At 38.6% G+C, this 288,358-nt stretch overlaps 4 protein-coding genes across 11 annotated transcripts; 3 read left to right on the top strand and 1 right to left on the bottom strand.

Annotated features, from left to right (window-relative positions):
- Positions 1-55,290: 55,290 nt before the first annotated feature.
- LOC145997253 (nuclear pore complex protein Nup50-like) lies at positions 55,291-104,200 on the bottom strand. 5 transcript variants are annotated; one of them, XM_083134104.1, is made up of 5 exons: positions 104,182-104,200; positions 84,432-84,605; positions 63,758-64,728; positions 61,977-62,120; positions 55,291-55,863 (listed from the first exon to the last, which is right to left on the bottom strand). In XM_083134104.1, exons 2-5 carry the CDS (start codon positions 84,588-84,590, stop codon positions 55,560-55,562), a joined length of 1,578 nt encoding a protein of 525 aa, XP_082990230.1. In that variant the 5' UTR covers positions 84,591-84,605; positions 104,182-104,200; the 3' UTR covers positions 55,291-55,559. The 5 variants fall into 5 exon arrangements, with proteins under 5 accessions (XP_082990230.1, XP_082990226.1, XP_082990229.1 ...); XM_083134100.1 differs by lacking the exon at positions 104,182-104,200 and adding an exon at positions 103,865-103,973; XM_083134103.1 differs by lacking the exon at positions 104,182-104,200 and adding an exon at positions 103,745-103,767.
- LOC145997255 (PHD finger protein 21A-like) lies at positions 104,200-226,068 on the top strand. Of its 2 annotated transcripts, none has more exons than XM_083134106.1 (10): positions 104,200-104,371; positions 120,453-120,485; positions 136,493-136,558; positions 182,076-182,314; positions 186,726-186,844; positions 191,155-191,264; positions 202,349-202,568; positions 209,048-209,260; positions 217,663-217,766; positions 225,157-226,068. In XM_083134106.1, exons 1-10 carry the CDS (start codon positions 104,294-104,296, stop codon positions 225,271-225,273), a joined length of 1,299 nt encoding a protein of 432 aa, XP_082990232.1. In that variant the 5' UTR covers positions 104,200-104,293; the 3' UTR covers positions 225,274-226,068. The 2 variants fall into 2 exon arrangements, with proteins under 2 accessions (XP_082990232.1, XP_082990231.1); XM_083134105.1 differs by lacking the exon at positions 104,200-104,371 and adding an exon at positions 105,392-105,720.
- A 25,988-nt stretch (positions 226,069-252,056) lies between these two features.
- LOC145996941 (uncharacterized) lies at positions 252,057-266,322 on the top strand. Of its 2 annotated transcripts, XM_083133525.1 has the most exons (5): positions 252,057-252,363; positions 261,884-262,017; positions 264,778-264,999; positions 265,182-265,292; positions 266,168-266,322. In XM_083133525.1, exons 1-5 carry the CDS (start codon positions 252,264-252,266, stop codon positions 266,198-266,200), a joined length of 600 nt encoding a protein of 199 aa, XP_082989651.1. In that variant the 5' UTR covers positions 252,057-252,263; the 3' UTR covers positions 266,201-266,322. The 2 variants fall into 2 exon arrangements, with proteins under 2 accessions (XP_082989651.1, XP_082989652.1); XM_083133526.1 differs by lacking the exon at positions 265,182-265,292.
- Positions 266,323-268,950: 2,628 nt separating this feature from the next.
- Positions 268,951-282,078, top strand: LOC145996939 (uncharacterized). 2 transcript variants are annotated; one of them, XM_083133523.1, is made up of 6 exons: positions 268,951-269,056; positions 270,359-270,474; positions 274,879-275,109; positions 277,600-277,740; positions 280,399-280,509; positions 281,849-282,078. In XM_083133523.1, exons 2-6 carry the CDS (start codon positions 270,364-270,366, stop codon positions 281,876-281,878), a joined length of 624 nt encoding a protein of 207 aa, XP_082989649.1. In that variant the 5' UTR covers positions 268,951-269,056; positions 270,359-270,363; the 3' UTR covers positions 281,879-282,078. The 2 variants fall into 2 exon arrangements, with proteins under 2 accessions (XP_082989649.1, XP_082989650.1); XM_083133524.1 differs by lacking the exon at positions 268,951-269,056 and adding an exon at positions 269,679-269,766.
- The last annotated feature ends 6,280 nt before the right edge of the window (positions 282,079-288,358 follow it).

Below are 288,358 nucleotides of genomic sequence, written 5' to 3'. Positions count from 1 at the left end.
TCCCTCAGTTTTGACAGGTTGCATGTGTGTTTCAAGTTTTCCTTATTTTCAGAATCGCACCCCCTAACTTTCTTTCTGCAACCCTAGATGAATAATTCTGGCGCCGCCGTGGTGAAAAGGGATCGAAACTGCACAGAGATATTTGAAGATACAGTCGTTGCATATTAAAATCAAGCTGAATGGAGGCACGAATTATCAGTTTTTCATAATTACATATTTCAAACTTCTTACTTGGGAAAACCGTATTTTCTTCATAAAGTTTTGTGATCGTGTTTTAGTTTTTCCTTGGATAAATAGAAATTTTTCATAATGCAAAGGGAAATTATACTTTCCACTTTTTAAAACATTTGTTTGTTTTCTAAGTAACAATTTACGGATTTCCGTGATTAATAATGTAATGAAATCCGAGTGCTCGTGTTCCCATCATCGCGGTTATCAGCTTAAAATGAGTTTGAGTTTTTGTTTTCAGTCCACTTTATGCACAGAAAGTCTAATCAGGTCTAGTCTTACAGTTTAAAGTGGTATCCGAAACAGCATGTATCGAACTCAGAACCCCCTGATTACAAGGTGACGACGTTACCACTGCGCCATCGGGGAGATGTCTTGGCTTAAAAATCGAAAGATTCCTTGGTAAATGAAACATTCTCTCTTTCAAGTTTTCATGTCCATGCCTATATGTGCAATTTAAATGTAAGTACAGAGAAGTTCCCAATGTTTCCTTTTCCCTCTCCAAGCTACTCGTGAAGAAAAATATAAAAACTATTAACGTCAATAGTCATTTACAATTTTGAGCAAGCCTTTACATGACAAATTGCATGATATGCTTACAAAATTTCAAGGTTGTATAAATCAGTTTGATTTATTTAAATTGTGTGATTGACAATAATCAGTGTTTCATGTCACTCTTAATATAAAAGAAATATACAATAATGGACATAAGTAATTTGTGGCTATCAGAATCACTTTTGGTGAAAATACATTAATTTCTTAATTTCAATAGTTTTTACTTAAAGTGGGCTTAAAATCAAACTTAAACAAAGAAACAATTTCCAGGGAAAATTAAGTGGACAAATTATATGTACTCATGGAGTTAAACTCGTAAGAGTTATGAATGCAGCACTAGCCCCCCACCCCCCGCCTTCCCAACAGATGCATAAAATCAGCTTAAATGTGAACTCCTTGGCGTCGCAAGGTGGTTTTTCGTGAAACGTCCTCTCCTTAATTAATTAACTGCCATATTAATGCTAAACTTCGTCACACCTTTTGCACTACTCAAATAATCTGGGTTTTGAGTAGTGTTGCCTACGAGACGAGACTTTGGCCCAGTAGCGTACGCAGGATTTCATCAAGGGGGGATTATATCTAAAACTTTTTCCAAATTCACATTACCATTGTTTTATTATACTTTAATTAATTAATAATATTCATAATTAATTAATAATACTGATAATTAATTAGTTTAATTACTACTAATAATACTACTAATGCAGCTGCTGTTACTACTAATATCACTACTATTATTAAGTAGTAGAGATCTACATAAATATATTTATGAAAGCAATAGGACAAAATTATTTTCTAGTCATTCGATTGTTAACAAATTCTTGGAGGTTTTTTGTTTCTTTGTTACGAAATAATTGTCTAGTCAATGCTTATTTATTTATGATAGTCCATAAAAACAATCAAATATATTAAATTAATTGAAATAATCAAAATATGAAACTCAGCCAAGGAGCCGCAGCATGGAGCCGCGCTTGACTAGTCTGACAACCTCGCGGGAGATCCCCGGAATTAGTTGGAATTTATCCAGCCTTGTCCCCGCACCCAGCATCATATCAATGGGTACCTGAGAGCAACCCTGGGGGGATAAATGCTGCCGGAGCATGGTGCTGATCACATCACCTGCAAAATGGCCGAGATTGAGAATGTGTGGAGCGCCACCACACCACTACACGTGCTTTCATGACACGGTGCTATATGCATGAGGGAATTTACATTACCTTTACCTATGGGAACTCACCCAGGATGATGATGAGGAAGGAAAATACATTTTGCTAAATTCCACTCCACTGAGTGTATGTTCTTGTTCAAAAGTAAGTTTATAGACATTCCAACACATTTATCACTTCTAGGTGATTCACAAAGCACTTCTTCAACATTATTGAACTTTGCGGCCGCTTAGATTGTTTAGACATATCGACGGATCCCAAACTACACTGTAAAGATTTATGAGAAACACGCCAATACCGCTCTCAAAATCTACTATGCACGGGCACTATAATTCACACCTGGTTGTCGCGTTGTTCTTACCAACAAAACATTTCACAATAGTTAAGCTTGTTGTAGTTCGAATTCAGAAATTCAAGTGTACCGCGCAAACAATGGGAAGGTGGACTGGTGATCGTGTGTTCTTGTAGGCCTAGCATTTGTCTACATTAGCAGCTTACAACGAACCAAGAACTTTATTGAGTTAAAGCTCATTGTTCACAGAACAAAAATGCATGTTCTTTGAACATTGTTGCAGCTGATGTACAAAACAACTTTTTCCTTTTAAATCATAGTTGCCCTCATATTTAATTTTCAAGAATTTGTGTTTATTTTCAAGGCATTCACTATTAAAGATGCGTGTGTTTGAAATGTTGTGCTTTTCTCCATGCTGCATGGGAATAATAATTCAAATTATTATTATTATTAGTATTGTGAATATTATTAATAGTATAGTATTTTTATTTTTATTACTGTTGCAGATCTTTAACTGTCATAAATTGGCCATTTTAAATTTTTTTCTACAGCTTTTTCCATAATATTTCAAAAGCTCAAGGGGGGGGGGGTTAAACCCGGCAAACCCTTGCGTACGCCACTGCTTTGGCCTGTCTCGTCTCGTGGAAATGCTGTGAAATGCTGTCTCGTCCCGAAAATATTAGTTTGTCTCGGGACACATGATCAATCTCGTCTCGTCTGGAATTTTTAAAAGCCTGTCCCGTCTCGTCCCGTGGGCAACACTAGTTTTGAGATATTGCATGAAATACTAGAAAGACGCAAACATTTGCACCGCACTACAGTGACAATGGTTCATGGATACTGACAAAGTAAATCGGCAGGCTTCCTTTGTAACTAGATTTCTGGCAGACATTAGCTGCCACACAACAATCGTAACATAACCCCCCCCCCCACCTTTACTGTTATTGAAGAGTTTGGCTGGTTGTTTCCATCGCGGCTTCTCACCTTTGATCAAAGCCTTGCCATCTGAAAGTCCCCCTCCCTTGTTTTATCTGCTCAAGCTACAGCCAGGGCATTTGAAGCGGTGTTTGTTTTTCGTTACGTGTACTTCGTCTGTGGGCTGCATAGGAGTGCGCAGACACTCCGATTAAGGGGGAGGGGGGCAAAAGCCTTGATGAAAATCCAGTCGGGAAAATTAAAACCTCATTCCATATCAAAGGCCCATACCCAGATTTTTTAGGGTGGGGGGAGATCTCAAAATGTGGAACAAAGAGAAGAGCCGAAAATGCAGTTGTATTAGTTGAGTTAGATTATTTTACGTCACTTTTCTGCCACTTTTGGCTAATCATGTAATCGTGACGATGCGGATGATTGATGATATGATGAAATTGATGAAAAACACTTACAAAGAACACTCATGTCCAGACCGGGATTCGAACCTGGCGTCAGAGCGTGATACGCTAGCCACTCTGCCACGGTGGTAGGCGAAAAGCTGATGGAGTATTAGATGTGACCAGCAATGCTATGGTGGTGTTGCAAGGAGATATATAATTGTAGAGTTGCAATTATGATCCAAAGTAACGGGAAATAATTAATTCATCGATAGACGACTCCTCTCCCAACCTGACAATAAACAGCACAGTCGCTCACATACAAAGTCTGTCACACAGCGTACAACTGAGTGATTATTTTTGCACTCAATTCTCAGAAGTATTCTTATAGTACTTTCCTCCGCAAACTGTGTTTTCAATTTTCCATTAATTTTCTTACATCAGCACCATTGAACAACCATGATAATTCGAGGTTTAGATAATAATATATTTATAAATTTAATTATGCGCATTAGCAATGATTCTTCAATGCCCTTATAATAATTAACAAAAATTAGTGTGTCTGAATGAAATTATGTGTGAAATACATAAATACATATAATTTAAGGTGGACATTCATTTTACAGTGGGGTGTTGGCCTCCCTTGCTCCTCCTTCCGGACGTCAATGGTACCAGCGATTGGTACCATTGGCACCATTGGGGGTGCAAGGAAAGTTTACTTTCTCTTAGTAGACAAGGCTTAGCTCCAAGAGGCAATGTTCTGGGTGCAAAAAGTAGAGGGACAACTGCCCCCTTGTCCACTAATCGTTGCCACTAATCTGCAGAATTTTAGAAAAAAAATGTACATGTCGCATTTGACGTAGTATCAGAATCATTCAACCACCTAAGTATGAAGGAGTACTAAAAACAAGAAATTTTCCGGAATGTTAATGACAATAAATTTGTTAGAGGATAAAGTGGGAAAGTCCAATTACATAGTAAATAACGTAATTGCTTGGAACTCTCATTGACATGAAGATATTTCATTTTTCTTTAGTAGTATAATATTGTCGATAAGATTCCTCTACACTAAATTTCTAATCGGCAGTATTAAGGGGCAACCCCCCCCCCCCCCTTTGCCCACTCCTATGGTGGGCTGTACTCTTGAGATTTGTTTTACAAATTTATACAACACATAACTAGGGCCCGGGACTTTATTGTTATAACATATTTTTCATTTGGCATCGAAGCGAATACTTATCTACGCTTATCTGATGAAAATCAGCCGAAATAGACAAACTTGACAAGGCATATTTTAACATATTTTACCAATTTCGCGTCTTTACAACGTATTTCTTCAATTTTCTCATAAGACATATTTCTGTATAATTTCGTAATTGTCTTGCACATAATCGGTTATTTTATAATTTATTCTTCGTACCTTTAACGCAACAGATAGTTTATATTATCGATGGTAGTATAATTAAATTAAGGACAAAGAAATTAAAAGAAGATGCGGTTTTTTCTTACCAGCTAATACAGAACAATAATACCCCCACCCCCGATTTTTTTATCCCGCGGCAGTTGATAGCCGTGCGAACATTATTGAGGAAAGAATGTACTCTGTCATTGTTGTGCATGCACAAGACTCACAGTAAACAAGTGTCAATTGTTCTCGTTTGTTTACCTTTTTTTCCCTTCTCACAACAATCAGTCAAAAGCAAAAATAGCATTCTGTACATTACAGCCCCTTCTCTATCGGCAATCGAGTACAGGAGTTTCAAGATATTTTTCGTTGGGGTAGCAATCAGTGGCGTGCCCAGGGAGGTTGTTGTGGGTCATAATCCCCTCCCCCCTTTAGGGCCCAGTATTCCTAAAATAGAACGTCAAAGAAAGGAAAGGATTGCAAAATGAGGAAGGACTACTGAAAAGAAGCGCGTGTTAATCCCACCCACTTTCGAAAATCCAAAACATGTTGATTTGACTATTAAGCCAGAGATCCCGGGTTCGAACCCTTACTTTGCCATGGGTGTTATTTGTGTTTGTTCCTTCATCAATTTTATCGTACCATCTTGACGATTAGCCAAAACTGTAGGAAAAGCGAAGTAAAACAAACCAAATTAAACTATCAATCAATGATTTGATTTATGCTACTTAGCTTGGCTGTCACATTTGGTTAATCGCGAAGATGGTACAATACAATTAATGAAGAGACAAACACAAAAAACACACATGCCGAGGTAGGGGTTCGAACCCGCCACTCCTGGTGTCATAGCGTGCAGTGATAACCACTCCCCCGCGGTTGGTTGATTTGGTGTTTAAGTCCACTTTATGTACATAAAAGCTAATCGGGACTGGACCCACAGTTTAAAGTGGGATCCGAACCACTATGTTCCTCCACCTGGTACCGATCCGGGACATTTGCACTCCTCCATGGAGGTCCGCCGACAACAAGGATGAGTGGAAAGCTCTAACTATTCGGATACTTGGGTATTGGTAAAGCAAACTGCGTATTTACTCAGTGGTACGTAAATTTCAATTGGATTTTTGAAACACCGTATTTGTATATGATTAACGTTTTCCAAAAAATTGCATTGTTTGATTTCCCTAATTTCTCCATCTCACGATCTCGTCACTGAAGGATCCGGGCTCGAGCCCTGGCCTCTGCATGAGTGTTCTTTTGTAACCACTTTTCATCCGTTTAATTTAATCAACGTTCATCGTCATGGCAGAAGTTAGGTAAAGTGATGGAAAAGCAACGCTAAAGAAAGGAAAAGAAAATACAAATAATTTCCTCCCAGTGCATCTGCAGGGCACTGTGAAATCAGGAGTCCAGATTTCTCTGTTTATGATTGTCCCTCGTGCAATCACTTCCATAAGCTCGTTAGCTACTTATCGCCATTAAATCTATACAGCTATAGAAAAAATGATGGAAGGTGGCAAAAATTAAATATATTAGAGGGGATGAACAGTTAACAAAACATACTTTTTGTAGTTTCTTCAAAAATATTCATTTGTCTTTTTTAGTTCTGGGATACACTTTTAATTCCAAATTATTTCATTATTCACTGCAGAGTACAACACCTACGAACAAGAATGCGCGCTCGTCACGGGTTTGAATTCCGGCCTGAATTGTTCTTTGTGAAGTCCCTTCATCAATTTCATTATATCATCACTCATCCTCATTTTCGCGATAACGAAATTTGGCAGGAAGGTGAAGTAAAATAAACCAAACCAACAACAACAATTAGAACGCGAGTTTTCTTGCCCAAATTAATAGATTCGTATTTATGATTGTTTAGCTTACCCATTTTTTATTGTAGGCCAAATTATTTGTATATTTAAATAAAACTCTACTAAAACGAAAGCGAGAGAGAGCGTGAGCAAATATTTGTCATTTAATCATTATATATTCCATATTTGAAAGAAAGAAAAGAAACCATAACACTCTTGTCTGCACGTAATACAAGTACGTTCCCATTCATATACAAATAAAACTACGTACATCCCATATTATACATAATACAAATTGAACAACGTTTAAAAGGTTGTGTAAATACAGAGAACATAAGTACTGCAAAAAAATTTCCCCTGAGTTCTTTAGAGGATTTACAAAGGAATCGAAGGGAAACCAATCCCCTATCTGTCCTATAGGAGATAGACTAGAGGACCTGAAACCACGGACTTTCAACCATTGGAGAGGGGGGCGAGGGGGCAAGGGAGGTACAGGCAGAAATCTTCTCTTTCCCTTCGGCCGGTTGTCTATACCTGGATCTGGTAAGGCGGAAGAAGAGCCAGCTAGGGTAACCAGCCTTGCAAGCTGATCACATCGAGGGACTAGAAGCGCGTGTAAAGAAGTGTTGCATATGAACTGAGGTTTCAAGATAATAAATATTGTGATTTGAAAATAATTAGAGACGTGAGATTGATTGATCTATCTCTGCTAGACTAGCTACACCTCGGTGCACGTCACTGGTGTATACTCTGTCCTTGCTTAGAATAATTGCAGTGATCCTCACGATATTTCCTATATTTTCCCACCACATTCTTCGGTTAAAGGAATTCTGTCTTTATTTAATACCCCACCTTAATCCATCTTCCCCGAATAATGAGAAATTTGAAAGTACTGTTGTGCATATATTTAGTTTTACAGGGAATATTTCTGCATTTTCTGACATTTTACATTTTTTATGACATATTTCTAATTTTGTGTGACATATTTTTCAATTTTTATGACATTTTACAGTTTTATAGGACGTAAAGTCCTGGACCCTACACATAACACATGCCCTAAGCTCTTGTTCTCCCTCATTTGCATGATGACGATATGACCACGAGCAGTGTTAATAATATAGAACACTGACAAGTATCAAATTGAAAATCTAATAGATTATTATGAGCAGTAATTAAGTTGTGAGAATTCTTTAAGGGTATGCTGTAATTATGAAAATCTTTGTTTTGTTAAATGCTTGGACTTTATTTCTAAAATATAATATCAATACGAGACAAATTGCTGAGTGGTCTTGAGCTCCACAGTTGGCGCCACTGAGATAAATCGTACCTGGGCAATTCCGTTGAAGGTTTTTCACCTATTTGATGTTCTTACGTACGTGCAACACTCCAGTACAAAACGAATTTTCGTACATGTACGTTCAAAGGAAATAAAATCAGCTACTCAAAATTCATGGTAATGTAGTAAAACGTCCTGGAAAATATAAAAACTTTTTTTTCATCTATCCTTTCATATCATATTTATCGAGAAGTTACCTCAAAGACACTGGGGTCACCTATCCAGAGGTAGCTTCTCTCACAGACCCCTTAAAAAAGCACTGAACGGATCAATGCTCTTCTTCTTTTCATTTTCACATTATTTCCCAATTCCATATACAAGAAAGAATGCTTTTAATCTTCTATACGGCGCACGCTTTTAGAAGGAACATGAGTTCGGCCAATACCCAACCAGTGCTACTGCGCTGTTGCCAAACTAACTGCAAGCGCAAGGGAAGGACAGAAAATTCGCGATGTGTCCATTATTTTGATAATCCATGCACAGTATATATGAGTACAGTGAAATAATATAGTGAATATTTCTACACAGGCTTATAATATCATATCACTGTAGCATATACGAGAAACCCATACCTGAAAGAAGCTTGAAGGTATTTATTTATTCATCACCGCTCTCGTCGTCTTCCTCGGTCTCCGTGTCACTGATATCACTCATTTCCGAGTCACTCTCCTGGAGATTAATGATTAGATTTTGCACCCTTGGTGCCTCTACTACTGGTGCTAGGTTTTGAGAGTGACATTATTTAAAATAAAAAGAACACACACTATTGCACGAAAGGGCTGTATTTAATCTTTTCACAAACTGTTCTTTGTGGCGCACGAGTGAACGATAAGCGAATAATTTCACACCGGCCTTGATACGAAAACGCTAAACTCAAACTGACCCAGGCTTTTAATGTTCGAGAACGCACAGAACAATGAAGGGTCATTGTTTATATCGAGGCGAATTTAACACCCACAGTTTTCCCTAGACACAACAACTCAGCTGCGTCAACACGGTGGCAACGAAAAAAACAGGCTGCAGGAAATGAAAGGTGATGTTTCCCTTGTTTCTTCAAGGAACGATAACTCCGGCTGTAGGCGACGGAAATTCATGGGACTTGGACAGTCAGGTTCAAAATGTCTTTCCCCATCTTATGATGAACCTTAAAGTGGCGAGTTTTATGAAAACTTCTTGCGCGCAAGAAAAATACAGAACACGGCTTTTAACTTCCTTGCCGCAGTCTCCTAACTGTACAACGTTGCACTCCTGCCATTGGCTGATCGCCACGCAAACCCTCTGCGTGGCCCCGCCCGATATCGCTTCTAAAAGCGTGCGTCGTATAGTGTCATTAGTGTGCCAGAGCAGGTGTTTGTTGGGCCATCCATACCCCCTCATCCCTTTGCCACAGCATTCCTTTAAAATGAAGGCATCAGCCTCACTTATGAAAATCCTTGACATACCACTGCATGGGGTACAGAAAAAGTTTGGCAAGCAAACCCGTGAATTGCTTTAAAGAAAATGCAAGGGGGGTGGGGGTCGAGATACATGTTCATTTGATTCCAAAGTGAAGTTATTTATATTCAGACAGAAACACGTATATTGCTGGGTGGTTTATGCTTGATTGTTGTAATTTGTATTTTTCTGAGTTGCTGTTTTCCCTTTTTTAGCTTAATAGCGATGATTGGATGGAATTTATGATGAGGCATGCCGGATTTAGTACTAGACTCCTGTGTAATAGGTCGTGAGTTGACTATTGAAAATACTTCTCCACCAGAAGCGGTAAATCTTTAATTGGAAAGGTTGACGTATCTTCATAAAAATAAATTCACAGTACCATTTATACACGATTTGTATGTTATGAAACGAGTGAATTATGGACAAATAATGATTGCTTATTTAAATCATAGCTTAATCTTATGTACTCGTGGTGGACCAATCGGGAGGCTGTTACGCTGCCACGCGGGGCACACGGATTTGATTTCCAAGGTGGGCGATTTCCAAGTCAATGTTTGAGTCCGGTATATGCTCAAACAGGTTACAGTTTAAAGTGCTATCCCAACCACTGTGTGCCTCTATGGAGAATCGAGACGTATTTGTTCTGCTTGCAATTTTTAACCTGGCAGGACGCACGCTGTGTAATTTTAATTGTTTTAAAGCTTGTACTTAGTAATACCTTTATTGATTAATTTAATTTAATTAATTTTGAACATTTGAATGGAATCACACAATTGATAAAAACGAGAAAAAAATAACATGTTGAAACACCAAACTGAAATGTGTGAGCATGCGTTGGGTTAAATTTATCCAGGCAGTTTCTAAGATCCTGCTAACGAACGAACTAACTCAATGGGCCATATTATCGGTTACGTCACTGGCAGACTGCTGCATTTGGAACGCTTTTTCTCCTTATGCTATACCATTCGAGCTAGATCGCAAGGCAGGGCCGGCTTTAGGGCGGCGCTATAGCTGTGGTGGCACGTCAGTTAAGATTAATTTGAATGTTGTGTTGCCTCTGCACTAAAACCATCCTTTCTGATATATTTCGCGATATGACTGAATACTTCCTAATTTCGCATGTCATATTTGTAGGAGACAGAGACAGACGCAAGGGGCTGATGGTATTGCAGCATCCCTAAATCCATGAACGAAAAAATAAAAATGTGGGAAATGTTTGACAGATCTTTTTTTTTTTTTTGCTCACTACACTCGCAATACAAATGTTTCCAGAAGGATCATACCAAGTTTATACTTAGGCCTATTACTTTGAAAATATTGGCGCATTATCAAACTAATGTTGTTTTTGGTTTGCAAATAAACATATTTGCCAAAAGAAAAAATCGTGTTCGCACTCTAAAACATTTTAGGCATCATCAAATGTTTCTGCCTGGGGTCTCGGGTTTGATACGCGGTGGAGGCATAAAATGGCTCGAATCCCACTTCAAGCTGTAGGCCCAGTCCCGATTAGCCATACTGGTATAAAGTGGACTTAAAACACCAACTCAATAAATCAATCAAATGTTTCTTCTCTTAAAACTAATTCCGACAGAACTAGAAGATTTTTCTTCCTAAAATTGATGTGTGGCGCTGAATTCTTTTCTGATCGGGGCCCAGGAGTGCTCACAAGGGAGATTGATGGCGTGCCTGAGTCATGGGGATATTTAGGGAGACAAGATTCTATAGTTTAGCTACCAATTATACATATCTTCACACAAAAATGTGGGGATCGTTTCGTTTGATTCACTTGTTATTCATTTTTAGTTATGGTTGTTATTATGTACAGTTCTTCACTACCTGTGGGTGATCACGGCGATGGGATAGAAATGAAACACCCCCTCTTATGCCTTTAGAATCGGTTTGGAAGGGTGGAGGACATGCTGTTCTCATTAATACAAAGTTAGTGAAGCAATCAAACTAACAATGTTGTGAGACTCAGCAGTTTTGTACGTTTTATGTTAGCAAACATGAAAGTGAGCCGTGCCTTTTCTTTCTTGTGTCTTTTAATTTCAACTGGATCCTGATATCCGGTTCTGATTTTCGGTTCCGGATACCCGATTTTTATTTTCATACCAGATCCGAATTACAGTTCTAGATTCAGATGTAGATAATTATGCATCTCCCATTTTTTGTTGTATTTTCTTTACACTACTTATGATACTCGTACGTTATGCTTCTAAATTGAGCATAGAAATGAGAGAAGAGAAAAGAGAGTTGTCATGGTTTTCTCTTTCGTCCTATTGTTCGCAAAGTTAGCATATAATTACCGGGAAAAATCAACTTTAGAAGTAAATAATAAACCTGTTACATTTACGTACGTAAAAAATAACAGAGTTGCAGTTATTCCCTTTGGAAGGTAACTTCGTTACAGTTAGGTACTCGATGAATGTAAGTATTAGTTGCAAACGGCGGCATTAGAAGTAACGAATTACTTCGAAGCACTGACCCATCTCCACTATTTACTTACGTGCATAGTCTAATCTTCACCTTCCCGTTGCAAATTTCAAACACTTCTGCCTTATAGTGTAAACTAACTAACTAACTCTCTAGCCTTCTTAAACCCGAAGGTTCATGGCTGCAGCAACACAGGCCTTCCATCTGTCCTCATCTTGAGCAAGATCTATATACTCTTTTCCATCCCTACCGATTTCCTTTAGGTCTATCTCAACGTTGTCCCTCCATCTTCGTCTTGGCCTTCCTATAGGTCTCTTACCATCAGGTTTCCCAACAAGAATCCAATGAACTCCTCTTTCCTCTCTTATAGTGTAAAAAATATAATAAAATTAAAAGTTAAATTGTAAGCAAGAAATGCCATCTATCCCAACGTGAAATCACACATTCCAGTTTGGTACCTTTCTTGAGGTTACTTTTTGGAAATTGTAAATAAGCGAACATTACACAAGAATGAACCCACCACGACAACTAGCGTCCCCCTCCATCTTATGACCCTTTGCCTCACAGAGGGTGGTATTGATTATTTTGGGCATCACTCCTCGAGCAATATGGTTTACCATTGAATCTGATCCCAACAGATACATGATGCTACTATTGACGGGAGTTGAAAAACAAAATGGTTATGCAGTTGAACCTGAGTTATATATGTATGTCAAGGTGAAGAGAAAATAATACGTATAACCATAGGCGCCGACTCCATAGGGCTTGGGGGGGGGGTGGCTCGAGCCCCCCTCAATATTAACTATGTGGGGGCAGAGCAACCAAATAATTTTGCTTAAGAGGATCTAATGTATTATTTTGCTTCTCTTGTAAAGTTTACTCTGAATTGTGCCACATGAACTTAACTTTAAATAAACATTTAAAATTTTCTAGACCATCAACTTTGGGGGGGGGGGGGCTGAGACCGCTAAACCATCCACTCTGGGGAGGCTATGACCAGAGACAGTTTGAGTATTGTTAAAATGTTTACTAAAAAGAGTTTCAAAAGACGATGTGCATGAACTAGGGTAGTGGATGGGACGTACGGGATACAAATGGCTCACATGACATTCTGAACGAGGTCATTGATATATTAGGGAGATCTGTTTTGCGCTCCGTGGAAGCAGATTTTAAAAGTCCGGAATATTTTGCTATTATGGTTGACGAAACTTGTGACATGTCCATCTGTGGTATATTAATATTCTGCATTCGAACTGTGAATAAAAAAAATGATATTTTTGAGGAATTCATGGGCTTTTATTAGGGGTGTGCGAGACGGGATCGGGACGGGAAAGATTTTCTATTTCCCGACTAGGTCGGGAAATTTTCGGGACAGGAAATGTTCGAAATTTCCGGAAGCTCTGAAAATCTCGAATTCTACACGTCATTTTCACTTTAAGTGATTTGTGGATTAAATACTAACAATTTACGATAAGTTCCAGAAATTGACAATGCAGAAAACGTTGAGAAATAACGACATTTTAAAATGAGCATTCGGTATTTCGGTTGTAGCTTGGTTACTTACAAATCAACTGTATTTTATGTTATAGGTATAACACAGAATTACCTGTAAATGCATTACGTACAAGCAAAGGTTAATTAACACGTTTTAAAATTATATTTTCCCGAGACCTACAGTAATTGACGTATAAAACCGAATTACGCAGAACTGAGTTACGTATGAACGAATGTGGATCGTGACAGCTACGTTCAGATTGGTTTCGATTGTTGGGCAGAGTAAAACACCCAAACAAACAGGCTGATCTAGAATAGGATATCATATCGTATCAACTTGATAATTCACAGTTAATTCAAATCACCAAATTTCGTACTTGTAACTAATAGTTTAGAAAATATCGCAACACCAAATATACCATGTGATACCGGTTTGGTGTTTGATTTCTTTTTTACTTAAACCTATCCAATCATTAATTTTACCTTTACACCAAGCACCATTAAAGTGTTTATCGAACCTATTGGTAAACAGCTAATAAACACAAGAAACCAACCAACACAATAAACAGCGTCTAAAATAGAGGAGTAGCGTAACCAAAATCTCTCTCTTTTCTGTCCGGTTTAATTGATTGATTTGGTGTTTTAAGTCCACTTTATGCACAGTAAGGCTAATCGGGACTGGACCTAGAGTTTAAAGTGGGATCCGAACCACTGTGTGCCTCCACCGGGTATCGAACCCGGAACCCCTGGATTACAAGGCGACGACGTTTCTGTCCGGTTTAAGTACTAGGGTATAATAATCGGAGGTTGAAATATTCAGCTAATGAAGATTTTCTTCTAATCTGGTAATTCGCTTTCTACTTTTCTAGTGATTAACATTTTATGTTGCAGTTGCAGGTGCATAAAAATACATGTTTGGTTGAAAATATATTTTAACGCCAAAAGAAAACTTGTGAACTGTCGGTCATTCTTAATGCGTCCCCAGGGCCTCCCCGATGGTGCAGTGGTAGCGTCGTCGCCGGGTTCGATACCCGGTGGAGGCACCTAGTGGTTCGGATTCCACTTTAAACTAGGTCCAGTCCCGATTAGCCTTACTGTGCATAAAGTGGACTTAAAACACGAAATCAACCAACCAACGATTTGTGAAAGTTTTTGATGAATTTACTTACTTTTATAGCTCGTAATGCAAGATAGTACAGTTATTCAAAATTTTCTTCTGAAGTAATACATTTCAAGCCCGATGAGACGCGGCAAGAAATTTAATAAAATTCCAGATTTTTTCTTGCAGACAACAGGAGCCTACTAGGCGTATGTCCACAATTTAGATGCGAAGAAAATCGTAAACATCAAGAAGTTTTTACTTGCATTTTGCTATTTATGGTCAAAATTATATGTATACTGGTTAATTGCGGCGATGAGGATGAACTATTAAATATGTGATAAAAGAAACACAATCTAAAGACAGCCACACCCTGACCAGGATGAATATCATGACTCATTGAAATTGCTGACAGAATTAGTAGGTCACTCCACTAGACACTAAATAACAAAAGGGGAAGTGAGTTACATTTTCCTTCAAAATTCGATTACTTTAAACAAGAAGAGTAAAGTTATATACACCTGTTTCTTCAATCTATTAATATTTCCAATATCAATTTTCAGAAGTTTATGGAGTTGATTGTATCAATATATATTTCAATGCAAAATAATTAGGATTATTAAAGTATAATGAAAGCGTTCGTTATAATTGAATTGAATTGTTGTTTTAAGTCGACTTTATGCACAGAAAGAGTAATCGGGACTGGAACTACATTTTAAAGTGGAATCCGAACAACTATGTGTTTCCACAGGATATCGAACCCTGGACCCCCGATTATAAGGTGACGACGCTGCCACTGCACCATCAGGGAGGCCCACACAGACCTATTATAAGTCTTGAAGTAAAGATCATATGTTGCAACAAAAGAAAAGAAGTTAATGACGAACTATGCATGCAAAATCAATAGTAATTTCTCATACACACATTCTTCGTTTGGCAACTTCACTCATTGCCATACCATTTCTTCCCTCTAATCTCTTCAACGCTGTCACTTACATTGTACTTAATTCCTAGCCATACAAGCGATTTCAGGATTATTGTGTTTCTGCACAGCAACAACAAGAGAAGAGGGCCTTGGGGAATACTGCACACACTCAAAAAGCCAAAACATAGATATCAACTGAGCAGACGGTCCCACGAATCACAACTGTTGCCACTTTCAGGTGAATGTGGAGGAGGGGATATAAATTATATACGTATATAAACACAACTGTTTATTATTATTATTATTATTATTATTATTTTATTTTTTTGCTTACTTAAACGTCCTCGTTGTTCCCAACGGAGAGAAAACCACAACCGTAAATCTTGGTGCGTTGCCAGAATTAATTATATACAGAGCATGCCCTTACATTCGCTACGAGACTCAGCGGCAAGCGGCCCGGTAGCAGCGCTTGTCTCCCTGTGAACGGGGTCCGTGACAGTTGCTCGAGTCGGCTATTAAAATTACAGGTTTCATATTGTGTACTAACCTTGACTACAGAAGGTGTTGAAAATAATGTCCCTCTGCTACAACACATTCCTGGCATCTCCGAAAGAAATTGGCATTTACACGTGCAAGTTCGTTTACTACTGTAATTCTCCCCATTTCTCGTACAATACTCTCTTTTAACTCACGGATGGTGTGTGGATTGTCTTTGTATACTTTATATTTTAGATTTCCCCATTTTTCTTTCCACTTTTATTCAGAACTGACCCTATTACTCGTAAACTTTTTTACGAGGTTTAATATAGTGGTTTTATGTGGAACGGGAACACCAGGAAATTTCGTTGCAAAACGTCGTCGCACTTCTTCACAATTCCTCTTTCCGAAGTAACACTCGACAACGTAAATTCTTTGTGGCAATGTAAACTTTTGTTGTGCCATATTAAGCCACAATCTTCAACACACGAACACGACACAACACAACTTCCGAGGGAGGATTATACTGGCGTCAGCCTGCAACGTCAACAGAAAGGGAAAGAGAGCGAAGGCAGGGAGAGCTAAAAACAGACTGTAGCGTGCGACTGTCGCGGACCCGTTCACTGGGAAAGACAAGTGCTGACGCCGGGCCGCTAGCCGCCGAGTATCGTAGCGAATGTCGGGGAATGAATGCTCTGTAGAAGTGCTGAGAGGGTGTGGAATGAAATTTAAGGGGCGCGGTGTTGAAAATAAAGAAAACACGAAACATGCATGCATGTTTTAGCCACTAATTGAAATTCCAATAATATGCCAATGAAAGTGGATAAAACTAGCGAAAGGTGTCCCGGGTTCGATACCCGATGGAGGCACACAGTGGTTTGGATCCCACTTTAAACTATAGGTCCAGTCTTACTGTGCATAAAGCGGACTTTAAAACTCCAACTGCTTCACTCTTACTCGGTTTTAGTACAAGACATGTTTAGAAATTTGATTGATTGAGTTGGTGTTTAAGTACACTTTGTGCACAGTAAGGCTAATCGAGACTGGACCTACAGTTTAAAGTAGGATCCGAACCAGTATATGCCTCCACCGGGAATCGAACCCGGAACCCCTTGATTACAAGGCGACGATGCTACCACTGCGCCATCGGAGAGGCCAAAAATTTGAAAAGAACAGCTTGTTGAAGGGAGGCCAATGACACATGAAAAATTGGAAGATTTTTTCCAAGGAAAGGCAAGCAAGGTATTTTCCCACGGGATGGGAGGGAATATGTTTCAGAAAATTGATGACACTTTTGACTTTTTAGCCAATAAAAAAAAATTGAAAATTAAGAATTATATTTACAACCTTTCTACCTGCATATTTAAATTTGATCACGATCGGACGATTTTTTTAATTTTTTTTATTTCATGTTTGGAAAACGCAATAAACGGCAGTTTTTTTATTCTCAAGACGACTAAAAATCGAAAATAATTGGTTACTATAGCCTATCACAGAATTGAAACAGTCAAATTTTGATGTAACTCGTTTTTATGTAGGTCTACTGATTAATTTTTAATTGGAGTCCAAAACTCGAGTATACATAGCTTAGGATCCGATAGTAGGCAGGCAACAAAAACGGTGTATCAACAATGCAAAGGATAACACAAAGCACCTGACTCTGAGCTTTGGCATTTATCGACAAACACAGACTACGTGAAACATAAGAAGAAACCATTCTTAACAACAATGTTGACGAAAGAAAGACAATGGCGGCTGCCTTTATAAACTGCCGACAGTACAGGAAAGAAATCGGTGATCAATCAGTGTTTGCCTGATGTAAACAATAACAGCGGTCTCACTTTAGAACGTAACATTCGGCGCTGAATATGACATGAGATAAATTTAGCATGGCACTCTAAGAGTTGTTGTTGTCGAGTTGGTGTTTTAAGTCCACTTTATGCACAGTAACGCTAATCGGGACTGGACCTACAGTTTAAAGTGGGATCCGAACCACTATGTGCCTCCACCGGGTATGGCACTCTAAGAGTTGGTGTTATTGGTTGAAAAATGGGTGCGGAAGAAAATTAAAGGGTGCGCAAACACTTCTTCGCACCTACCCCTGGCACTGACAAAGAAAGGGTAGTTCAGAATTGCCAAGCGTCTGGTCTGAACGTCTGACCACTCTCCCCCCCCTTAAACAGGACAGGGAGGAGGGAGGCGGGCGGCATTTTCCTTTGGTTCGTTCTTTTTCAAGGGTAGCACAATACTCATTGCAGTTCATTCCATCAAGACTTGTGTCAGTAACATCTCTATAAGCAAAGGACAATTTGATCAAATCTCATACTCTATAAATTAAAGTAGTTAATATTATTATTATTAATATTAATATACATATTCAAACTTGCAAGCAAAAACGTAATTTCAATCAAGTTCAACGTAAGATTCTTTTTAAGTACACTTTATGCCTAGAAAGGGTAATCGGGATTGAACCTACAGTTTAAAGTGGGATCGGAACCACAATGTGCCTCAACCGCGTAACGAAGTCTGGACCTCTTGATTACACTACGTCCTGGAGAGAGAGATTCTAAAATGGCAAACTTAGGTTTCTCAATGGGTTAACACTTGTATTGTAACTGTGAATAGTACAGGGTATAGAGAATATGAGAATCGCCTTGTAAACTGGCGATATGCAGTGGAGGTGCACTATACACTGGTTCGAATATTATATTATATAATATGTAATATATTATATATTACATCTTATATATTATATTAATAACTTACTTTCTGTCCTCCAAAATCTGGGGGTGAGGTTAGTTCAGTGTAATACGACGCCAGGGTTTCCGGGTTTGAATCCCAGCCTGGGCATGAGTGTCCCTTCCTAAATTTCTTCTAATCACCACACATCCGCACCGTCGCGGTTAAATAAAATGGCAGAAAAGCGCCTCCTAATAAAATTATTGAACACTGTGAAAAAGTAATTCACGGACTGTAACTTCTTTCTTAAAATGTGTCAGCCATAATTCTGTTTAATTACGTTGATTTTAAGAATAATTTTAAAATTATTTTTTTAAATTTATAAAGTGCTTATTTTTATTACAAAGCGAAATGAAATAGAATGTTTATGGATGAAGGAGAAAATAATCTGATTTCAATATTTCAACTGATTTCACAGTCGAATAATTATTACTGACTGAGGGAGCGTAGGGCGGCAGTTGTCCCCCACTTTTAGCCACTTTTGCTCCGACACTATGCTAAAGCTTATCTATAAAGGAAAAGTAAAGTTCCTTTGCCCCATCCAGTTTTGGAACCCAATCGCCGCCACTGTCGACAGCACGCCTTGCAACACACACCACCATCCTGAGCCCAAAGGAAATTTCCCTACCTGGCCACCTTTAGTTGTCTTTGTTAGGCTGTGAAGTGGATATGGAGACTTGCTACTCCTTGCCGCAGGCCTGTCTTTCATCCCTCCCTCATGTATATGCCAGTGGGCGATGCACTGGCCATAACTAGGGGACGATTCGTTGCTACCACTCGAGAAGAGGGAAAACATGTGCCATATACTAAGTTAAATACAATTGAGTCGCCGTAGTTTTCTGGTTTTCGATATCACAGTATGCTCCAATCACTGTGCCACTGGCGTAAGCAGGATTTTTGTTCTGGAGGGGCTGAAATTGTAAAGGTGTATAGTATATAGCTTTGTTCTAGAATTGTGGGATACCGAATAAAATATATAGGCTATCGTACATTTTCAACTTTTCACTATTAAAACTGTACTCGAAGACAGAAATGGTTGTCGGGTGTCATTTTAACTTTAAGGGAGGTTTGCGTTTACATCTTTCCTTTCTTTGAGTTCTTACAAATTTTCATTTAAAATTTGGATTTTCTTAAAATTTCTGGAGGGCAGTAGCCCCATCAGCCCCCCCTGCGTACGCCAGTGCAAGGTGCTATGCCCCACAGGAAATCGAAACCTTTATTGCTCGCACAAAATCATGCGTGTCGTGTCGTTTCAGTGTGAAATCCCCATGTAACGTGCTTCTTGAGAACAAAACTTTTGAACTGAAGCGACACAAGCTGCATTTGTAGCTTGGACTGGACTATGTTCTCAATACGGTGCATCGTGTCACCTGTTACTGTTGTTCCCGCATACGCAATGAATCTTTTGCATTAGATTGAAGGGTCTCGTGTCGCTTGCCGCTTGGGTGTGAAATCACCATGTCGGGCCGTGCATCAAATTGACTTGGTCTGTTCACTCGTGCGCGGTGTATGTGTTGCTTTAGTGAACTTTTACATGTCGCTCGAACTGGGCTCTTCTCTCATTGTGAGATTTCACATTGAAGAGACACGTGGTGCTTGAGAATCTCACCAGTCGAACTCAGTCTTCTGGTGCTACCGGTAAGGTGTGAAACGTTGATATTGATTGACTAGTTCCGAAGCGACATGTGTTTTGTGTCGCTTTGGTCTAAAAGCTGCTTGGCATCTCCGTGTTGCCTGTCGCCTGTAACTTTCAGACCGAAACGTCAAGCAACACGTGGATTTCACTCCAAACAGCAAGTGCAAATGACATATGTCGATTGGAAACACGTCAATCCGCAGCAACGTTTCATAACGTAGCGGCAGGCATAATAGGGCTCAGAAACTTGCGTTGGATTGGTGAAATCCTCAAGCAACACGTGTCGTCTGTAAGTGTGAATTCTACCTTACTTTAGAGACATGTATTACGAAAAATATTGAAATGTTAGTGAAGAACCTATTCTTATTAATGTTTAACTACGTATTTTGCCATTTTTGAACATATGCATCTGCATTCTAGTGACGAAAGAAACATTTTAAGGGTGGAAGGTATTTCGGGAAGGAGATTGAAGTCGTACTCTTAAATACGCCACTGTCACCACAGAGGAGGAGCAAATTTTTAACGAGTGGAGTAGACGGAGAAAACGAATAGTTAGACCACAATTAAGAACGTAAATATGTATGTTGTTTTTGTACTATATTGTCCTGTATCTGGCTTTTGTGCTTTAGTTAGATTAAGCGCGATCATTTTCAGTATTCTAGCTTAGGAACTCTGGTTGAATATTTTGTTAATTAATACAAGAAGAAATCCTACTAGTTTGCTTTCTTGATGAGGAAATACACAAGCATTTCCTACAATATTCTTTGCTCGCTCACACGCGCCCTCCGGCAGATTGCTACAATTCCTCGTTGATATATATCTTTTCCGAGAAATACGAGACATAATTGCCCAAGCTCAAACCTATATATTAAATACGGCTACTATCACACAACGAACCCTCTCAGAACGCAATCGTGAAGCACCGTTAACATTTCCCATGTAGGCAATGATGTAGCAACGCTGCATTCTCCAGCGTTGCAACTTATGCAGCACTGCGAACAATGCAACGTTCAGAGCCGTCAGTGAAAAATGCTGAGTCATGTAAGTTGAGGGGGAGATCCGACAACGCTGTTCTCTGCAACCGCTGGCCCCACCCACTACGATCTTCCTCGCTCCGCCTTGACGTCACCGCTGATGTAGTTCCACAATTTTTCACACACTGCATATGTCTCTGGCGTCGCACAAACGACACACACGTTGTGTGTAGGTGATAAGCACAGAGCCCCGTTGAGAGGAACCGATAAACACCTGATACACACGTACAGGCACAATGCCCCGAAAAGAGGAACCAGAAAAATGCTCTGTTTTGTAGCATAACTCCGAGTACAATTGTCGGACATTGTTCTATCTTTTATCAAAATATAGATCTTGGTCCCCTTCGTCGATTAATTCCACGACATTAAATTTTCCTTTGCCCGTTCGGCCATAATATTAAATAATGTGCTCTCTCGTTCCGAGGAACCACCAAAATTACCTCGCAATGAAAAAGTCCCTCATAATGCTGGTAATTTTTCTGAACTTGTTCCTCCTAATGACGGGTGTACCAACACACACACACACACTCACCCCCCCCCCCCCCCACACACACACACACATCCAAAAAGTGCTTTGTATTCACACGCATAAGCATAGTAAGCAGCCCTTATTCTTGACTACCACGCAAGGCAACGTCCTCATGCAAACTGCCTCGTGGCAACTTTCGCCTACATGGCGCGCATGGGTGACTCACTGAAAAGACAATGGGCCTATGGGCAACGCAATTCTTATGGGAAATGTTTTTAATTTACGATTTATTACTGCATAACAGAGTTTGAGTGCTAACATAATTGAGACTACATACTATGACCGAATCTTTACAGGGATATCAAAACATTTATGTCAAATTTGTGATAACACGTGGACGTAATACTACATATCCCATAGATGTCCCATGGATATCCCATCCTAGATATCCAGAATGGGACATCCGTAGGACATCTTATGGACATCCACAAAAAATCCATGGATCTGAATTGGACATTGTGGGCGTCCCTTGGAGATGTGTGCTGTATGGGCAGTTATTGAAATTGTTCTCTTCTCTTCTACATTTGAAAGTTCTTTTGTTTTGTAGCCACTTTAGTTTAATTGTATAATATCCAGGCACGTCGCCTGTAATGTTCGCATGGGCATATGAACACTCGTCTATATGTCTTATATTACGTACATATTAAATGCACACACACATACGTATATTTATTCGAAAAAATACTATGTTTGATGTACAAGTATATACACACAATTTAATGTGACACGACTTCTTGCACGTTTGATAACTTCTCTAGATAGTTGTTAACACTGACTCCCACGGTGTTCCACATAGGGCGTTGAACACAATTGCTGTGTGTATTGCATAGAGCTGACAGCTAAGGGGCTGTTGGCCACTATACCCCAAAGATGTTCACTTCGCTGTGCGAACACTGATGTAAGCAGAAATACTTCTTACATTCGGCACCAGAGTGCAGCATATACAAGGCATGTCTAGGGGGACTCAAATGTCTGTGCTACATAGTTGCGAGCTTGCTAAACCTGGTGGATTTTAAGGGGAGAGGGACAATTTCCCCATGGTCCTTCTTGTATTACTTCAAATATCGCGTGAATTTGTGGGAAAATTGAAGCATTCCACCGAATAACGCTGTATGGCACATTTAAGTGAATGCCAGAACAACGGATAAAACCTGTTGTATGTTACTGGACTACAGTAGAAAAACATAAAACCTTATGCAAACACAGTATCAATCTTTGAGCAACATCCTACCTTATGACTGGCCAGCTTGTGCCCGTAGTCGCAGGGCTGCAGCATGAATCCACTGGTAACTCAGCACATTCCCAAAAGTGCCATACAGCGTTATTCGGTGGAATGCTTCAATTGTTGAAAATAAATCAAACTGTTATTCTCACTTTTTCAATTGAAGATGAACTTACAAGGAAGAGGAGTAAATCTACATTCAGTATAAAAACATTATCGTGAACACTCGTATGCAAACCGCACGTGACGCCACTGATAATATCAACTTTTTAATTTTGTTTCTTACCCTGGCCATGCAATTTGATGACAACATTTTCACACACATGATACACATATTTTAAGTATTTATAACAAGTTTTCAATACTATTCTGACACTTACATATTTACATGCTGCAGGTGTTTGTAAATACGGCACTTTCTGTCATCCTTTTAAATGGCGTGCAATATTAAACATGGTAATCATTACTCTAAAAAGCGCATATACTATGTTTTCATTTGATAAGCTGTTTGATACGAGCCAAGAATTATTGATGCTTCATGCATATCATATGTACATTCACTTGCACTCTTATCAGTTTGGAATGACCCTCACATAAGTATTCAAAGCAAATACATATATACCTGGATTATTTGTATTTTCATATATGTCTAACTTCGTAATAAATGCATTTACACAACATCGGAAGTAGTTTACACAACATCGGATTTAGATGACGAATAGTGTCGTGCACTTCTTTGCACATCGTCTGTCACAGGAGTCGGAAGTACCATCTCAGATAGACTGCTGTTCCTCTCTTGGTAGAGATCGAGATGTTCAAGCTGGCTGAAGCGTATAATTTTCCTCAAATTGAAAGAAGACAAGTATTAGAAATATGCCACAAAAAAAATATGAGATTGTGTGCGTTTACTATAAGGGTGGTACCTAAAGAAGACTGAAAAGGGTGAAACCAGAGAATTTCCCATCTCTTCCCAGCTTTTACGTCCTTAATTTAGTCCCCCCCAAAAAAGAATAATAATTTCCCCCGTCACAGTTCTTGTTATAATGAAGAATAGGAAGAAATTGCTTGTCTTTTAATTTCAAGGTGATTATACGCTAGTTTAACGTGTCAGCTTCTACACTAAATTTTACATTTGTAAAGTAATTTAATACCCACTTGCAAAACAAAACAAACATTTATACCAGTCACAGTAAGTTTATACTTAAAAATGTCGATGTCTAATTAATATTGTTGATTTGCCATCTTTGAAAAAATGTTAGTGTCAAATGTGCCTTCCTCTAAAGAACGATCTAAGTAAAAGTTTACTGAGCTGCTCGAGAAGGTACTGAATTGTCTTCTTTCCCAAGATGCAGAACTCTGTAGGAACGGTTCATTGTATGTAGGCCTATATGTTCTATGATTTCTCTGTGTACTGAAACAAAAAGAAACGTATTTAATATGTCTGTATATAATAATAATAATGTATGTTTCTTGGAAAACCTACGCTTCGATAAATTGGCGTAAATATTAAGGTAATGTATTCTTGACAACCCCGGCTTCAGAAGTTCATTGGGATGCATAAGCAGAGGCAGCAACTTAAAATAAATTTTGGGGGCCAAGATTGATATAAACAATATTTTATATATGTAATATCTGTCCCTCTACGTGAATTGTTGGAGGGGGGTGCAAAGGTTATCGCGAGGCATTTTGTATCAGTTCTTGAAGGAGCGTAAAACAAATACTAGAATATACCTGGTTATGGACGATTTGATTGGTAATATTTATGCGTCCCACTATTGGTCCCACTGCACTACATACCAGGTATAGCCGACGGCAAATTGTCCACCACCAGGTTCATTCATTCTGTTTTCTGCAATGTAGCGTTGAATAATTGGAAAAATTGTATGAGCAAGCACATAATAACTTTTGAAACAACTCCAATCCTTAAAAGCACAGATAATGAAGAAAAAAGATAAAATAGGGGTGGACTATTTGCCTACTGTTATCTTTACGACAGATTGTATGAATCTGAAAATGTAAAAATATTCTTGCTTTCAACTAATAAACTTTAAAGCTTCGTTTTTCTCTTAATCTTGCAAGTCTAAAACGTTCTTTTTTTAGCAATTAAATATGTACATACAATGTATTGCACAAAAACTTTTAAAGTATACATATATTTTTGTTCATAATAATAAGGCTTTCAAGTAATATAACACTTTGTCAACAGATGGCGCAGTTTTCATTTGAGATATTTATTTGAGAAAATAACTTCATTTTTAAAAAGTAATTAATGTAGAATCAATTTTTGCAGTTTTTATTGCAGTTAAATGCATTAAATAAAATTGTTAAAGTGTTTTGATTTTTCAGCTACGAGTTTGGAGTAATTTGAAATTATTTTGATCTTCTCACAAATTCTTTGTGAGAAATGTGCTTTAAATATAACCTCACGTAAGTCGGTCTCTCTTGTGTCACGCATCGTGGGCCAATTATTCCAGGTGGAAGCCGTAAGTCTGGAACGGACAAACGGTACCAATTGTGCCTATACGGTGGTTAGGTGATTGCGAGGAACCTTTTTGGTTGAACACGTTGAGTGGAGCAGACATACGACTTGCACTATTTTTTGAAACTGTTTTCCCTTACTACCTTCATCCTTCCTCTTCTTTTGTCTTGGGCTCTACAATTAGTTTGGAATTTGGATTCGCTTCTTTGGATTGAGTTGTCAGTTGGTTTGAGTTTGTGCCTCTTTTCCCATAGGATTTGCGTTTGTTCTATTGGATCATATAAACAACTCACGGTTGTGGTCTTCTGATATGCATCATGGTCTTCCTGCAACGCTGCTACGACAGCGAGAAGGGGTGAAAACCTTCACCGGAGGTACTAAACGGACGGACGGTCCAAACTCCGAGACGATGCTCGATTCACGAAGTACCAATGATCCAATGCAAACGTCCAGCTATTCCACAAAACACCGACGTCGCAATTCCTATGAAGGATTACCTCTACCTCAACGTCAACGATCTAGATCACCAATTAAACGAGATACAGGAAATACAGCTCATGCAACCCAACTAAAATCCAAACAACAGGATAACAGCTTATACAACTTCCTGCTCACCAATTACGACACCAAATTCAATACAGCAAAACATGTGTTCCAACAAACATCTAAGTATGTACCAAGGGCACAAATTGCACAAATACTGTTCACCCGTAATGGCATCATATTGAAATCACCAGATCCAGACTTTGCAAAACTAATTAGAAACAAAGCTTCTTTTGAAATTTATGGAGCCAAAGCAAACATCCAAACACTGAATGCTTCCACTCAAAAACAACCACCACCACCACATAAATCCCCACTACTATCAGTAGTCATCAGGGGTGTAGAACCTGTCTTAACAGACGAAGAGATCTTTGAGGAACTGGAATGCGAAGGTGTACAAATCCGCAAATGTATCCGTATTCGCAATAACAACGGACCCACATACATGGTGCGGGTCCTAACAGACTCACAAAATGCTGTAGACACACTACTACACAGTGGAGCATACATATACAGACGCAGATACAAAGTTGAACCATCCCGTTCTCAACAACCTCTTCCATTGCGGTGCGAAAAATGCCAACAGTATAACAAGCACACTACCGCAGCATGTCCAAACCGAGATAAATGCGGATACTGTTCAGGACCCCATTCAACCAAAGAATGTCAAAACCAAACTGCTCCACCAAAATGTGTCACATGTACGGAAAACCATCCTACATACAGCTACAAATGCAAAGCCAAGCCAGAAGCAATACCTGAATACCCCGACCTAACAGTCCCCCTGCGCACCAATGACACTGCTACGGAACCTGACAACTCACTACGACATCCTGTAACAGTGGAAGATCTAATACGTTTCTTCACACTGACTCTCCAAAATGTGCACCCATTTTTAAGAACGCACATATTAACCCAAGTAACGGCATCGGCAAAAACCATTTTCAACTTGCAACTCCATGCAACATACTCTGGTCCTCACGTGCATTTCCACATATCCCACTTGGAAACTGCGGTTTAAGGTTTTGAATATGGCAGTACGGAATATGTATAATTTTCTATTTTTAAATATCCGATCCGTTTCTAAACGAAAAGCTTTATTGCAACACCTGCTCTTGGAAGAATCTGTTCACTGCTTTGCGCTAAACGAAACCTATCTTGCTCCAAAAATGATCTGTCATATTCCACCATACAACATCTTACGCCACGATGGCCCGCCGGGCTTAAGAGTAAACGGCGGCACAGCAATTGGAGTAGATAGAAAATTACCATATCGAACAGTTACCTTCCCACCACACTTCCACTTGCCAGAACATACTGCTAGTACAATCTACTTTCCATCCCGGGTCGTTACATTTGCTACCATCTATGTAAGACCAGGGGAGACTATTCCATACCAATTCTTTCAACATATCCAAACCCTTAGCAAACATTATATCATAGCAGCGGACATCAATTATCATAGCCGAACCATGCAAGACAAAACAAACTTTTTACAATTTCTGGACCAAAACACTACAGCAGAATTCCATGTACTGCCCAGAGCCACACGTCCCATAAGTAACACTACCCCTGACGTTGTTATAACATCAACATCTCTAAGTGCCTGCTTGAACATATCTGTGCTGGATTCCATCGGCAGTGACCATGACCCAGTGAAAATTACCTTAAATCTTGGTAACCGCAATACGAGCAGTACAATACAACCTCGAAAAATCTGGTGTTACAACAAAGCGAACTGGGAGGCATATAGTGAAAAGCTACAGAATGCTTTTTCTCACCCGCATCCAGAACCAAACAATTCAGAGGAACTCGATACGGCGGTGGAACATCTTACTGCTCAGATTACCAGTGCGGCAACCACTAACATACCTACGACCACTCTCAATAGTTACAAACCAAAGCTACCTCCGCAATATCTTCACCTAATCACAGCATCACGACGAGCATACAGGGACTATCTCCAGACCAGAAATCCTGAATCCCTTAACTTACACCATCAATGGCTGCGTACAGTTCAGAACTATATAAAAGCTTATAAACAACGTCGATGGATTGAAACGTGCAACCAATTGAGTGACGAAAGCCATCCCACAAAATACTGGAAACGTTTCAAGGTGCTCACTGGACAATCCAGTAGTACTCCTTATCCGATAACAATCAAGGACGCAGCTCTAAACACAGACACTGAAAAAGCTTATGCCTTCGCAAATGCCTTGCAAGACACTTTCACTCCGACACCGCAACTAGCTCCAAATCTCCGCCTCCAGACCAAAATTGACAGAGTCACAAACCCCAATAACAGGCAACTGCAACCCAGTAATACGCACACTATTGATCCTACAAATGCTCTAACTGTTCCTATCACAACAGACGATATTATCAATACTGTGCGTAGGAAGAGAAACACTGCTCCCGGATTGGACAATATCACATACGTATTGATTAAACAGGCCCCGCTTGCATTGCTGTCCTTTCTGGCCATTATCTACAATTTTATCCTCCGCACAGGACACTACCCGACAGACTGGAAGATTTCAAAGGTTCTAATGTTCCCAAAACCAAACAAAGATAGTACCAACCCAACAAACTATCGACCTATTCAGCTCACATCAACCTTTAGCAAAATATTCGAACGCATCATTGTTCGACGCATACACATGCACTTACAAGCACACAGTTTACTTCCGTCGCACCAAGCAGGCTTTAGACCTCAACACAGTGTCCTTGATAATTTATTAAAACTAACGACTCGCATCACAAATCATTTCAACACATCCAAACCATCCTGCCTAGTACTATTCGACCTGGAGAAAGCATTTGACAAAGTATGGCATACTGGGCTCATCTACAAGCTCCATAAATTCCACCTACCGCTTTCCTATGTCAGATTAGTACACAGCTTCCTAACAAATAGGGTCGCCTATGTCACTGTAAATGGAGCAATGTCATACCCCATTTTCCCTTACTCTGGCGTTCCACAGGGTGCTGCTTTATCACCATTACTCTACATACTATACGTTGCCGATATGCCAAAACCCCCACAAGTTTCTATCTACCAATTCGCTGACGACACCGCATTTCTCGCCTGTTGTTCAACCATCCAAGCTATAAACAAAACTCTCCAACCAGCTATAAACTCCTTCCAAAGATGGTGTGACACATGGCGTCTCACAATTAATGCTCTCAAAACACAAGCATTGGTGTTTCTGCAGACAGGCTGTCGCTCGAAGATCCAAAGGAACCCAACATTATTAAACATCAAAATACGGGGAACTCCAATTCTGCCTGCCACCACTGCAAAATATCTGGGAGTCATATTTGACTCCAAGCTAACCTGGAAACCTCAATTGCTCAACATCGTCCAAAAAGCTACAAATCGTCTGAGCTTGCTCAAACGGCTAATTGGAACATCCTGGGGACTCAACTCCCAGGTTGTCCTACATACCTACAAGGCTTTCCTTCGACCAGCAATTACTTACGGCCACACTGCATGGATATCAGCCCCAGACTCATTCTATCACAAACTACAAGTTCTGGAAAGACATGCTCTTCGTTTGGCCTTCAGAGTAGTCCTACCAAGTCCTACACGACTACTGTACGAGCGAATAACCTTTCCCGAAATCACAACCCACATCGAAGCCATCCGTCACAAATATATAACTGGTCGAATGAACTCGCACCATCCACAACTTCTTAGCACAATGTACGAAGATGCTCTACACGACTGCCTTCCCACATACCACTGCACACCATTACATCATCTCTTAACCATGTACACCTTCCTGATAGATCCACAGCATCCTGACTACCAGCTGTATAATATCCATCATCCTCCGGAACTACGGCACGTGATATATCCAACACATGCCGCACCATAGCAAATTATTACTTTCCTAACTGAAGTAATTTTCCCACTACTGCATAAATAAGATCTAAGTGAACTACCCTCAGAATAAGTAAATATGTACCACTTCATTACTGAAAACACTTAGACCATCACCTTGCAAGGGAAAACATTTATGGAAACAATTCACTTACCAAAGAGAAGGTGTACCCTTCTAAATGGAAAACGAGGACAAAAAAAAAAAAAAAAAACAACTCCATTTGCCTTTTCTACACCTTGCTGCCTGTCCAGTGATAAAATCATTTTTTGTAAAGGTAGAAATAAGAGTCCAAACAGGCTTAATTTTCTGCCTAATCAGGAAAATAAAAACATGTTTGTTCTCAACTCCAGTCTCGTGCGAAACGTATTGTTTTGGTAACACTTCCCTATGGTCCCAACGCAGGCACGTATCCAAGAGGGGGGGGGGGGGCTCGAGGCCTCCCCCCGATAAAATGAGGTTTTTTGTTTCTTGTGGTGTGAAATAAAATAATGTGATAATTTAAGGAGAGAAATAATTATCTAGGCATGACGGAGAATGCTCTATAACCCTGTTATTGCTAATAGCACGTATCCAAGGTGGGGGTACAGGGAGCTCAATCCGTCCCACCAGGAAATTTTTCATTTACATTAGATAATATTAGGTTTTCGGCTTCTTGAATAATGTGACAATAATTTAAGGAGAGAAATAATTATAGAGGCAAGACGGAGAATGTTCTATAACCCTGTTATTGCTAATAGCACGTATCCAAGGTGGGAATCAAGGGGCTCGAACCTCCCCTTCAGGAAATTTTTCAGTTTATGTTACATAAAAATTAGGTTTTTGGCTTGAATAATGTGATGGTAATTTGAGATAAATAATTATCGATACAAGACGGAGAATGTTCTATAACCCAGTTGTTAATAGCGCGTATCCAAGGGGGCAATGAGGTGGCTCGAGCCCCCCCCCAGGAAGTTTTTTAGTTTACACTAGATAAAATTAGGTTTTCGGCTTCTTGAATAATGTGAAGATGATTTAAGGAGATAAATAATTATCGAGACAAGACGGAGAATGTTGTATAACGCTATTATTGTTAATAGCATGTATTCATGGTGGGATCAGGTCTCGAGCCCCCTTCAGGAAATGGTTCTGTTTACACTAGATAAAATTGGGTTTTTGGATTCTTGAAAAAAATGATGATAATTTGAGAGAAATAATTATCGAGACAAGACGGAGAATGTTCTATAACCCAGTTTATTGTTAATAGCACGTATCCAAGAGGACAATGAGGTGGCTCGAGGCCCCCCCCCCCCAAGGAAGTTTTTTTTTTAGTTTACACTAGATAAAATTAGGTTTTCGGCTTCTTAAATAATGTGAAGATGATTTAAGGAGATAAATAATTATCGAGACAAGACGGAGAATGTTGTATAACGCTATTATTGTTAATAGCATGTATCCATGGTGGGATCAGGTCTCGAGCCCCCTTCAGGAAATGGTTCTGTTTACACTAGATAAAATTGGGTTTTTGGATTCTTGAAAAAAATGATGATAATTTGAGAGAAATAATTATCGAGACAAGACCGAGAATGTTCTATAACCCAGTGTTATTATTAATAGCGCGTATCCAAGGTGGGAATCAGGGGGGGGGGGCTCGAGCCCCCTTCCCTTCAGTTAATTTTTCTGTTTACACTAGACAAAATTAGGTTTTTGTCTTCTTGAATAATGTGACTATAATTTATGGAGAGTAATACTTATCAAGGCAAGACGGAGAATGTTCTATAACCCTGTTGTTGATAATATTGCACGTAAACTTTTCTTGCGCTTTCGGTGTTGTCGCAGCGAACATGAGTACTATGTTGAGACTTGTCTGCATTTGGAAGCTGTGCACCAAAGGTAGAGCCATTCGTTGGTGATTCGTTGTAATTTTTAATCTCTGGAAGATGGGAGAGGGAACGTTATTGAATAAGAGAAGGATTAACGAATCGTTTCATCTGAGGAACGTTCTAGAATATAATGAGGATATAAATACACAACTTTAATTTCCCGGTTGATCTGTACAACAGAATCGGATAATGAGACTTCAAAGATAAGTATGACAATTCATACAGTCAATTAGTGATCAGTCAGTGTCCATTGGTTGCTTTATAAGATCTAGTGATTCGAATATGAAAAGGACTAAATACCGTAAAGTAACGAAGTCTACTACCAGTTCCAGTTCGGGCCCAAAGTTGAAGACATTGACGACAGCGGAACTTCCGGAGCCTCAGTGTAGGGCTAGTTCGGGTCGAGGGCTGAAGATATCGAACGTCTCTCTTTCTCTCTAAAGTGAATATTTCAGCAGTACCGGGTATTGGAGCGGTTTATTAAAATAGAAATAAGCTGCACAGATCAACTGAAAATCAAAGTTTTGAGTGATGATTTAGTTGTCCCAGGACCAAATTTCGTGTATGCAGTCCGAGAATTTCATGGCATAAAAAACACTTTTGTTTAAGTCTACTGGGTTCGACTCACACTCAAACACTTAGCTACCATACAGAGACAATCGAAAATTTTATAAATGTCGAGAAGAGAAAGCAAGAAGATGTTGCATATGTAGACATTTCAGCGGAAATTGCAAGCTTTACGAGGACCCGAATCAGGGCTCTACCAACTGAGCCACCCTTGACTTCGACTGATTTTTCGGTAAAATGTCTACATAGTGTGTGTCAAGTCGTAAGATGTTGCCTGTATAGTGAACAAGCACAGATATCACTGAAGATAAATGAGTAAGCATTTGATCATATTGGGAGACCAAACATTAAATGTGTTGGGAACGGAAGGATTTTCACTCTGCATTTATTGTTTCGCGATCAAGCTGTATTCGAGAAGACTTCCTTTTGTTTTGTGCCGATATATGACAAGACTGCAGAAGCTGTGACAGACAATTTTGAACACTTGCGAGTGCTTAGGCCTGAATATGAACAATTTGGTGAGTTTCGGCTTTTATAGGAGCTGCAAACATGGGAGAACAAGACACAGTAGTGGTGCTCAGGCTCGAATCAGAGAGAAATTTTTGAGAACTGTCTGCGTTCAGTTCGCGGCCCACAGTTTGAATCTCGCGTTGTCGAGTGGATTGTCATCCCGTTCGTGTATAACAGCTTCGTAAAAAAACTCAAAGACACCATAGATGTTTTGTTGCCTTATGAAAATACATGGACAAACACACATACTGAATTGGATCTGGCACACAATGTTAATGCATGGAAACAGACAAGTCGAGTGGTAAAAAACGTTCCGATTTCACGTTCTGATTAAAATGGCAGCCTTAAACAGTGGCAACGATTTAGGGGATAGTTGCTTCTCATTTTTTTACCTCCACTCTATGGCCTCTTAATTCTAAGCCTTGTCTACCAAGAGAAAGTGTAAACTTTCCTTGCACCGCTCCCCCCCCCTCCCCCCCTTTTGGAACCCAATTGCCAGTGAATGGTCTTTGAGGCTATGAGTGAAATGGTTTGTGGGGCATTTTTCGGTAACGAAGGTTGGAAACACTACATACGCACTGATGATCCACGACGCTAGTCAAGCTTCGCCCGCCATATTGCGTGTTATGTAAGCGAAAAAAGGAAGAACAATAAACTCGTAATGTGAAAAATTGAAATTATTTTCGTGAAAAAAGCCAAATTCCACCTTGAAGAATCTTTCGCAATTCAGAATAGGTAAGTACGAATGACGAAATAAACGACTGAGAGGTGTTGGGACCATACGGAAGTTGTTTCTTTTTTATAGGTATATGAAAGTTTTACTAGGGACGTGAGGGGTTAATATATTAAATATATAATATATTAAATAGCATGGACCTTTCACAAATACTAAGGGAGAATTCACACCGAAAAGACACGCGACACGCAAGCGAACACTCAATATTTAATTGAACCTTTCGAACCGAAACGACACGACAAGCTGCACGTGCCTTATGTCGCTGGGAATGTTCCGTTTTCTCAATACCGTGCATCGTATCGCCTCAGTTTGTTGGCGTATGCGTAGTGAATGCGTCACTCCAATGAGCTATTTTCAGAGAGCCCAGCCGGAGGCCTTACAACATGTTCGAAGCTCTACTTTGTGATATAATCAAATATCGATATGTACGAATAATAACGTTCTTTTCGCTTTATCGAGTTTTTTATGCAGTGCCTTCAACATCGTGCAGAGAGGCCATTTAGGAAGTGACTGCTTTTATTTGAAAAAAGCCAGCACATGGAGGCACGTTAGTCCAAAATAGATCAGTCAACGTGGTAAAGCAATCTAGTGCAATGTTTCTCAACAGCCGGGCCTCGACCGACCCGGTACTGCGCTGCGAAAGGTTCTGCTGAAAATGGTTGACAACTAACATAATCCCAATTTCATGTATGAGTTGTGAGTTTTCGTTTTTTGAAGTCCATTTTATGCACAAATAGACTAATCAGTACTGGACCTACAGTTTAAAGTGGGATCCGCGCCACTATGTTCCTCAATCAGGTATCGAGTCCGAGATTACTTAATTATAAGGAGACGACGTTACCGCTTCGTCGTCCATATTTTTATACGTATTTGTCAACAATCCTACACGTGATAAAACTACGTATTATTACTCTTTTTGGTTATGCCAGAATTATTTATCAATATTTAATTTCATGGGTACATGTATGTATTCATCTATAAAATCATAAATACTGGAAAGATATTTACGAGGAAAATTGTTGGGATTCTTAATATATATATATGTATAATCCCGTGGTTCTACAGCCCGTAAGGGCCTTGGCCTATCTCTCGACTGCCAGTCTCCCTCCCACAGTCCTACTTAGAGATGGAGTTCTTCAACTGGTAATGGGGTGACGTGGGTCAGCATGTCGAACCCTCAGCCGTTACAGGAGATTTTTATGACCGGGTTACACTACTCACTCGTAGCTCCCAAATTTCCTCACGATGGTGGGTTGCCAGGCCGAGAACCCAGAGACTGAACCCAGGCGGACTTTAACCTATGCCGTCCCGCAGTCGGAGCCCAAAGCACAACGCCTTAGACCGCACATCCACTGAGGAGGACTGTGTGTGTGTGTGTGTGTGTGTATTATCGAGGCTGTAAAGTCTAGCGTATACATTTTGAAATCAGTGCACACGATTTCTCAGTTTTCTCATGCACAACATGCCCTTCCCGAGTTTCACTAACTTGCACAAATTTTAGAACGTAATTTACACAGAACAATGTATCTTGTTACGTTTTTTTCGAGTGACTAATAAACTGATTCATGCAATTATATCGGTATCATCATGCGAACTGAGCGAAGAAACAAGTGTCGCGTGAATTCTCCCTGAAAGATACCATGATAAAACACATTTGAAAGTATAGAATGAGTCCCTTACTGTGTGTGATGTAATATTAGTGTCACTATACATACACACTACTTGAGACCGTTTCTTTCGAAGAACGCCGTGGGTGATATTCGAAAGGAATGAGGACAAAACAAACATGCCATTACCTCCTGACTAGGCAGTGATAAAGCCCCTATCACACGGAACTGGATTTCTAGTAGGTTGGCGCTGAACTAACTTTTTAGGTAGCAATCATGGCTGCCTGGCTGACTGCTTGACTGGTTTGGAGGAATAGGACATGTTCTAATTGCTACTAATTCTTCGACTAGATTCTGTGGAACAGCCAATCAGAGCAAAGTTTCGCCATGTGAAGATAATCTGTGAGTTTGCAAAGTAGCGTTTTTTGTCTGTGGTTTCCGAGTGCATACAGCACGAAAGGCATGTCGAGTATCATCTATGGTGACTGAGTGCACGGTGTTTACAATTGAAAAAGCTAAAATATTCTTCCATACGTGTATAATGAACGTTGTAAAGTATGTATTTTATCAGCACCATTCTTCTCTACCTAAAACTATTTAATACGACGCGATATTCCTCTCGGTTGAATAGTTATCGTATTTTAAAAGTGTGAAGTGATACGTTGTTTACATCTCGCGCGGCCGCCATTATGAGAACGAAAGACTATCGACAAGTACGGTGTAACAAGTACCGTGTGAGACGAAAACTAGCAAATGGGTAGTCAGTCCAGCGTCAACTAGAGCATTCCTACTAGAAATCTAGTTCCGTGTGATAGGGGCTTTAGAGTAAATTAAAAAAATCTTCTTTCTTCTTTGGTGATTTCTCTTCTTCAGGTTTTCTTCACTCCGTGTTCTTCACTTGCTTTGCTTCTTTTGTGCTGGTGACATATTTGTGTTGGCAGTTTCTCTGTGTCGCAGTCTCGTCTCGTCTCTTTCGTGAATGAATCTTGGCCTTGTCTCGAATCTCGGGCCTCCCCGATGGCGCAGTGGTCGCCTTGTAATTAAGGGGTCCCTGGTTCGATACCCGGTGGAGGCACAAGTGGTTCGAATCCCACTTTAAACTGTAGGTCCAGTCCCGATTAGCCTTACTGTGCATAAAGTGGACTTAAAATACCAAATCAATCAATGAATCAATTGTCTCGAATCTCCCGTCTACCTTCAAGTTAACTTTAAACGATAGAGCAGTTGAATGTACAACTAGTCTCGTGTCTGCTGAGTAGGTTCAACAGCAATGTAGTCCTCACTAGAGTTTCCTAAAAGCTCCAGCGAAAGAGACAGTTGGGGAATAAGTTTCCGTCTGTCCTGTCCCTTCTTTACAGTCACCTGTCTCGTACTCGTCTGGATTCTTAATCTTTGTTCTCAGTCTCAATCCCGTCTTTAATTCTAAGATGAGGTTGAGACTTAGTTTCTTCTCAGTACAGTGGGATCCATGAGTATTGCCAAGCAAACTGTCCATCACCATGTTTATTTGACCCAATAAGAGCTTCAAGAATTAAAAGAAAACTCAAAACAAGCTGTTGACAACTTCTGCACCAGCATACATAAAAATCCATCGCTTAAAAACACACAGGATGTAAGAGAAAAATTCATGAAAATAGTCATAGACAATTTGCACGGTAATACTCATGGATCCCACTGTACAATGCCTTCAAAATAATTTCAAGCTCCAAAAAAATGTGAATTACATATTTTCCTAACATCTCTGGCTCTTACGCATTTGCAGCTTGGGAACGATTCATAACTCCCAAATCCTCCAATCAGCAAGCGAGGCGCTGACGTCTTCCCAACGCAGCACCAATCGTTCACTTTTGGTAGGCTCGCTAGCTAGAGTTATTATGGAGGACCACAATGTGCACAGATTAAGCCAGTGTGAAAACTTTAATTTGGAAAGTCTGGAATACACTGCATGACAGAGGAAAAGCAACTATTACTTGGTGGAAAGCCTTATTATTTATTTACAGAGAAACCAGTGTTATTTAGAGCTTACTTTACGAGAACCCTGTTCGAACTTTCAGGACTTTTTTGGTTTCCCGTAAAACTCATGTCTTGAATTAGGTGAATGGAAAAATTAAAAGACACTCAACTTTTAAAGATAGCTAGCAAACCTCTCTTAGCAACAAGCACTGATAAGAAGAAGCCCATACTGTGATGGATGTTAACTTATATTAACCGGCCTTGTGCTTAGTGTTTTTCATTGATTAAAAATATATGTTTTTCATAATTTGCAACTATACGTACGTAGGGAATAATTAAATAAGGTTAAGAAAAATGGGGGGGAGATCAAGAAAAAGTCAAGCATTTTGGTAGACACCCTGTTCTTCGTTGAATAAAAAAATGTTTTGCAATGTGAATCGACAATGATAATGGATTTGAAAAACAGATGCAAAGAGCTTGAAAACAAGACCAAAATTGTATTTATAGGACAGGGCCCAATACTGAGAGAAGTTGTTTAGCAAAAATTGTCAAGATTTTTGTTGACAAATTTTAAAAAACTGAAAATTAAGAATTGTTTAAATCCTTTCTGTCTGTACCGTAACAAAATGTCATTACAGTCGGAACACCCGTTTCTTATTTATAGAATTTCAAAGAGAGCCATCGTTTGCAAAAATAAAAATAAACGGCACCTTTTTTTTTCTCGACGATTAAAAATAGAAGACATTCCCGGGAAAAAAAATCGTGAGCATAGATTAACGCACACTTGAAAAAGCTGAATTTTGATGTAACTTGTTTCTATGTAGGACTAACTACTACTGATTAATTTTTGAATCCAAACTCGAGTATCTATAAGTTTTAATCATCAACGTGTATGAACAGCGGCACATGAAGCTACAGCTCCTGCTGTAAATGTCCGTCTTGACTGCACACCGCAGCGTGATTTTCTTTTGTTTTACTACAACATACAGCCCCATCGCTGAAACAAATGTGTGTGTGGCTAGTGCAAAATACGGCACTAGCTAAGATTAACGCTAATTGGTGAACTCACCCTTTCTCCTCCTGTACTTACATATGAAGATGCTGATGGAAGTTCGTTTCCACAAGTTTCTATCCCCAGTGCTCTAAAGGGCGCTTTCACGAATTTAACGCTCCAAAATTATTTGAAAACAAAATTAAATATTTGTTAATGCATACAAAACAAAAGAACCGGTACCATAGTTATCATCCGCATAATTAAACATACTATTTTCTATTTTTTCCCTGCATAAATATGCCAGAGCCGTAGTTTCCAACGTGACCCCTCCCCTTTCACATGAGCTGTGCGTCAGCGCGACGTGATTGGTCACATTCGGTGTTGCATTTCCTGCGTGCCACAGCAGGCGCTCTAAACAGCCAATCAGACGGTTGTATCCTTGAATCTTCCCGCGCTCTTATGCTATTGGAGGGCGGGAATAATGCGGGCTCTGCTTTAACAAATGCAACAAAACTTTGCAGATAGTATTGCGATTTACAAGTAGAGTTAATTGCTATTTATAGCGTTGCATTTCTTGTGTTTTTTTTTAAGAAAAATGGCATTTCATCCATAGATTTTATAAAAATTCAAATGTACGAAGTTTCAACACATACTCGATTTTTGTATCTACAAACAACACACAGAAACACACTCTCTCTATCTCAAGCACAAACACCAATCCCTATGAAAAAGTATCGAACAATCCTTCTGAATAAAGTCTTGGCTTGTTGAGATCTTTATCTTGCATACATGGAGCCACGCAATATATACTAATGTCCAAAATTAAAGCAACAAACGGAAATTCTTTCCCGTGTGTCCATTTGACCACATAATACGATCAGGTGATAGTAATATTTATGATGTCATAGACAACTGGTTTAAGATAGAAAATAAACTAACCTTAATGTGCCAGGGGTGCCCATCCCCCCCCCCAAGGCCAATGGCGCATCTCCCCAAAATCATGTCATGCGTTTCCCCCAAATCATATCATTCGCGCCCTTAAACCATATCGTAATCCCCACAAAATATTTCATTACGACAGTGTGTCTACCGAAAGTAACGTTTTCCTTAGCTTTACCTCCATTTCTTTGCAGGCTTTGAAGAATGTTAATTTAATAGGGTGTCAATACTTTCTTAAGATCCAGAGATATTTAGTCTTTTCCTTTTCCAGCTTTTCCTTTGGCACATTCAGGGTCGAAAACGTGTGGATGCCTTATCGCTAAATACAGTCTCCAAAATGTAATGTTCGAACTCTCTCTCCACTACAGAAATCCCTTGACAATCTAAGATTTAACACTTTATCAAGAGCTTTCTATCTTAAATTTGTAGCTTAAATTTCATACTCAATCTTACCACCAAAATTTCCATGTCAATTTTAGACTTACTGTTAATATTGAAGAGTGGATATTGCTTCCTCCAAAAAAATTATTCTCAGTCTCCACACCAGAATTTCCGCAACAGTCTAAGACAATAGTAATACACAAGAATTGGATACCCCCTCAATTTAATGCTCAATCCCCCTCTAACTAAAGCACTCGCCATAATCTAAGACCTAGAGCTGGATACTTCCCCCCCCCAAAGTTTAATTCAGAATCCCCCTATGAACCCACGTGTCAATTAAGGCCTAATATATAAGAGTTCGATACTCCCCCCCCACTCCGATAATAATGCCCTAAACACTTGCATTTCTTCATCTAATGGATTAAATATGGTGCATTTAAGGTGTAAAATTTTTACATATATTTTGGAAAAGATATAAATGTTGAATTTTATATTATTTGAAGGGAAAAATCCCCCCCCCCCCCAAATCTCGATGGCGCAAGCTGCGTCGTACAACCCCCCTTTGGGCACTCCTGCCAGGATTTATCAACAAAAAAAATCACGATAGCAACAAGTTAAACTTGGCAAATTTATCAACAAAAATATCACACGAGGAAAGGATTTCTGTTTGTTGCTTTAATTTTGGACACTAATGTAGTATCGGTGTTGCCAGTGGCACATTTTTCTGTCGAGGAGAAAGTATGTGTGAGGTCCACTTTAACCTCAGATGGGCTTAAAGCAACTATAACTTCAGTTTAGTGAGATCAAAGCCTCCATCGGGAATTGAACCTGATTTTTCTTTACAAGACAAAGTGTTACCACTACGAAGAGTCCCTATACTTCAAACATATTGAATAGTGCCGGAATGCCATGGAAAACCGTCATGCTAACATACACGCAAACAAGGTGAAGTCGCTATGGCTGCATCTTCCCCTCAAAATCTTTATTTTACATGCGCCACTTACCGTATTTATGCTTTTGCATTGAAGACAGGCTTCGTGAATGGTGTCCAAAGATGTCCACACTCCAGCGTAGGCATTCACTCCTCTCGGCTGCCGAGACAGGGGCGTAGTTAGGAATTTGTTTTTCGGGTGGGGCCCAACCTTTGATGAAAGAGAAAACTTTGTTAGTGGAAAATAATAGTGAACTCGCCACTATGTATTTTAATTGTCAACTACTTTATTCGCCGGCTCGGTGGCCAGCGCAGTCTTTAGCGATCTCGCCCTTGGTGCAAGCGGTCCCGAGTTCGACTCCATGTCGGAGCCACAACACTCAAAAGTTGACCTCCGTGGTGGAGTGGTTAGCTACTACGACAGGGACAACGAATTTGAATCCTGGGTAAGACATGGATGTTTGTGTTCGATGAAAATTGAAGGGCAAGAATGGAAAACGGAAAGCAATAAAAATGAAAATACTTCTTTTTAATAAAGGATATAAAGTGGTCAACTTTCGACCTAAATGTCTATTGACACGTAAGAAAAAGGTAAAGTGCTCCCCTGTGCTTAGCACCACGGCATGAAGGCGTATAGGGGGTGTGGGGGTAACGCAAAAAAATCAAATTAGACATATAAATAAAAATTCTTGCGTTGTTCGTCAATATTTAAATTTCCAGAGACATAATTATTATGGACATACACTGAAATTATACATTAAGGTTCTAAAGAAGTAAGGTAAAGTATTTCAGAGCTATTTTGAAGGACGCAGAGGAAAATTGAAACAACGCCATGTAGCATAATTTTAGAAGACGTGTTTTTGCAACAAAAAGCCACAAGCATTCCAAGACTTAAGAGAATTGTAAAAGAAAGTACCTTACATAATAGATTCGTGTATAAATGTAATTAAAAACTGTGTGTAAAGTTGCTTTTTCGGCGCTTTGGAACTTACGATATCTGAAAATGGCACTAATTCTCGTCTACCTTACACAATTCATATCAAGAAAGTAGTACCTTTTTTCTCCCGACAACAGTATTTGTAAATGAAATCCTCTTTCGAAAAATTTAGATGGGTAACCATTTTCCTGACCGAATAATTGCACATAAAACTTTAAATGGCTAAAAAAAAAGTTGTCCTGCTTGGTTGATCTTAATATTACCATGATTACTAGTGTTAACAATTACTTTGGTTTCTCATTATTGCTGTCCTCCGGTTTAATTGTTGCCATTGTTAGGGACTTACTGAAAACAGAAAAAAATGTACGCCTTATCTTGAAAAGCAACCTTGGTCCATGTATTGTCCCTTGGTGTTTTACCATTATCTGGTTTGTCTGACAGGAATGTAAATTATAGGAATGTTAAAAAGGGGGGGGGGGTTGTAATGATTCCAATGCAATGACAATTCTGCTGCTGGAAGACCTTGTCAGCATAGGCGTCCGCAGACCCTTTGAGGGAGCAAAAACAAAGGCGCCGACTTCGGCGGGGGAGTCGGCGGGTGGGGGGGAAGGCAATTTCTGCTCCCCACCAAACTTCTTAAGAAATATATACGTTATACATAAAAAAATATTGTTGTCTTCTCCCTCCCCTCGCCATATTTATATAACGTTGCTGCATCAGGACAAATGATGAAAATTGAAAAAAAAAACTCATCCCATCTCACTGTTTTATTGTAATGATGGGCACGAAACAGGGGGGGGGGTATATAGCGTGTGCTCGCACATACCGAGAATTCCCTTACTGTAATTTTAGGCGTATTATAGTTTAACTACACAGGAAATAATAACGCCCCTCCTCCGTTGTTGCTTGGAATATTAAGCTTGAAAATACTTCATTTTCTGTATAATATAGTTTAATAAAGGGAAAAGATTCCTCTACACTAAATTTCTAGATGAAAGTATAGATTCCTCAAAATATCTTCATTAGAATTCAATATTTCCGTTTCCCAGGGACGTCCGTTTTCGAGTTGATGCTGGATTCTACCATTATGCCAAACACAGAGTGTTAGGTGACAGGCCCGTAACCAGGCAGGGACCAGGGGGGCTTAGCCCCCCTGGCATCGTCGTCAGCCCCCTTGCATTGTTGTTAGTACCCGGTCATTAGGCAAAACTATTGTACAGTCCCTACCAAAAGTTTAAGACCACCAACGTTTTTCATATAAATGAATCCTGACTGAAAGTTTTTGGTACAAATATGGAGTGAAATTGTATGGAAGTAATATAGTGTGTGAGGAATATATTGCCGAAAACTATTGGTATACGTCTTGTAGTTCTTGAGATACGAAAGTGGAAAATCAAATTTCTTAACTGAAAAATCAAGCATTTTGAAGTACAGATGAATGTGTATATACGTAACCGACATCGTTATGACAGTACTGAATTGTTTCCAGTATTGTGGAACATGCACGAAGGTTTTGGCGCAAAAATAAAATCCAAAAAAAAATTCTCGTGTTTTATATTTTTTTTTCTAAAATTCGCAAAATAAAAAAAATACAGCGAAAACTGAGAGGTCTTCAGATAACAATATCTTCCTCAGCGACTGCGCAGGAGTGAACAAATTTTATCAGTCATTAGTTGAAATGTGTGTCAATAGATGGCGCAGAAAGACACATCTCGAGTAGCAGCATTGTGCAAGTCCAAACCTGTTTTCGTTATGCTTGATAATAAACAGGCTGTTTGAATCGCAAACTACGTGATAATGGGGAAGAAGTCTGTGCCCGTGGCCGTGAAATGACAGATAATTGGTATGTACAGATGCAATAGGTCTCATAGAGAAATTGCAGTCACATTGAATGTGAGTAAAACCTGCGTGACGAACACAATAAACAAATTCAAGCAGCAAGGTACAGTGGTTGATAACCTATGCTGCGGCCGCCCCTTGGTAACGTCTGTACGCGAGGACAGGATTATCGCGAGACTTTGCCACACGCATGGACGTCCGCAGGATTTTTTCCAGGGAGGGGCAAGGAAGGTATTTTTTTCCAGGGGGGGGCCAAACAAGGCACATTTTCTCCAAAAAGTGTTGTTCTCTAAAAAAAACATTGCTTAAATTTGAATTTATGATGTTCATGCAATAATTAACACATATTATTGTGGCTAAAATGAAATTATATGTGTGAAATACATCATTTTTGGTTGACTTTCATTTTCCAGGGGGGGGGCCACGGCCCCCCCTTGCCCCCCCTTCCGGACGCCCATGGCCACACGTCAGCAGCAATAATGGCTTGGATTCAAGCGATGGAAACACCATTGTTGCCTTGGCCAGCACGAAGTCCGGACCTGAATCCTATAGAAAACCTATGAATAGCATTGGTCTTCGTGTAGCCAGACGCCAGCGAAGGAATGTTCAGGAAGTTCGTGAACAGATCTCCGAAGTATGGAATGAGATTACGCCCCAAGAATGCCAGAAATTGGTCCGCAGCATGAGAAAAAGTGTGCAAATGTGCTTGAAACTTGGAAGTGGATCTATTGACTATTAAAATTTCACACTTCATCCATCTAGTTTCAGGAGAAATGTTTGTTTCCAAGTATATTTTCAAAGTTCAGATTTAACGATTTTACAAATTGTACTTTTAGTTGCATCTATTAGTTATAAGTGCATTAATATACCCTTACACTTTCTTGATCTTGATTGACCTTTCAATAACATTACATAATAATTCCAATTTTGCATTAAAGTGTTTATTTCATGAAAAGCACTCGCATATGTACTTTTTCTGTTTGTCTGAAAAACACACGTCAAGGTGGTCTTAAACTTTTGGTAGGGACTGTATAATTTGTTTGTAGTGACAAGTGAAAATGTAGACAGCGGATATTATGTGCTCATAACTTGATGAAAGGACAAATTCACAGAACGAAGATCAGCTATCACATTCCTTCATCTTGTTTATGAACTGAAGTCTAAGTAGCGGAAAGTACAGGGTCTACAAATGATTGAAAGCGGTTTCATGATGTTACTGTACCTGTATTATTGAATGTATCACGAAGTAACTTTGTAGTTTTGTAGAGAAACTCAACAAGTTTTGTGACACGTTACAAGTTATGGGAGTTTTCTGTTCGCCGTGGCACGGTTGAGCGAGCATATTTGTGACTTTCCGGAACTCAATGCTTTTTTTGCACACTCATAATTTAGAGTTTACCGCCGCTTCATCTCCAGCGAACAACCATTACAGAATACGGGTATCTCGACATGTTAGAAAACTGGCTCATGCCATGGTTCGAGACGGACAGTGAGTACCTTATCCACCAGTTGGATGGTACTCCGCCCCAGTTCCATCACGATGTCCACAAAATCATAACCACCAGAGTATCAAACCGATGGTTCGGTCTTTGTGGAAATGATGATCAACAACTGCTGTCATTGCCTCACGGTGACTTTTTTGTGTGGGGGGGTTATGTGAAGGATCTAGTGTTTGTGCCTCCATTACCGAGTGATCCAGCAGAACTGCGGGCTCGTATCATCAGTGCTTTTGATCGAATTGATAGGACCAGGATTCATCGTGTTTGGGAACAACTTGATTATAAAGTTTATGTCTGCAGAATCACAAAGAGGGGGCATATCGAACACTTGTAATGTGTCACAAAAATTGTTGAGTTTCTCGACAAAACTGTGAAGTTACTTCACAATATGTTCAATAATACACGTACAGTAACATCGTGAAACTGCTTCAATCATTTGTAGACACCCTGTATTTATTGGTTGTATAGAGTTTAGAAAGTTCTTGCATAGCAGGGCCGTAGCCAGGTAAAACAATTTTGTATAATTTGTTTGCAGTGAAGAGTGAAAATGTAGACAGCAGATATTATTTTGCTCGCAGCTTGGTGAAGAATAAATTCACAGAACATAAACTTCATCTTGTTTATGAGCTGAAGTCGAAGTAGCGGCAAGTATTTAGAAGATTCTCTCTAGATTATAGAATATAGAATGTTCTTTCACAGAGGAGCTTCTTTATCTGTACAATTTGCTGCCCCTGTTGCGGTCTCCCGTTTAGACAGAAATCTGTGACTTTGACGTCATCATCCACATTCCTTCCATATCTGCATCAAAGGTCAACAGTTCCTAAGTTTTGGGAACGAAGGGAAGTTTTATTCCTTCAGCTGAGGGTGGAATGTACAGTAGCCACTATGATTAAATATTGTGCATTTTTTTTGTATGATATAAATATCTGTATCATCATAAGTAGTGTGTAGTATGTAATAAGGGATGATGCCAATAGCAATTAACGCTTCAAGAGATGTTTTAGAAGATACCTAAAGAGAAATGGACCATTTGTGTGATATTTCTAAATTTTATATTAACTTAATGACCCTCCCCCCCCGATGCACCCACTTAAAAAAATTACCTTCATTTAACACTGTTAATCTTTCGAAAAATGGACATGGTTTACAAAGCCCCCCCCCCCGATAACCCGTGATTCCCCCCTGGAGATCAATTCTAGCTACGGGCCTGGTTAGGTGCGACCCAAGTTCAAATTTTGTTAGGTTTTGAACTATTATGCTAGGTTCGGCACCACTGAATTAGGAAGCCACGAGAGGTTCCTCGCGGACCGTATAACTTGGCAACCCTCCCCTTGCACAGCCCCTCACCCATCTGCTTGTAGGATGACAAGAAAGCTTCCTCAGCCGCTCAGGTGTGGCAAAGACGGTCGTCTTTGGGCAGCAGATCGGAGCGAGGGAGTGATAGCATATTGACTCTTGAGTAGCGAACCTACATTACGCTCATAATTTTACAACGCTCATTGAACTTTTAAAAAATAGAGAACTGGAAATAAGTATAAATGAACTGTATGAAGTTCCTCACTTCCTACATGGAGGAATCGCCCCTAGCTGTGCTTACTGAGAAACTAGACGACGTTGGAGCACGATTGGAACATACTCCTCAAAAATTCCTCCGGCGTTTTGCACAAGAAACATTTCCACGATGTCTGCGTGGCGAGCTACCAAGCTTTTAAACCTGAAGCCACACATTAGATGAATTGAAAGAAAATATCAGGAGAGGAACTGAAGCAATTTCGGAAGAGGAACTGATATGTGTTAGTGAGAATTTGCTCTAAAGATGCCGTAAATGTGTGGATGAATTTCTAATACTGTTTGTAACAAGGTACGTGCTCATTTTAATTGTAACTGTCAATGTAATTGTACGACTAGCACGAGCATATTTCATTACATAACTAGCGGTTCCAGGTTCGCGGATGTTGCATCCAGTTTGCCGGCAGACGCGCTCTTACTTCCCGGCGCGATAATCACATCTCCACGAACATCTCGACCGTGAAAGTACTGTATTTGGCGAGTCTGCGAAAATGATGGTTCTTGTTTTTTGTACATTCAATGCCCCTGTATCACGTGATAAGCGCATTATGGCGCTGCATGCTGGGGGTAAAGAATGTTGGGTACCAAATTGTTTTTTTTTTTTATCAGCCAAAGACATCGGAGACGCAAAGGCTGACAGCCATCACCACTGGCGTATGCATAATTTTGTTTCAGAGGGAACCGGAATTCGAAAGATGGATATTACATATCTGCGTTGACTATATTTCGTCCCCCAGTCCTTTACTGCTTTCATTTAAACACTTTCATGAATTGGGGGAGAGCTGTTGTCCCATCAGCCCCTCCCCTGCGTTCGCCAAACATATTTACCAATGACTCTCCACCGCAAAACCCACCTAACTTATTTAGATTTTAAGAAATGGTCCATTTTATTTACGAGTATTTGTTCAGTGAAGGAGTTACGTCGATTTTCCAGTAGATTTGAAGGGAAATACCATGTAAAAACATTTGCATGAACATTTCAAGCAACAACTTTCCTTGCAGACTAGCCGAATAGAAGTTTGATTGATTGATTTGGTGTTTTAAGCCCACTTTATGTACAGTAAGGCTAATCGGGACTGGACCTACAGCTTGAAGTGGGATCCGAACCACTATGTGCCTCCACGGGGTATCGAACTTGGGACTCCTTGATTACAAGGCAACGATGCTACCACTGCACCATCTGGGAGGCCCCTCGAATAGAAGAAACTTTCCTCTTTCTTTGGCATGGACATACGTAATAACCAGAGTTAGGATTTTTAGGGGAAAATTTCATTGGGAAAAAGGAAGGGAAAAGGTGCTAAAATAAGACGCAAAAAAGGTGCTGATTGGGGCAAAACAATGGTGCTGATAATTATACTACTTTATTAAAACTTTCCCTCCTATTTTATTAGTGTAAGCTATTCACTCGAAGCTGTGTACACATCACACACACAGGTTGTGTTACAGTTATTCACCAGAGTCTGGGGAAAAAAAACAACACAAAGCTGTTGTACCTTACAACATTAAGCATTTCTAAATTTTTAAAAGTGAGTTTGTTTCTTTTCGGAGATAAAATATCTTTATATAAGCTGAAGCTTCTCTCTACATCCACAGAAACAAGTGGGGCAAACTTAGTATTCACTCGGAATGGTAACTCTGTGGAAGTGGCAAATTCCACAACATCCGGATTCTTGTCAAGACTAGCCTCAAGTTTGTTTTTGGCAAAACCATCTAACTGCCCCCTCACAGTAGTAAAGATATCCCATTGTTTTTCCTTTTCGACGCCTTGTTCTTCTAAGCTTTTGATGGCTGTCGACAGGTACTTGTAGGAATGTACACAAAATAGTTCTTTTTGCAAATCATCTATCTTGTCTGGGAGCAGAAGTTGCTGTGCCTTGGAAATTGCACCTGCGTCAGTTGAATCCAGGGGAAGCACAAACTCCTTAATTTTTTCAAAATTTTCACACAGAAATGCAGCACACTCAATCCATGATCCCCAGCGAGTAATGATGGGGAAATGTGGCAGGGGCAGGCAGGTAGTTTCTCTGTAGGCAAGAATGCGACTCGGGGCCTTAAGGAGTATTTTCTTCACATCAGATATGAACTCATTTACAACGTTGTATTCGTTCCTAATAGATTCAGAAACCCTGTGAAGGGCACGAGCCAAACAGGTTACATGCTTTAACTTAGGGAACAATGACTTCAATTGGTTAAATGCCGAAAGCATGTAGGGAGCCTGGTCAGTAAGTACAACAACAACTTTTTTCGAACTGAATTCCACCGGGCCACAGTTTTTGACAGAAATCCATAAATGTTTGCATCACTGTACTGGCATTGGTTTTCTGAAACTCATACATGTTTAGTAACATGGGCTTAACTTCCTCACCTGTCAGAGGAAAAACCAAAATGTTCAAAACATATCGTTGCATTGAGTCTGTCGTCTCATCCAGAATGACACACCTATATCGCAATCTGACCTTTCACCTTAATTTTACGAGCAGTTTCTTCATACACAGGTTCAATATAGTTTTTCCTTAACATACTCTCAGCGGGCACTGACAACCGTGTGTACTTTGCAAGGCCAGATGGTTCACCTTGTTGAGTGTAAAAGATGCACACAAGTCAACATTAAATTCCTTTAAATTTTGGTTCTTGGAAGAACACTGCTCAAATGCATTGCGTAAGAGAGGCTGCCGAGATTTACTCGATTCTTGTTCTTTTGATGCTTAGAGCTGGAAATATGTTGCTGGATGCGATCTTACTGGTGTTTTTCATCTAATGTGATTCCCGTATCACAAACCGTGCATCGAATAACAGTTCCATCACTTTCTATCAACTCGTGCTTAAATTCTTGAGCCAGACTGAGAAATCGGGACCTGGGCACTTTCGGGTGGTAAAGTACATGCACTAACAGGATCTAAGTGAAAAAGCAGGTAAGGAACTTACATCCACAAACAATATCTGTCCACTGCGCACACATGCAACGTGAAACCCACCACTTCAGAAGCACATTGTTGCTTAACTGCTTCCAAGACCAAACTGCGTTTCCTTCTTCCTTCTATCTTAAAAAAAATAACTGCGATCTGGTGCATATCAGTAGCGGTCTTTCCATTGCTGATTTCAAATAGGCAACAATCAAGCACAGTTTAAATACATTCAATTTCAGTGGACAATGTGAAAACATCTTAAAGAGAAAAGTGTCGCGAAAAAAGAAAATAAAAATTCAATGATTTGCTGAGGAAATATATTTAACAACACCAGTAAAAGGACACAAAAAGGGGAGGAAAAGCGATTAAGAGCACGAAAAAGGGGGGAAATGGATAAATGTCACAGAAAAGGGAAAGAAGGGGAAAGGATATCAAAAAAGGAGAAAAAAGGTGCTGGAAAATTAGCTCCATTCTCACGTTGAGGCAACATTTCACACACTGAGTCCTTCCAGAAAGGTCTCACTTTCACTACGAAAAAAAGGTGCGCACCTAAAAATCCTAACTCTGGTAATAACATGATACAGTTCCAACAAACTTACTATAGGATGTAAACGAAGGAGTGTAGAAAATGTGGAGAGGTGAACACAAATGAACATTGCCTTGCTGTATGCCAAACGTTCCAGTAATACAAGTTCTGATCAAAGGTTGATGGTGTTCCACCGTAGTTCAGCTGGTAAGAGCGCTGGTTGGAATCCGAAAGTGTTTAAGTCTTCTCCGAGAAAGTTGGATCTTTTTTTCAGACAACGAGCAGGCAAGCTAGGTTAAAATATAAGCTCCAAAGAAAGACAAGTGAATGCCGTTGTTAGCTCAATCGGTAAAGGTGTTGTTTCTAACTTCAAGGTCCTGGGTTCGAATCCCGGAGGTGAACGGGTTTTGAATTTCCTGTTCTCCTCTACCGTCCACTTTGCCTAAGTCTTCACTTCCTCTCCACTTTCCGTGGGCGATGCAAGCCCCATCTCTGGCTCTACGGAGCCTGTACCGCCCTACAGGGTAGCCTTCAGGGCTCGCAGAAGCCCACTAGCCACCTCCGATAACCTAATCAAAAATAATGATCCTCAAGAGATAAGTCTGGTAATTGGGAGCAACACTTACTGAGCGAGGTAACAGGGGTATTTTGTAATTAAATTTTGGTGTTAGTTCAGTATTTTGCTACTAGATGTTGCCACTCGCCATTGTACTAAAATCTCTGAAAAAGTTCTCAGCGATGGGAGGATTCGATCCTTCGACCTTATGATTGCCTTTGGAACCAGCTAAGCTATTCCTGCTATATTAGCTTCAGAAGAATCTGTAAATTGAAATAATTCGACTTGCGGATGAACACATTTCTCTGAAAAGCTCTCTGCGAGGGAAGGATTCGAGAGAAAGTGGCAAAGAGAGGATCTTGGCATGCACGACCACGTAACATGGTAAGGTAAACCCTTACACCCTCATTTTTTATATGAAAGGAGAATGATGGCTATTTACTCATATTATTATTATTAACAAAAACTTTCAAATATTCCAAAATAAACATTAGACCTAAATATACTTATCGAACATATAAGTGGCATCTTACAATACTAATTCACAGTAGTGTCATATAACAAAGTGGAATTAGTATGTTGCTGTAGCGAGATACTTTGATATTTAACTGCTCCGATCATAGACATCCGGAAGGGGAAAGAAGCAGACCGTATCACCCTAGACTGAACCAGATGACTATAAGGAGACTTGTGGAACTCTTCAATATCATTGCAGTTAATGCCAACACATTGGGTTCATTTCTGCAGTCGGGATCGTATTTTCAACTGCAAGTCCTTACAATCTGGGCCTCCCCAATGGCATAACATCACCACCTTGTAATCTAGGCTTCTGGGTTTGATACGTAGTGGAGGCACATGGCACCATGGTTTGGATCCAACTTTAAACTGTATGTCCAGTCCCGATTAACCTTTCTGTGCATAGTGGACTTAAAACAACAATTTAATCCATTAATCAAAACTTTCCGACCTCTGTGGCAGAGTGGTTAGTACAGCATGTTTGCATCTTTTGTGAGGGTCCTTCATCAATTGCATCATATCATCACTCATCCTCATCTTCACGATTTGTCAAAATGGTGGAGAAACTTAATCCAAATCAATCAATTAACTGTAAGTCCAGTCCAGATATGAACCTAGACTGTTTTGAAATTTGGACAAATTATCCACATCGACATCTCTGCGCCTTTCTCCTGTAAGAATATATTTCATCCTACACATCAGAATGAAAGTGATTTTTAAAAATAAAATGTCATAAGAGGAAGAGAATTAACATAAATATTGTTAAACAAGTTCTATACTACTCTTGGACAATAAGATTAATGGATGGATACCTGCAAATGCTTCCAGTATGGATTCCCAGATGATCAATCTTTAAAAGTCCCATGAGGAGTATCGATGCACAGTTTTATCAGAACAAGAGAAAATGAAGGATGACCAATTTGACTGAGTCTGCTACCTTGCTATCAAAGGAACCAAATTATTCATTGGAGAATTTCACACGTATCCTAGCAACAGGGTATTCATTGTTCTGACCAAATAATAGTTTCTAATTGTAAGCTCAGTGAAGAAATTCTCAACTAGAAATTATTTGACAAAGAATGGCAACAAGAATTAGAAATAAAATTATAAAATGTCACGAGGCTACATGCTCTACTTTACTCCTACCCTAGGGGGTGGAGGGGGCAAGGTTCGATCCAAGAAGCTCACAAGAAAGCAAGATGTAGTCTTCATAAAGCCGGTGCTTGACTGACCCACCTTATCCTGCCACGTTGCAGGCGGAAGAAATATTAAATCCCAGATCCAAGGCGAGACAGTATCAAGAATCCCATAAAGGAGCATTTCACACATTATCAGATTGGAGCTTGAGACGAGGGAGAAGCACTGATGGAGATGTAATGCACGGAGCCAGCCCACGGCAGGGCATCCTTGATCTGGATGATCGTAACAGGATGGAGGAATGAACTCTCTGATGTAAAACGGCCCATACCTGGAAAGGCTTGGACGATGAATTAACTAGGATAATTACCTAGTTCCAGAGGCCACCTGACGCCACAAGAAACATACAGAAGGAATTATTTTGAAAAGTGGCAAGCATATGAAATATTTTGGCAAGGGTCAACTTGTAAAAGTGGATTGTGCAAAGCTGCTTTCTAGAGGATGGGACACACAATAGAATATTTCGTATATATATTTGGAATTTTTCACTGTATTAAAATTGTTGTATGCAACTTCGAAGCACACATCATTGTTTCTTTTAAAAATTGTTGTATGCAACTTCGAAGCACACATCATTGTTTCTTTTAAAAATTGCTTTTTACAAATTCTACTTCCGCTAAACCCCTTTTTCTACAGCTCATCAACATACTTAACTACTCGTTAAAAGTAACAATTTCAGTACAGCATAGGAAGTATGCAAGTTTTACCTATATTGGATAATAACACTTTGCTTTTGTTAACAAATTCAGTCTTCAGGTGACTCCCCTTGTGTGTATTAGCATTGGAACCACATTAGCTGTTGATATAGAATCAGACTACCATGCAGATGGCCCAGGTTTGAATCCTGGGGCAGGTGATCTGGACCAGGAAATTGCCCAATCATTTCTCTGTTGCTGCACAGCTCTGAGGCCCGTATCAATGGGTACCTGGGGAGTAAAGGCAGCCGGGCATGATGCTGATCACATCATCCCAACTATGGCCAAGATCAAGAATACTGTATATGTGAAGCTCTACCTCCACATCACCTCATATGCTTTCATGGCATGTGTGCACATGCACAGGGGTACCTTTACCTTATATTAGCACATTCTTAACAAACTAATCATTAAAAGTTACATACTTCCAATGCTCATATTGGAATGGAGTAGTACAAAAACAATAATTAACCAATAGTATTTTTAATCTTTAACATGGCTTTACGGAACAAGTTGCAAACATCGTGCATTCCCAGATTCAGCCAAATGGTTGGTTAGGTTGATTGTTGGCGATTTCCATTGCCAAGTCTCTATAAATAAAGTGTGGCAAGTCCATTTACCCTATTTTCACTTATTGCATTTCTCAAATATGTATAAACTAATTTCAGTTTTGGAAAGCTTCTTGCAACAGACACTGTAGAAACAGGAAGCGCAGCAAGTATTTTCAGCAGTATGTCTATATCTGGGAAAAGGTTTTTGTCAGTTTTGTTGGAAATGATGAAGGTACAACATATTCCCACGATAATCCTACTTGCCATGACTTGAGATCACAAAGAATCTTCTTATTTCCAGAAGATTTTTATGCTGAGGAACTTCCTTCGTTACTAGTTGAAGATCTCCACACCTCTAGGTAGGATTGTGGGAGGGAGACTGGCAGTCAGGAGATAGGCCAAGGCCCTTACAGGCTGTACAGCCACAGGTTATTATTATTATGACTCATGTTATCACCAGGTGAAACTTTGCCATACCTGATTGCTCTTGTACTTCAAAAATGTTCAAAGATGACCCATTTGTTTGCATACTGAATTGTAATGCAGTGTACTGTATACAGGGTGTCCCATGTAACTTGACAAATCGAAATAACGCGAGAAATATGCATCGAACGAAAAAATGTTCCATATGAAAGTATTATAGTATTGTGGGGGGCAAGTCACCTACGCTACAATTAACCCACCCCACCACTCCTTTTTTTTATTGCTGATTGAAATTCAGAGAGTACAGGGTTGTCAACCGACACAGTTCATAACATCTTAACCGATCATTTGTTTAAGAAGACAGTTTCAGCACGATGGGTCCTGCGAAACCTGAATGCTGATCAGAAGAGAAGCAGAGTGACATGTTCAAGGCAACTTTTGGGCATGTATCGCGCAGATTCAGAGGACTTTATGGCAAGATTTGTGACGATGGACGAAACATGGGTCCACCACTTAGACCCCGAATCCAAACAAAGCTTCATGCAATGGAAGCACAGCAGCTCCCCAAAACCGAAGAAATTTCGTGTTCAACAGTCAGCCAGAAAGGTTATGGCAACTGTATTCTGGGATGCCAAGCGGATACTGCTGTTGGATTATCTGGAACATGGAACCACCATTACGGGCCAGTATCATGTTGACCTTACGCCAAAATTGCAAGCTGCAATAAAGAGCAAGAGACGAGGAATGTTGACATGTGGAGTGTTGCTGAAGCAGGACAGTGTTCCCGTTCACAAGCCTGGTGTTGCCATGGCTGCAATTCATACAGCTTGAGTTGAATTGGTGCCTCATCCACCCTATTCACCTTACCTAGTCCCAAGTGACTTCCACTTGTTTGCACATTTGAAGCAGCATCTCCGTGGGCAGGTTTTTCGGGATGACAATGCCGTCATGGATGCTGTGAATTCATGGTTGCAGGAGCAAGAGGACATCTTCTTCCAACAGGGTATAGAAGCATTGGAGCGGCGATGGACAAATTGCATTGAAAGAGCAGGGGCCTATGTTGAAAAATAACCATATTTTCATTTCTGTTATATTTTGTTTTCTTGGTGAGTATTAGAGCATACTGAACGCCCCATGTACAAGTCATAAAAAATAACTGCTGTCTGAAAGAGAGAAGGCAAAAAAATGCAACATGTACATGCAGGCGTGGTACAGAGAACGGAGAATCTTTTAGTTTTCACTTCAGATTAATATAGGGGTTTTCCAGATAGAAAATTCATTTAAAATTTCATTTTCCTTCCTATAATTGTTTTCTTGGGAAGGGGGATGACAAAACTTCCCTTCCCACAACAGTGTGATTCTATGATTATAAAAACAAACCAACCCCGTCTATGTTAATAGTTTTCCTTCTACAAATCTTCTGGTGTAGCACTGCACATTTGAAAAGTGTAGGCTTGAAACCACCTATCCAGAGAGGTTTACAGGCGGAAAGAGGACAGTCTGCTAAAGGTTAAAATAAAAATATTCTACTTTTCGACAACAAAAAAAAAATACAAACACGACAATTCTTTGTACTCTTGTTTATTTCATATCTATGTAGATACATATACCAAAATTTATATTATGTATCAGTCATTTCAAAATTATAATTAGTGTAAAATATATACAAAAATTAATCCATTCTATTAGCACTCGTGATCTCATACCTGCTTTATTGTACAGAAATGTACAAATTAAAACACATGATCAACGGACCTGAAGGCATTGAAAAAGAACAAGTAAATTTATAAGTGCCAGCATATCGTTAAGCTGGGATCGAAAATTGAGCTAGTATTTAATTCTTTAGTTCATTTAATTTGTCCCTCAATTCATCTGCATCTTCTGCAGTCTTTACGCGAATGAGTACAGAGACTGGTTTCGTGTCCTTGGTGGGATCCGGCACACACATGATCATCACATTGTTCTTTCCGGACCTCTGAACAGGAATAGCAGCTGACAGGAGAATATTGAGTAGGATATTCCCTAGGGTCGTGTCTGCTCTCACCAACAGCTGGTACTTCTCTCCGACTGGTTTCAGATACAGCATGCCAATCCCTCGGTCTTTATATTCATCATCAACCTTGTAGAACACCTTGCACCTGAAATAAAGAGATAAAGAAAAGTCAGTTGTGACAGCACCATGACAACTTCTGGTAATTACAGTCAATGAGAGAGGCATCTGACTGCAGTGTAGCAATTCCAAAATGGAGATACAAGTATAATTCTAGGTTTTCAAGGGAAATTAAAAAAGAAAGTGCAAAAAATGACTTCATTATAAAAAGTAATAGGTAATAATAGTTTATGCTACATACATACATACAAAGGTCATCCTGAAATTAATGCCTTCCCCTTAGTAACTCCTCATATTGTTATCAGATTGCAATGAAACTGCACACACCCATATAATGCTATAAGTTACTAATGCACACAATTTTTCATTTGCGGGTAACTAAATAAACATGAATAGCAGAGAAAAACAAAAAACTGTAATTCAGTTCTTGCAAATAGGTGGTCAGTAATGCCTTAACCCCCCCTACAGTCCTGATTTAGTCCCATCGGACTTTCATTTGCTTGCCTATCTCGTGGACAGCATTTCCAGGATGTGGAAGACATTAAAATTGCTGTGAATGCACGGTAAAAAAAACCTCAGACTTTTTCCCAGAGCGGATTTCAGCATTTGGTTGAATGGTGGCAGAAATACCCTACATTTGTATCTAATTTCACACAAACTTGCCTAGTATGATGTCAGCACATGTCACTAATGATATAACTGAAGGCACAAATGCAAGAACACTTTAGATGCCTTTGCTATTACAAGAGTAAATGGAGAGGGCTGTACGATTTCAAACAGGGCATGATCGTTGGGGACAAAAATTTGGGTATTCCATCCGAGATTTCTCAGCAATTAAATGTGCCTCAGTTCACTCAGCAATGTCACTGACAAGTGGAAACAACATGGAAGCACTGAACCCAGTCATCACTCTTAAAGGTCCAGGATACAAATTCATCATAACCGGCAAACTCTGAAGCATGTTGTGCAAACCAATCATCAGACAGCCTTACCAATGACTACAGAGAATTTCCGTAGTACAGAGGCCAGCAAGTCATAAAACTGGGTTTTTGTCGTCATTCTGCTGCTAGGAAGCCCTAGATCACATGAACCAATGCCAACGTCATTTGGAGTGATGTGCCACGGTACATGTCTTGATAGTCAGACATGTGTGGACCTGGTGCATTCCTAGTGAATGACATTTGCCAGAGCGTTGTCAATTGTATTGTGGAAGTGCTTAACTGGCCCGCCAAAATCCCCAACTTGGCTCAATCAAACATCTTAGGGATAAGCTGGAGCATCGGTTGTGGGTCAGATTCAACTACTCGGCATGCTCGAGGATTGTTTGATTGATTTGTTGTTTTAAGTCCACTTTATGCACAGAAAGGCTAATCGGGACTGGACCTACAGTTTAAAGTGGGATCCAAACCACTTGTGCTTCCACTGGGTATCAAACCTGGGACCGCTTGATTACAAGGCGATGACGTTACCACTATACCATCAGGGGGGAGGGGGGGGAAGAATGGAAACAAATTCCACCAGCAGTTTTCCAGAACTCCGTGGCAAGACTATCCTGAAGGGTCAAAGGTGTAATATCAGCAAAGGGAGGTTTGCATCCTATTGATAACGACCGGTCCCTTCAGAACCAACAGTAATGGATGTCCAGTGACTTCTGGATACATAGTGTAGTTTCTTGTACATTTTTAAATATACATGTATAATATATTGAGATGAAAATCTTCACAAATGAATGTCAAAGGAAGTTCAAATCATTACTTGTAATGATTTCTTTAGGGCTGCCCCGATACAATGTTCAAAATATTGATTACTGGTAATATGACTGTGTAAGTATTCAACTTCAGTTATGTGCATTAATTTCTCAAGGGTTTTGGTTAAAAATATTCAGGAATTACATCAGAATATTAAAATACACATTATGTAATTACAAATTCTAGCTTTTCACACAAGACTGGTGCAAAATACATGGAAAACTTCAAACTTGGTGAAATTTTCAGGAAAATTAGATCCCGTGAAAGTGTCCCATGGGCATCAGTATCAGCGCAGCTTCATTACAACTGCCAGTTTTAGCATAATAGCCTAATATCCAAGTATAACAGGGAATTTCGATACTTCTACCCACATAACAATGTTATAAAAAAACTATGTTTCTAGCTGGTCTGGGGAACAAGTTGGGAACTAATGCCTTAAGTGGCAAAGCTGACAAATTAGTTGTTAAAATGAGATTCAAGAATGAAAAGTCACAATGCAAAAATTAGTGAACATGGAAAACATAATCACTACATTCATGAGATTTCTAGGACCACACAGCAAGGAATAAAATTATACAATTTGAACATGAGCATGCATATTTTGTTTTTGACGAAAACACAAAATGTGAAATAACACATTGTAATGTTAATTTTTCATGTTTCTGAAAGGTATGAGGTGCATTTTCCTACCTTGTTTTGTCACGAAATGATGCGAAATGAACTGCAAAATGCGAAATACACTCTTAAACATGAAATTTAGAGTTTATTTATCGCCACGACACTTTCTGAAGTCAGAATTATCCTGCGAGTTATGCAATTTACGGAAAATTGATTAATTCTATTGTAAATATTTGAGAAGCGAAATGGACCTCTTCGTGCAGGAATAAACTTAATATTCTGGTATAAATGTGTTATTAAAAGGGATTTGTTTATTTTGTGGAGTAAGAGCAGTTTTTAAATCAAATTTAGGGTTATATTCACAATTTTAAAACCAAAATGTCATTTTATTTACCACTTTTTAACCCGAAATTGACTCTGTCTTTGTACCGAAATTTTGCTTTTCTATTTACCAAAAATATGTGCCTTTACTGATTGTCCATTTATCTGAAAATATCAAAAAGTCCACAGCCCTTCATTTAAAAGATTAAGATAACATGCAAATTTTCCATCATGTTTATATAGATCAGAATTGCATAAAATACAACACCAAAAATAAAATTGAACTCATCGAGCTTATTTCTAAAGTCTGGTTTCTAGCCATCTTGCCTCAGGTTGTAATTGATGTCATGGTCATATGATCATAAAAACAGCAAACCATTAGCTAGCAATTTTTAAGAAATTTTTCATCCAAATTTTAACTGTGAAAAGGTAAGGTATGGTTTATGTTCAAGACATTGACTTTTTAGGGCTGGTTTTTCAATGTGCAATCAAAGTTCGAGTTGGGTAAATAACTAGAGGTTACAGCAATTTTGGTTTTTTCCATCTGCGGTCAGCTTCTCAACTGGAGGTTAAGTGGCACTAACAACGTGCTTCATCTGGTGGTCGGCGAGATGACTGGCAGTTCGCGAATAAACATGCCTGCCTCATCGGAAGATCGATCTTGACCAGACAGTTTCTCAGGCACACTGAACGGTAAATAATTCAATAAAAAATTACATTGGTGTAAAAAGAAACTTCTTGTGATTGGCAGAATTCAAATGAAGTGCGCAGTAACAGGTAAAACAAAGGAAATGGTCACCAGAATTTCATTTGTGTGCACCTACTGGTGATATCTGTCTTATTGTGAAGGAAAACCCTAAGTGGCAAGTTAGTGTAGTGGGTAAGGGCAGCATCTTGGACTGGGGATTTAGTTTTATGTCATGAGTTCGAGTCCTGCTGCAGATGTTTTTTTTGTTTTGTTATAATTCATTTACCACGACTTTGAGATTGATTATGTATTTTTTTTGTGCGCGATCCTAGCACACTTATTAAAAATTGTTGCATTTTTATATCATCGGATAGAGTAAAAGTTGAATACAAAATGTGAATGTTCAATAAAAATATTTAATTTCTCCATGATGTTACGTTCTCCCGAAAAAAATAAAGTGTACAAAGCAGATATATACTTCCTAGTTGAAAGATACATGCAAGATAAAACACATTAATTCCTAATTAGCTAGATAGTTGTTTATATTTGATGTCGTCTCTTTTGTACTGTAGGAAAGGATAACTATTTGTACTACCTATTACCACTGTGTGGTTTGTGAAGTCGATCTGTTTTAGGAAAAAAAGCCAAATCTGTAGTAATTGTTTTCCCCTTGTATGTATTTCTTTGTAGCAACAAAATACGAGCATGTTAAGTTCTGCTGTATTTACAATGTAAACAATGAATTTCAACAACCGCATGTGCCTTATTGTAGTTCTACCTTTTCACATCAGGCGAAATTTAATTTGAATTTACACACCTAAATGTCAGTGTCATTGAATTTCTCGCTCAGCATTGCAAACTCACAATTGTTACGTGCCGAACTTTCGGTTAACGAACTTTTGGTTATTTTTACATTGAAAAATCTGGTGTTGGTTAAGACTGGAGGTGGACTCCAACTGGTGTTTGGCTGACCAAAAAGTTGACCAGACATTGAAAAACTGGCCCTAAGATATTTCATCATATTGTATGCTCTTTGAAAAATGGTGCTTATTTCTCATTTTTAAATAATGCAACAATACAGCTAGCATCTGTAAAGGAAACAACTATGTGCTGATATACTCATGTTAAGAAAAATGTTTACGTACTTGTTACTATTGAAGTTAATTATGACTGATATCATGCAAAATAATATACAGCCATTTTAAGTGGTTTTTATTTTATTTTTCATGCGTTGACATCGACGTTTCATCCTGGTTTCCTAGAACTTTCTCAAGCCAAGATAAACCACACAAACACACAACTTTACATGACTAGCTACCTAATAAATTATTTGTGTGTGGTTATCTTGGCTTCTGAAAATTCTGGGACACCAGAATGAAACATCGCATAAAGAATAAATAAAAAGCACTATAAAAAGTAGTTATGCAAACTTTTTAACAAGAACATACATTGATACCGTGTCTAACAAGAAAATAAATGTGTTGAAGGGAAATTCTATGGTATATATTGTTTTCCAGATTCTAAATATATAGAATAAAATTACTACCAGCAATTTTTCTACCCTCAATCTCTTGATTATTGTCTTTTTCCTTTTCCCCTCTAAAACTTTAAGGATACAGCTTATTTTCAGGTCAATACAGTATATATGAGGGTAAATCAAAAACTAAAGGCAATTTTGTGTTTTCGCACGAATAAACAAAGACTGGGTGTGTCTGACGTCACCACGTGTATACTTGGAGTGACGTGGAAGTAGGAATATCCATCACTGCCCCATTAAGTAGTGTGTCGTGGAGCAAAAAGATCACATGTATGGACGCACCACTCCACGAATACACCATCGAGGAACAGTGCGCTTTCTTTGGTCGAAGGGAGTCAAACCGGCAGACATCCACCGTCCGCTGTTAGCGCAGTATGGAGCAAGCACCATGACTCAACAAAAGGTGTATGAGTGGGTGGACTGCTGCCTGGTCGTCAGTTCAGGTCAGATGACGAGGTCCAGCAGGCAGTGCAGACATGGCTTCATGCACAACCAAAAACCTCTTTGCGGATGGGATACAGAAGCTGTTTGCACGATACCAAAAGTGCATTGCCGTGCAGGGGGTATATAAGTGGAAAAGTGATATGTGTAGTTCTTCTTGTGTGGAAATAAAGATGTTATGTGAAAATTCCCTTTATTTTTTGATTTACCCTCGTATTATACACAGAAATATGTAGGCCCTGGTCTCTACCATACTCTGTGCCATTGCTCTGTCCAAACAAGACTTGCTTGGTAGTTCAGTCGGTTGAGTAAGGTTCGAGTCCTAGTCTACCTGCATTTTTTGTATCTAGTATATCTCCTGTGTGTGTCAAATTATAAGGTAATATGTAGTTTGTGTTCATGTGTAATATTATGGATATTGTAAAAGGTAAAAAAAGGTAAAGTGTTCCCCTGTGCATAGCACCACGCCATGAAGGCGTATAGGGGGTGTGGGGGTAACGCCCCACACTTTCTTGATCCGGTCGTGAGTGGGGGTGATGTGATCAGCATCACGCCCCTGACCGCCTTTACCCCCCAGGGTTTCCCCCAGGTACCCATGTTATTCGACGCTGGGTGGGCGCCGGGGCCGCTTCCACCGTTAGAAAAGTTCCCGGATTTGAACCGGCCGGGGATCGAACCCGGGACCTTTAGCATGGTAGTCAGACGCGTTACCGACTGAGCCACCGCGGCCACATTATGGATATTGTTGGGCACAGAAAAATAAGGTAAACTATTAATAAGGTACAAACTTTTTAGAATACACAGCATCATCTTCCGTTACTCGAGTGAAGTCTACGACTGGTGGCTGGTCCTCGTCCTTATCCTCTTCTTTCTTATCCTCGTCAGTCTGTGGTTTGGTTACATTGCTGAAGGTGAAAGGTGTGCTGCCAGTGCTGAAATTAAAGATGAACAATTTATTTCATGACAAGTTCTCACTTTCAATAATATCAATATGTAGCACTAGACAAATAATTATTATTTACTGGGTCGATATGATGGCTAAATCATTGTACTATGTATTTACAAGGGATGAGACACCACAAGCAGGAAGCTGCATTTGGCTCTACACAAGCTCCTATGGAGAGAGATAGCTACCCACTCATGTGCATCGGCCCATAAGAGGCTGTTTAAAGCCTGATGTAAAGGCAGGTTTGCAGCAAACTTGCTGTGTCCAAATCGTGCAAGTGTCTATCGTGGCTTACTCCATATCCTATCAGTAATCACTGATAAATGGAAAGTGACATATCTAGGGTGTACCAAGTACTGTATCTGAGAGCTCAATGATCATTGCTCCGAAACGAAGCTTTCACCTTGCACACGTAAGAATTTGGTCACAGACTATAATGTACTGCATGATTCCTGAAGAAATTCGATGTTTATTTGGTTTTTAGTCTGAAAAAGACCCTGATATGGGGTGGAAACGTTATGTATAAAGTGTCTTTTACATAATACTGCCTTGGTCAGCAGTTTTAATGTTTTTTCAAACATGGAAACAAAGCTTAATTATGTTATCATTAGCATATATTCAAATTCCAAATTCAAAACCAGATCAAACCAGACCTTTCTGTTTATCTTCGCATGTGATGCTTTACTTGCAATTTAAATAAATCATTTTTGCCAGCAAAACCAGTGAGCCATCCCTATGTTAGAGCAATGTGAAGATTTTGCACCACGAATTCTGAGCGATCATCTGGTGTCTGGGAAATGCATGTAGTGTAGGCCTGCAACCAATTTATTTTTTTTCAGGGGAGGGGAGTGAGCCGTCATCTAAAGTTGAAAAAGTGTGGGGGTAGAAAGTCCTGAAAATAATTTATCAGTATATACGATGTTTAATCCTGCTAATGAAGTCAATGTTTAACAATACACACTATTTAAATGGGATATTTGTACGATTTCGGGGGGGGGGGGGCTTCGGGGGCTTCAGCCCACCAAGGTGTCGGTGCGTAGGCCTTGGCCAGTAAGGGCTGTTTCACCACGGGTTATTTGGTATTTAACATTTTTGGCTCAGTCGGTAACGCGTCTGACTACCATGCTCAAGGTCCCGGGTTCGATCCCCGGCCGGTTCAAATCCGGGAACTTTTCTAACGGTGGAAGCGGCCCCGGCGCCTACCCAGCGTCGAATAACATGGGTACCTGGGGGAAACCCTGGGGGGTAAAGGCGGTCAGGGGCGTGATGCTGATCACATCACCCCCACTCACGACCGGATCAAGAAAGTGTGGGGCGTTACCCCCACACCCCCTATACGCCTTCATGGCGTGGTGCTATGCACAGGGGAACACTTTACCTTTTACCTTTTTTTACCTTAATTAATGTTGACAAGCAGTATGGTAATAAATCCCCCAGAAATTAAATTATTTCCCTGTGATTTTATCTTCCTTGCGCTGAGCCATTTTTTTTTAATGCAAATTAGGTGACACTCAAAACATAGGATGTCAGGCGGAACTAAGAATGACTTGATTAAATTGATATAGTGACACAGTAACAAAAATAAATTAAAAAATAACTTGCAAATACGAATCTTCCACTTACCTTCCTCCAAAAGTAAAATTTCCAGGTTTTGGAAGTTGAGCCAGGCCAAAACTGAAACCTTGTTTTGAGTCCTTATCACTATTTACACTGTTTTGACTTCCAGCTTCAGTACTTGCTGCACTCTGCTTTGGTAGTCCACTAAATATTGTATCACTCAATGGTTTGCTTGATTTTGCATCACCACTTCCCGAAGTAGCAGAAGAGGTGGCATCTTTTCCGATCTTGTCTTTATTGCCAAAAAGTGACTTCGAACTTGAATTGCCGGAACAGAAATTAAAAGTTGGCATCGTACTCGTAGGTTCTTCGTTCGATTTGGCTGGAGAAGTAACTTTTGCCTTCTTAGATGGAGATCCAGCAGTGGCGTCACTATCACGTTTTACCGAACTGCTCTTCTTCGATTCAATCTCAGCCAGATGATTGTCGTAGTCTCTAAAGACAGGAGTGAGAAGGCAGTACGGGTCATTGTCCACGTGCATCTTAATCCAAGACGAAACACTTTCGTTCAAGCTCTTCAGCTGGGCGAGATATTCTGCATCTTCATCATTATCACCTGCCTTAGCACTGTGCACACCAGCACCATTCGTCTTGAAGATCGAGGATTGTGTTCCTGGCATCTGAGTTTCATTAGACTTCTTTGCAAAACTGAAGCCTTTAAATGCCGAGGAACTGTTAGTTTGGCTTGTTGGTAACGTGGCACTGCCCAGAAAAGGGAAAAGTGGTGATGTCGACTTTGCGGCACTGTCCTTGCTTGGGAAATTAAAATTTAGACCTTGCGAACTCTGAGCCTTGTCCTTCTCACCATTACTCTGGTTTAGAAAACTGAAGCTTGGAAGTGCTCCTTTCGTTTCATTGCTGTCACTGTCCCCACTTTGTGGTGGTCTGCTCAGAAAGCTGAAATCTGGGGTACCCATGGTTGGCTTGCTCTTTTGCACCAGGCCTGTGAATCCACTGAAAGGCTTTGGACCACCTTCCTGCAAGAAAAAAAAATGACCAAGATAATTAAGGAGAAATAATTCCTTTATTTTAGTGGGTGCCTTTCAGCATGGCCGTCAGTAGGTGGGGGACACGTGCCCCTCGATAATTGATGGGAGGGGGGATCATCCCCCCAATATTTTTACTATTTTCCAAAATCGTATTAGTTTTTGAAAGAATGATTTTTTTTTTTTAAATAATGCTATACGAGTGGAACTATACTCATAAGCACGTATAAGCAGTGGAATAGTGTCTATAGTCATCAAAACTTTTTTTTTTTGTAAATCCTGAGACTCTCTACCTCTTTATTTCATTCATTAATAATAATAATAATAATAATAATAATAATAATATAGTCTTTATTGAGAGGGCGTTTTTCGGCCTCGCGGGCCGTTCTTACAACAAACCCTTTAAAAAAACATACTACAATTGACACTTTCGACTTCTTGAAAATCATTGTTGCAGTAGAAAGAATAAAAAAACAAAAAAAAAAAAAAAAACATTCCTACTTATAATGTAAACAATTAATGTACTGAAGGTACAGAGTTAAATCTAAAACCACAATTAGAATACAATTATTACAGCTAAAACTAAAACCAATTAGAAGTTGTATTTTCTTTGAAACCATCTCTGAAAACTTAAGGAAACTTAGTATCACAAAGATACGAAAACGCCGAAATGAATGAAAGATATTGAGCCCCGTGGTATTCTTTACCGCTAACCATACTTATGCATTCGTCCGCTTTCTGTTGACAAGGTGTAAAGAAAATACAGGTACTTACTATTAACTATAATGCTGTATTATAATATATATGTACACACAATACGTAATTACACTGTCCTGAACTCCTGCCTAAGGAAACTGTTTACATGAAGTTGGAAGCTGGTGTTACAATAACACACTACTAGTTCTTGAAAGAAAGATATTGAGCACTGTAATGTTCTTGTGATAATCAATTACATATCACTACACTTCACTGAAATGTAGCCACTGAAATGTAGCCACGTTGGGCCAACGTTATCCATAATTGTCTGCTACGCTACGGTTTTCGGCTGTTGCCAGAGTGGCTTCTCCACTGAAAACTGCAGTGTGTAAAAGATATGGTGGTAACAAGACACCACGCTCAGAATGAATTAACCAATGCGAGTGCAGGTTCCTTAAAGCATTAAATATACACAAAATAAACAATTAAAGTTATACAGGGTGACCACTCTAGGGCCATGATAAAATTCAAGTATAATTCCTGGTTTTCAAGGTGAACTTTCCAAAAAATCAAGGTTTTCTCTATTTCAATCTTACGTTTTCCTGCCTCTCACCACCCACACACATAAATGTATTAACAATATAAAGGGCATGTGTGATTCCAATACACCCAAAAATTCTAACTCAATTCAATTAAACCCTATACATTTTAAATATTTAAGGTACGGAATTGATATTTGCCATATCACATACACTCGAAATACACCTACAAACGCACACAAGTCACAAATGTTACGGGATATTCTAATCTACGAAAAGTTGTTAACTGTATAAGAATTTCAAACTCGAAATTTACCAAATGAATGTCAAGATATCTGATCTTGCAATAATCTTACATCTGTTCTACAAAGGACACTAACAAAGTAAATGGATTGAGAAAATTCTGTTTTATTTCCACGCAGCTTTATTTTCCTTCCTCGATAAAAATAAAATCTAAACTGTGAAAAACTTGTCTTAGGGCATTTATAATACAAGTTGCAATTTTTCACGTCTACTGAGAAAAATTTACGCAGAATTCATGCATAATTTCCAGAATTCAAGGAATTCCCTGTGAGTATCCACCCTGTTATACAGAAACAAATGAATAAGCAAAATGAGCAACACAAAGGTCTGTTAAATGCGAATATAAATATATATATAAAAGAAAGATAAATTGTAGTTAGTTTTGTAGAGATAAATCTCCAACAACACACATAAAATCAACACCCACACCCAGCTGGGATTTGAACCCATCAACTTTATGACGAGATCAAAAGACTACAACTTACCATGTTCTGCCACCTAGCTCGCAGATACATACGAGGGTTGCTAAGTTTCTGCAAACTACCACCAACAGTGGCGCTAGTGTTCCGCTATTATAAAAATCTGAAGACTAGACCTTTTTTATGTTTAAATTATTTTTGATTGTTTGTTTAAGTCTATTCGTTTATTTTTCACAGCAGTTTAAAGAAGTGGTTTCGTGTAATGGAAACTTCTCATGAACACTTTCGGGCAATGATTTTTTATGATTTCAAATGTACACTGGTGTGCAAAATTAAAGCAACACATACACAGGTGCTGGAAACACACATGAACATTGATTTATTGCACATAATTAACATATACCTTACAAACCACAACAAAAGAAACACCACATCTATCCATAGGACTTCGGGGGTAGGGGAATAAATACTTTTGTGTGCATTCACACGTTCAGTTAATGGTACAAACAAAAAACAAAACTGGTTATGTCTGTTCAACATGGTGTGTGATCACCTCTGGCAGCAATACAAACCTGATAACGACGTGCGATGCTGCGAATCAGGACACCAATGTTATCTTGTGGCAATGACTCTCATTCCTCCTGGAGAGTGGTTGGTGCATGCTGCGTCCTGCAATGAGTTGTCCTAGAGAATCCCAAACATGTCTTATTGGATTTAAGTCGGGTGAGCGAGGAGGCCACTACATGCACACATAATCTTCAACTGCCAGGAAGTCATCGACCAACCCTGCTCTATGGGGACGAGCATTACCATCCATGAAGAGAAACTCTTGGCTGACAAAACCTCGAAACAACCAAACCTATGGAGCCATCTCGGTACCTGACAGCAGATAAACCTTGCCGTACCACTTCGTGCAGAGCTGTTTTTCTAGTTGCCATGATACCTGCCCACACCATGTTGGAGGCACCTCCATATCGGTCTCTTTCCACAATATTCTCAGGTCGAAATTGTGGTCCTGGTTCTCTCCAGATGCAAATATTCCATGAATTGGAGTGGAGACCAAATCTTGACTCATTACTGAAGAGAACGTTGGCCCACTCTTCATCCATACAGTTGACGGTACCACTCCAGGCATCTTCTTTCCTAGAGTAGAGTCAAAGGGACACAGACAGCTGGTCGCCTGGAATACAGTCCTCTTAGTCAAAGCCTCCTGTACACAGTGAATCTCGATACAAGAGTTCCAGTGGATGCTGCAGGGTCAGATGCTACCCGCGGTACAATACGACGGGTGTATTGTCTTGATCTGATAGACATAAAACAGTCTTCTCTCACTCTTGTCACTCTTGGTCGTCCTTGCCCAGATCGTCGGGATACATTTTCAGTCTCGACAAATTGCTGCCACATTTGAGATACAACAAACCCATGCACATTGAGCAATCTGCAGACATCAGCTTGCGACTGCCCTGCCTCCATTCGACCTATCGCTCTCTACCGTAGTGAGTCTTCCAGACATCTCCTCTGTGCCATAGTGTATTGTAGACACGTTACAAGTCGATGCTGCAGTGATACAAGCAGCCACCAAAAGGTACACCTGCCACTAGCGATACTGCAGTCATCATCATACTGTAGTCATACAGTACTGCTGGACACAACTTCCTTCTTCCGTTTAGAACACACGACCATAATACTCTGCATGCATTTAACAGCAATCTTGGACCATTTATGAGATGTTTCTACCTGCAGGGCGAGATTTATGTTTGTTGCTTTAATTTTGCACACTAGTGTAGTTTAACACCGAAACAATGCATCGAGCGACTTCATTTGGCTTTTGGGGATGAAGCACCATCCAATAGGACTGTGTACAATTGGTTTTCCGAATTCCAGTATGGTCGCACATTTCTCAGTGATGAATTTCGTGAAGGTCGTGCATCCACGTCTGTTGCCAGTAATGGTGATGCTGTGCGTGAAATGATTGAGAGAGATCGGCATGTGACATACCATGCGATTCAGGCATCCTTGAACATTGACATGAAAGCAATACATACAATTTTGCATGGTAATCTGAATGTACGGAAACTTTCAAGCCGTTGGATCCCACACAACTTGACCAAAGCTCAAAAACAGGCTCATGTAAATTGGTGTAGAGACATCAGGGTTTTTTCAGGTTATGTTTATAAATAAATATATTTTAAAAATGAAATACATTTTTCCCTGATAGGAACATTCAATTTGTATTGTTTTAGTTCACTGAATAATAAACTATTTAATATTTTCTGTTAATATTGTTAAGAATTGACAATCAAGGTCTCACACCTTCAAATGATTAACTAAAAACATACATAACCCGTGCCGCAACACACTATTTAGGGCCCAGGTCTACCTACAGACTGCCGGCCGCACTCCCACCTGATCCTACTCTTATGGGGTGACGTGTGGTCAGCACGACGAACCCCCAGTCGTCAATGTAGGTTTTCATAACTGGGTTACGCTACTCATTCGTAGCTCTCCAATTTAATCATGATGGTGAGTGTTCACCAGTCTCATACGAAGGCCGAAATCTCATGAGAAAAGGTGTTACATTTCCCCAAGGAGAGACAAACCTGCACACGTCCCATAGCCGGAGCCCAAAGCATGACATCACAGCCACAGTGCAGGACAAATGATTAAATTATCTAAAATACTATGTTCTGAAGAATTTGACCAACAGTTTGATTCTACTATTGCTGGATGGTGTAATAGCTAATATATCTACGATCAGTTTCCAGGATTGCGCATTGCAATACTATACTAATACTTGATAGTTGTGGTGGAGTGGTTAGCATAGCATCTGAGCATCTGCAATGCCAGGGGTCCCGGGTTTGAATCCTGGTTCGGACGTGGATGTTTGTGTTTGTCCCAATGATAATACAGAGAGCAGGTCCCCGTGGCAGAATGGTAAGCACTTCGCACTATGACGGCAGAGGTCCCAGGTTCGAATCCTGGCCTGGGCATGGATGTTTGTGAGTGTTCATTCATCGATTTCATCATATTATCACTCATTCGCAAATTAGCCAAAAGTGGCACAAGAAGCGAAGTAAAATAAAGCAAATCAATAGATAATAGAGAAAATTGAGAAAATGGAGAGAAGAAGGGGTATACTACCACTTAGGGGTATTACTTTTATTACAAATGTAAAAAAAGTAGACAGACTGGCTGACTGTCATGCAGAACAGCTGGGTTTGAATCTTGGGGTGGGTGATCTGAGGTCAGATCCGGTCTTCTCCCTGCATAAAGCAGCTCTGGAACTCACCCATCCTCAAATCAATGGGTCCTGAGGGGTAAAGGCAGCCAGAGTTTGGTTGTGATCACATCACCTCCAAAATCGCAGAGATCAAGAATGTTGGGACTTACCCCCAAATCCCCTGAATGTGCCTTCATGGAACGGTAGCTGCACACACACTCTTAATTCTGCTTCAATACAGTTTGTTCACAGTTGTGTTCTCATTATTTTTGTGGATGTTTCAAGTTTAAATATCTCCTCAGTGTATTAACTATGCCAAAATTATAAGGCTGACATATTTGATTGTCTTGATTGATTTCATCCAAATGGAATACCATATCCATCCTCCAAAATATCTGGTTGCTATGAAACTAACAGTTCCCATGGACAAAACATTAGTGGCTCCCATTTGGATCACAACATACATATGCACTATATTGTTAAAAAAATTATTTGTCAAGCCATAGCTTAAGGAATGCCCTAAAATAATTTAGTGTCAATTCTTTATGGCCAACAATGTAGTTTAGGCAGATATTTGAAAGTGGTATCAGAATTTGGAGTTATCTCAGAATATGAAAAAATCAATTTTTCATCCACCATCTTAAAATGCTTTCAACAAATGCAAATGCAAAATAAAATCATTGCCTGAGTGTATCTACTTGTGACACGAATTTCAGCTTAAAAACTCTAAATTTGCTACAGATATCGTGGTCTCCTGATTAGTGATTTTCTCCCACCCTTCCTAAACCACACACTATATTACAGAGTAATGCTCAAGTAATGTCCTAAAGTAGCTGAGACTTGGTTTTCTTAATCTACGAAAATCAAACCTCAAATATTTGCTTAACTTAAAGCTCTCGCAAGGCATATTAAATCAGTCTGTGTCATCTACCATCTATACATGGTGACAATGTTTTTCTCAAATACAATATGACACCAATCCTTTAAGTTATCGTGTCCCTCTAAAAATTGCAACTCAAAAGTTTTACATTTATGGCAAAATGTATGTATGCGATTTTACCACCACTCCTCTCCTAACTAGCTCTATCTCTATAGCCTTCTTGACCCTGAAGGTTCATGGCTGCAGCAACATAGGCTTTCCATCTGTCCCTATCCTGAGCAAGATCTATATACTCTTTTCCATCCCTACCAATTTCCTTTAGGTCCATCTCAACGATATCCCTCCATCTTCGTCTTACCATCAGGGTTCCCAACAAGAATCCTGTAAACTCCTCTTTCCTCTCCCATTCGTGCCTCATGGTCTGCCTACCTAAGTCTTCTTGATTTAATCATTCTAATAATATCTGGACATGAATACAAATTATGTACTTCTAAATTATGTAACCCTCTCCACTCACCTGTCTCCTCATCCCTTTTAGGTGCAAATATTTTCGTAAGGATCTTATTTTCCAATACTCTCAATTTATGTTCCTCTTTCAATGTAAGGGACTAAGTTTCATATCCATATACAGAACTACAGGCAAAATTACTGTTTTGCATATTTTAGTTTCTTAGATATGAAATGAGAAGACAAAAGTTTATGAAGAGAAAAGTAACATGCATTTCCTAAATCAAGCCTGCTTTTTATTTCCTCTTCAATATCATTTTCATTTGTTAGTATTACTCCTAAGTAAACTGGTTCAAACGAGTTATCAATAATTACATTTTGATTATTACCTAACACTTGGTTTCGGCCTGTAAGCATATATTTAGTTTTCTCTTTGCTAGCTTCCAAACCTATCTCTTTAGCTGCTTTGAAAAATATTTTAACATTATTCTTAATTGTATTTACATCATCTGCATATGCTAACAGCTGAGTCACACAGTTTAATTTTAGTCCTTCTAAACTATGAAATATAATTTTAAAAGTTTTACTGCAAAATTGCAGACCGACAAATTATCTACAATTACTGAGTTTAGTTCCTTATACTCCGAAAATGCTTTGCAGATAGTTTTGGGGAAAAAGAGCATGCTATAGAGCTTGCGTACAACATGAGGAAAATCAGTTTTTCCTTCACCATCTTGAAACACATTGTTCAATTTCACTCACATGTAATACCATTGCAGTCTGTCAAGGTTTCTAATTGCAGAAACATGTTATCATGGTCACTAAATAGATGACTTGTCTATCTTTGCCCATCCACCCCATCCATGCTCCTCCTAAATCGTGCATTATGTTTCAATAATTTTATTGTGAACTTACAGTCCAAGTGATGTCACAATGCTCCTGAAAGTTTTATGCACAAACCTCAAAATTGTAGTCTCTAAAAAGGTTTGAAAATGTCAAAAATGGTCAAAATATGAAAGTATACGTATGCATTGTATTTACTTGAGTACCCCACACCCCTATTTTTAAGGAAAAAAGAAATTGTGGTAGATTATGAGAGTGCTCGACTTCCTGGGTATAGAGCTCCTAACCACAAACAACATTTATCCTACATGGGCAAACAACCCATTGCGTTCAATCAATGCATTGAACAGCTGGGAGGGAGGGAGGGGACACTGTCTCAGTGCAAGGTATTGGAAAGAAAACAGAACATTTGCACACATACTAAATTTTGAGAAATGAAATGAATAATTTGAGAAGTGTTTGGTTTAATTATAGCACAGTAAACTTTATTCTACTTTCACATTTCAATAAAATATACTCAATTCTCCTTTGTAATGTTTTATACATGGAAAAATTTATTGTGAAAGTTGTTCGTCACAGGTGAAACTATGTGGCTTGCCCACATACGGAAGTGACTGGTATCTAAAGTGCACCACATTTCAAAATTATAAACTTTGTTCGTTCAATGTTTTATCTAAGCATCTCAGATCCTTGATTTTTTGTTTCTTTTATATATGTTTGCAATATTTCTGTTAAAAGTCAATTTCTAACATGATTTGAGAAAAATATCCTGAAAAAACTCACTGTGACTGGTATCACATTAATTATTTTCACTATTATAAGCTTGGCTAAGCCTTTATTTTACAAGTTTTCTCAAACTGTTGACAATGCTAGAACCTCTCAATTATTTAAAACAAAAATTTACAACATTTTCTGGAAAAAAAAACACATTATGAGTGGGTTTTTGGTTTTTTTTATTTTATTTTTTTAAAAAAAAACCCACATGGGGATTCAAGGATTTTCAACTTGTAGCGCTGCTGTCGATTTTCAACACGCAACCCTCCTCCTGCGGTTCTCGCGTCTGCGGGATGTGCCCCTCGCAGTGCAGTGGATGTGGGGGGGGGGGGGGGAGGATTCACCTGCCAGTTTGTAAGCTTATCTTTTTCTTGCCATCTGGGTTTGCGTTGTTCAGGCAGAGACCTTTATGAAATCAGGTAACTTCAGTGGCTCCTTTCAAAAAACAAGGCTGACAGTTTTGGAAGTCGAAGCAGTGAATCATCAAGATTAATAGTCACACAAATTACGCCAGTTTATGAGTCTGATCCGAAGGGAAGGCAAAATACGTCGTTCAATTATTGTTATTAAAACACTTCGCTTTTGTTCCTATTTATTTACTTTAAGCACAATAATGGGAATAAATATACGCAGTAATTGAATCGAATAAAATGTAAAAAAGAAGGGACAGATATTCCTATTTCGACATTTTATTTTCTTTACTTCATATAGTTATAAATATTTTGAAAGTCCAGAGCTCACAGAATCTTTTCAGGCAGGAAGGTTTCAAACATTCGTACCTACACATTTATATTAATTTATTGAAACTCATTAAATAATAAAATATTATTTAACGTTCTCGAAGACAATCAACACGTGTGTACCCCCCCCCCACCCCCACACACACACACCTCCTAGTCCTGCGTTCATCCCAGCAAAAGAATTTCCCACCGTATTAAGACAGCAATGCATTCAAGTATGAAAGTGGTGTGGAGCAGATAAATTATTCTAAATTTCTTTGCACCCCATGAATTCAAAACATTTAGTATAAAAATCAGCAATTTAAACTGACGTATTAACGTGACGTGTAACATGCAACTGTCCCTTTACTCAATCTCTGGCACCGCGTCATTGGTTCTCATTTTCAGTGTCTCTCGCTGGCTAATAATAAGTGGGGCGAGCACAGTGCTTTTACACAGAACATAAAATCTGCTTTGAATGGGCAATTGTTCTTGTGGATTATTTTTTAGATTATTATAGAAGATTTCACTCCTTGTTTTAATGTTAACAACTGCACAAGCACTTCCAACAAGCAGAGGCGGCGCAGGGACATTTTTCTTGGGGGGCACAAGATTAACAATGTGGGGCATGGAAAATTCCATTTTTGAACAGCACACATGAATTTCCTGTTTCTTACTGGAATATTTATAATTATTATTTCTTAATTTTTGAGGATTTTTGATAATTTTAAAAACAGATAATTCCGAAATATATGAAGATCTTGGCCCTAGTTCTGCACTCGTTAGGGATTTAATGGAAATTGTGAACAAATATAGGTCTAAATCAAGGACGTATTTAGGTTGGTCCAGGGGGTCCGGACCCCCGAAAGACTTATCAAGTACTAAAATTAAGTAATGAAAAATACAGCATGATCCTTTTGGGTATGGATAAAATGAAATGGATGTGAATTTTTTTTTGGTCAAATGTAATTACCTGAAATATTGTATACAAAAGACTTAAAGGTGGGAGTTTTTATTTTTATACACTATTAACAGTTTGGTACAGTTTTCAGTTTTCTACATGGCCTCCATTGCGAACTCTGCACAACTCATAATGGTGATTCAATCTATTCCACCTCTGGTGTAACATCTCTGGGGTGATTCTGTCGAATGCCTGTAAGGGGGTGCACAATGTTCAAGTTGTCTTGTTGGAGTTGGGGCAGTAGAAACAACTGCAACATGTCTAAGTAAGAAAAATGACATATTGTGTTCTCAGAAAAGAAAAATGGTCCGTACACTTTATTGCGACTCTCTGCACACCACGCTAACAATATCCATTGGAAGACAAGGATTATATTGGGATCATATGGCTTTGAAGAACAGAAAGGACGTATCTAGGGGGTCCGGACCCCACCGAAAGACTTATTAAGTATGAAAATTAAATTAAAATATATGTACTTGTTTAGCATTGGATGCTTAATTTCCTCTGAACTTATTGGAAGACAAGGATTATATTTGGATCAGACATCTTTGAAGAACAGGAAGGACGTATTTTATGGGTCCAGACCTCCCCTCCCCACCCAAAAGACTTATTAAATATGAAAATTAAATAATGTCATTTGCAATGACCTAAGTTTAGTCGTAGCAAAAGACTTATTAGTTCTGTTTATGTTCATTTAACCAAATGTTATTCATTCATTGTATAACACGGTCTGTATGGTCAAATTAGATTTCTAGTGTTATCACTCATATAGGAGGGCCTGTATGGTCATATGATAATTTTCTGTGCAAGGTTGGCAACTCTGCAAAATTAAGCGAGTTGGTAACGATGGGAAAAGTTAGAGATTTTGTTTCTTGCGGTGGCATTATGTGAAAAAAAATGAAAGATGACTTTAGTGTAAGTCTAAGTTTGTGTGATTGCAAGTTCTTTTGTGATAATATTGTGACTATTTTACTCCTTATAATCTGCTGGAAATAGCAGAGCTGAAATTTAATTAAGAGATTGGCCTCTGTAAGGTTTGTGTAAACTAAGTATCTTCGTGGAAAATTTTGGCTTCGCAACATGAGGGCCCGATAACAATAAAGTTTTAAACGGAAAAGGAACCAAATAGGTTTAAAAGCACAACTTATCTAATTGTGATAGTGATAGTGTGAAGGATACAGTGTTGATGTTCCGAGCAACGATAATTCATCCTTACGAGAATCACGAAGGTATATAGGTGAAGTGTAAACATGAATAGTGGCATGAGTCTGAGGAGCAAGTCTAAGAAGACCATGGGTCCCGAATTGGAATTTGGTTGCTGTGAAGATCTGGCTGACGACATGGAGTACTTTCAGTGTCCCACTAGAAAACATTCTGGCCATAAAGATCCAGTTATTATTGAGGGAAGAAAGAGAAGCCATGAGGGAGGAAGCTCTGATGAATCGCCACCTAGAAGAAGCAAGGGATTTAAAATGCCTCGTCTAGCCGACATAGCTCACATTCCAAAATTCAACGGGGATATTGAAGCACAGTCAGCGGAAAAATATCTTCGGGAGTTGAATGTTAGTTTCGAATTGCTTAGAGTTATTGCCACATGCCACACGTTTTCATAGGCAAAGTTGAACATTGGCTGTCAGGAAACATTGACAACTTTATAGATTACGCTGAGTTTTGTGACATATTCCGTGAGGAATTTGCGTCAAGAAAGGCAAAGCAAAGACAGTTAGCTGCAGTCAGAAATAGATGATACTATCGGCAATTACATGAAAACATGGAAAGTTACGCCTGGAGCGTATATGCTGCATATAGAAACCTGTCTGACAACTTCAGTGAAGATGAAATCATAAACCTGATAATAGGGCAGTTACCCTACAGAATTAGAAGTCTGTATTTAGCTCATGCTCCTAAATCAATTGACGAGTTGGCTCACTTTCTGAAGGATTTTGATATGTATGATGATCCAGATGCTTGGAAGGGAAGAGAAGAATTTAAAAGGAAAGATGTCAATGATAAGAAGGACTTCAAGGTGAGAAATGTTCAGAACAAACCATAGATCTGGTGGTCAATTTCTTAGATGAAATAGATTTAATAACACTAGACAAGATCAAAAGTTTGAACAAACTAGGGATGAAGAAGATAGGATGAACTTCAATAGGAACAGATATCGGAACAGAGAAACCCGAAATAGAAGTTATGGAGATTCCAGAGGGAGCAGCCCGAGTTCATATAGAAGATACTTGCCTCGAAATAGATCAAGATTAGAAGAGTCTGCTGAAACTGGAGTAAACGATTTAACTTCTGAACAAGAACAAGCTGTGGCTACGGCTCAAGAATTCCATTAGAGCCAAAGGTCACAGTCATCTCAGAGAAACTAAAGCCTTGTCTGGATGCTTCCTTCCCATTTGGGGAAGGGACTTAGAGGAGCCACCCTACCATACAATTACAGATATCCAGGAAATACAGGTAAATTTTCAAATAACAGAGACTGAAGAGGAAAGAATGGTGCAAGAAATGAGAATGGCTCACGAAAGAAGGGAAATATATAAGTCACCGGTAGTATGGGCTAAGATGATGGATATTCCCGTGACTTGCATTATTGATACAGGGAGCGAGTGTTCAGTACTAAGCTATGCCATCTGGACCAAATTAGTAAACAGTCTACCTGGAATGCAGCTACACAATGTTCCAGAAGTAAGACTGGTTGACTTCTCGGGCAGTCTAAAGAAGAGGGTGTGTGGTAGCCGATCTGTTGAGATAGAAATAGGAGGAATGAACTTCCAACACTGAAGTTTTTATACTAAAGGTTGTGGTACCGATCTTTTATTAGGAATGCCATTTTTACAGCGGCACGAAGCCGAGATTAGTTTCCGGAAGAATGTAGTAAAGTTACACTTTGGTACAACTCCTAATGCGAATGAAGGAAATCCTTTATGTGTTGACATTGTGCGGTACATCCAGAGAATCCAAGAAATGGAAGATGATGAAGAATGGATGTGTACCTCATTGGACCTTAGAGAAGGTCGCTGCAGTTGACATATCTGATTCTCAACGAGTGGAGTTGTTATCCGTGTTAATGGACTATCAGCAGGCATTTTCTGAGGAACCAGGTACCATGAAGGATGTTGAATTTGAGATCGTCTTGACAACTACCGAACCTATATACCGAGCACCATACCCTGTTCCTATATCGAAAAGAAAGGCCTTAGAGAAGGAATTAGAATTGTGGAAGAGCTGGAAGATTATACAACCTTCGGTGTCCCCGTACCAGAGTCCTCTTCTAGTTGTAGACAAACGTGATGGCAGTGTCCAGCCCTGTATAGATTTTCGTCTGCTAGATATTATGCTAGTACTACAGAGTTCTGTTAAATCTCTAACGAGTCTCACCTGCGATTCGAAGGATTTAGATACTTACCCAGCCTAGATCTAATATCCAGATATCTCCAGATAACCTACTGGATCATTTTGATTGGTCAAGTAATGAAACCTGTTTTTGCCCAGACCAAATGGGAATTAAAGTTATTCCAGCCTAGAACAAGAAAGCGTGAGAGAAACAGCACAGTTGCTACATCCCAAAACAAAGCAACCAATGGATCTTGTGAACTTTGACAACCTCAAGATCTACAGTTGCTCCTCAGAAAGAAGAAAGGAACTTGGATGTGATGCAACGAACTAAGGTGTTGTGACGATTGTTTAAGTAAATTATAAAAAAACTTTCTTCAAAAATTTTTACCCGGAGGAGGGGCAATTTGAAACGACCCAAGTTTTGTCATAGCAAATGACTTATTAGGTCTGTTTATGTTCATTTAACCAAATGTTATTCGTTCATTGTATAACATGGCGTGTATGGTCAAAGTAGATTTCTAGTCTTATCACTTGTATAGGAGTGTATGGTCATAAGATAATTTTCTGTGCGAGGTTGGCAACTCCGCAGAATTAAGCGAGTTGGTAACAATGAGAAAAATTAGGAGATTTTGTTTCTTGCGGTGGTGTTATGTGAAAAAAAATATGAAAGATGACTTTAAGTAAGTCTAAGTTTGTGTGATTGCAAGTTCTTTTGTGATAATATTGTGACTATTTTACAGCTTATAATCTGCTGGAAATAGCAGAGCTGGAATTTAATTAAAAGATTGGCCTCTGTAAGGTTTGTGTAAACTAAGTATCTTCGTGGAAGTGTCTTTTAAATGTGTGTTATTAACTAATTGCTAGTTAAATCAATTACTGTTAATAAAACAATAATTATGCGATATTAAGACTGTTACTTAAACCCAGCAAGACCCTGGGTGTAAAAAGAGTTCTCGTACTCCTAGCCGGGGACGACGTAGCAAAATATACTCATTTAGCATTTGATGCATAATTTCCTCTGATTTTATTGGAAGACATGGATGATATTGGGATCATACGGCTTTGAAGGACACGAAGGACATATTTAGGAGGGGTCCGGAACCCTAAAAGACTGACCAAGTACTAAAATTAAGTAATGAAAATATTAACATTTGTTGCATAATCTATGATTATTAATTTCCTCTGAACTTTTTAGAAGGCAAGGATTATATTGGGTTCATACAGCTTTGAATGGCATTACAAAGAAGATATATGTACACTACCACTGAAAATAATATCCATAAAATATTATTCAGAAACTTACATTTCTCCAACTACATGTAATATCATTTTTGTTATTCTATAAATATTCAATTATTCGTCTATTTGACATTAATTCCATAGCCAGGGCACTTGTTTTTATGTAAATTATTCCGATCTTAACTACAGGTAATCTACGTAATAATAATATAATATTAATTTATGTATTATAATTTAAATTTAATATTAATTTGATTTAATTTAAACATTATTATTATTTCTATTTCTGATGCACTTAACCCCCCCCGAAACATATTTCTAGATACGTGCCTGGTCTACATGTATTCATTTTAATGCCCGGTGGAATTTTAAAGGAGAGATCAGGATGAGGATGATTCCACACCTCTTTTAAACCATCTCAACAAGGGATAATTATTTCCCACCCACCCAGTGGATATGTAAATTACATTATTAAATATGTCATTCTTATCGAGTTCCAGTTCAGATCAGTTAATTTTAGAGCCTTTGTTGTACATACGCAACAATAGTGAATTAAGGGAGAATAAAAAATGATACCAGAAAATTTTTTTTTTATGTAATTATGCACATTGCGAATTTGTGCAGTACAGCGCCTTCAGGCGTAAAAGGAAAAAAAATGATGAAATTTTACTTTATTTCTCCTGATAGTTTTAAGAATTTGAAAATATATTAAAATTTTATTGTTCCAGGTTAAATTGGCTGTAGTTTCAACTTTAGTGAAATAACTTGACACTTTTTCGATGTTAACAATGTTGGTAATAATACTCTCTTGAATTCCTTCTACATGTATCAACAACTTTTACTTTTAAAAAAATGTGTATCCCAATTTAGCCTTTACTGTAATACAAGACCATTGCAAACAAGTTTTTCTGGGGGGGGGGCTGTTGAGGAATATTGCCACTGACCTCTTGGCAGTCCCATTCCCGCCCTGTTAACTGATATTTGAACTCCACTTAACAATCGGAAAAGCTGGTGAAATCCTGTTGGTATTTTTCGTAATGAAGTAAGCAACCATTGGTAACACTGAAAATTATTCCCATGCCCAAGAAAAAATTGCTGGCGAACTTCAGAGTACTTCCCTTCCAGTCAGCACATTTGTAGATTGCAAGACCCAAACTTTTTTGAGGAGGAGAGAAGGAAGGAGACCTCCTAACAACTGAATGCGTTTACTGTTCTGTTATGGCGATGCATGACATCACATGAGTGTAAAGGCAAAAAGGTAAAGTTTCCTGTGCAAATAACACCGTGCTACATTTAGGGGTGGTGAGGGTATGCCCCACACATTCTCGATCTCAGTCATTTTGGATGTGATTTGATCAGCACCACCATCCAATTAACATTTGATTTGGGGCTGGGTGAACCCCAGCGCCGTTTTATGCAGGGACAAGTACGGAAAAATTCCGACCTTAGATCACCCACCCCGTTAATTGAACCTGGGTCTCTCGCGTGACAGGCGCCCCACCGACTAGACCACAACGGCTTCCTACATTACAAGGGTACCGTCAAATTTACGAAACTCCCCCTCTAATAAAGCACAAAAAATTAGGCTTTCCATAACCATTTCTTACATACCGCAACATAAACATATATATATACGCTGTTTAATAATCATGTTCCAATCAATAATGGTCCAATCCGGATAACATTTGGTTTCCGAATATCCTAATTATCCAACTATCCGAAATGAGTCCATTATCTGAATAGTTCTGTTATATCAGTTTAAGAGACTTTCCGCATGTTCATTTATTCGTTCTATCCGTATTTATTCGTTTAACACAACCTCCGCTTACTTTAAAATACTTTACGTATTCTTGCAGTCTACATTTTATTTGCAATTTTTCACTTTTTTCTGTTTTTGGTGTAACTTCTATGTATCTTTCCATCTTATTTTCTTCATTGTTCTCTTCTGTGTTTGCTGTACAGACCGTGCCAAAATAATGGGAGGGTATTTGATTTTACTTATCTCTCCATTATCATTCTTTAAATATCGCAATATGTTAAAATTCTGTTTCCCGCAGACTTTTGGGAACAAGCCGCATTGACACAGGAATACCATCGGCATCTTCTCGTAAAACTTTGGTCACTATAATACATGACCATACAAACCTATGCCCTTTAAATACACAATAATAAACATGTTTTGTTGCAATAAACAAAGTTTTAATGCACTTTCTACTATCCACTTAGGTTATTTCAATTAATCTGGACTTTCATTAAACCGGTCAACTTATCCACCCATTAGTCTGGATTAACGAGGTTTTACTGTACATGAAATTTATTTTATATTCACAGGACAAATAACGCAATGAAAAATATAATCAATTTACACAAACATTATTGGTAGTGTGTTATGCATCTCACTACCTACTGCTTATTCAAGCACATATCTAATAGGAATAACAAGTAACAAGAGTAGGCTATACTCTATTATCTATAAGTAATAAATAATGTTTGGAAGTAATGGGTTACTTGTAAGGCAGTTACAAGCAACAGTTACTTTTTAAATGATGATTACTGTAAGTCCATTACTTCTGCCAAGTGAGGAGTGGATTCTCAGATGTTAAAAAATGGAAAAATATTTACAGGGTGGCTAAAAAGTCTTTCCCTCACTACAATAAAATATTTAAAAAAAAATTATTACAGCTACATACATAATTACGTAATTACTAATTTCGTTTCCTTTTGTTTTAGGTGCAAGTTCAGTTAATATAGGAAGTGCTGTAATCGCTGAAACTGAAAATGGTGATTTCAGTGCATCTTAAGGTATCATGAGACCATATTGCAAATTACTGTGCAGCGTAACTTTACAAGGGAATATGGACAACCACCACTTGATCACAAAAGTATCACTGAATGGTATGTCAAAATTAAGGAAATCAGAAGTGTGGAATCCCTTCCACGAATGGGGCGGGGCGATCATCCGTCAATCAAGAGTGCGTTGAGGCTGTTCAACAAGCATATCAACGAAGCCCTTCCAAGCATACTCCTCGAGTGTCTCTGGAACATGGAATTCCTCGGTCTACAGTGCAATTTTTTTTTTTTTTTTATACACAAAACGGCTTCAGTTACATGTATATAAAGTCCAGTTAGTGTTAAGCTTTGAAGCCGCATGATCATCCCCGTCAAGCTGATTTTGCGACCAAGATTTTGCAAAGGATCGATGACGATAATAATTACCTGCAGCGTGTGTGTTTCCACATGTCTGGGAAAGTAAACAGGCACAATGTGAGAATATGGGATTCAGAAAATCATCATTTTGTCATGGAACAAGAAAGAGATAGCCCTAAAGTGGATGTCTGGTGTGGCTTGATGCATGACCGAGTCATTGGTCCTTTCTTTATTTCGGAGAAGACAATAATAGCCAACATTTACCTGGACATGATGGTACTTTTTGTGGCACCTCAACTGAATGACTTGCAAACACAGTGGTTTTTCAACAAGATGGTGCACCACCACACTGGGGATTAATGGTTCAAAAATTCTTGGATGAGACATTTCCTGACAGGTCCAACCTAATGGCCCCCCGATTGCTGGACATTACGCCACTGGAATTTTTGTTCTGTGGGGTTATGTGAAGGTCAGAGAGTATGCAAAACCTGTACCTAATCTGAACACACCCAGGAGAAGGATAACTGATTCTGTTGCTGGTGTCACCCACGAAATGTTGGACAATACATGGCGAGAAATTGAATATCAATTAGATGTTCTGCAAGCAACAAACGGTGCACATGTGGAGTATTTTGACATTGTCAAAAAAACTTAAAGAGTTTCTCTTTCGTTTGTAGCAAACCATAGGACTGTACCTGGAAACAGTGGAAATATATGGCTAAGAGTAAATAATATTTTCATTCAATATTCTGTCAAACAAATAAATAGATACTCACTAGTTACAGCAGGACATGAGTTGCTTGTTTCATTCTATTGATTACAATGAACAACAAAGCACATTTCAAAGTTGTCCATTGAAAAAGTATGTCAATTAATTCTGAACAATGATTTGTATTGTGAAAACAACCTTGCACATCACACCTAGTCAGGTATGCATTTTAGACTGTTTTTGGTACTCTGCATTTTTTTTCGAACAAATTTCAGAATTTGTCTTGAAGCACTTGCATGCAGTCCATAATAGAGAGTTCAATTGCCATTCAACTGAACTAACATCCTTCACTGTTTAAAAAGCAGCTGTGTGGAAGTTTCCAGTTTTTCTATCATGCCACACAAAAAGCTTAGATTTACAGACAGGAACCCCAACTCATTTTGTAAACATCCACCTTTCAATAAATCTTGAAGTATCGCAGTTTTTTTTGGCATTTCTAAAATAAGTACAGTTATGATCTTCCCTAGAAATGTGTGTTTTATGAGCTAAAGGTTAACATCTTGCATTATTATGTAAAATAAGACTTTGTTGATTACATCGCAACTACATGGTCGGCACTCCTACCAAGTATGGCAGATTTCTGAAGAAAGAGAACAATTATTTTACCTAAAAATTGGCTCCGTAGCAATGGGTAATGAAAATAACAGTTCCTGTTCTGTACTTTTTTTATGGAAGAAAATTTTGAATTACTTTGAACTTTCTTAGCTCTACTTACAATTACTTTTGAATTAACAGTAAAGAACACAAACTTTAATAAAATGACTTTCACACCAAAAAGAATTGTAAATTGCTGTAATATACAAATATCAGCAGGACTTTTAGTTGCAGTTTTGCAGGCAACTCGACAGAAAAAGGTACTGTATTTGTTACTTGTGTGCAGTTGTCAAAAATGTGACTAATTTTATTTCAATGTGTATAAAGTTGAAGTTTGCTCAAATATTTATTATTTCAGGTGTTTACATACCAGTAAATAATATAGCCAAAATATATTTGGCACCAAACACATGACCATGAAATTAGGTGAGTGGCAGAAGTTCCCGCTGTTGTCATGTCGGAGCACAAACCGTGTGTTCGGAGGTTTAAGAGAATGACAGATGTCTTTGCAGAGTTGGTCTTTGTAATCTGGGGTCTGTAATGAACTTTCAATTCACACGATTACCAGCTCTGTATAGAATGGGACTCCAAAGTGCCCAGCATAGAGGTCTGTCTGATGCTGAAACTAGGCAACGCAGCCTGGTTGACGTTACTGCAGTGTGTGTGTTGTCCCGCTCTCGTCTTGCTTTTCCCATATGTGGTCCTAGTGCAATTCTGCCCAGCCAACTATTTTCATGGCCGAGTGTTTAGATACAAAATAAAAGTGACAGCAGCTCCATCTGTTGAGGTTTGCAGTACTTACAGAGTCACTTGATGCAGGACCTCGTCTCTTTGCTGATTTGAAGACCCTTTGTTTCAAAATTGCAGGGTCTGCTTGCTTGAAATTGCCTGCTTCCTCTGGAGCCTCTTCTTCCTCCCAGTTGTCGTGATTCAATTCTGATCCTGCACTTCGCTTTGCCATTCTCCTTCCACAAGACTGAAATTAGATAAATGATGGCATATGCACCATTACTCTTGTAACCACGACAAACAATGTTTCACTCATGTCACAAAATTTACCATTCAAATAAATTCTGCAGTCACATAATTTACCATTCAAATAAATTATGCAGTCACAATTTACCATTCAAATAAATTCTGCAGTCACATAATTTACCATTCAAATACATTCTGCAGTCAAGTCATTGACCACATCCTATATTTGATAGCAGCTATGACCGATTACTTTGGGTCATCTAGAAATTAGGCATAGGGTGTTTGGTTTCTAGGAGTGATTGAGCAATGATCGTGGTAATGGTGAAACCGAAACAACCACAACAATGGGTTCGGCATTCTTTGGTGTCGAACCAGGAGCTGCTACTAGGCTGGTGAGGGCCTGAATGCCATTGGTGGACATAGAATGGTGTGATTGCTTAATCCAATCGGTCTTGAGGTTGCAATGGCTTTAGTGTGGAAAAGAACGTGTCCAGTCCAGTTCGAGGCACAGAAAGGGTAACACTTGTGACGACTGACTTCCTCTGTTGGCTCTAGTTCAATCCGCAGTCGCGAAATGGCAGTCAAAAGACGTGACACCTGGCATAAATCACGAGTGGAAGTACAAGTACCAGTAAGTTATGTAAAGTTGTTGGAAGAGATTCTTGTCACCTACCATACCCCGACCCCTTAATTTTCCGAGATACAGAGACTGACCAGACTGAAGAAGAACAGCGTAAGAAGAAAAGTTGATATTTGGAAGTGTAAAGATCACCCTCGATGATCAAAATCTTTTGTGAAAGTGAATAAGATGATCTCTTTTTAAATATAAGAGTAAAAGAAACAGGTACCAGTTCTCTTTATTTGTCGTTTCTACATTGTGCATTGTGTCTGAAGTCTATTGTTTAATTGTAATGTGATTAAGGCTTGTTTCCATATTAAAAACACTAAGTTGCTGACCAAGGCAGTTTATTAACATAAAAAACACTTAACAGGTAACGTTTCAACCCTGTATCAGGGTCTTCCTCAGACAAAGAACTAAACTAAATCTTTCTGTGTGTAGTATATTTCATCATTTTAGTTTAGTTCTTCGTCTGAGGAAGACCCTGATACAGGGTTGAAACGTTACCTGTTAAGTGTTTTTTTATCTTAATAAACTGCCTTGGTCAGCAACTTAGTGTTTCTTTGTTTATTTGGTAACTTAAGATTTGCAAGTAACTGGTGCCTAGTGCTGTTTTTTGTTTCTTGGCAGGCACAGATCCATGGGGAGGGCGATAGGCCTTCCCAACTGCCATGCTTTGGATATATTATATTATGCCTAATAATATTCAAGACTCATTCGTTCTGTATTTTTATCGCCACGTTTAACAGGCTCGAGAAGTCCACTTTATGCTCATGATGGGCTAATCGAAACTGGACCTACAGTTTAAATTTGGATCGGAACAAGTCTACAAGATGCGTTAAAAGGGAATCGGAGCCGAGACCATTGCAGAGAATGAGTTTTTCTTTCTTTGTTTATTCTTTTTACTCCTCATATCTAACCTTCAGTTTACCGTGAAAATGGAACGAATTATGATAACAAAAGAGGAGTAGCAAAGGGTGGGCGAAGGGGCCTTGCCTCCCATGGGCTTTTTTTTAATGTAATAAATAGAAGCGAGAAAGATAGTTGGGAAGGCAGATAAAATTACATTATGTTTTTAACTGGTTATCAATTCTAGTGAAACCTTACACTTTGAATACATCAACTATTTAGTATTTTGGAATATTCAGGAAGCCAAACAACAATAATTAAATGTTCTCTTACAAAGCTTGATAAACATAAACACAATTTTTGACTTCTCATAACTTAGCGGTTCGAGAACATCGAGAAACACTATACACGCAGAAACAACAGAAAATTACTGAAACTTCACTCATTTAGTGAAATTTCTTTCGAAATTTGACCAATTACCACAAGAACATTCAGACTTATACAATAAAATGAAATTCACAATAATTATCCACGTCTGAAATTCAAATGAACTGATACAGGTAATGCGCACGAGTTCAAAATGTAAAAGTTAAAAAAAAGTAAAATTACTTAAGTCCAGAGATTTACTAACTTCACGTTCAGTTTCAATATTTACTTTCTTTATGTTTGAAACTTCTTCTGTTACATTCTAGATTATTTTGTAAGTGAACGTGATCTAACACACAACAGGACCAACAGGGCTGCGGTAGTAGTAGGGGGTGGTAGGTTAATTACCCCAGGGGTGAAGCACGGAATCGGTGGGAAATTTGGAGCCACCAATTTTTATGAAATTTATTGGGGTATAGCCCTGAAAAATCGACTTTTACATATATCCATCGATACGGGTGCAATGAAACTAACATGGCCGCAAGTAGAGTACAGGTGCTACGAAACTAACATGGTCGCAAGTAGACTTTAACCTCACAACTTCAAACGGCTACATCTGAACTTTAAACGGCTACACAGTCGTAAATACTTGTTTCCGCACTCCAAAATTTTGTTCTTCACAATTTGCAACCCACAATCTTCATAAAAAAAAAAAAAAAAAAAACAACTTGCAAAATCGAGGGTGTAGGATGTGACCACGGACCCGTGCTAGTATGTGACATAAGTATGAAGGGGTATTACATTCCTAAATGCTTTTGTTGCTAGGTTAGGCAGTTCAGATTTAGGACAATTAACATTAAAATTGGTAATGGTTCAGATTGTTTTATATTTATTCAAATTTTCCTAGCAGGAAGACTAAGAATCGTAGAATTTTGGCAATCATTGCCACACAACATAAGAACCTTCCTTAAAGTAATGAGCACTGTTTGGATTTTGAAGAAGGATGTGGCGAAGCTGAAAATTTACCGATGCCGATGTACTCATCAATAATTTTTGGAACCGATGCTGATATTTAACCGATTCCGATACATAAGATTATTAAACAGAAATGGGATGTTATTTTCAGCATGACAAAAATAAATTTGCTATGTACATTTCTATTGCATATCATATGTATATACATATACAGGGTGTTGCAAAATACCTGTTACAACGCTTGGGAGGTGATTCGACAAGTAAAAACAAGGGAAAAATGCCATGTGAAAAAATGTCGAAATCGTACCTGGCGAATACAATGGTGCATCAATTGAGGCCCAGTGTAAATTGTGCAAGGTGACTCTCAAAGAAAGTGGGGAATCCTCTGATGGAAAATACAAGAAATTTACTACTATCTTCTACATAATGTTGAGATCGGAATGTAGCCAGTAAAAAATGGCGACGTATGTCCACATGTCCCACTACTGCTGGGACACCGTCCCACTACTGCTGGGACACCGTCCCACACCCGAGAAATAGGAAAATAACTGCAATCTCCTGTTGTACATGGTTCACATTGCGGTACGAAGAAGAAAAGAAACCAATTTGTCGCATGTCTCACTACTGCTGGGACACCATCCCAAATGGAAAAAAATACTAGAAAATCATAAAAAAACGTTTTCAATCCCTTAATGTTGACACCCTACTTTGCAGTACGAAAAACAAAAGTTAAACAATGGCCACATGTCATCAGGCTGTACATATACTACAAGAGAGCTCCCCAAAGAAAGTGGGTAATCCTCGAAGGAATGAAGATGGAGAATGGCGAGAAAATGCACACAATGGCATGTAACATTTCCAGGCACAGCACATCTGGAAGGGATTCCACTGAGAAGTGCACAACCTCTGCACATGCAGATCGACGGTATGAAGTACAGCGATATCCAGCATCTTCACTCGCACCTTTCACTAAAGGACACTATGCGGTGCTGATAGGGGCTCACAAACACCGGTATACTCAGAGAAGTTGTTGAAAATGTCCGCCATTGACTTCAAGACAAAGATGGCATCGGCGAAGCACTGATTGTCTTGTATGCGCAAATACCTCTGGCACGTCACCAATTGTCCCAGCAGCGGCACTAACACGAGCAACGAGATCCTCAGCACTTTCCACAGGGGTTTCATACACGAGCCTTTTCATTTCTCCCCACACAAAGAAATTCAGTGGTGTGAGGTTGGGGGAACGAGGTGGCCACGGTAAAGGTCCACCCCTGCCAATCCAACGATCGCCGAAAATATCGTTGAGTAAGGCCCTGGCTCCCCGGTTGAAATTTGCAGGATCGCCGTCGTGTTGAAACCAGATACGTTGTCTACCTGCCAGTGGCACGTTTTCCAAAAGTTCAGGTAATATGTCATGTAGAAACACCCGATAATTCCCATCACACAAAGTAGAGGGCAAAATGTACGGGCCTATCAAGTGGTCACCTACTATGCCACACCACACATTCACTGCGAACCTATGTTGATGATGGCGCACAATGATTGCATGCGGATTGTCCATATCCCAGACGTGGCTGTTGTGGCTATTGAACATGCCGTCCCTGGTGAATATTGCCTCATCGGTCCACAAAACACTTGTTGGGAAATCTGGAATGGCAGAGTTTGTTGCATGTACCATTCGCAGAAATCCATGTGTAGGGGAAAGTCCGTGAGCAGTATGTGGTGCACCTTATGCAATTTGTATGGGTGCAATCCCTCCTCCTGAAGAACGCGGAACACATTGCTATGGTGGGCTTGTTGAGTACGAGCAATGACACGTGTGCTGGTGTCAGGACGGTCTCGTATCACGTCCAACATGTCCTCTTCAAATTGCACAGTGCGGGGTCAACCACAATCCCACCTACGGGGTAGTAGAGATCCAGTTTCACGCAGTCGAGCATCAAGTCTTTGAAAGAGTGCTGGTAACCGCCAATTGGGAAAACGTTCGTGATACGAACGCCGTGCTTCACGGCTGTTTCGGTTTGCCTCTCCATAAACGAGATGCATATCAGCAAGCTCGTGGGTAGAGTACTCCACCATTGTCCTGTTCGAGAACTGCCCAGCAACAGGGGCACTTTCCCTCCGAGTGACGGATCACAACTACCGTGATTAGCACCCACGTAATGTCACACAGGTGTCCACGCAGTTGTTGCAAACCGAGAAACAACACGGGAATATGTACTCTACGTACAATATTCCTTGGCGCAATTCAACCATACACACACGCCAGACTAAACTCCACGCTGCGAGACGCAGAACAAGACAGGAAAAACAACGGTCGACTACACTCTCTACGTAGTATCCACCAACACTAATACGTAACAGGTGACCTACACTCACAGCGCCTCTAGTGGGGCTTTCTGTATCAATTAGCTGAAATCAATCTGAGCGTAATTTGACGGCATAGAGTCATTTTCGAGGGAATTTCCTATTTCACGAGTGTGGGACATGTGGACATTTGTCATCATTTTTTACTGCCTACATTCCGATCTCAACATTATGTAGAAAACAGTAGTAAATTTCCTACATTTTCCATCAGGGGATTGCCCACTTTCTTTGAGAGTCCCCTTGTGCAATTTACACTGGGCCTCAATTGATGCACCATTGTATTCGTCAGGCACGACTTTCTTTGTATTATTTTATTCCAACATTGATATCTTTCTTCCTTCTTGAGTTATTGTACTTTACACATGGTGTGAGGCGATTTTCGCACGCCTGTCACTCGCAAACGGTGCCGATTTCGACATTTTTTCACATGGCATTTTTTCCCTGTTTTTACTTGTCGAATCACCTCCCAAGCATTGTAACAGGTATTTTGCAACACCCTGTATATTCTCAAATGTTATGTGAACCCTTAAGAAGAACATGGATTCTCAAGATTAAACATTAGTACACAAGCACTTTTTTGAAATGCAAAATGAATTCCTGTTCTGCCAGATTCAACTTCAGAAACATGAGTTTTGGAAGCACTTCAGGAAGTAACCTACTTCTTCTCTTATGTCAAATCTGTTCAGCATCACTGAACACTCAATCACTGAATACTGATGCAGCAGGTATGCCCAAGTATTTTCTCAGGACTTGCTTCACGTTTGAATATTCATTTTTGAATTTCCAATACAACAGCAGATCCTGGTTCAGCAATGTACTGTTTTATTTCCGATTTATAGTTAGGTTCATCCTCTGGATGAGTTTGCAATAATTTTATTACAAAAACTCTACAATAATGACGAATCATAACCAAATTTTCGATACATCTTACAAAACTAGAATATAAAACTTGTTAGAAGGTAAAAACTCTAGTATAATCTCAGGGTGGCTACAAACAAGATGAAATGAAATTCCCTGACTTTTCCAGGTTTTCCAGGACAAAATTTACATTTTCCCCTGACAATTACAAACTAAACTAAATCGATGTTTTTGCAAATAGAAATAATAAACTCACACAGATCCACGTAAGGTTTTGTTAACTACCAATATTATCTTCTATGAAATTGACTTAATTTCTCTATTCTCTATGATTTGAATTCAAACTGCAAAATAGCGAATTTGGAAAATTATTACAATTCACAAGCTAAGGAAGGATTATGGAATTTTGTCATACGCAGTAAGTTTAAAATAAAATACTTGATTATTTTTAAAGTTACGACTAAATGAGATAAGAGTGAATCATTAAGAAAAACAATTTGTAATTATCAGTCTCCTTATACGTTCTCGGTATTATATGTTGATATTTCCACTGAGGTTTGGAACACTCTGCTTGCAAGAACCATGAGTGCGGACTCATCTTTCAATGCATAAAGCTACTTCTCTCTTCTCTGTGAAGCAAACAACTTAACTTTTGCATATAAGTGAAACAACTGAATCGAACAAAATACAGTCATATTTCCTTACATTATCAATGGGATTTCTGCTTCAGTACAGTATATCCAAGTGAAGTACCGTGAAACTGACAACGTGCAGTTATACCATTAATGCTGACGAAAAGGGTATGTAGGTATTAGAAATTTAATGCAAGGAATTTATAGAATTGCATTGTATAGGTACCTGATTTATCTAACCACACATTAAAACAGGAACACTCTAATAATAAAAACTTCTGAAAGTTCATATACGAGGGGCATCCTTAAAAAAGCTCCAATGGTGCCTATACACAGCACTAGTGGTCGAAGAGCGACACACACACATGCAGGCAGGATGAAGTGAGTGGCATATAGCTGTAATCTGGTACAGTTGCAATGCAGACGCTTTAGGACAGTTCTAGGTTAAAGATTGCAGCTCTCATACAGTCTCCCACCGACTGCGATGTAGCCTACATTGCACGCTCAAAATTTGGCAGACGTCGTGAGTGATAGTATGGTCAGACGATGGTGCAGACAATTCACGGAAGGCCAATTAAATGTGCACAACCCCATACAGCTGAGTACACACGGGCCCTTTGCATCACTTCAGGTGAGAGATCTTGAACCAATCCCTGTACAGCCCTGGCCTTGTATCTACCGACTTTCATCTCTTTGTTTAACTGAAGAGGTTCTGGCAGGGCAAGGATTTGACAGCTACACTGCGGTAGAGATAGTTCCAGTCTTTGCTGTCAAGACACATATACCATGGGCATACAAAATTTAGTGCCATGCTACGACAAATGCCAGAACAATGGTGGTGATTATGCCGAAAATTAGGATAGCACTCACTGTTACTAATGCAATAAATTACAACTGATATTCTTGTTTTATTATGCCTAATCGGTAGGGACCTTGATATTTTGTTATTTTTTAAAAAAATTGGTGTATTTTCTTATTTTTTACTATACGGTGTTATTTTTCCCAAAATTCACATTTTCATTTTAGCGCATTTTCTGGCAAATATCTGAAATTATACCTTCATGCCGTTTTTAAACTAGTGTTTCAAATTGTAAGTCACATGGCTTACGCCTCTTCGTGAGAGTTTGATATCTTGAAAGTTATTTTCCATACCCCCTTTTTAATTTTAAGGTAAGCATTTTAGATAATGGAATTTTCCCTGTATATACTGAAGGGTGCATAATGACCATAAGTGGCGATGCACCCAAAAAATTAAAAACAATCATTCTCACGTGACAGGTACCGATATATTATGGCACCAAAAATTGGCATTATCTTTTTTGACTTGTTAGTGTTATGTTTCCCAAAATTCGCGATTTTGTTTTAGAAAATTTATCTGAAAAATATACCAAAACGTAATACTACATTGTGCTTTTAAACTATTATTTTAAATTGTAGGTCAAATGGTCTACGGATTTTGGTGACAGTTTGATATGTTGGAACAGATTTTTGAGGAAGTAAAGTGTTCCCCTGCACTTTTCCATGAAGGTGTATAGTAGGGGTGTGGAGTTAGGGCCCCACACGTTCTTGATCACAGCTGATGTGATCAGCACCATGCTCCTGGCTACCTTTATACCTCAAAGTTTCCTCCAGGTACCCACTTGATATGATGCTGGGTGGGCGCCGGAGGAGTTTGAATAGGTGAAAAAGATCCCGGTTCTCCCCCGCAGGGGATCGACCTCGGGTCTCTAACATGGTAGTCAGATGCCCTAACAACTGAGCATTATTTCTCGCTCGACACATGCCAATGGTGCACACTTAGCTTGGTAATTCAAAACACATCTCACGCGACAAGTACTTAAGATGTGGCTCCCGTGTGACTGTAATTACACACTCGATCTCCTGTTAGAACCTGCCACTTTGCTCTGTGATGCAAATGGTTTGAAGTTCAAAAAATCGTGGGAAATACATGATTTAATGTGGCTGTCGGATCTATTCCAGGTACGTATAACTCTATAATTTACTCTTTAGTAACTTGCATGTTCTATGTACACAAACATGGCCTAGAAAAAAGACAAGAATGTTGGATTTCATGGAATATTTCGTTGTTTTAGGACATTTTTTAAAAAATCGCTAAAAATGCAAACAATTGGCATTTTATGCCAAATTCGCATTATTTCGATATTTCAAACGGGCGAAAAATGTGTCCAGACATCACTGCACATTCCTAAACATAACTTCGCAGCAATTACCATTTTTCACGGTTTTGGCATTTGCCAAAAATCAATGTCCCTACTAATTGGAAATTACTTTCTGGCCACCCGTCGTATAAATCAGTAGATGGAAAGTTAAAATTTAGCAGAGCTGGCAGAGAAAAGTCAATTCTTGAAGAAAGTGATTTGCTTTTATGATTGAATGATTCGAGTAAATATGATATTAAAATATTGACGTATTTATTATTAGTATTTTATATTATAATATTGGACATTAACAATACTCAGTGAGAGATTAATGGCCATCTCTCATGAGTTTAAACAGACAGGACAGAGAGTAGTGTTAATCTCATTGCAATACTAGTGTTGCAGTAAATTTGAGGTTGGGAGCAAGCACTTGCAAATTTTTATAACGTTCACCAATGCAGCTTTATGTTTCACTTTTTCGTGATAGTATTCAATATATATCCCATTTGGTTGGATTCTTTTTGATATCTAAGAATAGTGCAATGTCATTGTAACGTAAGTTAACTTGTGGGAAACCAGTAATACGTCAGGATGATGAAAGAAAACATTCGTAAACACTGCTACATTAAATAAGGTGAAGTGAGCCAGTAGAGTAATAAAATTTCAGCAGCATATTTGCAGTCTAAAGCTCCTCTTGTTTATGCATTCGATTTTTATTGGATGTCGCAGTCCATGCAATTTCTGTCGCATGTAGTAGTGAGATACTTTGTCAGGTGGTGATATTCAACAAATTCAACTTGTATGGCACCTAAGAACATGAAAAATGTTACGTTCTCTTAAGAAATGTCCATTCTTTGAAACAAAAATACTAAAATTCGCACCTTCTTCCCAAATAGCAGGAGAAGAGGGGGCAAACTCCAAATTCTTATGGTTTTTTCATTGAAATTCGGGGGTCGCGCCCCCAAAACCCCCTTTCTCGGTTCGGCATTCTGAATTGTACACGGTTGCATGCTATGATGTTTTAGCTGCAAAACAAACCTTATCTGAAGTAGATTGCTCCCATAGTGCCAGAGTAATAACAATTTACCTCCAAAAATGTAAATTACCTATTTTTCGTAAAAAAAAATCACATTTTGGCTTATTATTCAACTTGTATGGCATCCAAGAACATGAAAAATGTTACGTTCTCTTGAGAAATATCCATTCTTTGAAAAGAATACTAAAGTTCGCCGCTTCTCCCCAAAATAGTGGGAGAAGAAGGGGCAAACTCCAGATTTTTGTTTCTTCCATTGAAATTCGGGGGTTGCGCCCCCCAAACCCCATTTCTCGGTTCGGCGTTCTGAATTATACACGGTTGCATGCTCTGATGTTTTAGCTGCAAAACAAAAGTTATCCGAAGTAGATTGCTCCCATAGGGCCCGAGTAATAATTTACCTCCAAAAATGCAAATTACCTATTTTTCGTAAAAAAATATCACATTTTGGCTTATTATTCAACTTGTATGGCAGCCAAGAACATGAAAAATGTTACGTTCTCTTGAGAAATATCCATTCTTTGAAAAGAATACTAAAGTTCGCCGCTTCTCACCAATATAGTGGGAGAAGAAGGGGCAAACTCCAGATTTTTGTTTCTTCCATTGAAATTCGGGGGTCGCGCCCCCCAAACCCCCTTTCCTCGGTTCGGCGTTCTAAATTGTACACGGTTGCATGCACTGATGTTTTAGCTGCAAAACAAAAGTTATCCGAAGTAGATTGCTCCCATAGTGCCCGAGTTAAAACAATTTTCCTCAAAAAATGCAAATTACCTATTTTTCATAAAAAAAATTTAAAAAATCACATTTTGGCTTATTATTCAACTTGTATGGCACCCAAGAACATGAAACATGTTTCATTCTCTTGAGAAATGTACATTCTTTGAAAAGAATACTAAAGTTTACGCCTTCTCCCCAAAATAGCGGGAGAAGAGGGGCAAACTCCAGATTTTTACGTTTTTTCCATTGAAATTCGGGGGTCGTTCCCAAGCCCCTTCCTTGGTCCGGCGTTCTGAATTGTACATGGTTACATGCGCTGATGTTCTAGCTGCAAAACAAAAGTTATCCGAAGTAGATTGCTCCCATAGTGCCCGAGTTATAACAATTTTCCTCTAAAGTGTGTTCGAATTTGAGGTGTCAAAATAAATAAAAATAAAAAAGTCAATGAAGAGGAAATTCCCTGACTTTTTTTGACACCTCAAATTCCCTGACTTTTCCCGGTTTTCCAGGTCTGTCGCCACCCTGAATCTGTACCGGTTTAAATATCGGATTTTTGCCGATTCCGATACCGATGCTGATGTGTCAATTTTGGCCGATTTTCATACATCTGTAATCGGCTTTGGCACATCCCTAAAAAAAAACTTACGCAAGCATGCACGCTTCCCATGGACAATGTATTTTCTGTTGACAAGTGACTGTAAGTATCGTAGACTATTGGGAATTAATGTAGAAGTACATCAGAACCTTAGTAGAATGCATTTAGGGACCTTATTTTATTGCTAGGAGAACCAAACCTGTCCTACCTAACCTAACTACAAAAGCATATATTGAACAAAATCTTAAGTAATCACTAAAACTCCACAGTATGTGTTAACAGAAGTAAATCGAAATCAAACCATGTTAAAATTGAAGTCGTAGCATGATGAAATCGCAATAAAACAAAAGGAACTTGGGAAATAAGTTGCAAGTAGTTACATTGTGTTTTGCTTTATACAAAGATTATAATGAGTATTGGGTGATGACAAGTTGCAGATCTATCCTGCTTTAGTATGACTTTTTCTAGTTATGGTGTTATTCCTGCAGGTGAATTTTTTGTGTTCTTAAACTGGAAAATTGGGATGTGCATTGAGATATAACTGGGTCATTCCATGGGAAGTCACCAGAATTGTCCGAAAATGGGTTGCCTCATAGTAACAGATTGTAAACAAGCTCTTGTGCATGTATAGAGTTAGTAAGGAAATATCATTGTGTGAAATATCTCATTTCAAAACATAATACATATTGTACAGGGTGCTTCTAAAGAATGTGATCCTTCAAAAACAGTACAAGACACCGACATTTTCACATAATTGTTAAAAAACTACGAACTGAGATAGAAAGTATGTTTTTGCTTTATTGCACAAAGTAAAGTATACTTAGTTGTAACAAAATGTAGATGTTGCCTTACCTTTATATGTGTATGCCCAGGAATTGGTTGAAATTCACTGTCGTTAAGATGTGCGGCAGAAAATCAGGTAAGTTTATTAATTTCCCCCCTACTGAGGAAATCAGCCAAAGTCTTTATATTCGTCACAGTATGACTTCTATGTATGGTTCATCAGCACACAACCTCATATTGCTGTTTCATATTTCTGGTTATAAATTACAGACACTTTTTACAGTATATGTGGGAAAGAAAGTGCAAAATGGGGCTATTTCAGGAGTTAAAATCCTGTAATGGGAAAGGTGGGCAACACTATGTAGGTGGTATAATCGGAAACACGTGAACTTTGGTATTATTTACAGGAAATATGAAAATTACACTCTGCCTCATTTGGTATCTGTTGCGGACATACAAAATGCATGCAGCTCATTTGGTATCTGTTGCGGACATACGAAATGCATGCAGTGTAGAATGTCCGTAATACGGAAGTTTCCAATAATCATATCCCAAGTCAACTGGAATATGTAAATGGAAAGTAATTTCAAGGGATCAATCAGAGAGTTGCAATGTGGAATATAATTTTACATTGACAGTGATTGTTGTCAATTTAGTTCACTGAAAACAGCTCATTTGTATGTCGTAAATGCAATGTGAGTGTGAATACATTGCACAGTTGCTGAATCCAGAGTATAGGTTCTCCCAGTAACTGTGCCAGGTGGTGAAATCCTGAGCAAAATGTCAGTGTGTGGAAGCCAACATGAATCTTCCTTGCTCAGCCATGTAAAACTCTGTGCAGGTCCATGAGGGTGCATAAATTTTAACCCGATATTCACTGTTATCATGAGATACTTCTGTAATGATCCCAAACCACCACTGCAAATTGTACACACAAGCAACATATGATGAACTGTGTAGCATTATTTTTACCTTGTGTTACCGGCACGTTGGGAACTTCTTTAGATATCACACTAACTTCAGTTTTTATAGTCATGCTGGATATGTGAGATGTAAGCATGCGTGTTTTGATTAGTGGTATGAAACAGTGAAGACTTCTTGTTCCTTCAATGCGAGTTGCTTGAACATGAATCAGGTGATCACTTACAGCACACAGAGAAACTGTACTAACAGATGATTCATTCCGCACATAGGCAACAAAAGGATGAAGTGTGGCTTGAGAATTTTCCCAGTGAAATCCTTCCACAGCGTCCTGGGCTACAAAGCATAATTCTCTGAGAAATCTACTAGAAGGATGGACTCATCATCTGCAAGCAATGATTTCCTTGTTGACAGAAAGTGGCTTTGTGCAGAGGTAATAAAATGGTGGCTGGTTAAGGCTGGATTTATTTCAAGGAAAGTAGCAATGAATTCTTCTGTTGTTTGTACGACTGATGTGAGTGTGCTTTTGTCTGTCGTGACCCACTGTTTGTATGTTATTTCCTCATGTTCTGCACACACATTTTCATTTATATCCTGGTGTAAGATGCATACACACACACACATTATGAGTTCCACCTGCTCCTGGAAGAACACACCATTTTGGACGTAATTCAGCAAATTTTGAGAACCCCACTTGCAAGTTTGGATGTTCATTTTTAAACAATGCATTCAACTCTTTTAAATTGCACATTACCAGATGCTTTTGTTTATGCACCCTTCCTCCGCCAACCTTCATAGAAGTTATATCTTTCTTTCCTGCACATATTCGGCTGTTTTCATCATTCTCATAAAACTTGCGGCAAGTATCAATGGTATCCCTATTCAGAGCAATGCCAGTCTTTGGTGAAGGCAGTGTCAGTATTCCTTTCTCAGCTTTCAGTTTCTGGGCTGTTCGTACCATGTACTCAGTAGGGTTGAAATATTCTTTAACCTTTGTTGTTGGCCACCTATGAGGGGCAAGTGTGAGTATTTGAAGCTGTTCAGCTCTTGAAGACTTGATGAATTTCTGCTGAATTATATGAGAAGGTTTAGGTCGCTTTCAGCATGAGTTTTTGTAGCCTCAGCAGATTCTTCTGCCTCTTCAGGGATATGTAAAACTGCTGCAACATGCTTTGTAATAGAAGATTATATTTGTTTCATTTTTGCTTTTCATACCTTTTATTCCCTTTTCTCTTCTTTGTTCACATGAGTGTCTTCATGCGAGATACTTGTATTTCATGCAGACTTGAATTCAGTCTCTTCAATGGACTAGCACTGCTGCCTGTGACATAATCACTGTCATTTACCTCATCAACATTACCCAAATCTTCAGGCTAGTACAGTGTTTCTTTCACGTGTCTCTCACATTTTCCACACAATTTTTGCCCAGGAATCAGTTTACCACCATATGTCCTTGCTGTTTCTAGTAATTGTCCTTAGTGACTTCTTGCAAGGACCCTTGTGATAGGAAAATGGGTCGCAGCAACGAGAACCAAATATGTGAGAATATTTTTTGCAAGTAAACCTTTGCATGATGGAAACAAATGTTATCCACACTACCTACTCTATAAATTTCAACAGTTCTTGATCTAAACCTGGCAGGGTGCTTACCAATACAGTTCCATTTTTTGGTGTGTAGTGATGTAGGTGACAAGCATTGTCTGTCTTCAAGCCTACATGCACTGCACTGAGGGTTCATGTGGCACACAGCCCCGAGGCAATGCCATGTCCGTCATTATTTCCTGTCTCTAAGTACAGTTTGTTAACAAATCTTACTGTTATTCACATTAAATAATCTAAAGACACCACTATTCTCACCAAAACATTACGGTACACCACCAGAAGCCAGCCTCATATCACACAATACATTTAGCGGGAAAACAAGTCTTCTGAAATTCACATGAAATAAATAAGTATCAAAATGCACAAATGTTTCACAATTTGCATTAACTTTTTTGTTTTGGAAGATACTCTTTTACAGGTGTGAGTGCATGGGTCGAGGTACAGCAACCTAAAATATTTGAAAGGAAAACTCAATTATGCATTATATGTGAAAGCAGATATTAGCAGAACAGCAGTACACATAATTCAGTATTCTATGAAAATGGTTCAGAGTGCAATCATGAAATTTCTCCTGAGGAACATGTTGAAATAGTACAATATTTTACTGCCACTCATTTCTTATTGATATCTTTCCCTCATATGGAACTTTACACACCAAAAGAGTTTTATTTTTAGCTTTTTCATATTTTTAACATACATGACACATTTTAAGCAAGAAGGAAATATATTGCAGTCTTCCTTTTTAGTGTGGAAACACCACACTTTGGGAACTGCTCTTGTGAGAACTATGAAGATTGCACTTTAGTTCCTTCCACTTTAAAATATGACATAGATTTCCACATAGCCTATATGTGTGGGAAGTCGCTTTTTCAGTTATGAAAAAGACAACCACATATTAATATAGTTGTCACCAAACTCAACTTTTTTTATTGTATACATTTCTTTTACATAATACAACTAGAAATCATGTCATTTCTTTTCGATACGCTACAAGCATTTATCTCGTACCTTCGCACTGTACGTTACCACGTCGCTGCACACTGAGACTGTAACTTTAATCAGTCCTGTAGCCCAAACTAATGACCATAGATAACAGTTCGTTATATTGGAGACACATTTAAATCGGATATTTTGTGTTTCGCATTATTCGTACTTACCAATTGTGTATTACGAACATAGTTCAAGGTGGCATTATGCTTTTTACACAAAAACAAACACAATTTTTCACATATAGAGTGATTTTTTTTATGCCTTTCTTCGCTTCTGGAACACACAATATGGCGGGCACATCTTGACTCACGTTGTGGGTATGCAGTGTTTCAACCTTCTTCACCAAAAAATACCTACTATCGTGTTTGTCACCGGTGGAAAATATACATTATGCACGGGTAGCTGACGCATAGCCCCACAAACCATTCACAGATAGCCACACGAACCATTATGCACGGTAGCTGATGGATAGCCCCACGAACCATTCCATAAGGTTAGGTTAGGTTTGGTTGAGTTAGGCAAGCATAGTAAAAAAAAAAAAAGGAATTTGAAATACTGACAGTGGGTTACGTCATTGAACGTGGGGAGCATGCAGTTCACGTACGGGAACCATGTCAATTGTGCGTCGGTGGGATATTTCTCTTGAAAAATATATGATTCATTGATTTGGTGTTTTAACTCCACTTTATGCACAGTAAGGCTAATCGGGACTGGACCTACAGTTTAAAGTGGGATCCAAACCACTATGTGCCTCCACCCGGTATCGAACCCGGGACCCCTTGATTACAAGGCGACGACGCTACCACTGCACCATCTGGGAGGCCCATTGAAAAATATATGATTTGCCGGTCAAATAGATTCCACGATGAAAGAAAATACCTCCACGAACGTTGGAAAGCTTGGAGAAACTCATATCCGGGTAAAAATTTACTATTCGTCGGACACCTATAACTCCTTCGTTTCGTCAATTTTTGACATTCGTACTTACCTATCTGTTTCGCGGAACATTCCTTAAGGTGTATTCACGTTTTATTGATCAAAGTAATTGCAATTTTTCACATTATGAGTACTTCTGTCTTTTCGCTTGCCTCAGACACAATATGGCACGTACACCTTCCTACATAATTGCATGTCGTGCTTGTGTTTTGTTGATTTTCATTCGTTATGCAGTTTTACAACCTTCGGAACCCAAGAAATGCCCGTGAACAAAGCTCATGTGATCTAATTTTATTTTTTAAACTTTTTCGCATTGTTTTACGAAGAAAATTGTAATAGTTCGTGGGGCTATCCATCCCGGAATCGGTGGGAAATTTAAAGTAAAAAATTATTTTAGTTTGAAATTTTTGAGTCCAAATTTCCCACCGATTCTGGGCTCCGCCCCTGGGGTAATTGACCTACGCCCCCTACTGCGGCACCGCCTCCGCTCCGGCTATCTCTATAGTTTCCCTGTTACAGGCATGTTAGAAATTGGCCAGAGTCACCTGCCCCCAAATTTGTAAATTTGAAGATATCCGTTTCCAGGATACGGAAAATTTACCTGAATTATACCACGCATCCACGACACGTCATGTTTCTAATTTTCGTTGCAAACACAGACGGTTTGAAACACTGGATACCCAATGAACATGAACAAAACACAGTAACGGTTCCGATTGTTTTATGATTTCTCCTAGCACAAAGATTAATTATCGTAGAATTTTGAAATGATTGCCACACAAAATTTGAACCTTTCCTAAAGTAATGAGCACGGTTTGGACTCGAAAAAGTTATTTATGTTGAAAAAAAAAAACAACTTGAAAATTACCTTACGCACTTCTCATGGTCATGATATTCTCCGTTGACAAGCGACAGCAAATATCGTAGAAGCATGGGAATGAATGTAGAAGTAAATCGGAACCTTAGTAGAATGCATTTAGGGACTTTATGTTAATGCTAAGGGAACCAAACCTAAACTGCCTAGCCACGAAAGCATATATTGAACAAAACCTTAAGTAATCGCTAAAACTCTGCAGTATGTGTTAACAGACGTACATCGAAATCGAACCACGTAAAAATTGCATTCATAGCATGATGAAATCGAAATAAAACAAAAGAAACAGTAACAGTTTCATAGATCGGAGACACATTAAAATCAGGTATTTTGTGTATCGCATGGTTTGTACTTACCAATTGTGTATTGCGGAACATAGTTCAAGGTGCCATTATGCTTTTTACACGAAAACAAACACTTTTTCTACTAAAATAATGCATTTTTCTAAGTGCAACCGAACACACGTAACGGTGCGATATTGTTCACTTTGCGAATGATCACTTCTTTTGTTTTCGAATATCATTATTTCCAAGCTTCTTCACCGAAAAATACCTACTATCGTGTTCGTCACGTGTGCAAATTGTACATTTGCATGGGTAGCTGACGAATAGCCCCACGAACCATTTCCGATAAGGTTAGGTTAGACAAGCATAGTTTAAAAAAAAGGAATTGGAAACACTGACATGATTTCCCAGTCAAATAAATACCACGATGAAAGAAAATACCTCGACTAACGTTGGAAACATTAGAGAAACTCATTTCCTTAAGAAGTTCCTTCTGTAAAAATGAAGAAATGTGTCTCCGATTTATGAAACTGTTACCAAAGGAACTTGGGCCCAAAACACAATCAGGACGTGTGATGATGTACGAAGGTGTACGCACCAAAGGCTATTCTCCGTCTGAGAATTAATTTTCAACAAAGAACATGAATTTCCCCTATCATACATTCCCACAAAACACCTTCCCGATGTTAGACAATGCTACAGGAACTTATTACAGTAAGTAGTTTCTTCTGTAAAAATGAAGAAATCTCTCCAAAGCATAGTAAATTAGTACAGTTTTCCATAATACCCTCAGACATACACATTTGTGCAAAATTTTATTAAAATTGGAAATGTTGTGGCGACTACCATTTCGGTGATTTGCCATGGAATGACCCAACTGCGATCGTTTTTTCAATTATGTTAGGAATGTTAGCTTTGGTGTTCTTTTTATTGGTGCATTGGGGTGGGAAAGGCTTATATGTGTGCATACTATAGTATTTAATGAAAAGAAACTATGAAAGTATTTTGGAATGTGAGGAAATTTCAAGTATGTGGGTCACATTTCAGAACCAGGTAAACTTGGTTATTTGTGGTTTCCACATATTGAAACAAATTTTATGTTCCATCCAACATGGAAATTTATTAATTGTAAAAGTGCAAGCTGATATTTTAGTACACTCGGTCACTGACCTCTTCATTCAAGCCTGGTTAAAACTGTGCTTCAAAAACACTAAGGTAAGGAACCTGTGGCTAGTAGGGTTTTCCTTTCACAATAACGTACAAGGAACATGAACATATTTTAACATTCTTCAACCAGGTTAATACTTTTTACGTGAATCTCTGCCACAAGAACCCTACATCTTACCCCCATGTATCTAATGTACGAAAGAGAAAAAGCAGTAACTAAGCAACGAAAATATTGGACGAGAAACTACTTGTCGGACAAGGTTTTTAAAACACGTTTACTTGCCTTCAAATAATTTTTCTAAATGTTGTAATGAATTATTTTCCATAGGTTAAAATATATGCACGTGATCACATCTTATACAGTATTTGTACTTTCCGGCACAAAGAATAATCACATGCCTTACATAACATACCGCGTTCAGATAGTCGTTCTTGTTGCGACACTCTAGGCAACTGATGCTTTTAAAATTATAACGATGGACGTATTTGGAGTATTCGTGTTTAATATGCACGGGAATTAATTCTTAACTTACATTATTCCAGTTGTAGACACACTGACAATGAAATTTCAGGCCCAATGTAAACTTCCAAAGTACAAAATACGTTTCGTTTCCGCCGTCTGCAGTGGCGTGACGTACTGCCGGCAAATTACAATGTAAATTCATAGCTTAGCGCCTAAGAATATAAACCGCAATATAACACTTTATAAGCCTGTTCTAAAGTTATACATTTATAAATTATGTAAACTTTTGATCATAAAAATAAAATATATTGCTATATAGCTCCAATTAATAACAAACTGCAATGACAAGTAAAAGAAAAAATCACAGCGCAAGAATGTAGAGCGTACCTGTTTTTTTGTGCTTGCTACCTTGGTTCGGAGCGGCCCAGCGGTCTGCTATATTACACTGGAAGTGAGTGTTGTGAAATAATAAAAGCGCAAAAGTGTTACTAATATCAGCATGGAAATATCTCAGCCATTGCAGGCGGATATTCGTAACATTCAGAACCAGCTAAAACTTGCAATCCAGAGTCATCAGGTAAGATTTCTTTTTAAAATAATCCTTGTTCTTTACTTTGTACAGTTTCGTCTAAGCAGGCGCACTTGCTAGATCCGCAGCAAGTTGCACTTTTATTGATAGTTTGCGATCATAATGCACGAAACTTTTCGGAACGTCCAAGAGTTGGAGAAAATTAAGGGAAAAGTTTGTTTTGATCACTAAATTGTCTGAATTGTAGCACTGAGACGTTTAAATCAATTTGCTAGCTGTTTTATGCAAGTGTGTGTGTGTAAACGAAACGTTAATATCGGCACAGACGATATCGGTGTTGTGTATCAACAGTCGACACGAATCCACGAAGAAAGCCTGTAATGTTTATGCTGTAACTTCCACCAGCCATCATATTGCAATATTGTATTACATACATCTGAAGCACGCGAATATTATGTTGTTTTGACTTGTTGATACGTACGAGAGTGTATATTGCTTTCTTTGGTTTTTAGTGTAATAGTTTTGCACGAAGTGAGGGAAGTAGAAATGTACCCTTTAGCGTGTGTCACTTTTTATTTTAACATGTTAAGTTTTATCAAGAATTCATAGCGCAAATAAGGCAAATGAAGTGTCATTTCTGGAACGAATGTGAAGACGTTTGGCCAATACATTGTAGAATATGTTTCTTACTTGGCTGCTGGCATAAACGTAATCAGTGTGTTTGTTTTTCTTTCCGTGTGGAGGCGAAAGTTGTTTATTGAGCTTACACAAGGCTATTGTAGATGAGTGTCAACCGGTTATTTGCGGGTTTAATCGATGATTTGCCTTGCCGTGTTTACTACGCTTTTATTAAGACTTGTAATGAGTCATTGTTTTCAGACTTGTAACTTATATCATTCACAAATATTTTTTTAGTGTACAATGTTTGGCATGTGGATTAGTTCACTTCTTATTATTTCCAGATTAAAAGTACCTTTATTACCAAGTCACAGCTTCACACCAAATACAGTTTCTTGACAAATATGCTTCAAAACGCATTATCACAAAATTATATTTGAACTGCATTACGAATTTATACGTAATGCACATTGACACAGCACATCCAATTTTTAAATGTCCCTTTAGTAAGAAGATGAAGAAATGTTAGTAATCTGTGGACACGCATGGACCGAGTTATACAAATATAGATTAAAAAATGTTAACAAATGTTGGCGGCAAGAAATATGTCGAAATTTGCACCACATCAAGAATTAAACACCATACAGTGATCAATCGGTCTTGACAGTTTCAAATGACTTCGTGACGTTTCCCGAATGAAGATTTCCACAAATGATTATTATTACTATGCTTATCAGGCATGGTGTCCTTCACTGTACTTCAAACAACTTAATTTCCAGGTTTGATTGTGAAAGAAATTGTGATGAAAATTAATGAATTTGGACCATGAATTTTAATTCGTGTGTTAGTTTTTTAATCTGAATGTTTTCACTATTACATCGAGAGAGTTCAAATTATGTTGTTATATAAATATCCAGTGGTTTTAATTGCACTTTAGATATCTCAAAAGAGAAATAAATAAGTTCAAAAACTTACTTTGATACATTTCCCGAGTTTCTGTGCTCTACGTTTTTCTTTGTTTTCGATCCCTGTTCGTGGTAGATTTTTTTATGTATTGTTGGTTAATGGAACATGTTCATATGCAACAAAGCAGCACATACGGACCATGACGGAAAAGCGAAGCCCAGATCCCGCAGTTGATTTACTAGATAGTTTGATTGGCTTTTACACAGACGTTTACTTCCCCAAACAGTGCCGTGGTCAGGATTTATGAGATGGAAGGGTTACATGTACTTTTTTTACTAGCCAGCCCTCACTTTGCCATCGTTTCCTGCCTTAAGTTTTTTTTTCTGTGTACATATACTGCGTCAAAGGAGGGATTTAAGATCCCCCCGACTTGGGCACACCAATATTTCCAAAACAGTTTCCTAACCCCACTTGTTTAGAAAATAACGTGTTTTTTTTATCCTTTGGTTAGCGTCTACTGAACTGTCGACCTTCTTTTTCTCGGTTTTGCAAAACTGGATCTCGTGTGTTTGATTCCTAATTCATGTAATTTTTTACGTTATTACTGCACACGTTTTTAGCATTGCGGTTAATTCAAGAAGATATATGTGCTACCTTCCGGGTTCGAATCCCGGCCTAGCCATGGGTGGTCTTGGTGAGTATTCCTTCATCAATTTCATATCATCACTCACTCTTATCGTCGCGATTGGCCAATAGTTCCATAAAAGCGACGCTAAGAAGCAAAAGTCAAATCAACAAATTTGACACCTTAAAATTTACAAACTAGTTGATTTAGAACAGTAAGTACGTCATATTTCATTTCTCAGATCACATAATTAAAACCCGTGATGAACTGATCTTTCTCCAGTCGCTCCGTTGAGTTGAGGTTTTAAGTCCACTTTATGCACAGATAGGCTAATCGGGACTGGACGGCCCTGCTTTGTGTCCGAGCCAGGGCCGCCGTTAGGAGTGTGCGACGCGTGCCACCGCACAGGGCCTCGTATTCCAAATCAGTTATTTGCTCATTTTTTGTGCACTGGAATAGAAGGAAGAAAAATATATTGTTGTGAAAAGCAAAATTGCGTCATAATAAAGTTCTATTTCTGGTAACGGACAACTTTGTCCTTTCTTGTCAAGCCACCAGTGAAAATTCGCCGACAAGGAACCAAGATCAATTGTGACTCCAACTTTCCCTGATTTCCTGCCTAATGTTCGACCGAGGACAGACATCATAAAATGGTTATTTGTCTGGAAAGTGAGGGACAACAAATTTGAGGGTGTTCCACTCCGCGAAAAGACGAAAAGAAGAGTCGGAATCAAAACCTTGAAGGTCTACTGGGCTATTTACTACAACCCTTCGTGTCTGATACTCCATTACTGCAAAGCACGTAACGCTCTTGTTTTCGAGAATAATGAGTTGGGGTGCGGATGTAGTCAGCCAAAACCTCTGAATCAAATAGGCACTCAAAGGATGTAAAATGCATTTCTCTGTTTTTAGCCTGATCGTGCCGACGATGATGAATTGTGGTTAGATTATATTAGGAGAAAGTTATTAAAGAAATAAATTTAAGCGTACCTATTACTGTGAAGTGGGCTCCCGCCACTACTGGTTAGCACTCTAGAGTTTGGTGCGAGTGGTCCTGCCCAGGTTCGTTTCCCAGTATGAACTCTCAAAACTTCGGTGTTAACCCAGCATCGTGAGAACAATTAAGGAGCTACTTGAAAAGAAGCAGTAGCGGGCTCCAGTCTCGAATCCAGAAAATAGCGGCGATGGGATTCGATGCGCTCACCACGGGTCACCCAAAGAAAAGCTGATTGGCAGGCTGTGCCCCTAAGACTGCTCTTGCGCCACGGACTTGTTTGTAGCAGCATTATTGTGAAGAATTTCAAAATTATAGATAAGTTCAGTTCTTTTGCTTCACTCGTGTCATCTCATTTCTTAATTCGTACTATTCAAATATCTAATTCTAAAAAAATACACTCGCTCGAATCCTGGCGTGGGCTTGGATGTTCCTGTGCGAGTGTCTCTTCTTCAATATTATATAAGCATCATTCATGATCATCGTTACGATTCAACTAAAGAGGCAGAAAAGTGTGCTGGCACAATCAGTAATTTACCTGACACTTTTATGCACTGAAATGCAAAATAATTTATGTTCTTTGTGTTTTCATTTGAGCTTTTCTGCATGTATAGTAATTTCCAGATTTTTTAGGCTAGCAATTCGGAACACAGGATTGGCGTCAATCTTTAGTCCTTATTTGGTGATATTCCAAGCACTTCAGATTGTAAATAGCGTTTCTATAGCACTCTCGTAGAAAAATGAACGGCAAATTTAGAATTTTCTACGCCAAATTCGTCTTCTCAATATTTTTTCACAACTTCTCGTCAGAAGGAAACATGCAAGACAATATCCGTTCCTTAATATTGCGTTTCACTGTACTTGTTGACAGTATTTATGTCTCAAACTTAGATATGAAATGAGAATCCTACAAAAATAAATCATAAGGAACACACGAATACAACAAAAATTACACAAGGTTATTTCACTTTTCAATCAGGGGTGTACTGTCTTTTCTTCCGCGGCCTTCCCCCCCCCCCTCTTACGTCAAATTTTACAACTTCATCCATTTCCAAAAAAGGGCTTCAGAAACAGGCCTCTCAAGGCAGGCAAAGGACCTTGGGTCGGCATATTGCCCCCACAGATGAAATAGAAGTAAGGATCTGGAGATACGAGTACTTTATTTTTATTGCCTCTCAAACCCTGCCAGAGAAGGAACGTTTCCAGATTTTGACAGATTTTACAACCATGCCGAAGTGTCAACAAATTTCAAGTCATTCTTGTTTGACACGGTAGTGCGTGTGGGTGTGTAGAATAGCGATTTTACATAGGAATGTCGAGGGAACGGGACAAATTTCGTAAATTTGAATCTGGATTCCAAAGGCAAAAAAAATGAAAAAGCAGGGACGCGTTTTTAAAAAGTCTGAAGGGTGCATTCCAGAAAATATTTCTGCCTGTAAATACAGTTTCCATTTCAAATTTTGCCACGATAGACTGAAATAATGTAGATACACTTGACGTCAACCAAGTCGTGTTTGCAAGTGGTGGCGGTGACCTTAAATGTAGCTCGTCTGTAAACCAGGTGCCAATTGCGAGGAGGAGTATGTTTCATGTTCATCTTCTGAGCCAGCTGACAGATCGACTCTGCTTGTAGATCCAGGTGAGTGGCCATCCGTTTTAAACAGTTCCGAATTTGATTAAATCATTCCGAAGGACCCTATTCGCATCATAAATCATGATTACCCAATTAATTGTGATAATCCATACATTTCACCTGGACATTATAAGCGTGTTATGCAAAATGGGGAAACTGTCGACAGAAGGTGGTTGGTGTACTCGAGGAGGAAAGATAAGATTTTCTGTTTTTGTTGTAAGCTGTTTGGGAAGAAAGGTGGGCATGCTGGCAAATGAAGGCTGCGATGATTGGAGGCATTTAAGCTATCGACTACAAAACCATGAAATATCAGAATGTTAAATTCAATGCCTTAAAAAAATGGACCGAATTTGAATTTAAACTACGGAAAAACGTAACTATTGGTGAGCAACAGGGAATGTTGATTTCACAGGAAAAGCAGCACTAGCGTGAGGTCTTGAAACAAATACTGTATGTCATGAAGCATTTGGCAGAGCATAATCTTGCATTACGAGGCCTGGGGCATAAACTATTCGCGGAACGTATAATAATTATTTTTTTCTCCATTTTTGTTCCTTAGTCTGAAGTACAGGTGTCCTACAATCATAATGTAAACACTATTACATTTTTATTTCGTTTTCATTCTGATGTACGCCGTTGCCTTATAATCAAAGGGTCCCGGGTTCGATACCCGGTGGAGGCACATAGTGGTTCGGATCCCACTTTAAACTGTAGGTCCAGTACCGATTAGCCTCTCTGGGCATGAAGTGGACTTAAAACAACAAATCAATCACTCAATCAATCTCATGTACCTGTAGTATGACGTTCATTATATTTATTTCCAAAATCGGGAATGTTCAATATCATATTGTTACTTTAACTAAAAAGTAAAGTTCTCCCCTGTGCTTTGCACCACGCCATGGAGGCGTATAGGGAGTGTGGAATTAGGGCCCCACACTTTCTTGATCACGGCCGAAGGTGGGGGTGATGTGATCAGCACCACACCTTTACCCCCCAGAGTTTCCTCCAGTTACCCACTTTATACGACGCTGGGTGGGCGTCCGAGCCGCTTGATCAGGTGAAAAATATCCCGGTTCACCCCCGCCGGGATCGAACCCGAGTCTCTTGCATGGTAGTCAGAGGCAATATTTAATCATATCCAATAGCATAATTGTTTTCTTTACTTTTCATTGAATTTTGACACTAGTGAATTTGCATTTTTTCCTTAAAAAAGTATTTATCATATGTCATTCTATAAGTAAACAAACAATATATGTTAAGCGTTTTTGATGCAAATATTTGGAACACTATCTTAATGTAGTAGCTACCTTGTTTGTGATTTCAGTAATATTGGACATGTTTAAGTATGTCAAAATAAGATACGAATGCAGGTTATGTCAGATTAGTTACTTAATTGGAAGCACCAGCATCCTATAAACTTGTAAAAAAACGCGTACAAACTATTATTTTTATGTAGCGAGGTGTCCCCTGGAGCGCGGGGCCTCGGGTGAGTGCCCGAGTTTCAACCCCCCAAGGCCGACTCTGGCTGTCATGATCCCCTTTCCGTATTTAGCGAATTTTTTGGCAGAAAAAATGCATATCAACAAGAAGGGTAAATTTACAGTACATGGCTGTGAACACAGAGGATATTTTTTTTTCCTAGGGCTTGTATTACTAAAACAAGGTCTCAATCAGCGAAAGTCATTAAGAAAAGCTGATTGCCAAATTTTAAATTTTATTCGTGCTAAAGGGCTATACTGCGAACGCGCGCTCCTGCTTACACACTTCTAATAACTAGGTTGGCGTTAGAGAAGAATTTTGCGAGAAACGGATGTTACCGATACTTTAACATTACATATCACCTTTTGTTGCCTTCAAACATCAACAGTGTTGCCACTGTACCTCATATTTTTTTTAAACACCCATTTGGACCGGTACGCCTTTACGAGGCATTTCAGGATTGGCTATACGCGAAAACGATCGGTTTTCTTCTCTGAACTATAGATGGTGAAATAGTCCACCTACCCAAGGTGGAAATTGAGGTCCAAATTTCCGTACGAATGTTTGACATGCAATTTTCCATGCTTTGTGGAAAAATAAATTTACACTTTCACTTACATTTGGCAACACTGCATGAACAACACTGCACCCCGTTTGTTGTTTCTATGTTTAAAAATATCTACTTGGACAGGGCTAACATTTGGTGTATGACTTATGTATGTACAGGTTTCGGTTACAAAGTAACGCCCCTCTTAATTCCCAGTTGCGCCGTTCGTGGGACACCCTGTTGTTCGCACAGGGCCTCGCGTTCCCTAACGGCGGCCCTGGGCCGAGCCTGCTGGTAAACTCTAATTTACGTGTTATTACTTTACCATGCAGTTTATTCAAACATGCCAAGAATATAGTTATCCCACCTATTTTCTTATTCGCTATTGCAGTCGCAGTTGGAAAGTAAATACAATTAGTGACGTGTAGTGTGGTTTCATACAGTCGGGGCCGGGTCTCCTGTCGGAGTAGTTAGCACATCGCGTCCCGGTTTCCAATTCCGGCCTGGACATGCGTATTTGTGAGTGTCCATTCATCAATTTCATCACATCATCATTCATCCCCATGTTCGCAATTAGTCAAAAGTGGAAGAAAAGCGAAATAAAATAAATTAAATCAAAGCATTCTCCCAGGATAAATGCTGTTTTCCGAGGTTTCAAAATGAAAAAAAAAAAAGAAAAGAGAAACGCGTCGTTACAAAAGTTGTTTTCCAAAATTAGTTTGAAAGTTTATGCGGTGGCACTCTGTACATATGGCCTATACCGTGTATATATATATATATGTGTGTGTGTGTGTGTGTGTGTGTGTGTGTGTGTGTGTGTATATATATATATATATATATATATATATATATATATATATATGATTGGCTTATTGCAGAAAGGGACCTGAGTCACGTTTTTGAGGTATCGGAGTTAATGGTATTTTTTATTTTCCTAGTTACAGACACATCTTTTAGTGCAGAAAGGACGTCATTCTCCCGAGGCTATAGCCAAGAAAATGCACAGTGAAAAGTGTACTTTAATGCAGAAAGGTACCTGAGTGACTTACTCGGGTCCTTTTCTGCAATAAACTTAGCCGTATTTATACGTTGTACGAACTGTGTACTCTAATCTGTAATGCAGCTCGGGCGGTAAAAATACTGTCAAACTTATTGACACCAGTAACATTATTGGTTTCCCAACGTGGTGGCCTCATGTCTACAAAAAAAATGTGGCATCTGTGAAAACAACCATGTGTTCCTACAAGAATAGGCAGTATTTTCAGATTTCCAAGTATCATTACTTTGAATACTGTATTTAACATAAGGATACTGTCAAAGTTTTCGAATTCATCAAAGGTTTGAGGTCTTACACCTTCTATCTGATTGATTGATTGAGTTGGAGTTTTAAGTCCGCTTTATGCACAGTAAGGCTAATCGGGACTGGACCTACAGTTAAAAGTGGGATCCGAACCACGAACTCCACCGGGTATCGAACCCGGGACCCCTTGATTACAAGGCGACGACGCTACCACTGTGCCATCGGGGAGGCCTACACCTTCTATCTGTCCAAAGGTGCAAGAATTGTAATTCCTACGCCACGTACGTTCCCAGTTCCACGTATGCCGATCAAGCTTACTAAATTGAAGGACATTATGAACTGCCTTGTCCTATGTACCAGACGACGTCAAAGGATTTTATGAAGATATTCTTCAGTGGCACTACACGCGCCAATGAAACAGACTCAGATGTAGAATAACACATGCATGTATGAGCTTGTACTTCAAACACCGACAACAAAGTCCAGAAAGTGCAGTACACTGTCATTTTTTGATGACTCTGTAATTTTCTGTGGCATATATAACCTAACCTAACCTAGCTTATGTGGCAACGACAAACGGGCGTTTGTTTGTAGGATATTTCTCGTCTTATTTCTCACAGTTTCCACTTTTATTGCACAACCTTTTCATCTCCACTGTCTCTAGCAGCATACTGAGGGGGCACATTGAGGGTTGCAAAATTAATTATTCTTTATGCTGAATATTTGAGCCAACAGCGGTACATTTCTTTCTTACACTATCAATGTTATACGATTTTTCTTGTTTTTCTCAGAATTGTGCAAAAGTTACTCAGATCCCTTTCTGCAATAAGCCATTCATATATATATGTGTGTCTATATATACAGGGTGTTTCTAAAGGTCGTTTACAACGCTTGGGAGGTGATTCCTCACACGAAAACAAGCAAAAAGTCTAAGTTCCATTTTTACGACTGAGGCTTCGTTTCCGAGATAGAAGCCTCGCAAAAGGTGACAAAGTGAACGTCACACCTGACTGGGGCGAATACTATAACAGATAGAGAGGCGGTTCCAAGGGAATCATAAAGGAATCGTATGTGCTCAGTCCGGAAGTCACTATGAAAAGTTCACTGCACGCATGCGCAATGGAGTCCTCAAAGGAATGGGGGATTTCCAGCAAGAACAATACATGGAAAGGGTATGTAACGCAGCAAGAAGGACCGTGACAATGAGAAATGCGTTCAAGACAACACATCCCGACCTCAAACATCAAAACATGAGCACCGAACACAAAATCCGAAAAGTTGAGCACGGTTGTATACCCCAGTTACACGCGAGGAATGAACGAATCATGTCATGTGGCATACGAGAGACACATTACTCCACCAGGAGGAGGGAAAGAAAAACACAATATCAGATGATTGCGACAACGTGTATTTTTACACGCGACAACTACGTAATATCCCCCCCCCACACACACATAAACAACAAATGCTACAATATCTTACGCACAGACAGTCCCTGTCACTGTACACCAACTGAAGATGTCACTTTCACCACACAATGGGGGTGGGGAGCAATACCAAGAGTGTTCTCACTGAGATTTGCCGAGGGCAATAATCACAGACGGTTTTCAAAATGTCTGCCGTTTACTTCTACGCAGAGATGACAGCGACGAATCAAGGATTGTCGAGTACGAGCAAACAAGCCAGGTGTATCTGCTATAGTGGAACCACAAGCAAAACAACCTGCGCAGACCCGCGACTTCTGTGCACCGTACTCCCGCGAGTAGAGGAGGGGGAGAGTGGACCATGCTTCCTTATGGCCCGAGGTGGAGGGAAGAAGGGAAAGCTCCGCGGGGACTTTTCGTCCCAAGGTTTTTTTCCTTGTGGTCGATCTGTACAGTCGCGGCGGCGACGTTGATGCGAGCAACGAGGTCCTCAGCTGATGTGACAGGTGTGTCGTATACGAGGGTTTTCATTTCTCCCCAGAAAAAAAAATCGAGAGGGTTGAGATCTGGCAACCTCGGTGGCCAAGGCACAGGCTCATCCCTACCAATGAACCTATTGCGAAACACGTCATGCAGGAAATGTCGTACATTACGATCGAAATGAGCTGGTGCCCCATCTTGTTGGTACCACCTTTCTTGCCGCAGTGCCAAAGGTACGGTATCCAACAGTTCAGGCAGAACCTAACTAAGAAATGCATGATACGTGCGACCATTCAGGCGAACAGGGAGAATGTATGGTCCAATTAAATGATCATGTACTATCCCGCACCACACATTCACTGAAAACCTGTGCTGGTGATGGGCCACAAAAAGTGCATGTGGGTTGTCAAAGTCCCATACATGACTGTTTCTACTATTGAAGACATCCATCCTGGTGAAAATGGCTTCATCTGTCCACAATACGTTTACCCCGAAGTGAGGGTTTGTGTCCAGCTGATGCAACAACCATTGGCAAAACTCCATACGAGGGCGAAAGTCACGAGGTAACAGTTCTTGTACTTTCTGCAGTTTAAAAGGGTGCATTCCTTCCTCTGACAACACTCGCCAAACATTCACATGAGACGTGTTTCGTGCCCGAGCAAGCACTCGCGTACTGGTGCCAGGATGTTCTGCGACCGCTGTTAACACATCTTCTGTAAACTGATGTGTGCGTACACTTCGGGGTCTTCCAACTTCTTGCCGCGGTGGTAACACTGACCCCGTTTTACGCAGTCGACTGTCCACTACCTGAAAGAAGGTGTGAGACGGTAAACGTCTATGTGGAAAGCGTTCTCCATAAAGACGCCTTGCCTTACGGTTATTACCACGTGCCTCCCCATACATGAGATGCATGTCTGCTAGCTGCTGGGTCGTATACGCAGCCATCTGTGTAATAGGGAGCTGGAACTGCAAAGTATCGTTTTTGTTTAACACTGGCACACTGCACAAATTGGTCGTATCACCGTACGAACAGCACAGACCAATTGTAGCGATACTTGACTTGCCCACTCCACCACGTCAACTTCTTTCAATACAACATACTAGTACTCTTCAATGCGTATGACAACCTAGAGCGAACTGCTGATCATATCCCAGCACATGTAACACGACTGGAACGACTGCCGGAGAGAACCAACCCTTCGAGCTCCACTCGCGGGAACAGCAGTCATGAAAGTCAAACGTAGACTACGAGAGCCAGACTTGCCTGTGCAGCGCTTCCAAAACTGGTCTCTTTTACGTCACAATGATCGCGTGCGAACACTTTTGGTATTGCTCCCCACCCCCTTTGTGTGGTGAAAGTGACATCTTCAGTTGGTGTACAGTGACACGCACTGTCTGTGCATAAGACATTGTAGCATTTGCTGTTTGTTGTGTGTGTGTGTGGGGGGGGGGATATTACGTAGTTGTCGCGTGTAAAAATACACGTTGTCGCAATCATCTGATATTGTGTTTTTCTTTCCCTCCTCCTGGTGGAGTAATGTGTCTCTCGTATGCCACATGACATGATTCGTTCATTCCTCGCGTGTAACTGGGGTATGCAACCGTGCTCAACTTTTCGGATTTTGTGTTCGGTGCTCATGTTTTGATGTTTGAGGTCGGGATGTGTTGTCTTGAACGCATTTCTCATTGTCACGGTCCTTCTTGCTGCGTTACAAACCCTTTCCATGTATTGTTCTTGCTGGAAATCCCCAATTCCTTTGAGGACTCCATTGCGCATGCGTGCAGTGAACTTTTCATAGTGACTTCCGGACTGAGCACATACGATTCCTTTATGATTCCCTTGGAACCGCCTCTATCTGTTATAGTATTCGTCCCAGTCAGGTGTGACGTTCACTTTGTCACCTTTTGCGAGGCTCCTATCTCGGAAACGAAGCCTCAGTCGTAAAAATGGAACTTAGACTTTTTGCTTGTTTTCGTGTGAGGAATCACCTCCCAAGCGTTGTAAACGACCTTTAGAAACACCCTGTATATATATATATATATATATATATATATATAGTATTTTTAGAGGAGAAATATTGTGAGTAATTTGGTTCATTTTTCATCATTTTTCTGCAACTTTTGACTAATCGCGAAGATAGGGATGAGTCATGACATGCTGCCCTGACTGCGATTCGAACCCCTGACATCGGGTGTCCTAGCGTGCTGTGCTCTACACGAGATAGAATGTGTGTTTGTAACTCGAGACAGGTATCGGTGAACCGCTCCATGGAAATTTATTGAGAGATTTTTCCTTAAAATAAGGAAAAGCGTTCGTCAATAGCGTTCGCGCATCTTCCCTGCCGTTATCTGTGCTCGGGGCAGTGTTGCCAGGTCAGACTTGAAAAAATCGGGAAATTGTTCCTTGGGATACCAGAAGATCTGCTACAAAATCCGATGATCTAATAGTAGCGGATGAACTACGTTATCGGAGGTGGCATAGGCGTGCGCACCGGGGGGCAAGGGCACGTCCGCAGAATTTTTCCAGCGAGGGGGGAAGCAATGTATTTTTATCAGGCGGGTAAACGAGGCATATTGCCCCGTAATAATGTTGCCCTCTCAGAAAACGCCACTTGAGTTTGAAATTATCACGTTCCTACATCCCTATTATAATAATGGATGTAAATTACTGTGACTGAAATCAACTCATACATCTGAAATAATAGGTACTTTTTTGTCAACATTCGTTTTCCAGAAGGGGAAGGGGCTGGCGACCATCCTTGCACTTCCTTCTGGACGGCCATGCCGCTATATAATTTTGTAGAAAATTAAGTATTTAACAATAGTATATTAAGGATAGAAAATTAAGTATTTTCAAACCGATGAAAGTTTCTCTAGCAAATTTCTTGTTATTAACACACATGCTTTTTTTTGTCAGTTATGCTGCCTCTATGTTGCTGCATTCAATACACACACACACACACACACACACACACACACACACGCGCGCGCGCGTATAAAATAATTTGCCCACGCTACGAAGTCGGTGTTTCTACCTTGTAAGGCAAGGACGTTTCACTGTGTTTGTGTCACTTCATCCATTTCATCAGTTTTTCATTCATCCATATTGTCGTACTTACCCGTAGAGAGACAAAAGCGACGTAAAATACCATAGCAATAGTTTATTAAGGAATTCTCCCTAGAAATCGATAGGTCTGGCAACACTGACGTGGCCGCGCTGAGAAGCTCCTTCCCCTTGTCCTTTCCCCCCCCCCCCGCCAGCGCGATGAGGTTCTGCGCAGGTTTCTTTCCTTGTGGTTCCTCTATAGCTTGCTACACAGAACCACAGCACGGTAAGTGTTGTCATCTCAGTATAAGAAGAACGTTTGCGGATAGCTACACATCAGAGGTCATCGGGAGATCGGCGATGACAAAACAAAATAAAAAAAAAATTGCTTTTAAATATTTTAGAGATGAAGTTAGAAAACAAGTTAGAATATTTGCATATTTGAGCGAATTAGTCAAGTTACACCATGAAACAGGTAGAAATACCGAAGAGATTTGCTAAGTTTAGTGCATTGAAAGGAGAGCCCAGTTCTACTGCTTTTGATGTCAATGGGGGTGATCTGTCAATTTTAGACATCAAAAGGAGCGTGGTTATTGATAATTGCTCTGTGTTAATTACCTATTTATTGTTTCTTTTGGATATTTCTTGAAGGACGGGTTATCGCCCCCTCACTCTCTCAACAAACTTGTCAATGAACTTGGGTATGTATATTTTCGTAGGATACATTCATAAAAAAACATTTTGTTCAAATCAATATGTGAAACATTTTATACAATAGTAAGCTAATAATAGAGATTTTTATTAACTGTTAATCTGTCGTGTACAAATCTAATCGCTTCAGATAATTTCCTAAAATGAACACGAACGCACATCATCTCTGTTACTATATCTTTAATCGAGGAGCGAACATAAACAACCAGCACTCGCAAAACCACATCCAAAAAACTTTCCCTTGCCAACTATCACATGACCAAACTTTCGTTCTGATTGGCTGTTCTATAGAATCTAGAAAATAATTCCAGTTGCAATTAGAACACGTTCCAGTCAAAACCAGCAGCGAGCCTAGTAGCCATAATTTCTAGCCAGGTAGCCAGTCCAGCGCCAACTAGGTCATTCCTACTGGAAATCCAGTTCCTTGTGATTCTGTCTTTGTGCCACTTAAGAATCAGGGAGCTAATTTATACCGGGTGGTCCAAAAGTCCCGGAACGGTCACATATCGTGAGAGATATGGCGATTTTAAATTTTCGCAAAAAAACTGCATGTGATTGTAGACATCCCATATAATCTATTGAAAGGTCTTGACGTGCAGATTCCGAATCTGCAATCGCTGTCACTCTAGCTCAATTAGGGGCAGATATACGTCCTTTTTTTTTTCTTTCTTTTTTTTTTTCAAATTTAATGTCGCCGTATCTCCGTTCCTAATTGAGCTAGGAGGATGGTTGATAGCTCGTTGGACTCGGAATGAAGAACTCTTTCCGATTCTATACAAAATGGGGGTTTCCATTTAAAATTTCACAGTTGCCCCCCGCCCCACCCCTAGGGGGCGGGGGTGGGGAATCAAGTGTGATATCATTAAATAGCTTTCTTTTACTTATTCAACACGTTCTTTTTCGTTTTCCGATTCGATGTGTATTTCTCAAGATATGTGACCGTTTCGGGACTTTTGGACCACCCGGTATTAAAGATCGTGTACATTTAAAATCTTTATTTTCTCTTATCAGCATGGAAAGGATTTCTCTCAACCCGCTGATATACTTTTCTATTAGCTATTCGCGGCTGACTGTTTCCAGCGGTAACTGCGTTTTGTCACGATTAGAAAATTCACAACAGGTGGCTACCATGCTTGCTTAAGCTGTTCCCAACTCGAGGAATGACATGTGGATACAGTCGCAGCATGCATGGAACATTGCTTCCATCGTTTGAAGTCATTTCCATTCTACAACTAGATAAATATCTGGTTCAGTGGCGTGCCCAGGATTTTCGTAAGGTTGGGGGGGTTGCGTATACTTCTTTTTAGTAGTCAATCCTCATTTTGCCATCCTTTTCTGCCTTTTACGTTCTGTTTTGGGAATACTGGACCTATGCGTTATGCATATCGTTATGAAATCCTCTCCTCTTTTACCCTAATTTTACTAGAAAAGAAAAGAAATGGATGGTATGACAGACCACTAAGGAAAAGCTTCCCCCCCCCTCTAGTCATGGGCTTGGATACTCCACTGCTGATCTCGAGTGGCATGTAAACTGTAAAATATTACTAACAACTCCATGATTTATCCAAGAGTATTTTCTCGCATTAGCTACACTACTCCCCCTCACCCCTTTGCGGCACGTAATCATATGTCATAAAGGCACCAATTTTTCATGTTAACAAAATAATGTACATAATATGTACACGAATGTGCGATCATGTATGAATATGCAATACGTATTATGCATAGTTATTTTATTTTTTTAAAAAAATAGGGACTCCCGATGAAGTACTGGAAAGATTGGTGGCCTTGTAATCAAGGAGTTCCGGGTTCGACCCGGTGGAGGCACCTAGTGTGCATAATGTGGATTTTAAAGAAAGCCCGAACTCTTATAATAGTCTTCGAATCAATATCATTTACGTCACCAGAATAAACTGGTGTATAGGGGAGTATCCAGAATTTGCCATCGTAGGGTTATAAGTTCGTATTTAGGGATGTGTAAGGGTATATTTAAAGCCTAAAATTGAGCCTGTGTGAAATATTTTAGGGGTTTGTTGAGGAAATTTTGGGAGAATGTTAGGAGGTGCTGTTGGAGGGCTGTAGATAAATCACTGCGGACGTATTAAAAATACCAGAACCTTTTTCTCCCAGAGAAAACACCGTGTGTGTTTTTGTGTGTATTTGAAAACTATTCCAGTTTGAGAGTGGATTTCATTATTTTTTGTGAAACCTCTAGCGGAGGATTTTTTTAATGAAAGGCAAATATATTTTTTTCAATATTTCGTCACCATAAAATTGCTGGAATGATTTAAAAAGCAGTAACTTATAAGTTGTTTGTGTTGTATTATGTGGTAGCACTAATTGTGATATTTTCTATATCTTTTCAGTTTTTTGTGTTGAAGTCCAAAACAGATCCAGAGGTAAGTTCAAATTATTAATAGTTTGCAAATCGTTTCAGTAATGTTTGGAGATGATAAATTATTAATAACTAAAAACATTTCAACTGCGTAAAGTTGTATTTATCGAAGTTTCGTTAGTGAAACCTGTGCCATTTTTTGAAATACATTATTTCCTTCTTCCCCGGAAAATGAACGTCACCCTAAAATTGAGTTAATTTGAAACACGGTAATTTGCAGTAGCTATTATAAGGGGTTGATAATTACAAGTAAGACCGGAAGAGGTCGTCGCAATTACTTCAAATTGAAGCAGTGAGGATAAGCACTGATTTGCGGTAAAGGTTTACTTCCTTGATATTGTGCCTTATTTTTCCCTCAATGAAAAAATCCTGGTTACGTCCATTGTAGCAACTATGAAAATTTCTGCTCTAAGCTTTTAAGTATGATGACAGCGTGGTCAATATATTACCGACTTCCCCCGCCCTTTAAATCATCATACCGTCTCAACCACAAATTGTATTTCAAAGTTCATTGATGTTAAATTGTTACCCAAACATGTTGTTTAGAGAGAGAGAGAGAGACATGGTAATAATATTTGGAACAAAGGGGAAAAAAGTGATTTCTTTTCGTTTAACAAAACATGTTTCTTAAGTTTTTGGGTAATCCTGAGCAAAATATTTGGTATAGTTGCTAAATTTGGTAATTTTAACCAAATTATTTGGTCACTAGACAAACATGCACGATCACTGAATGAACTGGTACATGTAGGCGAAAAACTGATTGCGTATTTAATATCAGCTTTCCGAAATTAGTGAAGAACACATTGACACAAAATGACTGTTGCACAATGTAATCTGTGTATTCGAAACACTATTTAATTTTCAAGTTCATTAAGTTATTCTGGTAAGAATTGCGTCTGAAATTAAGGAAATAATTACCAAATAAAGGATAGGGACACCAAACTGTGCATGCTTTATTCTAAACTGTATTTTTTGTACGTTTTTTTTGTTACAGCGGAAAACTTTGTTCATTTATACTGAACCTATAGTCATGCAGATATCTGTTTTAGGCAACAAAAAAAAGGGGTAAACGTTTAAAAAATATATGCAAAGAATCCGCACACGAACATGAATAAACTCCGTACCAGCTAACTGTAGACCAAGCGAACGAGAACAAGTGTCTGCGCAAGTAGTGACGCGAGACGGCTCCACCAATGAACAGTGAGAGAAACGGGATTGTGTAATGAGCGGCGGGAGTTACCCGATTTCCTCATTCTCTCTGTAAGCGTTGCAAACTTTTGAAAAGGATAATACCGAACGCACATTGCAAACAGACCGTATTATTGTCTCCAGGTCCGTACAATTGGTTTACGAATTTCTTAGGGAAATATTAGGGATATAACTGCAAGAGCAAATTTTGACAAGTCGTGCATTTAGCGTACCGTACGTCCGTACATGCCATGAAATTTCCGTACATGTGCGGTTTGCAACGCTGCGCTTTCACCACTCGATTTTCCTCCTCCTCCTCTGCCGATATGCGTGGCCCTGCTCCACAGTTAGCTGGGACAGGGTATAGTAATTGAAAATGCGAAGAGACAGTAAAACGTATAAACTATAAAACTGTCAGGATAATGCACACATTTCGGGTGTTTCTGATATCCGAATATCCTGACAATTCGGATATCCGGATATCAATTTATTCGATATCCGGGAAAAAAATTTATCCGGATTTCACCATTCCTTAGTTTTTACTAATGGAGAAGTAGTCTTCCTGTATCCAGACGGCAAAACATTGTTTTCGATTGCATTCAATGTTCCCAACATCAAGAACACAACTGAGACGACTGTGCAAATTTGCATTAAAACAAATGTTCTTATTTTTCCTATAGGATACTCGTTGTGTTTACAAGTTGTCAGATGAACAGGCGTGCTGTGACGTCGTGTGAATCTATAGTAAATCACTGCCTCGGATTAATTTTTGCTACACGTTATTTTTAAGCGTGTTTGGTAATTGTTTTTCTTTGTGTAGCCCTACATGAAACGCGCGTGTTTTGAGGAATGCCAACGGAGCGTATAATGATTGTTACATTAATAAAAAAAAAAGAAGTTTTTTCCTAAAATATCCGCCGCTACCCTTCTCTCCCTATCAGGGTGCGATATCCTGGGGGGGGGATTTCCTCCACCAACAATCTTGGCCTCAAAAATCCCCCCACCAAAAATTTCCGGGGAGGGAGGAGTTTTTGTTATAACAAACAAAAGATAAGCAATTACTTTTAATTTTGAAATATATTTTACTAAGAATAATATGTTGTTGTTGGTTTGGTGTTTTAAGTCCACTTTATGCACAGTAAGGCTAATCTGTACTGGACCTACAGTTTAAAGTGGGATCCGAACCACTATGAGCCTCCACCGGGTATCGGACACTAAGAATAATATCGAAAACACACACAAATTAATGTAGTTGTGAGTATTGAATGCCTTCTCTCTCAAGAGTTCATTAACAAATTACATCAATACGCACAATAAAAGTAAAACAAGAATGCAAGAAAATTATTACTATGAAATGTAATTGATTTACATTAACATAAAGCACAAACTAAACAAAAACTTATTACACATAATAAAACCACTTCAACTATTTCATAATTTATTAACATCTTGAACCAGTTACTAAAGGAATTAGTTAGCTGCTCTGCAATATCTGATATGTATAAAAGTAAGAAATTAATTACCTTTATGTAATTAATAATAATAGTAGTAGTAATAATTTTTAATTGAGTAATTTATTTTTACTTTTAATAATACACATATGTGTTAGAGGGGGGTTTGTAGATTATGAACTCTCTCCCCCACCAGTTTTCAATGATTTCGTATCCTGCTCCAAGTCGTTATCCTTGGAACTATGGGAGGGAGGACTTGGTTCATATGAAATTGGAATGTTCTGTTTATTTTTTGAGCTCCCACTCCCGTGAAACTGAAGTGCTTTTTTATGAGCACCTTACTGGTTTTTATTTTCATCTCTTCTTGTATTCTTCACTCTGTTGCCTTCTTTTAATTTTTATCTGCCTCTTTGTTCTATCTGCTTTTCTTTTATGTATGTCTCTTCTGAAGTTTATGAAAAGGTCAAAAACACTGGGGAAAAAATGTGGAATTATGTTTTTCTTTTTCTTGCTTGCCACGATAAAATGTTATTTTTATTTTTCAGAAGTTTTCAACAACCTGTAACAAAATTTATTAGTTTCATTAAAATGTGAAGTTGATGCAACTCTTATTTGTTTGCTTGAATTGTTGTAACCCACTTTCTGCACAGAGAGGCTAACCGGGTAGAACACAGTTTATAACCACTGTGCAATGTGCCTTCTGACCGGGCATCGAACCCGGGACTCTTTATTACAAGCCGACAATATTGCTTATTTATTGGCATTTTAACTCATTACATAGTGTTCAGTGGTAGCGTCGTCGCCTTGTAAGCAAGGGGTCCCGGGTTCGATACCCGGTGGAGGCACATAGTGGTTCGGATCCCACTTTAAACTGTAGGTCCAGTCCCGGTTAGCCTTACTGTGCATAAAGTGGACTTAAAACACCAACTTAATCAATCATTACAGTGTGCTGTGGAAAATTATTTTGAAATAGCTCAAACAGTCTGGTAAATTTGGTTTTGCTTGAAAACGCTGTTCTTCCTCATAGTTTATTGTCCACAATTTCTTACCTCCCCCCTTCCTAGCTCCTATTTGCCTTTCGCTTCGTGTATATCCTGTCCTCCTTTATTTTTCTCTCAACACATTTGCTTTGTGTGAAAAAAATATCAACAATGTCAAACGAATTGATAATGTTGACAATTTTTGACCACCTTCGAACGAGCCGTTATTTAAAGGGGAAAATTATTTTGCAGCTTCTTCAATCCGACTAAATCATGCCTGTTAGTTCCGAATTATCAAATATTTTAGTCAGAATTTTCATGTGTGGTAAAGATTTATCTGCATTTTTTAGTTTAGAGTACCCAAAAAAATTCAACGAATGTTATTTTTCCTTAATTAAAAGAATCAGTTTTTGTGTACTTCCTCATCAGTATATGAAAAATCGGTCAAAGGTGCCAGGAGTATTTTAATCTCAATTCTGTCTGATGCAATATTTATTGTTGTGTATTCTAATCATGACCAGTGGATCATTTCCTTTTTTCCTTTTCGCTGATTCTTCTTTTGTATATTTTATCGCTTTTCTGTTTATTTTTCTTTGGTTCTCTATTTCCTTCTCTGACAGTCTTTCTCTCCTTTTTCTACTTTATTTGTCTTTCTTTGGATTCTATTTTCTCTGTTTCTCTCTTCCTCTCTGTTTTCTATGTATCCTTTCCTTTCCCCCTTTGTCTATTTTATTTATTTTTATGTATTTTCTTTATTTGTTTCCTCTGTTGTTCTTTCTTTCTCTCTTCCTCTCTGTTTTCTATTTCTCTTTTTATTTCTTCCCCTTTCTCTCTCTCTTTATTTCTTTCTATTTATCCTTTTTATTTCCTTCGGTTTTTATTTCTCTCTTCCTCTTTGTTTTCTATTTCTCTTTTTCTTTCTTCCCCCTTCTCTCTTTCTATTTATTCTTTTCTTTATTTCCTTCTGTTTTTCTCTCTTCCTCTTCGTTTTCTATTTATCTTTTTTCTTTCTTCCCCTTTCTCTGTTTATTTCTTTCTATTTGTCCTTTTCTTTATTTCCTTCTGTTTTTTTATTTTTTCCTCATTTTTTTCTCTTTCGTTCTCTCCCATACTTTGTTTCTCTTTTCGTTCTCCCTTTATTTCCATGTTTCATTCCATTCCGATCATTTTACATCGCTTTCCTCCCTCTGGTTAGTCGTAACGATGAGGATGCATGATGCGAACTGATTAAGCGGATGATGGGACATACACAACGCAACATCCATATTTATCTAGGATGGCCTCGCAGCACTTTACGCACACAGGTTCTCCACTTTGGCCATTTTCATAACCTTATAATTACCTTATAGAATATGCACTTCGTAGAAAGTTCAGCAAGAAATGCAGGCTCGACCAGGACTCGAATCAGTGTTGCCACATGAAGGGAAATTTCCCTTTTTGAAGGGAAATTTGGAGCTAATGTTAAGGTAAAAGGGAAAAGGGAAATTCGATGAAAAATAGCGAATTTTCAGGGAAATTTTAAGACAAACTCAACATTAATTATATTAAACATTATAAGAGATTCCAGTTTTGAAAGTGAGAACTTATTTTTATTTTTTATTTTGTCGTATACTTTGTTCTGAGAGGAAGGATGGAATTTGGGTTGATCCACATCTGGCTACCATTTGGGGCCGGAGGTCATTGACCATTCACCCATTGGGAGTGGGAGTCCGAGGGTATTGTTTATGGAAAGCTTTCCGCGGTTCTCTGAACTTTGCCTCAAACACTACACGTGCAAACAATAAAGTTATATTTGTCGCAAACTATCTTTACTTTAGTATTCAATGGATACTGATACTGGGTTATTCGTCGTGTGCGAGTGTGGAAGGTTGTACCCGTCTTGGACGATGGAAGACAAGGGAAGCAAAGGAAACGATCTGCAATTCCAGAATATATTAGAAAACGTTGTGGAGATTTAAGATGAAAAAACATCGCGGAAACAAGTTTAAAAATTCCGTGCGGAGTGGCAAGAAGTGACCAATAATACCTCTCAGACTCAATGGATTAAATTTTAATAAAAAACTTGCTGTGTTTTAGAAGTTTCCACCTAATATGGGAAATTTACCAGAAAGGAACATTTGCTCAGGTATGTACTATATATATATATATATATATATATATATATATATATATATATATATATATATATATATATTAATAAAACGTGTATACCCATGCGCCGAACTTAAAAATTTTGATGGGGAGCCAAAAATGTGATTTTCCACACAAACTCTTCATATTTGCACCTTACTAGAACCACAGACAAATTTGTTTGTGCTATTAGAACAGCATTTTGTGTAGAATATTTTTTCATATTCTTCTGATGGTGTGATGAAGACAAGGGGCATTGGCCTCCCTAAATTTAATCTATGTTTGTGTGTTTTGCTTTTTACTGATCAAAATCTTCAGTTGCCAACTTTAACATAGTTTCAGCTTTCATCTCAGAACAAAACAATTGGCTTGGTTTAGCAATAAAATCTAAATCTTCCGAAAAAAAAAAACATTTAAAAGTTATTGATTTTATTGTTTATTGATTTGGTTTATTTTACTTCGCTTTTGTGCCACTTTTGGTTAATTGCGAAGATGGGGATGAGTGATGATATGATGAAATTTATGACTGGACACTCACAAACAGCCATGCCCAGGCAGGGATTTGAACCCGGGACCCCTGGCATCGAAGCATTTAAAAGTTAAATATTTTATACATACGAACATGGGTCAACGATAATAATAATAATAATTCCTTTAGATGAAGGGAAAAAATGGCCGAAAAAGGGAAATTTTACCCCTTGCAAAGGGAAATTGTGCTTACAGATTGTGGCAACACTGACTCGAATGCGAGTCCCTGGCATTCTCTGCCGTTACTATAGCATCTAAGTTAAATAGCCTGGTTTCGCCTGATGCTTCACTGTTGCTGTTTCACCCGTGTGCAATTTTCTCTGTCAGTGATATTGCGACTGTTTCTGTTGTCTTTCAATGAAACACTGATGGTGTCGACGGTGCACAGGTTTTCCCATCGTGGAGCTGTATATTTTACGGATTCGAATTCTGGGCGAGTTCGCTTAAATCACCACGTACTACGTAGCCTACATTTTCATAAATTATGAAAATGTAGGGCCTCCCTGATGACGCAGTGGTAGCGTCGTCGCCTTGTAATCAAGGGGTCCTGGGTTCGATACCCGGTGGTGGCACATGGCACAGTGGTTCGATTCCCACTTTAAACCCTAGGTTTAGTCCCGATTCGCCTTACTGTGCATAAAGTGGACTTAAAACACCAACTCAAACCAAACCAAATAACTTATGAAATAGTATGTGTATTCGTTAACTGTGCCAGCATTTAATTTATTATCGTATCCTTATTTTTGTAAAGTTTGAACGTAAATAGGGCCTGTCATTATGATTCTTACATTATCTCAACAGACTGAAAAAATAAGGTTTATAAATGACTGACTTATGCTAGAAAATTTGCTTGATTATTTTTTGGGAAAACACAAGAGGAACAGACGCAACGCGTCTTGTTTGTGGTGGCAAGTTTCTCATAGCTCATTGGTTATATCCAATCATTGATATATTACACACACACACACACGTTATATGTGTAGCTATTATAAATTGAGCGGCTAGGGAGTAAAACTTGATAACCCACAAAAGTATGAAACCGAGAAATAACGCAGGGGAAAGTTCGTCCATCACATTGTGGCTTATGGGTTACACAGTTGTTCCCGTGTATTTCTGACTATTACCGGCTACTGAAGGAACTTTCTTGACTATGTGGAAGCGAATGCTAATGAAAAAAATAGTTAAAAGGTTCACCACCAGGTGAAAATGTGATTAGACGTAATTTTAATGGAGTGATACTGACAGAGGAATATCTGTTATTGTGGAATCGGACTTCGACTACGAGATGGCTATGCTCTACAAGCAAACAACATTAATTACATCAAGTCAAACATACCAATTACCTCTAACCGAAATTAATACATCACTATTTTCTTTTTAAATATGACTGTTAATAAACAGTAGTGCTTCTCTTTAAAAATATCGACACAGAATTTCTGGAAAATGTTTTGCTTTCTTACATGAACATTAGCCCCGTTTCGTTCGCTGCACTTTTTGACTCTATTTGCACTCAGACTGAACACACACTAAGGCCCGCTTCAGACGAAAGCATTTTCCTTATCATTTATCTTAACATTTGTGCCATGACCAAAATGCTACCGTGTAAAGTGAAACATATTATGGCATTTCAGATACCATGGAATATTTAATGGCATTTCTCAAGGATAGAAGCGGGCCTATTTCCGTAGCGTAACCAATCAGAAGCGAGCTGTAATGGCGGCCGAGTGAGATGTAAACAACGTCTCACTTCACATTTTTAAAAGCCGATAACTATTCAACCGACAGGAATAACGTTTCCCTATAAAAAAGTGTTGGGTACAAATCAATGGCACTGCTTAAATACATACTTTATAACGTCTACAGTACACATGTGGAATAATATGTTAGTTGTTTCAGTCGTAAACGCCGTGCACTTAACCATAGATGGTGTAACTCTGTGTGCCTTTCGTGCTGTATAGCCTATATCATACATCACAATCGCAAAAGGTAACCGGAATGTAACATGAAATGCTTCCATGTAAAGTACTGTCTACAGCAAGTTTTTTGGGAGCATTTACATAGTCATTTATGCTAGCAAAAATATTAAAGAACATGCTCCCATCTAAATCGAGTCTAACGCCGCACCCAGAAGCATATAGGCATAGCTGTAATCCCACGGGTTACTCACCTGACACACCAACAGCAGCGAGCACACCAGACGAAAGGGATATGTAAACTTCAAGCGACAGTAACAGAACTGAAAAGATACTCCGATCAGCAACTCGCCATGCCAAGGAAAAGAGGAAATGAAATAGGAGTCAATGAAGCAATAGACGTCCGTAGGATTTTTTTCCAGGGAGAGGCAAGCAAGGTGATTTTTTTTTCCAGGGGGGCTCAAAAGAGACATATTTTCTCCCTTAATAGCGATACCTCCTCAAAAAAAAATACTGCTTCAATCTGAAATTATAAGGTCCCTTCAAAGCCCTTATAGTAATTAACATAAATTACGTTGACTGAAATGAAATTATGTGTGATATAGGCTATATACTTTTTAGGTGAACATTCATTTTCCAGGTGGAGGCCGTGGCCCTCTTTTGACCCCTTCCGGACGTCCATGCAATGAAATGCCACTCAAAGACTCAAAGTCAATCAGTAATTAGATATAACGTCATCTCTAGATTTGCACACATGAACATTCGAAATTTATCTATCAAAAATGAAATACGTGTTGCTAAAAACATAAAATATATTTGTTAAAAAAAACTAGATAAAAAAATTAAAAATGTAATTTCTAAAGAGAAAAATTATCGTTCTCCTGCGGTGGACTCGAACTCGCAGACCCGACTTACCTTAAGTCCACCTGCTCTAACCAACTGAGCTACCCAGGAGAACTAACAAAGAAAGCATAAATGTTATTGTTAAAGTGACACATGGTATTTGCACATGGAAAACATTGTGGGATCATTTTGGCATTTCAATTCCCGTGTTATACAGCATTTCCCCTTTGGAAGTAACATGCGAAAACTTTTCTTTTCACTATATCAAAGCATAAACGCAAAGATTCCGTTTCCAGTCCTAAAAAATCTTTCTCAAAATTGGTGCAATACCGAGACAACAGCAAGCAAGCATCTTAAACAATGCACCTTAACATTAACAATCATTCAAGCTTTCTCGGATAGATGGCACTTCATTAGCTCCTGCAAATAGGACATTAAAATATATTGACAACCGAGCAATGGAATTATGTTAAGAAAACTTTAGAGCGACAAAATTGAAGTTTTATAATGTACATTAAAGATAAATTTATTACTACTGTACAAAATCAAGTGTTTTTACAAACTTTTAGAGAGCTTCAGGAAGTTATGGGGTATTTTTGAGAAGATACTTTGTAGAACTATGACAATACTAAAATTGCAACACTTTAAAGTTAAACGAAGGAAGAAAAGAGTGATCACTCTACAAGGAAACATATGCCAAGCCAAAAATCAAGTCAGTCAGTAGTTTGCAGTGTGCAGTAATTCTGATTGCAAATTACTCTCACACTTTAAAAGTGTATAATGTTATATAGAGCTACACAACAAACACAGCGGAACTTTTGTAGTCATATAATTCATAGTATTCGTCAAATGTGCATTTAGTATAACCTGTTTCAGTTCTCTCTGGAGCAAACGAACGAAAACAATTCTCTGCGCATGTATTGAGGCGAGACGATTCCACCAATGAACGCATGAGAGGAAACGGGATTGCGTGGAGGGGGGAAAGCGACTGCCGTTACCTTCGTAGCAGCGTGTACTGCTTCGTTTTTCCCACACTATTTCCTCCCCTTCTCTGACGCTATGCGCGGTTTAGCTCCAGAGATTGTTGGGACAGGGTATAGGCGATGGTAGTCTGAGTCTATGAGTGTGAACCTCAGTCTTGCATCCAGACGAAGCGTTGTAACCACTCACACCTGCGTTCATTCGTTTTTCTGCGCATTTCAGCTAATCAAGAAGATGAGGATGAATGATAAGACGAATTGATAAAAGGAGAACCACACCACACATGGACAGCACACAACACAAACCCCACAGTGGCTTATACTGGATGTCAGTTCAGACGCCAGAGCCTCGTTGGCTGGAACATTGCAGTTACCGGTGTGTGCTGCGTGAAAGTGAGATTGACATCTCCACTCAATAGGTCACCCCTTACACCCCACACACACCAGTTTATACGTACAAACTGTGCTTATTACATGCTTATTTTCTGGCTTATCAGCGACTTTGTCACTTTCGAGAATAGGGGAGAGGAGTCTCGCTTGATCACTTACTCTTGGAACAAGAACTTTATGTATTATTTCGTCTGCTATGATGAAAGTATAGTCTGATTAATGATCTATGGTTTAATTACTTCGAAATATTGAGTGACTGATTGGTTAGATTGTTTTAGTTCTTTTTTCTGCCACTCTTGGCTAATGACGAAGATGAGGATGAGTGATGGTATGATGAAATTGATGAAGGGAAGCTTACAAGGAACAGCCATGCTCAGGTGGAGGTTCAAACCAGGAACTCCTTCGGAATACACTGCAATACCTTATTCGTAATATACTTCGACGTTTCTCTGAAAACTAAGGTTTCGTCATAGGTGAATGAAGGGTGCTGTGTGGCTTTTACGTACACAGCTGCAAGAAGGGAAATAATTGTGTAAAAGTGTATTTCAGTGTACATGCTCTGCCTAGGTTGCCTTTTGCTCGGTAGTCCGAAAAGCCAACGGTTGGATTTAATCAACGGCTTCCCCCCTTTGAAAGGTAACAATACCCTGGTAAAGTCGTCTGCTAGTCCCGCGCATAGGTGCGGCCATGTTGGCTGTATACAACCGGTTGCTATGGTGTTTGTTAAGCCTCCAGCATAGGGAAACACTATTCCGCGTTGGTGCAGTTTGGAAAGATGAGCTGAAAACAATGAAAAGGAGGATTAGCACGTAAGGAAAACCACTTGCAGAGCTTTAGATACGTAAGATAAGAAGGTGTCTTCGAAGGAAGGGTGCAACGAAGCATGAAAGAAAAAGAATATGATATTAAGCAAAGTGCTTCTCAGATGATGTCGCACATGTTGCGACCAGCACATTTTCGAAATGTCTACAGCAGGTTTCTTAATAATAACTCTATGTGTGAGCGAAGGTATGTTTGCGGGAGCCAGATTAAATACCGTGCGTCCATTTCGATCTTCAGCCGAGAGATCGGGAGAAGCGTGGCGGGCGGCGCTGACGGAGATGCCGACATTTGCGGCCTGTAATGCCGGCTTATTTTTATGGACATATGCAGACATTTATATAAATATTGCAAAACGAGCACTAACCTGTGTTATAAGAGTACGGTTTTAATTTTAGTAGCTTAGTGGCTGTATGTGCTGATGATTTTGACACGTCCACCTCTTGTCAAACACGGCGTAGAGGTTTGTTTGGAGAACGTTCTAACGCTGCACCAATATCATCGAGTTTTGCTTCGGTTATAATCCGTCGTTTTTGCTTAGGTATTTTAAAATTTAACGATCCAGTTCCTCGTAATTTAAGGACAAGATGTCTAACCGTATCTCTATGTGGAGTTGAAACGCCTGGGAATTTCTGTACAAATTGCCTGCACACGTCTCGACACGAGTCTGTTTTCACGTACGTGTCATACATAAAAAATCTTTGTTCTAACGTGAACCTTGCGGCTGGCATTCCAATCGTCTCACTGACACAACACACATACGCACTGCAATAACACAATCAAGTAACTGCAAGTAACCAAGAATAACACTCTTGCGCACAGTACGAAATTAACACGCTCTTGGTTTACATTGCTCGCCACTATATTCACAGCTCTGTCTTCATCTAGTCGCGAAGGAACAAACAAAAACTCGAGCTCGGAGATTTCGGATTGCGAGGAAGCTCACGAACTCCATTCACTTTTAACGGTTTCGTCTGCAGCGTAATCTTGATACAGTGTTGCACATTCGAAACCTCCAAACGATTCCCATCGCCATAAAACTCTTTCAAGCATATAAACTTAAGCAGGACGTTACTGGTCAAAACTATGATTAAAATGCTTTATTATCTGTGGCTCTTAACATCGTTTCTATAGCGTATTTATTTGTGTATATAAGAGCAGAACTTGGATGAATAACAGAAGAACTTTTGCGTGTTATAACACAGGTTAGTGCTCGTTTTGCAATATTTATATAAATGTCTGCATATGTCCATAAAAATAAGCGGGCATTACAGGCCGCAAATGTCGGCATCTCCTTCAGCGCCGCCCGCCACGCTTCTCCCGATCTCTCGGCTGAAGATCGAAATGGACGCACGGTATATTTAACCAATGTGGTCCGTATTCCTTTGTTACGATGTAATCACGAGGACAAAAGGGTTGAACACAATATGTGCCGTTTCCTCTATTCGTAACTATTCTGTCGTTCTTATTCCAATTTATCACGCTCTTTTATGAAAAAAACATTCGAATGTAAACAATTTGTTGTAATTAATAATGGTCTGCCAAGCTAGAAACATCTTCAGGTCGATCCGAATTAACTAACATGTGAGAAAATATTGGAATCCTCTAAATAGCAGTACTGACAAGTTTAATTTAGTATTCACAATCCCCTTGCCCCCCCCCCCCTTCCGGACGCCCATGACCGGTTCCGACTTGTTACGTTCTCTCATAAGTGATCGGTTAGTTCGTATGAACTTTCCAGCCTGATCCAGTGTGTAGTTAGAGATCTGTTAGTTCATCGAACTCTCCAGCCTAATTATTGCCTATTTTTGTGGGAGCAGGAAAAGGTTTATTGTCCATTTTGCCTTGACTCATCTCACTCAACAGGTTGCTAGGTGCCGTGGCTTCCTGGAGATGAGGCATTGCTCGAAAAGGTTTATTATCCATACGTTCTCTCATATCTCAGAATCCCAGGCTCGCAGAGACTTCGATACAAGGCCCGATGGAGTGAGGCCGTTTTTATGGATGCATAGAAATACACACAGAGAGAGCGCCGTAGTGTAGGGACCTGTGCGTGATAAACTGCGGGGGCGGGTTAGTGCTATGATAAATAGTGCGCTCATAGAGTGAAGTCTTGATAAGTGCAATTCTCTGTGTTATGGGGCAAAATGCAACAGGAAGCTGTTGATAATGGATTTGTTATGGAAAGATGTATATACGGCGAAGGGTAGAAGTGTAAATAAATGTTGTACATAAAGAGAAACTACGTGAGACGTTAATTCTTATAATAAGGGGGTAGCGCGGAGGGGGACATCCTTCGAGGTATATTAGCTTTTTCATTCAAAATATTGAAAATAATTCAAATAACAGTATCTTCTTCGTATAAGGAGATACGAATATATCTTACATACAAACTCTGAATATGGTTTACTGAATAAATATTATTTCTAAACCATTTAATGAAAAATTACGAGAAATTATATTATTTTAGGTTTTATAACGCGAGTAACATTTGTGAAAGAAAGCTCAGTACAAGATGAAATTCGGGCTTGTAGTACAGCATCTGGAGACTGTGCACCAACTGAATCCAATGTTAACTCGATTTTGAACGGAGTGTGGGTTCTCAAATGTTAATCCTTAGCCGCTCAATTATACAGGGTGACTGGTAATTAGGTGTATTCCCTGAAAGGGGTTAAAGTAGAGACAATTTGCAATAAATTTGACCATATGATACCCCGTCCGAAAATTAGTAGTTTTCGAGATAATCGAGTTTCTATTGTTTTTTTCTAAAAATGACAATTTTCCACATAAAAAGATGAATTGAGAAAAAACTGATAATTGTAGGGAACTTATTTAAGCGTTTTCTGATAGCTAACAAACAAGTGGTTCGTTTAAAAAAAAGTTTTTTCCAAATAACAATCACATGTAAGTACCGGGTGGGTCTAAACTTACAAGTGATGATAAAAAAATGCACTCTTAGTTTACTTGGCAACGTATTAATAACAAAAATGGTATGACACGAACCGTACAAATTACTTAAATTACTTCCTTGAGTCATCAGCTATCCAACAAGGTACAAATGTTGCTAACATTTACATTTGTGTACAAGAAATAATACTTCATTCATCTTCATGTGTATGGAATCAATGAACAATACAATTAAAGAACATTACACGTCTTGCTCAAAGTGGGCACCTCTGTTACGAATGCAGGCACGTAAGTTTTTACGGACATTTGTTCTCTTAACTCGTGATGTGATGGTGGCCTTGACGTGTTGACCAGCTGTTAAGATCCTTTCCCTGAACTCTTCTTGCGAGTTTACCGGTGCCTTGTCATGTGGCTCCAAATGTGAAAGTCGCAAGGCGTCAAGTCGGGGGATCGAGCCGGCCAGGGAATCGGTCCGCCTCGGCCAATCCATTTCTTTGTGTACTTTTCATCCAGCCACTGTCGCACGCCCAGGCAGAAGTATGGATGGGCGTAATCAACAATCATTTCATCGAGCCATTTTTCCTGCCCCAAATCTTAAATGGCATCACTTATGAACATTTTTTGCAGAACGGGATGGCAATGTTGTTGGAGGATGTGCCTCTAGCTACAAGACGTGACATGATTTATCAGCATGATGACTGCCCAGCTCGATCCCCCGATCGATTTGACGCCTTGCGACTTTTACATTTGGAGCCACATGACAAGGCACCGGTAAACTCGCAAGAAGAGCTCAGGGAGAGGATCTTAACAGCTGGTCAACACGTCAAGGCCACCATCACATCACGAGTTAAGAGAACAAATGTCCGTAAAAACTTACGTGCCTGCATTCGTAACGGAGGTGCCCACTTTGAGCAAGACGTGTAATGTTCTTTAATTGTATTGTTCATTGATTCCATACACTTGAAGATGAATGAAGTATTATTTCTTGTACACAAATGTAAATGTTAGCAACATTTGTACCTTGTTGGATAGCTGATGACTCAAGGAAGTAATTTAAGTAATTTGTACGGTTCGTGTCATACCATTTTTGTTATTAATACGTTGCCAAGAAACTAAGAGTGCATTTTTTTATCATCACTTGTAAGTTTAGACCCACCCGGTACTTACATGTGATTGTTATTTGGAAAAAACTTTTTTTTAAACGAACCACTTGTTTGTTAGCTATCAGAAAACGCTTAAATAAGTTCCCTACAATTATCAGTTTTTTCTCAATTCATCTTTTTATGTGGAAAATTGTCATTTTTAGAAAAAACAATAGAAACTCGATTATCTCGAAAACTACTAATTTTCGGACGGGGTATCATATGGTCAAATTTATTGCAAATTGACTCTACTTTAACCCCTTTCAGGGAATACATCTAATTACCAGTCACCCTGTATATTGATTTGCATTTATTAATAATATCCATTACATAATACACATATAGCCTGAGCCATATATAGTTGTTACACACACACACAAAACCATATGAAATTTCTGAAAGGGATCTAAAATGCCTTTCTTCCTATCATAAATCAACAGAGAACAAGAAGGGGATATTTTAATATCAACAAGATATGGAATGAAAAGCGAAGTGTGGAGTCACGTGTCAATCTTTTTGAATATTGGACGTTGACATTTTTTGGAATATTTGCATAAATTTTCTCTAATAACATTAAAGTAAGGTTTCCTCTAAACCACTGCATTTTTTGGAGGGGGAGGGGTGTCCTGCGGGAATGCTCATAAAATATCGATTTTTTTTTTTAGTGTAAAGTTTTTTATAATTTCGCAACTTTGAAACTCCATATTCTCTGCTAATTGTGTCTTTGTTACTTTTTCCAGAATGACGAGTTCAGGAAGCGCATTGAAGATGTTCAAAAGCATATTATCGCTTTGGGCGAAGTCCAGGTAAGTTATTTTTTACTTGTGATATTGTATTGCAAATCTATGTCTTGCTGAGAGTTGAATTTTAATGTTGAAATCTAAAAATGCCAACCAAATCACCTTGTTTAAAGTGCACTCTGTGTCCAGATATTCAAATCGGGATTGGACCTACAGTTTAGTTAGTTTTTGAACACCTTTGCCTATAATGGGTGTTAAACCTGGAACCTCTTGTTGGTAAGGCGATAGCAAAGATTTCCCGAAATGTCTTCGAAATAATAATAATAGTAGTAGTAATGAGACCAAGAAAATTCTGTCTTTGGCCAATTACATATGCATGCTTACGTATTTGGATTGTACATTCAAATGTGTGTGTATGAGAAAGGGAAAATCTACATACGGTATATATACGTCGATGTCACACTGCATGTAACATACCCCGAACTTCTTTTTCCATGCATAGTACTCAGTGTACAGTTATTGATCAAGCCGACCTCCGTGGCAGGGTGGTTATCACAGCTCGCTGCGACGCCAGGACTCCCAGGTTCGAGTCCCGACCCGACCTGGACATGGGTGTTGTTTGTAAGTGCCACTTCATAATATCGTCACACATTCTCATCGTCGAGAATAGCCAAAATCTGAAGAAAGGCGACGCTTTTATATATTCACTGTTGATCGATTAATCCTTTATTTGTGTATGTACGCACATTAAGTCAAGGATTCCCATTTCACGTGTTTCTGATCCCGCTTTCAGTTGTGGCAAGGTCTCGATTAACCTATTTGTTCATAAAGTGGACTGAGTGGACCCCAGAGAGGGCCCAAGAGGCACAAAACGCGAAGTAAAATAAACTAAATCAAATCAAATCAAGATATATATATATATATATATATATATATATATATATATATATATATATATAGAGCCTATATGTGTGTGTGTGTTAGGGTAGGATAGTAACAGATTGAATATCCGAGTTTGATGCCACAGTGTTTACTTAGCAAGAAAATTGTTCATTTCTCTGTCCAGAGCTAAAAATCCGGCGGGAGTGTTGAATCTGAGTAGGATTGTTATTGCTACCCTTTTTTTCCCCGCCATTCACTTCATAAAAATAGCTCCAACAGCTTTTCCTGCAATATTACAAGGACAGAAAAAAGCGGATGTGACGTCTGTTCGGAATTCTTGACGCTCGTGACGAGGTTTCTCACTGTTGCGAAGAGATTGCTTGCTTTTGTCGAAGCTAAATTCTCACGTATTTGCGGTTCCTTTTTTAATCAGGACTGTACTGTGGCTATTATGGGTGACACCTCTGGATAATGTAATAAGTTTGTAAGAATTACACAATTGCCACATGTTATTCCACTGTGACGCTCTTTCGGTACATGTATTGCAACTATTCCAGTGTTATACAATCACCTTATTACTTCTGAACATTATTATTATACTAGAAAAGTGACGTAACCAAGACTTTGAACGTACGTAACTTTTGTACAAAAAGCGATAGACGAAACTTACACTAGGTATTAACTTTGTCTATGTGGATATTTTTTAAACATTAAACAAGAAAATCATGCTTTAAGGAACGTTCAGTGTGTGGAGAAAGTTGCTAAGGTGTAAAAAAGTTTTTGTACAAAGTAATGAAAACATGGATAAAAGACAGATAAGGAATCGCTTGCAAAAATTATCTAAGGTCTGTGTGGATACTTATCGAACTGATAAAAAAACGATAAATATTTACAAATTTTATGGGGTTATTTTTGTCATATTCATAAAGAAAAGAATGTTCCTTCGAAATTATGAGGTGTACTGGCAACATTGGTCGTGTCAGCGGTCAGTACAAGTCGTTCCCGACATCTGTATATGTTAATCAATCAATTCCGAGATGAAAGAAAAGATTTGAAATTTATCGTACAAAAACCTTATCTACCCATCTTTCTGTACGTTAAATTACAACTCTTTTTATTTCATCTCGAAATGAAATTGGTTCTTAAAATATGTAGGACTGCAACTATTTTTTCTGAGTGCCAGTGGTTAATTGATTTGGTTTGCTTTTCTGCCACTTTTGGCTAATCTCGTAGATGAGTGATGATATGATGAAATTGATGGACACTCACAAAGGACACCTATGCTCAGGGCGAAATTCGGACCCAGACCCAATACCGTCGTAGCGCTCTATGCTAACCACTCCGCCACGTAGGCCGGCAGAGTGCCAGTGGTGTTCTTCTCCTTATCAATTCCAAGCTTATTTTCACCCCTCCCAAAAAAAAGTTATTAGCAACGAAAGTTCTCAAGTGGTACATTCAGTTTATGCAGTATGGTTGCGGTTTCTGATTGGCTGCGTCGAGCCAAGAAGCCAATAGCTAAAGAGAACACGTTCTAGTTGCCAAACCCAGCATTTCTACAAGTCGGAAGGCAAGAATTTCCAGTCCAGCTGCCAGAAAGGAATCTAGTAGCAAATCTAGCTCCGTGGGCGTTCCAGTTGAAAGCCAGATAAATAAAACTTTGACGTCAATTTCCTTGCGGCAAGTTAGTGAAGTAAAAGCGAACATCTGAAAGCTTTATGTACTCAGAAGATAATTACTGGTCCTCATTATCTCCGTTCTTTTGCAAACATCCCGCCCCCTCCCCGATCTACCTTTGTGATACGCATACAGAAGGAAACAAAACGATGGGAGTTTTAACGCCATTAAACGAAACAGTTGTGTTTCATTTTTTTTTCTCCGCCCCCCATTTCTCTCATTCGCTGAACAGAGTTCATTGCTTGTCGAGAGAGAGGCGACGCAAGACTATTGATCTACTGACTTGTTTTTCTTTGGAGTGAAGACCCTGGGTAGTTTTTCAAAAAGGACAAGGCCGGATTTCTTTTTATCTGTGCCGAAAGGAAACTACGATTGCTAAACGAAAGTCGAATCGCATTGTGGACATATCTCTCCACTGGGGAAACACTCGGTGCAGAACTTGCTTGTGTTTTTTTGCTGTGGGCCAAACTTCAACTTGCTCCGAAGCTGTTCAAAGTTATGCGCGGACTGGATGCGCAGTGGTTCCGGGATGAACTGGTAGGGGGCGGAGGTGTCGAAAAGTAAAGCAAGCTCGCGGATGGACTTTGAGCAGATGTTGCAGCTGCTGTTTATATACATGATTGTGAGGTATCGCCCACCCGTGTACGCTACGTGTGCTGGACAAGCTACGAGAACAAGCTGCTCTATTGTGATATTTTACGGCGATTTTTCTACCTTTCTAGATTGGTTACATGGGCGTAGCCAGAATTTTTTTTTTAGGGGTAAAGGGTGTCAGGTCATTTTTTAACTTATGGTAGAAATAATAATAATAGTTATTATTATCACATTATTATAATACAATAACTAATATAAATTAAGAACGATAAATATATTTTATTTCAAATCTATATTATTATTGTTTTCTTTGGGAGGTTTTTCTACTAGATTCTCCAGATGAGAATTCTCCATCACAACTTTTTTATTTATTTATTTATTTATATATCACACAGTTAGTGTACTAACTTTTACATACTTCGTTCAAGAACAACATTTAGAAGTTAGGTGGGGGGATTTGTCACAAAGTTAATGGTGTTGCCCTCTCACATGAAACTTTAATTTTTGAAATCTTGAAAACTTTAACTATCGGTTTAAATGGTACATGAAAACATGATCTGGTTTCTGTATTTCCCCCTCAATTTTTATCATCTAAAGCATATTTTAGTTATTCCTGTTCGACTACTAAGTTAACGTTTTTATGTTACTGTTATTAACAGTAACAAACTTTCTCCCTTTTGTGTAACTTGAAGCATGTCAGTTTCCATGGGTTGGGTCAACGAACCTGTTCACCCCCTTCACGATGCCAATGATTGGCAGCGATTGTGATAATCACAGAACAAATTTTTATCTACCAATGTTAGATGTGTAAAATATTTATTCAGTTATTTAAATCATAATATGAAATTAAGTATGAACTTTCAATTGTGAAAATGGCAATGTTCATTAAGCAAACGGCAGCCTAGCTAAATAAAATGCATTTGGCTTATATGACATTAATTGTATGCAGAATTCAGATACAAAATGTGCTGTATTTTCTGTTACCAAACCAATGGATTGACGGACTCTTAATTGCAAAAACATGAATCTCGTACTGTTGTCCCTAAGATAGATTTTGAATGAACGATTTTGTTTATTTTACTTCGCTTTTCCGCCACTTTCGACTAATCGCGAAGATGAGAAAATTTGAAATTTTGAAATTTGATATGATGGAATTGATGAATGGACACACACACACACACACACACTCTCTCTCTCTCTCTCTCTCTCTCTCCCTCCCCCTCCCACACACACACAAAAACAAACAAACAAACACACGCACGCACAAAACATGCTCAGGCCGGTATTCGAACTTGGTACATCTGGCGTCCAAGCGTTCAATGCTAACTGCGTTCGGTGTCGCTTGAATTAATGGGAGCATATTTGAAATATGTAATGCTTGAGTTTGAATTCGTTGTTGTTGACAAGAATGCTAGAATACACAAGAAGGGAAACTGTAGTAACAGCAAGACTATGGAATATGTGTCTGAAAATGTTTGAAAATATTCAAATTACATGCTAAAAGCTACATGCAAAGATATGGAAAATAGAAATTGTATTTTTCGAGCTCCGTAACACAATTCGCAAAGATAACACAAAATAACATTAATTTTTAGAATCATTAAGAAGTTATGTATTTACAGGTACGTAATTCGTTTCCTGATTATCACTATTATATCCCTGGAGAGAGAGAGATTCATTTACTACAGTCCGCGACCCAGGGTTCGAATCCCTGCCTGGTCATGGGTGTTCTTTCTGAGTGTCCTTTCATCAATTTCATCATATCATCCTCATCGTCACTATTAGCCAAAAGTGACAGAAAAGCGACGTTAAATAATCAAATTTAATCAATGAACTATACTCCACTTTTTCTCAACTTCCGGGTCGCGTCAGCGTGTTCTGGCATCAATTATACCAAGCCGCGAAAAGTTTTCCTAAAAATTATCATTTTAGTTTGCACAGCAACTTGATTAACAAATATTTTATAGTGTAAGCATTCTGATTGGTTTGAATTTTTCCGTGTTCAAAATACCAGTGAAAACCAGCACTTCCAAGATAATTTAATGATTTTGGTTTAAGGAAACTCTGTATTTGACAACAAATTTGAACGTATTGGATCAACAAGCGTAGACCTAATCGAAGTATTACTCTTTGATTATGCCATAATCTATTCGTCAGTTTTCCACATCTTGGGTTAATCGCAACGATGGCGATGAATAATGATCAATAATGTGACTCGTGTCTTTTCCGGACTTCGAACCTTTGTCCTGTGGCTTAGTAGCACCTTACTCAGACCTCTTCGTAACGGAGGCCGGTTTCATTTACTTTGTAATTGCGTTCGCTCCATGGATACTAATCAGTACATTGGCACATCCCTCGTTTATTGGTTATTGATGTTTGAGTTGCTAATGAAGATAATTTATATCATAATTAGCATTTGAATCTGATTTCATTACACAACTTTTTATCTTCGTAGCATTTGTATCTTCCTTTGTTCTATTAAAATTATCTGTTATATCGAACTATATTCCTACTCTTAACTTGTTATGAATAGGTTGCTGACGTCAATTTTTGATTCTCATTGACTGACTGGACTGACAGATGGAACAAGATATTTAGTGTTCCATTATGTCAGCATATGGTATTTCTTTCAGTCCGCGAAATTATATCAACAGCTATAGAATGAACCGACAAATTTGGAAAATTTGCAGAATTCATATTTTATGTATTTCAGTACAACAAATTACATAGTTGCAGGTTTATTTATTGTCCAGGGTCTGCTACGTGGAAGAGAGGTTGACAATTGGATCTCTCTAGAAAGCAGGCATGTAGCCAGGTTGAAGCCCCCCCCCCGAAATCCTACAAATATCTAATTTAATAATACTAATACTAATAGTAGTAATTATTTTTACTTCCTTAGCGGGATTAAACATTAGATCGAAAAATGTTTAGTGTATAATAGAGGAACCAGATTATATTTTTCTATTCTACCATTTAATCCGAAGAATACGAGGGTCGCTATTTATATTTTGAGCCTAACAATGAAGAAACAGGAATTTGGCATTGAAAACTGCTTTATTGTTTTTCGAAGTATTCTCCTTTATGGTCAATACACTTTTGCATTCGTTCGAACCATTTGTCAAAGCAGTTTTTCCAATCTTCTTGAGACACCTCCATAATATGGTTTTTGAACGCATCAACGGCGTCTTCCGCCGACGAAAATCGTTGTCCACGCAATTTATTCTTGACATTCGGGAACAAGAAGAAGTCATTGGGTGCCAAATCAGGACTGTACGGCGGATGACCCATCAATTCGATTTTTTGACTGTTCATAAAGTCGGTTGTTAGACGAGATGTGTGACAGCTGGCATTGTCTTGATGAAGAATGATCCGACGGCGTTTGTTTGTTTTCCGTATTTGACCGAAGACCTCTGGCAAACAAATTGTTGTGTACCATTCAGAGTTGACCGTTCTACGTTCCTCTAAAGGCACAGTTGCCACATGACCAGTTTTCCCGAAAAAACAGGCGACCATTTGTTTCGATGTGCTTCGAGCGCGAACAACTTTTGTTGGATTGGGTTCATCTTGAAACACCCATACAGTCGCCTGCTGTTTACGTTCCGGCTCATATGCATATATCCATGATTCGTCACCTGTTACAATCTTATATACGTCTTTTGAAGCACCACGATTGTATTTATTGAGCATTTGTTTGCACCAATTGACGCGAGCGTCTTTTTGAGTTTTTGTCAAATTGTGTGGGATCCAACGAGAACATACCTTTCTCACAGCTAAATGATCATGTAATATTTTATATATGCTGGTGGAACTAATGCCTATGGTTGCCTCAATCTCACAGTATGTCACATGACGATCTTGCAGTATTAGGTTTTGCACAGCATCAATGTTTTCTTGAACAACAACTGATTTTGGACGACCTTCGCGAATCTCGTCGGTGAGCGAATGGCGGCCACGATTAAATTCGTTATATCAGCGTTTCACAGTGGCAAAGGATTGGGCTTCATCGCCAAATGTGGAAGTAAGTTGATCGATGCACTCTTGTCTTGATAATCCACGTCGAAAATCGTAAAAAATCATCGCACGAAAATGTTCACGAGTTAATTCCATTTTATTGTTGTCGCGCAATCTCCAAGGCAACATAAACAACACAAATCAAGCTATTGACAAAACATTTGAAGTACGTTATGGTGAATAATGCCAGACGATTCCGTGCAAACGTCAAATCGCGCCTAACTTCAATCAGTGTTGCCAAGGCTCAAAATATAAATAGTGACCCTCGTAAATGGATCCACAGCCCTCAAAATGTATATTTTCTTTGTGAGAGGTTACACAATATAAACTTTATGAGTAAAATTTACCCGTAAGTTTTAAAGCCTTTTTTAACGGAATGTGTAAAAGTTAATAACAAAATACAATAACTATGAATTTCAGTACATTAACTGTACAAAATGTAAGAAAAATAATGAGCAACAGTTGTGTTGGATATTCATGAGTACCAAAGTCTCTCTATTCGTAAAATAATAATAATAATAATAAATCGGGATTAAAATGGTTTATTATTAATGACTTATAATAGTTATTATTGTAAAATGACAATTATAACCGTAGTAATAATTATTATTGTCATTATTATTTCTACTAATCAAGTTCTATCAGTGCCTGCCACCCTCTACAAGTATTTCTGGCAACGCCTGTGCTGATAAGTGATGAGCCTCACCCCCCCCCCCCAAAATAAAATCCTGGCTACGCGCCTGCTAGAAAGGGTCACCACTTATTGTTGATTTTCGATAGTTTGATTTCCGTATTAATCGGACGAATATCCTTCATGTCTCTTCAGGTGGTTGTTATTAGTCGTTTCTGCCCAACAAATAGTTTCTGAGAAATCAATGCGACTCTATTGTTGACTAGAATAGGTTAATAGATGGGCCAACTAGCCAAATTTCGTTATTTAATAGCTCGAATGGTTTCGGAAGTATCGAAGCACTAAAAATTTGTCCATTGTCCATTTTCATTTGCGATTACAAAGTCAATTCATTAGTAATAACTGCTGCGTCATTGCATATACTAGTCTGGATAAAATTACTTTTTTTTGATTTGCAGCGTCGAAACGAGGCGTCAGAGAAAATCTTATGTTATGCGATAGCACGCTGTACATCTTGACCAAGATATGAGTTATCGTGTGATGCTGTAGTAGAATTTTCAACCGCAAGGGAGCATGGGCGATGCAATCAGCTGCTTGCATTGTTCCCGCGTTTGCAAATCGTGCAGCAGTGTGAAAGGGCACGAGAGGAGAAGGCAAATAACTGCACACTTTAGTTCTCGAGTTTGCCGGGGGCATTCTTGTTTTGGTTGAGCTGTATACGTTTCGTATACTATATATTTCCAGATCGAATGTTTGAATTATTGTTTTAAGCCCACTTTATGCACTGATAGTCTAATCGGGACTGGACCTTCCATTTAAAGTCATACTGAATGTGCAGTGTGCTTCCATCGGGTGTTGAGCTCGGGACTCCTTCATTACAAAGCGATGACGTTACCACTACGCCATCGGGATTTGATACGAGACCGAGAACGAGACATTTACATCTCTAGACGAGAGCGAGGCATGCCAAATTTCGTGTCGTCTGGATACCACCCTCAGAGAAAAATCCAAACAATTTGCAACACCGGTAGCAGAGAAATACTTCTGGGACTAGATTCCAAACCTTTTCCTTTCGCTGTAGATATAATCGTTTGATGCTGTTAGCCCAGTAACGCGAGGAGTGCTGAGTTTTCTCAACTGCCGCAATCCATATCTGTTTCGCCTCCGCCCCCCTTCCTGTCCGCCTCCCTCTTCTTTCTCCAGGGTTAAGAGTCGATAAAATTGTGGAAAGTTACTCAAGAACTTTTTGCCGGGTGTGGAAGGGGGGACGGGAAAGTTAAAACAGATTTGTTAGCCTTTGAGTCCAAGAAGTTTGAGGGGAAAAGTTAGGTAAATAAACTGATGATTGGAGTTGGTAAAGACTGCGTGCCTCGGTGGCCAAATAAAGTGTGTTTAGTGTAACGGTGTGTTTAAAATTAGCAGGGCCGTATATCGCCTTCAGTGATCTGGACGACACCAACGATATGGTTGTATCAACTGTGGGTGGCTATAGAGCGACCACAAACAAAAAACACCTTCGCCCTGAAGCCTTCGCGCATTTTCCCCTCCATCCGTTCAGCACGGACTACGGGGAAGCCTGCCCCTCCGCTACACGCGCTAGTACGGCTCACGCGGTTCTGCGCAGGTTCTTTTACAGGTGGTCCCACTCTCAATAGTGTATTCTTTACATGTTACCGTGTTTACTGTCAGTAAACCAACCTTTTTTCATCTACTTTTATGCATTTAGCTTCAATACGTAGGTAATTGCTCATTAAATGCTATGCAAACTATTAAAACAAGCTTCTGAATCAGAATTTAAGTAAATTATATGAAGACTGGTCTACGTACGCCACTGATCCATCTCCATCGCACCCTTCTGACGTCCGTGTTTCCTCCCCAGTTATACGCGGGGAGGATGAGGGATCCGAAGCGAGTGGCTTAAAAACCAGGTCGGTATTGCTACTATAGCCTGACAAGTTAAGTCCCGATATGCGCAGATCGCTGCGGAGCACTTCCTATTACGTCATCCTCCCCACCACTCTTCTACTCACTAGTCTGGCGTTGAGAGTACCAGTGTGCCAACTCAGCAAAATTAAGCTAAAACAAATATGACAAACGATTTTCACTGTTTAGCGTGACGGTGCATTATTATATTATTATTATTATATCAGTGGTTCATTTTATTTAATCCGGCGTGCGGTGCGCCATCGTAAACTGTAGTATTAAGCACGTGCGTTAAGGTTTATAACGAAGAGAAACTACAGGGCGATTGACTTCATTTTCTGAATGCGACATCGAGCAGTGGGCGTTTTTTTTTTTTTGTTGTTGTTTTTTTTACCGAGTGGGGTGGTTGTTCGTTTGTTTTCAACAATCACTACGAGAAGGCAATCTGATAACACGCTTGCCTGCGTTCTTTTTTAAAGCATTGAAATGTTCTTGCTCTTCTCTTGGCTGCATATTTTTTAAATACAAGCTCCTCTTTTATATCTTATCGATATCAGTATGCGAACAATATTTCACCGTTGTTTAACCCAATGTTTCTTTATCTGACGTCACAACTGCAGGCACTATTTTCACCCCCGTCTGACCCCATCATTCGTGTGGAAGATTGTTTTTGTTTTCGGAGGCGTTTCTCTGCTGTTGAACTGGTGTGTTTCTTTCTTGTGTGTGTTTGCGTGTGAGAACAATGGTGAGTGCGTGAGGCGAATTATGTGACTGTTGTCTCTGAAAATCAAATCATGCCGGGTCCAACGAAATCCACAATCTGCTCTGGAAAGCCCCTTAGAGGACAGGCCAGAGAAATTGTTTACAATGTTGCAACATATTTGCGAAATCAGAAGAACTTAAATAAACTTAAGTATAATGTTGTCGAGTCCACAAGCGCCGCCACGGGAGTATCTAAATGGATGGTTTCTCAAGTTTTAAAAGAAGGAAAATAGTCGTTGGCGAAAGGTGAGCTGAATTTCTGTACTCCGACAGGTAGAAAACAGCCAAGGAAAAAGCGAATACAAGCAGATGATTTTGCTAAAGGTGCAATTAGGCGAAAAATCCACGAATTTTACACACTAAAGAAAGTAGTTCCAACATTACGAAAACTCACTACAGCTATAAGACAAGACGACATATTAGATTGCAGCAGTGAATATTTACGCTGTCTTTTAAGGTATATAGGGTTTAGATGGAGAATATGTCAGTCAAGGAGAAAGATTCTGATTGAAAATCCCAACATTGCTGAGTGGCGTGCACAATATTTAAGGGACATTCGTGACTACAGAAAACAAGGTAGGTCAATTGTGTCAGGGGGTGCTCGTTCGGCGGCGCAGATCGTATGCGCAGTTGTCCGTGGATGCATGACGTCACCATCGAAACACTCGGCACGGAAAAGGCTGGTTCCTTATGCAAATATTGAGAAATTTGACAACGAATATCTTCTAAAATATAGTAGCAAGGGAAAAGTTACAACTTTTACTGTTAAGATTCATCCTTTCTAATCAATTTATCACAAAGTTGATTCAAATGTGTAAAATGGTTTTCAAGAAATCGTGTTACGAAGGAACCCCTGTTTTGTTCTCTCCAGGCTTCCAATGTAAGGGAGTTTTAACTTAAGCGCGTTGGATTTATTTTAGCTCTATGTTTTGAAATAATATTATTTTGTTCTTGTCAACTGAAATCATGCCTAAATGCTATGGAAAGCTGGGAAAACTATTATCAGAAAACTAACGGAAAGAAACTAAAATATCACAGCTTGATTGATATAAAAAAATGCGAGATTGCCCATTTTTGTGAAAAAGGCATTGTGCGAGATCTAAAAGCAGAACTTTTTAATATTGTATGTAAATGTAAGGATGTAATAAACGTGACTGCTTCACAGGCACGTATCCAAGGGGGGGCTTAGGGGGCTCAAGCCCCCCCGAAAGTTTTCGGTTTACACTAGATAAAATGAGATTTTTTGTTTCTTGTGGTGTCAAATAAAATAATGTGACGTTAATTTAAGGAGAGAAATAATTATCGAGGCAAGACGGAGAATATTGTATAACCCTGTTATTGGTAACAGCTCGTATCCAAGGTGGGAATCAGGGGGCTCAAGCCTCCCTTCAGAAAATTTTCAGTTTACGCTAGATAAAATTAGGTTTTTGGCTTCTTGAATAATATGGTGATAATTTGAGAGAGATAATTATCTAGGCAAGACGGAGAATGTTCTATAAGCCTGTTATTGTTAATAGCGCGTATCCAAGGTAGGGATCAGGTGGTTCGAGGCCCCCCCCCCGCTCCCCAAGGAATTTTTTCAGTTTACACTGATAAAATTAGGTTTTTGACTTCTTGAATAATGTGACGATAATTTAAGGAGAGGAATAATTATCGAAACAAGACGGAGAATGTTCTATAACCCTGTTATTGTTAATAGTGCGTATCCAAGGTGGGCATCAGGTATCTCGAGCCCCCTCCCCCAGGAAATTTTTCAGTTTACACTAGATAAAATTAGGTTTTTGTCTTCTTCAATAATGTGACGATAATTTAAGGAGATAAATAATTATCGAGGCAAGACGGAGAATGTTCTACGGACCCTGTTATTGTTTATAGCGCGTATCCAAGGTGGGGATCGTAACTCGTGGACTCCTCCCACCAGGAAAGTTTTCATTTTACACTAGATAAAAATAGGTTTTTGTCTTCTTGAATATTGTGACGATAATTTTAGGAGAGAAATACTTATCAAGGCAAGACGGAGAATGTTCTATAACCCTGTTGTTGATAATATTGCACGTAAACTTTTCTTACGCTTTCGGTGTTGTCGTAGCGAATTTCAACACTATGTAGAAGAGACTTGTCAGCATTTGGAAGCTGCACAACAAAGGTAGCGCCGCAGGTAGGGCGATTCGGATTCATTGTAATTTTTTAATCTCTGGAAAGCGAGAGAGGGAACGTTCTTGAAAAAGAGAAGGAGTCGAACTACTGGCAATATTTACGAATCGTGATATCTGCGAAACGTTCTAGAATATAATGAGGATATTAATACGCGGCTTCAATTTCCCGGTTGATCTGTACAACAGAATAGGTGGAGACTTCAGAGGTAAGTGTGACAATTCATACAGTCGATTAGTGATCAGTCAGTGTCCATTGGTTGCTTTATAAGTTCTAGTGATTCGAAAATGAAATGGACTAAATACCGTAAAGTAATGAAGTCTACTACTAGTTCCAGTTCACTCCCAAAGCAAAAGACATTGACAACAGCGGAACGTCGAGTAATGCTACGAGTAGTTCGGGTCGAAAGACGAAGAGATCGAAGGTCTCTCTCTCTCTAAAGTGAATATTTCGGCAGTATCGGGCTGGGCATTGGAGCGATTTATTAAAAAAGAAATAAGCTGCACAGATCAACTGAAAATCAAAGTTTTGGGTGATGATTTGGTTGTGCCAGGACCAAATTTTGTGTATGCAGTCCGAGAATTTCGTGGCATAAAAAAATACTTTTGTATAAGGATACTGGGTTCGACACACACTCAACAGACAATTTTGGTCACTTGCGAGTGCTTAGGCATGAATATGAACAATTTGGTGGGTTTCGGCTTTTATAAGAGCTGCAAACATGGGAGGACAAGACACATTAGTGGTGTTCTGGCTCGAATGAGAGAGAAACATTCGTTAACTGTCTGATTCCAGTTCCCTGCACACAGTTTGAATCTTGCGTTGTCGAGTGGATTGTGCATTCCGTGCATGTGTAACACCTTCGTGTTTCTGGTACATAGATGTTTTGATGCCTGATGAGAAGAAATGGACAAACATACATACTGAGATGGTTCCGGCACACAATATTAATGCATGGAAACAGAGGAGTTGAGTGGTAGAAAATGTCCCGATTTCACGTTCTGATTAAAATGACAGCCTTAAACAGTGGCGACGATTTAGGAGATAGTTGCTCCCCATTCTTTTGCCTCCACACTATCACACTATGGCCTCTTAATGCTTGTCTCCTTGTCCACCCCACCCCCCACATTTTGGAACCCAATTGCCACCACTGGCCTTAAACATACAATTGTGATACCCCTTTAAAAAATGATGTTCAGCCGCCGCCCCGAAAGGAATTCCTGGATACGTGCCTGCTGCTTCCCGTAAAATATCACTGCACTCTCCACGTTTCTCTTCTGTCTTTTCTTTGGCGCCGTCAATAGCTTCAACACGTTGTTTTTTTTATATATATATATTTGTCATATATTTGTTTTAATTAGTATTCTGCTCGTTCCGCCACTTGAACGCAGCAGATAGGGCAGTGTAGTTACACCGGAAGAAGGCTCGGAAATGGCAGGCTTCAGAAGTTAACTCATCCAAATTAAATTAAACAGGTATGTGCTCTCTCTAAATTTAAATCATAGTTTACAAATAATTTGATTTGAAAAGTTTTAAAAGTATCTGTTTCATTTAATAGCGTAGTAATTGGTGCATTCTTCTTCATCATAGCTATAGGCAATGACCACACTACAGGGGGTGGGGGGCAGGAACGCCCCCCTATTCTCGTTCGACAATTTCTCTCTCTCTCGCTCTCTTTCTTATCTGCCCCCAGTAAAACGACAAAATAAAGAAATGAATGAATGCTCTTTTAGCCAAAATATGCATTTTTGTGTCGTATGTAACGGAATAATAAAAATGATTGCCCCGGGAAAATATGATTTACCCCTCCATATTTACTATTGCGCTGTCACTAGCTACAACATATTTTGATTTCCCCACATATTTATTTTAATTTTAGTATTGTGAATCATATTCCACTGTGTTACCTCACGTAGCCACCCCCCCCCCCCACACACACACACACGTACGACTTCAGTTGTAAGTTTTAGACTAAGCTTGTCAAATATCCACTTATATCTTTGTATTCTTGAGCCATTTAAAAAAAAAATCATTTCGCCCCTTCTTCTGGACTATTTCATAGGAATATTTTCCCACTGGAAGCCCCTTTGCAGATCGAGATCCGAGGCTATAGCCTTCCCAAGCCAGCGTCCCCTCCAAATACTCTCTTGGCCTCATGAAAGACAAATATATGTATTTCTGCGAAATATTAATTTGACTTGGCAGTTTCTCTTTTCGAACAGGAATAAGTTTTAAATTTTAATAGCTTATAAATTTACACTATCAATTTTGAGTAAAGGTTTTGCGTAACCCTAAAAGTACATTTAGAGACTGCAAGGTCAACTCTCGATATTTCAGATATATTAATAATTTTCATCACAACGTCTTGTAATAATTATTTGTTACTTCAATAAATGTTTCTCGCATATTAAAACATAGATGCCATATGATTGTCATTTTCTGTTTATTTCCTTGTAATGCTGACCTCCGTGGGGAAGTGGTTAGCACAACACTTTAAGATGCCAAGGGCCCCCAGGTTCGAATCCCCGCCCGGGCTTGGGTCTACTTTCCTTTCTTCAATTTCATCATATCATCACGCATCCTCATCTTTGCGATTAGCCATATGTGACAGATAAGCGAAGTAAAATAAACTAAGTCTATTAATCAATTATTTTTTTAAACTCTTTAATTCTTCTTTAGCATGCTACGTTTTTGTTAAAATTATATTACGATAAAATGACGAAATTCTAAAGGAGAACACGCAACTTTCTTTGTTTTCAGGAATATGGATTTTCAAAATACATTTTTTCACATGTACTTTGCCCCCTTTTAAAAGTAGCACGTTTTCAATTATGTTACTAATCATTAAAAGGATGCCTCGATACCATCTTGGAGGATGACAATTATTATTTCCCCCCCTCCTAAAAGTAATAATATACTTTCGCTCTCTGAATCTCCCATATAAATGCTAGGGGCCGTCTGCTTCAGCCGAGCTCACTGCTTCTCCGGTGACGTCACGCGTTCGTGCAAGATCGGCAATCTTCGGATGGCTTTACCTAATCTCTATATTCCTTGCAATTGTGTATGTTGATGAGACCTACATTCACGCATCACATTCAGTATCAGCATGTTGCAAAGTGAGTGTGAAATAGAGGTAACTGAAGCTATTGGAAAGGGGCCACGTCTTATTGTCGTCCACGCAGAAGGAGAACTTGGGTTTGTTGATAATGCTCTATTAGTGTTCAAATCGAAGCAAAAGAGTGGAGATTATCATGATGACATGAATAACAGAAATTTTTTAAAATGGGTCGATGAAAAACTGTTACCTAATCTTCCCGAAAACAGCGTTGTTGTCGTTGATAATGCTAGTTATCACAACGTTCAAATCAATAAAAAACCATCTATGTCTTCACTTAAAAGCGACATGGTACAGTGGCTCTCAGCGACAGACAAACCTGCAAATGAAACTGAAATTGATGCGGAGAATAGAGTGAAAGCATTGTGGACAATGAACAAAAGGCAATTGTACTTAATTCAAAGTGTACCTTACGCGAAACAGTATGCGATTGACATGAAATTTAAAAACGCGGGGCACACCATAATACGACTTCCGCCTTACCACGCAGACTTAAATCCTATTGAACTTGTCTGGGGGGAAATCAAGGGTAAGGCAAGGGAATTCATTTCGGATTCACTGGACGCAAAGAAAGAATTGCTGGGAAAATTATTTAGTGGATATTCTGTACAGAAATGGATTAAATGTTGTGAACACGTGAAAAAAATTGAAGATTCTTACTTTGAAAGAGATGGACTTATGGACGAGCGTGTAGATGAACTGATAATTAGACTTGGTGAAGCCGATTCAGACACGGACACAGATTCATCGGTAGACACAGACTCGGATGAGTGGGAGAGTGAAACTGAAGAAGGAGAACTGGAAAGCCTTTAGAAGGTGAGCTCAGTTCTATCGTTATATATTTTTCATTTTTCTATCATTTTATTTCTTACATTTCTTAAGCTGGTAAGAAGTATTCCTAATATAACTTAATTCATTTATGGTTTAAAGGGAAAAGATCAAAATGTATTTAGAATTTAGAGTAAACAATAGGTAGCGTAGGTGAGGGGATACTAATTCATGCCTTTCACATTCAAATTTCGTTGAAAATTCTCAGACGATTCCTCTCCCTCCAGGTTTGCAACACTGCGAACTAAGTCGCTGCAGACAATGGGGTGGGGAAATGTGATGCGAGGTGCGCAAACAATGGATTGCAGCGTCTTGTTTTTAAACTTGTCAAGTTATACAACTATTCTTCATTGTCGTCTTCTTCTAAGAGAACCAAACCCAACAAACCTAACCTAACTACCATGTGTGTTTAAGTTATGTGCTATAAGTGAGACCCTCACAAAGCTACCAGCCAATGGCAATTCTTAAACCAGTTGTAGCAGCAATCACTACCTTCAAAAACGTGGCCTGTGGGGTCAGTTCCACCGCTACGAACTGCAGGAGAACATTGCTTGTTCCTTCCTGCTTTCTGTGCCGCGTTTGGCAGACAGTGTTGCTACATGAAGGGGAATTTTCTTCGGTACAGGGAAATCTAAATCAATTTCAGGTAAATTTGAAGTTGTCGGACTTCTGTTTTTGCAATAGATATATACATAAAATAAGAATTGTTACTGTAAACCAGGTCCAATTTTCAGAATATGCCACTGAGCAACAGTGAGCAACGCAACGAGCCATCAGCCAATGCCTTTCCACATGCGCTTAGAATTTCTTCTAGACCATTCGTGTGCCTTTTCGTGTTGTTTGCGTTCGTTCTTGTATATATATCTGCGAACGAAAATAGGCTTACGTAGTCACGAAACTGTTGCGAATATTTTGGCAACAGCGTATACCCAGTAGAACGATAGATGGCTCTGACTCTGTGAATATAATTTATATAATTTTGTTCAAATTGTTCTAAATAATCAGAGCGTTAATGTTTTTCAATATATGCATATTTTTTACAGAGCTTTAACTATTTCATTAAAACGTGGAAAATAAAACACACGAGTAGTTGATGTACCCAGTATCGTGGATGTCACAGTGAAACGTGTACTTTGACACATTACACCACTTACTGAATACACTTCTGTCAGTCTGTGCGACAGGGACCTGTCACATTTTCATCGTCAAAGTTAGAAATTAATCAGTTCAAATCAGTGGCACATTTTTTTAAAAACATCCGTAACTGCCTCTGGATATTTCTCTCCGTCTCACACGCGCACATTGGTGTACAACATTCTTCACATTGTGTAACAAATTTATAAGTATCAAAGGGATTGTCCTAGGGTTTTTCATGTTTTAGTTTTTAAGAACTAGGAAAATCTTGAATTATATTAAAATTTCATCTAGGAGATAGAAAAGCATCTTTTACATTACATATTACCGTTTTTTTTTTACATACCCAATATTGACAACACCGACTAGTTGTCATGTTGAGGTACACGACTTTACATTTATGACGTTGCATTCAGAGTATCTGCGCAGGCCTTGCATTATAAGAAGGCATTGCGTTACGCCGTGGTTATTATACGAAGATATATTTCGTATGCAAAGAGTTGTGTCCGAAGAGTATTTCAAGAGAAGTTTTTAGCTCCATCAAACCAATTTCTTTTAGTTCTCATCGATCTAGTTTAATTCATTGCGTCCTACAAACTTTTATAAACTTTTCCTGTAGACCTGGCATTGGTCTAATTACGGGTTTCCTCGGTGGAGTCTGTTCTGAAGGAACCCCTCAACCCACCACCCCACCCGAAAAGGGGAAAAGAGGAGGTTTGGGTTGATTCCTTTTAGAGGGAACTGAACGCCTCTTAGGAAGGTTTTTCCGTGAAGCAAGCTGCAGAAACAAAACCGCAAGTTTGTTGGTTTAACCAAGAAAGTCAGGCAAAAGTAAGGACCATGGTATTTCGTAGGGATGATACCGAGACGGCTTATAGCCTACTCGTAAAAATCGAGGCGAGAACGCGACAAAGACTTTCGAGACTTGGCGAGACTTATTATCGGAGAGTCTCCATCCGTCTTGTTAAAGACTTTTGTAAATAAGAATTCATATGAAATTTTCCCCTGAATTAAAATCGCAGGATATTTTCTGCTGAATCAAAATTGTAGGAAAATTTTGATACTTGACCTTTGATTGATTGATTGATTGATTGATTTAGTTTATTTTACTACGCGTTTTGTGCCTCTTGGCTAATTTGCGAAGATGGTGATGAGTGATGAAATGATGAAATTGATGAATGGACATTCACAAACAACCAATCCCGAGCGGGATTCGAACCCGAGACCCTTGGCGTCGTGGAGCGATGTGCTACAGGGTCCGGCACTTGACCTTAGAAAACGAGGCGGATGTTTTTAATATCGAATACGAATTGAGTCGACTCACGTGTTCGTCCCTTGCGCTCCTTCTAAGTTCACAAAAATATATAAATGATGGAGTGATTGATTGTACCGTGGTTACTGGATGCCGTACTAGTACAGACCTCCGTGTCGTAGTGGTTAGCACAGCACGCTACGACGCCAGGCGCTCCGGGTTCGAGTCCCGTCCTGTGCGTTCTTTGCGAGTCTCTTCCATACAGCATCACATCACTCATCGTCGGGCCTCACCGATAGCGTAGTGATAACGTTGTCACCTTGTAATCAAGGCACATGGCACAGTTCTTCGGATCCCACTTTAAACTGTAGGTCCATTCCCGATTAGCTTTTCTGTGCATAAAGTGGACTTACATCAACAATTCAAAATTCATCCTCATAGTCGCGATTAACCAAAAGTTGCAGAGAAACGACGCTAAATAACTCAAATTACATGTGAGGAAAGAGTGTCTGTGGTGATGACGTAAGTGTTACCAATCAACTGATTATAATTACCGGACCCTATTAATAACGTAATGTGAAAATTATAGGTGTTAGAGAACATCTTAATTACAACTTTTCACAGCTTTGCTCTGATTTTAATTCTGGATTAACGAAAATAATATTTGTTCAGTAGTTGTAGATTTTCCTCAAATTGAAATCGAGAGGAGATATGTGATTTAGCGATAAAAAATCCATGATCCCAAAAATGAACTCCCTACATGCTGTAGCAGGGTTGCTACTCACCGGGAATTCCTTTTATTCCTGGAGTTAATGCGTGACTTATTGGCTCCGGGAATTCTGTGTGAATTCTGCGTGAATTTTTCTCTGTAGACGTGAAAAATTGCAACTTCTATTAATCCAAGTTCCACTGAATTTTTGTATATTTATAAATGCCCTCGGGCAAGTTTTTTTACAGTCTAGCTGCTATTTTTATCGAGGAAGGAAAATAAAACTGAATTATCTCAACCCGTTTCTTTTTCTGTTAGTGTTCGTTTCATAACAATCTATCTTACAGACGGAAAATTGTTGCAAGATAAGATATCTTGAAGTTGATTAGGTAAATATGATATTGAAATTCTTATACAATTAACAATTTTTAGTAGATTAGTATATCCCGTATCATTTGTGCTTGTAGATGTATTTCGAGATTGAGTATGTGAAGTGGCAAACGAAAAATCTGCACCTTGAATTAAATATTTTAAATATATCTACCGTTTAATTGAATTGAATTGAATTAGACATTTTGGATACGTTAGAAATTACACAGACCCTTAATATAGTTAATATATTTGTGTATGAGTAATACGTAAGGTGGAAATAGAAAATATCTGCTTGTACCCTTGAATTTTTGGAAAGTTCGCCTTGAAAACTGGGAACTATACTTGAATCTTATCATGGTCCTGGAATATCGAAAGCAGGGATATGGCGCAACGGTTGTTATGACTTCTTCCTTTAACAACCAGGCCTAATTGTACCATCCCAATATTGATCAAGTAGAGGATTTAGATTAAAAAGACAACAGTTGTTGCGTTACAATCATTATATCGCTTTGGTGGAAATCCTTCATTTTTTTTCAAAAGCACATCTCCAAGTGTGACCCTCCTACACACACACCTACATGCCCGTATATATAAAGGAAGGGTTTAACTGACCCGAACCCTTTTCATTGGTTTAAGGAACATTATGCTCTAAACGTATAATCAAATCAACAATATTTCATAATTAGCCAAGACACTATATTGATTGAAAAGATTTAGAAAGTTATGTTAATATCGACTAGTTTTTTTAACGCTATTGTAACATAAACATACTAAAAAATAATGTTATTAAGGTTATTACAATTAATGTACATTAGGCCAATATTTACATTCGAATTGTTTGGAGAAAATATTATCGTTTATAATTTAAATGTGATTATTAATAAAGATAAATATAGTAATAATAATTAAATTATAACTATTAAATTTGAACTATCCTTGGTCTGCTCTAAGTTGAACCCCCCCAATTATTTCTGTACATATACGACCACACACATTTTTATTGAATTACTATACTATTTATACAAATTTAGAAATCTGATTTGTGATGTTTGTTCGTGAGTTCCCTTGCTTTTATAGTTGTAATACACCCTGTATTAAATAATAAAAGTATATTTATTTTGCATTTGTTGTATAATCGAGGGCTATTTATTTCTGCCGAACTTACTTGAAGGCAAGTATTAGATTGGGATCATACGGTTTTGAATGACGTTACTGCTTTTAATAATATGCATCAAATATTAATCAGAAACTTTAGTTTTCATCAACTGAATGTAACGTCCTTTTTTGCTATTCAATATATATTCAACTCTTTACCTTTTTACATTAATTTCCTTACCTGGACAGTTGTTTTTATACAAATTTTGTAGATCTTAACTACACGGAAGCTAGGTAAGGAATGCATGCTATATCTTTTTACCTATTCATGTAATAATAACACTACTATATTAATTTATATATTATTATGAATAGACCTATAACTGAACGTATTAATTTAAACATTATTCTTTCTCAGACACTTGGTTGGACCTTCCCCCCGAAAATATATGTCTACATACGTGCCTGTTCAATTCCCCCCCCCCTTAATTTTATCACAAAGACTCAATTTGTGGTCACTTTTCCCTCCCCCCTCTCCTAAATATAAACTTACGTCTGTTGATGATATTTATGAAACCTCCAACCCGGAAAAGGCTCGGTGAGAAATTTGATACAAATTCTGAGTATTATTTTACTGTTATCAGTATGAACCAATACGCCAATTTTGCCCTGTATATGTTTTTGAATTTCCAAAAAAACATTCTTTTACGATAAAGCCTGACGGTTACAGTAAACCCAGAAATACGCGGCGATTAGGGAGTCAGAAAGTTTACAGGTTGTCGATGAAATGTCGGGTGGGGGTGGATTAGAGTTTCCGGCTTGTAGTTTTATCTTTGATGGCGAAATTATTTCGTGAGGAAATAAAACCCCGAAATGGCAGAAACTGATGAAAAACAAGGCTCAGTACGTACAAGAAGAAGAGATCTAACAACTCTAAAAAGGGGGATAGCGAAGTGAAGGGAAGTTTGGTAGAAGTTGAAACTCGAAGCGACTCCTCGGACCGATCAAGCCGGGGTCGCCCGCTTCTTCTATTGATCTCAAAGTCCCGGTCGGCGCGGGCGCAGTCGGGCTTACGGCACTTGGTGCAGCGGGCGACAGCCCCGCGAGGGGGAGGGGGGAAAACCTCCCCAAGTTCTAGCTTCGAGACGGAACGTTTCAAACTTGTTGATAACGGCCGACTCTCGCTTGAAACTCTTTGCACTGCGTCCCGTAGCGTACTTGCCCGTTACCCCGAACTTATGGAGCGGATGGTTTACTTGTTTTCAACAATGTTTTTGCGAAGTAGTTTAAAATTTGCAAAATGGGTGGGTGAATAGATTGGGGGGAGAGAAGGATTTACGAGTCTGGAAGGAGCTGCTAGACAATATCAGTTATTTTATGCGGAGAGAAGATCTCTAACGGCGGCCATGACAGAATAAGCTTTCCAACTTCTTCCTATATAGGGATGGTATCGAGTCGAAATGCGTGGAGGCTGTTACCCTTTTCTCTCTATTACGATTACTTGACGGCAGCTTTTTCTATCCTTCGGGTCAATCGCGGAGATAACATGAAATGGGTGATGGGACAAACATAATGATGCCTTACTCACGGATCGAACCTGTAATCTTCGGCTTCGTAGCGCTGACCACTCCGCCACTGAGCCCGACACAAACTTTTCCCACTGCCTTTTCTATATGACGCCTCGTTTCGACGCCCCGAACCCTCGAAAAACGGAATTTAATCCTGAGTGTAGAACACTTTCACAATTCCTACTATTCGAGTTATATTATAACAACTACAAACAATAAGATATCTATAAATGACAAGTAGATATACGCTTGCATGTCTGAAGAACTCGGATAGTAAAGTAAATTTTGTTAAGGTAAATTTTGATATAGCGTACCAAAGTCTGGAAGAGTCCGATCTTATTCTCGTTTTAATTTTTATCGATATTTATCTTGAATTTTTCCAGCACTATAAAGAGCAATATAATTATTGGTTGTGTAGGTTAAATATCTTTCTTCATACACTATATTTTTATTCTCGAAACACGGATATATTCAAAATATGCTTTGTACATTTAATATTGTTCCTATTGTACCTACCCTTAAAAAGCACATATCCACATCTATATTTCGGGAGGGGTACGAACCAAGTATCTCACATATAATAGAAATAATAAAGTTTATAATTAATAAGTTCATAATATTAATATGTCTATTGATCTCCAACTATAATATTATTAAAATAGGTCAATTAATATTTAGTATTGTTATTGCATGAACAGGTAAAAGGATGCTATAAGAATAGAGATATAACAGTACGTATTTATCATCTAGTTTGTCTATTTTCGTATTATTAGTAGTAGTAGGGTTACGAACAATTTTTCGCAAGCACTGTCAACGCAAAGCTGTGTAATGACAAGTTAATTCGTACCTTTATGTAAGTTGTTCAAATGATTCAACAGTAAACAATATTTTGCTTATTTAATTGTGGACTTCGGAGATCCCGCACCCCTTGGATCCCTCTTTAAATAAGTCCTTGACAATCAGCTGCATCTGTTGATCGAGTGTTTATTTACAAGATGTTTTGACGTTGACGTAACTTCCGTGTTTACGGGAAAAGTCCCGTTTTCAGATGCGAACTCGCGTTGTAAGGTCTGTTCTCTCCGTTTTACGAAAAAAAAAATGTACAGCACGACCAAGATTAGAGAAACCACGGCAAACTCGCGAACTAAAGTGGACATTCATTTGTTTTGTCGTCTTGCTTCGTCTTCAAAGAATCAACATTGTTTAATATTACGTCTCTGCTTTCACTGTGTACGGGTTTCCCATAATGATGACACAAACATTTAGCACCGAATAAAGGTGACGACAATGTTTTGGCATAGGATTATATCATTACATCACCCACTCTCCCTTTGCTAGCTATGGTTGAAAATTAGTGATTGCCAAATCCGGATAAAATTTGGCCTATCCGGATATTTGGATTATGAAACGTGTACAAGCAAGTCCAAGCGTCAAATCTAGCAGGCATTTTAGCCTCGTGTAATTCTGCCTTAACTTACACAATTTTGGTAGACCATAGTGCATCTGCAGTTGTCATAACTTTCTGTCACCACAATTAAACAAGATTTGGTGGAATTTCTTAATAGCACTCAGCTCCCCCATGGCGCAGTGGTAGCGTCATTGCCTTGTAATCAAGGGGTCCCGGGTTCGATACCCGGTGGAGGCACAAGTGGTTCGGATCCCACTTTAAACTGTAGGTCCAGTCCCGATTAGCCATACTGTGCATAAAGTGGACTTAAAACGCCAACTCAACTCAACTCTTAATAGCACTTTATGCACACGGACTTGGAAGCACGAAATTTGTACTCCATCGAAATAGAACACAGAATCCACCGTCAAAGAAAATAACAAAAAGAGTAGAATCTTAGTTTCGACCAGATTATTTTAATATAAGAAAATGGGTGAAAAAATATGATCACCCTGTTCATGTTGGGTATATGTCAGTCACGCTTTCTTTTCCTTGTTTTCTGTAGATATGTGTATCGATCTCTTTAGCCACATATATTTGGAAGGGAAGGAATTGAAAAGACGGGGAAAACCATTATTAAAGCAGGGAGGAAGACTGAGCGAAACGCGGAAGAAAATAGAAAATTCTAACTCGTCTTGATCATCTCGAGCGTCCTCTTCCACTGTTCTTTTTCATCCCGACGCAAGTACAGTGTTGCGAACCGCAAATGTATTCCCCTACACGTAGGAATTTTTTACTCGTATACCATATGGACGGATTATTTTGCCAATACCAGGTTATGTCGACATTTTTTCCACTTCTCTTTTCTAGAAGACGACAGAATTGATTTTCTGATGCGAAACCTGTATTTTGACAGTTGGATTCGTTCACAGTGCCAGTGTTGCAGGCCAATGAGGCTCTGGCTTCCGGACATCCTCTGTGGGATTTCTGTTGTGTGGTTGTGATTGTCCTTTCATCAGTTCATCTTATCACCATTCACCCTCCCCTTCGCGATGAAGTAAAAGTACAAGAAAAGGGAAGTAAAATAAAACAAAACAGTCATTTCGCAGTGCGCTTTAGTGCGATTCAGTGTTTTCGGCATTTTTAGTGCACTTCCACTGCCACTATGGGCCTCTTGTATAGCAGGTTGTTTAGGAGTGAAGAACGTTATGAAAATCAAGAAAAAGTAAAGAAGTCTACACCGATGAGCCATTATATTATGACCACCCCGACCCAGGAACATTTAGCTCGCTTGAGCGGAGAGTAACACGTGACATTGGCAGCATGATATACAGCGTGTTTCAAAAAGAATATACGTATTACAAAGTATTGTTTTGTCCAAACTATCGATCGCTGCGCCCCGGCTCGGCTATTAGAGAAACGAATACATAGTCTAGTTTATATAATAGCTGCTAGATGTCAGTTGTGTTCTGTTTTGCTTGGTAACCGTCAGTTGTTTGAAATGGCTACTCCGCAGCAGAAATCATTTTGTGTTCTCGAGTTTGCGAAGTGCAATTCCGTGATTACATTGCAAAGACGTTTCAGGTTGAGGTACCAAATTGATCCTCCGAAAGGGTGGAACATTCGCAGATGGCATCGACAGTTTGTAGATACAGGATGTGTATGTAAAGGAAAGAGTTCTGGCCGCCCTCGTGTTCCTGAAGAAAATGTTGCACGAATTCAAACTGCTTTCCAACGTAGTCCTTCAAAATCAACTCGTCGTGCCAGTCGGGAGTTACAACTTCCTACAACAACAATTTGGCGTGTTTTGAGACGTCGGCTGGTTATGAAGCCGTACAAGGTACAGCTGTTACGAGCTCTTCGTCCTGATGACAAACGCAAACGTGTGGCATTTTGTAACGAGATTCTTGATGCTATTGACAATGACAACACTTTCGCACAACGCATCGTGTTTAGTGATGAAGCTGCGTTTCATGTCAGTGGTCAGGTAAACAAACATAATGTTCGCATTTGGGGCCTACAGAACCCACATGCATTCATTGAACATGTACGAGATTCGCCCAAAGTGAATGTGTTTTGCGCGATATCCCGATCATCTGTTTACGGCCCATTCTTCTTTGATGGAAACATGGTTAACGGTCAGCAGTATCTCTCTATGTTACAAAACTGGTTGTTACCGAGGCTGCACGAAGACAACTTCATTTTTCAACAAGACGGGGCACCCCCTCACTGGAGTCGCCAAGTGCGTGATTATCTGAATGAAACTCTACCGAACCGTTGGATTGGTCGTCAAGGAGCTGGCGACTTAGCATGTATCAGCTGGGCTCCACGGTCACCGGATTTGACACCCTGTGACTTCTTCCTGTGGGGTTTCATTAAAGACAATGTTTATGTACCACCACTCCCACAGAACCTGGAAGAGTTGAAGAACCGGATCCGTACTGCCGTAACATCAGTGACGAAGGACATGCTTGCCCGAGTATGGGAGGAATTTGAGTATCGATGTGATATTGTTCGTGTCACTGCTGGAGGACATATTGAACATCTGTAATCTTAACTTGAGAGGTTCGTAAGTATGTGTGTCAAGTTTCATCTTCGTATGTCTTAAAGTTTAATAAATATATGCATGCGAAATACGTATATTCTTTTTGAAACACACTGTATATTAGGCAGGTCTACAGGCTCGCTGTTAGTAGTGTCTCCGGCGTCAGAATGGGAAAAACGGCCCGATCTCTCCCAGTTTGATAGAGGTCAGATTGTGATGGCATGGCATCTTGGTACCAGCATCTCTGAAATGGCACGGCTTGTTGGTTGCTTTCGTGCTGCTGTTGTGAGCACGTATCGAAAGTGGTGCAAACAACGATACGTCGTCCACCCGTGTGTCGACAGCGGCTCATTGATGCAAGAGGCCAGCGGAAACTGTCGCGCATTGTTCGAAGTGACCGCAGGTCCCCCGTTCAAGAAATCGTCCATAGGTGCAACAGTGGTGACCAGGAAAATGTTTCACAGCACACGGTCCATCGAACACTGCTGCTGCATGGGACTGCGGACATAATGTGATAGCTCAATAGGTAGGTGGTCATAATGTAATGGCTCGTCAATGTATAAAAAGTCAAGAAATTATACTTGTGGTCAAGAAGTTTTGCTCTCACAATGACTGACTGATTGCTTATGATTATTTTACTTCACTTTTCTGCCTCTCACTATTTATCCTCATCTTCGCGATTACCATGAATGGTAGTAAAGAATAGATGGATGAAGGGACAGTTTCAAATGTACAACACGAGCCCCACGTAAGATTATACTGGCAGTGACCCAGTGAATCCAGACGCCAGAGCCTCGAACCTGCCCCCGTACGGGAGTGGTTATCACATCGCGGTACAACGCAGGGGTTCCGGGTTCGAATCCCTGCCTGGGTTTGGATGTGTTTGAGTGTCCATTTATCATATCATCACTCATCCCCATCTTCGCAAATTAGCCAAATATGGCACAAAAAGGCGATGTAAAATGAATCACATCAAAGTAGTAAAGAAAAGACAGAGCCTCGATAAATGTGCCAAATGCGGTACAGGATGCATTAATTGATAAAGTAAGTATAATTCTCTTGTCAAATGCGGCTTCCAGGATGGTGCAGTGGTAGCGTCGTTGCCTTGTAATCAAGGGGTCCCGGGTTCGATACCCGGTGGAGGCACATAGTGGATCGGATACCACTTTAAACTGTAGGTCCAGTCCCGATTAGCTTTACTGTGCATAAATTGGACTTAAAACACCAAATCAGTCTTGTTAAATGCAGTTTTCATCTTAACTGGGCTTTTGGTAGGGGTTTTCCATCAAATAAATATTTATTTTCTTAATTGCTAATTTTCAACTTTACCCAAGTAGAGGTCGAATAAATAAAGCAAGAAAAAGTCAAGTACTTTTGATTTGTTATTTTGGTAAAGTTAAATCGCCTTGACTGATTTCGTTCAAATGCAATACCAGAGACTTAACTGCTCTGAAAATTAGAGTTTTGTCATGTGGAAAAAAATTTCTCTTGCTCACTGTAAATTAAATCCAGGACACATACCTTTCTTTCAGTATGCCCCAATGCTTTTAGTCGAAGAGAATCCTCGCCAAGTGTTTATTGTTCATTTTAATTCAGGTTTATTGCCACTGCAATTTGTGTTTTCAATACTAAGTACAAGATGAAATTATATTTTGTAAATTGTTTTTTTCAATTTTATATATTTGCCAGTTCTGCAGAAATCTAAGTGTTTCTTACAGTGGTTGTTGAGGGGTCATTGCCCTTCTTCTCGACCCGGTTACAGTAAATTTAAATATTTTGCACTGTCATCCATTAAATTACTCTCTAAAGTTATAATAGGGAAATGTTTTTTTTTTAAAAAAAATATTGATCGTTTCTTTTTAAATTGGATCATTGTTTATATTTTTATGTCATACATGCATTTTTATTTGCCATTTTTTAAGCAATTGTTAGGTTATTAAATACATTGCGCTTGTAATTACAAAGTCATGCCATGAGCCTGTAAAACGTTGTTGCTTCAGGATATATGTATTTCTTTTCGCTGGCTCGTAGCGTCGAAACGAGGCGTCAGACAGAAAAGTTTGTTTCCCTTAATATATCTTAAGGTGGCCGCTGTATATGTAATCCGAGACGCCGAAAAGCCTTCTCTCGTCTCGAAACCAACCCTAGATGTGTGGCATGCCACGTGCCATAAACCAGAAACATTAAAAACATTAATTTCGTTCTTGGTAGTAGACGTTGTCAGCTGTTGGGACTTTTTATTCGCCAGTGGGGATTTTCTTCCCAAGCGGTTGGCAACACTGCGACTGGAAAGGCTGAGGATAGATTTGCGGAGCAGCAGCTTCCAATCGAGCGACAAGCTGTTGCAAGAATTTGCGCGAAGAGACCAAACGACTCGGGAACTAATCTGTTTGCAGCGAGGAACTCTTTTTCGTTAAACGATAAGACTTAAAGCGAAAACGCGTCGTTCGCTGCTCGTTGGGCGGGTTCACACCTTTCAGTATTCAGATGTCGGGGGAGGGGGGAGTCACTCAAATATCAACATCTCTTCCACGTAGAACATCCTGAAATTGCACCGTTTCCGACAGACGAAACTCTGGCACCGGGACCCACACCACAGCCACTAGAATATTCTGTGCGGTTGTGTATTGTCTTGTATCTGCCTGTTCACTGAGAACCAGGCACGTATCCAGGAATTCCTTTCGGGGGGGGCTCAACACCATTTTTAAGGGGTATAGTAAGAACCTCACAATTGTATGTTCAAGACCAGTGGTAGCAATTGGGTTTCAAAACGGGGGGGGGGGGGGTGCGGAGGGTGTTGCAAGGAAAGTTTACTTTCTCTTGGTAGACAAGGCTTAACATTAAGAGGCCATAATATTGATGCAAGAAAATAAGAAATGGGGAGCAACTATCCCTTAAATCGTCGCCACTGTAAGGCTGTCATTTTAATCAGAACGTGAAAACGGAACATCTTTTACCACTCGACTCCTCTGTTTCCATGCATTAACATTGTGTGTTTGTCCATTTCTTCTCATCAGACAGACATAAAAACATCTATGGTATCTTTGAGTGTTTTTACGAAGCTGTTACACTACACGGGATGGATAATCCACTCGACAATGTGAGATTCAAACTGTGGGCTGCGAACTGGACGCAGACAGCTCTCTGATTCGAGCCTGAACACCACTAATGTGTCTTGTCCTCCCATGTTTGCAGCTCTTATAAAAGCCGAAACCCACCAAATTGTTCAGATTCAGACCTTAGCACTTACAAGTGTTCAAAAATGCCTGTCACAGCTTCCGCTGTCTTGTCATATATCGGCACGAAACAAAGGAAGTCTATTCGAATACAAGTGGATCACGAAACAATTAATGCACAGTGAAAACACTTCCATTCCCAACACATCTAATGCTTCGTCTCCCAGTATGATCAAATGCTTACTCATTTATCTCCAGTGACGTGCCCAAGGGAGGGTTGGTGAGGTCATAACCCCATTTGACCCGGTATTCCTTTTTTTTAAAAAAAAAAAAGAAAAGAGGAACGTCGAAGACAGGAAAAAATGACAAAATCAGGACTGACCACCAAAAATAGTATACGTAACCCCTCTCCCTTCCGAGAATCCTGGGCATGCCTCTCTTTATCTCGGACACATTTTTTAAAATCAACTCACCAGAAGTTTTTATCATTCCGTATTGGAGATTGAAGTGAGATGCGTTCTTCCTGCAGGTTTGTATATCATCCTTTAGGGTGCTGTCGTCGGCCTGCCTTCACACCTAACCTTAACAAGGCCCTAATTTTCCATCCTTGTGACTTGGATTTTCAAGACTTAGGAAGGTTTCAGACCGAAGGGACAACGTTTCACACCGTAGCGACACAAAAATCTGCACAAACCTAATTTCGACTTGTGAAATCTCCCTTATTAGGCCACTGTCATTGTAACCTCGCTATACAGGCAACACCTTACGATTTGATATACACAGGACATGTACTATGTAGACATTTCAACGAAAAATCGGTTGAAGTCAAGGATGGCTAGGTGGCTCAGTTGGTAGAGCACTGATTCGGGTCCTGGTAGAGCCTGCAATTTCCGCCTAAAATGTCTACATATGCAACATCTTCTTGCTTTCTCTTCTCGACATTCATAAAATTTTCGGCTGTCTCTTTATGGTAGTTAAGTGTTTAAATGTGTTTCGAACCCAGTAGGCTTAAAAAAAAGTATTTTTTTATACCATGAAATTCTCGGACTGCATATACGGAATTTAATTCTGAGAGAGAGAGAGAAAGGCCTTGATCTCTTCGGCCCTCGAACCGAACTAGCACCACACTGAGGCCCCGGAAGTTCTGCTGTTGTCAATGTCTTCATTTTCGAATCACTATATCTTATAAAGCAACCAGAGGACGCTGACTGACCTGATCACCAAATCAACTGTATGAATTGTCACACTTTGCTCTGAAATATCATTAACCGATTCTGTGTACAGATCAACCGAAAAATTAAATCCGCGTATTTATATCCTCATTATATTCTAGAACGTTCCGCAGATAAAATGATTCGTTAATATTGCCAGTAGTTGACTCCTTCTCTCATTCAAGAACGTACCCTCTCCCGACTTCCAGAGATTAGAAATTACAACGAATCGCCCTACGTGTGGCGCTACCTTTGTTTTGCAGCTTCCAAATGCTGACTCTACATAGAGCTCAAGTGCGCTGCGACAACACCGAAAGCGCAAGAAAAGTTTACGTGAAATATTAACAACAGGGTTATAGAACATTCTCCGTCTTGCCTCGATAATTGTCTATCTCCTTAAATCATCGTCACATTATTCAAAAAGCCAAAAACCTAATTTTATCTAGTGTAAAATAAAAAAATTCCTGCGGGGGAGGGGGCTCGAGCCACCTCAACCCCACCTTGGATACGTGCTATTAACAATAACAGGGTTATAGAACATTCTCCGTCTTGTCTCGATAATTATTTCTCCCAAATTATCATCACATTATTCAAGATGCCAAAATCCTAATTTTATCTAGTGTAAACAGAAAAAAATCCTGAAAGGGGGCTCGAGTCTCCTGATTCCCACCTTGGATACGTGCTATTGACAATAATAGGGTTATAGAACACTCTCAGTCTTGTCTCGATAATTATTTCTCTCAGATTTATAAATTTATTATCTTCACATTATTCAAACCCCAAAAATCTAATTTTATCTAGTGTGAATTGAAAAATTTCCAGGGGGGGGGGGGCCGAACCACCTCATCCTAACCTTGGATACGTGCTATAAACAATAATAAGGGTTTTAAAAAAATTCTCCGTCTTGCCTCGAGAATTATTTCTCTCCTTACATTATTTTCACATTCAAGAAACCAAAAACCTAATTTTATCTAACGTAAACTGAAAAAATTCCTGGGGAAAGGGTCAAGCCCCCTGTGCCCCATCTTGGATACATGCTATTATCAATAACAGGGTTACGGAACATTCTCCGTCTTGCCTCGATAATTATTTCTCTCCTTAAATTATTGTCACATTATTTTATTTCACACCACAAGAAACCAAAAACCTTATTTTATCTAGTGTAAACCTAAAACTTTCGGGGGGGCTCGAGCCCCCTAAGCCCCCACTCTGGATACGTGCCTGCTGAGAACCACTTTCAAGGTTCGGCTTTTATGAATAGCGTAGTGGTAGATGTGGTATAGTGGGATCACAAAGAAAGAAACCTGCGCAGACCCCATCGCGCTGGCGGGTGGGGGGAAAAGACAGGAGTACAGCGCCTTGAATAACGTAGTGTGGAAAACGACCCAAGAAACTGGTTCCCCGAGACGATGACAAGCAGATGGCAGTGCGATCGACCCAGGTGCTAATTTTGTTATGAAAGTAATGCGGCTTAGTTAGTTTTTGGAATATATTTTGTAGATTTGTTTCTCTAGAAAGGCGGTAAGTGAATTGATGGAAACAATTATATTTGTGGAGTGATTTGCAGTCACGAAATGGCATTAATTTGGAAAGGAAAGTAAAATAAAATTAATAAATAAATAGCATGCGTAACACAAGAAGAAACATCGCAATGTGATTCCGGACGTCAGGTCTTGGACTTTGTATTAGAGTTTATTTTTCTATGTTATTAGAATATAAATAGTATCCTGAGAGATATTTCATACCGAGGCGACAAACCACAAATGTCGCTTGAAAGCGAGCAGTCGGAAATCAATGCAGCCTTTCGAACCGTAGGGACAAAAGATCTGACTACACCGTTTCCTCAAGGAGATTTTACACCAAAGCGACAAACGATACGAGGATTTCACACCAAAGCGACACGGGTCATTCGGTCCAAGGCAACTTTCATACCGAAGTGACACATGTTGCTTGGAAAGGAGCCAATCAAGAGCAACATTTCACATCGTAGCGGCATGACGGGAAGCACAGGCCAGCGTTCGGTTGGTGAAATCCTCAAGCGATAAGTGTCGCGTGCGGCTTGTCGCTTTGGTGCGCAATCTCACTAAAGCAAGACACTCATCGCATCGCGTATGCGCGAACAATAAACCACGGCAACATGTTGCAAGCTATTGAGGAAATGGCTCAGTTTGAGCGACGCAGAAGCGACAAAGCGACGCGTGTGGCTTATCGTGTCGCCTAGATCTGTTGTTGTAATGTGCGGTTTATCGTGTCGCCTATCTGTTGTTCGCAAGCAACGCTTGCTAATAGACTGAAGGCACCATGTCGCTTGTCACTTAGTTGAGGACTCCCCCTAGAGCGCGTCGCTTCGGTCTCAGCACCCTTCCTTTAAGGAGCTTTCCGAGCGAAGTAACAAGTAGCACGCGAATACGCCATATGAACGTGTCGTTTGCTGTTTGGACCCTCATGTGCAATGAATGCTATTTTACAGTCTTGAAGTGTGTGTCACTAGTGTGACAGTGTGAACATCCCGTGTCGCTTGTCCCATTGGTTTGAAAGTTTCCTTACACTCATGTCGATGGCACTAAGAAAGTTTTGTGGGGTTCCCCTTGTCGTTTCATGCAATCATCATTATCATCATCGCCGCGATTAGTTTAAAGCGGAAGAAAAGAGACAGTAAATATAAAAAATACAAATGCTTCAGTGTGTATATCTTTAAAAGAAATGATGATGATGATAATAATAATGAACCTAATTCATACACAACAATTTAGTTGCCAAGAGCATTACACGCGTATTTTTCTCCCGTATTATTAACGAAAGTATGACGATAACAGGACGTGGTCGACTGTCTAGAATGTTCGTTAATATCTTCGCGACCACTGTACCAAATATCATAGCAATTATCACATTCATAGAAATGCTTCATGTAAAAGAATCAGACGTTGCAGCGAAAACTCCATTTACTTCCATTATAAGCAGTCGAACACCAAGCACCGGGGTCAACACCAGCGCCTCTAGCGGATCATTTTCGAGTGAAACCAGCCACAGAGCGCAGAACCATGCCGTTTTCCACACTACAAGGTGGGAAATAACCTTTTGCTAGGGGTCCACAGTAAAAAGTAACAACAATTAAGAAATTATGGTAATACCAAATGCTCACTATGACAATCGTGGTTAGAAAAACAAAATTAAAAGTTAGTATGTCTGCCGTTTGCTTCTCTCGCAGCACGAAGATGATCAGGGTAGGAGCTCAGGAGATTCACAAACAAGTCCGTATTCCATGTCACGGAGGACTTGTTCCAGATGTGCAAGGAGTGTTGCCCAGGAATAGCGGTCCAGTCTGTGTTCCACTATCATCAAGGACTCAACTGCGTCCTTCAGAATAGCCCCCAAGTGCTCCGCTGCATTCAGGTCCGGTGATGCACCCGGCCATTCTGAACTGCTGAAGAAGTCAATGCCACTTCGCCAAAGAAGGTCTTGGGTAGCATTTGCCTGTGAGAGAAGCAAACGGCGGACATACTAACTTTAAATTTTGTTTTTGTAACCACGATTGTCGTAGTAAGCATTTGGTATTACCATAATTTCTTAATTGTTGTTACTTTTTACTGTAGACCCCTAGCAAAAGGTTATTTCCCACCCTGTACGTTATTCTAGGCGCTGTAACAGGAGGAAGGAGCCTTCAGAGCGGCCAACGTCAGTGTTGCCAGACCTATTGATTTCTCGGTAGGATTCCATAATAAACTATTGCTATGGCTCCTCCGATGGCCTGCTCAAAAACAAGTTTCCTGGTCACCTTACTTGAACATGGAGGGGAGAGTGGAACTCCACTCAGCCATGAAAAGTGCTGTTTGAACTGTGAAATTATGCCAAACGATGTGCTAGGACATTATTATTCTTTTATTACTATTACTACATTACCATGGGCGTCCGGAAGGGGGGGGGGCGTGGCCCCCACTGGAAAATGAAAGTCAACAAAAAATTATATAAATTTTTACATATACAGTAGAGCGTCGATTATCCGAAGTAATTGGGGGACATGGGTGTTCGGAAAACTGGTTTGTTCGGATAATCGAACTGTACATGTTTATTTGCCAAAAAGAAGTACTGTACAGTAAATTTATTCATAAAAACAGGCATCTCTTTAAGTATGTATTACAAAGTAACGTACAAAGGCAACTTTAGTAGGAATATATAGTATGTGATACAGTTTATTAAACAAAAATATGTACATATTACATACGCATTTTGCATGAACAATACACACAGTACACAAAATTAACGTTTAAAAAAATCCTTTATTTTGGTCTGTCTAAGCAAGCCTACACGCTTACGAGCAGCTAAGTCACGTACTTTTTTCATTACAGATATCTGAAAGTGAGCGAGTACACAGTTCGGTTAAGCGGTCGTTCGGTTGACCGACGTTCATTTCAGCTGCAATAATGTGTGTTAATTATTGCATGAATATGATACATTGAAATTTAAGCAATGTTTTTTGAGGGAACAACACTATTATTGGAGAAAATGTGCCTTCTTTGCCCCCCCTGGAAAAAAATACCTTCCTTGCCCCTGCCTGGAAAAAATCCTGCGGACGTCCATGTACATTACTATTTTTAGATGGTTGTATTTTATCCCACCCGAAAATTGAGTTGATTTCAGTTACAGTAATTTACATCCATTATTATAATAGGGATGTAGGAACGTGATAATTTCAAACTCAAGTGGCGTTTTCTGAGAGGGCAACATTATACGGGGTAATATGCCTCGTTTACCCGCCTGATAAAAATACATTGTTTCCCCCTCGCTGGAAAAAATCTGCAGACATCCTCTTGCCCCCCAGTGCGCACGCCTATGCCGCCCCCGAGAAGGTCGTTCATCCGCTACTATTAGATCATCGGATTTTGTAGCAGATCTTCTGGTTTCCCAAGGAACAATCTCCCGATTTTTTCAAGTCTGACCTGGCAACACTGCCCCGAGCACAGATAACGGCAGGGAAGATGCGCGAACGCTTTTGAGGGAAGGTTTTTTTCCTTGTGGTCGAGCTATATAATGTGTTCTTGATAACATAATATTGATTTTAAATCACTGACTCAGATTACATATATTTCTTTCTTATGTCCTCACCATTGACGCACCCTTTATCATTTTAAATAACCAATCAATCAATCTATATTCGAACTTCGAATCAAGGGATTCTACATTGGGACTGCGAATCCAAGATTCCTAGATTCGGACTGCGAATCCGGGAGTTCTAGATTCGGACTGCGAACCGGGGGTTCTAGATTCGGACTGCGAATCCTAAAGGGGTTCTAGATTCGGACTTCGAATCAATTCACAGGCAAGAACTTACTAAATTAATGTTGCGGGGTGATTGCTGAAAACTCGCAGAAATGGGCTTTTTACATTTATTCACAATTCAACAAAACAAGGCTCGGATTCTTCCAATAATTCTCTAATTTACATTATTTACATTTCTCTAATTTGAGCTCCACGGCGGAACCTCGGCGTTTTCTGATGGGAGGCCGCTGAAGACCGAAAGATCACTCTCCCTATTACTATCAGTTTCACACACATTGTCCTGTCCTCTGTCAGAGAGGCCATATTTATACTTCCTCCCTCGTCACATGGGGGAGGACTGAAAGTTCAAATTTTATTGGCTCTTTTAAACTACACTGGACCATGGAAGAAACCCAAGTATACAGAATTGTACACAAACCAAGAGAACAAATACTGTTTGTAACAATCGGACGACTGGGAATAATACAGAGCATTCCCTGACATTCGCTACGAGACTCGGCGACAAGCGTGCCGGCGTCAGAGATTGTCTTTCCCGGTGAACGGGGTCCGCGACAGTCGCACGCTACAGTCTGATTTTTTCGCTCTCCCTGCCTTCGCTCTCTTTCCCTTTCTGTTGACTTTGCAGACTGACGCCAGTATAATCCTCCCTCGGAAGTTGTGTTGTGTCTTGTCCGTGTGTTGAAGATTGTGGATTAATATGGCACCACATACGTTTACATTACAACAAAGGATTTATCTTGTCTAGTGTTACTTCGGAAAGAGGAATTGTGGAGAAGTGCGACGACGTTTTGCAACGAAATTTCCTGGTGTTCCCGTTCCACATAGGACCACTATATTAAACCTAGTAAAAAAGTTTAACAGGGTTAGTTCTGAATGAAAGTGGAAAGAAAAACACACGTGTACTTACTGAGGAAAAACTCGTTGAGCTTAGGACAAAGGTTAGAACAGTCTCCTCGGTAATCTATCCTCCACCTCTCACAAGAAACGGGTGTTTCAAAAACCACAGCATTTAGAGCCGCTAAAATTCTTAAATTTAAGCCCTACAGAGTATAAAAGTATACAAAGACAATCCGCACACCATCCGTGAGTTAAAAGAGAGTAGTGTACGAGAAATCGGGAGAATTACAGTAGACGAACTTGCACGTGTAAATGCCAATTTCCTTCGGAGATGCCAGGAATGTGTTGCAGCAGAGGGACATCATTTTCAACACCTTCTGTAGTCAAGTTTAGTACACAATATGAAAACTGTAATTTTAATAGCCGACTCTAGCGACTGTCGCGGACCCCGTTCACCGGGAAAGACAAGCCCTGACGCCGGACCGCTTGCCGCCAAGTCTCGTAGCGAATGTCAGGGAATGCTCTAGTATCGTATTTTTTTTTTCCAATTTTACGGTAAACTAGTGATTTAGTTCCTACCCCCAATTCTTCCACAATGAGTTTTCACCAATGTTTTCACTGTTCCCTTGATTCGTACATTTTATTTTAGTTTTCCGAAATTGCCGCTATTATGTAGGCATTAGAGTACTGCATTGGGCCACTTTCGCTCGCTCAAACTCGATCGAATATCCCACGCTCGAGCCTGAATCGCTCGAATATATAGAATATCAAATATCATTTCAATGTGACAATAATCGTACAAATATATGTGTAAAATTCGTGCTGGTAGTTTCAGCCCATGATCATTTATTCATTTTCATATATTGCTATGTATTGGTAAGATAGACTAAATTACATTTTTAACATGGAGATGAGGACTATGTTCACTTTAGTTTCAATTTCAACCGCCCCCCGTGGCGGAGTGGTTAGCACATCGCGCTACGACGCCAGGTGTCCCGGTTTCGAATCCTGGCCTGGAAATGGATGTTTGTGAGTGTCCATTCATCAAGTTTCATCATATCATCACTCATCCCCATCTTCGCAAATTAGCCAAGAGTGGCACAAGAAGCGAAGTAAAATAAAGCAAATCAATCAATCAAGTTTCAATTTCACTACGTCTTTCACTTCACGAAGCATATTTGAAGGCCCACCACCACAGACAAATTACGGTTATACATGAACTACTGGGCTTCGAGCGTATACTGATCGTTTGAATGTTCGAGCGTTTTTCGCTCGAGCGAAGAAACTGTCGATTCCGTAAAGACATCTGGCGTCGTCCGTGCGAACTATTAGACGATCGAGCAAATAAGCTTCGATGCATCACTCTAGTAGGCATATGTCAGTCATATTAGGCCAATGCCTTCATATAACAAGACCTATGCATAGATTCCTTGTTTGCATGAATTGTTATCATCGGATCGCAACACGATATCGCCGTATTACAAATGTTGTTATACTTCATCCACGCAAATTAGGAATAGCCTACTACGTTCAAGCTTGTGTATTAGTTTTCGGTCTATCCAACACACACATTTATGATTGTGATGCTATTTCATATCGCTATTCATGACCTACCAGTGACGACGTTGCATACAAACAGTCTTTCCACAGGCCTTGTTATAAGAAGGCATTGGCTAGGCACCGACACCTGTGGGTTGAAACAAAATTTTTGTACCAGTACAATACTAAGTTATAGCGGCACGTAAAACCAGCCCGCTGTAATCCCGGTGTAATTGCTTCGCTAATGAACATGTAAAACATCAACATGAACATGTAAAACATCAAAATGAACATGTCAACAGAAGATGGCGTTGCATGAGTTACTAATTCTGTTACTCACCAACAGGTGGCTTGTGAACCCGTGGTCGAGTGAAAGCAGTTGAGAATCAGGCCTTGTTGGGTGAAGTCGTGATAATGCCGTGTTTGATTCCTGAGCGTGTTGCAATTGTTGAAGCTTTTGTGCGCACCGGATCGTTTGTGCAAACAAGGAAGTTGTTTCAGGAGAAATTTCCAGGAAGTCCTGTCCCAGCAAAACGCACAATACAGGATTTGATTGGGAAATGGAGGCGTACAGGATCTGTTGCAAATGCTCCCAGGGACAGACGGCCATCTGTCTGCACACCTGAATTACGGAGGCAGGTGCAGAACATAATGGCGAGAAGTCCTCGTAAATCAACGATGAAATTAAGTCAACAGGTTCCAGCTAGTGAGCGAAGTTGTAGACGTGTGTTAAGGGCGCTGAAGTTAAAACCTTACCGGATAAGTGTAGTGCAACAACTGAGGGAGCTTGACCCGGGGAAGAGGGTGTATTTTTGTTCATGGCTATTGACGAATGTTGCCAGTGGTGTTTTGGATCCATTGATGCTCATCATGAGTGGCGAGGCGTTCACCTGTCGGGATACGTAAATTCCCAAAACAATCGCCATTGGTCGTCACAGAATCCACACGTAATCCACGAGCAGCCATTGCATGACGAAAAGATTGGTGTTTGGTGTGCCATTTCCGCACAACGCGTTATGGGGCCCATATTTTTTGAAACCACAGTAGACAGTAACGTGTATTTGGGAATTCTGGAAGAGTTTTATGAACAATTGACAGAAGAGGAGCGTCAGTTCTGTTACTTTCAGCAGGACGGATCAACAAGCCACACATCAAATACTTCACTATCCTGTGTGCATGAAATGTTTACTCCAGAGAGGACAATTAGCAAAGGCCTGTGGCCTCCTCGGTCACCCGACTTGTGAACTTGTGACTTTTACTTGTGGGGAATGTTAAAGGGGAAAGTATTCGAAACAAATCCACACACAATTGAAGAACTCAAGACCTCCATCCAGAATATCATGAACAGCATCACCACTCAAGAATTAACAAAGGTGTACATGAATCTCCTGAAACGTGCTCAGACGTGTGTTGAAGTGGGTGGAGGACACTTTCAGCATCTATTGTGAATATGAGAAATCTTAACACACAACATTAAATTTCGTTTGGTGTATTGCTTTTGTTTGATTTTGTTTTAATTTCACTTAATCATTCAAATTGTTCATCTAATGATATCTTATGAAGGGACGGGCTGGTTTTATGTGCCGCACCCTGTACAATACAGACCGAAGTGGACAAGTTCGAAATGCACGGAGTGGAAACTATTGTCACCATGAAGCTTTGACGAGTATCTTACGACGTTCTCAAAAATTGTGTACGTGCATCTTTGGTACAGTCATGAGCAAAAATTGATTGTAGTTCTCAAGTAAAGCGATGCGGAAAATCCCAGTGAACTCTGGAAACTCACAGCACATAACAGATGACGCATTGCATAGCACCCAAGAATATAATGTTGATGGCAACGAGAAATATGGTTTTCTAGTTCTTGTTTCGCTGTAATATTTATTGTGCATTACGGATAATAACAATGGAGGAAGGGGGTGACGAAAAACGTAAGTGGAAGGACGCAGAGGTGGTGCTTTAGCAGTGTAACTACCTCAGTTCTGTTGTTATTTTAGATGTTGATTTTAAAATAAGGGGCATGTCAGCACACAGGCTATGCCCGTCATGCTATACGGGGATAAGCCCCTTAACTAAAACAAAATGGAAGACAGGACTTTAACAAGAAAAAAATATGCCGTAAAGACTAAATCAATTGCTAAAACTAAGACTGTCTGTCATAGACTACTATCAACAACTAAGGCTGTACTATCTCTGAAGGTAAAATATCCGTACCCTAGTTGCTAGAAGCAATTACCGGGCCCTTATACGAGGGAATGAGGTTCACTTTGCCTTACACTCCCTCCCACCATCTCAGTTCTCGAAGAGTGATTTGTGCCTGTTATCGCCCATCCTGACTCCATGGTTTACCTCCTCACTCCAAACGAATGCTAGGACGATACTTGCAACGAAGACCACCGACGCTTCCACACGTTTCCCTTTCATTTCATTCTGTAGTTTAACATGGTGACCTGAGACATGTGGATAATGCTACGAGCAATAAGGCACCCAAATTTCAATCTCCCTTCCACGTAGGATACCCTGACCTGCATTTTTCACACTAACGAGGACCTGGACTCGCAGCCGGTATAGTCCTCTTTGAGGTTTGTATTTTGTGCTGTCATGTATGTTTGTGATTGTCCATTTAATCACCATGCATCCTCATCTTCGCGAGTAGCCAAAAGTGGCAAAGCGAATTAAAATAATCCAAATCTTCTCCTCCCATGGGGCATCGGGGTGAGGACAACAGGTGCGTCCGCCCCCCTGGAAATTTGCATCATTCGTTTCAAGTTAAAAGAAAACAGATGGCTCGTAACCGAACGGAAGTACGAACAGAATAACGAAGTAAAAGGTGCGTAAAATCGAAACATTGAGTATTAAATACAGGAACGAGTTTGTTTTCATCTTCTGCCATTTAAATCACAGAAAAATATTGTTTCAGTCTTCAAAATTCCAAAAACTAGAGTTACATGTGAGATGTCACACAATAGGGTGAAGTGCCAGAATTTCGGATACCTCAATATTTCACCCAAGAACAGCAGCACCGAAGTGCAAACTGACACTATATTTCTCCGACAGTTTCAACCTTGTGCCTGACCTTGAACGTTGCGTTTTTACGTTGTAGGTTTTGACTTTTCACGAGTTTTGTTACAGTATTTCACACTTCACACTTAAGGCTTACAACAAGAAGGTTAGTATTTATACACTTGTTTACGAACTTGATATGATCTTAAGAGTTAAGGAACTATAACTACCTAGTTTTAATCACGTTATTTCAGGAAGCGAACTTACAGAACCCCATATTGAATACATGACTGGGTTGCCTAATTTCGGAAACTAAATGTGTGCCTACTTTTATATTTATAACCTAGATTATGATATATTATTTATTACCTAGATACCTGACCGAAAAATGAGAAAAAGGTCGTCAGACGCAATAAGAATAACTATTCAAGCAGTGAAGAAGAAAGAAATGGGATTTGTAAAGATATATAAAGTATTTTACGAGATGTGTGCAGGAACAGAGGAAAATGGGTGGAAGACTTTCAAATGCGAATACTCTCGTTGAAGGAAAGAAGTAAAATTGATCTAATCTTTTCCAAAATGCATATGCACATAATACATTTATATTCATTTGAGATAAGTTTATTTTTGTTTGTATTGAAAACCGAAATTTATAATTAAAAACCCTATCCGAAATTAGGCAACATTTTTTTTTGCATACCCAAAATTTGCATACAAATAATTATTTTAAAAAATATCACAAATATATTATTTGAATGTAAAAGAAACTCTGGGAAACAGTAATAAATACATTATTTTCTTTGCGTTTAGGTAATACAATTATAATTTAAAATTAAGTTTCCGAAATTAGGTTACCTTACCCTATAAATACTTTAACAAAAAATTCCACCTAAGTTCTAGACCTTGTTTTCGAATGAGGTGTGTAACACTTAATAACAAAAGAGAATGACTATGCATTTCGGTACACTAAATGTGTGAAATGTAGTAATAATAATAACGAAGAACAGTTTTCTGGATATTCACTCATTTAGTGTGCGAATGGGCGTCGGGAGGGGGGGTCGAATGGGTCGGTGGACCCCCCCCTAGAAATTGACATTGTTCATTTAAAGATACAAGAAAGCCGAAAGTTTGTTACTCTTATTGTTAAAGACAGAAATAAAGTTCATTTAGTTAGCATTCGAACAGATTAATCAAAGTAGAAATACATTGGATCGAAAACATTGAGTGAAAAATACACGAACAAGGTTATACCTATTTTACCATTTCATCCAAAGTTCATTCACAGCTTTCAAAATTCTAATAATTACAGTTGTAGGTGAGAGGTCACACAACACTTTATGAAAATAATCCTCCTAACATTTAAAGCCTTTTCTTGAACGAGACGTGCAAAGGTTAATAGCAAAATGCATTCAGATACTAACTGCATAAAATGCAAAAGAAACAGTGGCGGCGATTGGGTTCCAAAACCGGGGGGGGGGGGGGCAAAGATAGTAAATTTCCCTTTGTAGATAAGGTTTAGTTAGTTATTATTATTTCGAATAAAATTTATTTTTGTTAGTTTATAATATTTATTATTGTATAATAACATTTATAACAGTGGTAACAATACTTATTATTTATCTACTATTTACTTTATTATTTGCCCGACCCCCCTGTAAAAATTTCTGGCGACGCCCATGCGAGTCCCCTTACCCCTCAATGCAGCAGCTTAGCTAAGTCCCTGTTTATTATGATACTGTAGTATTCCTGTCTAGCTGTTCGGCACTGTATTGTCAGCATAGGAATGCGCCCTGCATGTGTGAGATTTATTTTTTCTCTGCTCCTTTTGTTGTCAGGGAAGCGTGACAGTTGCATGTATGCGAAGTGTTCTTTCAGTCTCGTTATGAAGGAAGGCTGCAAGCGCGCACCTGCGGCCAGGTGTCTAGACCACGTGACAGATGTGCTACGTGCGTGCAGTGTTGCCAACTCAGGCTTATCGTAACCAAACCTGGTAGAATCACGAGAGGTCCGAGATGCTGTGGGGGTCTGAAAGAGCATAGGGCAAAGGGGGGCCTTACCTGGATTTGTTGTATTTTGCCTACGCTTTCCTTCACTTTTGGCTAATAGCGAAGATGAGGATAATTGGTGATATGATGAAAGAATTATCAGAAACACGTGGGTAGAACACAAGAAGCCCCACGATGAATTATAAGCTGTGGGTCCAGGCTCCAGAGCCTCGCCATTCGGCAAGGGTGTACTATCTGGAAGATAGATTGACAATTGGGTACCTTCAGCGAAAGTCACCCCTTAGATGATTTCAGACCGAAGCGACAATCAACAGGCGACACGGGTCGCTTGAGAATTTCACCAATCGAACGCAGGCTTGTGCGGCCTGTCATGTGTACTACGGTGTGTAACGTTGCTGTTGATTGGCTGTGTCGCCTGTCGCTTCGGAGGGAATACTCCCATTTAGGGAGATTTCTCACTGAGGCAACGCGCGACACTAGAGTTTCACATCGAAGCGACAAGCTGCAAGCAACACGTAGCAAGCGACACTTGTTACTTTTAAAAAGTGACTTTCTGAAGAACACTAATCAGTGGCGAAGCGTGACATTTTTAAGTAGTCATGGCAAGACTTGCCAAACGTCAGGGTCAATCTTTCAACCCGGGAAGGGGGATGGAGCATTCCTACATTGATAATGATGATAACAGTGTTCGTACATGACGTGTGAAGTAGAGATGACTAAAAAAAAAAATTAAAAAAAGGAAAATTCAAAAATTGTTGAACTTCTCTCTCCGAAATTCGGATTGCTTCCGAAATTTTTAGATTTTCCGGAATCCTGATATTTTTGGTCGCCCCTGGTGTGAAAGTAAGATACGTTAGGGAAAAGGTTCTGTTTGAGTAAATATGTCTATCACCTCGAGACCAAAAATCTTGATCAATCTTGTCATTTGTAAGCATAGTATACACAAAACAGAAGGAAGTACTTCGTGTTTTGTAAACCAAGAACATTTTTCCCCCAAAAAAATCGATATTTGAACCGCAGGATCCAAAAAAATTATAAGAAGAAATACTATGAAGAAAATTGAATGGATCCAGAACTGCTTTTTTTTTTTCAGTTCTTTCTAGAACTAACCGTGGGGAAATTTATGCTTTTGCTTACTTATATTTTTTTCTATACACCATTACTTTCATCATGTAGGCTATTCGGTGTAAGTTGCGTTGCGATGCTCTTCAATATGTTTTTTTTTCCCTCTTAAAAAACAAGAGCGTTGCATGCTTTACAGTGCTGGACATTCTGAGAAGTTTCATCTTGATGTCACAGAAACCCTGCCGTGTTTGTAAACAGGGAGGCTGAAGAAAAAGGTCTCTCATGACCAGACCTTCAAAAGCGGGAGAAAAGCAGTCGAAGGACCTTCCTTGGATTCGCAGACCTGCTGCGATGAGCTGGCCCTCCTGATACCATTGCACTCAATAGAAACGCAGCGGGACGGTTGGGCACGGGGGAAGGGGGTGTAGAATTGCGCTCTCCTTTCGATGCGCTAAACTTAGCGAATCTCTTGCGTATTTCTAGGTGTTTAATGGTGTTACTTGACTAACTTCGCTCAAATATGCGAATATTCTGATTTATTTTTTGTTCTTCCCTAAAATATTTAAAAAAGCAATATTTTTATTATTTTGCTTTGTCATCGCCGCATCTCCCGATGACCGGACGCCTGCCTCGCCTCTGACACTAATAAATTTACTAAGAGTAATGTACAGTTACTGTCTGTAGTAATGGTAACTTTTTAGAAACTTGGCTAGTATCAGTTTTTAGAAATTTGTTAACGTACAGGTAGAATTTTCATATGTTACTCATATTCATTTGTATTAAGTACTGTGTAGGGACTCCATAAGATTACAATGTGATTAATTTTCTTTCAGAAAAGAATACTGGAAAGGATAAGGAAAGAAAGGGATACTGTGGTTCTGAAAATTCCTTCTCTAAATAACAATAACAAGTCTCCCCTTGCCGAATCAAAGCTAGAGTCGACAGCCAATCACTTCTCTGGGAATGGTGCCTACATTAAACACGAGCCAGTCATATCATTTCACCGTTCTTCCAGATCATCTGACAATACTATGGTAAACTCTATTGCTAGATCACCTCTCGGTAAATACAGGTAAGTATGTTTTAAAGGGTAATGGTAATTCCTAGTACTTAATGTAAGATATACATACACAGGCTGTCACCATGTACTGTACTATGAACATACTTTAACTCACTGTGCGAATTAAGCTTTTGCTTTTTTGGGGGTGGGGAATGCAAATTTGTATATGTTACCAGTCAGTAAATTGAACTATTGCCTGGTGGTTCTAAGTACTTTATAATATTGGTAATAACCTTAAAACACATGATAACATTTAAAAGTAATTTAGAAACAGTGCAGTACATACATTTACATTCTAAAAAGCCTAAACATCCCCGGCAGGGATAAAAATAAATTTATTTTGCCGGGGGTAATTTTTTGTGGGGAATCCCCCGTTAATTCACACGCCGTGTTTAACTGTATGTATGCTTCAGACGTTTACATTTCTGGAATTCGTTTAGATAGTATGAGCCCTTGAAAAAAAATCCATTTTTTTATCCTGCAAATATGAAACCATGTAACACAGATTCACTGATACCAGTAAAATTTACTTTTTCAGTCCAGGCAGAGTGACGTATTTCACTGCATGATCGTCGCAGATTTTTTGCCAATCTTTTTTTGTAAAAGTGTGGGGTGCGACCATTCTATGAACCTTTTTTTTTAGATAATAAATTGTGTCAGTATTACCACAGATAAGGGTATATAATTATATTATTACTTAAAAATTATTTAATACTAAACTGTCTGTGGTGCAAGATTAGGAATAATGGAATACTTGTAAATATACATTAAAATTGATGCATATCATATCTTTGTGACAGTTTAGTGAACATTTTTTCCTCTGATAAAGTTATTGATATTAATTTGTGCATTACAGTCGAAATGTTATGCTTGAGAAAATTACTACAATGTTGCGAAGTACGGACTTAAAAAATTAAATCTTCTGGGTCCGAAGATTCAATTCAGATCTATTCAGCTTAGATTCTATGCTGTTATAATTGGTTTTTTTATCTGATGCACCGATATAATTCGTTGACAATTTTCTGTTCAAGGTGTGTGTCTAGAAAGGAACAGAATATACAATTACATACAAATCCAGGCTCTAGTCATGAGTTACTTATCAGTTGGCACGTTACATAGTAAATGTTACGAATTAAGGTAGCACTTATTACATAACATTTAAGTAAAACTGTATTACTGCATTAACACATTTGATAAATGAATGTTACTTTATGAAATAGAGGAATTATGCTTGCATTTCATGAGTGTCTCCCCATGTTTTGTTAACTCTGATTAATAATAATAATAATAATAATAATAATAATGGAAAACTAACAACAACTATAACAATGCACAATATATACGACATGCATATGCTCATGCTAGGTTGATTGGAATAGGAAGTACAGTTTCAATTTGGAACCAATCTGTGTAATATGCCTGAAAAGGGGATATTTTGCTTATTGTGAATGGAAGGAAGCACGGTAGTCCCGACTGGCGATAATTCCAGCGATAAGAGCTAGTGCACCTTAAATGGCAACATCGCATGGTTTCTCCACAAGACCCATTGTGCCTTCGCGACATGAAAACTATTTTAGGTGTAAGAAATCATGTTTAGACAGTAGATGAATAAATTAAACATCTTTCTGTAACATATTTTCAACTGTGTAGCTTTTTTTATTGTTATCTGTCAAGTATTGTGGTGTTTGAAAATCTCCAGTGATGGAGAAATACCAAAGGTTTCTTTCACCCCCTCCCCCCTTTCTGGACCTCAGTGCATCAGGCCCGTAGCTAGAATTGATCTCCAGGGGATGCTCACGGGTTATCAGGAGGGGCTTTGTAAACCAATTCCGTTTTTTAAAAATTTAACAGTATTAAATTAAGGTAAATTATGTGTGTGGGGGGTGGGGAAGGAAGGTTACATAAAATTTATAAATATCACACAAATACTACATATTTCTACATCTTTTAAAATATATCTTGAAGTGTTAATTGACTGGTACTGAAATCATCCCTTACAGACTCTCATACTGCTTTAGATGATACAGATATTTATATCACACAAAAAAATGCACAATATTCAATCACAGTGCCTACAGTACATTCCATCCCCGGCCGAAGCAATAAAACTCCCCTTCGTTCCCAAAACTTGGGAGCTGTTGACCTTTGATGCAGATGCGAAAGAAATTGATGACAGTCACAGTCATCTGATCTCTGTATAAATGGAGGCCACAACAGGGGCAGTGAAGGTACAGATAAAGAAGCTCTCCTATGGAAGAACTTACAAAGTCTAGATAATCTTCTAAATACTTGAAGCTACTTAGACTTCAGCTCATAAACAAGGTGAGCGAATGTAATAGCTGCTGTTCATGTTCTGTGGATTTATCTTTAAAGTTGTGAGCTGTCTACATTTTCACTCTTCACTGCAAACAAATTATACAAAATAGTTTTGCCTAATTTCAAGTGGGCTGATGGCAGTGGGCCTGCAGTGCATGTGAATATTTTGAGCCAACCGTGTTTCTGTTCTAAACACAAGAGAATACAAAATGAACATATTTCCATCACTGTGAAATTTTATAAAACCGACAACATATAGCAACTATTGACTAAGGTAGGTGAGCCAAAGGTGGCCATAGTTCAGCTTCTAGGGCAATTTACAAATCTCCAATGAGAGATAAATTTATGAAATTTTAAGAAACAACTCTTATAATTAGTTAACAACATGTACCATATAAATATTTTGTGAATTTGCTTGTAACTTATTTTTTAAAAAAGAATTAGGAAACCGTTACATCTGTTCCCAAGGTGGCCCACTGCTTATAGTTTCGTAGAGAATGTTGCTTGTGCTCAAGAAAACATATTTATTCATGTATATTCATTTTTTTATAATTTGTTAGAGAAATTGTTAGTCTCAAACTTTTGATTGGTGATATGCATTATGTACATTAACGACGCATAACGAAATAAATAAAAGAAACACTTCTGCAAAAAAAAATTGTCACTGAAGTATTTAACATGTAAACCCAAGATATTAATAACATTTAGTAATTTATGAAAGTCTGTGCAAATTTAACATTATTAGGTAATCTTTAATAATAAAACTTATTTTAATGTGAAAAAAGTGTAAATTCCAGAGGCGAGTGTAACCTGTTACCAAGGTGCCCCGCCATGGGATTCATTCCATGTCCTACGTGGTCTTCCTTTCGGTCTCTTCTCATTCAATCCTCCCATTCTTGCCTCCCATACCTGTTTAGGTATTCGATGTTCTGGCATTCTGCTGAGGTGTCCAAACCATCCGAGTTGTGCTTTCTCAATATCCTGAGGTTTAAATTTAGAACCAAACTGTGTAATATGCCTGAAAAGGGGATGGAACCAGGACCCTTTTAGAGAATTTGTTTTGGTCTCTTTATTTATTCAGTTGACTCCTCGTCTTATTGTTCTGGGAGGAATTATGAGAACGGCAACCATCTATTCCAGCCCTGGATGCCTATTTTTGCAAAACAATACACTAGTTTCTAGAACATGGAAGTCAATTAGTCACTGCTGTACGCAGGATTATTTTTCGGGAAGGACTGGAATTGTAAATGTGGATAGAGCATAGTTTCTTTCTAGGGTGGCGGCATATGCAATAGCTGAGATATTTCATGTATAAAAAAAAAATTACCCACTTTCAAAAATGGCAATCGAGGGTCATTTTAAGGCGAGTTTCCATTTAACACTGAACTTTTCTGAGTTCTTCACTGCTTTTTTTCGAAAATGTTCATTTTCTCTACATTTTGGAAAGGGGCCCCCATCTGCATATGCCAGTGGAATTAGTTCCTGTTTGCTTCTGTTCTGGGGGTTAGAATTGATTATCGGTGAGATGAGGTACCCGATTGAATTTACCCCTCCCCACTATAACTTCTGGATCCGCCACTTGGCACAGAAAATATATCTTTATGCCCTGCCCCAGATCGAAAATTCTGGATGAATACCTGCTTTCCTGCTTTTATCAGGGGTAACAAAACAAAACTTAAAAAAAAGTTTTTATGGGGTTACATTTGGTCACCCATCTCGAATACTTCCCAGATGGCATAGTAGTAACATTGTCACCTTGTAATCAAGGGGTCCCAGGCTCGATACCCGGTGAACTGTAGATGCAGTCCCAATTGTGCATAAAAGTGGACTTTTAAAACTCAAACAACCAAACAATTCTTAACAATATTTAGTTAGTAGTTCAATCAGAGTTTATCTTCTTTAAGTTGTTTTTTTTTTTTTTGTTGCAAGTCTCAATACTAAAAGTATGCATTTTGCAGGAAAATTATCAAACCCGCAAGGAACATGTTTTTTTTTTTTTTTTGGGGGGGGAGTATTCAACACAAAATTATCACTGAAGATGTGAATTTTACATTCTGCACAGTTTTTAATTGTAGTTTTAATGCATTCTTTTCAATTCATCTTGTAGCCCTTCTTCGACCTCCTCATCAGAAGAAGACTCCCAGGATTCCCAGGACACAAAAGTGCTTCCTCGCACCATCAGGGATGCCAACCTTGCTCAAAAGCTGGAGTTTATGTCAGCTGTAGGTTAGTACCTAACTATAGACCTGAGAAATTATCATAAGTGACTTCTAACTATAAGGTAGCAATTGTACGTTTGTTTTTTCAGTAGATACTTTTTCTATATTGTTCAGTACTCTTGCAGAAAACAGAAAATTGGCAAACCTCAGACCAGTGTGCAAATACATAACAAAATAGGCAGTGCCGGATATATACATTTTGGGCCCTCCCGAAAAAATATTACTAAAGGCCCCATATATATATAAAATACACATACTTGTGAAAGTAAATGTCAAAGCTTTTGCTGTTAATCTCAAACTGCAAATTCACATACAGACGAAAGGTTTGATAAATCACTCTTGAGAGCTGTTTGAAGAGACAACAATTCAGCTAGGATGATGGACCAATGCCTGTTTTTAATAATATTTCTGTAATTACTCTGCATTTGCTATCAGTTCTTTATGCTTTGGGTTGGTTATGTAAGCAAATCAGGTTTGACTGCCCCCAAAGTAAGTAGTAATTTTGTTCAATTTGTTCCTTGCTCCATCATGTTAGACTTCTAGTAAGACCCATTTCACCCCTTAACTCATATGTACGTACAGTACAATCACAACTAGTAGTCCCATACCTCATAGCTAGGGAAGAAAACTTGCAATTAGAAAGAAAGTAATGTTTAGTTTGTGGTATAGACTAGTATGCAGAAGTTATTAACCAAGAACTACTGCATGTTACTCAACTTAAAATGAATAACAAATCCTTTCACAGTATTTAGATTGTCTTTTCTTCTCTGAACTGCAGTGATGGACACACAGTAGCGGATTAAAGATGTCATCTCGGAGGGGGCGGACACCCATTTCGGTGTCTTCCCCTGCCCGAACTTTCGGTGCCCAGCACATTTCCCTCACAAACTACAGTCTTACCATATATGTCATAAAATCACTGTCGTAACTGAAACGTAAAACGTTGGAGACCTAATCCCCCCCTCTTTTCTCCCTACCCAGCCATGGTATTTATTGCACTATGTCACGTGATGTTTACAATTATGAATTGCATACATAAGTCAGAAAATCCTACTTCGTGTGGCTGGTGTTTATTGAAAGAAGTTTACATTTTACAACAAAACCAGTAGTGAATGTGTATTTAACACATATAGAACAATCAAGATACAAGAAATAACGATATTAAATTCAGCGTAAAAAAATTATTTGAAAAACTAAAACATTATCTTGCGTGCTTTGGCACGAGCAAAGTGTTTCACAGCGTGTTCAACATCTAGCCATTTCGTGAGCCTGTGCTCATTGTTCAAAATGAACATGTTTGTTTTTCTTTGCCGAGGAAGTGTTATTCTGCAGAGAATATTTTATTGGCTAAAGTTTGGAAAGTGCACATTCTATAGAGACCACAGTTACAGGTAAAGTGAGGAATATCAAACAAGCAGTAAATAAATCTGGAAAAGAAGTTTAATAGTTGTGTTCCAGGATGATAGTAATGACATTGTGAATGGTCTCCAGATTTGTGATCAGAGGCGTGCCAAAAGGGGGTTGATGGGAGTCATAAAACCCTTTTGTCCCAGTATTTCTAAAAAATAATGTAGACCCCTTTTCGGGAAATCCTGGGCACGCCACTGTTTGTGATATCTTCCATTGTATAGTGTCCGAATATATTAGATGTACGAGATTAGAACTAACGTCGCTGGTACACTTTTGAAGTTTGTTTTCTGATAAATCAAGGAGTACCCAAGGACAAAGAAAGGATTTTGTTAAAGGCCCACAAAGTCTCTATTCTATCTTGCGGCCCCCAGTTCAATATCCAGTGGAGACACATAGTGGTTCGGATCCCACTTTAAACTGTAGATCCAGTCCCGATTAGCCTTACGGTGCATAAAGTGGACTTAAAAAAACCAAATCAATCAATCTATGTTGTGGCGTCTTGCTGCACGTACGTTTAGTACAAGTCGGCGTTACTTATTATGTGATATATTATTGTTTTCTCTAATTTCATCTTTATTTAACTGCATAACAAAAAAGAAAGTAATATTAATTTTAAATTTTAAAATAAGATAGATGGGAGCCCGTGGCCCCAAAGCTTGAAGCATCACTTTATAGAACTGTATAAAATACTACAACGGTTGCTGAGCACACCAATCATTCTAAGTTGTTTAACTTCAATAAAATAAAGACTGTACAGAGCGACCACAAACAAGAGAACCAACGGTGAAAAGTCTCTGTGCACCTCCCCCTTTTTCCGTTCAACTCTGTCCATAAGGAAGCATGCTCCACTCTGCCCCTCCCCTCCACGTGGGAGTACAGTGCACAGGAGTCGCGAGTCTGTGCAGGCTTATTTGCTTGTGTTTCCACTATAATAGATTTCTCAAAAGATCGCAATAAATTGAATTTTCATTACAATAGATGTGACTGTCGGGAACAGTGGAGCAGCTTAACTTACTTATGTCTTGTCCCAACAGTCAAGAATCTTCAATCTTATGTTTTTCGTCCCCTGTCTCTCGTTGCCCCTTATCATTCGCTGTGTCCTGTCTCTCGTCCCCTCCTATCTTTCGTCGCCGCCTTTGATCGCCCTTCGGATAGTGGGGCGCCCTCTATGCAGGGTTGTTAAAGGTCCAGGAGCCCATAAATTCTAATGGGTTCTATTGGGTTCCGCTGAAGGACCGGAACATTTTTTCTCGCACAATTTAAATTCGGTCCAAGTTGCGTATTGTTACATTGAAGAAAGGTTCCTGGACCGAATTGAAATGATTTAAATATGAAAAGAACTCATTTACGTTTGCTGATTTTCTCTCCCGGTCCGGGATTGAATTTATTTACAATTACAGACCAGTTAAAAGTTGCCTTCTAAAAATGTCCGCGAGTATGTTTTACATTGGAATGTCACACTGCGGTTGTAGAAAAAGTATCGGAGGAAATAAATCACAACGCTGTTGTTCTCTCGTGGGCCAGATTCAAAAACTCCTCCCTTGTCGAAGAGTTACTGTACATTACGCAATGGACTATATGGCGTCACATTGAGTTCAAACGAACCCGTCACGTGTTGTTCCGTCATCAGATCCAGGAACCGCAGCCAATAGGAGCTGTTGATGAGGTAACGTGAGGCACTTCTGCATGAGTTTTCAATAAGAATCGTACATAGAAATTCTTTATTCTAACGTGTACAAATTGTGCAACGTTCGGACAACACTAATAACACTTATCAATACTTAACACCCAACACTTATCTGTTTACCACTTATCACCTTGGCAAACTACACAGAAACAATTATAAATCATTCTTCAACATGAAACATCCACCCTTATTAAAGCAAATAGTGACATTAATGGCAGGTAGGCAGAAAGGTATGGAATCTGTTCTCGATAATATATTGGACAGCGTTGACAATTCAAAAGGGAAATTCTTTGAGGTGAGCACTGAATAGAAAGAGATGCTCACAGCATCCACTTTCTAATTGCTGAATAGGGCAGAGCATTAACGACAAATGCTTCTCCTAGCCCCTTATGACACTGGACAGCCAGCATTTCTTCCTGAAGCAACTGGAATTTGTTTAAAAGAATACTGCTTTGTATGCGCAAACTGCATTTTAGTGCTGAATCCTGAATGGATCTGAGCAACCTTGACAATCACCACTGCTTCCTAGCATCTGGAATAAACAAACTCTGTGGGCTAAGGTGTGGTATATGTGTGCTGCTGCAACATTAATGCTGTGTCAACAATTTACATGGCTTTAATTAACTTGTGAACTTCTGCTTAGCTTAGTGCTCCTACCTTAGGTGTGATTGGTCCCAGGTGTGATCTCCAGCAGAAATTCCAAAATTTCAGTGTTGACCAGCATCATGAGGACATTTGGAGAGCTACTTGAAAGCAGTAGTACAACACTCCTCTCTCAGAGTCCAGAGAAACGGTAGGGATGAAACTAATAACACTCACCACGAGTCATCCAGTGAAAAGTTATTTGGCAGACCCTGGTCCTCAAGGGGTTGATGCGCCACTGAGTTTAATTTGTTAAAGTAATTTTTGGAATCCGCAATAATGATACAGTCCTCATATATATTTGCAAACTGCTGTATTTTGATGTATTTTGTACTCCTATAAAATAACACTTTTAGCTGTAGGTCCAGTCCCGATTAGCCTTACTGTGCATAAAGTGGACTTAAAACACCAAATCAATCAATCAATCAATCAAGTTAATTGTTTGTAATTGTAATTTTATATGCAAACACACTTTCAGTTTTGGACTTCAAAGTTCATACTAGATTATTCTTAGTATTTTTCGTGCATTTGCAACTTATTTTCTGAATACTGTTATAATATTTAAATCTTCCTTGCAGGTCTTGTAACACATGATATGTATTCAGAGCTTCAAAATAGACGAGTGGAAAGAAAGAGACGAAGCACTGCCAATCCACAGTTTGTATACGGTCCATGGGAGCTCTCTCTGGTGAGTTTTTTTTTCAAATGTGACTACACATGTGTTTTGAAAATAACTTCACAACTTTAAATGGTTGTGAACTTTTATTACAAGCTGTTCCTCACAGTAGCATTGTGTTGTTAGAAAGCATGTATGTCAGAATTTTGGATTCTGGGCTGTTGAAAACAAAATGGCAAATTTGGTATTTATTTGTGTGTGTATGTGTGCATATTTGATGGGCAAGAGATGTCAGAGAGAAGTCTATAATTAGTATAAAACCATGAAAATATTGCTAATTCTCTATGTAGTATTGCTCATCATGATAAAGTTATGACAGACAGCACTCAGATTGAAGGGGAAAGCCAGGGTATTTTTCTTTCCCCACATTTTACAGCAAATAGATGTTCCAAATTGTCAGTTTTATATGAAATTTTACATTAAATTGATTGTTTGCGATGACATTTAAAATTTTCTTACTTGCTCCCTTGCAAATTTTTTCTTTAAGGCCCATATTAAATTTATACTTGAAAATATGGATGCCCTATTACATCAATATTGATGTTGCTTATAGATATATAACATGATTTAGAAAGTTAGTGTCAAATTTATCTGCCTCTAACAGGGGCAGTGCCAGAAAATTTTGTCCGGTGGGCATATGTAAAATTTCTGATTTTCACAAACACATCCTCTCGCCCTCTCCTGTATTCCTTTGTATTTCTTTCACCTTTTCTCTTTGCTGTTGTATGTCTTATTTATCTTTTTTCCATCTTGTTTTTATTACCCCTCTCCCCCTTCTTGCTTTCAGACACTACATGCGTGTGCATGGGTAATGCGTTCGCCAAATCTTCTGATTAAATTTCCATCTATCCGCTCCAATCTAGGAAAGAGTAGGAAGTGACTCCATGTCATTACCTGTTGTAAAGTCGCTTGGCTATTATTCTTATCTTCCCTGTGTCAATCTTGATGTAATCTTCCTTATTTCTCTCATTGAAGTGTCCCTTCCCTACATTGTGTCTCCCTGCCCAGCCCATGCCTTTCAACTGTTCACTGTGTACTTCGCTTTGTAGTGAATATTTTGTTTTATCTCTTTCAATTAAGAAGGAATTTAACATAGACTATACTTAATTAGCTGAAGGAATCAGATTAGATTACCGTATTTGCTGACGTATGAGACACACTTTCCCCCTTTAAACACAGGTCTGAAAAACAGGCTGCGTCTCGTACGCCGATACTCAGTTTTTGATTACCTTCATTTCTGGAAATTTTCTCTGTACTGAGTTAGACAATTTCATTCTTTTCATATATTTTCTTTTTTTCTTTTTTAATGCATCTCAGGTCAAGGTGCAGCTTATTAATAGGGGGAGATGGGTTACATTGTGTTGATTTGGATAATAAATTGCAAATATATTTGAAATTGGATTTACAACCTTAGTGACAATGAAGTTCGACCAGTCACAAATATAGGAGTGCGTTGTGAAAGAAGGAGAACACATGCATATGCTGAACATATTTTATTCAGCAGGCTACATGGAACAAAGGAAAACATAAATTTACGCTGCAACGCAGCAATGTATGGTGTCCACACAAAATAAAACATTTTCGTCCATCTACACGTGACATTGAAGTTCGACCACTGTTAGAGGGGATCCTGTTTACCATGGTGTGACGCCGCCCCGTCGGCGAATAACTGTGGCAATGCATCGGGGCATGCTGCGGACGAGTCGTTCAAGGTATTCCACATCGATGCGGTGCCATTCCTCCTGCAGGCAGGCGATAAGAGCAGCCACTGTCGTGGGTCCCCTCTGTTGCACACGTCGCTTATGAACACGCCACACATTCTCAATAGGCGAGAGATCGGGACTTGATGGTGGCCATGGCAGAGTTCGCACGTGATGGCGAGTCAACCATTCTCTTGTCAGCCACGCTGTATGAGGCCTGGCATTGTAGTGTTGAAAAATGAGACGCCGTCTGTGGAACAGGTGCCTTCGCACTGTGGGAAGATGCCGCTCCAGTATGCATGTATAGGCATGTGCATTCACAATGCCCTCACAGACGTGTAGTGGGCCAACCCCAGATGCCGTCATGCATCCCCATACCATCACTGACGCAGGTTTCTGTACCCGACGTGCATAACATTTTGTTCATTCTGTTCCTCCTTCCGACAAATGACTGTTTTCCGTATTTTCCCGTACACAACATTGAAAATGGATTAGTCCGTCCACAAAACCCTGTTCTACTGCCGAAATGTCCATCCCCGGTACATTCGTGCCCACCGTAGTCGATTGCCTTTGTTCAACATGGAAAGGAAGGGTTTATGTTTCGCCTTGTACACTCGGTAACCGCATCGCTGTAGGTAACGGCGAATGGTTCTGGTTGACACTTCAATGTGAAAGCGTTCTCGAGTCCACAGTCGTAATTCGGCAACAGAAACATGATTGTTGGTCTGGATATAGCGCCTAAATATCCGTAGGTCACGCATGCTCAGCAGGCGTTTTCGACCGGGGGCCTTACCTGGCTCTGTAGTACCCGTATTTTGGTGGTGTTTGATGATGCAGTGGACGGTTGACTTGGGTAAGTTCAGTTGGCGCCCTATTTCCCGTTCACTCAGTCCATCCTGTTGCAACTCCACCAATCTTCTCCTCACGGTGTTGTCAATAGGTTTGCCCCTGGCCATGGTGACGGTGCACTGCGGTTCCTCGGTGCACAGCACGCGCTTATATACGGAGGACTCCCTTATCGTGTCCGTGACGTCATGCTTCCGTCGAATGCGCCACTATCTGGAATTTTCCGTATGGGTCTGGTGTCTGGTTGAAGTTCAATGTCACCCGTATAGTTCCCCGTTTTCGTTCTTTACGTGACCTTGGGTGCAACATGCTGGGATCACGATTCTTGCCTGCTCACACGTCTCCTCTTACACACATGCGTCACTTCTGCGGGTCACCCATTCCACCGCCTATGCCTCTGTGCATTTAATCACGTATTCCTTTCTGGTCGAACTTCATTGTCACCAAGGTTGTAATTGTAATTTTGTTTTAGAAAAATAATAATAATAATAATCCGTTGCGCAACAGCCCATGAAGGGCCTAGGCATACCTACCGACTGCCGATCTCCCTCCCACGCTTTCCTTCGTCACCTCTAAGCGTGGAGATCTTCAACCAGTATTGGAATAGTCGGGGGGTCAGCCCGACGTATCCCCAGCCGTTATAGTAGGTCTTCTCGACCGGATTACGCTCACTCACTCGGAGCTCCCCAATTTCCTCATGATGGTGGGTTGCCACCGGCCCTATACGCAGACTGAATAAATTCCGACCAGAGCCGGATTCGAACCTACGCCGTCCCGCAGCGAGCGATCTCAAGACGAGTGAACGCCTTAACCCGCTCGACTACGGAGGAGGACTTTAGAGAAAAATACTTTGATTTATTAGCTCTAGGGCATGCACACATCGCCCGTCGCTCTCATTAATGTGTAACAAAGAAGATGAAAATGTATTCTTTTCTAGTTAGATTATTAAGTTATTTGTTGAAAGTAGACCTATGTATTACTTTATATTTGAAATGCAGTAAATTAATTATAAATTCAGTGACAAAGATTTTTCCTAAATAATGTGTTCCAAATAAGGGTGCGTCTTATACACCGGTGCGTCCGATATGCCAGCAAATACGGTAATTGGTTTCATTGATTTGTTTTATTTGACTGATTTTCTTCCACTTTTGGCTAATCGCAAAGATGGGGATGAATTATGATAAGATGAAAAATCAGTCACAAACACACATAGGCAGATCACAAAACAAGATCCACAGATGATTATACAGGATGTGAGTAAACGCCAGTCTCTCATTAGTCTATAAAATACAGTCCAGAGTGTAACGTAGAAGAAAGGTTGACATTTAGGTGGCAGATTAGAGTATATTGATTAATTCATGTGACAATTATGAAAAATATGGAACAAATTCTTTACAAATGCAAGAGGCACCAAAGGCTACAAGAAATATTTGTATGCATGAAACTAGCACCGCCCCTAGGAGAGTGGCAAGGTCTCACTCTTCATGGAGGGAAGCAACCTAGCAGCAAAACTATTTGAAGTGTAATTTTTGCATTTTAGCTTTGGATTATGCCAAGATTCGACATTACAGTTGCACAAGTTTCAACTGTCCGACTTTATTTGCTACTACTGACTTAGTTTCCAAAACAAAATAACTTGTTTTTTCTTCCGATATAATGTTGTATGCCCTATACATTAAACATTCAAGGATGATGACAGAAAGTATGATAAACCTCGACAATAGTGAAGAAATACTTTTTGTTTTTGTTCATAATTCAGATGAATGATTTTGAATGTAAAAGTTTAATAATATTATGAGTTTTTAATTGAAAAGAGCACTACTTCTTCGTCGAGGCTTAATGAATAATCCTTTTACTTGGCCCATAGGGTTGTTCCAAATTTATAAGTGTAGCCACCTTTATGAATCTTTGTATTTAATTAATGCCTGTTTGAAAAGTTTGAAGTACTTTTGTTCATTTTGCATTGTGAATTTTCACACAAAATAAAACTAAAAATTGTGAAAGTAAAGAAATATGTGCAAAATGAACATTGAAAAATCTGTCGTCACTTGCTGAAGTAAATTGTGAGCTGACTGATGCAGGAAAAATAGATGCTCGAAGTGGTTCAATAGAAATATGCCTAGAGATTGATTGAGAAAACAAACATGTTTAAGTGAGTTTGGTAAAAAAATAAAATTTGATCATGGCAGTGCTTCTCCTGTTCACAACTTACATTCACACAAATGGAGTTTCTCTTGTTCATAGCACTTTGAAACTCTTTGAAACAATTTCAGTTACTGATAATTGCCAAACGAGCGAAAAAAGTCATCTTTTACCCAAAATGCTAGTTGAAAGAAGCCTAGTCATTATTCGAAGATATTTTGCATACTATATGGAAGTAATGTGACGATGTTTTCATTTACTTGCATGATTTTGTACTCCACCTCAGGAAAAGTGTACTTTGGCTGTAGATAGATATTGTAACACATACTTTTAGTCACAGAAGTGTTAACTCGATCACAAGTCTTATGCTTCAAGTTTTGAATATGGAATATAATTAATTATAAATAATATGTATTATCCCTCACCATATTTTGCTACAACTTTTGCTTATTCGGTAAACTAATGTAAATCCAAAGACAGCGAAACTGGATGATAATTTGTGAGCCTTTCTCGTACCGACAGTATACATAAGAAAAATATTTACATAGTCAAAACAAGAATATATTTTTATCAAAGCATTCGTATATTTCTAAATACCTATGAATACTTCTTAAATTTGTTTGGCTGGGCAGAGGAATTTTTAGGTGAGTGCCATCCCTGGATTCTAAGAAACAGTTCCAATAGAAGTAAAAGTTCAGAGATGTTGTGCAGGTGGCACTGAATTGTATCTCCCCCAGGTGCAGAAACTTCTAGCAATGGCTCTGTGTATGTAACAGTATGATTCATTGTGTGATTTCAGTGGCACTGTTGAAACTAAAAGTAACGTGTTTTATATATTTGAATATAATAATAATAATCTGCGTTAATTGAAAAAAATCCTTTTTTTGCATTATTTACTTTGATCCCTGAGAAAAAGAAATACAATTTAAGCATATGTTTGAGATGAGGGATTCTTGTCCCCCCTCCTCACCCTCAACATTTTCTTTAATTTGATCAGTGCTCAAAGTGGAGCAGGGTGATGCTATGCCCGAACTGACCAAGCATCCCCCACTTTGAGCACTGGATAGACAATCACAAGACTCACGGAACTTTTGTCTCAGTTGAACTAGACTAGCTACGTGCAATAGCTTACACAAGGTGGCTACTCACCAGCCATTCCTCGAATTCCTGGAATTATGCCTGAATTCTGCTTGAATTTTTCTCCGAAGATGTAAAGAATTGCAACTTTTATTAATCCAAATCCCATTGAATTTATACATATTTATTATTCCCAAGGCAAGTTTTTCACAGTTTAACCTTTTTTTTATCAAGGAATGAAAAGAAAAGTATGCTGCATGGAGAATAGAACAGAATTCTCTCAATCCATTTGCTTTGTTAGTGTCCTTTGCAGAATATCTGACACACAGAAGATTATTGCAAGATATCTTGAAGTTGATTAAGTAAATTTGAAATACTTATACAATTAACAATTTTTCATAGATTATTATATTCCGTAACACTTGTGACTTGCGTCTGTAGATATATTTGTAGTCTGAGTATCCAAAGTGCCAAATGTAAACTCCGTACCTTAAGTTAAATATATATACACTGTTCAATTGAATTGAATTAGAATTTGAGGATACATTGGAATTTGCACTGACCCTTTATACTGTTAATATATTTGAGTGTGTGTGTGTGGATGGGTGGTGAGAGATGGTAATACTACGTAAGGTTGAAATAGAGAAAGCATCTGCTTGTACCGTTGAATTTTTGTGGAAAGTTCACCGTGAAAACCGGGAATTATACTTGAATTTTATCATGGTCCTAGAGTGGTCATCCTGTTATAGCACAGACACAATACATTATACCAGGCTTCGCTGATACCAGTACCAATGTAACTGTATCTGCCAATACTAGTGGTATCAGAATGACTGATTCATTTGCTTTATTTTACTTCACTTTTGTGCCACTTTTGGCTAATTTGCGAAGATGGGGATGAATTATGATATGATGAAATTGATGAATGGACACTCACAAACATCCATAGCCAGGCCAGGATTCGAACCTGGGACCCCTGGCATCGTAGCGTGATGTGCTAACCACTCTTCCATGAGGGCCGGCCACTAGTGGTATCAGAATTGGAAAGTGTCAGTTGGAGTTTATTTACAGATAGCAGCTGATACCTTTCCAACATTTTGATCTTTCACAGGGTCTCCAAAAGTATCATGTGATATTTTCTCAGTCTAATTATCCTGGAAATTATGCATCCTCCCTCTCTCCATTTTGCTCCAAATTGTGTGAAAATTGTAATTCTTGAATAAATACTTTAGTAAATTGATGCATATAATTGGACTGGAATACTTAATACACTAATGTTAATCAATATTTTAACAACTTTTAATTTTTACGATTATCAAGCATCAGAATCAGTGGGAATTGATATGGGTCTTAGCTGAGCTCAATGCAACATTGTGTGGAAAGTGTGGCTCAGCCAGAATCAAACCTGGGACTTTGGCAATGCTACACCTATTAATTCTATACCTCTGAGCTACCAAGTCAACTTGTTAGCTAAGTGGTATATTGGCATGGAAAGCCAAAGATTCCTGCTGAGCCACCATTTTCACGTAACTCTGCAGTAAATTTTGTGTTTTGTTTTTGTGTTTATTTGTGTGGGTGAATGGGTGTGTGTGTGTGGAAAGGGACTGGATACTGATTAATCCTTCAAGGACAGGGCCACCAACTGTGGCAAACAATTTTAAAGAAATTTACAAACTACAAAAACATATTGTAGATTCGTGTTACTCACTATTAAAGGAAATAAAATATGTTAAATAGTATTGATTAATTTAACTACTTTCGTCAGTGAGTATGGAGTCTTATTAGGACAACTTTTCGGAGGTCAGAGTGTCAGAGGTCGGACACTTCTTTTACGTGGCACTATGCTCTGTGCCTAGAAACATCCACGAACCTGATGAAGGAGGCAGTCTGACCTTCGAAACATTGTCCTAATAAGACTCCATACTCACTCACGTAAGTAGTTAAAATAATCAATACTATTTAACGTATTTATAAACTAACAAAAGAATATCAATATATAATGCAAGTGACTTCTGGTAAATCAGCCTGGAATGAAGAAACATGACTGTGGGCAAAAGTGGTCATATACTTTGCTTACTTGGACTGTTATAAAATGTACTGAATGTCAGTCAGCAGCCTTCTTTAATTATTTGTGTAAGAAGTAACCTGCACAGTTGTTACACCCCTCTCTATAACCCGTGACTCTACAGCCCTAGAAGAGCCTTAGCCTATCTTCTGAATTGCCAGTCTCCCTCTCACAATCCTACCTAGAGGTGTGGAGATCTGCAAACGGTAATGGGGTGACGTGAGGTCAGCACGTCGAACCCTCATCCATTACAGATTTCCCAGACCGGGTTATGCCACTCACTCGTAGTTCCTCAATTTACTCACGATGGTGGGTTGCCACCATTCCTATACACAGGCTGAAAACCCAGAGACTGAACCCAGGGGGACTCAAACCCATGCTGTCCCACAGTCTGAATCCGAAGCATTGCATCTTAGACCGCGCATCCACGGAGGAGGACACAGTTGTTATACTACAAATTTAATTAATGGTATTTATAACAAGGCAGAAACGGCAGAAACGCAGTAAAAATACTTATAAGTAGAAACAAATATTATTTTCCTGTAGTTTACGGTTATTACAAGCATAATCCTGAAACGTCACAAAGAAAAACTGTTTTCTTATGCTTGTAATAACCGTAAACTACAGGAAAATAATTCTATAATGCAAGCAATGCGTACATACAAGAAATACTATTAGGAAACAAATATGTTGATTTGTAGCAGAGATGAGGGGGTGTAAAGGGTGACCTTCTGGTAAGCCACGCAAAAGTCAACCTTATTTCCACGTAATACACCCCAGTAACCAAGGATGTATTTAGCGGGGGTCCAGGGGGTCTGGACCCCCCAAAGATTTACCAAGTACTAAAATGAAATAATCAAAATATAATTGTTTAGCATTTGTTACATAATCGATGGTTATTTTTTTCCACTGAACTTATTGAAAGGCAAGGAATTGGGATCATGCGACTTTGGAGGATAATTCCACAGATTTATGCAACTTACTACGTATAATAATATGCATAAAATATTAACAACTTTACTTTTCGTCAATTGTAATAGGCAATTAAAAGTGATCATCGTGTAATTATTATTGCCTATTACGATTTGATCTAACTCATTTATCTTATCCAATACATATTCAAATCTTCATCTATTTGACATTAATTTCCTTTCCAGGGCAATTGTTTTACACAAATTTTGACGATCTGATACACGTAAGCTAGATGGATTTGATTGATTTTGTTTATTTTACTTCGATTTTATGCCACTTTTGTCTAATTTGCGAAGATTGGGATGAGTGATGATATGATGAAATTGATGAATGGACACTCACAAACACCCATGCCCAGGCCAGGATTTAAACCCAGAACCCCTGGCATCGTAGTGCGATGTGCTAACCACTCTGCCACGGGGGCCGGCTACATGTAAGCTAGATAATCAATACATGCTGTTATGTATTTATTCTTTTACCATCTTTTTACCAATTCATGTAATAATAACAATACAATATTAATTAATTTACATATTTAATTAATATGATTTTAATTTAATATAATTGTTCTAATTATATTATTATTATTACACTTGGTCGGACCCCCCCCCCCCCCCAATGTATTTTTAGATACGTGTCGGTAACTGCTTCTTGCAGCCCAGTGAGGCTCTGGCGTCTGGCCCTACAGCTCGTATAATCTTCTGTAGGGCTCTGTTTTGTGCTTTTGTGTGCTGAGTACCTCTTTGCAGCCTCAGCTTTTAACATGGTAAGGAAATTTTAGTTCTCGGAGACAATGGGCTGGATCCCATGTAATGTGATGGGTGCAAATAACCTAAGCGTTGATGCATCCCCCCAAAAATAATTCATATTCAAATTATAGCAGGAATAGACAGTTTAATTGCCACTCCATTGGTACCGACCAATATAGGCATAGAAAAATTACTGATAACTTTACCAATAGTTCTATGTAATAACATATAATTTTGTTATTGTTTATATGATTAGTAACGTATAATTTATATACCCCACAATAACTTCTCATATTGAATAACATTTTTTTGAACTTTCAGCGTATTGTCATTTCAATTTTGGTGTTTATATGAATATTTCAACATGTCATTCAAACAGTTTACATTTTATTGTGATTTTCTAAAGTTTCTTGTCAGTGGTCGCACATTTTAGTTTTGATATTGTTCTTATGATTATAAGGCCCTGCTTTTTGTAAAATAAATTTCTGAATGTGCAGTTTCTTCCAATTTCAACAGATGGTGGATATATGACTCAATGCAAACAAGGTAGTGACACACTACTATTTCTATCCTAGGTGAGAAAATGTATGTTAATGAAGGCAGAGATCCTTTGAAATTAATCGGATGACAACAAAACGAGCCAATTATCACAAAATACTTTAACGCATTTACCACACCGCAGCATGAAACCAAATCACGAAGTTCTTCTGTATGCCTTCTTTCACAAATGTATCATACATTTTTATTGGTATATAATATAAAATCCCCTCATTTTATGAACAATCTGCAAATATTTAAAAAGTTTCTCATGGTAGTTCGAAGAGTGACAGTTTCGCAACATGTGTGCTTTATTTCAATATTGTCGGAATGGGCACTGCTACTAAAAAAAAAAAAGACTACAAGAAAGTATGAGTTTCTCCGCATGTTGCAAGTGGAAGCACTTTTTGAAGTTGACTATTACGCTAGACACGATGTTTAAAAAATATGATGAATAAGTATTTTCAGAATCCCATGCATTTCTTACGGAGGAAAAAACGCCACAACTTCAGCTTCAAGTTACAGCTAATCAAATGGGAGTTTTCGACATTTCCGACAATAAATAAAATCTTCAATGCACCCTTTTCCATTCATGTGTTTTTCTACACCATCAGAAGTTTGATATTCCCCAGAGGAAACAAAAAAAATACTCCCATAAGTGTAATGCTAAGTTTTCTTTCCATTCTAGAACCATACAGCGCAGAGACCTCTTTCTCCAGTTTGCTGTGGGGGAGGAGCCGTTTAGGGTCTTTCCATAACCTCGTTTCCGGCTGAACACTGAAACTGTTCCTCATGGCCTTAGTCTATTCTTCACATGTGTCATACCTGCAACTTTGTATTTCATTCCATTGTAATGGAAAGGCAATTCCACAACATGACATAAATGAAACTGATGCCAACTATAAATATAAAGTTGTAAAACACTGATTCTTAAATTAGTATGGAACTGCATGTATCTTTTTACTGTTCAGAATATGTATTTATGCAATGAATTTTTATTTGTTTCAGAAGAGAAAGAAAAGCAGCTACTTGATGTCGTCATCTCCACCCCAGCTACGCAGGCGAGGAAGGCCTCGTCTTGATGATTCGCCAAACAGCTCATGTGCTCCATCTCCCCCACACACCCCCATCAATTATGCTCATCATCACTTTGGTTCCGACATCAATGGTGTGATTTCAGACTCTTCTTACATGAAGTTTGATATGTGCATAATATGCAGAGGCTCTGGTAAGTACTTCAGTAAATGGAAGACTTTAGGATGATTTCTCAGAGGTCTTAGCAGCAATTTGCAAATATGTACAGATCGTCCCAAAATAGTGCTTACACTCTTTGAACATCAGTAACAGGAACACTAATAACAGCAAGCATCAACTTTTCTTGGTGTCACATACAGGCCTGTAGCCAGGCAGGGGCCAGTGGGGCTGAGCCCCCTGGAACTGCTGTCAGCCCCCCTGGCACTGCCATCAGCCCCCTTGACACTAAGTAAAACTATTTTGTGTAATTTGTTTGCAGTTAAGAGTGAAAAAATGTAGACAGCAGATATTATTTTGCTCACAACTTTGGAGAAGGATAAATTCACAGATTATGACCAACAGCTAATACATTCGTTCATCTTATTTATAAGGAGAAGTCTAAGTAGCGGCAAGTATTTAGAAGATTCTCTTCTTTAGGCTCTAGAAAGTTCTTTCACATGGGAACTTCTTTATCTGTACCTTCACGCTCCTGTTGCGACCTGTTTGGACAGAAATCTGTGACTTAGACGTCATTATTCACATTCCCTCCGGATCTGCATCAAAGGTTAACAGCTTCCAAATTTGGGAACGAAGGGGAGTTTCATTGCTTCAGCTGGAGGTGGAACGTAGTATAGGCACTGTGATTGAATATTGTGCATTTTTTTTCTTGTGATATAAATATCTGTATCATCAGAAGTAGTACGGAGTATGTAGCAAGGGATGATTTCAGTAGCAGTCAATTAACACATCAAGTGATGTTTCAAAAGATATATAGAAAAACATAGTATTTGTATAAGATTTCTAAATTTATACAATTTAATGACCCCCCCCCCCCACATAATTTACCTTAATTTAATACTGTTAAACTTTTGAAAATGGATTTGGTTTGCAAAGGCCCCCCTGATCACCCGTGAGTCCCCCTGGAGATCAATCCTAGCTACGGGCCTGGTCACATACCTTAAAGTTATAGCCTCCCTGATGGTGCAGTGGTTGCATTGTCACCTTGTAATCAAGAGGCCCTGAGTTTGATCCCCGGTGGAAGCACATAGTGGTCCTGATCCCATTTTAAACTGCAGGTCAGTCCTGATAAAGTGGACTTATAACACCAATTCACCATCAATTCAAACCTTAAAGTTATAGATGTTCAAAATGATCACCATTGGCAGTAAGACATTATGTGCAATCTGAACAGAGCAATAAACAGCACATATTGTTTCTGCAAGACAGGAAGCATGGTTGTCTCAATTGCATGTCCCACGTCACTCAGTGTGTCTGACTATGTGGCGTACACGGCATTCATCACAGTTCCCCACAGGTAGTAATTTAACTGTGTTGAATCAGGAGATCTGGATGGATATTTGACTCTTCTTATGTTTCTCGAAAGAAAAATTTCTCACCTCTGCCATTTTGGGTACACTAAGGACTACCACTTGGCAGGCTGTGACGGGACTAAAAACAAGAGAAGGCCTATATACTCTCACGTATGCTCCACACAGACATTGAGATTCAAATGCAAAAAGTCCAGTCAAGTGATCTTTAATTGTTTCTCTGTTATTAAAGTTCAAAGAGTGTAAACATTATTTTGAGTCGCTGTGTAGTTGTAGTGAATGCATTTCAATATTTTGGTACAAAACTGACCAAATTTTAAGTTCAAATGTGACAAGTAAAATGACAATTCAGTGTTATTATAGAAAATAAAATCTCACATTAGATTTGGAAAAACCTTTGCACTTACTACACAGAAGAAAAATCTCCATCCCAATAAGGCACAGTCAGAGCCTTTGCCTTCTGTCACTTAACCCATTGAACAGTATGGACGTTTATTTACATTGTCTGATGACCTGACCTGATGGAGTAATGACGTTTTAAACTTTACACCAAAGCAGTACTAACGTAACATGACCATGGATGTCCGCAGGATTTTTTCCAGGGAGGGCAAGGAAAGTATTATTTTTCCAGGGAAGCAAACAAGGCACATTTTCCCCAAAAATAGTGTTGTTCCCAAAAAAAACATTGCTTAAATTTGAATTTATGGTGTTCATGCAATAATGGCTAAAATGAAATTATATGTGTGAAATACATAATTTTAGTTGACTTTCATTTTCCAGGGGGGGGCATGCCCCCCCTCCCCCCTTCCGGATGCCCATGAACATGACGTTCACCCTTAGCTTTACTTCTAAGTCCTTTCATACTATGGGAATGAGAGACGCGGTAATAGATAATTCAGGTACTCACGTTTTCCACAAAGCTGTTTTAAGTAATTTTCTTTCTATTAATTTCGGTAGCCACTGTCTCCATCCTCATGGAATTCGTTGTGCAACCATCACGGAACTGGCACTAAAACATGGATATACTGAATGTCAACTCTCCACATGGTGCAGCAAAGCTGAAATCCAAGTCAGACAACCTGCACCATCAACACAACCTGCTGTATCAACGCAACCAGATAATGAAATTAAGAGCTTTGCCTTCCCCTACCATCCTACCACATCCAACTGCCTTACCATCCGCCCCTACAACATCCAAATAACACACAAATCAACCTCCAAAATAGCTGACCAACTAAACAAACATAAACGATACTTCCTCTCCCCCTAAACAACCCAGGTGTCTATGATGCTGAATGCGAGTGCAAGGCTCATTACATCGGCAGATCCGTCAGGGCCATCAGTGAGAATTCAGAAGCACCTATCAAATGCAAAAACGGCCCAACCCACCACCGGACTTGAAAAGCATATCAAATACCATAATCATAAAATCGAAAAAGTACATGTCAAATACAAAGCACACACTCATAGACACAAAAATCAAAGAAACTCATGCCATCATGCACTAGAACCATGAACTCAACATAGATAGTGGTCAGGCACACCACGCCTGGCTTCCCTTACTGCAGCAATTAACACCAGTGAACAGCAGACAACACATACACAGGCATACAGGCGGAACAGCACACCTAGCGGCAATTTAGGAAGAAACAGCAAAAACACGCCAAACAACGACACAACAAATTCTAACAAGGATGGTGGCAGTGGCTACCGAAATTAATAGAAAGAAAATTACTTAAAACAGCTTCACGGAAAACGTGGGTACCTGAATTATCTAAGTCCTGGTTAAAGTCTACACAGAACACACAAATAGCAAGATACCACACACTTCAAAAGTTTGTCAAAGCTTTTGGCTCCTCACGGAGTCATCATCTGGGCTGGTCAAGAGATGGTTGTAATGACAGTTGAGGTTCTAATGACATTACTTGGTTTGTCTGCCAAAATATATTGCTGCACTCTTGCAGGTTTGTTAAGTTTGTTGCGATTGATAGCTATGGAGGATGGGTTATTCAGTTTGACTTTGTTGTACCATGATAAATAAAGACCACATAGGATACATACATAGGAAAGAATGTTCTTGCAGGTTGGCCAAACAAGTCGGAAACCAACCACCAATTACCACAGGATTGTGTTTTTTCTTCTTGGCACATGCTAAAGGAAAAGTAAAATGCGACGTTAGGGAAGGAGTACACAGGATTCAAAATATAAATAATCTCAACGACAATTTATGGAGGAATCTTTAATTTCTTCAATCTATCTGACAGATAAGATATCTTGAAGTTGATTAGTTAAATTTGAGTTAGAATTTCTTATTCAATTAACAATTTTTCGTATTAGTATATTTCGTAATATTTAATATTTGTGACTTGTTTTTGTAGATGTATTTTGAGTCAGTACATGAAATGACAAATGTAAACTTTGCAACCTAAAATTATTTTTTTAAAAATATGTACCGTATTCTCGCGTCTATTAGCCGCACCCCCTTTTTTGGACTTAGATTTCAGGAAAATAAAATTTCTCGTGTATAAGCTGCACGATTGACTTTTTTTTTTTTTGCATAGGTAGCCAATTTCAAGTAAGTATTTTAAAAGTATTTTAACCTTTATTTTAGCGCAATGATCTACATATTAATACCGGTGCTTGTAGCACTCTCCAATTTTATCCTAGAAATAAAAAGTCAAAAGTCAACCTTGAATGACCCTTGTATGTAGGTGCATATTTGTAAATGTGTGTCTGATAGAGGCCTGGCAGGATTTCAAGATATGGCTGGCTACATGACATCAAAGGTAGGTCTTTCATGGTGATTCCTTCCGAATCTCAAACAATTAGTATCCATGTGCTAATGCAAGAACCAAATTTCCCAATAAAAATTGATTCAATGCTTTTTCATGGGTGCATGATTAATTTTGATATACCCCTCCCCAAAGTTTTGAACCATTTTCCGCATGACTTTACATGGTTGTAGGAACATAGCAGTGGAAAATAAAAGATTCTAAAAATTCACTTTGGTTTATTTTGGTGACCATAGCAGCCTTCAAAATTAGTTTTTTTGTGCTAAAATTTAATTTTTTATTCTTCTTTTAACTTTGAAAACATCCCATCCCAAGTGTCTAACCAACATCAGAACACTTATGGCTAAATAATAATAATAATAATCCAAGCACGGAGTCCAAATTGTTCTTCTTACATGATTAACTTCAAGTGCCTTCAGTCTTGATTTAATGAGCACGGAATGCTATTCTGTTCCCAGCTTTGAATTTGCTACAATACTGTTGGAGAGATTTCTGTCAGTCCATGTTTATGGGCCAAATATCTTCTCCTTGGTGCTGGTGTCCAAGGTTAGGTTACAGTTAAGAAATCGACTATCTGTTGTCAATAATAAGCATGATGTATTTTACCTTACAATTGACACACACAGGTCATGTACTACATAGAAATTTAAGTGAAAAATATGCCCCACCAACTAAGTTCCCAAGCCAGCCTTGGTTTTGTCTCATTTTTTACTTCACCTATTTTACTACCCTGTTGAAAATTCTGTCTACTGTTTTCAGTAGATCAATGTGCTTTGAAACATATACTGTGTTTATATTTTCAAATATATTTTAAAAAAATAGTAATAATGAGGAATATGCATGTACTGTAGCTGTACATTAGACCTATTATGGGTGTTCCGTGGAAAACCATTAAGTTTCAGTAGATTTCGTGGTGCCTCCCCAATCTTGTATCAAGGGATCCCATGGATTCCACTTTGACCTGTAGATCCAGTCCCGATTAAACTATCTGTGCATAAAGTTGACGTAAAACAAAAACTCAGTCTCAGTATATTTCTGAGAACACAGTAGGGTACAACTGGTAATAGTAGATTTTTGTCTCCTGTAAACAGTAGGAATTTCCAACAGAACTGTGTAGAATTGTCTCTGTGCTACTGCAACGAGATCTTGATTGATTTGGTGTTTTAAGTCCATTTTATGCACAGTATGGCTGATCGGGACTGGACCTACAGTTTAAAGTGGGATCTGAACCACTATGTGCCTCCACTGGGAATCGAACCCGGGATCCCTTGATTACAAGGCGACGATGCTACTGCAATGAGATCTGTTGCCTTTGAAGCACTCATAATGTTGACGGTGTCTACTCTCTTCCAACTTAAGTAATGCTAAATGCTCTCTACAAGTGCTTTTTTACTAGCTGCAACTCACTAACAACAACATAACCTCAAATAGTTACTGCTCTAGTGAAGTGGCTATGCCAATAGACAAGGAAGAGAATGTCAACTGATTTACGAGCCACATTGTAGACCTAACCTGATATAGATGTATATATATGTCAATACCAGTGGTACAAGAAAATATTTGTCTCTGGGTAAAAATTTACCTTTTTGATGTACTGAATGAACATCCCTAAAGGAGAAATACACTGTGATTCACAAGTCTGTGAAACATTTTAGAAATTCACCACAGATAAATTATGGAACAAATAGTGTTACTTCTGATGCTGGTAGAACAACAAACTCTCCAAGTTTTTGTAGGAGATTCCACAAGCACATAGTTACCATGGTTAATGGCTAGGAGGCAGTAGTAGCAAATATGGCTCTAAGTAAACATGTGTTGGAATACATGAGAAACTTGTCCACTGTGACTGTGCATTGACAATTTTCAGAAGAATTTCAGAATCTCTCTAATCTCCAGGAACTTTGCAACCGTATCACCATGGCTGTGGCACTGATCTATCGTGATTTGCTGCATCATAATTTGTGAGGTGTGTACAAAAAAAAACTTGGAGATTTGTCATTCTATTGGCATCAGATATCTATTGTCAGTTGTATCATTTATCTGCAGTAAATTTCTAAAGTATTTCACAGACTTATGAATCACCCTGTATGGTGATTTTATTAAGTTGAAATGAAAGCAAGGCAGCTATTGGTCATAATTAAGAATCCATGTTTGTGTGAACTTTATTTTACAGTGTCGTGAAAATATGTGATAAAATAACACTGACAAGAAATTTTGACAATTTCGTGCCTCTAAGATATAAGTAGCTGTTTGTTGAAATTTTCCAGTGCCAAACATAAGATTGACTATTTTTCTTTACAAATGTGTTTTACCCATTGTAATTGCAGAAGTTTGATTGTTATGTGTGGTTTCAGGTTCCTTGATGGTTTGCGACACATGCAGAGCTACGTATCACCTCAAATGTGCCGGTGTCGAGGAGAACTCTGTGCCAAAGAATGTTCACTGTCCAAGATGTTCCTCTCGACGCATCAAGTCAGAAAAGTCAACTTCGTTTACTCCGCCACCTTCCACAGCTGGGGTCAGCATGATGTCCAACTACATATCAAATCACGTCATAGAAAAGACAGGTGAGAATGTAAGCTGGATAATTGAAAAATTGTTGTCACTAACCTGGAAATCTTTAAAAACCTTGAAAAGTCATGGAAATTGAACTATGACTAAAAAGTAGTGTTAAACTGATGTATCGGTATTGGCTGATACCAGTAATTTCAGTATCGGAGAATATCAGATGGACAATTTTCACCATTACGAGTATGTATATACTCTTCTGAAGTTCGAGTAGTTTGCTGGGTCGACAAAAATGCTGCACAATCCCAAGTAACCACCACCTTTGGGCCAACATCAGTTTTTATGTGGGAAAGGTTGGCAAATTGATGTTGGTCTTACGTTGGGCCAACGGTTCCTCATGGAAACGTGAGTCAACTCGACCATGGAAGTGGGAGTCAAAATCAGTTTTAAAAACAACTTTTTAATGCTAAGACAACTTTCAGGAGAATGCTGAAAATTCTAGCGTGTAAAATAAGTGACATGTAACAGTGTTTCTTTTCGAATATGTCAGTCACAGCACATACTGGAAATATAATATAGTTTTAATGAAAGTATAAGCTATTTTTAACTTAGTGACTCACCAGTCCTTTGTCAGCCACCATGGATGAAAGATGTGTTGGGAATTGCTTATTGCTTGTCTCTCTAGCTGTAGTAGAACAATAACATTCTTACAGGTATTATTGTGAAGGTGGTTAAGCAATGTTATGTGCAGACTAAATTCCATAAAAGATGGAAAAAGTAGTAAACTCTAGAAGGTTTTGTGCTTCCACTTGAAGGTATGGTGCCTTGAAAACAATGATGCCATGTGACTGAGAAAGTGCTGTGTATTTTTTATTTTCATAAATAACTTGAACTATTGTTTACCTTTGGCCTCGCAATAAATTATGTATATATCAGAAAAAGAAACCTATACATTTTATAGTTTTCAGTATGTTGTGCCAATGTAAAACCATATGTTGGCCCAACGTAAAAAACACACATTGGCCCAACATAAAAACTGCACGTTGGGCCAACCACTTTTTGTTACTTGGGATATCTTCACAGAGTCAAATTATCCTGAAAATTATGTAATAAATCGATGCACAAGTATTGTGTGGAAAAAAAGGATTTTGTGTTTAAATTATAGCTATTTTAATTTCTCAGTGAATTTTTTAAATATTTTAAAGCAAAGCTCTGATAAATAGAAACATGTAATTGCAGTGAAATATTTACATATTAATGTTAATCAAAATTTTGAACGGATTTTAATTGTGGGAGCTCCAAAATTTCAGTGCTGCCCCAACAACTAACATTAGCTGACCCTGGTCTTGAAAGCCAAAAAACAGCGGTGATGTGTCACAATGCATCAATCAATGAAAAGCCATCTGGCAGGCCTTGGTTCATAAGGAGCTGTTTGAACCATCTTTTTTTGAGGAACAAGTGAAACATGCCAGAGTGATAGTGATTGGAAATGTTTCACCCATCAAGTAATATGAGAACATGTCCCTTGTAATAATGTGAATAATGAATTGTAGAACAAGGCTTACAATTTATAACAATGCATCTTGATCAGTGATGTGCCCAAGCGGGGTTTGTGGGGGTGATAACCAGGGTGGCTATCCACTGGGAATTCCTTGAAATCCAGAAATTATGCATGAATTATTGGCTCTGACAATTCTGCATGATTTTTTCTCTGTAGATGTGAAAAATTGCAACTTTTATTAATCCCTTTGAATTTCTACATATTTATAAGGGGCCTCCCCGATAGCATGGAGGTAACATCGTCACCTTGTAATCAAGGGGTCCCGGGTATGATACCCAATGGAGGCACATGGCACAGTGGTTCGGATCCCACTTTAAACTGTAGGTTTAGTCCTGATTAGCTTTCTGTGCATAACGTGGACTTAAAACAACAATGCAGTCAATCAATTATACATATTTATAAATACCCGTAAGCAACTTTTGCTTTTATTTTTACCGAGGAAGAAAAAGAAAAAGCTGTGTGAAAATAGAACTAAATTATCTCAATCCGTTTACTTCGTTAGTGTCCTCTGCAGAACAATCGATCTGACAGCCAAAAGATTATTACAAGATAATAAGTTGATTAGGTAAATCTTATACAATTAACAGTTTATTGTAGTTTTTATATCCCGTAACTAGGGCCCAGGACTTTATGTCCTATAAAACTGTAAAATATGTCATGAAAAATTAAAAATATGTCAGAAAAATGCAGAAATATTCCCATTAAAACCACAAATATGCACAACAGTACTTTTGAATTTCTCATTGTACAGGATGTCAGTACATTCCAGGGATGATCGACTAGGGCTGGGGTGAGCTATTAAATGAAGTCAGAAACCCTCAAAGAATGTAGTGCGAAAATACTGAAAATTTTGTTAGGTTCACTGCAATTATCCTAAGTATCATTTACTATTATGTCAGATTTACACCCTTGTGGAAACTAAAACATAATTGGCAGCTCTCTACAGCTATGGTAAATCTAGGCAATCAGTACACAAACACAACTTTTTTGAGGCAGATTTTGATGTTTCGCCATGTCAATTCTGCAATACTGAAGAACTCTTGGAATATCCTACCCCTATTTCACACAACTTGCAAAACAGAATCTTGTTGTCTGTGGAGAACATATCACTGTCAAATTCTGTAACATAGCCCCTCAGTCTCATGGCAGAAGATTCCTTTACAGGAGGCATTCTATTCACTCGCACTGCTACACACTGAAGTGTGCCTGGATCAAATGACAAGTGATCTTCAGTCTTCCGTACTTGATTGCCGATAGAGTAGGAGCTGTAATATACCGAATGTTATTTTTACTTTTGACTGAGAAGTGTGAGAAGCAATAAAAAGGTCAAGAAATTAGAACAATTGAAACTTCTTTACTTCCCGTGCCCGCACAACGAGAGAGAACATTTTTCCTCAATAATGTTTGCATTGCTGTCAATTGTCAGCGGGTTTCTACACTTATGCATCTTGCGGTTTTTTAATGTGTGTGCAACAGTGGCGAATCCAGAAGTTTCAATTGGGTACTTCACCTCACCAAGAATCAATTCTAGCCAACACTTGCACTGTTTTGTACAAACAAAATATCATACTGTAAACAGGAACCAAAGCAACTTCCATGCTTTAGGAGATTAGAGTATTGTTTTGCCAAAATACAGTCCAGGGTTGGAATAGATGCTAATTATTATGTTGGTGTCATAATTCCTCCTATTGCCATGGTAAACCCATGGTAAACTTCCATGTAGGAAGTGAGGAACTTCCTACAGTTATTTATACTTGCTTCCAGATCTCTACTTTTTAGGAGTTTAATAATAATGTGTGTTATAAAGTTATGAGCTTGTTACGTTCCTAGTAACTTTCCTCACCCTTTACTCCTATAGCCGGGAGCATTGAGGCTCTAAGGGCCTACACTGAAACCTATCTTCAGGGTAGGTGCAGAACAAATCCAACCAACGTCGTGAAGTTTTAATGAAATGTTTATTTACTGCTTGAATACGTACAGCCAGTGGTTAGGTAATTCATAACTGGAACTTGGAGATCAATTGTTAATAGATAATTTCGAACTTACTGGAAAGGTCAAACTAGAGTGGCCCAAACCTAGGTTTTACAGAAGAGCAGCATACACCTATTCACTTCTTCCTAGACTTGGAGTTATCACCCGAGATTGCCAATTTAGGTTTTACAGAAGAGCGGCTTGCACCTATTCACTTCTTCCTAAATTGGAACTTATATCCCATTCGGCTAACCTAGGTTTTACAGAAGAGCGGCATACACCTATTCACTTCTTCCTAGATTAGACCGTTCCTATTTGGCCAGCCTAGGTTTTACAGAAGAGCGGCTTGCACCTATTCACTTCTTCCTAGACTGACACCAGAATAGACCTCCTTACGGACCAAACTCCTTTGTATTTATACCCAAAGTTCCAGCCTCGAACACCTGTCTTTAGGTAATTTCTTATTACAATACTCTAAATTACAACAGAAAGATATTTGAAAAATACATAGTTTGGCAATTAATAATTTACAAAGAAAGTTTACATATTCATTTGAGTTAACAACTATTTCTTTAACGTTGATAAAATCTTACATTTTGGAAATATACAAATTTAAATGTTCCGCCATTATTTAATTACAATTAGGTTAGTTCATCAAACATGGATAATCTTTGATTGGCAAATCTATATTTACATCATAATAAATGCCCGTTGTCTTAAGCGAGCTTACTTCATTAGATTGTTACAGAAAGGTGAATACATTAGTTCAACAACGCATTGATTGGCGCGTTCATATTTGCGTCACAACCCGAGCCATACAACATGTAGTATCATGGACATTAATAAGGACTCGAGGTAACACTATAAAGATTTTTCTTTTCACATGGAATCTCAAAGTTACAAAATAAGTAAGGTCGTAACAAGCTCAATGTACGTACAATTGACTAAGATACCTACTGTCTAGAGTTGACTGCTGTCATTCGCTCCAGCTGCAGCCCAAAGACGGGACACACAGGCTTTGCTGCCTGCCTGAGGAACCTCGCTGGTATCACTACAAGCAGATGAGGAAGCATCGATGGTTTCCTCAATCAGTGGTGCAAACCCCAGCAAAATGATACTAAACCTAGCACAGTTTGATCTTTGTTGGCACCTAGCACCCTGCTTTTCACATAATTGTAAAATCTACTATAATCTGCAAACGTGAGTCTCTGGGAGGGGGAAATCTAATTCAAAGAAATATGTTTTCAGGAAATAAACGTAAAATTAGGTCCATTTTTTTTTATTATTATTTTTTTTTTTTATTTTTTTTTTTTACCAGTGGAAATGTTTCAAATAAATGGAAGTAGGTTTACACAGCGACATGCTTTTTACAACCATGCCACGATCTATCCTCTATCTTTTCTATATCCTGCCAGATTTTGTTCGTGAGGAAAATTTATGACAGGAAATCGGTAGAAGGTTGGGGGTAAACAAAGAATTTCCTCAAACCATTTCAAGTTTTATGCGGAACCCATTTCGTCTGTTGAGCCATTGTACATAATTTTTCAAACCTTCCTCAGTTTACCATAATTTCTTCCTACACCCCCAAAAAAACACGAGTCGCCACTGGGTAAACTAAACGATCCGATGAGGGGTAAAATTATTTAGAAATGAAAACGAAAACCTATTCTCCAAGGGGTCTTGGGTTCAGTCCCAATTTGAGGCATATTGCACAGTGGTGCAGTCCTGATTAGTCTGTGCATAAAGTGTGCTAAAAAAACTCAACCTCAAAATTCATACCACAGGCAAGTTTGCATTGGTCTTCTCTCATTGACGATCAGTTGTAGTTTCCAGTGCAAACCCTCCCATTTCACTTAACTGTTGTGTCAATGGAAGAAATAGGTGACGCAATTGGTCACTTGCAGGGTTCTTTCCTACTTATCACAGCAGATGCTCAAAACAGCCAATCAGGTATTCTTGGAATCTTCCCGCGCTCTTATGCTGTTGGAGGCTGGCTGCCAGCCCTGTTTTAATGACTGAATAATTTTATAGCTAGGATTCAGTCCTAAAAACAACCTGCATTTTTGTTTCGTATACTACACCTACAGTCCCTTTAATCGCCTGAGAAGTACAGTATTCAACAATGGAAAATGTTTTATCCAGTCAGCACAGACATTGGCACTTCTCGCTGTTGCATTGCTCTTTTTGCCACTCAGATTCTCTGAAGGTTCAGGGGTCTCGAACCTTTGTGGTGGAAATTAAGGGTCGTTCTTAAAAGTTAATTTAAAAGTTACGGGAAAGGTTTAAATGGAATTTTTCAGGTCAAAAAAGGGCTTTTAGGCATTTTAAGTCCTATAGAATTTCAGTAAAAGGATTCTATACATGAAACGCAAAGATTTGTAAACAGCATACACGTAGGACGTAGCAAGAAAAATAGATATGGACCTAGAAATCCATTCCCTAGTCATGAGTCTGTTAGCTACAGGGATAATGGAAATTTAATCGAGCAAGTGTGGTGAGTGTGAATGGCTGTGTGTTATTCAGTCAAATACTGCAGTGCCGTGAAGTAGAGGGCAAGCGCCATAACAATATATGTTCATGAAACTGGAATTGTGTTACTCCAAAGCATACTGCACCATTGTATACGTCACAGGCAGGCACAGTGTTAACACTGTGACAGATCTCCTACATAACTGATGATGGGATGTACTGGGACCCCTACCATATTCACCTGATATGAGTTTGTACAATTATGATCCCTTTGCAAAAACTGAATGGGAGCATGATGTTTTCTAATATTCCATGATACGCATCAGCACCAAAAACCAGGGAACCAACACAACACCATGAAAAACAGCCCAATACTATGATTCCACCCCTGCTCACTCACAGTGGGGACAATACACTGGTAAAAACCAGAACCATTCTTGGGACATTCGCTACAGCCATCAAATCGCCATAATATGTAGTGTGATTCGTCACTCCACATAATGTTGTTACTCCATTACTCTAGGAACCACGGACGATGTTCTTTGCACTGTAATCAACATGCCGCGTTCGGGGTAGTAATCATTGGCTTATGTGCTGCAGCTCGCCCATGGAATCCCAGTGCCTAGCACCACTTCCCACTGACATTCAAAAGTATGTGGCCACAGTGTCTAATGAATGCTTGCCAGTTTGACTTAACCACATGTCGGACATTTGCCAATCCCTATGGGTCAATTTTCTTGACTTCCTAGGTTGTGGTTATGGTTTTATCACACTCACGATTCCATTTCGCCACTACATCACTGATTGTTGAACGTGGTATCTGGAACCTGTCCGAAATCTCCCATATGCTGCTGCCTAAGAAGAATTTTGTGCATAATTACCATATTCTTCTTATTATTATTATTCAACTTTCATTGTTGCGAAGGAAAATGTATAAATTTAATTTCCCATGAGAAACCTGTCATTCTAAAAAGCTTACCTCACCTCTCCACAACCATTAGCTCTAATGCCATGACTTTTCTGTACATTGAAACATTGTACAAACATACTCAGAGTGGTTACTCACAGGGAATTCCTGGAATTATACATGAATAATTGGCTCTGGGAATAATGCGTGAATTCTGCTTGAATTTATACATATTTATTATTGCACTGAGGCAAGTCTTTCACAGTTTAGCTTTTATTTTTATTGAGGAAGGAAAAAACGAAGAAAAATGTATGAAAACCAGAATTCTCTCAGTTTGTTTGCTTTGTTAGTGTCCTTTCCAGCCAGACTGAATGTTATTGCAAGATAAGATATCTTGACGTTGATTAGGTAAATTTGAAATTCTTATACAATTAACAATTTTTCGTAGATTACTATATCTCGTAACATTTGTGACTTGTATTCTAGCCTGAGTATGTGAAATGGCAAATGTAAACTCCGCAACTTAAATTAAATACATATATTGTTCAATCGAATCGAATGAGAATTTGTGGATACATTGTTAATATATTTGTGTGTGTCGGAAAAAGGGGGTGAGGTGGTAATACATCAGGTTGAAATAGAGAAAACATCATCTGCTTGTACCCTTGAATTTTTGGAAAGTTTGCATTGAATACCGGGAATTATACTTGCATTTTATCATGGTCCCAGAGTGGCCAACCTGATACTTGAAAAGTGAACTGCTGGAAAGTTTCCGTCTGGAGAGACTTTACTGTCTGCTAAATGTTAATATAACACCTCACCATGCAAGATGCAGAAAGTTATTTTTCACTCAAAGATCACAAGTTAACGCACACAAACATTGTCCTGCGGTACAAACGCAGGAGTGAACTCTTCTTGACTATAGATCTGGATGTATTCGTTTACCCTGAGTGCACTCAAAAGAAAAATCATGCAAGGGAGATAAGTATTTTTTTATGTGCATGTAGATAGTCTCCACATATATAAAAAAATTACTGCACTCAAGAAACTGAATGCAATAAAAAAGTACTTCACAGACATATAGCACCATATAACTTTAATGAATTCAAGTAGTAAACTGGATTACTGTATTATTGTATTTTTGTATTGTATTTTTTCTTTTTACAAATTTAGCATTGTAATTCTGTTGATATGGATCAACGATTATAGTATATTATGTTTAACATAATTGGGAAATGTACCCTGTGCTGAACAAATAAATACATAATTGTAATAAAATACAAAATCCTGGAACATTAAATGTGGATTCCACTGTTTACACAACACAGAGCTTCAAACAAAATATTGCCAATATTTCATAACTCTTATTCTTCATGTGAATTCGTCACAAAGAAGTTTGTGAAATGTTTGAAACACTACTTCAAGTTCTGCGCTGTGCATATTAAGATTAGATACATGGTATGTGTTTTTTTTCCTATAATAAAGGCTGCGAACACACAGTTAATTACAAAATAATGCTTTTGTCCTCTTAAGCTGTTCTCATTGAATTCCAGAAAAGGAAGAAGAGAAGAAAAGATTGTTGCAGAGAAACTCCGAGCTGACCTCCGAGAGAGACCGTTTGGAAGAGAAGGCCACGAAGCTTTCTGCATCTATATCTGTGAGTTGGAATTTTTCACCCTGTATTAGTTTGAAATCACAATCAGGTACACCTATTTATTTACATGTAGTTTTAGATTAGATTAAGTTTTCATCTAGAGTCAAGCTGATATACTTTGAACTGAAACAGGTACAGATACTCTTCTTGAACTGGTACATAGTTTAATATGATCAAAAGTAGTATTTAGTTTATCTACAAACTGCAGTATTAGGGTTACGTCTTTCATGCTTGCCTGCATGTATATACAGGGTGAGTCAGAAATGTGGCTACACATTCAAAGTAAATGTAGTGTGATACTGTACAATATAAGGGGAATGGCATATTAAACTTGAAACTTCATTGTTTCATTTCAGACAAGTGTCAAGCACCCTAGCTTACGTCATTAGCTAACATGGTGCTGAACATGCAGCAGCAAGAAACAGTTTCAGCGTGGGCAATTCTATACCAGAATGATTGTGAGACTGGTGAGATGTGATTAACGTAACACCGTAACTATGGGAAAGTGGAGAAAACAACTGTTTACATCAAATTGTTCAATTTAAGTCCTTTCTGCTGTTCACACTACTCTCACAGTCGTTCTGGTATGCAATTGCCCATGCTGCAACTGTAATTTGCTGCTGCATGTACAGCGCCATCTTGGTTAATGACATAAGCAAGGTGCTTGACACTTGTCCGGTCTGACAAAAAAGTTTACTCATTAATTGTTATTAATTTGTGCATTCTAATCGAAATACTACACCTGAGAAAATTTACTACAGTGTTGCACAAAGTGCAGACAAAATTTTATTGTGTCTGAAGATTCTGTTCTGCTGTCATTGGTTTTGTTATGTGATGTGCCGATGCAATGAAAGTTTATAAACCAATTTTTGGATACTTAAATAATTTAAATTCAATGAAATATTGGAGAACAAAAAATAATTAAAAAATGTAATGGGAATAAATAGAATTATAGTTATTATTCCTATTAATAATAGCATTATATTTTGCTGAAAATATAGGGTGTGATGATTATGCAGTGAAATATGGTAGTTGATACAGAAAACCCTCATTCTCCCACTAGACTCCTTGAAAACTAAGTGGTAGGGTGGGTAGGGATGGGGGTGGATGCTGGTGTGCGAGTTGTAATGTGAGGGTAAGGGAGAATTGAGAGTGGAGATGGGGTTTGGTTGGGAAAGTTACTGGGTGGCTTTGTTCAGGCTGATATGTAGGCCCTCTCCCATATTTTCGAACTGAGGTGTTGGTGGATGGGGGTAAGGGGTGGATGATCGCTACCCACAGGGTAGCTCCGGGAATTATGTGTGAATTCTGCTTGAATTCTCCTCCGTAGATGTGAAGAATTGCAACTTTTATTAATCTAAATCCCATTGAATTTATACAGAGTTATTAATGCTCTGAGGCACGTTTTTTACACTTCAGCTTTTATTTGTATGAAGGAAGGAACAGAAAAGAAAGCTGCATGCAAAATATAACCGGTTTCCAATGCGTTTGGTTTGTTAGTGTTCTTTGCAGAAAAAACACTGGAGAATGGGGAGGAGTGAATGTAAAGTGTGCCTGATTTTGTCGAGAAGGGAGATGTATGAGGCAGCTCAAGATATTTGTTTTGTGACTAAGGTTTGAAAATGTATGTGAAGTGCTATGATAGTGCATAGTATGGCAGGCTATAGATTAGGATTAGGGTATATATATAATTTTAATAATTTTTCAGTTGTATTCCGCATATTTGCACTTTTTCAAAGCGTAAAGAGCTTTCTTTATACAGTTAGCTATATCCAAAGTGAATTTCATTCCTTCTTCCCATATACTCCATCTGTGGCTGAGAACAATGAGTATAGTTTGTAGAGAATTGGTAATACAATATTATTTCTAATAGGACAATATAGTTAGAAAAAAATCCCAAATATGAAGTATATTTTTATTATTGACATTATTAATTAATACTAACAGCATTTATTTATGTCTTAAAGTGCAACTATAGTACATTATAATCACTGTTTTTTTGTTTGGCACCCTCTTTGCCTTGGTGAGCAGGGTTGGGTGTGTGTTTAATTGGGGGGGGGGACAACCTTTGACAGAAAAAAACAGTTTGTTTTAAAAAATAAATAGTACTCGAGTAACCTGCAATGTAAGTGTACAAACCAATTGTGACTACTGCATTCATAAAATGTTATTTTTGCCAAATATTAAAAATGCTAAGATATTCACTGTATGAAAATCACCAAAGAAGAACAAACAAGAAACTCTCAATACCATGTAAAATCCTGAATTTGCATTATTTTGGCACTTAGTGTGCATGAAACATGTTTTTCACATTGACATTTTATCTACTTATAAGCTATGTACGAGGGTAGTACCAGTAAGGCATTTGTAAGACTAGGTGTGGCTTCAGGTATGCTTCCTTACATAATATTTTTATTATTATTATTTATTATCTCAATAGAGTTACAATTAAGCCATACAACATTTCATTTAGAACAATATTAATACAAATAACGACTTGATGCCCTATGTAGTAATAAAAAATATACAAAAGCTACATCTAAGGAAAATGATATGAATTTACATGAGTATGTAGTGTGTTACATAGTAGCAATGAAATAAAGAAAGTTTGAGCGCTATACATATTTAAAAGAAACGACAGTGTACGGGGGGCAGGGTATGCACTGATAATAATACTACTGAGAGTTAGAATTTATAGGCATGTGAATGTAGAAGATGACAGAACTGCACTTTGCTGGTACTGAGTTTGACTTTCGTCGGGAGTGAATTGCAGGTTACCGCTGCTAGGTACGAGAATGACTTTTGGCCAAATCTGGTTTTGTTAGGTTTTGGGATTACTAGGTCTCTATGTAAAGACGATCTGGTGTTTCGGGTGCTGAACTCAGAGCGGAGCTTAATCCTATGATGCAATGGAGATGATTTGTTGTGTATACTATGAAATACCTTATTCAGGTAGATGTGACTGTGGGTATGTTGTAAGTCTTGCTAAATTGTTGTGAATTATTTTCCTGTGGGTGGATATGAATCGTTCTTAAGCAATTGTTTTGGATTGTTTCAAGTTTCTTCAGATGAGTTAAGCTACCACCAAAAATAAGACTAGCACCATACTTGAATATGGGACGAATAAAAGAAAGGTAGAAATGTCTACTAAGATTTCTATTGAGATATTTACGAATTTTGTGAAATATCTAAATATGGTGATAGATTTTACGGATATAGTTATTTATTTGGAGGTTACAATTTAGCTGGGGCTCAATAATGATTCCGAGATACTTCAAATGATTACTCAAAGGTACCTTCGTGTCATTGAGGGTAATAATATCTATCGTGTTAGCGGGGATTCCCTTTCCAGTGTGAAGCACCATTGCTTTCATCTTTGCAACGTTAAGCTTCAGGTTGTTGATGTTGTACCAATTTAGTACTTTGGGAAATGAGTTTTCCATTTTCTCCTTTACATCCTGGTATGGACAAGAAGGCAGTCATGTGCATACAGAGTAATCAATAAATCTGAATTTATTAGTGTGATATCGTTAATACAAGAACCAATTAACAAAACAATGCCATTTTCAAATTCAGCACTCCAAAGTCTATAAAGAACGAGTAACTGTGAATCTGTAAGAAAATGCCATTGTCATTTGGCCAAATATCAGGAGGGGTCCAGACTAGGGATGGCCAAACGGATCCGGATCCGAAAAATCCGGATCCGTTTGGATCCGGATCTGCTTGGATCCGGATCCGAGAAATCCGGATCTACTTGGATCCGGATCCGTAAATTCCGGATCCGGATCCGAAAATCCCGGATCCGGATCCGAGAAATTTGGATCCGGATCCGAAAGTTCCGGATCTGGATCCGGATCCGAAAGTTCCGGATCTGGATCCGGATCCGAGAGTTCCGGATCCACGGATCCGAAATTTCCGGATCTGGATCCGGATCCGAGAGCTCCGGATCCGCGGATCCGGATCCGGGTCTGAAAGTTTCGGATCTGGATCCGGATCCGAGTGTTCCGGATCCGCGGATCCGGATCCGGGTCTGAAAGTTTCGGATCTGGATCCGGATCCGAAAATCCGGATCCGGATCCAAGAGTTTCGTATCTCAATCCCATTATAATATTACCACACCTTAGTCCTACAAGAATTTTTTTCAAGTGTTGTTCCTAAAATACTTTGCTACGCATCGGCTAACACACTCGTGCACAAATGTCCGAAGTGATTTTGTAAATGCCATTGAAACGAATATGTATTCATTCGAATGTATTGGAAATGAAAACACACATAAATGTGAGACATTCCATTCCAGGATGAAACCTTTAACACATATAACAAGATAGAAATGTTATAGAAAAATTATACAATTGTTCTACAGTTACAGTTTTACAAATTAAAATAAAACATTATAATATATGTAGTGTTAAATAATTACAAAGTGTAAGACTAACAAGGGAGGTTATCTAAAGGTCCCCCTCCGATTTCCATGAAACTTGGCAGTATAGTGGGGCCCAAAGGAAGAATTACGTGTTTTTTTGTTTCAGCTAAAAAACGGTTTTAGGGGGCAAAACCCCCTCAAATGTCAAGATGAGGACAAATTGAAGTGAGGATCTGACCCCTGTGTCTTTCCGATTTCCATGAAACTTGGCAGGTGTATAGTGGGGCCCAATGGAAGAAATACGTGTTTTTTTGTTTCAGATAAAAAAACGGTTTTAGGGGGCAAAACCCCCTCAAATGTCAAGATGAGGAAAAATTGAAGTGAGGATCTGACCCTGTGTCCCCCTCCGATTTCCATGATACTTGGCAGGTGTGTGTATAAACGGGCCCAAATGAAGAAATAGGTGTTTTTTTTTGTTTCAGCTAAAAAACGGTTTTAGGGGGCAAAACCCCCTCAAATGTCAAGATGAGGACAAATTGAAGTGAGGATCTGACCCCTGTGTCTTTCCGATTTCCATGAAACTTGGCAGGTGTATACTGTATAGTGGGGCCCAATGGAAGAAATACGTGTTTTTTTGTTTCAGATAAAAAACGGTTTTAGGGGGCAAAACCCCCTCAAATGTCAAGATGAGGACAAATTGAAGTGAGGATCTGACCCCTGTGTCCCTCCCATTTCCATAAAACTTGGCAGGTGTATAGTGGGGCCCAATGGAAGAAATAAGTGCTTTTTTTGTTTCAGCTAAAAAACGGTTTTAGGGGGCACAACCCCCTCAAATGTCAAGATGAGGGCAAATTGAAGTGAGGATCGGACCCCTGTGTCCCCCTCCGATTTCCATGATACTTGGTAGGTGTGTGTATAAACGGGCCCAAATGAAGAAATACGTGTTTTTTTTGTTTCGGCTAAAAAACGATTTTAGGGGGCAACCCCCCTCAAATGTCAATATGAGGACAAATTTAAGTGGGCATTTGATTTGTGTGTCCCCCTCCGATTTCCATGAAACTTGGCAGGTGTATAGTGGGGCCCCCAAAGGAAGAAATACATGTTTTTTTTTTTTTTGTTTCAGCTAAAAAACGGTTTTACAGGGCGAAACCCACTGAATTGTCAAGATGAGGACAAATTGAAGTGGGGATCTGACCCCTGTGTCCCCCTCAGATTTCCATGAAACTTGGCAGAAGAAATACATGTTTTTTTGTTTCGGAAAAAAATTTGTTCTAGAGGGCAACCTCCTCTCAAATGTCAAGATGAGGACAAATTGAAGTGGGGATCTGACCCCTGAGTTCCCCTCCGATTTCCATGAAACGTGGCAGGTGTATAGAGGGGCCCGAAGGAAGAATTACGTGTTTTTTTGTTTGAGCTAAAAACTGTTTCAGGGGGCAAAATCCCCTCAAATGTCAAGATGAGGACAAATTGAAGTAAGGATCTGACCCCTGTGTTCCCCTCCGATTTTCATGAAACTTCGCAGGTGTATAGAGGGGCCCAAAGGAAGAAATACGTGTTTTTTTGTTTCGGCTAAAATACTGTTTTAGGGGGCAAAACCCGCCTCAAATGTCAAGATTAGGACAAATTGCCGTGGGAATCATCTGACCCCTGTGTCCCCCTCCGATTCCCATGAAATTTGACAGGTGTATAGAGAGGCCGTATGCCCCCTGTTTCTTCCTATGCCATATTTACGTGGTTTCGGGGACTTCAATTTCTCCTCATCTTGACATTTGAGGGGGGGGCTCTATACACCTGCCAAGTTTCATGGAAATCGGAGGGGGAGACTTAGACCTCCCTAGTAAGTAAGTGTATTAATTAATTACAAACCGCGCACGCGAGCACACACACTATATATATATATATATGTGTGTGTATGTATATTATATATATATGTATATTAGCAGGTAACAATATGTTATAAGCACATTCTTACTTTCCAAAGAAGCGCATGTGGGATGGCAAAACGGATCCGGATCCGAAAATTCCAGATCCGGATCCAAAAGTACCGGATCCGAAAGTACCTGATCCGGATCTGAAAGTACGGGATCCGAAAGTTTTGGATCCGGATCCGAAAATTCTGGATCCGGATCCGAAAGTTCTGAATCCGGATCCGAAAGTTCTGGATCCGGATCCGGATCCGAATCTGAAAATTCCGGATCCGAAAGTTCTGGATCCGGATCCGGATCTGAAAATTCCGTATCCGCGGATCCGGATCTGAAAATTCCGGATCTGAAAATTCCGGGGATCCGAAAAATTTTAGGATCCAGATCCTAAGGATCCGGAACCAACCGGATCCGGATTTCGGATCCGCCAGGATCCGGATCTGGCCACCCCTAGTCCAGACCTGGCAATGCCAGCATCGAGGGTGACACCCTCTTATGCAAGTGTCTAGGGTGGCACCCTCTCACCTCCTCCTTCCTCACCTTTTTTTTACCAGGTGTCTGAAACTAACATACCTATCTTTTTCTATGATAATTTTAAAATCTTTTCTTTTATCTGGGCATTGATTGAGTAACATAGGCAGATGTCGGGCACACATGGCACTACCCTCTGACACGACCAGTGTTTGAAAAAGCATAGTTTTTTTTTTTTATGAAACCCCATAAAATCATCTGTTATGCATAAAATGTGTACACATTTATCGTTCTTTTATCAATTTGATAAAGACCCACACAGACCATCGATAAACTCTGAAAATTTTTGCAATCGACTCCACAGCTGTCTTTTATCCATGTTTGTTTTCGCTTCATACAAAACCTTTTTTTGCACCTTAGTAACTTTTTCCACATACTGAACATTCATGTAGAGCATGATTTTCTTGTTTAATGTTTTACAAATATCCGTTTAGACAAAGTTAATGTCCAGTGTAAATTTTATATCTATTGCTTTTTGTACAAAAGTTACGTGTCTTCAAAATTTCAGTTGCATGACTTTTTGGACATCCTGTATTTCTACAGTCATATACTGATGTCATTTCTGCTTCTCTTTCAGTCACAGTCTGCCAGAAAAGAAGAATTACTAGAATCCGAAGAGAAGACAAGAAAGTCTATCCAGTGGCTAAGCGAGTTTGTCAACAAAGTGAAAAATTCTAATTTTTGCTCATCATGAAACCTCGAGCTAAAAACTGTAAAATAACTTGAAGTGTTTGTATTATAAAGAGAACTCTAGCATATTCCTTAATACACTAACATAATAATTTGTCTTGTACACTAACATAAGAGTTCAGGTTAAAATATAATGTTCAAGGAACGTACTTGATTGACAAGAATATAATAGAAGGTGTTGGTTTATTATTTTTGCATTAAGTATTCAGTACTGGTGTAGAAATAGCATTTGTTAATTATACAACTTGATACTATGTATTTTTCCCCTGTAAATGACATAATATTTCATAATTTTTACAAGAATTTTTATACTCGATACAAAAGAACCTATTACTTTAGATATCAGTATTGGTGCTGAGTTTGATAATGGGTATGCAAATTTGAGTGACAGGGTTTTTTTATGTTTGTAAACAATGATTGTTTTCTCGAATACATGCATACCTGTAGGCAGACATATCTTATGTAAAAAAAAAAAATGTAGAATGTGTTCTTCCATATTTACACAAGTTGCAGAACTTTCACCAAATTTTGTTTTACATACTTGTATTAACATAACATGGACGAGTATTTCTTGAAAAAATCATATCATGTTGGAATAGGTTCAGTTTCAAGAATTGGCATGTTGTTGAATGTGATAATTAATTGTTATTATTATTCTTATTTTCTAAATTGTATGTATATTCTTTTTTTTTATAATTTGTAAGTAGAAACATTTTATCTTATGTGCTGCAGATGAAGACTGTTGAAAAAATATTGTTGTTATTAAAAAATGGAAATGAAAGATTGGATATGATGAGGTGATTTTGTCTGTTGATTGATTTGAGTTCCTCTTGTGATACTTTTTATTATAGTTAGAATCGCAAGTAAGGCATTGGTATTTCTTTCTTTTCTCTCTCCCCTTTTCCCGTTTTCTTTTCTGGGGGGAAGGGGGTGGTGGAGAGACTTGTTTCATCCCTAGGGTTACCAGACGTCCGGTTTTTCCCGGACATGTCCTACATTCTAGCCTTATGACCGGCATCCAGGAGGAATTTGAAAAATATCATAAATGTCCTATATTTTGAGCATCACATAATATTAATGAGGAATATACGTAAGAGTAAAATTAAACAAGTTACAAGTCTATGGACTGCGCTTCCTTACTCAATAGTGAAATTTATTTTGATTCAGTCATTGCCCAAAAAGAAAAAAAAGTTTGTCCTGCTATTAAACAAACTGGAAAACGGAAGCAATTAATGAACAAAGTCTTGGGACCACTTTCTGATAATGTCAGTGTTCAATGCCTGAGCAGAATTTCTTGCCTTAGCGTTTATACTGATGGAACAAGGTGTTGCCCATTCTTATTCAATATTCGATATCAGTGGTTTCCAACTTCAAAAGGTCCGAGGGCCAAAATTATATCCAGCAGTTGATAGGCAGGCCGCATTTTTTTTTTGGGAGGGGTGGGGATTAAAAATTACAAAAATTGTAAGTACTGAACTGAAAATGTAGTACTTTTGCATGACCTAAATTTCTAAAATGAGGCAATAAAACAATGAAATTACAAATCAAAATTGTATAATTACAATTTATTTCACAAAAACCCAATATTTATTGATGAATTGAAAGAAATTAAAGACACACCATACAAATAAGAATCCTTCATAGTAAGTGTTCTATGTGAAAATTGAGCCCTATCTGCTGCTTCTTTTATTAAAGTTGGAATGTCCACTTCAATTTCTGTATTTGAAGGTCTCAGAAGGTGAAGCAGTGAAGAATCTGCCAGTCGGCTTCTGGAGTGGTTCTTGATTAACTTCATTGAAGAAAAAACACTTCCACACGTGTATGTGCTGTCGAACATCGATGTTATTCTTTGCCCAAAACGACGAAGGTTTGTAAAGCATTCTTTTGAAAGGTAATTGAAAAATTCTGGCCCCTTTTCTTGCCTAGTTTGAAGGAACATATTGCCTTGGAGAGAAGCTATTTTAATTTTCAATCTTACGTTTTTTGGAGATATTGCTCATTTCGATATTTTCACAAACTTTAACAATCAGTCACAGTACAATCCCAGTTGGGACACTGGAAATCTCTTCATACTTCGTGCATAGTAAAACAGATCTCTATAGCGCCTCTCTGCAGTTTGTTTCTGAACACAAAGAGTGAAGCCTTTGCAGAAGCAGGCGAGTTCATTCCACATAGCGAAGGGATGGAATGGATGGTGTGAAGAGAAAGTTACGTCACTTTAGATTCTTCTGATTATCATTATTGACTGCAAAATCAATTCTACCTGTGATATTGTCTTTCTTCACAGAGCATCCATTCCTTCAGTAAAAAAGAACGTATTTTAATAAAAATAAATAAAATTAATGTATTTTGCAAACTGGCTTCGCGGGCCGCAGAAAAAGTTAACGGGGGCCACATGCGGCCCGCAGGCCGCCAGTTGGAAACCCATGTTCAATATAATTTGATTCTAAAGCAGGGGTATGGGGAACAAAGTTATTCAGGGTGCCATAGTAAAGAAATCAACAAGCAGGTCAAGAAGTCAATAAAAAGGCAATAAATTATTCTTGTGGTCAAGAATTCTTGCTATTATGACTGATTGATTGATTTGGTTTATTTTACTTCACTTTTTCTGTCCCTTTGGCTAATCGCGAAGATGAAGATGAATGATGGTAAGATGAAGGGAGAGTCACAAACATATAGGGACAAACGACTCAAGCCCCACATGAGATTATACTGGCTGAGAGGGTGCGAGTCCAGATTCCAAAGCCTTGCTTGTCTTCCAATCACAGTTCAGGATGCATTAATACGAGAAAGCAGATCTAATTCTCTTCTTAAATTCAACTTCAGTTTTTATCTTAACTGGCCCTTTGGTAGGGGTTTTCATTAAATAAATAGTTATTTTCTTAATTACTAATTTCCAACTTTACCTAAGTAGGGGTCGAATAAATAAACGTTAAGAAAAACGGAAAAAAGGCCTAGAAAAGTCCAAGAATTCTGGATGTGCTATTTTGGTAAACTACCCAAGATGAAACTTCTGGAACCATTTTAAATTACGGTAATTGCTGAATATTTCTTTGCCATTACAGGTTATAATTCAAATGTTGAGGGAGTACTTTCATTACCATCAGCACAACAGACTCACGAGAGAAATTATTTTTCATAAAGTCTGTAAAATGTATGGCATAATTTCAAAGACTTTGACTGTCCACTCTAACATAAATATAGTTTGACTATACCTGAAATTTTGATAAAAATTGTCTTCTCTGAGAAGTAAGTTACCACTTAAATCATGTAGTAACAGGTGCATTGATTAGTATGATTGCAAGGTTTGAAATTTTGCACTTAAAAATTCATGAAGAATTCATTTCTTTAAAACTGAAAAGTGTCATTTTTCAACTACTTTCTGACGTGTTCTATAGAAATATATATATTATTTATTGAGAATGTTTTGTGTCCTACATTTTGACTTAATGTCCTACATTTTGGGACAGCATGTTCTACATTTCCCTTACAGCGATCTGGTAACCCTATTCATCCCTCTATCAAAAAGGTCAATTTGAAAAGTCCAAACAACTGTACATATAATCAAAATTAGCTGTATGAAATAGTCTAAATCTGTCCATACATGATCATATGAATAACAAACAAACACATTGAATTCCATTCTTAACCTTTAGCAGAAGACTGGTACGTATACTGCCACTGCTTCTGATGCACTGGGACGACCTTTACCTTTTACCTTACTAGTTTACAATAATTAGTAATTTAACATTCTTACTCTTTTACTTATGTAGTTACATATATATATTCTTTTAAAAAAAAAATACTGAGTCTATAAGTAATCAGTGTGTCTACCAGTCAAGAAAAAGTCAAGAAATTATGCTTTTGGTCAAGTATTTTTTTTACTTTTTACAGTATAGTGAACTTACGTGGTTACATACCTGTACTGGGATTGATAAAATTTAATATTTGGAAATCTAAAATTGATTTAGTTGTGGTTAAGATTTGTTCATTTTGTTTCTTAAGAATTACATTCTTGCAGGGCCGGATTAAGACTAAATTTAGCCTGATGCTTGAAATCTTCGGTAAACAATAAACACAACGACATTATAGTTACGTCACAGCGCAAAGAATAATAGTAACTCTATAATAAGTAACGCTGTATCTAGGTGTCCAAAATTGGGGCTCCAAATTTCATTCTAAAGATTTATTTTGAGGTTAATATAGGAAAAGAAAACTGTTCAGATTTCGGAAAATTCTCGTCTGTTTTCATCTGGGCCTATTTCAGGAATAGGCCTAATGGTGCAGCATCAATAGCACCCACCTTAATCCGGCCCTGCATTCTTGTATGCATGAAGTTTTGTAAAAATATTAAATAAAGTAATGTGGCCATTCCTCATCCAGGATGAAGTCTGAAGCATTAATGTTTACATGCATTAATAATTAAAGCAAGTCTAATTCACTTGTTAAAGTACAGCTTCAGTTTTCATCTTAACCTGCCTTGTAGTAGGGGTTTTTCATTGAATAATTTCCTTAATTTTGCAACTATACCTAAGTAGGGGGTGCTTAAGTAAATGTCAAGAAAGAGCAAGAAAAAGTCAAGAATTTTGGATTTCTTATTTTGGTAGACAACCTGGTAATTTTTGAAGGTTTTTCTTGAAATTTTCATGTGATAATATTTCTGTTAAATTGATATATCGAGTATCAAAAATGTCGACATAAGTATAACTAAATATTTCCCAGTCCAACTTTTGAATTGTAGTTTTAACTAGGAAGAAAATTAGAATCATGTTCTTTGGATAAACAAAAATTATAATCTTGCTACACAATAGAGTCATTCACTCTGTTGTCTAGTTTTGAACTAAACCCTCTTGCTTATTGAGAAACTAAAAATAAGCAAAAATGAATGATTCTGTTGCATTTAGATGAACAAGTTGAGTCAAGCACAGGTTGTTTATGAAGGCCATTGTCAATGTCAATACTATTGGTATTGTCGATATCAACATCAGTAGTATCAATATATTGAGGTCTATATTTGTACAATATCGATGCAATAATATTTTAAAAATATTAATTTGAGATTGAAAAATCACCTCAATGTTAGCTTATTTGTGGGAATGAAAGAGAATAATGAATTCAAAAGAATGCAGGCAATTGATCACAAAAGATTGTGAGGCAAGCACTCGATAGTCTTAGCCAATACTATAGCAGGTTAATTCCTTCATGAAAGTGCTCATTTGTTTCCCAGAACACATGCCTGGCTGAATATTAAATAAGAATATATCTTGAGGCTATGTCCAATGCTATTCATATCAGAACTATCACAAGTGTGTCTGAAAACTGACTGCATCAACAGCTCTTGTTACTAGATGTATTCATTGTTTGTGAAAGATGCCTCCAAAACTTTGGATGTGGGTCACCAAAGCTCATGCACCTGATTTCAGTAGCAAAGGCTTCTTATCCATGATACTCGGATTCTTATGTGCAAGCACTGCAGTTGTTGTGTGGCATGGAATTGTCGTTCCATTGTAAAGTGTATAATTTCAGATAAAAAAAATAAGTTTTCACAAAATGGCATTCGATTGAGGACCATTTTTGTTACTAAGTAAGTCAAACTTTCCTGAGAGCAAGTATGCATCTAGCTTGAAGGACCGACTATAAGCCAATAGATAGACAAGTATCGTACTCATGTATAATGTACACTTTTTTCCAAAATTTTTGTCCCCAAAAACAGTGGTGTGTAATATGCACGGAATAATTCAGACAGCCAACACGAAACCGTAAAGGGTCATTCCACCATGTTTTGTGACACTTGCATTGATTTTTCATGTTTACGGAACCCTATCATGTTATATATCGTTGTAAAGCTTAAATCATGCAGTTTCTGAATATGGCAACAGTATGTGAAATGCAATTGAAATAAACTCATCACAAAATAAAGGAACATTCTGATGTTTATGGTACTTTGGATGAAAGAAAAGATGAGGTTAAAATGTATTACTGGCCAAATAATAATGCATATGAAGTGTGTAAATGCCTTCATAGAAGAAATCTTGTGCTGCTAACTGCTATTTTGAGGGTTCTGAATATGCCTCGCATAATTGTTACGTTAGTCACAGAAAAAGTATATATTTTGAATTTTTTTTATTTTTTAGAAAAAGTAAAGAAGGAATCAGCAAAACCCATGTATAAAAGTTTGAAGGCTATTTCCCACTATTTTTCACTTTGCAATGTAATGTTCTGCGACATCAACAAAAGCAGTGTCATTCTGGTAGAATACAAGTATGCACCTCCCGTCACATGGGATGCATGTCAGTGGTATTTGTTGGGCGAGAAATAATAGAAAATAAGTTTGAGAGCACCGCAAATCCATAATGTAATTTTGATCTTTCTTTCTACTATTACAGAATAAATAAGGTGGTTAAAGAGTGAAAGCTTTGGGATGCTAAACACAATGGAGGGAGAGGGGGGGGGTGGCATGGGTTGGAGACTTATTGTTTACACAAGAGGATATTCTCCTCATGGTCCACATAGCAAGAGGTGACTCATTGAATACGTATGAAGTCATTCACTCTTGATCTGCATAGTAACAGCTTTACGACCTACAACTAAGAAAGCCATTTCTTGAACCTGAATTGTACTGCACATTATATACGAGATATAATTGTTCGTCACTTTTTCCCCATCAAAAACCAGGGTGTGCATTATACACGCGTAAATACGGTATATACAAGATAATTTTATGAAACGTTAATACAGAATTCATGTATTTCATATTTTTCTCCATGTGTAATATGGGAGGGTCTCTTCTTGCCCCATTCAGTGGCGACACTAGATCTGTATTTTTCATACATATTTGCTTGAACACTTGAGTAACTATTTACTTTTTATAAAAAAAAATTCTCAGTTTTTTGATATGTGCGATTTTGTACATGAATCTTTTTCTACATGAAAATTTCAGATCCCTAATTATATAACTTGCCCACAGATGCGTATTCTGGGTACATGCGTCGATTGTGAGAAAAGAATTATTACTTTCTTTCACTTCAGATCCAGGAAATGTAATATAAGCTTAGTTGTGCGCGCTCGTGTAAAATAAATACTTCTATATGAAGAAATTAGAATGTAGAAATGCTCTTAATATCGTCGCAGAGCAAGCTGTCGGATGTACCGATACAGCGAAGGAAGATTTTAACATGGGCAAACGCTGCTTATGTGCTTCTTCCCTCCCCTCACAATACATGAATATCACGTTGGCTTCATGTGATGAGGTGACAGCTACAGAGAAGAGCATGCTTGTTGTTTCGTTGAACAAAGAGGTGGCAGCAATTGATTTTTTTTTCCTTGGAGGTACAGTGCAATGCACATTTAGTTTAAAGTTTGTTTTATTTTTATTTCTGGGCCACTTTCAAAGTTCCACATGGCTTAGTGCAGTATTTTCCAGAAATATTTTTAAAAAATGACGGAAAACGAAACGGAGGGTGTGATACAGGATTATTATTATTATTATTATTTAACTTTGTAAAGCTAAAGAATGAGTTGATTGCTCTCTATTCTTCCCCCGTGTTTGATAATAAACCTGTACATGAACTAGTACCATATATGAAAACAAACAATATTCATAACATTATGAGTGAAACTTACAAGTTGGCTACACTCATTTTGTCAATACCAGCTTCAACTGCATCAGTGTAACGATCTTTTTCAGCATTAAGAAGAATTAAAAATTATATTAGAGCAACCCAATCGCAAGAAAGTTTAAGTGCGCTTGGTATATTCCATTGAAAAAGAGCTGCTTCTGAAAATTAAAGCATTGCCCTCATTTTACGAAGATGTTATAAGGGAATTTACCACTCAAAACAGAAGAGCAGAATTTACATTTAAATTATTTTAATTAAGTCTGGTCTTTTGTACCTGAATATCTGATTGTAATTTAGGCCTCTACTATAATGTTATTTGCATTAGCCAAACAAACCTAAAGTGTGAATCTCCGATGTAAATATAAACTGTTTATAAATATCAAGTAATTTTATAATTTTATGAAGACTTCCACATCAGACATCAAACCTGGTGAGTTTTAAACTTTACTATCCATATTTCATTACTTTATACGTTATGCAATATTTAGTAATGTTAATGTGCAAATCGACAACTATTGAATATGTATAATGCTATCCCCCATTCCATAATATATATATTTTAAAAGATTTGTGTACTGCATGCCCTTTATGAAAATCCAGGATACGCCACTGCTTGCCAATTAATCAAACAGTAAATGGTAATAATGTTTAATGCTTTAACATCTAAAGAGAAAGGGTTTGAGTGGATAATTTTTAAATATAATTTTAGGCGTTTTTAATGATCATTTGCAATTAGTGCACGTGTGTAAAGAAGCAGTGGATTGGGCGATTGGGTTCCAACACTAAGGGGGCAAGGTGCAAAAGTGGAGGGGGGGCAAGGACAGTTTACTTTCCCATGGTATATAAGGTTTAGCATGGTGGGGGCAACCTCCCCCCTTGACCCCCCTAATCGCCACTATTGGCAGTGGATATAAGATGCTACTTTGAAAGGATGGATGCAACTAAAGTGTATGGTTGTTGTGAGGAGTCGGGATCCAACTGACTAACCCATCCTGAAAATTGCAATACTCATGTCAAATTAGAAAAGAAGCAATAAGTTTATTTTTATAAATTAACCTACCTTAATATCATACCCAGATAGCAAGGTAGACTTACCTCAAATCCACATTAAATTTGCAATGCGAGTAACGGGAACTTTCAGAGCAAGTCTCTAAATTTGCAGCAAATTGAAAGCAAAGGTACTAATTACCAACATTTGAAATTGCAGTAAGTTCTAACTGTAACCTGCAGCTAACTTGCACGATAAGTCTCAAGGCTTGCTGCAAGTTAACATGAAACTTGTAAGGCAAGTGTTAAAGTCTCAAAGGCTTGCTGCAAGTTAAGATGAAACTTGTAAGGCAAGTGTTAAAGTCTCAAAGGCTTGCTACAAGTTAACCTGAAACTTGTAAGGCAAGTGTTAAAGTCTCAAAGGCTTGCTACAAGTTAACCTGAAACTTGCGAATCAGGTGTTCAAGATATGAGGCTTACTGCAAGTTAACCTGAAACTTGCAAGGCAGGTGTAGAAACTTGCAGCAAGTTGAGCACAATCTTGCTGGGCAACTAACACAGCTGGCAGATGCGAATAACGTAAAGAACTAGTAGGTAAAAATGGTGTATCAGAAAATTATACCAATAGTTACACATACATATCAAAAAATTGGGTTTTTAATGTGTGTAAATATTGATCCAATTTTCTTTTACACCACTTTTCCTACTAACTCTGCACCTTATTCAGATTGAAATTAAAAAAAAAAAACTCCTCCCAGACCCTAGTAACCCTGGCAGTCACTTTTAACCAATATTTCCAAATCTAACCACAAATGACACATTTAAAACTGACAGAAGTTATAATTTGATAAAAAGAGTAACATACTAATAAACGCAAAGACTGTTTATCTAACAGTAAATTCTAAAACATTCTGTCACTTTATTCTATGAACAGAAAGCATATAAGAACATTTTTTTTTGTAATTCTTAAGCACACATCAAATAATAATTTCCCATAAAAATGTAGCCAAATATTTTTATTTTAATTACCCGTGATACTAAGGGTAAAATTAATTAACAAAAAATATTGGTTCAGTGGGCAAAATCTACACCATTCCATCAAATATCTTATTTTAATAATTTCCATTAAAAATGGACGAATTTGTTGTAGAAAAGAAAGTGGGTAATACATGCAAGAAAAATAAAATAGCCATTTGAATAGAAAGAAAAAGAGCATGGGCAAGCAATGGAACAGTTAGGGATTGAGAAATGTATCTGCAATTCTGATGTTTATATAGTTATTGATAAATTAGTATTATGGACACAATGTACTAAAAAAAAATAATCACATTGATAACACTAACTGGTAGAGATGGATGGGCCTATATGAAATTTTGGCCGATACCGATAAAGTAGATATAAAAATTTACAGATACCGATCAGATATAAAATTAGAAATGGTCCTTGAAGAACCTGAAATGTTCATTGATCTCCTTAATAAATGTGTGTTTCGTGGTGACTGCAGTGCAAAAGAAGTTGAATATTCAGACATTAACTTTTTAGGAAGAAGGGCATGGAGATTATCCATAAAAAATACAACAAAATGGCAGAATTTTGCACTAAATTTTCAGATATTTATCGATATATCGAATTGGTAAAATAATTGGTAATTTTACCGATAAACTGATCTGCCTATATCGCCCGATACCGATAGAGTACCGATCAATCGGTCCTATCCCTACTAACTAGACATCCAAAACCTAGACGATTCTCTAAGTGAAACTATTATTCTAGACTCTAAACACACTACTTTATTAGCAATCCTTGCAAGTCGTTTGGTCAAAGTGGAAGTTCATGTAGCACTTCCAATTACTACCTTTAATATTCATTGCATAACTAAATTGCAGTTCATAAATATCACTCAAAACATGTAAGCAGGTATAAAAGAAAATATGGTAGTTTCAAATTATTGAGCTATATTTCATATTTTTACAAATTATTATAAATCTTTATTGTATGGGAGTCTAGCTGTCTTCATTAAAGAGGTTCAACTGATTCAGTCTTCACTAACTATGAAGCTGTCTGCCATTAAAGGGGTTCTTCAACTGGTTCCTCTTCACTTCTTACGTTCCCTGGGCTCTTCAACTTCATTTCTCTGAAATAGAAAGTTAAAAAATAGATTATGGAATCAACTCAATTTCTTTATTCCAAAAATCTACACTCCAAAATTCAAAGTTTAATCTACAGTTAAGGTGATATAACTTGACAAATTTAAAAACCAGACACTGCAAATAGCTGTTACGCAGTGTTGCAATCTGGAGGGAGTGGAATGGTCTGAGGATTTTCAACGAAATTTGTATTAGCTTTTTCCTGGGCTGTTTTCTACCTGTCGGAGTACAGAACTTCAACACACCTTTCGTCAACGACTCTTTTCCTTCTTTTAAAACTTGAAATCACCGATGGGGCAGTAGTAGCGTTGTAGCCTTGTAATCAAGGGATCCAGGGTTCGATTCCCAGTGGAGGCAGACAATGGTTTGGATCCCACTTTAAACGGTATATCCAGTCCCGATTAGCCTTACTGTGCATAAAGTGGACTTAAAACAACAAATCAATCCAATTCTTTTAAAACTTGAGAAACCATCCATTTAGATACTCCCGTGGCGGCACTTGTGGACTCAACATTATACTTAATTTTATGTTACTCCTGATTTTGCAAATATGTTGCAACATTGTAAACAATTTATCTGGCCTGTCCTCTAAGGGGCTTTCGAGACCAGATTGTGGATTTCGTTGGACCTGGCATGATTTGATTTTTGTATTTCAAAAATATGCAGCAAAGAGCAAGAACATTTCAGTGCTTTAAAAAAGAATACAGGCAAGTGTGTTATGAGATTGTAGTGATTAATGTAGGATAAACAAAATAACCCCCACCCCACTCTGCTTTAAAAAAACCAGACCACTGCTCGATGTCGCATTCAGAAAATGAAGTCATTCGCCCAGTAGTTTCTCTTTGTTATAAACGTTAACGAGCATGCGTAATACTAGTCTACGATCTGCTTTAGCTTAATTTTGCTGAGTCGGCACCACTCATTATCTCAAGGCCAGACCAGTACGTAGAAGAGTGATGGGGATGATGACGTAATAGGAAGTGCTCCGCAGCGATCTGCGCATATCGGGACTTAACTTGTCAGGCTATACCAATGCATATGCTACTGCCAGGATAAAAACTTGAACATTGCTTAATTTAAATGAAGATAATCAGTTATAAGTGTTTAAAAACAGTCTGTGCTGTAGTTACAAACAAGAAATATCTAGGACCACATGCAGGATCTATACAAAGGTGTCAGATATTAGATTTATGTATGTAGTTATTGAAATATTAAAGCAAAGAGGACCAGCTTTCAATCCCAAAGTCCTCAGCAAAATTAATGTACTACAATAATGCAGATTGTGCAAAGTAATACTGCAGTTGACCAACCCTAAATATTTAGCATTTTGTACTTCATTCTTCCCCATTTGTAAAATATAGTAGGTAAATGTAAATTACATCTTTCCAAAAATTCTATGATACCAGAGGTGTCTGGTTTGAAATCTGACCTATGCATTCTTTATTATTGTCCCTTCCAATTCCATCATATCACTTATCCACATCACAATTAACCAAAAGTGGCAGAAAAGAGACTAAGCAACAAAAATGAAATCCCTACAAACACAAGTCACAAATGTTATGCAATATACTACTCTAGAAAAAGTTGTTAACTATAACAATTTTAAATTCACCTAATAAACTTAAAACATATATCTTGCAATTATCTTCTCTCTGTCAAATAGATTGTTCTGCAAAAGGCTGTAGCAAAGTAAGTTAATTGAAGGAATTTAACAGCTGTTTCTTTCCTACATAAAAATAAAAACTAATCTGAAAAACTTGCCTCATGGCATTTGGACTAATAAAACTTGCAATTTCAAATGGCTATGGAGAAAAATGCATGCATAATTTCCAGAATTCCTGGTGGGTAGCCTCCCTGATAATCACATTTTATGCTTGTCAAAAACTAAATATGCATGTATACAATTGGCAATAAATGTAAAAATACTTACTGCCTATTTAGGCGTGTTTTGGCCTGGTGCAGCTGAGACGAGACAAGTAATACATCTCTTTGCTGTCTGTTAAACAAATATAATTGAATCCAATTTAATGTTCGAGCAGAACAATTGTCGTATTTACTTTTAGCTAATAATTGAGGGGTCTAGTGAGAGAGGGAGCTATGCCACTTTGACAAGAAATGGAAATAAATTGAGTTTTCTAAAGCATTGCATAGAGTCATAATTTGTATAACAAAGGGTAATTTTTTTTCTGAACATATTGTTAGGTAAATTATTCAAAAGGAAAAATATGAATTTCAATATAAATACCATTTATTATGAACATGTATGGTATATTGTTGTAGTATACCCATGCGGAAAAATCAATCTAGCACATCAAATACTTTGAACAAGGCTTAAATACTTTTGCCTGAGTGTAAATCATGTTCACAGGGATACATTTGATCTACATAAAGACAACTTCATATGTCTTCTAGAGGATCTTCACTGTCCATTGTTTCTGTGGATTTTAGTTTTTGGTAAACACCATGAAGAACTGGAGGAATATAAGGCATTATTGCCATGAGATCTTTTAACTTCAGGGCTGATATTAAATCTTGCACCGGTTACTGCAACACAACCTCTGCCACTCCTATTGCAGACACCATTAGTAAGTGGCATAGCTCCTTCTCTCACTCAAAATACTGAGGACGTATTCAAGAACTCAGAAACTCTGCTGCAGAACAAGCGGGAGCTATGCCACATGGTTGTAGATCACATGATAGATGACAGATGGTAGGAGAAGACTGAAAATGGCAAAAAATAAAATTTTCAAGATTTGTGGCATAGCTCCCTCTCTCACTAAACCCCTCAATTAATTGTGTTGCACTATGTCAAAATCCGTACTGAGATTTATAAGCACTAGAATAGTGACTTGCTGTTTATACTCAGTGGCATAGAGAATATCATCCATTCGTTGAACAAGTGCAGTGTATTACAAGCATGGGATGAATAATGGAACAAGGTGGCCATATGCCCCTCGCCCAGAATTCTTTGTATCCCACCCATCAGGCACGGATCCAGGAATTTCTTTTGGGGGGGCTCAAGAACATTTTTTAAGGGGTATAGTAAGAACCTCACAATTGTATTTTTAAGACCAGTGGTGGTAATTAGGTTCCAAAACAGGTGGGGGGGGGCGGAGGGCTGTGCAAGGAAAGTTTACTTTCTCTTGGTAGACAAGGCTTAACATTAAGAGGCCATAATGTTGAAGCAAAAAAATGGGGAACAACTATCCCTTAAATCGTCACCACTGTAAAGCTGTAATTTAAACAGAACGTGAAATCGGAACATTTTTTTTACCACTCAGCTCCTCTGTTTTCATGCATTAACATTGTGTGCCGGAACCATCTCAGTATGTGTGTTTGTCCATTTCTTCTCATCAGGCAAAAAAAAAAACATCTATGGTGTCTTTGAGTGTTTTTACGAAGCTGTTACACATGCACGGGATGGACAATCCACTCGACAACGCGAGATTCAAATTGTGGGCTGCCAACTGGACGCAGATAGCTCTCGAATATGTATCTCTGATTCGAGCCTGAACACCACTAAGGTGTCTTGTCCTCCCATGTTTGCAACTCTTATAAAAGCCGAAACCCACCAAATTGTTCAGATTCAGGCCTTAGCGCACTCACAAGTGTTCAAAAATGCCTGTCACAACTTCCGGAGTCTTGATATATATCAGCACGAAACAAAGGATGTCTTCTCGAATATAGCTGGATCACGAAACAATTAAAGCACAATGAAAACACTTCCGTTCCCAACACATCTAATGTTTCGTCTCCCAGTATGATCAAATGCTTATTCATTTATCTCCAGTGACATGCCCAAAGGAGGGTTGGTGAGGTCATAACCCCATTTCACCCAATATTCCGTTTTTTTTTGTTTTTTTTTAAAAAAAGAACGTCAAAGACAGGATAAAAATGGCAAAATCAGGACTGACCACCAAAAATAGTATGCGTAACCCCTCTCCCTTCGAAAAATCCTGGGCACGCCACTCTTTATCTCGGACACATTTTTTAAAAATCAACCTTCCAGAAGTTTTTATCATTCTATATTGGAGATTGAAGTAAGATACGTTCTTCCTGCAGGTTTGGATATGATCCTTTAGGGTGTTGTCGTCTGCCTGCCTTCACACCTAACCTTAACAAGGCCCTAATTTTCCATCCTTGTGACTTGGATTTTCAAGACTTAGGAAGGTTTCAGACCAAAGGGACACGCGATACATGTTGATTGGAATGGGCCAATCAACAGCAACGTTTCACACCGCAGCGACACAAAAGGACGCACAAACCTAATTTCGACTTGTGAGATCCTCAGGCGACACGGTGTGAAATCTCTCTTATTAGGCTATTGTCATTGTCACCTCGAAGTAGTAGCTCTTGTTGACCACAGAAGAAAAAATGTCTCCTCAACCGGTGGGAATGCTCCTCAGTTTTCTTCTCTCTCCTATATTTTCTGTGCTTGTTCACTATACAGGCAACACCTTACGATTTGATATACGCAGGACATGTACTATGTAGACATTTTAACGAAAAATCCATTGAAGTCAAGGATGGCTAGAGTTGACGAGCTGTATCTTTGCGGGTGAACCTTGCCGAAGCCCGGCTGCGCAGTAGCAAGGAGGAGGAGCTACCGGCTGCGCGTCATTATCCTTGCGTTCTGTCCTTGCTGTCGACCATCCAAAGGGCGAATAGGTGGCAACTACATAAACGTATCTCTCTCACACTCTGCGTGGAGTAGCCAAGGCCACCCGCAAAGATACAGCTCGTCAACTCTAGGTGGCTCGGTTGGTAGAGCTCTGATTCGGGTCCTGGTAGAGCCTGCAATTTTCGCCTAAAATGTCTATATATGGAACATCTTCTTGCTTTATCTTCTCGACATTCATAATATTTTCGGCTGTCTCTTTATGGTAGTTAAGTGTTTGAATGTATTTTGAACCCAGTAGGCTTAAACAAAAGTATTTTTTATACCATGAAGTTCTCAGACTTCATATACGAAATTTAGTTCTGTCAAAATTAAATCATCATTCAAAACTTTGATTTTCAGTTGATTTATGCAGCTTATTTCTGTTTTAATAAACCACTCCAATATCCGGTACTGCTGAAATATTCACTTTAGAGAGAAGGGAAGGGGGCCTTGATCTCTTCAGCCCTCGACCCGAACTAGCACTACATTGAGGCCCCGGAAGTTCTACTGTCGTCAATGTCTTCATTTTCGAATCACTCTTATAAAGCAACCAGAGGACGCTGACTGATCACAAATCGACTGTATGAATTGTCACACTTACCTCTGAAATCTCATTAACCGATTCTTTGTAGAGATGAACCGAAACATTCAATCCGCGTATTTATATCCTCTTTCTAGAACGTTCCGCAGATAAAACGATTCGTTAATATTGCCAGTAGTTGACTCCTTCTTTCATTCATAAACGTACCCTCGCCCGCCTTCCAGAGATTAGAAATTACAACGAATCGCCCTACGTGTGGCGCTACCTTTTTTGCATGGGCGGCGCCAGAAATTTTCGACCGGGTGGGCAGAAGCTGTATATTGATAGATTAGGGTGGGCAGGTATAAATGTATGACCATATGTATAAACCTAGGTATATACATATATACGTATGTACGACATACATAGGATTACCAGATCGCTGTAAGGGAAATGTAGGACATGCTGTCCCAAAATGTAGGACACAAAACATTCTCAATAAATAATATATATAACTCTATAGAACACGTTAGAAAGTAGTTGAAAAATGACACTTTTCAGTTTTAAAGAAATGAATTCTTCATGAATTTTTAAGTGCAAAATTTCAAGACTTGCAATCATACTAATCAATGCACCTGTTACTACATGATTTAAGTGGTACTTCTCAGAGGAGACAATTTTTATCAAATTTCAGGTATAGTCAAACTATATTTATGTTAGAGTGGACAGTCAAAGTCTTTGAAATTATGCCATACATTTTACAGACTTTATGAAAAATAATTTCTCTCGTGAGTCTGTTGTGCTGATGGTAATGAAAGTACTCCCTCAACATTTGAATTATAACCTGTAATGGCAAAGAAATATTCAGCAATTACCGTAATTTAAAATGGTTCCAGAAGTTTCATCTTGGGTAGTTTACCAAAATAGCACATCCAGAATTCTTGGACTTTTCTAGGCCTTTTTTCCGTTTTTCTTAACGTTTATTTATTCGACCCCTACTTAGGTAAAGTTGAAAATTAGTAATTAAGAAAATAACTATTTATTTAATGAAAACCCCTACCAAAGGGCCAGTTACGATAAAAAACTGAAGTTGAATTTAAGAGAATTAGATCTGCTTTCTCGTATTAATGCATCCTGAACTGTGTTTGGAAGACAAGCGAGGCTTTGGCGTCTGGATTCTCACCCTCTCAGCCAGTATAATCTCATGTGGGGCTTGTGTCGGTTGTCCCTATATGTTTGTGACTCTCCCTTCATCTTTCCATCATTCATCTTCATCTTTGCGATTAGCCAAAGGGACAGAAAAAAGTGAAGTAAAATAATCTAAATCAATCAATCAGTCATAATAGCAAGAATTCTTGACCACAAGAATAATTTATTGCCTTTTTATTGACTTCTTGACCTGCTTGTTGATTTCTTTACTATTTCTTGACTTCCATGACTTTCTTGACTGGCAGACACCCTGAATAACTTTGTTCTGTATACTCCTGCTTTACAATCAAATTATATTGAATAAGAATGGGCAACACCTTGTTCCATCACTATAAACCCTAAGGCAAGAAATTCTGCTCAGGCATTGAACAGTGACGTTATCAGAAAGTGGTCCCAAAACTTTATTCATTAATTGCTTTTGTTTTCCCGTTTGTTTAATAGCAGGAGAAACTTTTTTTCTTTTTGTGCAATGACTGAATCAAAATAAATTTCACTATTGAGTTAGGAAGGCAGTCCATAGACTTGTAACTTGTATGATTTTTTCTGTTACGTATATTCCTAATTAATATTATGTGATGCTCAAAATCCTCCCGGACGCCGGACATAACGCTAAAATGTAGGACATGTCCGGGAAAAACCGGACGTCTGGTAACCCTAGACATTCATGTATATGCATCCTCTTCTCTATTACACTCCCGATTTTCCTTCACTTCTTTTCCCTTTACTTTTCATCTTTTGTTTTTTACTTTTTAATGCCTTCTTATATCTTTCTTTCTCAGCTTGTTAACTCTTTCTTCGTTCACTCGTCCCATTCTTCAAATCTTTCTTTTAACTGGCACACACAGGCACACCACAAAACGTCGCCCGGTGGAGGTTCATAGTGGTTCGGATCCCACTATAAACTGTAGGTCCAATCCCAATTAGCCTTACTGTGCATAAAGTGGACTTCAAACACCAAATAAATCAATCAAAGCACACACAAAAATCACATCACATGTGAGTGTGTGTGTATGTTCGGTATCTTTCCTCTTCCTTTAATAATCTATTCTCGCATCTTGTTGCACTTCCTTTTGTTTTGTCTCCGATGGAAATGCGAATCCATAAATTCTAATCACATTCTTTTATTCATGTCAATGTAGTGAAATAAATGTGAATTGGTTGCATCAGATTTTGTCCTTCAAGTGCAAAAAATACAAGGCACATACTCACTCCATTTTATATATTTGACGACAGTGACAGAATGTGTGATGGTAGACAATGGTGAAGAAATTAATTACTTTTTTCGTAATTTAAATGCATGTTCCTGATCATAGTATTTTCATCATATGAGTTTTTGACTGAAACTTGTGGGTTAATTATTAATTTTCTTGGCTTACAAGGTTATTACAACTGAAAACTGTGTCTGAATGTTTGCAGTAACGGCGATCGGGTGCCAAAACTTGGGAGCAAGGACAGTTTACTTCATGCGGTAGAAAGGTTTTTAGCATTAAGAGGCCATAGTGCGGGTGCAACAAGTGGCAAAATTTGGCGACGGTATTTGGATTAAAATTAATGTCTTATTGGGAATGTGAACACGCACATGGAAAAACCAATGATTTGTTCATTCTACATAAAGCATTTCCAGACTTATGAAACGCTACTTTGACAAAACATCGCCCAAAAGAAATAATCAAGTAACATTGAGAAATCTGAATTGTAGCTTACCTGGCGACGTGATTCTAACAGGTGATCTCGGATTACCAACCAGGTTAGATTGGAGTTAGCTTCCAACGTTTCCAAGGATTCCCTGATGATGAGAGCAATGTATGCGCTCGAAACGTTGGAAGCTAACTCCAATCTAACCTGGTTGGTAATCCGAGAACATCTGTTCGAATTGAGAAATCTGTTAAGATTTGAAGAGATTATTTGTTAAGTTCCTATTCGTTTCCTGAAGTAAGCCTTCGTTAATCATGCGGGAGAAGTAAGGCACGTATGGTTAGAATGACACATGGACTGAGGTAATAAATAGTTTACATTTTGTAGAATGTGATTTTAGACACAAGGAATTAATCGAAATTGACCTCCTTTTCACAGATGACTTGGATTGTATGGCGTGACCTTTTCGAACACACTCAAATGTCAACCTCTATCCTGTTCAGTATACCCTGTAAACTATAATCTTGCAGGCAAACGAGCCTCTGGCGCCTGGAATTACAGTCAAAATAATTATTTGTGGGGGGGGGTGTACTTTCTGTGTGTGCGTGTATTTGCTTTCGCCCTTTGTCACTTTCATCTGATCACCATTGAACCTCATCGCCGCCATTAGCCAAAATTAGGAGAAAAGTGACTTTACATAGAACAAATCAGTCGAGTCAGCACCAACTTACTCTTCCAAAAATGAAGTTTCATTAGTTCATACCACTTAGAAAGTTGAGGTGGTAGTTTCAATTTCACAGTGTTTCATTGTTGGATCAAAGCAGCTAATTCCGTGAACAATGAAGTTGTTTTCCGAAAGTCTCAAATATTTGTATCTGGCAATACACACTCTTAAATGAACGCATCTTATGTGGTGATAACAGTGGCGGCAACTATGATTGATAGTGCCAACGTGATCTAGAAATCGAAAAAAAAATCCGCAATGCCCACCCCGCCCCTCCTTGAGGTTGTACCACTGGCCAAGATGTTTATCCTCGTTTGGAAAACGTGGAAAACAGTGTGTGTTTAATTAATAACGCACTAATCCGATTCATCTTCACCCACTAACCTATCTTGGTTTGAGTTGGTGTTTTAAGTCCACTTTATTCACATTAAGGCTAATCGGGACTGTACCTACGGTTTAAAGTGGGATCCGAACCACTGTGCCAAGTGCCTCAACCGGGTATCGAACTCGGGACCCGTTGATTACAAGGCGACGACGCTACCACTGCGCCATCGGGGAGGCGCACCACTAACCTATCTTTAGACACTAGAGTACACTTCCCTAAAAACAACAATTACAAGAGGAAGGGAAAAACAAATCCTCTCACCGTTTCCTCCCCTATGCACACGTATTCCAACTGGATGTCGAATATATCCTAGACATTTGTTGTAAAAAGAAATTGTCGAAATTCCAAAGGAGACTCGCATCACCATAGGTTTTTTACTTTTATATTTTTAAAAAAGTCTGGATGGCCCTCTAGGCGCATCTATCTATTATCAAAATGTTCATTTAACTTTGGGAAAATACTAGGTTCGTTTTTCCAAAAGTTGGCAGAAAAGTCGATAGTACCTTTCACGAATTACTTACTTCCCCAGCGGGTCTTACAAACCCGGCGTATTTAGCGATTTATCTCTGAAGGTGGCAACTGTGTCAAACACTGCGAAAGTTCTATCTCCGTGCCAGGCGAAAACGGGCACGGCTGGTGTCTTATGGGCTAACCCCAACCCCTGCCACTTTGTTCCCGGCTCATAGTGGAAATGTTCCTCGCTAAGACTTCTTCAACCCTCTGCACGTCTGTCAAGTTGGCTAGCCCAGCTCTTGGGCGGCACGGGCCGCTGCCTTGCGAGGGTACGAAACAGCTGGCGATGCAGTGAGCAGGTTGGGATGGTCGTCCCAGCTTGACCGATTGAAAGATTCGAATCTCCTTGTCTGTAAACTATCAATGTATTAATTTAACAGTACTTGGGCGAGGTATGCGTTTCTTCTGAGGGTAGTGCCATGGCACGGCGGCTCTCCATCTTGAGCCGCCGCTGGGTGATAAAATGACATGAATCGTGTGAATTATTTCTGTATATATTTTTTTCTCCAATGGTGTAATGCTGTCGCCTTATAATAAAGAGGTTCTGAGTTCTACTTCCCCCCTCTCCTGATGGAAGCACAATGCACACTGGTTCTGACTCCATATTAAACTGTAGGTTTAGTCCCGATTAGCCTATCTGAGCATAAAAGTGGACTTAAAACAACAACAATTTCTTATGGATACTTCGTGACATACCTTTATTTTTTTTATTTCATCTACATCTACAGATTTTGTTGACCTTTTCGGCTGAACCTATGATGCCTCTAATGTTTAAACTATTCTCATCGTGATTGATTGGTTCTCTGACGCCCAAGAAAGAAAGTTTTCCTTCCCACGCCTTCTTTTTTTAATTTTACGTAAGTTAATCACAAGAAAAATCGCATGATTTCGTAACTGAGGCAGAACGTATAATAGCATTAGCCATCCATTACCAATTCAATAATTCTGTAGCTTTTTCCAAACCCACATAACTGTTACATCACAATTTATACACATCGGTATTTTAGTGATTATTTTGATTGCTTCTTATTAGTATTTATTACTAGAACGAATACAAAGTTGTTCCTTTGAATACCATGTAGATATTTGAAGATGAAAAAAAATGATATGAATTAAAGAAAGAGACACTTCTGCAATTTCAATGTAGACCTAATTAAAAAGTCGAAATATTTTATTGCGTTGCTGGAGGAAGCAACGCTAAGATGTGGTTTTTATTTACTTATTTAGAGAATTTTTTAATCATACGCAGGCCGGGATTTATACATGTGAAGGCCCTGAGCTTACAGCACCAAGACTCCATCCCCATCCCCTCTACACAGTTTCAGTTATAATTTCTCGCCAAGTTAGATGAGGTTGTTAGTTATACGTATTTCTGTATTTTTTTCATCACATCCGAAGTACCTAATTTTTTTCATTATGTGCTACTTTTCAAAGCAATTTTACCCCAGTGAAAGCCCGGAGCTGTTGCCCTCTAGCTCCCCCTAAATCCTGATCTAATCTTGATCATAATATAATAATAATAATAATAATAATAACCCATGGCGCGACAGCCCTCGAAGGGCCTTGGCCTATCTCTAGACTCCTAGTCTCCCTCCCACAATCGTAACATACCCTGCATAATTTTGTGCATCTTAAGCCTACTAGCTGCTTCTAATAATCACAGGGCCGCAAATTAAATTCAATTTAATGTTGGTTTTTTGTTTAATAGGTGAACTTTATTATTTGTGCCATGCTGATCACGAATATGAAATTCGTTTTTCTCTATCACGCAAGGTTTTCTTACAAATCAAATTTCAAAATTTGGGCTTTGTCCAATATTGCATACTGTTTTATTATAATTTTTCTTTTCTTCAATCAGAATAAGTAGCTTATCACACTAAACGCATCAACATGTTTATTTTAAAATGAATATAGACAGACACAAAGGACCCATATAATATAGAAAACGACATATAGCAGTATATAATATACACACAAGAAAATCATTACACAATACATATTTTTCAGTTTTGTTTAGCACGCTTTCTTCTGTAAGCTCTACTAACTTTCTTATGATTTCCTTCTGGCGTTTCTCTGTACAATGCCCAACAGTAGTCAGCCATCATGCTAACACTCCAATGTCCTTGATACCTTTTCTCCATATCCCTCATGTCCTGATGGAACCGTTCGCCTTGTTCCTCACTTAATTCACCGAGATTTTGTGGAAAGTTATCAAGGTGTGAATGCAAAAAATGTAATTTGAGATTCATGTTGCAACCCAGCTCTTGAAATTTAAGTAACGTATTCTCAACAACTTCTCTGTAATCAGGACTTTTGTGGTTCCCCAAGAAGTTCAACACTACACTTTTAAGCCCGACCCTGTGGCCGAGTGATTAGCACATCGCGCTGCGACGCCAAGGGTCCCGGGTTCGAATCCCGGTCGGGCTTGGTTGTTTGTGAATGTCCATTCATCAATTTCATCATTTCATCACTCCTCCCCATCTTCGCAAATTAGCCAAGAGGCACAAAAGTTGTAAAATAAACTAAATCAAATCAAACTACACTTTTAAATGCTATCCAAGCATCTCTTTCAGCTACAGTTATTGTTTCCTCGAAGTCTTTATCATTCATTAATTTCCTAATGTCTGGTCCAACAAAAACACCTTCTTTCACTTTGCCGTACGACAGGGATGGAAATTTGTTGCATATTAACTGAAAACAGTGTCCTTCCTTGTTAAGTGCCTTCACAAATTGTTTAATCAGCCCTAATTTGATATGAAGAGGAGGAAGTACAACTTTCTCAGGACTGACTAAATGTTGTTGTACGATGTTCTTTGAACCCGGGTTCAACGTTTTCCGTATTGGTCATTCTTTTCTTTCCCAGTGGTAATATCGTGCCCTACTATCCCACTCACAGATGTAACATGGCATTTTCGTATATCCACATTGTAGTCCAAGTAAAATGCTCAAAACTTTAAGATCACCACACACCAACCAACCAAGGTCCTCATATTTAATTTTATTAAGAGCAAGTTGCATATTGCTGTAGGTTTCTTTTAGTGACACAGAATGAGCAATATTCCATATTCCATTATGTAACAGAACAAATTTTAAACTTGTTTTATTCGAGTCAATGAATAGCCTCCAATCAGTTGAAGGACAAGGAAAATTTAACTTAGTCAGCAAACCGAACACATCACAACAAAACACGAGAAAATCTTGTTTCGAGAAATAAGGCACAAACTCCTTTTCTCGGTGTCTGTACCAGGAAAAATGTTGTTCCACAAGCCAGCAAGTTATTTTCGTGAAGTCTGGAACCAAGAAGCGCAGCTGATTCTTTAGATAAATTTAGGTCTCTAACTAAATCATTGAGTTTGCTTTGAGTGAACGGTATAGGGTCACGAGATCCGTGAGGGGGTCATAAATGTCATCTTCCATTTCACTTCCTTCCACTGAATCACTTAATGAACCAGGAACACTTACACACTCAAGACTTGATGGAGGTGTCGGTACAGGCAAGTCTGGACCGTGCAACACAGGTCTCATTTCAGAGGGAATATTGGGATACACTATCCTCTTCTTGTTTCTAATATTTCGACCTACAATTTCACAGGAACAGAAGTAACAATCATTGCTGTGATCCTGAGGCTCCCTCCACACCATAGGTATTGAAAATGACATAGATGTCCGCTTTCCCGTGCTTGTTTCGTACAGATTCCACACATGTAGACTGAAAACAAAAACCGAGCTAAGTGCCAAAATCTAAGTTCCGAGAAAAACAGGAAAAACATTGTCTTGGAAGATATCCTACAAGGTTAACATTACCGTTCTAGGCTTACCTCATTAGACGGGGCTTGTTTTGGAGGAAACGCAGCACACAATAACCTCCAAGACGTCCAAGTGACCACAAAACCAGTCACATGTCGCTTGGCACATAGCCGGTATTTTGATACACAGCATGTGGCACTTAGACCAAGGCGCATTCTTATGTCTAAAGTTTGAACTACTTGCAGACTGCATATCACATAGCCCGGTTTTTACCGCACTGGCATAGGCCCATAGCCCATATTTTAGCAATAAAATGGAAATCGATTGTTGTGGCACTTAGCCCGGTTTTTATTTTCAGTCTACACATGATCTACATACCTTGTGTGGGACCCACGATTTATCTTGATCTCCTAGTTTCATTTTAAAGTATACGTAATATGCTTTTCTTACAAAATCTGTAATTTACTGTCTGTACCCGGCGAACAAATTCACCACAGATGTAGCAAAACACATCTGGGCTATTCAGACAACCACGAGATGCCATGGCCACACCATGCAAATTAGGACTTTTGAGAGTTACATATAAAATTAATTTCAAATGATATATTAATGTTTTACATAGTATTATTTTCAGCATTTAGGTAAGAAACATATTAATTAATTTAAATAAAACAAAACTTCTCTGTATTTAAAGCTTGTTCGTCTTTATTACTTGTTGAATAATTTTGATACGTACCAGTGACATCTAGCGACAATCACTTCAATTACACTAAAACGTGCATACCACAACCCACATATAAAAATCGTGAATTGTAAAAAATTCTTGCGTAATGTGAGAAAACTAATGCCAGTTTCAGCATCAGCAAGTTCAAATGCATGTAAAACACCCAAAATTATAAAAACAACAGAACCCATGCGGCCCTGTGAATATTCAATTGATCACAGTTTTTTTTTGTTTGAAGAGCTCTAGTAATTCCTTTTGCTTTCTAATGACAAAGTCAGCTTTTTTATGGGATGATGATTAAATTGATTGATTGAGTTGATGTTTTAAGTCCACTTCGTGCACAGTAAGGCTAATCGGGACTGGATCTACAGTTTAAAGTGGGATCCGAACTACTGTGTGCCTCCACTGGGAATCGAACCCGGGACCCCTTGATTACAAGCTGGCGACACTACCACCCCATCACTGGGGAGGCCTTGGATGATGTAAAGAATATTTCTAGTAGGCCTATAGATAATATTCAGGAGCAAAATATACATATAATGAACACCAGAATACAGTTATTTATTGAAGCATTCACATATCCCCAAGTATATGTACTTAGTGAATTTGATTGGGTGGGCAATCGGGTGGGCACAGGATTTTTTGGGTGGGCGCTTGCAAACTGCAATAACTCGAAACCCATTGATTTCAGACCCCCGGTGCATGGGGTCAAATTTGTTGCAAATGTGCTCTAGTATTACCCCTTTCCAGGAATAGGTCGAATTACCAATCACCCTGTATAATTACGTCTAAAATTACAACAAAATGTACACAGGAATGGCATTTTCGTGGGGTCTGAACAAACTCGAGATGCACCTCTGTTTTATACCCACCAACACAGAGTTTAGTGAAACAATGAGATGGGATGTAGTTTTCCTCCTGCTGAGCTTCATAAAGGACTTTGCCCTCCCTAATTACCTAATTAGAGCTTGGTATACATGTGTTCGCCTGGGGAAACTGAGGAAAGCCGATCTCCGATCTATCACCCCTGGATTACTTTCTATGGGGACACATGAAGGACAAAATGTATCGCACCAAACCACACTCCCTGAATGATCTACGGAATCGCATTGTGGACGAAACAAGAAGACTTTCTCGGGATATGCTACAACGTGCACTTTGCAGTTTTTACGATCGGTTGGCATATTGTCAGACAGTCGACGGGAAGCAGTTTGAGCACTTGCTTTGAGGCATTCTGTAAATCAATGTCATTTTTTCTTGTTCATGCTCTCTGCAATTTGCAGTGTACAGTTACCCACAGGAATACAGTAAACAATTCTTTTAGACAAATCTTATTTTTTGCAGTCAAACATAGCACACCCTATCTCTTCCACGAATTGCGATAGGTCCAAAATGAGTTCGGATTGTCGTTTGTGGGACGATTCTAGCCTAAATTGATGTGTCATACATACCCCTTTCCATTTGAAAATATTGTGTGATATCCAATATGGCGGAATCCAAGATGGCTGCCATGATGACCACACCCCATTGAATGCAGTTTGCGCACCAATACCCGCTTTCAACATGTGATTTTCCTCCGTCCACGCGTCTCGTTATTACTGGCCTGTCCCGATACTTTTGACTAACCCTGTATAATAACCATGAGAGATTTCGAAAAATTTTAATAGAAAGGGAATCGAGTGGCGGGTCGTTTGATAGTTTGTACGGCTTGATGGGCAATACAGATAACTGTTTTACTGTTAATGACTTAAATTAATTCAATAATTTGTGACCATTCTGTATATAGGTGCAATTTTCAATAAAGCAATCACTTCTGATATGAACGTCCTCGTGAATATACAGGCTAAAATGATCTACTGAACAAACTCAATGAACTTCACATTGTTGGTGTGTATTGTTGTTTCTATGTTAACATGTTACTGTCTGAGATTCGGCACCGCACGTGGAAAAATATAAATTTTAGAATGTGTAAATTGTAACAGTGCACGAAAGTCTTTCAAAATCCTCCGAGAATGAGCGACGACATTTCACAGCTCTATATTATGTCAATTCTTCATGCGTTATTTATCATAAGTGGTATAATTCATCTGTTTTGCCTAGCTCAGTCGTATATCATTCAGCTGAATGGCAGCGGCAATGGCGATGACTCGTCCTCCTCAGCTTGTGTGCAAGACGTTTGCGATTCCTGTGCTTACGACGGTTCAGTGTGCTAAGTTACACACAGGTAGGTAATGAATGTTATATTTAGGGTAGTATTTAATAATATCGACGTGACGACCGGGAAACGTGACTGTCCCGGTCAAAACGGGACATATGTTTCTGTCTCCTCCTGCCTGTTTTTCTTCCAGTTTCACGACTATTTGTCCCGTTCTATAAGAGAGTGCAGGTTACCTTGAAAACCAAGTCTAAATTTGAGAAACATTTCATGCTAAAAAAAATGTTGATGTGGCAAAAGAGCTGGACTGCGTTTCAAGCACTTCACAACAATGAAAATGTTCCGTTGCCATTGAGAACATTCGAGCAGGCAGCAGTTTACTGATTAAGTTGGCTCGCGTCGCTGGTTGTATTGTTTTGCCTCTGCTGCAGACTGGCACGTGTCTAGAAATATATTTCGGGGAGGGGGGGTCCGAACCAAGTGTACAATAATAATAATAATGGTTTAAATTAAAATAATTATATTAAATTAAATAAATATGTATATTGTATATTGTATATTGTATTTTTATTATATAAGTAGGTAAAAACACATTACAAGAATATATATAACAGCACGTATTCATTATCTAGGATAGTATAGATCGCCAAAATTAAGGATATTAATGTAAAATATACAGGGTGTCATTTTAATGGCGCCCACGGACCACAGATTCGTATAGAGGACATCAAGACAAACAACTTTTCTCAGTAACATTTTTCTCATTGGTGCATCATTCGGGCGCTACAGCCGTTCAAAAAAGACCGTTTTGCCGCCTGGATGCTGGCAACCCAAAACAACATTTGATCGTATCTGTGACGTCATTTCCTGCGGCGAAACAGCGCACGGCAGGGTTGCAAGGAACACCCAAATTTTGTGAAAATTTACAAACTACCAATGACGTGATTAAGTGTAAAACGAAGCGAGAAATGCGTCCAGTAGACCGAACATCATAGCCTACCAGCCAGAAGGTCAGCAGTCATCTCAGGGGAAGGGGGAAGTGAACTAACGATATGAGAATGGTAAAAACGTATTCAAAATGAAGTGTCAATTTCGGATTTTGTCTCAGACTAGGCTACATGTCAAATATCAACAACAATACATTTTATTGGACTTACAGCTTACATGTGGCTGTTTGCGCCCAGTTACATGTCAAATATTTGCAAATCTCGTTGCAAGGTTGGTATCTACAGGTTTGTGTCCGGATGCGTTGTGGTACTTTTGTGCTGATAACGGAAGTATCCGAGGTTCACGTTGTTACATTACGGCTAAAACACGTACAACCACAGTAACAATCTAATTATGAATCAGTAGCGAATATACTGTCCTGTTCATAGTTGCAAACTATTACATTACATGTATATCCGGTGTATAGCTAAACACAGTCGTCGGAGAGCTTGGAGCTTGTATTATTACTACTTATATCCCTGTTTTTTCAACCATTTTTGTCACTTGCCTCATAATGCACTGAATATACATTATATGTAGACTGAAAACAAAAACCGAGCTAAGTGCCAAAATCTAAGTTCCGAGAAAAACAGGAAAAACATTGTCTTGGAAGATATCCTACAAGGTTAACATTACCGTTCTAGGCTTACCTCATTAGACGGGGCTTGTTTTGGAGGAAACGCAGCACACAATAACCTCCAAGACGTCCAAGTGACCACAAAACCAGTCACATGTCGCTTGGCACATAGCCGGTATTTTGATACACAGCATGTGGCACTTAGACCAAGGCGCATTCTTATGTCTAAAGTTTGAACTACTTGCAGACTGCATATCACATAGCCCGGTTTTTACCGCACTGGCATAGGCCCATAGCCCATATTTTAGCAATAAAATGGAAATCGATTGTTGTGGCACTTAGCCCGGTTTTTATTTTCAGTCTACATATTATGTGTTGCTTACCTTTGGAATTTTGAGTTTTTTCATTTCTAGTATTTTGTCATCTGTTCAGTGTGTGACAGAAAACTAGTATCAGAAGGACGAAGTGGATAGACTAAATTGTAGATGCCAACTTGGTAACTAGATTTGCAAATATTTGACATGCAAGCTGAGACAAGATTCGATATGACCACTTCCACTTGAATTCTAATTTCTTTCTACCAGTTTTCGTGTCGTTTGTTTACTTCCTGTTAGGTTAAATAATGTGTTTTCTCGTTTTCTTTTACGGTACATAATGTGGCTGTTTGTAGCTATGTAATTTTTCACAGAATATGAGTGTTCCTGGCAACCCTGGAACGCATCGCTTCAGGGCGGGATATGACGTCACAAATGCAATTAAATGTTGTGTGTGGTTGCCAGCATTCAGGTGGCAAAACGGGCTTTTTTGAACGACTGTAGCGCCGAAATGATGCACCAACGAGAAAAATGTTACTGAGAAAAGTTGTTTGTTTTGATGTCCTCTATACGTTTCCGTGGTCCGTGGGCGCCATTAAAATGACACCCTGTATAAAGAATTGACTATTTATTCATTAACAAAAAAGGAATGTTAGATCCAGTTGACGAAAAGTAAAGTTCATGATTAATATTTTATGCATAAGTAGTAGTGTGCATAAATCTTCTTTGGTAGCTGCTGTCATTCAAAGTTATGATCCCAGTATAATACTTGCCTTCCTATAAGTTCGGCAGAATAACCATTCACTAAACAACAAATGCTAAATAAGTATATTTTCATTATTTAAGTTTATTACTTGCTAAATCTTTCGGCGGGGTACGGACCCCTTGGACCTCCTCTAAATATGTCCTTGGCTGCAGAGTACACCTAGTTGGTCTACAAAACAGCATTTCCACAAATCATAATGAATTAGTTAATATATTTTCTAGAAGAATAAAAAACAAAACTGTTCGAGCAGTTGCATTGTGGAAGAGAAATCGTAACACAACTCCAAAAATTATATTTTCTTTCTCTTTTCCCATTTTATTTATTTCTCTCACACTACCCTATCTCTCTCTCTCTCTCTCTCTCTTCTAGTCTTCTCCCTCTCTTCGGCCGTGACACCCGTGCCACAACGAGTGTTGTGACTTTGATTGATTGATTGGTTTGCTTTATTTAACTTCGTTTTTGTGCCACTTTTGGCTAATTTGCGAAGATGGGGATGAGTCATGATATGATTAAATTGATGAATGGACACTCACAAACATAAATGCCAGGGCCAGAATTCGAATCCGGAACCCCTGGCGTTCTAGCGGGTTGTGCTAACCACTCCGTCACGGAGGCCGGCATTATGCGACTTTGGGAAGACCCTATGTATCAGATAATGTTCGGACACATGTTTTGAGTGTCATATGAGACTTGGCGTACGTCATTAGCAATTAGTAAAGTTTAATTTTATTCTGACTATTATATTTTGGGGAGAGAGGTGCAATTTCCAGCCGAAAAAAAAAAATCGCCGTCTGTACAAAAGAAATTATTTTTTCTCTGAAAGTATCGGCAGCAAGTGTGCAATTCCTGCCACAAGAATGGAACACATGTAAGGCAAGATGCAGGTACCATATTTAAGCGTCACGTCACGGCGCTGCCTACGGGGCGGGGGGCGGGGGGGTGACGAAGTTCAAATGTCTTTTAAAAATATAATATTTTTCTTCTTCTTTACAAATTAGAATTTTCATTTTAGACCGGAATGCTCTTTTATGGAACTATTTATTCCTTGGATTAAGTGGGACAAAATAAAAGCATCAGCTCTTGCTTTGGTGTGTATATTTGACACTTTTTTTTTATATAGAATTGACTCACTTTGTTTTTCGGATATTTCTCTGGCATAATAGTTAACTGAAATTAATTTTTCTTTGTTTCCCTCCTATTTTTCTACAATCGTGTGATTTAAATTTCCAAGTTTGGGTCAACTTACCCATTCAACTCTCCCCCTCGCAACGCCATAACAGTAATTCCGAGAGGGGGCATTTGACCTATAAATCTCCACCAGCATTTTGCCAATTCGCAGAAAACCGTATGCAGAAACGTAACTAAGATCACGGCATAATTTTTCAAAAAAAGCCTCTCAGGGCGATATTTTGCGGAAGTGGATTAAATTGAAGCTTCTCTATTCACTTCCGCACGGGGATATTTTTATGCCGTATTATCTGTGGACGGTAATTTATTAATTTGCCATACGCTTTGCACAATCTCATATTACTAAGCCGCGGGGAAAAAAAAATTTGCAAGTGAGACGTTGCTTTTGTAATCGGCTTAAGCGTTAGGTATTTCCTTCTGTTCTGTATGATACGGTTCCCCCACTCCCCCCGTTGGTTAGAGGCAAGCTCTTTATCGTACATTTGTCATAGGCTTACGAATGAGAGAGTGCATTCACAGCTAGTTCTGCAGCAGGAATTATGGGTAATGCTTGTTTGGGGCCCTTCTTGAACGTTTTGCACCGGCATAGAAAAATCTTTTTAACGGCGCAATATACACATCCGTTAAAAGCTCATTCATTGCGCTTGAACATATCCTTATGGATATTTTCATGTACGTTTACCTTGTGAAAAGTTGTTGAGTACATTTTTTGTTGCTACTTTGCTGGATTTTCGTTAGAATATGTTTTCAATTTCCAACTTTTAAAGAATGAGCAATTACACAACGCAATAAGAAATCAAAGCTACTCAGTTTTATGGGTAATAATATCAGACAAATTGTCCATCACCATAGTATCTCGTTCTGTTTTAGCAATGCGAGGTTCAAGTTTTGAAACAAAGCTCCAACGAAGATGACCTCTCAACAGCAATAGTAGAATTTTATGTAAAAAACAAGTGAATACAAATAGCAATGTGCCTATTATTTTCTTTGGAGCCGACCATTGTCAGGTAAATAGTCTACTGTTATTATCGTTCATTTTGACCTTCAATCGGATCAAGTCGACCTCCGTGACGTAGTGATTATCTCAATAGGTTGTGACGCCAGAGGTCCCTGATTCTGGCCAGAAAAGAGATAGTTTCGTAGTTGAAGTTGAGCATGGTGATCGAAAAATGTCAATGCTGGTCACCCAAACTCAGGTATACGGAAAAATTAGATATCCATTCATAAGTATGTGAACTTCCTTTATTTCTTTCTCTCTTTTTACAGTTCATCCAATGAATAGCTCATGGCCACATTATCACTCTTCCTATGTACAGTGGGATCCATGAGTATTATCGTGCAAATTGTCCATGACTATTTTCATTAAAATTTATCTTACATCCTATATGTTTTTAAGCGATGGATTTTTATGTATGATGTTGCAGAAGTTGTCAACAGCTTGTTTTGAGTTTTCTTTTAATTCTTGTAGCTCTTACTAGGTCAAATAAAGTGCGTGAACATAGTGATGGACAATTTGCAGGGTAATACTCATGGATCCCACTGTACACAATAAGTTTTACTTGAGGAGTTACCAGAAAAATTTCACTATGAAAATATTAAGTCGTTAACTATTTACTTCGTATGTCTATATCACCTAACTTTATTGTGACGTGAATTCATAAAGTGGGGGAAATATTCTAGTAACAATAATGCTAAAGCCGTATTATAACCATTGATATAAAGATAAATTGTAATGGTTTTTATGGAAAGCTTACATTGGTGTATTTCTTCTACTGTGCGAATTCCCAAAGTTCGACCATTTCTTAACCTGTTCCCCTTGCACTCTAAGTTTTATCACAAACCCTTCAACGCAACAGTAGTGTTAACAAAAAAGAGAGAAACTGAACGTGTTTGTGTGAACTCTTTCTTCTTCCCCCCTTCCTTTTCCACAGGTGAATTATGTTACTGGTAGCGAAGGGCTCAATTTGTTCGTAAAACGGCCACGAGATGTCAGGACTATCTCTATTTCACAGAGGCAATCCAGTTATCTGCAGCCAACTTGCTGTTTCGTCTGGGCATGTAATGCTTCTGGATTCCGTTATCCATTGGTAGCTGTACACCGGAGATAGCCGACGAACACTCTTCACAAACGTACGGATTTTCTAAAATTCCGGCATGGATTAACGTTATGCCGAAGTCAGATGAACTATCGGGGGATTTTGTAGGCTGGGTGGAGCTTACAGCAAGTTGCAAAGGGGAAATGGAAGGTGCGATATGGATTTAATTTCCTGTTTCAGCTGAAGCTTGTAATTGTGGAAGCCGACACGGCATGAAATGTTGCCTCATTCATCTGCTATTTTTAAAGTTTTTATGAGTCTGTGAATTGCAAAAGATCAATGCTGCGTTTCAGATAAATATTGACTTGAAGTGTTTTTCTGGTATCCGATTCTCGTTAAATTTGTGGAGGAAAAAGGTTCTGTGACAGTACGTGCTTGTTTATTGCGCTTGGTTGTAATATCTAGAAGCTTAGGAAATTTGAATTAAAGAAATAAAACAGTAGTCAGAACTTGTGTAACTTCATATCGAGTCAACGAAGATAAACAAATGCCTGCTACAAATTCATTACAGCGCTTAGCGATTTGGATCGAAATTAAGGGAGAACGTTTACGTGCGGCTAGGGACAGCATTAGCATCTTGGGAAAAACTTCCTTACTGCACCAAACCTGACCTGCCTAACCTATCCACATAGGCATATAATAGCACAAATAAGCATGCAAATAAGTTTGGCAAGTTATTTTTTGTTTATTTAAGCTATTATATGCATATGTGGATAGGTTAGGAGGCCAGGTTTGGTGCTGTTAGCATGTATTTCCCAAGCTGCTAATGCTGTCCCTAACCGCTCGTGAACGTTTCACTAAATATAAATTTATCTAATCAACAAACATTGCTTCTGTCATGGGCGTCGCTAAAACTTTTGTATGGGTGTCAAGCCATTGATAAAACTTGATTGGTAGAAACATTAACAACAATAATAGTTATTGCCATGACTCTTATTTATTAAATTATTGTTATTAATAAATAATAACGATTATAAACGAATAAAAATAAAGGAATTTTATTCCAAATATATTATTATTATTTTACGTATATATGGTAAGACTTTGGTACTCGATACTCCAGATGAGTGAATATACAGCACAAACAGTTAGTGTACTGAAATTCCTAGTTGGTGTATTTTGTTATTAACTTTTTGACACTTCGTTCAAGAATAGGCTTAAAAAGTTACGAGGAAATTTTACTTGTAAAGTTTTTCCTGTGACCTCACACATAAAATTATAACATTTCGAATTTTAGAAACTGCGGTAATATCTATTCATTTGATTTAATAGTAGAATATGAAAATATAACCTGTTTTCTGCATTTTACACTACTTTTTATGTAATACAGTTTTCGTTTTACTATTTTGTTCTAATACTAACTGAATGAACTTTACGTCTGTTATTAACAATAAAAATAACTAACTTTCCGATTTTTTTTGCAACTTGAAATAAGCGATGCATATTCCAGAGGGCGGACCATTCGACCCCCCCCCCCTCCCGACGTCCTAGGCTTCTGTCAGCAGGCCAACCGACACACGTAATTTGTACTACCAAGATCGCGAATATACGAGGGCGCCGTAAGAAGTTTTTGAAGTGACCCTAAATGGGACATGCTGACCTCACGTTTGCATGTACGTTTAAAGCGGTAGTGAGCCGACTCTGTGGTGGAGCGCACTAAGGCGATTTTCGATCTCTCCACCGAAGTTCTCAGGTTAGAGTCCCGGTCTGAGCATATGGGTGTTTTTTGTGTGTACCTTTATCAATTTAATCTAACCCAACGCGGAAGAAATACAACGTGAAATAGCAAACATATAACAGATAAGGAGAGTGGGAAGAAGAGATACAAAGTAAAATGACAAACATAACAGATAAGGAGAGTGGGAAGAGGAGATACAAAGTAAAATGACAAACATATAACAGATAAGGAGAGTGGAAGAAGAGATTCAAAGTAAAATGACAAACATATAACAGATAAGGAGAGTGGGAAGAAGAAATGCAAAGTAAAATGACAAACATATAACAGATAGGGAGAGTGGGAAGAAGAGATGCAAAGTAAAATGACAAACATATAACAGATTAGGAGAGTGGGAAGAAGAGATGCAAAGTAAAATGACAAACATATAACAGATAGGGAGAGTGGGAAATGCAAAGTAAAATTACAAACATATAACAGATAAGGAGAGTGGGAAGAAGAGATGCAAAGTAAAATGACAAACATATAACAGATTAGGAGAGTGGGAAGAAGAGATGCAAAGTAAAATGACAAACATATAACAGATAGGGAGAGTGGGAAATGCAAAGTAAAATTACAAACATATAACAGATAAGGAGAGTGGGAAGAAGAGATGCAAAGTAAAATGACAAACATATAACAGATAGGGAGAGTGGGAAGAAGAGATACAAAGTAAAATGACAAACATATAAGAGATAAGGAGAGTGGGAAGAAGAGATGCAAAGTAAAATGACAAACATATAACAGATAAGGAGAGTGGGAAGAAGAGATGCAAAGTAAAATGACAAACATATAATAGATAAGGAGTGGGAAGAAGAGATACAAAGTAAAATGACAAACATATAAGAGATAAGGAGAGTGGGAAGAAGAGATGCAAAGTAAAATGACAAACATATAACAGATAAGGAGAGTGGGAAGAAGAGATGCAAAGTAAAATGACAAACATATAACAGATAAGGAGAGTGGGAAGAAGAGATGCAAAGTAAAATGACAAACATATAACAGATAAGGAGAGTGGGAAGAACAGATGCAAAGTAAAATGACAAACATATAACAAATAAGGAAAGTGGGAAGAAGAGATTCAAAGTAAAATGACAAACATATAACAGATAAGGAGAGTGGGAAAAAGAGATACAAAGTAAAATGACAAATATATAACAGATAAGGAGAGTGGGAAGAAGATATACAAAAGAATCGAAGCGAATGTAGATATGAAGATAAATAAAGAAACCCGACACACATACACACACAAAGAGAAAAAGAAAAAAGAAAAACTAGAGAGAGAAAGAAAATAAATAAAGAAACAAGGCAGAGAGATAGGGAACGAAACAGACAGAGAAGGAGACGGAGAAACAGTCGAATAAGATAAGAAAAACACATAGAATCCTCGACTGGTTTCTGTGGAACAGCCAATCAGAGCAAAGTTTGGCCATGTGAAGATAATCTGTGAGTTTGCAAAGGAAAGGAGAGTTTTTTGTCTGTGGTTACCGAGTGCTGGACAGATTGTCTGCTCTGCGCAATGTCTTATGGGAACAAAAGTCTATCGACAAGTACGGTAACAAGTATCTAGCAAATGGGTAGCCAGTCCAGCTCCAACTAGGGCATTCTTACTGGAAATCTAGTTCCGTGTGATTCTGGCTTTACACCACCCCATTGGTTAGTGAGAACACCAGAGGAAGGCATAAGGGCGGAGGCCCTTTTCCAGTTGCCCGGCTACCCCCACTTCTTAATTAAACCAAATATGTGCCTCTCATATTTATGAGTGCAATAAATGTGTCAATGAGTTCTCCATAAAATAATCTCACTCCTCTCGCCTCGTAATTAACTCCTTCCTCTAGGCTTTCGTACATAGTCGAGGTAGCTTTCCAACAAAATTCGTCAAAAATATTTGTTAGTGTTATATTATGCTGCTTAGCCACAATGATAGAAGTTTACCTTTTCTTCCAGGTATTGCTACAGCTGCCATAAAGATGCACCTGTGTCATGTGGTTATGTTCAGAGAGGCCGCGATGGTCAGCTTGCTGGTTTTAATATTAGGTTATCTGTGGGACAGGAGGCTCCGCAAACCTGACATAATTCTTGTAAGTAGCTCTTTGCTTGTCCATTTCTATCAGGCTTTTGTAGTTGTATAGGAAGTTCAGAAAACAAAACGCTGGCTCTACAAATGAAGCAGGTGTTTTTGTAAAGTGTGTTGATTAGGTTAAGTGGGAGGGAGGGTATACAAAAGTTTTCCTTCATGTGGTGTATCATTTATTGTGAGCTGGCGTATATACATGCAGTAGCATCACCAAAGACTTTCGGATGGAAGAAATAATTTCTGGTAGCATTTGCCTCGGTAAAGATACTCTTCTTTCTACATTTCCATCTTTTACTATCGTTATCTTACATTTCTCTTTTGCTCTGTTTTTATTTCCTTCTTTCGTTCTCTCTCTCTCTCTCCCTCTGCCCACTTATTTCTATATTTCTTTGTATGTCTTCTACTGTTACTTTCTATCAATTCCTGTCTGCCTCCTTTTCTTTCTTCTTGTGTTCTTACCCCCTCTTCTATCATTTGTCTCATTCTTCTTACATCTTCCTGTACCTTTACATGCTTCTCTTTTCCTTCCTCCCCTCACTCTCTCTCGCTTTCTTTCTACTGTGTGTGTTTTTGTGCGCTTCCGTGCGCTTCAAGGATGTTTCAACAGTCACGATAAATAATTCAACATTATGTTATTAGGCGTGTATTTCACTTAAATAGTATGTCAACATGAGTGCATGAGCCATATTATTTTATTTTCATTTAAAATCATTTTCCACAATTTTTGAAATACATTTTTATATTGCATAAAAATATAACAGAACTCATTAATGCACCATGTGACTCATGGTTCGTTAAGCTTCACGTCAAGCATGTACCCAAGGGGGGGATAGGGGTCATGGCCCTCCTCGAACTATGAAATATTTTAATGTGCAACTATAAAAATCTACAAAAATAACTGACAATTTTTCAGATTGTGCAAGAATTTAGGTTTTGTCCTTGCATAAATGAATGGGTTGTTTCTGGAGAGAGGAAGGGTCTGTGTGTGTGTGTAGATGTCTGTACATGAAGATCTTTCTCCTCCTCACCTTTTCTGGTCTGCCCCCCCCCCCCTTCAAAAATCCTGAGTATGGACCAGCTTCACAGCATTGTTAGTCTACATCCACATCTACGTTTAGTGTAGACATCATGAATAGACATAGTAATTTATGTAAACACTATCAACCAGCGTAGGTTTACTGGTAGGTTCAATAGAATTATTCTTTATTTCCAATTGTTGAAGTATGACAATACATTTCACTTCTTGTTACAATTATTAACAATTTCCCATTAAAAACAATATATGAAACATTATCAGGTTGGTTGAAATATATGTTACTCTTATTCAGCTATGTTAGAGTGCTGCAAGGAGAGGATTTCACTCGAGACTTACCAAGTACAGTAAAACCTCGTTAATCCGAATCCCGATAAGTCGGACATCGTTTAATCCGGACAGGCAAAAGGAAGAAGAAAAGGAGCAGAATGCAAGGTTTTAGATGTGGCTAGAAGTCAACAAGAGAACTTTCCAAAGAAAAGGCAGTCAACCACTGATGAAATTCTGTTTCCCGCAGGGGTGTAAGGGGTGACCTTCCACATAGTACACCCTAACGTCAACCTCACTTCCACGTCAGTACACCCTGGACTGAAGACTAACGAGGCTCTGGCGACTGGCCCCATGGCCAGTATAATTTTGTTTGTATTGTCCTGTTCTTTTGTCCTTATGTGTGCTGAGTGCCCCTTTACAGCCTCAGCTTTTAACAGAAGTCGGAACATTCTAAGATTTTTAGTTACGCAACGTTAGAGTTGTTATTTGTAATGGTAAGGGGCTGGCCCCCGTATAATGTGACGGGAGCAAAATAGCCTAAGTGCTGACGCTCCCAAAATTTTAAATTCAAATTTATGTTCAAAATCTGTTTCCCGCAGACTTTGTACTGTACTGTATCGTGTATTTAGGCCTATGGCCTTTAAATACACCACAATAAAAGTGTTTTGTTTGCTATAAACTACTTTAATGCACTTTCTACTGTTTACTGTTCTCTTAGGATATTTCAGTTAATCAGGACTTTCGTTAAACCGGTCAACTTATCCCCCCATTAGTCCGGATTAACGAGGTTTTACTGTACTGAAATAAAATAATATACGAGCATTTGTATTATATTTTGGCGAGATTTTTTAGGAGGCAAGCAAGGACACTACCAAAGATTTATGCACACTTTTACTTATAATAATATTCATAAAATATTAATCAGGAACTTTAACTTTCGTCAGTTGGATCTGCCATTCTGTTTTAGTAATCAATAAATATTCAATTCCTCATCCTTTTGACATTAATTCCCTTCCCAGGGCAGTTGTTTTTATACAAATTTTGACTATGAATACGTGCTTATTTTTATACTGTGTTTTTACCTATTCATGTAATAATAACAATACAATAGTAATTACATATTTTAATTAACATTATTTCAATTTAAACATTATTATTGAGACACTTGATCGGACCTCCCCGAAAAATATTTCTAGACGTGCCTGGATTCGAACGAGTGCGAGCGAGCGAAAGTTGTTCCATGCAGTACACTATCAGCTACTCTTCATATTTTGTCTACATTTAATATTTTTGCCACTTTCCCCCCGCATTAGCCTCTTACTGCTAAGTCTTGTCTACCAAGGAAAATTAAACTGTCACCCTCGCCCCCCCCCCCACCAGTTTTGGCACCCAATCGCCGCTACTCTAGTCTATAGTTTCCACATACTGTTTATCCTCAAGCTGTTTCTCTTGACGTTTCAGTTTACAGTAGGATATGCAACGGCCGTTGTCTTCTACTCAGTTCTGACCCCGTCAACAATGAGTGTACTCTTGCTGAAAACCCAACGAATGCCCAACAGTACAACGACACCCACCACCGCTGCAGGGAAATTAAATAGCAGGTGGTTTGAGTCTCATAATCTCTTGGACAGATACTTCAGGAGGCGTTGTGGCAGAAACTTCTGCAAGGAGATAGGAAGTGAGGTAAGCTTACTCCATTTTCCTTAATTGTACGCCACGATTAACTTTTTTATATTCGCATTAAGGTATAGCCAAGGTCTCTCCCTTCATCAATTTTATCTAATCATCATTCACCTTTATTGTCTCGATTCCCCTAAAGAGACTTAATGTAAGAGAAATATAAATGAATTTCGGTTTCTTTCCAGGCACCTAGAGAAGAAGAAAAGACAAGGGAGCCATTGAAGTTAATGCTGGCAATGATGGTCCATCTCGAATTTCCAATGGTTATCTATGCAGTGGTGACTACATTGTTTGTGGTACGTAGTTTCATTTTCAGTTTTGAAATTATTATATTAAAAGTCACAGCACAAACACGGTTGAGCTTCACTTCATACACAATACTTCTGTGAAACTTGATTGTGCCTATTGATTTCGGTGATTCAATGCCACCGTTCACAGAAGGCTGTTGACCGACATTCTATCAATTCCATGATAAATTAAGTAAAACATGTACATGACCAATTTCTCCCACAATTGTAGCTCTTTATTTCAGTCTGGTTTATTAGTGAATTAGTTATTTATGTTATGTTCCTGTTCAGAGTATTGCGAGTAGGTTACTGCGATGTCAGCGCCCGGATTTAGGAAGAAAATGTTTGAAGTCATAAATTTGGTTCCATGTCAAATATATCTCTGTACACTGTAATAGGTATGTGGTTGCAAAGTACATTAAGTATTTTATTGACCTTAAAAAAGGCCTTAGTGTTCATCCAAAAATTTACAAATATCACAACCACAAAGAAAGCCCAGTCGCCCATGCCCAGGCCGGGATTCAAACCCGAGAACTTCGATGGCCTGGCGAGACCGGAAGTCTATCACAAAGTGTGTAAATGTATACTAAAAAGTGCTACTTTCATCGGAAATGTAGGTGTATTCTACAGTTTAAGATCTTTGCTACAAACTGCGATTATCAGAAGTTTGAAAATCAACGGTGTAAATGTTGCGCAACAATCGAAGGTGCACTCATACCAGATTTAGTCAGTAATTTTCTGTTGGGATTTGTATAGAATTCCTAGTTTCTCCTTAAGGATAAAGGCGTAGACACCTAATAGATCTCTCGTAGTAGACAAAACAGCTGCAACGCCTAATGTAGCCTTGTTATCAACTTGATTGATTTTCACTTGTTTGTTTCCAGATTCTTGTGTGCATTCTGAAGTCCGTCGAATAACTTTTCAAAGCTTTGTAGTTGAAAGGCCCAAGTGATGATCGTAATCAAGAGTGTGTTCTGTCATATTGTTTTGAAATTTGCGTAATTGTAATTGGATAATTGCTCAATAATAAATTAATTTAATTCCGTGAAGTTCTGTTTGGTTATGTAGTACAGTCTGAGTCATAAGCATACACAATCGCTCACAAAACGCTAAACAAGATACTGACAACCTCTGCACCAGCATAAGCAAAAATATATTCCTTATAAACATGCAAGAAAAAAATCGTGAAAATGGTCATGGACAATTTGCCGAGCAATACTTGTGCATCCTACTGCACCTTTAGGTCGTGTCAGAAAGGTGCAAAACCGTACTTGAGGCGAACACCCTTCGACATTGTTCTCGTAGTTTAGACTCGAAGTCTTGGACTTGAAGTGGAATAATTGCACTTCCACTGCAGCACCAATACGATCGATAGATAAAGCCAAAGAACACCCCCCCTCCCGGTTTTGAACACTTGTTTTTCACCATAGAAATCACATAGAATTTTGAAAATGCTTGGCTTACATTTCCACGCATTAGAAGAACTACAACCCACATCAGAAGTCTAGTAAAGAAGACTGCAATCTTGCGTGCAGCAAGCTACAGGCTTGATTGCTCGTTTAATTTGCGCTTTCGAAGTGCACTAGGTGACGTCACTTCCAACAAGATCGTACTTCAAGCTTTAATTTTGGACCTCTCGGACAGAGCCTTAGCTAATGAATTTAGTTTTACTATGTCATTTATGCAGCATGGTAATCACTTCCAAGCTTTATAAAATCAGTTGAATAGAAAATCATTTACGTGAAGAAGAATGAGAAACTGGCTGCACGAAAGGGTAGAAACGACAACTTAAATAAAATCGAATTACATCGGTTGAAATGCATCTATTGCTAATACGCTGTATAAAGAAACGAACATCTGCATCACCAAGTGAAGCGCACCGCAACGGATCTTCCTCTCCGCACAACAGTTTTGCTACCTTGTGTTCTGACGTCAGACGAGGAATGTCTACGAGGTTAGGTTAGGCCTGTTAGGTTAGGTTCCATTAGCATAAATACAATGAAAAATTATTATTTAGGCTAAGAGAACTAAACATAGCTAGCCTAACCTAAGAACGTAGGCATTTAGCCTAAAATTAAAAAGCCTTCTCCCGTGACGTCAGAACACAAGGTTGCTCAAGTGTTGTGCGATAAGTGAGACCCAACAGCAACTGCTAGTTGAACTTCACAGACTGCCCCTTCTGATCTTGTTTTTCTGAAACTGGTTTTGCTCCCGAACGCGAGGGAGGGAATGTGTTAATGACAAGGAGCACGTAAAATTGGCAACTCATATTTTCCACGTTTTAAGCGTCATGAGAACTTGTCAGGTACAGATGTTATGGCCAGTTAACGAAGCGCCGTCTCGGCCCACAACTACACAAACAAAATATTGAACAATCGAGGTAAATTGGGCTATCTGTCAAGCTGTCACAAGGCATCAGTTCCAGTAGCCGTCAGTGAATAAACAGTAGCAATTTTATAAAATGCTAATTAAAGTTTCTCTCTTCCAGGCGTATCACATTATTCTTTATGTCAAGGTTCATTACAAAGTGACAACAACATATGTTCTTCCAACAAACAGAATGCTAATTGTATCATTCGATCACAGTTGCCAGATACTGAGAGTAATTCGCTTGTTAATATACGGAACGAATGAAGAAAAACTCGCATCAGTTTCTTTTTGTTCAGGATTACTCTTGACAGTTTGGTAACGTTAAAGCGTTATTTGTGCAAGGGCAAAATATCATTAACAGGAATAATAAACAATCATAATAAGCACGTAATAATAGTGCCGATTAAAGAATCGATATATAAGTGTCTCTTGTTTTGTGCAATATAAATATTACCTCGGGTTAACTCATTGCACGCAAGATGTTAGTAACAGCAGGTTCAGAAAGAAGATTGACATTATCTGACTGAATATTAATGGTTAGTTTTCTTAACTGAATAATAACGTATTTAACATAGTGCTTCGCTCCCGTATCATGTAAATTCTTGTCTGTTTACGGCTTGTAAGTATATTATCCGACCGGAACAGATATTTTTTTTTCTTTACTTTATAGAATGGTAGCAGTTATTCTCAAATTTCTGAACGTTCTTTACGACTTTCACATCTTGCGTGACAACCATTGAACACAGTGGTGACAACTTGCTATGTGATAAATATTTTAATGAACACTTGTCCCTCAAGAAAACAATCGTATTTTAAATTATTTTACTGGAAGACTACGGTTACTAAATTGATCTAAATTCTTCAGTAAGGAGATATTTTAGTTAATTGATATATTTCCATTATCAACAATTATATTTAATTTATTTACACTTCTTCATAAATAATAACTGTGTTGGACTGTGCATATCTACGCTTCACAATGTACATTGCTTGATGGTTTTAGGTAAAATGTGAAGTACAGACGGCGACAGAGGTAATAGTACGTGAACTGTCCATCATAATGTTTATTCACTCTATTTTCCGAAATGTGAGATTAATGATTTGATATAAACAAAGAAAGACAATAAGTAGAGGACAATCTAAAAAAAATCACAGTTGTATATTTTTATTGAACCAGAGCACACGAAATATTGAGTTTGATGACGTATGTGTGGTCCTGGGTGACGTCTTTGTGACGGCCACTGAATGCACTTTTACAAGCTGTGAATACACCTTATTAAATTATTTTTAGAAGCTTGCATCATTGAAATAACAAGCTGGAAACTAGGATGTACTTTTAATTTGTTTTGATTTTTTATAAGTATCACTTGTTAATACTAATTATGGTAGTGGATAAAAAGTAGGTAAGTGAAATTAGAAAAAGTAAATATTAAGTGCGTGGGCTCGGGAAATTGCTATTTATTGACCATATCTAAGGTAGGAACCTGACTTTAGCATCAGAACATTAATTTGGCAACAAAAACAAAAGGGCCGAATGGAGTTCACCTATTATGTTTGCATTAGTTCGGGTTCCTATTACTTGTATGGCCTCTCTCTCTCTCTCTCTCTAATGCAAACATAATAGGTGAACTCCATTCGGCCCTTTTGTTTTTGTTGCCAAATTAATGTTCTGATGCTAAAGTCAGGTTCCTACCTTAGATATGGTCAATAATAACCTTATATATTTATATATATATATATATATATATATATATATATACTGTCCAATTATGTAGGCGACGCCAGGGGTCTCGGGTTCGAATCCCGGCCTGGGCAAGAGTGTTTGTGACTGTTCATTCATCAATTTCATCATATCATCACTCATCCCCATCTTCGCAATTAGCCAAAAGTGCAGAAAAGCGAAGTAAAATAAACAAAGTCAAAGTTAACAAACAAAACCATTATGTAGGAACGGATTCTACGATAAATCAGTGTCCATAATGCATTATTATTTTGTTACAATCCTGCAAATGTAGGTGGAGTAGGAAGATGGCTGGAAAGAGAGTCCGTTGGCGATGCTTCGTTGAGGCTCTATGCTCCGTAGCGGAGTAACAGGAAATACAAGTCAAGTCAAGTAAGTCAATGCGGCTCTGACGTTTTAACTAAAAATCAGTGCAATGTCTACCTATGCCAATTTTCTTTATCTTCTCATCTATGAAACGCATGTTCAGAACTCTTCATGAAGTATTCATGTCATGTTCTTTCAAAGAAACAGGACTCATGTTTAGCAAATGTTTGCTACGTGAACGTGATCAGAAGATCTTGGCCGGGATGTGGTATTATGCTGAATCTTTGGTCGTTTGTTTTGAAGGAAAGTGAAGTCTAACTTGACCAACAGCAACTGAGGCTGTGTCCATGCTGTTCTCTGTTGTTACGAGAGTCTGCATTCACAATATTATTTTTAGCGGAAAATAGGCACAACTTCAGTCAGTCAACGTGTTTCTTACGTCTGAACTACAGCCCCTGAGGCGTTTTTTCTGGTAGGGCGTGGTACCCGGACTAACCCTACGTTATGAACACAATTAAATCTCAATTCGTTTCTTTCCCTCAGAGTTCGTACTTTAACACATTTTCGCCATTAATCGCAATTATGTTTATGATTTTTAATCTTAGCCTTTGTTCTTAATCTAAACATAATTCTGATAATTAACATTATTTTTCTTCAGACAACATGTACCTGGGCCAATTTTTCATTTTTAATCAATCGGGGGCAATTGGAGTGATGCTACTTATCGTGGCTTATCTATGGGACAAAGGAGTAAGAAAAAGCAATGTAGTTTTCGTAAGTATTCGTATTTATCATTTACTTTAATATATAAATGCAAAACCTTTTTTAAATTATATGTTATAACTATTCATCTTTCATTATCTTTCAGTGTCTACTTTTGTCATCTTAGCTAAATAATATACTATTGGATCTAACAGCAGAGCTATATTGCGATTGCGATAAACTTAAAAATATCTATTAGGTTTACACATATTATCATACCAGATTAACTGAATTGCATATGTTGTTCTTTGACAACTTAAAGATTGAAACTGTTTGTTATAAGTTAGCCTATCTTCTTTGTTTGACCAAACATCCCTGCAATAACTTAATTTAGGCGCTTGTTTTCATTATTAATAATACACTTATTTATACTCTATATTTTGAAATTTACAGGCTTTCACACTATTTAAATTAAACATAGTTGAAATTAATATTTTGCTGTATGATTGGCATACGTGTTTTTGTCTATAATATATTCTAATTATTCTACTTACTCTTTAACTCTCGTATATTTAAATGTGGAGTAACACTCAAACTTACTACGGAGAATTGAAAAGAGAATTTACTATTGCTTTATCAATTTTGAAGATCAGAACATTTTTGAAATGTATTCGATTCTCGATTCTTTATTTGTGGCATAGAGCCATCTCGGTATTATATTACACGTATCACAATTATGCAAAAATAATAAAAACCACATTAACTGAAGAGGACGCATGAACATTGTAATTAAGAAGAACCAAATGTCGCAGAAGCATCACAGGAATCAGCCATATTGTTTCCTACTTATGATACGTTGTGCTTCCATCTACCCTCAAAAGGTGCAACTAATTCACTACCAAATTCTCAAAGCTAAGAATAACATTGTCCTGGCTTGATAGCTCTGTCTCCGAAAATGTTGGTTACAATTTGTTCCTGTGCTCTCTTGAACTGAATAATAATTGTCTACCATGAAACAAAACTGTTAATGATAGAGTGGTTAATATAATGTACTAAGAGACAAGGCACCACAGATTCAAATCTTGGGGTAAAGATGAAAAACTCGATATTTTTGAGATTGGTCGTACGTGAATCTCTCATTCTGAACATTCAGCGAGGTGGTAGGTCAAGTCATTAAACGAATTATAATAATTCAGTAGTGAGCTGGAACGGAATAGAGAATGGGAACAATTCTATGAGATCTAGTCATGTAAGTGTGAAATTGGATGCGTACATATTTCCTGGGCCTTCCCGGTAGCGTAGTGGTAACGTCGTCGCCTTTTAATCAAGTGGTTCCGGGTTAGACATAGTGGTTCTGATCTCAATTTATATTGTAGGCCCAGTCTCAATTAGCCTACCTGTGCATAAAGTAGACGTAAAACAAACTAACACTGACAAATTGTCAAAACCATGTTCATCTAGTTTTACGCAATGCGAGGTTCACGAATTTAAACAAAGAAGTAATGAACATTAGTACAATTGCACTCCTTAGAAACACTTGAATGGTAAAACTCATGGGTAATTTGCCTAGTAATATTTATGCACGTTACTGTACGTACACCCAATGACAAAAGTAATAGTAGGCGAATTATCCATTACCATTTTCATTCTGTTCTTCACAATGTGATGAGATGATCATGAATTGAAAAAAAATTCAGAACGCAGAGGACAACGTCTGCTTCACATTAACAAAATTCCATTCCTTAAAATAACGCAGGTTGTAGAATAAAAAATAAATAAATAAATAAAAATAAATTAGTAATGGACAATTTGCATATGCCGTTGGCTACTCTAGATTCGAATTTTTCAATGCTTTTTTTATTGTGGGCATCGGTGGCGTTGATTGAGAAATAAAACTAGGGCGCAAGGTGAAAGGGGGGGAGGACAAGGACAATTTACTTTCCCTTGGTACATAAGGCTTATATAGCATAGTGCGGGGGCCAAAGTGACAACTGCCCCCGTCACCCCTCTTAATCGCCGCCACTGGTTGACATGTGTGTGTTTGTTGTCTTCAGGGTTCAGGGCCGTCCCTAGGAGAGTGCGGAGCCTAGGGCACATAGCATGCACGGAGCCTATAACAAAAATTGTTCAGATTAATTTTAAAAATCCAAGATCTCGGTGATTTATATACCCTCGATAACAGTCTTCACAGGGAATATAATCTATTAACATTTTGTTGCACATTTTATCATTTTACCTCTATAAAATCGTACATACGCCCGTCAAAATTGAAAATTCTGGATAAACTCTTGCTCATTCTGAAAGTAGATTCCCTAAATAATTAAAAATCATGTATTACGTATTTTGTGTAATATGAAACTATTATCATTCATGACTTCGATTTTCACTTTCAACTGTCTTTATTGGTATTATCTATTGGTTTTTCAAAGTTTCTTGTCTTCTTTAATCTCAAGTAACTTTAATAAGAATAAACTTGTCTCAACACTAGCTACAGTAACAGATATTGTCAGCAAAATTCAATGCAATGTACAGTGGAATCCATGAGTATTATCGTGCAAATTGTCCATCACCATGTTCGTGCACTTTATTTAACCAAACAAGAGCTTCAAGAATTGAAAGAAAACTCAAAACTAGCTGTTGACAACTTCTGCACCAGCATATATAAAAATCCATCGCTTAAAAACACATAGGATGTAAGAGAAAAATTAATGAAAATAGTCATGGACAATTTGCCGAGCAATACTAGTGGTCCCACTGTACGTGTTTGGAAAGGATTCTGAAAGATGACGAATGTATTGTACGGCTTGTTCTGCTGTTTTAATGTCCTGAGGTAAGAGATCACGGAATACTTTAAGTTCTGAACATAAATCACTGCCACCAGTAACGCAACATTCGCCAAGGCTCAATGTAACATCCTAATTCTTACAATGCTTGACTAATTCTTCTTTGAGTCCCCATGTCATGCACCTTTACGCATTGTAAGTGTAAAACAAAATGATCATCTTACAAGTATTTTTAATATTGTTGATACGGTCCAGGTATTAAGCGTATGGCTACACGGCATGGTCTTCACGGCGAGAAGAAGAGAAATCATAAGCAGATGTATTCTGTGTGTATTCTTGCTATATCGTGATTCAATGTACTTGAATGTTTCGGACATAACGTCCAGTTTCTATTAAATATGTTAATTGTTCACCGCCTGGTTTTTATCTTGTACAACTTAGTATTAATCTACATTACCATGTCCTTCACTCCGAACCTATCAATTGTATTTGACGATGAGGATAAATACTTTATTTTTATTCTGTATGGGATATAAATACAAATGATTTATAGTGATTTATAGGACCCGGGACTTTATGTCCTATAAAATTGTAAAATATGTATGTAATTATATCATAAAAAATTAAAAATATGTCAGAAAAATGCAGAAACATTACCAGTAAAGCCAAAAGTATGCACAACAGTACTTTCGAATTTCTCATTATACGGGAAGTCGGTATCTTCCAGGGATACTGGGGTGGGGTGGGGTATAAATTGAAGTCAGAATTAACTTTAACCGAAGAATGTAGTTGGAAAATACTAAAAACGTCGTGAGGTTCACTGCAATTATCTTAAGTTCCATTTACTATTATGTCAGATTTACCCCTCTGTGGAAACTGTGTGGTGGAGCTGTCTCGCGTTGCGCAGACACTTGTTTTTGTTCGTCTACTTCGGAGATAACCGAGACAGAGTATACACACTGATACGTGTGTGGCTCAAACAAGTGAAACTCCCGTTCTCGATTGCCGATAGAGTAGGGGCTGTAATGTACCGAATGTTATTTTTACATTTGACTGATTGGGAGAAGCAAGAAAAAGGTAAAGAAATGAGAACAATTGAGACTTGTTTACGGTGATTCTCATGCACGCACTATAATGATAGAGAACATTTCCCCTCAATAATGTTCGCACGGATATCAATTGTTGGCGAGATAAAGAAAAGGGGGTATTATTGTTCTGTACTAGTCGGTAAGAAAATACTATATATCCTTTTAATTTCTTCCTCCATTATTTCCTTATCCTGCCATCGATAATGCAAACTATCCATTGCGCTAAAGGTACAAAGGAAAAAATTATAAAATAACCGATTATATGCAAGACAATTACGAAATTATACAGAAATATGTCTTATTACGAGAAAATTGGAAAATATGTTGCTAAAATGCTAAATTGGTAAAATATGTCAAAATATGCCTTATCAAGTTCGTCTATTTCGGCTGATTTTCAACAGATACGTAAAGATCTCACCAGTATTCGATCCGATGCCAAATAAAAAATATGTTATAACATGACGTCCCGGGCCCTAGTGATTAATCTATGACAGTAAACAACATAATACTTGTATAAAATTGCCATAATACAAATAGGAAAGTTGACAACACTGTCTAACCACAACAGGACACGTTCATTCACTAATATTGTTTTATATTTGCAGTTTACGATTGGCTTTGGATCTTTCCTTGTTTTCATTGCGAGCTTCGTACCCTCTACGGGATGCATTTTGGTTCTGAGGGTGAAAACGATTGCTAACGACACAAGAAAAGGCATGCTGTTTACCACTTCGACCGAAAACATGGGGACATTTTATTCCAAGCCCAAGGCCTTCAGGGAGAATTACTTCAACCAATATTATCGGCGAAAAGTTTGCACAGGTTCCAACATGGAGGTACGTTTACTTTGATTCAAGGAATACTTTAATCTGGTTTACCGTAGATGTTCGAGCATTGGTCACAGTGACGTTACTTAAACTCGGTAATTCACGTGAGAAGAGTGAATGTAGCTTCTATGCATTTCATTCTTGCCGCCAGTTGGCGTGACAATCAATTAAATAAAATCTTATGCACAATCAAGGGACTAAAATCTTATGCAGATTCAAGGGACGCAATTTAATTTGCTAATGATGATATACAGGATGTCCCAAATAAAAGTATACCCAGATTGAAGGCAATTAAATCAGTGTGTTTATACGTTTTTCTGTGAAGTATGCACAAATACAACATGTAAGGAAAAGTGCTCTAATGCATTACAGTGTACATGTAAATATGGCACTACAGGAGATGTTGGAAGTGGCTTCCCCCATCTGCAGACACAGGTCCGTTATTTTAATCATATTTTGGTATGTGTTAAGCAGCTGATGCTGTATTATGTTTGCAATTGCTGGTGTGATATTAACCTTAAAGGAGGTATGCCTTACACACGACTCGACGACAAAAATTATTTGCTGCAATGTTAACATCATCTTCATTGACGGTACATCTTCTTCCTCATTGACCTGTTCTCACCTGTAAATGACCAAAACCACATTTACAATTTTCCCTACCGTGCTACTATCATCCATTAAACAAAACAAAAACTACAAATTATTATGACAAATCAAATCAGCATATATTCGGGTAGGGTATACTTTTATTTGCGACACCCTGTATAATTTATATATCATTTTAAGAAATTAAATTGGAAGTACCTTTTTGTATCGTATTATCTTTAATTATAGATTACACCTAGACGAGGATATATTTTTTCTTCTCTTGCAGTATTTGTGTTATGTCATGGTTTAGTAATTTCAATTTACTGGCATGTCTGTACAATCTCCTTTTACAATAATTGGCGAATATGTTTTGAAACTTGCCACAAGATGGGACTAGTAATATTATCGCATAATAATATATACTAGAGCGTGTACATCCTTTTGACTCTTCATTGCATCCCAGATATATTGATTAATCTTTCCATCCTTATGAGATATGACGTTATTTAAGTAAACAGGTCAACGAGGTATCTTTAAAAAGACGCAATGTTTGCAACCTTCCAACCTTTTCTTGCAATATTACATTCATAGTTGTGTTACTTCATGTATCTTATTTCTCAAAGTATTAAATGTTGACTTCGTAGCTGATGAGTAATCAAGTGTTATTGGGTTGAGTGGCATCTTGTGTGTGTATGTGATTCAAATGTTTTGGATCTGTTTGAAGGTATTACCAAGCCGTAATCTGCACAGTGACGGCGAGAGCCTGAAATAAGTGGGGGCTACAGATTTTGATTTCAAATGCCGTAGATCAAGAAGGTCCTTGGTTATTCTTGTACACACTCCAGTCCTCGAGCATGTTACGACCACCATTGCAATTGAAAATTCTTTGTTGCAGTATATGCAACATACTTTATATTTTTATTACCATCCCAACTGCAGTCACGCACCATGCTTTCTGGGAAGAAAGTTAGAGAAAGTGCAGACCTATCACATATGACCTGAATGGTCAGTTAGTTCAAAAATCTGTTAACGATTAAATATTACCGTATTTCACCGCTTAATCGTCGCACCCTGTTTTTTCAGTCTAAAATTTGTGCACAACCTTTTATCGCATAGTCGACGGATCGGCGAGTCAGATAACGAAACCAATGGTGGCGACGCAGAATCTTCGGACGGACACAAAAGATGTAATCTTGTAACTCCGTGCTTCCCAATACTGTAGTAAATTTTCTCGAATCCATAATCCACAAATCAATAATAGAAATTATGACTATTAATTTTAACGTATATTCACAAGTATTTCGTGCATCATAATCTTGCACCAAAGACAGTTTAGTAATAAATAGGGAACGAATTTTAAGGTACAGCACCTTTCCAAAAATATAGCTGTTTCAATACCAACCGTTTGTGATATGTATTTTAGGACATGAAATCACGTAAAATGAACGCACTTTGTTGCAAATAACGAGAGCTATAAAATGGTATAATATAATCATTGCAGCCCCTATAGTTCCCAAGATAATGTAGCAAAACCAAGGAGAGAAAACACAAACCACAGTTCTCTATGCGGTCCGCGCGCATTATATACAGAAGGTGCAGAAAAAGAGAGCATTGAATGTTATCAGCACCTTCTTTGGCACCTTTTTGAAAACTTTTTCAGAACCTTATTTTCACTCTCCCGACCATAATTTTTCACCTTAAAATCCTTTCCCTAGTAATAAATAATTTAAGTACCTGTAATATCTGCAACAATTTTTTAAAGACAAAAAGCTTCACATAATGGTCGCACCATAAGAGCATAAAATCTGCAACGATTATTGGGTAAATTACGGTATATATTTGGCTAAATTCTAATTAGTACTCGTGGAGCATTTTTTTAGTGATCCGGCTAGTTTTCGATCGTTACAGTGTTCTTGCTGCAAATCCGACTATGTAACAGATCTGGAGATGATAATCGATCGTGGAAATTCAGATGGTTGCTGCTATGAGAATAATTCCACCAGCCACACTTCCAGAAGTTGCTGCAGGGGCAACCAATCATCTCTAAAGGTATGCATTCTTCTGTTCAGTAACTATATTGTATACCTACAAGCACCAAAATTTCCAGATGGTATACGCTGAATTTCGTGAAGCGTTGTGGCCATGTTTCCATTAAATTTGGATTATGTATCCATTGAATATCTATTAACATTTCAAAAAAAATGGTGGAATACTGATGTCATGAAAGAGGAGGCAATTTTACAATTTTTAAAAAAAATATTTGAAAACCGTATTTTAGTGATTGAGTTTTTATTGTATTGTATTTTCTTGTTAATATTGTTTTCGCGAATTGTCAGTTTGTACACTGTTAATAGCTTCAAGAATGCTACTAATAAGACGAAAATGAAAAACTTGGAAATTACTTTTGCATACAGCACTACTTACATTGAGCAAAAAAGTCTTCTTTTGTAGCTGTTTCTATGTGTTTACTTCAAAACACTCCAAATTGTCTCGTCGCCACACTTGTCACTAGAACGACTTCAACGAACTCTTGAATTGGTGTCATTTACAGCACGGTAAATACAAGCCACATCTTCAGACATCAACTGGTGGGCCTCATCAACATTATGTTCCCGATCACGAGAAAGCTGTACTATACATAAACAAATATAAACTAAATGAAAGTAGAAGGTAGCCGCATTGTAAAAAACCTCTTGCTAGGGGTCCACAGTAAAAAGTAACAACAATTAAGAAATTATGGTAATACCAAATGTTTACTACGACAATTGTGGTTACAGAAACAAAATTAAAAGTTAGTATGTCCGCCGTTTGCTTCTCTCACAGCACGAAGACAATCAGGGTAAGAGCTCAGAAGATTCGCAAACAAGTCCGTATTCCATTCCATGTCACGGAGGACTTGTTCCAGATGTGCATGGAATGTTGCCCGGGCATAGCAATCATCGTACCCTTTCTTCCAATTGTCAGTTACCCAACGTTCACTTCGATGCAGTTTCTTCGCGACCCATTTGCGGTTGATGAATGCTGCTCCACCTTCCATTGCTTCTCGAAACGCATTGGCTCTTATCCGATGACAACTCTCTGCTCCTCACTGTCACACAATAGATTCGCCATCTTGGAATTTATTCCTGGAACACAGAAAAAAAGCCTACTTTAACACACCACACTTCAATGTGCGTTAATGAATAAGGTTACCCAGAGGGTAAACAGCGTGTACCACCATATACCCTCTAGATAGGTATGCTAATCAGGTATTATCTTCTGATGTTATTCTTAGGATAATTGAGGACTAAAAGTGGTAAACGTTGTAAGTGCCAAAAGCGAAAGTGTTGGGAAATCGCATCGTTCCTCACATCAGCCCGTAAGAACGTTCACACTAGTGACCTCTTTACACGCCCTTTGAACTACTTAGAGGGCTACCAGCCACTTTTCACGTTTACCACATTATAAAGCATGGCACATGCACAGTTTAACGTGGAAAACGGTGTTTGAATTATTTTGGCACTTACATCGTTTACCAATTTTAGTCTTCAATTCATGATATGTGGTTAATTGATGAAAAAGCTATAATTTTTCGTAATAAGGTTTGATTCAGGCCTCCCCCTAAATAAGTACGATATGAAAAAACAACCCAGAAAAGTAAAGCTAAAAATAATCTAAAAACTACAGAGTACAGACCTGGGGGTGACTCTTTTCGAAGACACCCACACAATACACTTTGGACTGCATTCAGCAGACTAACAAGGGCCTGGCGTCTGGACTTGCAGCCAGTATAATTTTCTGTGGAGCTCCTGTTCTGCCCTATCCATTTTGGTTTGTCCCCTCACTCATCCCATCATATCACCATTCATCCTCATCTTTGCGATTAACCAAAAATGGCAGAAAAGCGAATAAAAATAAAACAAATCAATCATTCAATCATGTCAACAAATTAAATGTGGCGATTCCCCAATTAAGTGAATTTGAGGGGTTAGGTGTATGTAATTAAAAATACTACCATAACAGCTGTTTTTGTAGCAAATGTTGATTCTGAAAAATACACATGTATTTTATGATGAATTTTTCGATTCATATTTGTATTTATATTCATCTAAATGCTATTTTAAAATGAGAAATTAAAGAAAATGAACGCAATGCAGATCTGAAACCTGCAGGTTGGTTTCGCGCCATGGACGTCCGCAGGATTTTTCCAGGGAGGGGAAAGCAAGGTATTTTTTTTGTAGAGGGGGCAAAGGAGGCATATTTTTCCTCGTAATAGTGATGACTCCTCAAAAAACACTATTTCAGTCTGAAATTATCATCTTCCTTCAACGTATTTATACTAATTAACATAAATTACTGTGGCTGAAGTGAAATTATGTGTGAAATATATAATTTTCAGGTGCACATTAATTTTCCAGGTGGGGCCGCGGCCTCCAGAGGTGCTAAGGCTGTCCTTAGCCGCTCATACGGGAAAACCTATAGTTCGCATATTTTCCGAGATTTCAGAAATTCTGGCGCTAGTATACCTATCTTCCCATTAACGCGCAGATTCTCTTCCGCTGTTCGATAGTTCTTGAAACGAACACCAGAGGTAAGGTATAGCACTATGCTCTACCTCATTATCTCCACCAATCAATATACGTGTACTATACTAATAAGTGCGATTTAATAAGCGTTCTACATAAAAGAAGAGCGCATTTATTAAATATCTTGTCATCTTCTCTCTAGGTACTTGACTTCCAAAGAAAAATAGACAAGACACTACGCATAAGTTTGGAAGCCATAATGAATTTAAAAATCTCGATATTACGTCATACTGCTGTCTCAATAATCTTCTTGGTGAGTACATTCTTTAGTATCTATTCTAATGATTCCTCCAATAATCAAATGTTTAGTGAAAGGTTTAGTTGCAAGAGAAATGCTTTGAACAACCCCGATGTTTGAATTACTTGTAATCACATTATTATACTTTTCTCTTATATACTTATAGGTAAAGCAGTAAGCAAAACGTGCTGAATTAAATGGAAATATCTTAAAACCAGAGACTATAAGAGGAAAAATCATGGCTATTGAGAAAATATTTTCCACTTTCAACCTATCACTGCTGTGGTCCTGTTCATACGTATTTATTTACAAATGATGTTTTAATGTCAAATTCGATTTTCTACCTATCAAAGTGAAAGTTTTTAATCTTTCTCAATCACTATTTCCAGCCTTATTAATAAGACGATCCAGTGAATTAAAATTTTTCTCATACATTTTCACATCGTCGTTCTTCACATAAGTATTAATAAACATTAGCTATTTTTACTTATAATTGAGCTATTCAGAATCTTTTTTTTTCTTTTTAGTATAGCTCTTTGCTTAGGACACATTTCCAATAATCTCGTGTGTTTTTATATGTGTATTTTCAATTAATTTATATTTTTCGAATATTAATGTGTTTATTTACTATAACCAAGGTGTATTTGAAAAGTAGATGAGAAGTAATTCCCTTCTGGTTGCCATTTTTTATTCTTGGGATGGGGGGAAACTATATGAAATATTTATATAATTTATATAATAACCCGATCTTTCAAGAATAAATATTGGAATTGTGCCGGAATCTCCTCCCACTGGATTCTTTTTTTTTTAAATACCACATTAACTATAGATATTTCCCCTAATTTGTCCATATGACCAGGGGCCTCGGCCGCGTGCCCCTGTTGACCCCCTCCTTATGATCAGATATGCCAAAAAAGTGTCATATTAAACATTGTGTGTAATGTTTAGTGGAATCCAATCTAGGATAGTCACACTGTCAGTCTAGAATAAAAATCCTCAGACTCTGATAACGTGGGACGTGCATGTTTGCTCTTATTTTCACCTGTAAAAACGTAATTGATAATTTTCCCACTGAAATTCGATTTCTGAACTGAAAACTTTGTTGCACCTGGCAACAGCCGGTTTACCGAAATCGACGCGAAAAGTCGTTACACAGCTGCCGCTGCTGCAATTTGAGCATGAACGGTTTGCGAGCAGCGTTGCCATCTGACTCTTTCGGTTAAAATCGTTCCCTCCATGATTCGAAACATGTTGACAAATATTATATTTGTAGAGTTGCTTTTGTTTTGTTAGCATGTTTAAGGTTAGAGATAGTACATTTCAACGTTCTTGTCTGATATCTCTCGTTTTGTAGGTCGTGCTATGCCTTTCAAAGCCAGAGTAGTTGGTGTTCGAAAATTCACAAGGAAGTCTAGCATGCGGTAACCAACGCCATCTAGTCCTTGGCCGGTTTATCTGGAGTGGAAGTAAAATCCAATGAAAATATAAACTCTAACTTGTCTTTTTTTTGTCTCAACGAGTTAATTTTATCTTTTATAGTTCTTGTAACGAACATCTAAAATGTAAATATAGATAGTACTTATTTTCCAATTACTGTTAGTATTTTTATTTATGTTCAATTAATTCGTGTTGCGGAGAACACAGTAGTTAGTACTGAGATTGTGCTTTCAATGGCACGCCATATCTGTTATATTAAGCTTGAAACTTCGAAGAATGCTCTTTCAGTGAATCCCTAACATGATTCTCTAAAATGTTACGCAAAATGTCTAATTTGTGGTAATTTTAGTGCAAAATTTACATTTACGCTGCCCTAAAAACATATTTACACCCCTCAGATTGAAAATTCTGGATACTTCTTGTGAGCATGTAGGCAAGTTTCGGTGCAAATAGGTTATATCCTTTGCGTGGGTAATAGACATTCTCTTTTTTTATTATCTTCATTCTTAACTTGTTACAGGATGCTCTGCTCTTTGGACTTGCTAATGGTACAGTCGGATTCATTAATATTACCAGGCAAAATGTTAATCACAAAATTCGCCCACTTTTCTCTTGCACCCTACGGGATTTTTAAGATCGGAATTTTACCGATGTTTGTAAAGTTTGTCAAACGTTTCGCTGTGGTTTTGTTTCATATCTTGAAGGTCACATTGCCGAGAACGACGTAAATAAGCATGGAGGTGGACATTTTACCTGGTAATTTTTATGCATGCCACTCGTGCGTATCTCATTTATAGTGATACAAATTGTAATGTACGCAGAAAATGTGATTTTTAGAATCGCGCTGTCCTAATCTGTCGTACATGTGTTGCGTAAACCTACACATAAAAAGAGAAAAAACGATGTGAAATGTGAAGAAAACACTTATCTTTTGCAATACCCAGTGGCGTCGTTAACACTAGAGTGTTCACAAATAAAATTGAGGCTTACTTCTGTGGTGAAGTTCTATATAAGCACAGCGGGCTACTATGTTAGGGCTCGCGGGTTGATTGATTGATTGATGTATTTGCTTTTATTTTACTTCGATTGTGTGCCACTTTTGGCTAATTTCCGAAGATAGGGATGAGTGATAATATTATGAAATTGACGAGTGGACACTCACAAACATCCATGCCCAGGCCGGGATTTGAACCCGGGACCCTTGGCGTCGTAGCGCGATGTGCTAGGGTCCCGGGTTCGAATCCCGACCTGGGCATGGGTCCTCTTTGTAAGTGTCTCTTCATTAATTTCATCATATTATCACTCATCCTCATCCTCGCGGTTAGCCAAAGTATCATAAAAACGACGGTAGGTAGAAATCAAATCAAGCAATAAAAGTGCATCCATAACTTGAGAATTTCTTCCATCCTTTTGCAAATCATCTGCAATTGCATTTTTCTTTCCTACTTGATGTCACTTTTCTACCTCATTCGTTTTTGCCACGAAAAGGAAGAAGTAGATGGGAAATTGACACAATGCCCATGCCTTACATTAATTCATGCTTTCTAGCCAACTATATATAACGGAATTCAGAATGCAGTAACAGGACAATTTGATACACAGTAAAACAGCAAAATTTTATGCACAGATAGGCTAAGTGGGACTGGACCTATAGTTTAAAGTGGGATCAGAATCTCTATGTGTATACACCGGGTATCGAACCCGGGATTCGTTGATTACAAAGCGACAACCTTATCAGTGGTCAATACGTCATCGCAGAGAACAAACTAACGATAACAGTTATCGACATTTGGTATTGGTGGTAATGTCGAAGCTACTACATGCGTATTAGAACATAAAAGTTCGAACATCACATTAATACGCCTCTGTATTTAATGTATATTGTGCTCATGTGCAAAATATCAGGTAATGAACTTGTTTACAATGAGTTTTCTCCGTTTCTCGCTTGGTATCACCACTTCTTGGACTCCAAAACAGGTAAAAAAAAGTACGAGCAATGTGGAGATTTGATATCTCGTTCTTGATAAGATTCTCTGCAGCAAAGCAAATATAGGAATTTACGGTAGTCAAAGTTTCCTTACAAACTTGAGAAGACTATCAACACAAAGTGTTTTCCCCCCTTGTACAGTTGCTTCAAGCAAACATTACCCTGCTTTACGAAATTGCCGTACCAAGTCGATATTTACATCAAATAACCAAGCGTGGTTGAGTTATCGTGCGTTCAGAATTTGCATTCATCGTCTGCATGGGATACATAACGACTTGTAAACACTGATTTTTTTGTTCTGTTTACTTTCGGCTTTATATTCTGTGCCTGCACGGACGCCACAGTTTCGTTTGTTATCTCTCTTTTTCCTATCTGCATGTAGCCGTGGGATCTTGTTGACGCCTGAGGAAGACATTTTACAGCATCCGTGAGGATCGCTTGCCGTGTTGGGACCCAACAGAGAAGCAGCTCAGGGAAGGGGGAGGTAAGATCCGTGGCTCAGAGCAGTGGTCCGCTGATGAGAGCCTTGGGATTTGGAATTCGCGAAGTTGTGTCACAATGACGAACGAATTACACGTTTGGGACATGAACTAGGAGTCAACTTCCGTCGAGTAAAAAAAAAAAAAAAACATGGAGGGCTGCCTGGAGCGGGGTTTTGCCAAGTTTGAGATCCCTCAAGGAGCTACGGGAGGATTTGGATTAATTACAACGACGGATGTGATTTTGAGTGTCCATTATAACAGGCCGTGGGCGTTGCGTGGCGCCACAAACCAAAAGCGGCGGATTTGTAAACTACAGACCTCGACCTATGGAAGTTTTACCTCTCATGACCGAATATCAAAGAAGGTAGCTGCTTTTTCTTCAATTATATGAAATTATATGCATGTTGAATGTTACTTTATTATTTTCTAAATAAATACATCATTTAAAATGTGGTTATAAACTATAAGAGGGTAACTTGGAGCAGTAAAATATTCATTTCCAGTAACTAACACGCTCTGCGCCCCTTCCCCCCGCAACTTTAGTTGTGCGCCACTACTAGCTTTTTTTAAAGAAAGTTCGCCTTTCTAAAATATTATATTCACGCCTACATTTATATCAGGTATACACAAATATGAAAATACTTATGTAATTTGAATCAATGTAAAAACTGGTAAGAAAGGTTTTAAGAAGTCTATGATGTCGATGTCGCCTGAGAGCCAAACTACAGGTGAATAATGTAATAACATCTAAAATTCTTTTAATGATTTCGCGCCACTTATCCTGACCTGGTTGTAACAGTGTTTGAACATCTTCATGATTTTTCCAGGCACTATATGACATACATGCATTCAAGTGAATTCAGCACATTTCGTGTTCTTTGATTATTTTTTTTACTTAAAACTATCCAATCATTAATTTTACCTTTTACACCATGTATCATTAAAGTGTTTATCGAACCTATTGGCAGAAAACTAATAAACACAATAAACTAACCAACACAATAAAAAGCGTCTAATATAGAGAAGTAGTATAACCAAAATTTCTCTATTTTCTGTCCGGTTTTAGTGCTAGCGTCGGAGGTTGAAATATTCAGCTAATGAAGGTTTTCTTCTAATCTGCTACTTTTCTACTGATTAACATGTTATGTTTGGAGTTGCAAGCGCATAAAAAATATATGTTTGGTTGAAAATATGTTTTAACGCCGAAAAGAAAACTTTGTGAACTATCGGTATTTCTTAATCTATCATTCTTAATGCGTCCCCGAAACTCATGCGCCCCCCCCCCCGCACGGCGGGGGTTGCGGGGGGTGTTATCTACGCCACGTCAGCGAATGCATTAAAATATCGCACAGTTGATGCTACAGGGTTAATTTTACACTGCATTTTTGTTTTCGGTTTGAAAATCACAACTTAATTAAACCATAATTAAGATCATGTCAAATATTTGCTTTTTCCTCGTGAGAAATGTTCGTCTTTAGACAAACCATACATAAAATCAAATATTCAAGACTGAATTCAAATAAAGGCAAGCTACAATGTGTTATTTGAAGGTATTTTTATTCATGATTACACAAATAGATTACAAGAAACTACTGTTTCATTCAAAGAAAAATAATATTAAAATATGTAGGTAACAGTTTGATCTCCGCCGAACAGATTTCTTCATTTTTACAGAAGAGACTACTTACGGAAATGAGTTTCTGTAGCATTCTGAAAGTTCGTGGAGGTATTTTCTTCCATCGTGGAATCTATTCGACCGGGAATTCATGTATTTTTCAAGAAAAATATCTCTCCGACGCACAATGACCATTGCTTGTATTTGCTTCCTCTACGTCAACCGGATGTTCCGTATGTTTCATGACGTAACCCCTTGTCAGTGTTTCCAACCACGCCGTTGTTTTGCAAGAAGTGAAGGTGATTTTTTAAAAAAGTAGTATCGCATTGTTTAACGAACAAAATTTTAACTATGCTTGCCTAACCTAACCGAACCTAACCTAACCTTGCCGGAAATGGTTCGTGGGGCTATCCGTAAATGGTTTTTGGGGCTATCCGTCAATGGTTTGTGGGGCTAATCAGGTATTTTTCGGTTACGAAGGTTGGAAACACTGCATACCGCACATGATCCACAACGCGACTCAAGCTGTGCCCGCCATATTGTGTGTTACGAAAGCCAGAACAGGAAGAACAATAATTACTGTTAATGTGAAAAATTGAAATTATGTTCGTGAAAAAAGCAAAATGCCACCTTAAAGAATCTTTCGCAATGCAGAATAGGTAAGTACGAATGTTAAAAATGACAAAATAAACGAGTGAGAGGTGTTCGGTATGGAATGTCGTCAAGTTACTCCAAGCGAAATGAAATCTATTTACCTTATTTTCTTGTTGTATACGGACTTCCATCTTTCGGTTAAAAAATGAAATCACTGCTGAGTGTTGTATTTGTGCTTAAGCTCTCCGAAGTCTAGAAGAGTATTCGATCCCTCCCTCACCTGAAATGATGGAAAACTGCCTGCTTATTCTTGTTTCTTCCGTTTTATTTGTAACTCTTCTTTTTCAGTTCTTACTTCTTTATGACTTTCGTCTCCTTTTCTCAGTCCTGATACATGTACGCCCGCAGGGAGGGTCAAGGAAAGGGGGGGGGGTTGACCTTCACTGTCTTTCTTTGGATGACACACAAACATCAAATATACGGATACAAAGTTGCAGTGTTGCTCGCCTCAGAAAATCAACGTGAATGCTTGTGCTGCATTTGCGTGAGAACAGTCCAACCCCAACAGAAACAGTGAGACCTGGCAGCACTGCCTTTCCATTCTGCTATGAATGCGAGCTATTGATTGGTTGACGTAAACCCTGGAACCGTGTTATAGCCCCTTTCAGACAAAGGCTCTGGTATCATTTTCGCTAGTTTAAGCCAAAACCACTGCAAACTTCGGGACGTGCACTGAAATTAGCACAGTTTTTCACTTTGCCGTCTTCTCGCGTACATTTTATTACATTAATTAAGTATCCCCCTCCCCTTTTCACTTCTCCCCTTTTTTTCTATCCAGTCGGAATTTCATTAAAAGGGACAAAGAAAGAGGATTCTTTGTTGGGGAAAAATTCTTAACATGAAGGTAACAGTACAAACAACTAGATTCACACAAAAAACTGCAATATGAAAAAAAAAAAAAGAAGAACGGAATATTGCTCCGTTTAATTTACAACCCACACGCCTTGCCACATTCAAATGTTATCTTGTACTTCTCCCCAATTTGATTATCTCAGACCTGAGTACAGGTAGGCGGTAGGGAGTGAGCTTTCTCCCCCCGTCCACCTCTTCCACCCAACAAGTTCTGACATGCTCCAGGTTGCCTTGTCGGTGCGGTACATCAAAGGAAATGCGCATTCTTCGTCCGCTGTCGATATCAACGCTGCAGCCACAACCATCTGCATAGCCCCTGGACTTCATTTCTTGCGACCCTGACGCACAAGACAGGGAGGGTATAGATGTTCGTGGTCGTGCTAGAACGCTTTCATATGTACATACCCTCTCCTACCCCCACCCACCCTCTTTCATGTATAACTACCCTGTTCTCTCCCCCTCTTTAAGCTTCAGAGAGACAATATTAAGGGAACTTTGGTCGAATGGGGAAGATTCCTGGATGGTGAGACATATCCCATAATGTTGTATGAATAGGTAAACATTGAACTTGATCACGGAGGTGCTACGACGCCAGGGGTTCCGGGTTCGATTCCCGGCCTAGGCATGGGTGTTCTTTGAGAGTGTCATCATATCATCATCACCAATCTTCATCTTCCCTATTAACAAAAATTGTGACAGAAAAGCGAAGTAAAAATTAACCAAATCAATCAATCTTTATGAATGCCCCTTCATCAATTTAACCAAAAACGCCCCACAAAATTTCATCAACACCCTCTAAAATTTTTCATAAATGCTCAATTTATGGTCATTTTGGCT

Source organism: Lepisma saccharinum, chromosome 13 (genome assembly GCF_977018435.1).
Source record: "Lepisma saccharinum chromosome 13, izLepSacc3.1, whole genome shotgun sequence".
NCBI classification, from domain to species: Eukaryota; Metazoa; Arthropoda; class Insecta; order Zygentoma; family Lepismatidae; genus Lepisma; species Lepisma saccharinum.
Note: the sequence above shows the minus strand (reverse complement) of the source record. Positions and strands in the feature narration are given on the sequence as shown.

Bases quoted from the DNA above. Each gene is read 5' to 3' on its own strand.
- LOC145996939 (XM_083133523.1), top strand. From the start codon at position 270,364: ATGTACCTGGGCCAATTTTTCATTTTTAATCAATCGGGGGCAATTGGA. The intron at 275,110-277,599 runs GTACGTTTACTT...CGATCGTTACAG, and splicing joins GCACAGGTTCCAACATGGAG to TGTTCTTGCTGCAAATCCGA. The intron at 277,741-280,398 runs GTATGCATTCTT...TCTTCTCTCTAG, and splicing joins GCAACCAATCATCTCTAAAG to GTACTTGACTTCCAAAGAAA.
- LOC145997253 (XM_083134104.1), bottom strand. From the start codon at position 84,590: ATGGCAAAGCGAAGTGCAGGATCAGAATTGAATCACGACAACTGGGAG. The intron at 64,729-84,431 runs GTAAGTACTGCA...TTTTTCTTGCAG, and splicing joins GTCCTGCATCAAGTGACTCT to GAAGGTGGTCCAAAGCCTTT. The intron at 55,864-61,976 runs GTTTGTACCTTA...TCTTTATTTCAG, and splicing joins GATGCTGTGTATTCTAAAAA to GTGCAAGGTGTTCTACAAGG.
- LOC145997255 (XM_083134105.1), top strand. From the start codon at position 105,637: ATGAAGATTTCCACAAATGATTATTATTACTATGCTTATCAGGCATGG. The intron at 120,486-136,492 runs GTAAGTTCAAAT...TACTTTTTCCAG, and splicing joins AGTCCAAAACAGATCCAGAG to AATGACGAGTTCAGGAAGCG. The intron at 217,767-225,156 runs GTGAGTTGGAAT...CTTCTCTTTCAG, and splicing joins AGCTTTCTGCATCTATATCT to TCACAGTCTGCCAGAAAAGA.
- LOC145996941 (XM_083133525.1), top strand. From the start codon at position 252,264: ATGGCAGCGGCAATGGCGATGACTCGTCCTCCTCAGCTTGTGTGCAAG. The intron at 252,364-261,883 runs GTAGGTAATGAA...CTTTTCTTCCAG, and splicing joins GTGTGCTAAGTTACACACAG to GTATTGCTACAGCTGCCATA. The intron at 262,018-264,777 runs GTAAGTAGCTCT...TTGACGTTTCAG, and splicing joins GCAAACCTGACATAATTCTT to TTTACAGTAGGATATGCAAC.